This window comes from Onychomys torridus, chromosome 10 (genome assembly GCF_903995425.1).
Source record: "Onychomys torridus chromosome 10, mOncTor1.1, whole genome shotgun sequence".
Lineage (NCBI taxonomy): Eukaryota > Metazoa > Chordata > Mammalia > Rodentia > Cricetidae > Onychomys > Onychomys torridus.
The window spans coordinates 48,861,220-49,149,577 of NC_050452.1; positions in this window are offsets into that span (position 1 = coordinate 48,861,220).

Consider the following 288,358-nt stretch of genomic DNA (forward strand, 5'->3'; position numbering starts at 1 on the left):
TAGGAACATAGAGGATATGCTCTATTAAATTGCATGTTTAAGAATTTAAAAAGGAGACCAGATGGCATGAAAAATATCTATATTATTGCTTAGTTGGCATATAGACTTCATTACTTCTTTTATGTACTTAGACATAAAAAGTGATTTAGAATTCTAAGACATTATTTCTGAGTTTCATATAAATTGTTATGAAAGCATGTTTGTATTTTACCAATTTCAAATTATCCTATTTAAACACAACACAGTAGCACTATACAGTAAATAATGCTATAGTTTTAAAATAATGTTCTAGCAGTTCCCATTAAGAATTACATCTACTCATAAGTAAAATTGAACTTCTTAAAATTATTAGAGGATAAAATTAAAAAGGGAAGGAGTTATTTGACATTTCCACATGTGGAGCAGGCTGGGCAGGGCATTGGATACTTAAGATTGTTTACTAATTGATACTAACAACAGCAACAACAAAAGGATAAGCATTCTGTGTGTTCCTCTAGAGCAACAGATTGCCCACTGAGGTAAGTCTCCCCTTCTTGCACATGGACTGAGATCCCAAGAACACTGTCAGATTGTCAAAAAGTCTCATAGAGATTAGTATTTAAAAGGAGAAAAGATCTCCTCCAGGGCCAAGACTCCCCTGGAGATTCAATTCAACCTGGTGGATTCAGTACAGGCAGGTCTAGTCTCCTCCTTTCAGGCTGAGCAAAGTGTCCCTGTGTAAGGCCAAGGTTCCAAACAGCCAGCTCACACACTAAGGACAGGTCCGGGTCCCACTGCCTGGGTGAATGGAGGGGAGGGACTGAGGGGAAGGTGGAGGTGGGGGCAGGAAGGGGTAGGACAGGGGAACCCATGGCTGATGTGTAAAATTAAAATACAAATATAATAAATTTTTAAAAGAAGGAAAAAATAAAAGGACAAAAGATAGGATTTACAACTCTATGTTCCCTAAAGTAAGTACTAAGGAATGGGAGACTGGAGTAAGTCAGGAGGAAGCAACTGCAAAGTTTATTGAGTCCAACGACAGTGGGAAAGTCTTATCCGTCTATTTTTTTCCACTCTGAAATGCATTATGGCTCAGATGATGGGTATACTACTAGTGAAATCTCAGTAAGCTGAGATCAAAAGGACATTTGTAGTTTTCCATAAACATGACTAGGGTGGCAGAAGGCTCTACAGCTTAGTTCTTGTTTAAAAAAAAAAAATACACCAGGAGATCAGCAAAGACAGCACTCATAGCTTAATGTGGATCGCATGTCTGCTCCAGCACCATGCCTGCCTGATCCCTGCCATGCTCCCTACCATGACAGTGCTGGGCTCACCTTCTGAAACTATAAGCCCTATTAAACACTTTCTTCAATATGGTTCTTTGGTTATGGTGCATTGTTAAGACAACAGAAAAAATAACTACGACAGTGGTTATGGATATTAACCTCTGGAACCATGAACCACCATAAAAAATTTCCTCTTTAAGTTGTCCTGGTCATGGTGTCTCTTTATAGTATTAGGTATGTAACCAAAACAAAGGTCAAACCTTAGAGGCAGTAGTAATATAAGTAGTGAGAAATAAAGTTAGAAGCAAAAGTTCAGGAAATGTTGTGCAGAAGACCTCAATATTTCTGTAGTCACATGTGTGGTTTTCATGATTCGCTTAGCTAGCATAGGGATTCCTGTATATGGGTGGGAACTCTGTGGGGCTCACTCTTACATGTGATATTCTAAGCCTTAAGGTGTCATTGAAATACCAAGAACTCTATTTTCTTGGTCTTTCAAATCCCCCTATGTCCCAACATCCCCCTAGAGTATTTGAAAACTAGAAAAGAAGTCATGCACCACACAATTCCACTTATCAAAAGGATTATTCCCTTGTGATTTTGTTCCCCAAACTAAATGCACATCAGAAGGGAATCTGCAATTTGTAGTGAAACAGAGCATAGGATCTATATTTCATGAAACAGGTCTTGGTATGAGACATGGAAGTTAAGGATGCTATTCCAAATACTCCCAGAATATATATGATATATGACAAGAACTAATATCACTGCTTCTCAGAAAAGAGAATGGCCAAGACTAAGGATGCCTGTTGGAAAGAGATGACACCCATATCTGAGTAGATCACATGAGAACAGGAAGAAGCAAAATGCTAGAGAGGTCCCCAGAAATCCACAATGATACCTCCACTGTAGACTAGTGGCAATGGTCGAGAGAAAGCCTGATCTGACCTAGTCTGGTGATCAGATGGCCAAACACCCTAACTGTTGTGTCTATTATATATAGGAGGGCTGCTGATTTTTTTTTTCCTGCTATGTTGCTGAGGGTGTTTGTAAGCTGTATCAGTTCCTTGGTTGAATTTTTGGAGTCATTCATGTATACTAATGGAAACACATGAACTATGAACCAAAAGCTGTGGAGCCCCCAACTGGATCAGGCCCTCTGGATAAGTGAGACAATTGAATAGCTTGAACTGTTTGGGAGGCACCCCAGGCAGTGGGACCCGGACCTGTCCTTAGTGCATGAGCTGGCTGTTTGGAACCTGGGGCTTATGTGGGGACACTTTGCTCAGCCTGGAAGGAGGGGACTGGACCTGCCTGTACTGAATCCACCAGGTTTAAATGAATACCCAGGGGAGTCTTGGCCCTGGAGGACATGGGGCTGGGAAGGATGGGCTGGGAGGGGAAGGTGGGGGCAGGGGCGGGAGGGGGGAGGACAGGTGAACCCATGGCTGATATGTAAAATTAAAACATAAATAACCGTATAAAAAATAAAATTTGAAATGAAAACAAAACAAAACAAAACAAAAACAAAAAAAGTATGAATAATTCTGCTACACTGAACTAAGCAAGTTCACAGTATGCTCTTAGCACTATTATCTTCTAACAGAGCCGGAGTGATGTGATTCATTAAAGTACCACCAAAGATCCTTTAGATGATACTCAATTCTTTCTAATAACCTATGTTCTACACTTCACCTCAGCTGTCCCCTGATCTTTCACCCTTTGACAGTTTCTTAAACTCTCATGGTCAAAGTCAATTGACCTTTCAATAATTAATTAGACAAACAGAAGTTTAATAAACTGTGATCCATAAGAAGGTTAATCTATAAGTTGCAGTAGAAAAAAATACAGAAGTATCAGTTCTTATTTTTTAAATAGATACACCCACACAAGCAAATTCAACATAGAGAAAATTAGATCATAGAAATTTGAAACCAGTTAGAACAAGGTTTATTTTTTGTTAATATGGAAAATAGTTAATACAATATAAATGCATGGAGAAAAATTCTTGGAAAATATTTAAACTAAAAACTTTTATGTTTTGTTATTAAAGTTATTTTTAATTTAAATAAGCATTATAACTTTGGAAATTTATGTGTTATTTTAATGATGGCAATCACACTATTGCCTGTAAAGCATATATAGTGTATTAGTAGAAACTCAGGGGTTGGGGATTTTGCTCAGTGGTTAGAGTGCTACTTTTGCTCAGTGCTACTGAGCAAGATCCAGGAAAAAAAAAAAAAAAAAAAAAACTCAGTTAGTTGTCTCTAATGTTATAAAAATAAATATAATTGATTTACACAGAATAAAATGAAAAATTGAATAAACACACATAAACATATATACGTTTACATCTATATACTCATTAGTAAAATGGTGTTTATTCCAAATAACAAAAGTAATATGAAATGATAATTTAAAGTTAGGTAACTTAAATTGACTTGTATAACTTAAAAAGGGACCACTTAAAATAGAAAGAAAGAAAAAATATAAAATGTTCTGAAGAAAAATGTGTTAAATAATTGTTTTAAATGTTGTATAACCTCCATGAAAAACAACACAGAAAACAAAACGATAAGCCTTTCTTCCTGCAGTCATCTTTAGAGCCTCTGTGGTTTAAAAGCACACTGTGGTTCTCTAGATGTGGAATAGGTGCTAATCACAGTGCATACCAACATAGATTGCTTTTTTCATGTGCCGTCTCATGATGTCAAGGAACGAAAATTCCACAGAACATAGTAGTTACTTTTCCCACGAATTATAAAAACACAGTGAGCACCACTGCAGTGAGTCCATAAACCAAGAGTAATCATCTTCAAGGTATTTTATTAAGTAAATGCTTTTTTTACTTAAAATCAACCAGGTTATTAGGAAATTAAAAGAACACCTTTGATTAAGTTAATTAAGCAATAAGTTATAAAAGTATCAAGGAGGACAAAATATTGTTTCATTACGTTGTACCTTTGAATTGAGTGAAGTCTGCCTCTGCTGTGATCTTTTCTGAAGCAGTAGATGTAGATGAGGAACAGAAGCAGCAGCGATGATCGCCCCTCCCTGAAGGAAACCCACTTACTGATGCTGAGCATCTCAGGTTTCACTTTGAATGAATTTTATATGAAAAATATTTGAAGATGTAATTTCTTTTTGTTTTCTAACTTTGAAATACCCTCGATGACAAACTACATGCATTTTCTCAGGAAATGACTAGAAAAAAATGGCTTCTATATATTTCACACATTTAATAGGATGTGTACAAGATAATGCATTACATACTGAAGGCTGAGCCACGTCAAGGAGCATAGGAGCCATTTCTCATCTCAGAGGAACCCTCTGAGCACAGTTTGTTTTTTGTTTGTTTTTCACTCACCTGCTGGCTAAGTCTCAGTGAAGAAAAATGCTCTGTATTTTTTATCCCCTGGCCCCATTCTTTAGATAATTTCCTGTGAGTTGTACCACATTTACAGTCTTTGTTTTCTCTGAATTCTACAGTGAAGTTCCAAGGACTGTATGGCATATAAAGTCTAAAAAATGGCCGGGCGGTGGTGGCACACGCCTGTAATCCCAGCACTCGGGAGGCAGAGGCAGGTGGATCTCTGTGAGTTTGAGGCCATCCTGGGCTATCAAGTGAGTTCCAGGAAAGGCACAAAGCTACACAGAGAAACACTGTCTCAAAAACAACAACAACAACAACAAAAAACAAAACAAAACAAAAAAACAACCATCAAAAAATAAAAAAATATAAAACCCAAAAAATAAAAAAATAAAAAAATAAATCTAAAGAATGTATTCAAGGGATATCAGAATGTGAGAAGCCAGATATGAGGGTCATGTTCAAGTTCTGAATGTAGGTGGTTTTGTTTTTGGACCATCACCTCCTGTGCAACCACTTGTGATGGTAATAGGTAAGCAAATCTTCTGTGACCTTTGTTATGTGGGCTTTCATCTCACTAATGGTAATAAATCCATAACTTCATATGTAAGTACAATGAAATTGGGGGATATGACTTCAACTTTGGGATAACATTAGTTCCTATTACTTATTAAATATTAAATATCTAAATAGCACCCAACAAACAACATATTTATTTCAAACATATGTGCATAATATAATCATGGGCCTCTAAAATGGTGGGCAACAAAACTTAATCATGAAATTTGACATTCTTAATAAGGAGTGAAAAAACCATACGTAAAAATGATGCCCTTCCAGTCAGCATACATGTAAAATGAATGTTATCAATGAATCTAACATTAGCCTAGGCAAGTCCATGGAATATACCACATAAGAGATGTTTCTTGGAGTAAGAATTTTTAGTGAACTTGAAATATGAATATAACTGAATAAGTACTTTAAGTAAGCAGAAAATATATTCAAGAATAAAGAAGAGCAGTATATTGGGGTACATAACAGAAGGCTGAAATGTATCAAAACACAAGTGGTAAGAGTAGAAAAATAGAAAAGCATCCTTGTATCAAAAGAAAATCTTTGAAAGATAAAACCTAATAATTGTCTGTCATTATATTAAGCAACACTGATATCATTTCCATTGCCCTTATTTAAAGCAATGTATTTAAAAAACCCTTACTTAAAACAATTCTTGAGTGAAGCTCATTGCCCTATTCTTCACTGAGCAGTACTAAGCAGAATCCCAAGTAACTCAGATACTTACTGAGAAATGAAATAGGTATCGTGGAAGGTGTGTGAATCTGCTTTCTGATACTGGATAGAAACAAAGATAAATTTAAATAGGAGAAAGGTTTGTTTTGTCTCTGAATTTCAGGTATTTAGTTTAAGTGTCTCATAGGCTTTGCTACTTTAGAACCTCTCAGAAGGTAATCTACCATCATAGTAAGAAACGGTGAGGACCTTCTCACTTCATGACAAGTTAGAAGCCAAGAGAGAAGGTAGAATGGGTATCCAAGTACCCCTTTAAAGGCGTATCTATGGTGCATGCCTGTAATCCCAGCATTCGGGAGGCAGAGGCAGGTAGATTTCTGTGAGTTCGAGGCCAGCCTGGTCTACAGAGCTAGTCCAGGACAGGCTCCAAAGCTACAGAGAAACCAAAAAAAAAAAAAAAAAAAAAAAAAAAAAAAAAAAAAAAAAAAAAAAAAGCATATATAACCTACTATAATCCCCTTCCATGCACAGCATTCTAATTTGTCTTCTACCTACTGATTATGCTCTTGTTTGGAGCCTGAGACTTTCGCACACAGGTCATTGGAGTTTGTTTATCCAAATCACAGAAACAGCTTCTACTCTGTATAGCTTATTACAAGATATTGTGATCCAAACCAAATTGTCACCTTTCCAATCATTTATCACGCACTTCCAAATTTACCCAAGTCAGGCTATCACGCCATTAACAGTGTCATGCTCCAGTTTCTGATTACAAACAACAGTAAACCCTTTTTCCGGTTGCTCTTTAGCTATACTAAGAATAATGAACTATTCTATATTTCAAAATATTTTTTCTAGTGATCTCTTTTGGGAGAAAGCAAGTGACTTCTGATGAATTAGTCAAAAATGTAAAAGCATGAATTGACTAATTTAATGAGTAGTTACAGAGGATCTACCAGATGCTTATGTGGATAGACTGGAGAACTCAAACTAATAACATTTTAAATATGCAGGTAAGCAAAATAATCAGCCAATTTGTAGAGAAGATAAAATATTGGTACTGAAAATAAATGAGTAGTCAGACTGATTTAGGTAAATAATATACGAAAGTTTCTGGGGGATGGTGCCTAGAGGGTAAGACCAAAGGAAAAGAGATTTGATCAGTAAAAGATGCTGCCTGCAATGAAGATTCTTAGTTACGTCACAGAAGCAATTGAAACCAAGGCAGAAGAAGAGAAATAAATTTTATCCCACAAAAAACGGAAGTTGATCGAATTTAGTAATTAGCAAAGATATATAATTATTAGGTGGTAGAACTCAGACATTACTTAGAATCATTAAATTGTTTTTAAAAGATTTTTTTTTTTTTTTACAGGGTTTCTCTGTGTAGCTTTACATCTTTCCTGGAACTCACTTGGTAGCCCAGGCTGGCCTCGAACTCACAGAGATCCGCCTGCCTCTGCCTCCCGAGTGCTGGGATTAAAGGCGTGTGCCACCACCACCACCACCACCACCCAGCAGTTTTTTTTTTTAATTAACTACTATAGCTGTTATGCCCAGATCATGACCCCAAACAGACCACCAAAGACCGTGGATGTCCAGAATGCAACAGCAAGGTTTATTGTTTAAGTTTACAAGTCAAGACAGGGAACTCATTCCTATGCCCAATACAGTGAGGCAGGGTGGAGTTGCTCTTTCTTTCTGTGACTAGGTATTTAAAGGCTAAAACTGCAAACCCTTCAGGGCAGATGGGGGGGGGGGAGTTTGGCTTGGGTGCTCCTGGGATTGGTTTATTTTTATCTGTTCTCTTTTAATTGGGTGAGGATATGTAACCTTTGAATTTATTGGTTGGGGGTCACAATTATCATTTTGGGGGCTGTCCGGGACAAGTCCCAGGCTTTGTCCTTGAGCTGCCATGGGGGCTGGCTGGCCTTGCACATTCACAGTGACCCATGCACAAAGCTCTAAGTTGGTGAGGGGTCCCAGACAGTAAACACCTGGCTGAACTTTGAGTATGTGCGCGCGGGGAGGGGAGTACTGCAAGGACTATGTCTCTTGTTCACGGCCCTCCCAGAAACTGCTTGCTCAAGTCTCAGGAAACTGAAATTGAGGCCTGATCTCTGAGAGAAGACTGAGCAGCCTGTTATAGGCATCTGCTTGGTCCTTTCAATAGCCACAATACCTAACTGACACAGAGAATGACTTTCCGCTCTTTATTTATTATTATTATTATTATTATTATTATTATTATTATTATTATTATTGAGACAGGGTTTCTCTGTGTAACTTTGCGCCTTTCCTAGAACTCACTTTGTAGACCAGGCTGGCCTAGAACTCAGAGATCCACCAGCCTCTGCCTCCCGTGTGCTGGGATTAAAGACGTGTGCCACCACCGCCAGGTGACTTTCTGCTCTTTAAATGTTTCTCCTACACTAAAGCTTTCTTTAGCTTTCTTTGATTTTGGCAAGTTAAAAGAGAGGATTTGTGCACTGGCTTGCTTTAAAATAGAAATCTGAACATGGACCAAGTACAAAGAGATTGAAATAATTTCAAAGGCTTTTCTTTTTATTAGTTTTGTTATCCAGTTTCCCTTGTTTAAAAATGTTTCAATTATCTACTTTTTAGAATTGTCACAAAGTGTAATTATCAGGAATGAGGAGAGCATCCATTTGGCGGCAGAGACACACTTGCCATTCACAGTGTGTGGTGGCTGTAGGGTGATTGAAAACTTCTGTCAGAGAAACATGACAACGTATTCTGGAGGGCTCTTGCAGTTGCCTCTATTTCTTATGCTGAAAACCAACTGTTTATGGCAACAACTGCCTGAGGGGCTACGTGGAGCAGTTGTGTTCATTGATTAAGGAAACTAAAGACATATCAAGACAGAGTGAAACACAAATAAGACCTTTCAAAGGCATCTACTGATGAGATTTCTTCAGGGCACACACAGTGCCTTAAACTTCTAGGCTTCCCATAAAATCTCTTTAAATAAATAATCTCTACTTCACTTTAAGTTCCAGAAAACAAAATCACTTTCTGCAAGTTGCAATAACAGATGGAAGCCTTTCAACCCATACTGAATAGAAACTACTCCAGGAAGCAAAGGGAAAAATGGGACCTAGTTTAAAGCAATGCCTATACTCCATGTCAGTAAATTTGCTTAGTATTTTAAAATATGAGATAAAAATTTGCCTCATTCACTGGGTGGTGGTGGCATATACCTGTAATCCCAGCACTCAGGAGGCAGAGGCAGGTGGATCTCTGTGAGTTCGAGGACAGCCAGGTCAACAAAGTGAGTTCCAGGATAGCCTCCAAAGCTAAAAAGAAACCCTGTCTTGAAAAAAAAAAAATGCCTCATTCAAAAGCTTTCTGAAACACCTAACCCACCTTAATGACTTACAAATCATAGACTTAAAATAAACCATCGTCAGCAATTTCATATATCTCCTATTCACTTATTGCAGAAATAATACTGTGATGGTTTGGGTCAAATAAATTACCTGGACTTAATCTTATTTTTTTTTAATTATTGGTGTATATATGTTGTGAGTGTCATATCCATACAATGATATTGATAACCATTGGAATATTTCTGTCCATCATCCCATTTGACCAAGTAAAAACACATTCACATTGTGTCCATCTGAAAATAATTTAAGAAAGCTGGCATACCTTTCCTACCATGGGGTTGCTCCTTTTTAGACATTTAAAGAGGGATTGTGCCATGTAGTTGATTATGTCTTCTCAGTAGTTTATAGTATTACACACTTGCAGATCGTTTTTGTCTTTTTGCTGGTAGATGGGATGTGAGATACCAGAAGTAGTTAGCTGCTTGGGAATGAAAGTCCAGAAGATTAGCCCTATGCCTAACTGTTACTCATTCATATGCCCACCAGACAGGAAGTGCTGTGGCTGCAGTGATCAGTCTTAGTCATTGTATCATAGTTGTTTAAGGGATCTATTACAAATCCATGTATGTTGGTTCATTTCATTGTCACATTTCTTTAAACAAAAAGTAGATAATCAGAAATTTTAACCCTAACCTTTCGCCTTTTGAGAAATACTACTTAGGCAATGGTTTTCAAATATATGGCTAAAAATATAATGTGGGAGCCTATATTTTAAGTTTTCCTAAACACACAAAGATAGCTTATGTGTAATTCATACTTGGGTTTTTTTCTCCACTGTTAGCTGAAGTTGGGTTTTTCTGCAGAGCCATAACTTTGGTGTGACACAAAGCTGAGGCAACACAGTCTATGTTGACTAGGGCCAGGCTAGCTTGAGAAGCAGATTGATAGGGCCCTCTGGTTTTGTCTGTAGCATATGATCTGTGCTGATAGTATTGTATAATGTTCTATCATTTGTATTTCTCACTGTTAAGGACTGATGAATAGAAAGATTTTAGATAATATTTCAAAATCACTAATTCATGGTCCCTTGACATTTATGTTCTTTGTCAATCTTAACAACTGGAACGTAACAGGAGTGTTTGTTTATTTGTTTGTAAAGCAACATTACCTTTCTCTAGAATCTAAGAGTCTTAGTCTGATACAAGAGCTTTCTTCAACTCTACACCTTTGGTTCACCAATAATAAATTCCCACAGAATTTACCACCATACAAGCCCAAGAGCTTTAAAAAAATTTTTACACTGTGCTTTAAATCTTCTCAGAATACAAACATGCAGCTTTCCTTGTCATTTAAGCATGAGATCATACAATGCTCTTAGGTGTGGCATTCATGGCCATTGCAAAGGAAAAATGATTTTAAAGCATTATATTCTCTATAGTAATAAGCAAAAATACATTTCTCATGTATATTAAATATCATGTTCCAGGATGGCTATAACCACAGGGTTTTTAAAAACTATGTGTCATATGAAAATGTATTTAGTGTTTTTCATGGTTTGCATCCCTTACCCAATAAACTAAAGGCATAAATGAAGACCTCCAACCCAATGCGCAGTATGTTTCCTTTTGTACCTTTTCTTTTTTTCAAAATGTTATTGATATAATGGACCATTATACTAACACATAGACATCCGTATTAAGGACATAACTAAGAAAATAATATAGTCTTAGAGCCAAGATATAAATGTTGGTTATCATCTGTTCCATTTAAATGTGAAGTCTGTGTTATTATTTTGTCAAAGAAGAATGGAGGAGACTGCATCCACAAAGAAGATTCTACAGTGTCTTAGTGATCATTTAATCTGGCTGATAAAGACGTAACACTTGACATGATGGCTGAATTTGGCAGTACTAACAAGTTTCTGAAAGTCTATTGTCATTCAGATTCATAGTTTCACAGAAGAAACTAGTTTAGTAAATTAAATACAGATGTCTATTTTCTCAACTACCTATAAGGTCCTTGTGTACTTAATCCTGACATTGTTTGAATAATTCCATAGTGACATTTTTATTATCTTTTTTGCCTTCATAGTTGCTGAAGAGATTGTTTCAGAAGCTATCACTTGCCTTTCACTATTACAGGAGCCTAAAACCACAAGGCAATCATGAAATTGTGGTGTGATGTATTGGGCCAAATCACAAGGTAAAGCTGAATAAATTACAGAGCAGTATGATTTTTATAGATCTATAAGAAGTACCACACAGTGACTTAAAAGAAAATACAATTACTATCTTGCAATACTCATATAATTCAAATCAATATCATTTATTTTTTAAAATGTCATCTTTATGATGACTGTAACTAGAGAACACAGTAAACCCAAACATCTACTAAGGGTTTCATATATTATAGTCAGTATGACTACCATTGTAGGTTTTCATCTAGAGCTTAGACTGGAGAATATCAAACATGTTTTTCCATAAATTTTCATGTAATTATACCTGGGAAAAAATAAGTTCCATACTGTGTTCAAACATGTGGCAAGTGAGCATCCAGTGTTCTGGAGTGGCATAAATCCATCACAGGATGATGATTAATTGCCATATTTTAATCTCTTTACCCATTCTTCAGTTATCCATACCCTATCATGAATTGTGGCAATATTTTTTCAGTATTTTAGTTTCTATTTGTCTTGTTCCAATAAATTCCAAAAATGTTTATCTTCTATCTGATCAAAGATACAAAAACAAAACCATTGATGCTGACATGAGTTCCCAATACTTGTGAGGTTGAAGAAAGCTGAAGAGCTTGAGGTCAGCCCAGGCTATGATAGTTAGACTCTGTCTCAAAATAATAAAGGAAATAGCATTTCAATTACAAATGGAGCAGCATATGTAAGTTATCAATTACAAAGCCTTTATTAAATAGTGAGAACACAGTTCACAGTATTCCTTTCATTCAGTTACACATATTATATATTCCTCTACTAACAATGAAGAAATTGTTATGAAGTTACCTGATCATTAAGATGTTTACAAATACAAAAGATGAAAAATAAAAGTAGAAGAAATATAAATATTGATTTCTATGCCAACTTAAATAAGTTGTTCTTTTTATGTTCTTCAAATTGATTTTCTATACTAGTCAGAGAAATTGATGCTTATTACTTGAGGATTTATATAGCTCTTTTGTATGTAATGTACCTAAATTTTTCAGCATCATGATGAATTAATATAATGTATTAAGATTATTGAATAAAATATGTTTTAGAAGGACAAATGGTTTCAATACGTCAGGTGTAGTCCATGGATCAATATGAATGCAAAGAATGAAATCATCCATAATATATTTCAGCTTCCTTTTTAGGAATCTCAGGTGATGATTTGTGGGAGGTAGCATCATCAGAAATTTAATAGTAGTAATTTATGTTAAAATAAAGGATTTATGATAGGTATATTTTTATTCATGAAATAAGATAGATTGGAATTATCCATCATTGCTGCCTAAAAGAGTTTGGATTATTATAATTTATTTTACAGAGTATTCTGTAGGAAATAGAGTTGGCTAGCCAACATTTTATTATTAGAGTCACGGCATTTTTTCAATAAGGATAAGCTGCCAAAAATGTAATCCTATGGGAAAAGTATCAGACTCTATTAAGAAAAACAAAGTTTTAATATTTGTTGCTATTTTGTGGTTAAAGAAAAATTAAAATATTCATCCAAAACATAAGTGTGAATTATTTCTTTATTATTATGTGTAACTTCATGCCTCAAATTGTCAATGTCATGTTCTGCTTTGTACTCATTTAAGAAATAATTTTGAGCCGGGCAGTAGTGGTGCACGCCTGTAATCCCAGTACTTGGGAGGCAGAGGTAAGTGGATCTCTGAGTTCGAGGCCAGTCTGGCCTACAGAGCTAGTCCAGGACAGGCTCCAAAGCTACAGAGAAACCCAGTCTCGAAAAAAACAAACAAATAAAGAAATCATTTTGAATATCAGTAATGATTGTGAAACTGCAATAGGCGCTGTCAACTATATCAGGAACAACAAAAATTAACAAAGCTTAATTCTCCCTCTTTACTCAAGAAGACTCTATTCTAATGATGTGAAAAATTATTAGACTTCACACACACACACACACACACACACACACACACACGTACATACATACACAACACACACATGCACACATGCAAAAACAAATTCACACATATTTACACATGTGCACAAGCACAAATATACACATGGTGTCAATAGTGTAATAAATATAAATGCAATACTGGAAGCACTTTTCTAGCTCTTCTGACTCCTTCTACTGCAGACAAAAATTTCAAAGACTGAAAATGGAGATAGCCATTCAAGCAAAAGCGATTTCATGATCAAATATCATGTGCAAGACCAGGAGGGGATCTAAAAAAAGAAAGACATTTCATGTGATTGAAACTGGTTTACCTTCAGAGGACAGAAAAGGAAGGACACCTATATCCTTTGGATTCATACTTGAATCAGAAATGGAATGAGGGATAACTTGTGACCAAGGTATTACTTGCATATTAAGCAGTACCATTTGAACTGGAAAAAAATGAATTTTTTAGTTTATTCTGGGAGTAAAATGGAAATGGTGTCTTCAATTTAAACTGGAATGTTGGTTATCTGTTTACTAGGATTCTGTAAATGGTGGTTCAGTCTGCACAGAACTTAAACTAACAATGGCATCTGGACTGTTGTCACACCATCATTACGTTCAGGAAGTGCATGGCAGATATCTCTCTATGGAACATGGAAGAGAGGAGGCTCAAAAAGAAAACTGTAGAAATAATTTATAATCTTCTGTTGAATAATATAAGATAAAATTACTACTGCCACAGTCTAGATAACAATGTGTTTATTTACAACTTATGCAAGAAGGGTTAATACAAAACAGAACAAAGCATTGCATTTAGGGAGAATCAGAGACAATTCCCTTAAGATAATTTATTTTTATGTAAGTAGCTTTAGTATTGCTTTATTGATAACTTGAATGTTTATACTTATGTATTTTTATGTTAAAAACAATATTTCATTGATAATAAGTTACTTAACTCTTGCCTGTTAAAGTGGTTCTACACTCCACAGTAAGTGTTAAAAAATAATGTAGTTATTTCAAATCTAAATTTTTCTGAAAATTTGAACCAAAAATTTGAAATCCTATAATGCTGCCTCTGTGTATATTAATATCCTAAAGTTTTTAAAATTCAAAGGTTAAACAATACACATTTTTGAATGCCTCTGTTTATTTTTCTATCCAACCATGTTCAGCTGGATCCCACTATATTTTAAAAGGAATAAATGTTTGCTCAAGAATCCTGGGAATTTTTTCTTGCCTTTTGGTGTAGATGTTTATAATGCCCTTTCTTGAGGTTTATTTTAATATGGATATTTTAAAACCTTGTTTATATTCCTACTTTCAGACTGCTATTCTTTTTTAATCAGAGAATGTTCAAGACATCGTCATTCTTTACTAGGTGACCTTTCCTCTGGTGAGCATTGCCCTGAAACTTCCTGGCATCCCCTGACAGGTTGGGTGACATGACACTTTAGAAGCAGTTATGTGGCATGCCAGTCATGACTCATTTGGCTGGGAATTCTGGTGTCAGATGTGATTAAGTTTAAGAGGATAAGAAATTCTTTGCCTCTGTAGTTTGAGTTTTGGTGCATTAAGTAAAAGACATAACTGTTGATAAATTATCAAATGCATCAAATTTTATACCTTTTTTGCAAATTAGAAAATAATAAACTATACACACATACACTTTGTGATATTTTACCTTTAGATTTTCTTGAGTTTATCTTGTTCTCTATGCAAAATACCTGCTTTTCTTTACAGAGATATAGCCATATTCTTATCATCCATTGATTTCAGTAGATGAGTGTCTTGTAAGCAAATACTGCAAATGTAATAAGCAGACAAAATAGGATGGGTATCTGAAGATAACATCAGCCATTTGGGGGAAGCTGCATAACTATATGTATGACTAGACTGACATGGATATGTTTTTCTGGTTCTTTTCAACAGAAGACACATATACTCTTCTCAGTCTTAAAGTCTGGATTGTGTACTACATCCACCATCCATCTTCCTGTATATGAATCATCCTCCCCAACCCTTTAGAGTATCAAGATATACATCTCAAATGGGGTTTCAAAATATTTCCAGCAGAGAACATGGAAAGGTTCATATCAAAATCATGAGCAGAATTGTGATGACTGACTTACAATCTTATCTCTGATGCTATTTCTGAGCATATCCTTTAGATTCTGTCCTCCATAGCCTCTCCTTTCTTGAAGGTATCTAGAAGCAATGTGTACAGGCTATCAGTGAACATCACCTAAAAGCCAGATGAGAATCTTCCCCTTAGATACCACGGAAATTGTAACTAGGCAAAAAAATGATGATAGAAAGGCAACATTTCAAATGTAAGAGACAGCAGTTCTCCAGGAGTGGATGAGAGGCCTTTAACAGAATGTCTCAACAGAGCTCCTTGGTTTGGGCACTAGAATGTGCAGGGATATGAATGTTAACATGTTTATTACTGTTAGTGAGAGCAAAATCAACGCTCTTTTACCTCTCCCCATCTTCCTTCTTCTTCTCTCTTTTCATCTTTTTAGAATTTTCACAATCTATTTTTTTTCCTGAGGAGAGGAAATTCAAAATCGTTGTTGATAATCTGGAACTTTTGAACAAAACAACATGCATTTACAAATAATACAGTATTTGTTACTACTTCTTAGCAATTAATTTTAACATAGTGCCTTGAATTGCCTCTGTATTTTCAACTGACAAAAACTGAATTTGTCATATTTCATTAATTGAGTTGTTGCTGAGATTAAATGAATTGATATAAGTAAAATATTTATGATAATGTCTGGCATTAGCAAGCAACCTGGTTTACCCAAGTTATGATCTTATGTCCCTCTTCATATTTATGGTTTCTAACAATTCATAAGGAAATTCTTCAAATCTCCTTGCAGAATAGACACATTAGGCAGAAATCTATCATAAGTCTGATAATGTCAAAGTCATCTGACTTGGAGAATGTTGATATACAAATTATGGGGCATTGAATAAGTCTTGAGTAATGCACCCTTCCTGTTATGATTTTGAAGGTTCTGGAAGGTTTTGTCATACAACAACCTTCACTTGTTACAAATTTTCCCACTGGTACTATTTTTTTTAACACTAGGGATGATCATCTAGGTTTTTCTCCAGTTTAGCCCATTGGAAAGTAAAGGAGCACAGTGTTATAGAGTATGTAGTCTCAACTTGGACTATTACTTGTCCTGCTTTTGGAATTCAAATCCATCCTGGGATTATCCCTCTTTCTGAACATATCAGTTAAACACACATAGGACAGCATGGCCTATTTATTCCACTTGTTCATCCTGACTTGTCAGATTAATTTATGGGCCTTGAGGGAGAAGAACCTGGGAGAAAGAATACAGGGAAGATTATCATTAATTTGCTGAGTATAAGAACATGGTCAACTCCATTAGGATACTTAGGTGCAAGAACCTAAAATAAAGGCTACAGTTGGTGATTATGCGATGGAGCAAAAGTTTAGGAAATTTCTTGAAATTTAAAGTCTTGAAATCATTCCTGAAGACTCCACAGTGTAGCCTGAAGTATTTCTTGCCCTGGCTGGGTAACTCTAACTACGATTTATTTCTCATATTGCTCCTCTCTTCCAGCACACGTTCAGTGTTTGAAGGAGCTCTTCTCTAAGTGGGTTAAGTATTTTATATTTTTATACTACATCTTCTAGGTCAGCTTTGAGGAACTCAAATTGCTTTCCTCATTTAAACTGCCTTCAGGCATATACTAATATTCATTTGCTGATAAACTTACATTTCCCATATCCTTATGTAAAGACTAAAAAAAATTTAAGAGTTTAGCTTAAAATAATGAGACATAGGGAGAAAGGGAGATTCCTATATTTTACTGGAACTGAAATTAGACAATCTGATTACTAATCATTCCAAATTAGGAAAATGTAAAGTAAGCTGAAATAAGTGAGTTAAAGAGGAAAGGTGGTGACAGAATTTTATGTTTCCTAAAATTATTATTCTAATGTTTTATAAGAATTCATATATATGTATATATATACTACACCAGTTAAAGATGCAAGACAGATGATATTTGTAGCTACTTTCATGAGCAATGGGGATAGACACTGAATTAATATGAACTTAAATAAACAAAGGTGCTGCAGATATCACTCTATATAAATAAAATGCTGATTGGCCATTAGCCAGGCAGGAAGTATAGGTGGGACAAGGAGAAAAGAGAATTCTGGGAACAGGAAGGCTGAGTCAGGAGACACTGCCAGCTGCCAAGTACCAACATGTAAGATACTTGTAAGCCAGGAGCCATGTGGGAAGCCATAGATTTATAGAAATGGGTTAATTTAAGATGTAAGAACTAGATAGCTAGAAGCCTGAGCCATTAGGCCAAACAGTTTAGATAATATAAGAGTCTCTGTGTTTATTTTATAAGTAGGTTTTGGGACTGCTGGGGCTTGGCGGGAGCTCTCCAACTACACAAAGGTAAAAAGAAAAAGACAAAATTTTATTTTTTTAGAGCTGTGTGTGCTTCTGGAGAAGTACTGGAGTATAGTAGGGGATGGCTAGCTATGTGCTAAACCCATGTATGACCTAATCCTAACTTGAAATTTTTAGTTGTATAATTCAGTAGGATCTGTTCAATATTTAGTCTAGCTGAGGTTCATGTTGAATCCTTCTTTGTGTTTGCTAGATGTTGTAGCATTTGAACAATGTCTGGTATCTAACTTGAAATACAATTAAAAACTTAAGCAATGTGAAAATTCTCTCACATTTTAATGTTTATCGGGCTTAGGCATGTTATTTATGCAAAGAACTCACTTCCTATAGTCTATTACAATTTATTACCAAATTATGTTGAATTTTTTGTTTTCAGATTCAAGGATTCTTATAGGCTAGCATCTTATTTATATGTCTATATTATTTTTTCCAGAACAAACTTCATCTGTTACGGATGTGAAATTCAGAGAGAAGATAGAGGATTACATTCTAAAGATTCTCCAGTCATATGCTCTAGTATATAGCTATCTGCAACTCTACACCTTAAAGTAATTTTTCCAAATGTTCAGATCAGTATTTTCCCACCCTATTTACATTCTGAGAGTCTACCATATCTTTCATACTTTGCTAAGAAAATAGCTTTATTTGTTGATGGTTAGGCAAATAGAGATTCACCACAGCAAGCTCCCACCATAAGGCAATTTGCTTATCTGAAAATCATAGGAAATGAATATTTACAACTAAGTACAGGAAATGGTTGCATGTTAGGAAACATTTAACATAGAACATATCACAAAAGGGACATCAAGTGTAAATTGTTGTATTTTCTGTTTTTAGATTAATTTTAGACAAAACTAAAGCAGGGTTTTATTTAATGTTTGTAATTTCCCAAAAAATATTAGATGAAAATTATGTATTGTTAAGTTGGAAAACATAGACACGCTGAACTCTTATTCTGTTTTAAATGAATCAAATAATGGCCTAGTTCTGCTTACATTTTAGTAGCATATGACCATATAGATAATGACATTTAAATATCTTGAATTATATAGAGCATCAGAAGTAGTCATCTCTATAAGTTAGGTTATGAAGTTGATTCTAAAGAAGTCAGTTAAAGAGAGTTATACTCTGTGTTGTTCTATAAAGCATGATGAACCATAGTTTCCACAGATAATACAATAACTCATGACTGAATCAACTATTTTATTTCTAGCACTAATCAGTCTTTGTTCTGGAAAAAATAATATAGACATGTAAATAAGATGCTAGCCTATAAGAATCCTTGAATCTGAAAACAAAAAATTCAGCATAATTCGGTAATAAATTGTAATAGACTATAGGAAGTGAGTTCTTTGAATAAATAACATGCCTAAGCCAGAATAACATTAAAATGTGAGAGAATTTTCACATTGCTTAAGTTTTTAATTGTATTTCAAGTTAATTTTCCCTCTAGGTAAAAGTAATAACAATAATTTAAAGATGTTGTTATTTTAAAGGTCATAATTGAAGAATGACATCAGTGCTGGGCCTGAATCTCCCTAATTGTTCACAAAATAGACTTCACTATTTACAGTTAACTCTATGTGAGTGAGTCTAAATTTATTCTAATGAATCAGGAAAGTATGGAAAAAATGATAGCATCTTCAGGAAGCACATTGTTATATGTTATGGTAAGGTGTAGTTTATGAGAAAGATTTGGCCAAAATGGGAATGAAGAGAGAAAAACAAAAACAAAAAACATTGTCACTATCATTATGCATCAGACTAAGGAGAAAACAGAGACAAGAGATAGTGGGAGATGTCCATAACATAGAAGAAGAGGAATGACTTAATCCATTCATTCTTTTTTTTTTTGAAATTTTTTAATTATATTTGTGTTTTAATTTTACACATCAGTAATGGGTTCCCCTGTTCTCCCCCCTCCCGCCCCTGACACCACCTTCCCCCCCACCACTCCCTTCCATTCCCATCTCCTCCAGGGCTAAGACTCTCCTGGGGATTCATTTAAACCTGATGGATTCAGTACAGGCAGGTCCTGTCCACTCCTTCCAGGCTGAGCAAGTGTCCCTGTGTAAGCCCAAGGTTTCAAACAGCCAGCTCATGCACTAAGGACAGATCCTGGTACCACAGACTGGGTGCCTCCCAAACAGCTCAAGCTATTCAATGGTCTCACTTATCCAGAGGGCCTGATTCAGCAGGGGGCTCCACAGTCTTTGTTTCATAATTCATGTGCTTCCATTCATTTGGCTATTTGTCCCTGTGCCTCTCCAATTTTGGTCTCAACAATTCAAGCACTTACAGTCCCTCCGCTTTCTCAACAACTGGACTCCTGGAGCTCCATCTGGGGCATGGCTGAGGATCCCTGCATCCACTTCTGTCTGCTATTGGATGAGAGTGCCAGCACGAACATCAGGGTGTTTGGCCATCTGATCACCAGACTAGGTCACAAAAGGCTTTCTCTCAACCATTGCCAGCAGTCTACAGAGGATGTATCATTGTGGATTTTTGGGGACCTCTCGATCATTCTGCCTATTCCTGTTCTCATGTGGTCTTCATTTATCATGGTCTGTTATTACTTGTTCTCCCTTTCTGTTCTTGATCCAGGTGGGATCTCCTGTTCCCCTAAGCTTTCTTTCCCTCAAACCATGCCCTTCATTACTCCCACTGTCGTCCAGGTTGTTCATGTAGATCTCATCTGTTGCATTGTCATTGGGCGATCCCTGCATCTTTCCTAGGGTCCAATTTTCTAGGTAGACTCCCTGGAGTTTTGTAGCACTCTAGTCATCTTTGTTTTACAACTAGTATCCTATTATGAGTGAATACATACCATGTTTATCCTCTGAGTCTGGGTTACCTCACTCAGGATCCATTTGCATGCAAACCTCATGATGTCATTGTTTTTCTCTGCTGAGTAGTACTCCATTGTGTATATGTACCATATTTTCCTTATCCATTCTTCAGTTGAAGGGCTTCTAGGTTGTTTCCAGTTACTGGCTATTACAAACAAAGCTGATATGAACATAGGTGAGCAAATGCCCTTGTGGTATGATTGAGCATTCCTTGGGTATATGCCCAAGAGTGCTACAGCTGGGTCTTGGGGGAGATGGATTCCCAATTTTCTAAGGAAGCACCACATTGATTTCCAAAGTGGTTGTACAAGCTTGCATTCCCACCAACAGTGGAGGAGAGTTCCCTTTGCTCCACATCCTCTCCAGCATAAGCTGTCTTCTGTGTTTTTGATCTCAGCCATTATGACAGGTGTAAGGTGGTATCTCAGAGTCGTTTTGATTTGCATTTCCCAGATAATTAGGGATGTTGAGCAATTCCTTAAATGTCTTTCAGCCATTTGAACTTCCTCTGTTGAGAATTCTCTGTTTAGTTCTAAGCCCATTTCTTAAATGGACTGTTGGGCATTTTGAGTTCTTTATATATTCTGAATATCAGCCCTCTGTCAGATGTGGGGTTGGTGAAGACCTTTTCCCTTTCTGTAGGCTGTTGCTTTGTCTTGTTGACCGTGTCCTTTGCTCTACAAAAGCTTCTCAGTTTCAGCAGGTCCCATTGATTGATTGTTTCTCTCAGTGTCTGTGCTACTGGTGTTATATTTAGACAGTGATCTCCGGTGCCAATGCATTCAAGAGTACTTCCTACATTCTCTACTATCAGGTTCAGAGTAATTGATTTAGGTTGAGGTCTTTGATCCACTTGGATTTAAGTTTTATGCATGGTGACAGATATGGATCTATTTGCAGCCTTCTACACATTGACATCCAGCTAAGCCAGCACCATTTGTGAAGATGCTTTCTTTTTTCCATTGTACATTTTTGGCTTCTTTGTCAAAAATTATATGTTCATTGGTGTGCGGGTTAATGTCAGTGTCTTAAATTCGATTCCATTGGTCCACATGTCGGTTTTTATGCCAGTACCAAGCTGTTTTTATTATGGTAGCTCTATAGTAGAGCTTGAGGAAGTGACCCATTTTTATTCAGACCCAGAAGCTAGGAAAGGCTTCATGGGGGCAATAGAGATTGTTTTATAATATCAAAGAGTTTCCACCCCAAATAGAGAAAATGAATAAGCATGAAAAATCTGTGGGTACTCAACTGGGGGATGAATAAACCAGCAGTTAAGAATATAAGTCACATATGGAATAGTAAGAGACAGAGGAAGGAGCATGGTACCTACCTACCTCTCCTTAGAAGTCATGGAAGTTCCAAGCCCAAGGGTAGATCAGGTATTATTATTTGTTCAGTTTTATGCATGAGGAACATTGGTACAGACAGAATGACCAGTTTTGCAGGTGTCTGTGTGTTTGTTTGTGTGTGTGTGTGTGTGTTTGTGTTTACTCTAGATGTTATTTTAAAGCAAGGATACTGTAGGTTTTCTTGATCCTCCTTCCTCTATGTAAAAGACACCTCCAGTTCACATTCCATTTCACTTCATCATGAAAACTTCACACCTTTCAAAACTCTTCTCCTATGCCCTTGTATCAACAATAAGATATATACAACAAATTATGTTTGCCCATACATTAATGCAATTCCAGGTTAAAATAAGCATAGTAATATTATAAACAATTTGGAAATTTTACTTCTAAAGGAGTATTGCAAAACATCACTATCTTCACTAGAAGAAATTCTCTAGTGCAATATCTTGTGCTTCAGATGTTTGCCTCCTCTGTCACAGATAGCAGTTGCTTGGGGTGATGTCAGTGTTGTTATTACCAGCATTGCTGAAATACCTGTAAGCATAAACTGCACCTTGCTTTGCAATACATTTTCTACACTCCAGGAAGAAATCGACAGTATAGTTGGACTCAAACTGACAGGTAAAAAACTGGCTTTGTCACCTGTGACCATGACTGGCAGTAAAACCAGAGCAAAGCTGCAGCTCATGGCACATGACATCTTTAAAACAAAGAAAAACAGAGAAATGATAGAGTATTCACAGACAGCACTGAAAACGGCATCTGGCATGCTCGACAACTCTGGAGACTCTCAGTATCCCCTTACTTCCTGCTCTCATCTCTTATCTGTCTATTTTAATTCCTCATCTTAACGTGGAACTTGAATCACAAGCTCACGTGTAGAATGTCATGGAACAAAAAGTAGATATTTTTAAATACATAAAATATTTATTCTAAAGAACTCAGTATTTATTGTGTACTTCAGTTTGCTTAAAACTATAGTGTAGTAGGTTGGATTTCCTGTTTTCTTTATTGTTTACTAAAAATGTTAATTTTAAATTGGAAAATGTTTTGTATTTGACATCATTAACCATTTTAGTAACAAGGAAGTAATTACAAGAAAAAAAGTAACCACTGAATTTTTAGAAGAAGTAATCTCAATTATCTTATTTGAAATTATTTGTTAACTTTATCAAGGGCAGTAAATATAGTGTATTATTTAAACTTCCATGTGTACAAAGAAAAATAATTCCAACAGGGACGCAAAGTTCTTACTCTTACTCCTTGGGAAACATAGCAACATGTAAGGATATCACTGTATAATTACATTGTTCAATTTGAAGGGATTAGAGATTAGATTGTATATATATATATATATATATATATATATATATATATATATATATATATATATTATGGCTAAATTTTGCAGTTAAGTCATTTATATGATATTTAATGCCACTTAATAGTAAGACACACCCCTTTGTATTCTGGGTCCTAGATATATGACATTTTCTCACATTCTGGAAGTATATGTGACCATATGATCACCACCAGGAAATGAAGACTGCATGTCTGTTTCTGTCTTCCTTTCTCTTCCTCTGCACTGTAGCATAATACAATGTGCAGTCATTACAGATTAAAGTGGTTGGGATTCTACACCACAAAAGGAAGTCAACTTCTCTTTGCCCACTTGACTTTCCCTTGCTGTACTTTGCTTATTGCCAAAATGTGTCATGCCTAACCTGAGGAAAATAAATATACAAACTAAATGAGATTCTGCACAAAATTCTCAAGTATACAACTGTTGATCTTTATAATGGCCCAATATCCTAGTCAGTTGTATATCACTGATAAGAAATAAGTTAATTAAAATGATATAGTCATGCATAATTGAAAATCATTTCATGTCAAAATCAATAATTAACATCAGATGGTTATATTTGTGTTTGAGAAAGATGAATAAAAGTACAAAAGCACATTGTTCTTGCTTTAAATCACCTTATCTAAAACATGCTCCTGTATACTGACTGAATCAAACACACACACACACACACACACACACACACACACACACACACACAGAGAGAGAGAGAGAGAGAGAGAGAGAGAGAGAGAGAGAGAGAGAGAAACACATTAACTACTCAAGAACAGTTACTAAGAAGAAGGGAGACAATAAATAAATAAATTTTATTAGCAATAGATGAGAGACATATAGGGAGACAAAATGAAATGGGATACATATTCACATTGTGAAAGTTTATTAAACATATACACAGAGGACACAATGATTTTAGAGTACAAGAAGCTATTTTCATAAATATCTTTTAATCTTTATACAAGCCATTGTCACAGACATTGTAATAACTTCCTTGTTATAACTAAGCAATAGAAGAAACAACTATTTGGAAAACCATGTATAAAGGAAAGAACAAGTCATTACTTTTTAATTTAAAATTTGAGTTTTGAGAATTTCATATTTGAGTACTGTATTTATTCCATTTCCATCATTGCATGAAACCCCTAACTACTCCTCAATATCATGACTACTTTTATATCTAGGTAGTGTTTTCCATTTAGACTGCCAATCAGCTCTGTCATGCCAGCCACTCCCTAAATAAACACATAGACACTTACTATTAATTACAGATGTTCAGCTGATAGCTTAGGCTTGTCTCCAGCCAGCTCTTAGATGTTAAATAACTAATTGCTATTCCTCTATGTGCTACCCTGAGGCTCATTTATCTCCTTCTTTCCAGTATTCTGTCTGCCTTGAAAATCCTGCCTAGCTATTGACCAATCAGCTTTACATTAACAATGAGAGCAACTTATCTTCACAGTGTACAGCAAGATTATTCCACAGCATGGAATAGGGGTAAGATTTGTGTATCTGTGGGTATAATGATATATGTTTAGAATAACCCATACACCAAACATAGCTCAAAATGGAACATATATTTGAGTGTGTGGGCTTATGTGAAACTTTTTGCAGAAGACATTAGTTTATCCTGCTGTTTTTGCATTAGATGACAGTTACTCAAATAAGGCATCAAGGAGTTAAAAAATAAAATATGCAGCTTGAATTTGAAACAAATTAAAAACTCAAAGTGAATGTACAAAATCCACTGTGAATCTCCACAGCTTTAGAATGGACATTGTAACTGTGTGTAAGTTCACTGAGATATATAGCCTTTAGAACTCTTTAATTTTGTTGATACTTTTTTATTCTTTTGAGATATTATATTAAAATTTAATTTAAAATCCAAAAAATGTTAGTTGAAAAATAACCAAAAATATCTAAACAAAGTAACAAAAATGAAATTCTTGTATTCATGAAAAAATTAAAAGTAGAAAAGACAAGGAGAAAACAGTCCATAATGTGACACTGCATATTGGAAAATTATAAAATGAAAAATTGAAATTCATTTAAAAAGAGCTCTGAAAGTTCCTCAAAGATGAATAAATTTTTAAAAAATATGAAAAAACTTATGTTAAATTTTCCACAACAGGAACTCTGAATATATTAATGTACAGTAAGCACTGATGTTAGCATGGTTAGTTGCTAAGTACAAGAAATCAACATCAGGACATATCACTTTGCAAGTATAGCTATAATTCAACTACAGAAGCAAAAAAGGAATGGGAGCCTCAAGAACTGTTGAGTAAATTTAAAATCATGTATTCACCTTGAAAAATGTTTAATAAATTTCCAGTTCTTAAAAATGGAATTAGCTAATGCTTAACCAAGTATTTAAGTTGCTAGTTATATATCTAATAGAAATGAAAAGAAATACTGACGCAAAACCTGTATCAGGACACTTATTAATGATAAAAATAAAAAGGGAGAAATCACATAAATATCTATGAGTATTATTCATAAAATCCCAAAGTCAGACAGAAGATATATATATAATATAACATGACTATGTACTAATTGGTGTAAGAGTGTTATTACACAGCAGAATAGACGAATACTGTTGTCTTTTCTCACCAAGACAGCCATTCTTCTATTTGTGTGAAGTTCTCAAACAGGCAAATATGTAGACAGAATATTATATGAAGATTTGCTTAGGGATGTAGACTAATAAGTTTTGAGTTGGGAATTGGAATAAGAACATCAAATGATTGCACAGAATTAGTTTTAGAATATTCTGATACTGCAAAATGTTGGGGGAATGATTGCCCATTATGAACACTTGAAACTTTCTGACAGATTTCTAAACTGTCAGTGGAAAATTGTACATGTATAATCATAGAAATATTCTAGTATTAATTTTTATAAACATTGACAAGACACTTTAATCTTAGATGAACCAATTTATTATGATTATTCATTTATCTATGTACTTTTTTTTCATTTGGTGGGATTCATATGTAGAAACTGGAGGACGAAAATGTAAAATCAGCACCATCATCCACAAGTTTTTATAACTTTCCTGAAATTCTGTTTATCTCCTCAGACTTCATATTCTAGAAGTTCAGGAGGTCCTCCACAGACAATTTCAGACATATAAAGAACTCTCAGATTCATCTTGAGAATGTGATGAATCCCAAGCAAGTTATCACTAAAAAGATTTTGACAGATTTTTATTTAAAATTCCATATATAACATTATGTACTTGATTGTAAGAGAAAAACACATATATGCAAGTTGCAAGTTCTTTTTAACAAAGGACTCACTGTGAAGAGATTATAATTGCTTTTAAAATTCCATATTGAAATTAAAAGATTTCGGGGATGAGCACTAATAAAACACATTCATACTCCTGTCTATGTAAGCAAATATTTCTAAAACCAATTTAGTCAAAACTGTGTCACTTTTATATTTAATAATTTTATAAACACAGGTCCCACACAATTGGTCAAAAATCGAAGATCTAGAGAAGTTATTTCAGCTCCATTTCTTTCCTGACTATTTTCTTTTTTCAATTTCCCTCCTTTTCCCTGTTATTCTTTTCTGTTCCTTTTTACTCAGTCTGAGTGGTCTAGCATTTAAAGCTTAGACATAATTTATAACCTTTCCAAAGTACCCATCTTACAATCATGGGGTAGCAATTAATCAGCAGATTATTAATGACCCTGGATGCATATAACCTTAATTAAAATTGCTCTGTGGCATAGAGAAATGAGAGTAATAAGAAACAGTAGAATTTCAATGAAGTTATAAAAGTAAGTATTTTGGCCTGTTTGCCATGGTTTCTTCATTAAAAGAGTGAATCCAGAAGCAAACTGAAGAATAAGAATGGAATTTACATTTTAATTTTGAATCTTTTCACTGCTGTTGCATAAACATATATGTGTTCATATAAATTTAATGTTGTACTGCACTCACTTAATTAGTAAAAGTAAAGGGAAATATACCTGGAAAGATCTGGGCTTTGTTCTCTTTAGCTAGAAAGTGCTGAGTTTAGAAGCTATAAGACTTTTGAAAAGATATTATAAAAAAAATTAGTGTCATTATTTACATATATAGATTTTGCTAGTTATCTAGGCAGACATACTACATTGTATTTAGTAAAATGCTCAAGACAGTAAGATTGCAACAGCTACTTATTCTTATCTGCCTTAACTTCCCTCCAACTGACCATCATTAATTAATTAAAAACCATCATTCACTCTCTCAAAGAAAGGTTAATCCTAACAGCTCATATTCAAATGAACCTGTAATTTTCTTTAAATCCTGTTTACAGCAGCTCTTTGAATACTTATAATTTCAGGAATTTTTGAGAAGTCATATGAAGTCAAATTTGCAAATCTATATTGTGGAATACTAAGATCTTTGCTAAGTCAAGGAGCAAACACAGGTGAACGTATTCCTTGAATACAGCTTAAGCCTGATGGAAAAATACATAAGGCATGCCTGCACTAATTAACCATGAATGCATGATTGTAAACCTTGTTCTTACAAGAATTCACCTTTAGGCCGGGTGCTGGGGACATTCCCAGGAATCAACAAGGACGATCCCAGTTTAGACTACTAGCAATAGTGGAGAGGGTGCCTGAACTGGTTTATCCCAGTAAGCAGATCAGTGAATACCTTAAGCCTTCATCCAGTAACTGATGGAAGCAGATGCAGAGATCCACGGCCAAGCACTAGGCCATGTTCTAAGTTTCCAGTTAAATAGAGAGAAGGATTCTATGAAAAAGGGGCATTAGGATCATGATGGGGAAACCGTACAGAGACAACCAAACCAAACTAGTGGGAACTCATGAAGTTCAGATCAACAGCTTTGGAGCCTCTATGGGAATGGACAGTTCCCTCTGCATAAACATGACAGTTGTATACCTTGATCTGCTTAAGCGGCCCCCTGGCAGTAGGATAATGATCCATCCCTGGTGCATGAGCTGGCTTTTTAGAGCCCACTACCTATGGGGGGACACCTTGCACAGCCTTGATGCAGGGAGAGTGGCTTGGACCTGTGTCTACTGAATGTCCCAGGCTCTGCTGAATCCCCACTGGAGACCTTACCTTGTTGGAGGAAGGAATGGGAGATAGGTTGAGGGAGAAAGACAGGAGGGACAGGAGAAGGGAGGAGAGGGGAATCTGTGACTGGTATGTATAAAAAAATTTTTAATATAAGAATTTATCTTTATCCATAATGTATTTTTTTCATTAGTTATAATTGTTTAAAATAATTAACCTTTTAAAAAACAACACAAGTGTTGCCTTTTTGCAGTTTGGCATTTTCCATGGAAAATAGATTAAAACATATAAAAGCTAGTAGAAGATAACAAAAGTGATATTCAAATATTTTAAGCAGAGTAATATTAAATATTTGGTATGATTGCCTAGTCACAACTACAACTTCTTAAACTTAATTTATAAAAACATAAATTAAGATATTAAAATATTCCTGTGTCAATTAATTAATATACAGGTGAGTAACAATATTTTGATGTTTTATGTCTTTCAACAAGTATCTATGTTGTCAGCCAAGACTATAAATACTATTTAACTATTATTCTACTTATGTATATTCATTGTGATAATCACAAATGAAAGTTTAATACTGCACACTGCAACATTTTAGATCTTATTTAAGACCAGCATGTTGGCAGAATCCTCTAACCTACATTTAGACAATGGGATTCAGAAAGCAACTGGAATGAATAACAAAATGTAACAATTTCCAGGACTCTTAATTGTACAAACATGTTTATAGCATAAGTACTATATCCCCAAGAGAAATAAAAACCAGTATATTTTTAAATTTTAATGTGTTTTGAGTTTCATCAGCTTCATTAGCAGAAATTCTAAGACAAATACTTCATTTTGTGTGTTTGTTCTATTTAATTTTCATAGCAAGAAATAAGAACATGCCCCCAAAAATAACCAATATTGTTTAATGAGTTTAAAAAGTTAGTTTTTGGGGCTGGGGATTTAGCTCAGTGGTAGAGCGCTTGTCTAGCAAGCACAAGGCCCAAGCTCCAACAACAAAAAAGAAAGTTAGTTTTGATTAAAGGACCCAATAAAAGTAATATTTCCCTATGTAGGTAATTAATTGGCACTGACAATACATTAATCCTGCCATCTATTGGGATAATATTCTTCTGAAGAAAGGCCCTTTACATGTTTCTTAATTTATTTTTAAAATGCATGTCTAAATGAAATGCTTTAACTTGGTATGTCAGGTGCAGTTGAATAACAAAATGATATGAACTGTGGCTTTTCTTCTTTTTTTTTTTTTTTCTTTCTAAAAGACGTAAGGTAATAACATCTTACAAGTTTCTTATGAAATTTAACTCATTGGTTCCCAGGTTTCACAGTACCATACATATCAACAACAGGTACAATATTATGGATGAATGAGGGAAAACACAGATGAGGGAGGAAACTCAGCTTCACATACTGGTCAGTCTTCCTATTGAGGGTAATTACTTTATAATCTATGTGACAAGAAAACTGAATTCCTGAGTTTCTAGACTTGTGATTTCTGGCACAGTTTCTTTGGAAGATGTGACAAGTCTTAGACATAGGCCTGAATTTTCCATGATATTAGAAAAGTAGAGGTTCAATCTGCCTCTACCCACTTTGTCAATGAAATGGTCCACAGTTGCTTCCATTATTGGAGCAGTACCCTACTGATGGAATGGTTTTCATCCTTGACCCCCTTAGTAAAAGTCTACAAAAAATGTTACTTTTCTAATGATCTTCTTCAGAAGATCTAAGAATTGAATAGCAATTAAGTTAAGTGGCTTAGATGTAAAAGTTATAAGTATGACTAAAAATCAGGTCACATAATGACCTGAATTTTGAAATTATGAATGATCATCTTATATTATAGACATATAACATATGCTAATAGGAAAAATAAGAGCTGTGCTTTATGATGTAGAACTGCTGGGCAAATGTATAAGCGCACATAATGTGAAGCTACATAATCATGTTGGAATTTAGAGTAAAGTCATGGAGCTGGATCAGACCAGCTGGCTTTGCAGATATTAATTTTAAGATCTATTTTAATTTAATAATACTTTATTAATTCATAAAATTAGCAAATAGATTAATTAACGTTCATAAATCTATTTTGGTCAACCTTCTCACCCCAGTCCTTCCAAATCACCCCCATTTCCCTATCCACCCAACTTTCTGGGGGTTTTTTGTTTGTTTGTTTGTTTTTTCATCCACATATTACAATTTTTGTTATGCAAAGACTCGTGGGTGAGGAGCCTGCCCTGGAAAACTGGTAAATTTACCAGCAATCACACCCTTAAAAGAAACTGGATCTCCCTGCAGCTACCAAAAGTCATTATCTTCTTACTTAGGGATATGACTTTGTATTCACCTCCCTATGACATGCTATGATTTTTTCTGGCTTGAGCAAATGAAGGTTTTGTGAGTATTGTCACAACTACTTTACATTCAAATGTAGCTGCCATGTTCTGTCTGGAAAACACTGTCTCACTGTAATGATATTTTAAAGCTGTATGTGTGTGTGTGTGTGTGTGTGTGTGTGTGTGAATATATGATATGTGTTGATGCCTGTGGAGGCAAAAGAAGGTGTCAGATCCATGGAACTGTACTCATAGGCAGTTTGAAGCACATGAATTGGGTGCTGAAAACTAAATTTGTATGCTTTGCAAGTGTGATTGGTGTTTCAGCCCTGTGTACCAGAATCAGAGTTGACATGTTTCTTTTTTTTTTTTTTCCAAGACAGGTTTTCTCTGTGTAATTTTGATGCCTGTCCTGGATCTCACTCTGTAGACCAGGCTGACATGGAACACACAGAGATCCTCCTGCTTCTGCCTCCTGAGTGCTGGGGTTTAAGGCATGCGCCTTCACCACCATCTGACTTTGAAATGTTTATTTTATTTTATTTATTTTTTTAAATTTAATTTAATTTTATGTATCAGCCATGAGTCCCACTGTCTTCCCCCTCCCAACCCCAATCCTGCCTTCCCCTCAGCCCTCCCCCCTTCCCATCTCCTCCAGGGAACAGAAATATTTCTTACATATAGAAACATTTAATGTCCATCACCTAAGAGTTCTTTGTCTTTTCTGTATTTTTCTTTGATTAGATATATAGATCTGGATATGTCCATCAGTATTTCACCTCTAGTTTATAGTATCAGAAACTGATTAACTACATCAATGGTCTTCAACTGTTTCCACATATGATCAAGAACTAACCCAGTGCACTAGGATACACTTGCCAATGTAGCAGGAATCTTAAAAGTTCTTATTAATAAAATCAAACCTGAGGCCAGTTATGGGGTAAATGCTGGAAGGTCAGAGATACAGAACAAGCCACAGCTACCTCACCTCACCAGTTCCTCAGCTGGTCTTGTTTCCTCAGACTGCAAGCTTCTGTGTCCTCATCCCAATGGCTCTCAGCTGAACTGTGCTGCTTGAAAGCCTAAATGCTTAAACAGCCAAATGCTTAACCAGCCAAAGGCTACTTTTTTTCTGGTCTTCACGCCTTATATATCTTTCTACTTTTTGCCATCACTCCCTGGGATTAAAGGTGTGTGTCTCCATGCTGGCCGTATCCTTGAACACACAGAGATCCACCTAACTCTGCCTCCCAAGTGCTGGGATTAAAGGCGTGCACCACTACCACCCGGCTTCTGCTATGGCTTGCTCTGACCCATTTTCTAGCCACCATTTCTGGCTTTGTATCTAGTGGGTATCTGTTCTCTGACCCCAGATAAATTTATTAGGGTGCACAATATTGTGGGGAACACAATACCACCACATTGCTATGTGTCTGGTTTTATATGAATTTTATAAATTTGAACTCAGATCCTCATGACTGACAGGCAAGTGGTTTTACTCCATATGTTATAAATGTGTATTTTTACTTTACTTCTGAAGGAATACCACAATTGGTTATCATATATCTATAGTTGACTTTTTAAAATAAAAACATTATTGACCATTGTTAATGATTCATTAATCAATAATCTTGACTATTACATGAAATAAATATTGTCAGACTTTGGTATTTATAAAAATATTTCCTATATGTACTCTTCAGAAGAGTTACATATTGGTGCCATTAAACAAGACAAGTGTTAACTAAATAGATGGAACATATTACAGTGAAACAAACTTAAACAGGTGGCCCAGTTTAATCAGCGTTTCATCTGAAATCTTTGCTTACATTGTCATTATATTAGCTTTGTAATATTCATTATTTTGATGCTGTAATAACATTGGCCTCATGGGAAGTTAAATTCATTAAAGTTTTAGAAGTTTTTATTTGGGAATTTAAAGTTAATTTTTAGCATTGGATCCCCATTAATTATTAAAGGAAAGACACATAATTACCATACCATTTTAATAGGAAAACAGTAGTTTAATAAAAAGAAGGAAGTTTTCTCATTAATCAAAAGGGAAGATGGAGAATTTGAAAGATGTAAATATGAAATGAAAATAAATTAGTGTGAACTAACTGCATAAAATGTTGTTTGTATCTATGAAGCAATGTGAAAGTCAGTGATAAGCTACAAATGAACACAATGCTTCTCTTTCTATGTCTGTGAATCCTAGGACTGAATCATTTGCTGCTTTCAAAGCTCCACTGAGAACCTAAGCCAATGCAATTAACCTGAGCAGTGGCACCTAGATGACATCAGTCAACTGGGGTTACAGGGCCCATCTCCACACAACTGTACTGCTCTGGCACAATGAAATCTGTGTTAGATTAAGGAAACTCCAAGCATGGGTGGACAGATTTCTCTACAATCTTTGTTTCTTCTCTCGGTTAACAGAAAACTTTAGTTCCTAGTCAATGTGGGGCATTGTGCATTTTTTTCAATCATTTGTAATTTAAGCAGCTATTCATGAGCAAATGCAGTTAATTAAGTTTTGTCCTAGGTGATGAAAAGGGATAAAGAAAGACTAAGACATTGGCTGGGAATAGAAGAGGGCTAAGACAGAAGCAATATGGGAAAGTATGTCTTACTATGTTGGGAGAGTAAGTGAGAGTTCTTTTGCTTTGTTTAAAGTTTTGGTTTCACAATGGGGAACATCTAATCTAACCATGGGCAAAAGGTAACTATTACAGAGTTAAAGAAATTTAAAACATTTTCAAATTGAAACTTGCAGTAGGATGTTCTTGCCTGTGTAAGAATTAAGAAAGAATAAAAGATGGAATAAAGAGAAGAAAGAAAAGGAGATAGGAGAAAGAGCAAGAGGTGGAAGGTGAGGAGATGAATACATTTCATATAGATCAAAGATGTGCAGTGGCTGAGAATTGGTGGGAAGACTTTTAGTCTTTCCTTGCTGTACATTTATGATGGCTATTGCATCAGCTTTCTATTACTGTGAGAAAAAGGGGGTGATACACATTCAAAGGAGAGGTTATTTAAGCTCACAGTTCCTGACATTTCCATTCATGGTCACTTGAAGTATTCACTATGGGTTTGTCACATCAAAGCATACCACCTAATAGTGCCTGACATGGGAAGCATTTTACATGTCATCCAGGAGGTAAAGCAGAAGGGATCAAGATGTAGGCATCCTATTTAAAAATAATTTCATTTATGTTTTTGGATGTTTTGAGAGAGGGTATCCACATATATGCCCGACTGGCTTGGAACTCACTGTATAGACCAGGCTAGCCTTGAACCCAGAGATCAGCCTGTTTCTGACTTCAGAGTGCTAGGATTAAAGGTGTACACCATTATGTTTTGCCTTTAATTTTATTTGTAATTAAAACATATTTATATAATGTTACTTCTTTTCTCCCTGTCCTTTTTTAGGGTACATCACTACCAACCTAGTTTGGATGATCTTAAAGGTTTTGTCCCATTTTCTTTATTCACTTTACTCAAAAATCTTGATATGTTTGACTTAATGGAAAACTATCTACTATTCAATCATTTGATTCTTAAGAGTGATTTGCTTGAACTTAAAGACAGACTACCCTAAATATAACACTTACATGTAAAAATTTTATACATATAAATAATGAATTGTCTGAGGTTTTACAATAATAAATAAAAAAACATTAATATTCTTTAATCAGAAGAAGTGCTCAAAAATTATACATATATGAAGGAAACTTGAGGCAGACAGAGATCACTAGGACTGTCAAATTAAAAAAAAAAATAGTCTGGAAGGAGGTGACAGGACCTGCCTGTACTTAATCCACCAGGTTAAAATGAATCCTCAGGGGTGCCTTGATCCTGGAGGACATGAGAATGGAGGGGAGGGGCTGGGGGAAGGTGGGGGTAGGGGCGGGAGCGGGGAGGACAGGGGAACCCATGGCTGTTGTGTAAAATTTAAAACACATAATAATAAAGAAAAAATTATTTATTAAAAAAAAGAATAAAAAAAATTAAAAAAAGATATAGATAATGTTAAACTACAGTGTTCTGTAGGGGAAAATAAACAGCACAGATAGCCAAAACTTTGAAGGAAAATTGAACAAGTAAGGAGAGCTACAGCCAATGTGGTTAGAGTGGTTCTTCAGAAAATATGACCCTCTGTGGTCAGTCCTTGGAATGACCTGTTAATGAGGCATGTTCACCTGATTGTGTGTGGTAGACTATGGTCCATCAAATTACAGAAAGAACATAACAATGGAAATCTTTGTAACATTAGGTGAAGCCATGCAGTATGTATGCATTGAACCTGTGATCTCGGACAAGACTTCAGCATCTCTGTGTTAAACATTTGTCAGGTAGTGCTCCTGGGGAACGGGGTCCAGTTTGCCTGCTCTGTAATCAAGAGCCACTCACATTTGAGTGTCCTAAATCCTCAAGTCCTCAATGTTGCCACACACAAATCCTCGACTGCTTGACGCTGCCCAGCTCTATCATATTGCTTTGAAAAGTTTCCATGTTCCCATTATGAATCAGATGAAAATTATACTCATGACAGATTTCCTACAGTCCACCGTCTCCTTTGTCATCATCTGCTTTAGTGCTGAGCCAGTCTTCGCTGTTGAACTGAGAAGCCTTCACTGCCTGACCTGAGTAATTCTCAAGATGGGTTTCTCTATAAGCCTCTATTGTCCTATCAATACACACTAAGTAGGTTTGGGCATTGGTACGGTGAGATTATTAAAGAATTGGAAATTACAATGGCAGAAACATATTGTGTGTACTAAAATGTGATTTCATATTTTATGCATAGTGTTTGCCTATTGGTAGTTATTACAGCCAGGAAAAAAAAAGAGAGAGAGATTAAGGAAAAAAATGAGAGTTCACAGTTAAATTTGTTTATGTTATCTACTATGGTAAAAGTATATTAAATTCTTAATTATCTAGTTCAAGCATGTGCTTGAAAATCATATTTTGTCTAACCACTGGCAATATCCAGGTAAATATATTCAAATTTTGGTCAAGTACACAATAAAACATAGAATTTGCAATTTTCTTTTGAATTAGGTTTAAAAGAATTGCCTTAAAAAGAAACAGTACCTTGTTAAAACTAAAGCAATTTTTAAAGTCTAATTTATTTTTTATAATTCTCGCAAAGCTCATTGTAAGCCAAAAAATAATGATAGAATAATGGGCCATATTTTTTTAAATCACTTTTATTACTTCATGCTATGACTAAACTAGGTTAGCTAAATAATGCCTAGCAGAGTAAAACTGTTTTAATGATCAAGAAAGAAAGTATTGTAATTAGCTCTGAAAAACCTTTACATTATTAATTTTCTTAGAAAACCATTATCTGCCTAGGAGAAAAAGAATGCCATCTTAGGCTTTCGCATTTCTTATCCTTTAAATTAGAAATTCCAGATATTCTACCAGTTCAATTAAGCCCGTTGAAATTATAGATTAGATAAAGAAACCTCTGTAAACTAAATATCAATTAGTTGCATCTAAGATTAAGTGGCTAATATTTTTCTTGTATCTAGATTTGGGTCTGGCTTGAAGTAAAGTACTGTACCAATTTTAAAACATTTATTTGCGGGTGGATGATAATAGCTGCTGAAGCACATGAGGAACCAAAAATCATCCTGGGGACACAAGCCAATACAGAGCCGTCACTTCTGAGGGCAGAAACAGAGGTGAGAACAGCTCTCCAGGGAGAGGGAAGAACAGAAAATGATCATACATCAGAAGGCAAGGATGGCAGAGTGGAGGATCACAGGGCTATGTGGAGACATGATGGGAGATTTCTAGTATAAAACTGAATGAATTTGTTCCTGGTAGCATCCTTGTACAGCCACAGCTACAAGGTTTTATTCATACAGGAAAATAAATACAGCTGTATTGTAACAGGGAATAATGAGGTCTTAAATATTTGAAATATACCAATACCTCCTTTTACCATAAATGAACAAACAGAGGATAACTGTGTATGGTAGCATATTTTTTTTTTATTGCTTTGATTTTGCTATATGTGTATGTTTGTCGAAATACTATTTGTAGGCTGGTGAGATAAATAAAGTAGGTTCCACAAAGCCTAAAGATCTTTATTCACTATCTGAGACTCACATGGTAGAGGAGAGAACTCACTCATCCAGACTGTCCTCTGACCTCCAAATCTGTACCATGACACTATGGACCCCCATTGATATACATAAATAAATTGATAAATGTAATAGATACTTTAAAAATATTAAGTATCTTATGCACACATAATTTTTGTTTCTCATTTACATCTCAGTTAAAATGAATAAACTCAAAAGAAAAATTCAATGTAAGCCATATGTATATATATATATATATATATATATATATATATATATATATATACATATATATATACTTTTTATTATTTTTATGTAGTGTTTGAGAATTTGCTGCATGGTTGTAAATTTTTTATTATATTCCTCCCAGTTTCTATCTTCCATATCTTTCCATAATTTGCCACATCCATTTTTCCTCTCAGCTTCATGTATTCTGTTTTTAACTATGGATTCCTATCAGTTCTGACATTGGATAAATAGATAAAGATTCATCCACTGAAACTTAACCTGAAGGAAAATGACTGTCAATGGATTTCAGCAGTTGCTAACAGTTCCTCAGCCAAGGATGTGATTTTGTGAGTCCCTCACCTATTAATGCTAGTATTTCAACTGGCTTGATGCTGTGTATATCTTGTGTTTGTACATGCAGTCTCAGCTACTATGAGTTCAAGTGTGCAATATCCCTGTCACACATGACTTCTGGCTCTTACATTATTTCTACCACCTCTTCCCTCATAATCTTCAGGGAGAGATGCAATACAGATGATCAATTTAGGGTTGAACACACTATAGTCTCCTTTTCTCTGCACTTTGAGCAATTGCAAGTCTCTATCTTTCACCATCCACTGTAAAAGAAGCTTCTAAGATGAGAGCTAGCACTGTACTCAACTATGAATATAGTTATAAGCATTTAGGATGTGATTTAATTAAACATGGTAGCCATCTAGCAGAATAATAGTAATATGCTCTCCAGTCATGTCTAGTGCAAACTCAGCTACACATTCTTGGTCAAGTTAAGAGAACCAAGAATGAGTTCAGTCTTGTGGAACAGGCTTAAGTCCATACAGAAAGTGGGTGGTTATTCTGAGAAAATAAGTGGCAATATTACTCAAGTGGAAATATCTTGGCAGGCTTTATATTATGGCTCTCAGCTTTACAGCTGCGTAATATTGAGGATTATTTTCCTCCCCCAGAACAGTGCATTGCATCATTTAGCACCATGAATTCTAGGCAGGAGTAGTTTCAAGTCTCTACCTCGTTTCAGGGCCCAGCAACATCAAACACACACTCACACTCACACACAAACACAGAGATAAACACATAAATATGCACACACAAGTATTCATATGTCCATCAAATGACCACAATTTTGAAAACAGGAAATTATTTATTGCTTTATTTAGCACTATGTGTGGAAGACAGAGCCCTGTGGAGAGTAGAAAGAAGCTCCACAATTGATTGGTATCATCAATACTCATTTCATATTTTATGTTGAGGGAAGAACCCACTAACTTTCTCAGACTTGTCAGAATCTTGACTTTCTGCTCCCTCAGTCTTTAGGATAGCTGGCATCACTTATGTTTGTCACAGTACTTGGGTTTAACAATATTTTTTTCTAGTAGCTATATTAATATGTGAAAATAAATGGGGAAGGTTAATGTCAATAATATGTTTTATTTAACCTCATGCATTATATAATATTTTAAACTCACCATGAACAAAATTATTAAGAATCTAGCTGGGTGATCATCAAAAAAGAATTACAGAACAGTTTCCAGGCACCTATGTATTGCTTTGTTGGTAGTTCTATTAGGAAATTACTATTTAAACATAAAAACAAAAAAAGAACAGTGGGATTGATATTTCCTGCTGAAATGTTACTAATTAGCACCTTAATTAGCTGATAAAATTATCTGAAATACACTATATTTGTTAGTACTGGTATTAATTACTCAAAGCATTTCTTTATTTTGCAATTTATTGTGCTTTACAATTTTAATTAAAGAAAAGGTCTCATTCTATGTTAAAATAAACACCTCCATTTTTGTTCTATATAAATTCATTTTCCTTACATCGTTTTAAATTTTTCTCAAGTTTAATTTTTGAATAAAAGTTTCTCAAAAGAATATAGTGTAGGTCTGGAGAGATGGCTCAGCAGTTAAGCATACTGGCTGCTCTTCCTAGGGTTCTGAGTTCAAATCCTCCAAAAACATGATGGCTCATAACCATATATAATGTGATTTGATGCCCACTTCTGGAATGCAGGTATGTATGCAGCTAGAGCATACATATGCATAAAATTAATAAACACACAAATCTAAAAAAGGCGATAAACACAACCGCGAGCGCGCGCACGTGTGTGTGTGTGTGTGTGTGTGTGTGTGTATGTGTGTGTGTGTGTGTGTGTGTGTGTGTGTGTGTGTGTGTGTGTGTGTGTGTATTTTAGTTTTCTGAAACAGGGATTCTCTGTGTAGCTTTGGTGCCTGTCCTGAATCTCATTCTGCAGATCAGGCTAGCCTTGAACTCACAGAGATCTGCCTGGCTCTGCTTTCCTAGTGATGAGATTAAGATGTCAATGTCTTCAAGTGATGAATATAACATGCTAACATTGTTTTTTTAAGGTAATGAGATTATTGAAATTATTCAAAGTATATTGATAAAGAGGCAAATTAACATTATGGCCATTGCAGGACAAGAGTTGGTCACATAAACTGTAGCTGCTAAGGTGAGTATTTACATCTGGCAGACATCTACATTCCTTATAAATTTCTTTTCTTTTTCTTTATACTCAAACTATTGTTTTCAATTCATGTGAGAAGAGAGGTAGAGAAAGAGAGAGGGAGGGGAGAGAAAGGATGATTGATTTCTTAGTATCAGCTGCATTACTGAATTCGTGAATCAGAATCTCAGGAGACTAGAGTTTGCAATTTGCAATTTGCATTTTAAATAAGATTCACAATTGATTCTTATGTGCCTTAATGTTTGAGAGCCTCTAGTTAAAGAGAATATACAGGGGCATCATTCCACTATATTTTTTCTGCAGGTCCAGAGAGAGGGTTTAACTTAAGTAGGCAGCTATAATTTTTAGAACACATTTGAATTAACAGAGACTGATAATTGATTCTTTACTTACAGTTCTTTGAGCACTTGCATAATCAAAGACTAACAACTTGAATGATATCACCATGTGGGGTCTCCCCAGGAGAATCTTGAAAGCCTTAATGTAAGAGGATAGCTTAGAATAAAGTATTTTTCATTTTATTTTTGCTTCTCTCACGCTTCGTCTCATAAAATAGCCAGCACCCTGAATGGAGATCTTAATAAAGAATCGGGCAGTTATGCTTCCTCAATACATAGTTCTCAGCATGTCTTCCTCAGGTGGAGTACAGTATGGAGACCAGGGAATTAAAACGTGTTGCTTACAAACTCATCCCCAATGTCTATTGAACCTATATTTTATAAACAAACTCATGTAACATTGACACATTATATCGCACAATGAGGGCCTGAACTGTCTGTCTTTTTGCTGTGTGTATGTGTGTGTGTTTGTGTGGTGTGTGTGTGTGTGTGTGTGTGTGTGTGTGTGTGTGTGTGTAGTTTTTGTTTTTCTGGTTTTTATTTCCTCTTTGGTTTTTGGTTTTTGTACATAGTGAGTACTCTCCTACCATGTTTCAACTACTACTACAAAGTGTTTTGGAGTCTTATTTCCTTTACTTAAAATTTCCTATGTTTCAGTTTTTGGAAAAATAATAACAGTACATAGAGGCACAATATAAATTGATGAATAAAGTTTAATTAATAATAAAAATAAATCTGACAAGATACTTCTCCAATACTTGTTCATAGTAGCAACAACTTTGAACAATTTCGAATTTTATTTTCTTTTTGTTATGTATCCATTTTAATAGTATGTTTTTTCCCTATTTTATACATGGAAAAACAATGATTTAGTATTCTTTCACAGCATTTAATCTGCTGCCATTTCCACTCCGCACACACTTTGGTTCTTCCACTTCCCTATACATCCTTGTGCTATAATTTATTATTTTATTCTTCTTCTCTGTATTAAGTCAAAGTTCTCAAGCATATGACCACTCTTGAATAAATAAAATATTTAGCTGTGATCAATGTTCATGAAAATGAAAGACTAGTACCTGGGATTCATTCCAGCAATCAATATTTACAAGACTGGGCATCATTAGAAATCTTTGAAAGAACAGCTAAGACCTTCTGTTATAAAGTTGAAGATGGTAATAAAGTCCTCAAAATAAAGGTTTTATTATAAAGTTAAGGACTGTAACCTATTTTTTTTAAATAAGAAGAACAGTATAAGATGCAATCAGGAAAGCTTTAGGGTAAGATATCAGTCCATAAGGAAACATTACAGCTTCTGAGTTCCTTGGAGCCCAGATTGTGAAGGTTGGATGAAAACTGAACACCAAAGCTAGTAGGGCTGAGCTGTGCTGGTCAGAGTTTCAACAAGGATATTTTTTATTCTCTAGGTTTTCTTTAGAACTTGAATGATTTCTTCCCTCAATCCCTACCATTGCTAATATATATATATATATATATATATATATATATATATATATATATATCACTTTTAAATTTCCCTATGTACATCATATCAACATTACAGTTCACTTAATGGAGATGTCTTTCACTGGAACATTTACTTTCTCACACAGGTGATACAGCTACACCTTAGGAACTGACCAATTAATTATACATATACTAATTATATATAAAGTATGTTCAAAACTAGCAACTTACAGTCATGGAGATAAAAACAGATTCTTCCCATTTGCTTCACAAATATGAGATTTCTGCTCTTTGCATTTTCTCATTGTATGGTTTCTTTTGATATTGTCATTTGTCAAATATATTTCCTCTTTCCTTACTGAAAATGGAATATTTTTGACATTTTATGTGTTAAATGTTTTCATTTGACTCCATTTACACAGTGTATATTATTATCAATCATTTTGCCTTTTAAATACTAAGCCATTGTTCTGTTTTCTCTCAATTCTTATTAATAAGATGAATTATCCAATATTTGGATTTTCTTTCCTTCCATACAAAATAACTCAGACTTAATATTTCTAGAAAATGTGTTTTGAGTCATCTTCAGATTAGAGAAAGTCAGTTGCCAGCCACACTTAGAACAAAATAATAGGAAAATTATCACTTATTTCTACAATTCATCAGTTAGACAAAAGTTCACCTGTTGATTCAAAGGATACAGGTACTCTATTTAACTGTTTTATTGGTTTTTTTTAATGTCTTTCTACACAAACTATAGCCTTTCCAGATAATCTAACATTATTTGTTGATTGTAGAAACTGAACTAAGTAATGCATATTAAAAATCTAATAGCATGAAGACATGCACTTTAGGAGGAAGAACAGTAACTTTAAATGTAATAAAGAATATAGTAAAGGAGAAAGAAAACTGAACACACATTTGTAAAGAAGTATCAGAATACAAACAAAGATTAATGGACACCAGTAGTGTCTGTGTTATAATATGCCCTGGGAACCAGTAAATATTCTTTATGGACCAAGCCTCACACAATTCACAATGAATAAAAGGGCTTAATATTAACATTTTAGCTATATATCTACCAAATACTAAGACATTTCTCCAAGAGCAAACTGAAGATATGAATGTAGAGCCATGATCACCACTAAAATATTAAAATAATTTGCATGTCATATTTTACATTAAAATAATTTGCTTCTACCCTTCTAGAACCTGTTGTTTCTGAGATACCCCCCCTTATATGCTCCAATATACATACATTTCACATGGGTGTTTGTATATCAGAAAGTGATAACTCAGTTTTCTACTGGTGTGACTTGTGAAAAAAAATCTCTGCCAGCTTGGAGTGTATTTCCCAAATCCATGTTGGAAATTATCCTTATGAGAGGAGACTTGTTCAAGAGAGCTTTATTCTTGTGTATGAATGGACATGCTTATCTATGCTGGGCTAGCAATCATTATAGTGTTAATAAAATTCTGCCTACCTCTAATTCGTTCTCTTTCACTAGCTCTCACTTGCCTCTGAACTTTCCACACATAAAGACTGTTTTCCTATAATCAACGAGGAAAACAGATGATAGCATCATATTATGTTCTAGAAATTTAATAATTATTCAAATTGAATATGCCTAAGATTGCTACATCAAGGTAGACATCTATTTTATTAATTTCATTGCTATTAATATAGTCCCTATTTGTTTATGAAAATGTTGCTATATGTTGTTTAATGATTTTGGTAATTATATTCTTTATTGATTTATCATATGCACATATTTCATTCTGATTAGGATCACTTACCACCTTCAGTGAACCCATCCCAACCCCTTTCCCTCACCATATATTTTAAAAGCCTGTCAATTACAGTAGCAGTATTACACTAGGCAGGAGTTTTATGATTCGGGGCAAATTGCTTAGCATTCTGTTCTTCACATTCTGCACCTTAAAATGGAAATGTAACAGTCAGCTAAGATTGTTGTAAATATTAATGTAAACTACTGAAGTGATAGAAAGATAGAAAACTCAAAGTTATTGAACAGTTTTTGCTGTAACACAAACATGTGTGTCATTTGTGGGAAGTGACACAAGTTTATCAATACAATGTTATCAGCAACTAATATAGACAGTGTTATAATGTATAAGCTAAATCAGGCACAGTAATCTCTTGCCAGTTTAATACTTAAGTTCAATGTGTTTACTTTTATAAAGTAGCTTTCAATTACACATAATGGGATGCATCGCATCAGTCATTTAGGGAGCTTTGGGAAATTATCTGCAATGGAAGTAAATAAATTCAAAGAAAGACAAGAATAAAAATGTTTGATGAATTTGGATGACCATGGAAGAATCAGGTGTTGGGGAAAAGGATGGAAGGAGAGAGTGTGAAGAGAGACAGTTGGAATTAGAGGGCATTTGGGGTGTTTTGTGGAAACCTAGTGCAGTAGAAACTTCCTGGACCATATGAGGGTGACCCTAGTGAGGACTCCTAGTAATGAGGGATATGGAGTATGAACTGGCAATGTCTTATAGCCAGGCAAAGCTAGGAGTGGTGGGACTGGTTTGTATTTAGTTGAATTTTGGACAAGGGTATCCCATGAAGATCTCTAAACAAGCCAAGCTGATGCTAGGACAGAAGGTTACTCTCTGAAAACTGACATCAGGGGCTCCATTGCCAATAACAACATCCACCCAGCACACTGATTGCAGAGCGGTCAAACTGGTACTTGCGTGGAGCCTTTACCCCTATGTTCTAGTGTCTTTGTCACAGGACAGTATGCTACATTCAAGGGAAGAGAAACCTAGACATCAACCCATCCAGACAACCCTCCATCTACAATATGTCCTACTTTTAAGATGTACTGGAGCAATGGTAGCACAGAACTTGTGGGATTGGCCAGCCAATGCCTGGTTTAATTTGAGACACATAATAGAAGAGGGGGCTTATACTCTACATTTCCTTGAACAACAGACTGGCTAGCCAGAGCCCTAGAGTATAACTAAACATAACTGGTAAAAAGCAAAACAAAACAAAACAAAACAAAGCAAAACAAAAAACAGCGAAATCATTCCTATACACATTGATCAATGTTTGTTCATTGTCATCAAAGATGTGACAGTATGTGGAAAATCATTTAAATTGGAGCTCTCTAATTGGTCTCTCTGATTGGAGCTCAGAGAAGTCTGTGGAATATGTGGAGGAAAGTCTTAGGAGTCAGAAAGGATAGAGGACACCAGGAGAACATGCCCACTGAACAAAGTAAGCAGGACTCATGTGATCTCATAGAGACTCAAGAGGCAAGCAGGGGTCCTACATGGATCTATATCAGGTCCTCTGTGAATATGTTATTGCTGTTAGCTTGGTGTTTTTGTGGGATTGCTAACAGTTGGAGGACACTTCTAACAGTGTCTCTGACTCCTTAGCCTGATCTTTGAACTCTTTTGCTATTGGGTTGTCTTGTCCAGCTTCAATACAAGGGCTTTTACCTTTCTTATTATATCTTTCTTTGTCTTGTTTTGCTATTGTCTTTTGGAGAACTGCTAATTTCTGAAGTGAAAGGGAGGATAGTCAATCAGGGGGTGAGGGGAGATGGGGAAAAGGCTAAGTGGAGTGAACGGAAGTGAGGGAAACTTTGGCTAAGATGTATTGTATGAGAAAAATTTAGTTTTAATAAAATAAAACTAAAAAATCTAAAAAATTTGAATGACCATAATGTATATTCAATTTACATCTTCAATGTAACTGAAAATGTGATAAATGAAAAATATAATGAATACAAATCAAGGCTTTGTTCCTTATATAAATATATTCTATATAATTATGTATACATTTTTGGCCCAATCTTTTTAATTGTAACTACTAACATTGCATGAAAAAAATCACTTGCTTGATGTTAAACACATTCTTTGTGTTTTAGTTATCACTACAGCTTATATAACCTTAAACTACAATTTCTACTTTTTAGCAAAGTTTAGTGAGAAAGAACATTCATGCAAGAAGTTTCATGAAGTAAGCAAATTATTTTACAGAGAATCAGCAATAATCAAATAGAAGAATTACTAAATGGTCTTATTAAATAAAAAAACAAAGAGCCAGATATAGGGGTGAAAACCTGAGAGATCAGAGGAATAGGAAAAGCCACAAACCAACCTCACCTCATTGATAGATATCTCAGCTTCCAAAGAGAGACTACTTCCTGTATACCCAAGCCATATACCTTTCTGTTCTGCCATCTCATTTGCTTTGTTTGTTCAGCTATATCACTTCCTCTTCCTGCTACTACCTGTCTGTCTGTATACCTCTAGACCTCCATGGTTAACTAGTATTGGAATTTAAGGCATGTGCTACCATGCCTGGCTCTGTTCCTGTGTGGCCTTGAACTCACAGAGATCCAGACAGATCCCTGCCTCCCAAATGATAAGATTAAAGACATGTGCTACTATTGTCTGACTTCTACATTTCCTATAGTTGCTGGCTTTTTCCTGTGATCCTCAGATAAATCTTATTTGTGGACACAGTATGTTGGGGAACACAATAAATCACCACAATCAAGAGTAACTTAGAGTTTTTGGCTTCTTGGAGTTCAGGAAAGTTCATAGACAAGCGTCAGAAGAATGAAAAAAATAGATCACATTGGGATATGTAGTCCATGATAAAACTGGTTTCAATGGACAAAAGTGGGAACAGATATCCTGATAGTTCTAACAAGTACATTCTCTTTCTTAATTGATCAGTTATTGCTGAAAAGTACCAATGAGAGAATGGTAAGAACTGAATTAGTGTATGAAGTAAGATGTATATACAACACATAGAGAGAATCATTTAAAAATCTAATTTTAAAAGTTTTAAGTCTTCATAGTATGCCTGTTGCTCTCATCAAATTCATGCTCTAACACTTGAAGAAAATGTGTTTAGAGACAACAAATGGAATAACAAATTTCATCTTTTTTACTGATTTAGCCAGCTATATCATGAATGTAAGGAAATTCCTTAAATGAACAATTATTAAGTTAGAGATAATTTGATGCTCTAGAATTCTAATGATATTAGACTGTTTTCTGAAATTTGCTTGCAGTATTCAGGCTGTGAATATATTTTACTCATTAATTTATTAATTTCTATTAAAATGTAATTTCTTCATTTCCTCCCTTCCCTTTCCTTCCTCCAACCACTTCCAAGTATTATATAATCACTCTAACCTTTCCCATGTTCTTCCCTTCACTGCTTCTGAAATCAATGTTCTTGCTCTCTCTCTCAATTATTGCTATATATATATATACACATATATAAAATCACAAATATATAAGTAGAATCTTCTGAATCCATTTGGTGCTGCTTATAAGTACATAAGTTCAAGACTAACCATTTGGTATTGGGCAACCAAATATGGAGCTCATACCTAGGGAAGACTAATTTTCCCTCTCTAAGTAGTCGTTAGTTGCCTATAGTTATTTTTCTAGATATGGGTCCAATGGGATTCTTCCCTTCCACCTTCACATGTCTGTTGTTGTAGTCATTTTTGTGTTATTATTTGGGTAAATATATTATTGTATTATAGGCATAGCTTCTCTACCATTTCTATGAGACACAATGTAAAAGCAAGCTTCTACTACTAAGATATTCATTAAGTTCTGCTTACAGTATTTAACCATATTTCTAGTTCAACATTTCAAAGTCTTCCATATTCCTAAAAACAATAACCTAGTCTGGTCAGTCTGTCATAGCAACAGCCAACTCCCTTTGCCAATTTTTGTATTATTTACTCTTCTATTAATGTTAAAAGATATCATGACTGAGGAAACAGAAGGGACAGTATATTTGGGTTGACAATTCATCGCCATCATGGTAGGGAATCATGGCATCAGATAATCATGACACTCTGAGCAGCTGGATGAGGGATGCATCATAAATCATAAGTCAGTAGCAGAGAGCACAAACTTAAATGCCCAAAAAGTAATCAATGGAGGGCCTAGTATTCAATGCTTGACACTATGGGGGACATATCATTCAAGCCACTGTACTCAGCTAGCCTATCTTTATAATATTTTGTTAGCAAAGTAGTCCCAGACTTTTTGCATGTTTCTGAAAAAGATAGATAGTAATTGAAAGGAAAACAATCCACTAATACTTACTTTATTTTTATTAAGTAGAGGACAATTCAAGTATGAATATTCCTCATTAAATGTTGTTTTGAGATGGTGGACAGTGGGGTCCCATGGATCTCCAAGCACTTCAGGGCACATTATTGGTTATCCTCCACAACATGACTGTAAGTCCCTAGGGCTTATGACACCATATACTTTTATCAAAGCATGTGGAGAAATCTAGCTGGCTTTCATCTAGAATTCATAAGGCTGTTATACATGCTATCAGACGAGAAACGCAATCATCAATCTCATCCAGCTGTTGAATCCTGGGAGCTGAAATAATGACCTGTTTAGCAGATAAAATACTTACATGAATGTTATGGAAGTAACCAAACACTTTTTTATTTGATTTAAGACTTACTCCACAAGATGGAAACTATATATACCTGACACTCAAAGTAAGGCTAATAACTTAAGGTAAGATAGGTTTGGGGTCATAAGAGGAATCCTACTATTACTAATCTAATGAAGGAACATGACAATAAAATACTCATAATGACATGTTATTATACTCGTAGATCAGAGGATTTTTCAACTTTCAACAGAGAATCTTCTCTTTGAAAATGATGGTAATTAACCAAGAACCTCATATTGCTTCAGAAGGTGAGAGACAAAATTCTCAGACCTAAATTGAGTGCCTATATCACATCCATCTCTCAAAAGGATTAGGGAATATAAGCAGAAAGGGAAGTGGAAAAATTTGCTAGCCAGAGATGGTGAATGACGTCAAACAAACATTTTTCAGGGATAACAGAAGAGATGCCCCTATGAACTCACAGAAACTGTATAGTGTGCACAAGTAGTTACATGCTCCAGCCAGACAAAGTTACACCAGGGAAGAGTAAAAGAAGGTACAAAGTCCTGTCCCTAGCTGAGGAACTCTTGGGGTTGTGTTACTGCCGGTAAAGGGAAAATTATTTTCTTTAATAATATGATATCCTATCCATCACTCACAAGGGTAGGGCCCACACCCAGGACTATTTTCCTAACACAAACTGGACCCAATGGACTAAATAGAGGGAAGGAGGGATGGATGGAAGGAGCTAGAGAAAGGGTAGGGGAACTTGAAGTTGGGTGTGTAGAGAGGTGGAGGAGGATCTCATAAGAGTTGGAGAGAGATAATATGTTGAAAATATATTGAATGAAGTTCTCAGATATTTAAAAGCATTATTGAAGAGCACTAGGCTCAGCACCATTATAATAAAGAGAGAATGAAGAATGTAACTGACAGGAAGTAAATTGACACTAAGTATATATAGTGATGTCATTGACTATCCAGAACCCTGCTGAATACAATGGACTTCAGCTCTGATTGGGAAAAGACATGCTCTCCCAGGGAATTATTTCAAATACACATCTCCTTTAAGTCATTAACTTCAAAAAGACACCAAGGAAACCTATGTATACTTAGTAATTCTTATTTCATATGTAAATACATCACATTCACATCCATCCAACTCTCCAAATTTAGATTTGAGAAATTTTATTTTTACCAATCCCATGGTAGCAAAACAGTAAAAGAAGTAATGATCTGAAATTATTAATTGTGATAACAAAGTCTTGGAAAAATCACATAATGTTCTCTAACATATGAATGTGAGCTTTGAATTTATATGTGTATATACATATATGTGTATGTATGAGTGTGGGTATAATAGGAAGTGAAACTGGAAAAATGACCATACAAGAGGAAAAATGAGATTTTAAAGGTGGTATAGAAAAGGGGGATAGATATAGGAGGCATGAAAGCAGAAAAATGATACCAGGGTGTATATGGTTTAATAAGGTGAGAGAAAAATAGTTGAGAAAGTCCAAGGAAAAGAAAGAATGTATGGAACTGTCATCATTATACTGATTACTTCATGTGATTTCTTTAAAAGTTCTATTTAAAAGATGTCTTTTACTTTTCTCTCAATAAGTTATTGTTCCTTCACAGAGTGTATTTAGTTGGTTCCTATCTTTTCTTGTATGCTTCTGGGAAAATTACACATCTCATCACAAAGTATAGTAAAAATATTGGAGATTTACAAAATGATAACAGGAGTTTAGGGATATCATCAAGAGATCTAAATGAACTCTGAGAAAGGACAGTTTTAAGTATAAAATTCTAGTTGTCACATTCAAATAGATAAATGCCAGGTGTCTTCATTTAAATAATAGTTGGATTTTTAGTAATAAGAATATTTTTTTCATTACACACATAAACAATGGTTATTATAGAAAATTAGTGTCAATGATGTGGCACAGGAAACTTGGCTTCTCAATGTCTCTGCTCTCCATTACACAGAGTGCCTCAGTGCTTCAGTGCAATAAAGTTCTTGTCATGAGAACATGTCATCCAGAGTTTAGGTTCCCAGAACCTTGTGAAAAATTGCCCATGCTCTGTGGCTTCCTGTAATCTTAGTACCCAGGAGGAAGAGAAGGATATCTTCTGGACAAGCCTCCTAGCTAGACTAATCTTACCTATAAGCACCTGATTCTTTGAGAGACCTGGTCTACTAAATAAAGGGAAAATCAATCCAATTATCACATACACTAATTTGGGACAACTACACAGACATAAATACATATGCAAACACATGTCCATATACAAGTATGCATGACCACACACAGATGAACATGCACCCATACAACATACACAAGTATTTCACTAACGTACTCACAAAACAACCCCATAAAACCAAGAGTGCTCAACTTTACTTGTGAGATATCTGCATATTTTGGGTGAATGAAAGCAAGTTAAAATGTGAAAATATCATTGTTATTTTAAAGGTGATAAAATGCATTAAACCTTGACTTTCAACAAATGAAGAGGTAGGTAAAGATATAGCGATTTCTTAAAACTATTTCCAAATATTGACATTGGTTTTGTAGTCTCCTTATTGAAAAAAATACTAAATATATGAAATATTTAAAGATGTATTTTCCCATTGATTGAACTACTTTGTTCCAGCAGTGGATGACAAGAACAATAACTGGTCCAAGGTCTTTAACACTATTGGGTAGAAAAGGAAACTACTGCCATCCATGACAATACAGTCCAGGATAGTGGAAATAATCTACTTTTGTCTATCAGTTTTTATTTTTGTGGATCAAAATTTTTATTATAATAACTGGAAAGGAGTCTATGCTTAGCACTTGTATAATTGATAAACTGTCTAATTGCAAATGCCTGATTTAGTCATTGCTGATTCTGGTTTTTCTACTTCCTGAATATAAAATATTGTTTTCCAACAGCCTGAATACTTTAAAGTGGGATTCCAAAGGCCAATATTGGGACTTTAGGGAATCAATTAAAAGCATCCTCTATCTTCATGCATTTGGAAACACTTTAAAAATGTGAATTTCCTACCAACATTGGAATACATATAAGTTGGGAGATGGTTTGGGAATCTGAATGAGAGAACTGAGAAATGGGGAACTGAGTACGCTTAGCTTAATCTTCCAATGTCCTCAGGGGAGATGGCTCCCTTTTTCTTTTTTGAAGGAATGATTAGTCCATAAGGTATTTTGTCCAAAAACATGAATTATCTTCCTTCAATAAAAATATAATCAATCAATGAATATTATTCACAACTGTTGCTTACCATTTAATAGGTTAAATTACTTCCAAATGGGGACATTACTTCAGTGATGGGTCAAGCTAGATCCTAGGGACCCAAATGGTGGAAAGATAAATAACTGATTCCCTCCAGCAAACTGACATGTGAGTATACATACATATTAAATAAATAAATGTTTTTAAAATAGGACAATAATGTACATATTCGAAGAACTTCTATGAGAGTCCCTTTGAAGTTAGGGGATATTTATTATACACTGATTCTGGCTTTCATTTCTGCTTCATCATTATAAAAGATTATTTCTCTAAGCTTGAGTAAGTTAAGGAAGAATTTAAGTTTTTATTAAATACATCTAATCAGTGATATTAACATAATCATTAAAGCTGAGAGACAAAATAAGGTTGTTAGATTATCTACCCATAGCATCAGCATTTATTGCAAATCAAGTATTAGCTTCAGCAGAAGAGTAAAAAAAATATTTCCAGCAGGATAATCCAAATATACAGGCATTGCAAAGAGATGATTCATTCTTATCTTGCTGTGAATCTAGATAAAGCTACAACTTACTTTATATCATGTGATACTGTGGATAGACAAGGATCAGTTTTAAGAATATAGAGGTAGTTCAGGTTTTCAGAAATATATTTGATCATCTGAGAAAGAATCAATCATGATAGAAAATAAGCCAAATTATTATGGTTCTACATAGAAAAATATGTTTTCCAAATTTTTGTCTTCATATAAGTCATACTGGGAATATTAATTAATGTGCTATTCAATTTCATGTGGTTTAGAATAGGAATTATTTTAGTTCCTACCTTATAGGTTTGTCTGAGAAATAAATGCATTATGACATTTGAAGTATAAGCATGGTCTGCACTTAATTGTGTGTGTTAAAGAGTTAGAGCAATGTTGACTGAAGAAAGCAAATACACAGTACAGTTCATCTGTATTTCCTATGAAAAACTAGGATTATAGGAATCAGACATTCCAAAACTGTTAAGAACAGTCTGCTTGTAAAATAGTTCAACATTTTGGAATGCTCCTTCAGAATGGGTCATGATGGAAAGTCTCTATCCCCTACTGAGAAGCAGAAGACAAGGAAAGCAGATCGAGATTCTAGAATTGTCTTTTAAGGAAGGCCCAGAAAATGATAGAGAAGACATATATACTCAAATATCCTAATGGACCAGCTTAATTACAGGGACTATTAACTGCATGACAGATGCAGAACACAATTATATCTGCTTGACTATATGTCAGTTAAAAGTCAAGGGCAGAAAATAATATGTCCTCAGAGGGAAAGAGACATTTAAAGAGATGTAATCTGTGTCATGTGATGGTTCCCACCACATCAGATTCCCTGGACAAAAGCTCCTAACACATATAAATTATCACCTGATGACTTCCTGAAATAGTAGATATTGATTTCAAATACTTGAATTAATAATTCACTTGTATTAAAAGAGAGAGTTATCTTCTACTTTTGGCAATAAGCTATTTCTTTATTAAATGCAAGATATTTTGAGAATCGTCTATTAAAAGAATAAATGGATAGTCATTTGCTGGAACTCCATTGCTTTCCAGAAGGGAGACTCTGTAATGGAAACTTTTTTAGGCAGATGAAGTTAAGTATACTAAATCTGATGCTTCAAGGATACCATCATGAACAGAACTGTATCTTAGAATAAGGATCCAGATAGTCATTATTGCAGAAAATTGAGTTTAGAAGAATAATCCATTAAAGTAGAGAGTGATTTCCCCAGGTGTATGCACCATTACGTCTCTTTTGTCAGTGACAGTGTCTCTATCCTAAAATAATATAATATACTTCTATCTCAGTGCTATTCTTTTCACAAGAACTTGATAATCACATTTTATTACCCAGAATGCTTTGGCCTTTATATTTCACAATGTGGATTCAAATGACTGCCCCTAACTTGATGATTCTTTATTATCCTCACCCACTGCAGAGGAGGACAGGAAGGGTGTGTGTGTGTGTGATTAATGTTCTAGTCAATGAGCTGCCTCAGAGCAGAGGAGAGGCAAGGTGATTGTAAAGGAAACTGTTATGCTTGTCTCAGGCCTCCAATTCGTTATTAATATAAATTGTAATTATTCAGTTGTGTTATTATTCTTTATAATACTAAATATTGTGAAGAGTGATATAAAATGAAGTCAAGCTGTGATGTAGTCATGCATGTTACTTAAAGTATGAGTGTCTTCTATGCATACCATGAAACAGGAACAAAACAAATTGTACTGGAATTTGAAAAGACTTCATAACTGTGATTAATTTTCCAAAATTCATATTTGAAAGTCAAGTACATTTTATTAGAAACAATAAACCGAAAGTCATCTGCTGCTAGAAAATTGGAGAATGGGAACATCTCAAAAAAATGATCTCACAAAAATGAGAGGCTATTTGCACAAAACAAAAAGAAATGACAGATTTCTGTATCTCAACATAGTATCACTTAAACTTTCAAGAAGACTTTTTTTGAGGGAAAAGCTGTTTCCTTAATTAAGGACAGAAAGAACGTGAGAATAAATGCAAACACTTTCAAACCATAGACAGAGTTAGCCAGCTGTGTTTAACCTAGTCTTAAAAGGACAAAGAAGAGCACCTGCAAGGGCGTCAGCTGAAGTCTCATATGATAAAAAGTGGACTAGACAGGCAGAATGTGAGACTACTAATGCCAAACAATATTCAAAATGAAGATGCCCGTGTGAGCTCTAAAGTAATCCAAAGTACTGCGCATACTTTTTTCTGAAACCAAATGTATTCCCAAAGAAAAAAAAAAGGAGAAGAGAATGTACATTCACTTCTCAGATTCTTCCCAAAAGAAAATGTTTCAGCACAATCAAGACCTTCATTACTATTTAAATACAAAGATTCTTATTCTTAAATGATTTTTGAAATTTTGATTTATGGTGTTCATTTGTTTACCCAACAAATTGTATTTGAATCATTGCAAATAATATGTTTTTAAAATATGAGCTGGGAAGAGGGGGGCCCTCTGGATAAAGCTCTTGTAGGGCAAGAGTTAAGAACTGAAGCAGGCCGGACAGGCGGCGTACACCTTAAATCCCAGCACTCGGATCAAAGCTACACAGAAGAAAAAACTGAAGCAGATACCCAGAATTCAAGCAAAGCAATGCATATGTAAAGGACTGCTGTGGATATCACTCTGTGTAAATAAAATGCTGATTGGCCAGTAGCTAGGCAGGAAGTATAGGCGGGAGAAGCAGAGAAGAGAATTCTGGGAGGTGGAGGGCTGGGTGGGAAAAGACACCACCAGCTGCCTCCATGACAAGATGTAAGGTACTGGTAAGCCACGAGCCATGTGGCAAAGTATAGATTAATAGAAATGGCTTAATTTAAGATAGAAAAAGTAGATAACAAGAAGCCTGCCACGGCCATACAGTTTCTAAACAATGTAAGTCTCTGTGTGCTTACTTGGTTGGGTCTGAGCGACTGTGGAACTGGTGGGTGAGAGAGATTTGTCTTGACTGTGGGCCGGGCAGGAAAACTCTATCTACAGAGGACACATATAAAACTAATCCTGAGGATTGGGGATTTAGCTCAGTGGTAGAGCGCTTGCCTAGCAAGCACAAGGCCCTGGGTTCGATCCTCAGTTCTGGCCAAAAAAAAAAAAAAAAAAAAAACCAAACCCAAAAAACAAAAACAAAAACAAACTAAGCCTGAGAAAGCAAAAGCAAGGAATCCTGGAAATAGCTGACTGGCTAGATTAGATTAGTGAGTTATGGGTTCAGGTGGTAGACCTTGCTAATAACAAGGAAAATAACCAGATGAAAGATAAGATTTTAGAAATAGGCATGAATAAAGGCTCTAAATAGTAATTTAAGATATCCCCACACAACGAAATATAATTATTATTTGTCTTATTAGGACTTGCCTAAATACCATTTCTGATTTTATTGTCCAAACTCAGGCATTCAGTAACTAAACATGATTTGGTGATTAAAGAAATTATATACAGTATTTTAAGAAAATTAAAACAAAGAAACACACATTAAATGTTCCATCAACAATAAGACAGAAGTAGCACTTATTTAAAGCTTGTGGTCATTCAGATTTAATACATTTTGGTAGTGCTCATAAAACTTTCTATGAATACACATGAAAAAAATTAATTTATTAATTCATCTAATACCACATGTATATCCCATGATAGGCTTTGTTTGTAGCCATAGAAACATCATACAAATTGTAATCTTCATAAAGATTATATTGATGGCCAGTGAAATGGAGCAGCCTGTAAAGGAATTTGCTGAGAAGCCAGTCAACCTGATTTTCACAATTCAATCATTGAGACCCATAAAGTGGAGAGAACTGACCCTTGAAAGTTGTTCTCTGACATTCACAGATACCTCATGGCAAGTGTATTCCTCCCTATACACACAAAATTAATTAATACTAAAGAAATTGTATATTTCATGGGAAAAATACATTAAACACTAAGTTTATCATAATTGTAATCTTCATATATTTCACTAAAATGAAAAAGAGGGCAGTACTGTATGATAAGGTGGTGGGTTAACATGAGCTGAGATCTGGGAAGAGTGTGTGTAGATGAACACAGAGGAGACAGAAAGGAGAAAAGATGACATCATGAAAAGAGAAAAACAAAGTTGGAGGCAATGGAATTGCCCATGATCATCTTATCGACTAATGTATCAAACTATCCTTTCTACATGCACAGACACATCTAAAACATATTGAAAATGACTGTGATTACATATAGAATCAATTAACAAATATGGCTTTTGATTTTCCTTAGACAAATGACATGTAGATTTCAAGATATTTTTTATGTAAAACATTAAATTTATGTGAATGATTGTCTGTGTGTATCCATGTACTCTCTCTCTCTGCATTGATTGTTTTAACACAAGACCTTATGGACTGAACTATATATACCCTCAGCTTAAACTTATTTTAATCTTGCTACTTTCCTCATGTAGAGATCAGATCAGTTTGAACATTTTATACACAATGTTTATACACAACACTCACAATGAGATTTTGTTTTGTAAGGCAAAATTTGAAATATTAAAACTAATTTCCTTTATTTTATTTCTGCATAGGTGGCATCACAGATAACTAAAAGTTCTGCCATTTGTCCCACCTAAAAATGACTTGATATGATGGTTTGTGCCAAGTTTTATTGTAATTTGTTGTGCAGTATTTGGTTGATATTTCTAGGAAGCCTGGAAGCTTTTTTTTTTTTTTTAAGGAAACAGGAGGTGTGGACCTGGAGGAGAGGGGAGGTTAGAGAGAGGACTGGGAAGAGTGGAGGGGGAGAAACTGCAGCCAGGATGTAATGTATGAGAGAAGAATAAAAGAAAAAGAAATTCCAAGTCCTACTAAATATTAACTGCTTAATATGGAAAATATATTTAGTTATTATACCATTTTAAATTTTTCTGAGTAATATAAATCATGACAATGTCATCTACACTGTTACATTTAATGAAAAATTTAAAAAATGTTGTTGAATAGGGACATATTACATGTGAACTTGGCTATTTGTGAACATTAATTGATACTGGTTCATACTTACACTGTAATTCTTAATGGTAATAAGATACTAATCAGAATTATGAGTTTACTTTTCTGTATATTGACTTTATAATTATTCCAAATAATATTTTGTATTTAGTTTCCATTAAAAAACTGATACTTATCAAACCAGTTTTAAAAGATCAATGTATTTTCCATTTTATAATAATTGCAGCGTTCACATTAAAAATTTGTAATGGAGTAGTTTTCAAATCAGTAAGCTTACATTTTCTGACTTCCCATATTTTCATTTGCATTTTTCACATTTATTTTTTTAACTAGTGAGTGCAATGATACTAGTAAGTAAAATTATATTTTAAACAATTTTACTTTATAATTTACATGTATTTTGGTTACAATATTATATGTTAATTAATACTACATTAATCTGCTTTTGAATGAAACATTTAGTTGTGTTTTTAATTAATTTAGTTCTTTGGTAGTGATACCTTTTAAACAGGTACTCCAAAAAGTCAACCCAATCATGACTTCTTAACATAATGTGTTGAGCAATAAATTAGTAGTTTAATCAAAAATTACCCAGTAAAATTAACTCATTACCCTTATTTTGAGCTTAATATAGGGCCCAAACACATTATTAGTATTTTAATTAATAGATATATTAACCACTTATGCAAATATTATTCTGTAATTCCTACTTTTTGACATTTTAGCAGTGGTTTTCCTCCTCTTCTCCTACTCTGCACTTTCTTAGAGGCACTGCGGAATCTTTACAGTAAATAAATGTGGTAATGTCTATTTTGGACTTTGGGGATGTAATCAGCACAGCTGTGTTTTATTTCTGGGAGGCCTTCATTTCTCAGCTTATGAAATTGTAGGGAAGATGATGAGATAAGTAGGAAGTAAGTAAAAGCGAAGAACCAAGGATGGGAAACATTGGCCTCATTCTCTCCAACGATGATGGTAAGGAAAATTTGTTTTACCGGCAAGGGAATGCAGTCTTAAGATGGAAAAAACAAGAAGGTATCCAATCATACCCTTTTTTCCTGGAGATCACAGACTTGGAAAATTTAAAATTATTCATAATTTTAAGGATATTCAAATAACCATTTCTGAACCAACATATTTGTGATATGTGGCTCCCTACAGAGGTAAATGTTTGTTTGTTTGTTTTTTATTTTAGCAATTTATTAGCTTTGTGCAAGTATGTCATGGAATACATGCAACTCTAAAATAATAAGTACCACTGGTAGGGAATATATCAATTGGATAAATTAATATAAATAATTTATAGTTAATATTTTATAAAGACAAAATAAAACATGTTAAAATACTTAAATACTTAAAATACTTGAAGAAATGTCCTTATATCACTGAGATTTTTAAAGTTAGTTTGTTTTTATTGTCATAGTGAAATTACTTAATAATACTTTAGCCTCTCAAATCTGTCAACAAAATAGTTACAATTATATCACTGAGTGTTGTTATTTTGAACATAGTTATCCCAATACCAAGAAGTGGTTCCTATGCATTATGCCTCTTGATACTAAGCTCATTTTCAGAGAGGGTAAAGTTATATAATTCTCAATGCTGTGCTGGATTATTAAAGAATAAAAAATAGTCTCACATAGCTCACTCTCCCTTGGGGTTATGGCTCTGAGAACACAGCTACAATACTCAAAGTTTAATTGAATGAGATGTCTAGCTATGCTGAACAGAAACAAGGCCCCATATTTTCAGCCTCATTTGAAATTACACCTCATGATTAGAACTCTTCTATCCCCCTCATGGGGAGGTTTGTGGACATAATGGTAACCAGTTGTGTCATCTCAGCAGTCTGTAGATTAGACAACTTTTTCTCATGATGCCCACGTTGTATATTTAGGGATAAACAAAAACAAAACAGTTGTTCTTTTGAGTCACGTGGTATTGAAACTATTTTTGCATTTACTAAAATCAACACCAGAGTATAACTGAGGATTCCGTGAAACCTTCTGTAAGATATGCAAATAAAGCCATAGAAATAAACTCAAAAGATATTTAGAAAACACCATCTCCCTAAGTATGTTTACATTCAATAATTTACTAATCTCTCAACTTTTTTCTAAACAGTTCACCTCCTACTGGGTAGGTATGTAAATTATGCGGTGTCTGAGGCATTTTGTATCAACTTGAATAATCAAGCTGTTTTACAAATGTGGAGCTGATTCTGTTTTCCAGATTCCTGCATTCTAGAAAGCAACTATGACAACAGCATCAATTGCTGTCGCCTCCACCATAGTAAATATTAAGGTTGGCCATTATTGCTTCCAATATTATTGATATAGTTAACAAATATAAAAGTTTATAAATTAAAGCTATACAACCTGATTTTTGCTAATTCATATGATACTGAAAAGATGATCACAATCGAGCAAAGAAACGCAATTTTTCATGAATCCCTGGTCTTTACTATGTTCAGAGTGTCTCTATGAGCAAACGTTATGTCTCTAACTCAATATTATTCAATTACAAGGACAGTACTGTACATTACAACTCCAGAATCTATGTTACTAGACATCGTTACTTGTAATCAACATTTTCTCCTTTCCTCACTCTCCAGCCCCTGGCAATGAGCATTCTCTTCTGTACTTCTGTGAGCTTGGCTTTATTAGTTTGCATATGTCAGATGGAACATCAGTTTGCAGTCTGTTTATGAAGAATAGGATGTATGGCTGCTTTGGAGGTGTGGTGCTGGGGGTGGTTCTTAAGTTGTTAAAAAGCCCTTACTAAGTCCCAGTATCCTTCTTTCTCTATTCGCCTGCTTCCTCTGAATCAGGATATAATGCTCTAAGGTACTTCACCAGCCACATGTTTGCAAACATGCCAACCACACTCACTGCCATAGTGATAATGGGCTAAGCCTCTGAAACTTTAAGCAAGCCTACATTAAATGTTTTCTTTATAAGAATATCTTGGCCATGGTGTCTCTTTACAGCAATAGAATGCTAACTAAGAAAAGAAGTCTTTAGCAGGCATAAGGTGTCATGTCCAACAATAAAATATAATACCAGGCAGATCTCTGTGAGTTCGAGGCCAGCCTGGGCTACCAAGTTGAGTTCTAGGAAAGGCACAAAGCTACACAGAGGAACCCTGTCTCGAAAAACCAAAATATATATATGATTGATTTTAAGTGAGGCTACAAAATGTATTATATTTGAATTTTATTTAAAAATGATACTATTGCAGAAATTCTGAGAAGAAACATAGAGAATGATGACAAAATATTATACTCACAATGAAAAAGATCAAACACATTATTCTACTCTTGACTAATAATTTCACAAAAGAATTTTTTCTTTATCTCAGCGTACCTTTAACATATGAAGCAGCAACCACTTGCTTAAAGCCTAAATAAGATAATACAGAATAGATTACTTATATAACAGATTAACCTGGAAGGTAATAAGATTAAGGGGTCACAGTTAATAACTGTAGATTACTTTCAGGAAAGGCAGAGAAAACATCCCTTCACAAGATTCCTTTGCCCATATACCTTAGATGAATGAAATTAACATCTTATGATATAATCTGCAGTGCCTAAAGTTTAATTTTGCTTTTATTATGTGTAGTCTTAGTAAATTAAGTAGGACCTTCTGCCTGTGTGCTAACAAAAGGAAAAAAAATAAAAGAAAAATTTTTAAAAAGGAAAAAAATGTCTAATATCTCCTTAGTCTGATTTTCTATGTTGTTTTAAAATTTCTCCTGCCCCAGGTAAGAGCATATCAATTGCTTTTGCAAGAAAAGATGATCAGCCCTGAAAACATACATACATGTGACACTGTTCAGACTAAGCAGATTATATTTAGAAATATATATGCATATACATATACATATACATATACATATATATATATATATATATATATATATATGTGTGTGTGTGTGTGTGTGTGTGTGTGTGTGTGTGTGTGTGTGTAACAACATCTAGTGAAAAAAAGAGGTAGTGAATTTGAAAGGGAAGAAAAAAGAGCATGGACAAGCGTTTATAGGAATGATATAATTGTATGATAACCTCAAAAAAATAAAAGCAATAATTTTTAAATTGCTTCTTTTCTCACTCGAGAACATTTTAAGTCCTGAAAAATCATCTTGGCGTATTAGGACTCTCCAGTCATTAGAAAGTTTACTTTATGTCCAAGTCTAGTCTGCCACCTTCTAAACCCCAGGTAGTTGATACTTTTCCTTTCTCGTTTGCATCAGAAATTTAGAGTTCTGAGCTTGTCTGGAAGTGGGGCCTTGGACATGTTAAAGTCACACAGACCATTTAACATTGTTACCTCCTTGGAATTCTCTTATTCAGTCTTTTCTTTCTATTTTTTTTCTACTTGGTATTTGTTCATAGAGAAGTTCATACAACAAGCTTTTATCATATTCAGCTCCTTCCCATAATTCCTCTTAGGTCACCCTTCACTACCCTCTACCCAGTAACTTTTTGTCCGCTTCCAGTTTTATAAAGTTTGAATCCAGCTATGCTGCCCATATTTGTGACCTTCCATTAGACTGTGGTGTGCCTAGCAGGGGTCACAATCTTACAGAGGATTTATCTAACTTTATTGGCATGAAATTTAGGAAGTTTTCATTACAACAAAGGCTTCCAGCAATTTTCTGGGTGTTGCTGTTAGAAAACCATTAGCCTTGAGAGAAATTGAAGTTACCTGTCCTGTGCTCATTACACATTTATGAAACACCTCATTTACATTCTTCTCAGTTTTAATCATATGAAAATCATTTAATTAATAAAATGTGTAGCAGAAGTGGAAAGCTGTATTGCCACCCTGTTTTAAATGGAATGCAATTCATACTTAAACATCTTTTCTTTGGAATGCCTAATGAAAATGAGTCACCCTGCTAGAATTTGGCAATAGAAAAATAAGAGAAAAAAAATCATGTTTAAAAAAATCTACAATTTTATTTAATTCAAGTATTAATTGGCTGTTTAAGGCTGAGAAATTCTCTTAAATTTTATCTTGTTTAAAATGAGTGTTGATTATGTGAATTATACATGTTATTCTGAAAAAAAGGAAAGTTCACATATCATAGAAAGCTTAACATTGCTCTGACAACCACCTTCATTTGAAGTTCTACCTGAGAATTACCTTAAATCATTTATTTAGTTTATATAAATTACAGAAAGAAAGTGCTATAGAAATGGTTCAGAGCTTAAAAGAAAAAGCATTGCTGCTTTTGCAGAGGACCTGTATTTGAATCCTAGCACTGACATGGTGGCTCAAAACTGTCTGCAATTTCACTTCAAAGCCATCTGCTAACCTCTTCTGGCTTACATTGGTACCAGGCATGCCTGTAGTATATGTATATGTATGCAGACAAACCACTCATAAACATAAAATAAACCTAGAAAACTGTACATAATATAAATACTAATAAACACACATAGAAATATAATAGCATTGCCTGTGAATATGTAAATGTTTAGCTTCATTAACTTTAAAGAAAACACATGCAGGGCCCTGGTGGTGCTTGGCTTTAATCACAGCATTTGGGAGGCAGAGCCAGGAGGATCTCTGTGAGTCTGAGGGCAGCCTGGTCTATAGAGTGAGATGCAGGACAGGTACCAAAGCTACACAGAGAAGCCCTATCCTGAAAAACCCAAAACGAACAAACAAACAAACAAACAAATAAATAATAAAATAAAGAAGAAACATCACATTTTTGTAAATTGAATATTTTATTTGATAATATAACTTTTAAATTTTCCTTTATCAGTCCATTGAAAGTGCACTAACTTCTCTTATCTGCTTTATTAGCCACTGTTGTATAGACAATATGGAAGTTTTATCCATATTTTTACTGGCGGCAGTTAAGGGGTCTCTTTATGGTTTTCTTTGTAGTAATTTTTCAGTTTACAATTATTTTATAGAGTATTCATGTATAAGGAAATTTGTCAATATCTGAAAGTGTTCCTTTGAATTGTATACCACATCTTATAATCATACTATTAAATCTTTCTAGTTTCGAGGTACTGAGTAAATGATACACAATAACAAAGCCACATAAAATGGCACAGTAGACAGAATGGTGAATGGTTATAGTCTCTTTTCCACTTTTTTTTATGTCTTGGCCATGTTACATAGTTTAGTCTGAGTATGAGAAAAACCCTCTTCTCACCATTACTCAAAATGTTGACTGTAGAAGAATGACTTAATCTTATAATTGTTGATTTAATAAAGGGGGATTATTTACAGGTTGCAAGCTAAATGAGGTCAGGCTAAACAGATTGTTTTTATGGAGATTAAATAAATCACAATATTTCCTCTACAGTTAAGCCACACTCAGATTTCAGAATCCTTTAAAATACATTTTGTTGTTGTTGACTTTGAGTCATGTAATTAACTATCCATAGAATTAACTGAGGAAAAGTCTGTTCTGTTTTAAACATGAATGAAGATATGCATCTGTATTCACTGATAATTCTAAAGAACTATAACTTGATAGTGAAAGAATGTTTAAAAGCCTGTAGCCATGAAGTAAAAATAACAAATATCAATACCACTTTTTTGAGAAAATTATTTTTCTTAAATATGTATGAAGTATTAGTTTTATGGATATCTATATAAGATATTATCCATGCCATATTAGCTAAGGAATTGATTTTGAAGACAAACAGATGAACAGATGAGGAATGAACAGTTAAATTTTATTCTTTAATCTTTGAGAAAAAATTAATGGGACTCTGTAATGTAAAGAATGAAAAAAAAATGTTTCTAATGGATCATTTTGTAACAAATCCTGGCATTTCAGCTACCATATATTTAACTTCTCCTAATGTGAAAGTAGCAATCATAAGCTGTCTCCTTGGAGGTTTAAATGGTAAAATTAATTTACTCTAAGGCCATCAGAAATGATTGTCCATTAAAATATTATTTATTTTCTTCTGTTACATGTTAACTCTTGTGGAATATAAAAGGTTTCTTTCTTTTGTTTTTAATGTATTATATTCCTTCATCCATTTTGCAATTTTTGACAAGACAAATTGTGTCTTTTTTTTTTTTTTTTTTTTTTTTTTTTTGAGCTGAGGATCTAACCCAGGGCAAGCACTCTACCACTGTGCTAAATCTCCAACCTTTTTTATTTTTTATTTTTAAAAGAAAGATTTATTTATGATGTATACAGAAGAGAGCACCAGATCTCATTACAGATGGTTGTGAGCCACCATGTGGTTGCTGGGAATTGAACTCAGGACCTCTGGAAGAGCATTCGGTGCTCTTAACCTCTGAGCCATCTCTTCAGCCCTCAAATTGTGTCTTTTTAAAATTATTTTTCTGTTCTTTCTCTTACTTTCAAACATTTGAAACAATTTCGCTAGCATGTATTTTAAAATTTAAAACAGTAAGTTATAACTGCTGTACTTCCCTAATACTCTGCCAAGCGATTTTTACTCAAACCTCTGATTTCAAGAGTTTTAGAATTTAGCTATTTTATTTTAAATAATACTTGTATTTGTATTTGTGTGCACAAGTGCATGTGCGTGTGTGTGTGTCTGTCTGTGTGTGTGTGTGTGTGTGTGTGTGTGTGTGTGTGTGTCTGTGTGTGTGTGTGTGTGTGTGTGTGTGTGTGTGTGTGTGTGTGTCTGTGTGTGTCTGTGTGTCTGTGTGTCTGTGTGCATGTATGGCACAACATTGTTAGGGTGGTCAGAGAACAGCTTTGGGGAGTAGTTCTTCTCTTCCACCATGTATTCTTATATCAAAATTAGATCATCTGACCTTCCACCAAAAACTTTTGCCACTGAATCCATTTCCAACAGGGTTTCTCTGTGTAGCCCCGGCTGCCCTGGAACTCACTCTGTAGACCTGGCTGGCCTAGAACTCACAGAGTTCAGCCTGTGTCTGCCTCCCAACTGCTGGGATTAAAGCCATGCACCTCCGTCCCTGACCAGTTTTACTTTTCTAGACATTATTTTAGAAATTTCTCACATCTGCCTCCACATCTTCACAAGGGAATTTCACCCAGCACTTTGGTTCTGTTTAGGTACTTTGTTTTTCCTTCTGAATTCTGTTTCATCCATCACTGCAATATCCTCATCTGAATACCAAATTTTAGTATTTCTTATATGTGTTTCAAAAATCTTCTTCTAAACCTTTCGTTCAGAATTTCAGTAATTGCAAAAAAATTCCCATTTTCCATATCTTGTCATTAGGCCAGGGTCCTTCCTGAAGAACCAGTTATAGATTTGCAGATATGACAAGCATCAAGCAGGTAAGAGTGCTGACAAGTGACCATAAGTACTCCCTTTCCTGTCGAAATGACACAGTCAACAGAAGCTACAAACCAAGAAATTTAGGATGACTCCTTCTACAGACACATTGAGTGAAAGATTGACTAAAGTGAAGTGGGGGATTAGAAACTCCTATTTTCCAATCTTCAATTGACTTATTTATTTTGGTTTGGTAAAGTGATATTTTTTCAATAATGCCAAAATCTGAAAATTAAATGTGTTCCCTATTAACAGTTTATTGATAGAGAGACTGAAATTGACTTTAAAGAAATCTTTTATTAATCTCTCTATTGACTGTGTGTCTAAAAGTCTATCCATATACCTATACATATATTAATAAATATATCTATTGATTATTTTATTTTATATTTTAATTTATAATATAATTTGATTATAGTTTTCCTTCCCTCTACTAGTCCCATTTCCTCCCCACCTCTCTTCTCTAGAACTACTCCCTTTCTATCTCTCATTAAAATAAGAATAGTCTTCTAAGAGACAAAAACCAAACATGACATGATAAAAATATAGTAAGATGAAGCAAAAAATATCATGTTGATGTTGGACACAACAACCCAACAGGATGAAAATAGACTAAGGAGCAGGCATAGGAATCAAAGAACAACTAATTCTCATACTCAGGAGTCTCATAAAAATACTAAGATAAAAGCTATATTATATATACAGAGGATATGGTCTAGACTGGTGTGGGTTCTTTGCTTGCTGCTTCATTTTTGCTGAGTTCCTATATGTCTTGCTTAGTTAATTTAGAAAGCTTTGTTTTTCTGGTATCTGGTATCTTCCATCCCCTGCCCTAGGTATTATACTCTTTTTTCCTCCTTTTCCCTGAGCTCTGAGGGGACAGATTTGATGGAGATATCCATTTTAAACTATGTCCACATAATGCCTGGCTGTGGGTCTATTTCAATGTTCTTCTCTGATGCTGGGGGAACCTCTATGATGATGACTACTGGATAAGGCACTAATCAATGAGTATAGCTGAATATCATTAGGAGTCATTTTTTTTAAACTAATTTTTCTTAAGACCAATAATGTGAGGTTTTACCTTAAGTCTTTGAGCTAGCTAGTCTTTGGGTCCTGCTTACCCAATCAGTGTTGGGTGAGAGTTGCATCTCACAAAGTGGATCTTAAGTCTAATCAGACATTGCTTGGCTATTTCCAAAAGTTCTGTGGCACCATTTCCCGGGCATATCTTGCAAGCAGGACAGATTGTAGATCAATTGTTTTGTGGCTGGGTTGGTGGGTATGTTCTGTGTTTGGTAGCCTGCAGAGTACCTGCTGTCATCAAATACACAAGAGTGTAGGGGTGAAAGCTTCATGTAGGCACCAGCTTGACTTCTTCATGTTCAATTAGTTGTTAGGGTGTTGTCTTGGCAGTGGGACCCTGCTTTCACCTCATAGAAAGCAATCCATTATCTTAACAACAGCCTGCATTGCCTGGTGATTTCCATGGGACCCTCTTGGCCACCTCTTAATTGAAGGCAACCTAATCTGTACTTTCCTTCTCTTGTAATTTTTTTTTCTAGAAATCTTATGAAAAAATGGTTCTCAGTAAGTCATTTATTTCAAGAACTCTTAAATTCTGACACTAATCTGGAAATCATTCTCCCTATTAGATAGAGAAGTCCAGTTCTTAGAGAGGTATATCAAGTTGACTTACTAAGTTTGTAGCCATGCTAAAAAGAAGTAGAGCCAGGCAGCAGTGGCACGTGCCATTAACCCAGCACTTGAGAAGCAGAGCTAGGTGGATCTCTATGAGTTCAAGGCCAGCCTGGCGTATAGAGCAAGCTCCAGGACAGGCACCAAAACTACACAGAGAAAACCTGTCTCAAAAAAAAATGCTAAAGAATAAAATAAATTTATCACATCCGTGTTTTGAAAGTTAACACATATTCTGGTGGATGAGGAAACAATGAATTGATTGGTTGTTCCTTGTGATAACATCTCAGTAAACATCAATAATTTAATGACTCACAATTACATAGGAATAACAACAACCATGTCTGTGAATATCTTAATGGGATAATATATGCAGTGTTCAGAAAAGCATTGGTCATGAAACCAGAGTAATGATTTTCAAGGAATTCTCTGAAAGTATTCATGCAAAAGAAGATAAAACTATTTAATCATGTACTTGAGATAATTAAGAAAAAATGAGGCTTTGGATTTCCTTTAAAATATAATTAGATGCATCATTAAAACATCCTCACTACAAAACTACTACATATTACAGTGTAATGCTTTTATTCATGACTTGAGTTAAGGATCTTTGATGATACAGTACGTGTGTTATTTGTCTTGCAAATATTTATGATCTTTGAATCTTCTCTTTATTCTATAATTTTCTAGCTTGGAACCATTTTAAAAGTTATTATAATTTGCAGTATGAATAAAGTACATAAGAAAGTTTCAGAGTTAAAAGTCTGAAACTGGGACTTGTATTTGTGCCTTTTTTTCTTCTCAATTAAGAGTTTCCTAAAACACTAAATTATATTAATTATGATAAGAAAAATCTCACCAGAAAAATTAAAGTTTAAACATGTTAGAGATATCAGTGATATTATTTAAATTCTATTTACAAAGTATAAGGTAATGTTTTCTAAACTTGTACAGGACAATTTATTATTAAAGCTGAGTACTACGTATTGTATCTCTGATATTTATTTCCAGAAATACCATTCATAATGTGCATTTAAACTATAGAGTATCACTAATCATATATGAAATGGACAGTAAACACATACAAATTTACAGTGTATCAGTATTTTCCCAAATACTCATTTGTCTCTAAAAACAGAAAATAAGACATGATACTTTAAATATCTTTTTATTGATAATATTTACTTCCAAATAATAATGCATTCAACTAGACAGGAAAAAATATCTTACATACAAAAATCATTTAAAATGGAATGCAATAGACATCATTGAAATAAGATGCAAAGTGTAAATATAAATTATATTTCAGTAGTTTTGGAGAAGCTTTACTCTTCAAAGAAATGTGATATTAGTAATTCTAAAATTGATTTGTTCTGTGGTGTGGTATTAATTCCTAAATTGCTTCCATATTATTCATCTGTCCTTGTTATAATAGCTGACCACAGGAGCTAGAGAGATAAATTCAGTAGTTTAGAATACATATGCATACTGTTCTTTCAGAGGACCAAAGTTTAGTTACCAGCACCCATGTTAAATAGTTCAGGATATAATATAACTCCAGTTTTGCAGGATCCTTTGTCCTCTTCTGGCCACCTTAGAGCATTACACTTGCAAAACCATGCCCCTTGTAACATGTATGTATAAATAATTAAACTTGAAAATAAATAATAAAAAAATTACTCTTTAGAAATGAAACTATGCTATTAACTTTTAAAATAAAATTTAAAATACTTATAATACTTATGGTTGTATTACTTTGGAGCATCTTTGAAAGAGTAATTAGAATAAATTTTGTATGTATGCTGGTAGAGACAAGAGCAGGAGGGAAAAGGTAGGGTTGGGGAGGGATGGAGAGTATGGTGAGAGACAGCTGTAATTGGGGTTCATTTGAGTGGTGGTTATGGATACCTAGTGTAGTGGAAACTTTCTGGAATCTATGAGTGTGTCCCTAGTGAGGACTCCTATTAATGGAGGATATGGATTCTGAACATGGACATATTTTGTAAGGCTTCCAGTGGTAGGATTGATTGTATTCAGTTGTGGTTTGGGCCTAAGGGTTCCCATGGAGATTCCTAAACAACCAGGCTGATTGTGGAACAGAAGATGGCTCTCACACAACTGGCAATTGGGGCCCCACTGCTAAGGACAATATCCACACAACTTAATGTAGAATTGATCTGGCGCCTACACAAAGCCTTCACTCCTATGTTCTAATTCACTCCTATATTCTAGTTTTTTTGTTTTTGTTTTTTGTTTTTTTGTTTTTGTTTTTTCTCTAGAAGGTACTGTGAAGGCGGTGGAAAGAGAAACCTGGACACAACCCAAAGCACAAAACCCATGATCTACAGTATGTCCCTCTTGCAGAATGTGTGGAAGCAATGGCAGCACAGAACTTGTGGGAGTGGCCAACCAACGTTTAGTTTAACTTAAGGTCTGGGCCACCAGAGAGAACCAAACCCATGTACTGCCTGGTTTCCAGGAAGGGAAGGCTGGATAACTCAAAAACCTAGGGTAGAAACAAACACAACTGACCAAAAAAAAAAGATTGCTTTGGGAAGAGGAAGGCTGAGTCAAGGCAGACACCAGCCCACCATCCAGGGAGCAGCATGTAATGGCATAAAGGTAAAGCCAAGAAAAACATGGTGGCATATAGATGAACAGAAATGGCTTGAGTTTAAGTGTAGGAGCTCGTCAGTGGTAAGCTTGAGCTAATGGCTGGGCAGTTTTAATTAATATTTAATTAAATTAATATTAATATCTGTGTGTTTACTTGGGTCTGAGTGACTGTGGACTGCATGGGACACATGAAAAGTTTCAGCTACATATTTCTAATGTTATTCTGCTATACTCATAGATCAGTGCTTTTTCCTATCACCAGAGAGGATTATCAGGCAGCAGATAGGAACAAATGACAAATTTAGAGACTCACAGCCAGACATTATGCAGAGAGAGAGAGATTCTAAATTGGAGTTCTCCAGCAGACTCCTCCCCTAGGAGATTTGGAAATCCCATGGAAAAGGTGGAGAAGATTGTAGGCATCAAAGAAGGTGGAGGATACCAGGAGATCATGGCCAACTGAACCAAGTAAGCAGGGCTCACAGAGAATGAGGAGGCAAGCATGGGGCCTGCAAGGGTCTATACCAGGTCTTCTGCATATATGTTATGGCTTTTAGCTTGGTGTTTTTGTGGGGCTCCTAATAGCATGAGTGGACTGTTGTCTGACTCTTAGACCTGTTCTTGGGATATTTATCCTCATATTATGCTGCTTTACCCAGCCTTGATATGAAGGCTTTTGTCTTGTCTAATGTATCTTGTTTGGTCCTACTTGGCTGTCTTCTCTTGAAAGTCTGCTCTTTTCTGAAGAGGACATAGAGGGGTAGTATATCTGTGGAAGAGGAAATGTGCAGGGTTTTGCTGATATTTAATTTGTGCTGAAATATGGTGATATTTTATTTGTATGTTAATAAATAAAGTTTGCCTGGAGATCAGAGGAAAGAGCAAGCCATTAAAACAAAAGTCAGGCACGCCCTTAACTTGATCACTTGGCAGGCAGGGTCTCTGTGTGTTCAAGGTCACACTAGGGAACAGAGCCAAACATCATGATACACACCTTTAATCCCAGTACCAACAATAGAGACCCGGAGGTCTATACAGACAGGCAGTAACAAGGAAGTGAGAACAGCAAGGCAATAAAATCCTGAGTAGACAGAAAGTCGTGGCATTTTGAAAGTTACAGAGCTGGTGAGACAAGGTGGTGGGTGGCTCTCACTATTTCCCTGATCTCTAAGGCTTTCACCCATATATTTGGCTTCATGTTCTTTATTTAATAAGCCTGCTTAGAAATTTATCAACCAACATGAGGCTGGAACCCATGACCCTGATATTAAGAGTCTTATGCTCTACCAACTGAGCTAGCTGGGCAACTGGCTCAGATAATGCAGCCTCACAGACTATTCCAGTCAGGACTTAACTATATAATTCTTAATTTTCTCAGGATCCCCATAACAGTACAGTGCCCTCTATTAGCAGGAGATAGCCTAGAAAACTATACCCGAATTCCACAAAAAAATGGATTACGGATGTTTGTCTTTGTTTAGGTTATTGGTTACAGACTGTTATTCGTTATAGTCACTATGACCACAGTCTTCTAAAAGAAGAAAGGGGGATATGATATGGAAATACAGGATATAGATATTATAGGATAAAAGGATGGACTGTTGAACCTACTTTTCAAGAGCAACTTGTTTAAAATGTTTTACATTGGTATTGATTTTAGTTTATTGATACAAATTTAAAGTTAATTTTGTTATACTGTATGTATATTTTTACTCTTGTTTAAGACATTATGTTTATGTTACTCATTTAAATTCTAATGGATATTGAAGAAATACAGATTAATAATTATTTTTCTATGATAGCCAAACTTCTAGTCATTTTAAGTTTTCTGGGTATATGTAAATATAATTCAATTAGGTAGGTAATCCTCAGATACTTCAAAGACCTAAAGAATAGAGCATTTAAAATGTTTTAAAAATTTAGACTTTTCTGGATCTTGAGATATGTCTGCTCCTGGCAGCACCAATTTACTTCAAAGAGAAAGATGGGCATCAAAGACAATCTATATGGAGTATATCTTCATCTTGGCAAAAATAGCCTTTGGGCAAGAAACTGTTCTTGCCTGGACTGTTGGACAAAATGTTGTATTGAATGGAAATGCAGGACCCATAGGAAGGTGACCACTGAATTTTGCAAGAAGAGATAGTCCTTCAGGCTGGTTCCTGCTTCACAGAGGATACTGGCAGGTATTCTAAAGGCCACATGGAGAAGTGATTAAAATCTCAAGACCTATAGGCTGAAGATGGATGCCCTAATGTTGCAAAGGAACTTTGGATGACTTTCCAGGCAGGCAGCTGTCTCTGTCATTTCCAGAATTTTAGAAGTTGCTTACAATTCATTTCCTGTTTACTTAGGTCTTTGATGTAGTTAAAGACTAGATAGTTATAATTTTCCTTAGTTATTTTAAGGACTCTCAAATTCTGACACTAATCAGGAAGTCATTCTCCCTATTAGAGAAGTCAAATTCTAGAAGTCAAGTTGACTTAGTTATGATAAAAGATAATCTAGATGTAAAACTTTAGACTCAAAATATAGGATAAATACAATATTTTCTTTGAATTTGCCAAATATAAATAGACTAGATATTGTAACAGGAATTCTTTCTTTTTTATTTTTTCTTTTTTTTAATTTATTATATTTGTGTTTTAGTTTTCCACATCAGCCATGGGTTCCCCTGTCCTACCCCCTACCACCCCCACCTCTCCCTTCCCCACAGCCCCTCCCCTCCATTCCCATCTCCTCCAGGGCCAAGACTCCCCTGGGGATTCAACTCAACCTTGTGGATTCAGTACAGGCAGGTCAAACATGGTATGTACTCACTCATAGGAAGATAGTAGATGTAAAACAAAGATGACTAGACTGCTACACAACTCCAGGGAGGCTACCTAGAAAACAGGACCCTAGGAAAGACACAGGGATCACCCAATGACAGAGAAATGGATGAGATTACATGAATAACCTGGATGACAGTGGGAGTAATGAAGGGCAAGGTTAGAGGGAAATAGAGCTTAGGGGAGCAGGAGATCCCAGCTGGATCAAGAACAGAAAGAGAGAACAAGGAATAACAGATCATGATAAATGAAGACCACATGAAAACAGGAAGAAGCAAAGTGCTAGAGAGGTCCCCAGAAATACACAAAGATATCTCCACTGTAGAGTACTGGCAATGGTCAAGAGAAAGCCTTATCTGACCTAGTCTGGTGATTAGATGGCCAAACACCCTAGCTGTCGTGCTGGAACTATCATCCAATAACTGATGGAAGTAGATGCAGAGATCCTCGGCAAGGCCCCAAGTGGAGCTCCTGGAGTCCAATTGTGGAATTCCTTCTTGATAACTGTTTTGTTATACATATTTTTACTATGTTAAAGTTAAAACTTTCCTTTTAAATTAAACAGAAAAGGGGAAAAGCTGTGGGATAATGCTTTTCTACACTGGTTTAATAAAATGTTAATTGGCCAGTAGCTGGGCAGGAAGTATAGGTGGAATAAACAGACAACGATAATTCTGGGAAGAGAAAGATTGAATAAGGAGACATCAGCCGCTGTCCAGGGAGCAGCATGTAATTATGTACAGGTAAAGCCTTGGAACACTCATAGATTAAAAGAAATAGGCTGAGTTTAAGTGTAAGAGCTAATCAGTTGTATGACTGAGCTAGTGGATTAGCAGTTTTAATTAATATAAGCTTCTGTGTGTTTAATTGGGCCTGAAAAGCTGTGGACTGGGTGGGACACTGCCATCTACAGAGGGTAGCTGAGAAGAGTGAAGGGAAGGGAAACTGTTGTTGGGATGTACTGTATAATAGAAGAATTGATTTTAAAGAAAAAAATCTAAATTTTGTTTCTTTTTTAAAAAGCTTTCTTTTAAATCTTTCAAATTTTTGAACAGAATCTCTCTGCAACTCCTACCATTACGCTCACCTTCACATTCTCATCAATTCTCATCCAACTTTGGGGTTTTATTCATTTTTTCTTAATCAAGTTTGTAGTTCCTAGCTATTCTTGAGAGTCAGTATGGGGTTAACTTAATAGGTTCACATCATTAGGAAAAACTGTGTCTTCCTCTCCTGGCAGCTACCAAATGCCAACAGCTTGGCAGTTAGTGGACAGAATCTCTGGGTCAGAATTTTGTCTGGTTAGAGTTTGCATAGGTTCTTGTCCGTGCTTTTCAAAAGGTGGGCTTCTATGTGCAACTGCCCTTCTTGTGTTTGGAAAGCACTATTTCTTTGATGTTATTAACTACTTTGGGCTCTTAAAATCTTTCTGCCACCTCTTTAGAGAACATATTTAGTCAATGTGTAAACTGAAGACTGAAAATTTAATTAATTTCATATGTAGTAATCAAGTTTATTCTATAGTTTTAGATTTATTTAATGCTAATAGCTAATCATTTATTCTACAGTTAGCAGAAGTCTTTGTTTCTGAATATTTGCCAGCAATAAACATGCTAGAAATTAGTTTTAATGAAATGTTCAAGAGCTGGGAGTTCATCATGGCAGGGAGGCATGGGAGCATTGAACAAGCATGGAATGTCAACCAGAATCTGAAAGTTCATATCCTCAAACACAGACTTGAAGCAGAAGGGAAAACTGAAAGAAAGGTCAGGTTTGAAGTTCTCCTCATCTTTCTCTAGGGATGTACTTCCTCAAGCAAAGCTACACCTCCAAAAGCTCCCTTAACAGTTTTATCAGCTAGGATAGGGGCCAAGTACTCAAATATATGAGCATATGAGGACACTCTCAGTGAAACCATTACTTTCCTACATATTGTTCATATTGATAGCCATTATCCAAACTAAACAAAAGGCAAAGAGAGAACAGCCAAGTTAACAAAATCAGAAATGAAAAGGGAGGCATAACAACAGACAACAAGGAAATCCAGAGAATAATCCGATCATTCATCAAAAACCTATACTCTACAAATTGGAAAATCTAAAAGAAACAGACAATTTTCTGGACAGGTATCACATTCAAAATTAAATCAAAACCAAAAAAAAAAACCAATTTAAATAGACCTATAACCCCTAAGGAAATAGAAATAGTCATTAAAAGTCTCCCAACAAAAGAAGCCCAGGACCAGACTGTTTCAATGCAGAATTCTACCAGAATTTCAAGGAAGAGCTAATTCTAATACTCTTCAAATTGTTCCACACAATAGAAACAGGAAAAAAAAAAACTTTACCTAACTCTTTTTATGAGGCTACATTTACCTTGATACCCAAACCACATAAAGATGCAACAAACAAAGAGAATTACAGACCAATCTCCCTCATGAACATTGATGCTAAAACACACAATAAAATACTGGAAAATCAAATCCAAGAATACATGAAAGAAATTATCCTGCATGCCAAATTAGGCTTCATCCCACAGATGCAAGCATGGTTCAACATATGAAAATCTGTCTATGTAATACACTGTGTAAACAAACTGGAAGAAAAAAAAGCACATGATCATCTCATTAGAAGCTGAAAAAGCCTTTGACAAAATAAAACACCCTTTCATGATAAATGTCTTGGAGAAATGAGGACTACAAGGAACATACCTGACATAATAAAGGCAATTTACTGCAAGCTAATAGCAAACATCAAACTAAATGGAGAGAAACTCAAAGCAATTCCACTAAATTCAGGAATAAGACAAGGCTGTCTGCATTTCCCATATGTATTCAATATAGTTAGCAAAGTCCTAGCTAGAGCAACAAGACAACAATAGGAGATGAATGGGATAGAAACTGGAAAAGAAGAATAAAATTTTCACTATTTGCAGACAATATGATAGTATACATAAGTGACCCCAAAAACTCAACTAGCAAACTCCTACAGCTGATCAACACCTTCGGTAATGTGACAGGATATAAGATTAACTAAAAATCAGTAGCTCTCCTATATGCAAATGATAAAGAGGCAGAGAAAGAAATTTGAGAAACACCATCCTTTACATTAGCCACAAATAATATAAAATACCTTGGGTAACTCTAAATGAACAAGTGGGAGTCCTGTATGACAAGAACTTTAAGTGTCTGAAGAAAGAAACTGAAGAGGATATAAGAAAACGGGAAGCTCTCCCATGCTCATGGAGAGGTAGGATTAACATAGTAAAAATATGTCAACCTATAGATTCAATGCAATTCCCATCAAAATCCCAACACAATTCTTCACAGAACTGGAAAGAACAATAATCAACTTCATATAGAAAGACAGAAAACTGCAGATAGTGAAGACAACTTTATAACAAAGCAACTTCTGGAAGCATCAACATCCCTGACTTGAAGCTCTACTATAGAGCTATAATAATAAACATAGCTTGATATTGGAATAAAAACAGACATGTGGACCAATAGAATCAAATTGAAGACCCTGACATCAATCCAGACACCTATGAACAACTCATTTTTGATAAAGAAGCCAAAACTGTACAATGGAAAAAAAGAAAGTATCTTCAACAAATGGTGCTGGCATAACTGGATGCCAACATGTAGAAGATACAAATAGATCCAGGCACAAAACTCAAGTTCAAGTAGATCAAACACCTCAACATAAATCCAGTTACTCTGAACTTGATAAAGAGAAAGTAGTAAGTAGTGTTGAATGCATTGGCACAGGAGAGCACTTCTTAAATACAACACTGGTTGCATAGACACTGAGAGCAACAATTGTTAAACGGGACCTCCTGAAACTGAGAAGCTTCTGTAATGCAAAAGAAAAGAGTAATAAATAATCAGTAAATAAAACAAATGACAGCCTAAATAATGGGAAAAGATCTTCACCAACCCTACATCTGACAGAGAGTTGATATTCAAAATATATAAAGAATTCAAGAAAATAGACATTAAAACGCCAAACAATCCAATTAAAAATCTAAACAGAAAATTCTCAACAGAAGAATCCCAAATGGCTGAAAGACATTTAAGGAATTGCTCAACATCCTTAATCATCAGAGGCATGCAAATGAAAATGACTCTGAGATACCTGTCAGAATGACTAAGCTCTGAAGATAGCTTATGTTGTAGAGGATGCAGAGCAAGGGTAACACTCCTACACTGTTGATGGGAGTGCAAACTTGTACAGCCACTTTGAAAATTAGTATGGTGGTTTCTCAAAAAATTGGGAATCAATCTACCTCAAGACTCATCTATACCACTCTTGGGCATATACCTAAGGAATGCTCAATCATACCACAAGGCCAAATGATCAACTATGCTCATAGCAGCATCATTTATAATAGCCAGAACCCAGAAACAATCTACATGCCCCTCAGTAGAAGAATGAATAAAGAAAATATGGTACATATATACACAATGACATTACTCAACAATAATAAACAATGACATCATGAAATTTGCAGGCAAATTGACATAACTAGAAAAACATCATCCTGAGTGAGGTAAACGAGACTCAAAAGGACAAACATGGTATGTACTCACTCATAAGAGGATACTAGATGTAAAGCAATGATAACCAGACTACAACATACAGATCCAGAGAAGCTAGATAAAAAGGAGGACCCTAAGAGTGATGCATGGATGGACCTAGGAAGGGGAAATAGATGAACTATCCATGAGTAAACTGTGGATAAGGGCATGCAATGAAGAGTAGGTGATGAGAATATAAAGGAATGGGATGGTTGAGCTGGAGTAGGGACAGAGTGGGAGAGCAAAGAAAGAGATACCATGATAGAGGGAGACATCATAGACATAGGGAGAAACCAGGTCCTAGGGATGTTTCCAGGAATTGACAAGGATGACCCAGCTTAGACTACTTAGTGGAGAGGGTACCTGAACTGGCATATTCCAGTAATCAAATCAATGAATACCCTGTCATCATAGAGCCTTCATCCAGTAACTGATGGAAGCAGATGCAGAGATTCACAGCCAAGCACCAGGCTGAGCTCCAGGAGTCCAGTCGAAGAGACATCAGGGATTCTATGAGGGTCATTAAGTTCATAATGGGAAAACCTACAGAGACAACTGAACCAAACTAGTGTGTGGTATTTTATTTGTTCTCTAATAAATAAAGCTTGCCTAGAGATCAAAGGAAAAACCAGTCACTATATTAAATATAGAGGCCAGGTAGTGGTAGCATATGCCTTTAATCGAAGTATTCAGGAGGCAGAGGTCCATCAGGAACTCTGTGAGTTCAAGGTCACACTGGGAACAGAGCCATGCATGGTGGCATACACCTTTAATCCTGTCACTAATTAACCATTGAGGTCTGGTTGTCTACACAAATAGACAGGATATGATACAGCTGGGTGGAGAGAGAAAGTTAGATGGCAGATCAGAAAAAGGTATAGAGGAATGAGTACATAGGAAGTAGCTCTCTCTCTGGAAGCTGAGGAGTTGCTAAGGTGAGGTTGGCTGTGGCTTGTTCTATTTCTCTGACCTCTCAGTTTCACCCCAGTATCTGGATCTGGGTTTTTTATTAATAAGATCATTTAGCAATTCGTGTTACACTAGTGGGAACTCATGAACTTCAGACCAATAGCTATGGAGCCTCCATGGGACTGGACTAGGTCCTCTGTATAAGTGAGACAGTTCTGTAGCTTGATCTGCTTATGGGGCCCACTAGAAGTAAGGTCATCATCCATCTCTGGTGCATGAGCTGGCTTCTTAGAGCCCAACACCTGTGGTGGGACTCCTTGCACAGCTTTGATGCAGGGGGAGGGACTTAGCCCTGCCTCAACTGAATGTACCAGGCTCTGCTGACTCTCCATGCGAGACCTTACCTTGTTGGAGGAGGGAATAAGGGGTATGTTGAGGGAGAAGGCTAGAGGGGCAGGAGGAGGGAAGAAAGGGGATCTGAGTTTGGTATGTAAAATTACTTGACAAAATAAATAAAAAATAAAGAACAAACATACCTATAATTATGACTTTGTTCAACGTTTTTATTTGCTTCAAAGATTTAGAAACCTTTAGCAAACCTGTCTCATTTTCTCTCCTCTATTAATTTAGAATCTAGTTTCTACTACCTCAATGAATTCTTTGTTTCCTCAGTACTATTCTGTATATATTCAGTTTCTGATTACCCCTCTATATGTTCATATACTCACCCTCCTTCTTATTCACATCTCTGGATTGAACCCATTTGCTGAATCCCAGTCTGGTCCATGTGTGTACCCAGACATAGAACAAACTTTCTTTACAGAAAGTTAATTGATCACATCCAACCTATGAGTCTGGATTTTAGCTATTGCTTGTAGCATATGGTGCTTAATATCCAAGCTTCTAGGTTAGATACTATTATATTATTTCCAGCAATTAAGATGACTTTGTCGTTTTGTCTTCAAAGAAGAAAGTTCAAACACATTAGAACTCCCTGCCACTTTTAAAAGAGTACTATTTCAAACTCAGTTAAATTATATCTGATATTTATAAGCTTTTTGCATATTGAATTTGGTGATACGCTTTCACTAAATTTGCAATGACAAGATTGAAATTTTCCTTTTTTTAAACACACAAAGAAATTATCATTAAACAAAAGAGTTCTTGGATTTCAAATTGAAAATTGGAAGAATAATTGTGCTAGGCAACCACCGGTGCCAGGAATCTTTTTTTTCTTTTATTTTGCACAGGAAATACAGAAACTAATCTCAAAAGATTTATTCCCCCCAGCCACTTATACAGCAAGGAAGTGAGCACACACAGGATCCCACAGGTCATTAACTGAGTCATCGTTTGGCATCTTAGCAACTTCAGGGCATATTTCTTAGAACCTGAGCCTCCTCTCTTCCATTTTCCAGGATTAATAGACAGTACTCTTCTTGATAATACTCAAAGGGATATAGAATATAGAAAAGTTCAAAAAGACAAACGAAAAAGGAAGCAAATAGGGAGTTAGATAAATGGGAGACACAGGAAGAATAAAATCACACAAAGAAAGCAAAGTCAAAAAGAATAAGGGTTCCACAACTCCCTAGGGGAAAATACATATATTTCTTTTTTGCACTGAAGTTGAATCCAGTGATTCTTCTTTCAAACCATGTGTTGTCTTTCCTTCACAATTCTCACATAAAAATATTTCAAGGTGACAAAGTGTTCCTTAGGGTAACATTTTATACAGGTGAATGACTTACTTTAATATGTAGGCAAGGTTTATCCTTAAAAACTTAAGAAGTTGAGAGAAATGTATTGAGAACCAGATATCTTCTTCCTGCCTTTCCTACCTGCATGTTTTCATTGCCTCTTGACCCATAGCCTCACAATCATTATTATTCTATCTTGGTCTCAAACCAAAATTCATTCAGCTGGTATGTATTGGGAGTCCTGGGAATTAAACAAAAAATGTGAAAACACATATCATACATGTGGCAATGTGTTTCTTGCAGCTGTTATGTATGCATTTTACTAATGCTACAGGCATCTCACAACTACATTCTCATTCAGATGATGACTTCCTCAGCTTTCATTATATCAATGACTGAGCAAAACATAGATATTTAAGCACACTCACTACAGTAAGACATAAACATTCATAAACATTATACTGTGGATCATGGTGATATAAGCTTGTAATTGCAATATTGGTAACTTGGAGATAGGTTGATCTCTAGAGCTTGCCAGCCAACCTGTAAAGATGAGATCCAGGCCAGTGAGAGGCTTTATCTCAAAGGAAAAAGTGGATGGTGTTCTACTTAGGATTCTAAGTAGCTGTAATAAAGATTATAACCAAGACTTTAGGTCCTAGATCATTTGGTAAAGAAAATATATATTTCATCTCATAACTTACTGTTCCCCATAAAAGGGAGTCAAGGTAGGAAATCCACAAAGGTTTCTGGTGACAGAAACTGTAGCAAATGCCATGGAGATATGCAGTTTATGGCCTTGTTCCTCATAGTTGCCTACTCTCTTTTACAACTCAGGATCTATCACTCCAGGGCCTTCCCACATCAGTGATTAATCAATAAAATGCCCAGCAGTAAATCCTATGGAGCATTTTCCTGATTGTGATTCCTCTTCTCAAAAATCTGTATCTTGGTTCAAGGTGACAAAAAAAAAAACCCAAAACACAAAACAACAAGAAAAACAACAACAATAACAAAATAAAACATGAAAGATAGTTCCTGAGCAATGCAACTCAAAACTGTCTTCTTGTAGTAGTCATCAACTGCAACTGTTCTGTTGTGTCTGGGAAACACTGTTTTCTTGTAATACTCATTCACTGCCTCTGCCTCTTTCAGTTTATCTGTCACCTGTTCAAAATGGATCACAGAGCCTTAGAGGAAGAAGGTATGATGGAGATGGCCCATTTAGCACTGAGCACTCCCCTTTTCCTTATTATCTACACCTTGATCAGTTGTAACCCTCTGTTAATAACCATATGCTGCAAAAATAAGCTTCTCAAATGAAGGTTGAGACATCCAATAATCTATGGGAATAGTGACAAGTTATTAAGGGTTTACGTCCAGTAAGAAGAGCAAAACATTAGGTTTTCCACTAGGTCTCATGTCCTGTATAGCCATGGATTCCCAGTCCTAATCATGGTGTCAGGTATGTGTTCTCTATTATGGAACGAACGGGGCCTTAATTCAAACATAAAGTGTTCCTGTTTCTCCTATGACATTTGTGTCACAACTGCGCCAATGTGAATGTCCAATCAGGACAGTCATTACAACCTGCAGGTTTCCCTCCTAATAAGGATGCTATTTTGTCTATTTGTTTGTTTGTTTTCTCCTTCAGTTGTATGTATAATAACTTTCAAGACAATACGGATACAGTATCTTGGTGATTATCAGATTGATTTATCTGTGTTCTGTATCTCACATATGTGATATATGTGATGTTTTGAGCAATATATTCTTTTTTTTCTGTTTCAAGACCAAAACTACACAGATAAACCCTCTCAAAATACCAAAAAAAGACATTAACTTCATAAAACAAATTGTTATACAATGTAAATTGAGTTGTAATTATGTCAGAATATATATTTTTCAATTAGTGCATTACAATTTTTGGGAAAATTGAAGGCTGAATTTAGAATGCTTAATATTTTCATATTAATAATTTCATGGTACACACCTTTGTTTATTTAGTGGTTTATTAAGTTTTATAAATGTTAAATTTTAATTTTTTAATTAAATTTTAATATAAATGTTAAAATTTTCTACACTAGTAAGAATAATATCTATTGTAAAGATAAAAATCTTACATCAGCATTTGAGGAATACTATGTTAAGAAATTTTCAATTAAAGATATTTTTTGTAATAGTCTAGGAACTAACACATAGTCTGGCTTTCGATTATTAAAATAAAATTAATCATTACTTCATTTCATACTTTTCTCAACTTTCTTCTTAATTGGATTGTGACAAATTTCCTGACTTTCTCAAACACGCTATCACTTTCCTGTGCCAGTGACTGTTTGTGTAGGCCATGATGCTGTTAATTCAGCATAAGTGCAAGCTCTTCAGATATATATCTGCCATGATCAAGAAATTGACACTGATGTTGTCACTGAGATTTTCCAAGATTGATGATCCTTCATAAGCAGGGCACAGCATTATCAGTTCAGGGTCACCCAAAAGGAATTCACCAAGCTGTCAAAAATATCACAGAGAAAAAAAATCACATGTTTTTGCCTCTCTAAAATATATATATACTTTAGTCTCTTCTTGTATGTAAAATATATGAATACTTTATAATATGAAAATTTTAACCTGTAAAACTCACTTCAGCTCTTAAAAGACACACAGCGTTTTTACTCATATATTTAAATTTGCATGCATCTGTCAAAGTTAATGCACTGTATAAAATTCATATTATGAAATGTAAAAAATTAAAATTTAGATGTTAGTTTTACAAATTATATTAATAGAAATATATGATGTACTGCATGGTATATAAATTAAACATGTATATTAATATGGGGACAAATGCACTCTATTTGTAAAATAAAATTCAGAGATACTTTATACATACTATTGTTATTTTCATGTTAAAAGTGGTCATTTGAGTGGGATACTGATAATCTTTAAGAATGACTATGAACAGCATGTAAGCCACCATATTATTCTCTTCATAGTGCCAAACACTCAGAAACCTTAAAAAGAGAGGTTTTATTTAGTGGTTTCTCTAATCATTGACATCAGTAGCTTGTTTTGCTCCATGTAGATTCCCATAGGAAGGAAAGCTACCTTCTTCCTCCACAGGGAATAGCCTCCCTTATAAACAACACTTCATCTTGTTCACAATGCCCTTCAGAGAATCCTTACCTTTCCTACTCCACTTTAAACTGCTCAGTCTGCTTGAGTAGAATCAAAGAAAGGAAAATGAGTATTTCAGGTCATAGCCTCTTGTTCTTAAGGACTATGTATTCTTTTTATGGAGAAAGATTTCAGTGGTATGTGAAACCGATGCTAAATTGTATCTGGCTTTATTTTAATACATCTGATAGTAATGTGTGTGTGTGTGTGTGTGTGTGTGTGTGTGTGTGTGTGTGTGTGTGTGATGTTGTGTATGTGTGTGTGTGGTTCAGTGAAATTATCAAAAATAAAGTGGTTAAGGTCATTCCAGGGAGGAAGATAAAGATTGCCCTGAATATTATTGTTTCATAACATAGCTTTAAATCCTTAATTCAATGAATGTTTTCTATTTGTTTGTATTTAAATAATTGAAAACTTAAAGAATAAAAATAAAAAAAAAATGATAGCCCCCAGTTCTAGTTATTTGCAAAGGATTCCTTAAGATTTCTGTGAAATTATATCAAATGTTTCATATTGAGGCTGAGAATTACTTGATAATCAATATGTACTCTGATAAATGAAGCCATGTGGAAATTCTGTGACTCTGAATGCTGTTTTAATTATTAGTTACATTTATCTTTCATGAGCAGAAAGTTTATAAAAATACACCCTTTATGATTAATTCTGCCTTTCATAACTGTTAAATGGAATCTTCCTTTGAGAATGGCTTAGTGATGAATAGGCATTTGGTGCTACTGGATAGCCTAAACAATGTGTGGCCGCACTATATTATTTTAAAAATGAGATCTCCAGGAATATGCTGAGGAGTTAATCTAAGCAGGATTCCTCACTTATTAAATCTGAGAAAATATGGGTAATAAAAGAACAAATTCAATTTTATTTGTTTCACTCATACCCTGTATTATTATAAAGTAAATTCCAAATTTTCATTGAATAACAAAGCATTGAACATGTACATGAAATTCAATCTTCCACTGAATTTCTATTAAATGAAATTTACTTGTCAAAATATAAACACAAAATTCTAAGGAAACTAATGAGTTGCTACTTATATTTGTTAACTGCAATCACAATTCCAAAGTTTCAACACTCTTCAGATAGAAATCAACATGATTCAGCCCCACCTTGGGAACATATGTACACTAATTATATAATAAAAACCTGATGATAAACATAAACTTATATAACCACATGCAGCTTGTATTTGTATCAGAATTTACATTTCACTAAGGCTTAGTTTCTTCTTTACTTAAATTCTCAGTAGATTCTCAACATCTGAGTGAAAAAAATCAGTACCACATATTTCATGAAAAGAATACAATGCCATTAACTGTAGAGTTATCTCCATAGATGTCAGAAATGTCAAATACATGTCCAAAATATGACAAATATCACTAACCGTATTTTTACAGCACAAAGGGACATTATAACAGCTATATAATGAAATTCATTCTTTATGAACCATGTAATGCTTAATTTTCATACTGTAGATTTTTAAAAATTATCAGTTTTTCAGCACATAAAATTATGCTCAAATTATATTAATCTTCCTCTCCAAATTCTTTCCAGATCCATCCCCCATACCATACTGACTCAACTTTGGGTCGTTTGATTTTCTAATTCTTCAAAACCAATTTCTGTTGCTCAAATATTTTTGATGTATGGTATTCCACTGGAGAAACATCTTCTTACCAAGGGCTATACTCTTAGAGAAAACTGTCTCTCCTTCTACCAGGTAGCAATTCTCAATAGCTTCATCACTTGTGATGGGACTGTGTATCTAAATTCGCTTTGCATAATGGGATATTTTTGGGATTCTGCTTGCATAGGCTTGGTGCATGCAGTCCTGTAGTAGGAATCTTAAAAGTCGTATTAATAAAATCAAACCCGAGGCCAGTTATTGGGGCGAATTCTGGAAGATCAAAGAAGCAGAACCAGCTACAGTTTCCTCACCTCACCAGTTCCTCTGTTGGTCTTGTTTCCTTACACTGCAAGCTTCTGAGTCCTCATCCAAATGAATCTCAGCTGAACTGTGCTGCTCAAAGCCTAAATGCTTAACCAGACAAATGCTTCTAGTCTCTGGTCTTCACACTTTATATATCTTTCTCTTTCTGCCATTACTCCCTGGGATTAAAGGTGTGTGTCTCCATTCTGGCTGTATCCTTGAACACAGAGATCAGCCTAGCACTGCCACCCAAGTGCTGGGATTAAAGGTGTCCACCACCACCACCCAGCTTCTGCTATGGCTTGCTCTGACCCATTTTCTAGCCACCATTTCTGGCTTTGTATCTAGTGGGTGTCTGTTCTCTGACCCCAGATAAATTTATTAGGGTGCACAATATTTTGGGGAACACAATACCACCATACAGTCCCAAATGATGTAAGTTTATCTGTGTAAGTCCACCCCCTTTTTTCTGGACTTATCATTGAGCATTGGTAGAGCATGTACAATACTATATGTTTGCTTTAAGGATAAACATTCCTTGGTCTCTTATTCTCTGCACCTTCTCTTGTTGTGGGTCGCTATATTGTTCAGTGATAATCACCACCCATTGTAAAATAAGCTTCTAAGATGAGGTTTGATAGTCCCATTAGTCCATGGGTATAATAATTAGTTAGGAATAGGTGCAATACTGCATCTATTTAAAAATGAAGTAACAGTATTTTTCCTCCAGAGTCTATGAACTGTTTAATCATAGGTTCTTACCCCAAATATAGTGTCAGGTTTAAGTCATATCTTGTGGAATGGAACTAAAGTTGATTACTTCAAGGATGCACATGTCACTATTACATCAATGACATGTCTTCTTAGGTCAGTCATTTTTGTACCTTCATGGGTTCATAGCTTAGTATTATAGGTGATTACTTTCTCATTTGATACTTTGCATAACATCTTCCATGATATGAAAGCTAGCCTGTAAGAATGATGTTTCTAGGTTAATACCAGCTTGATATCTGCACATCTATGATTCGGAATTGTTGTGTCTTAGGCCATATTTCTTACTATTAATTTTGAAAGAAAAACTATGAGCAATGGCAATATTCTGCCATGTTCCAGGTATACAATGGAGTCTCCCTGTATAAAAATTCTAAACTATGGAACTCATTCCTGACACAAGGATTTTTATTTGGTAACTTCTGGGGTCTAGTGTGAACAATATTATCCTGTTATAGGGTACCTCAACTTTAACTCTTTTTTTCTCTTTTTTTTATTTATTATATCTGTGTTTTAATTTTATACATCAGTCATGGGTTCCCCTGTCTTCCCCCATCCCGTCCCTGCCTCCTCCTTCCCCCAAGTCCCTCCCCTCCATTCCCATCTCCTCCAGGGCCAAGACTCCCCTGGGGATTCATTTAAACCTGGTGGATTCAGTACAGGCAGGTCCAGTACCCTCATTCCAGGCTGAGCAAAGTGTCCCTGTGTAAGCCCAAGGTTCCAAACAGCCAGCTCATGCACTAAGGACAGGTCCAGGTCACACTGCCTGGATGCCTCCCAAACAGTTCCAGCTATTCAATTGTCTCACTTATCCAGAGGGCCTGATCCAGCTGGGGGCTCCACAGCCTTTGGTTCCTAATTCATGCGTTTCCATTAGTTTGGCTATTTGTCCCTGTGCTTTTCCAATCTTGGTCTCAACAATTCACACTCTTATGGTCCCTCCTCTTTCTCAACTATTGGACTCCTGGAGCTCCACCTGGGGCCTGGCTGAGGATCTCTGCATCCACTTCCATCAGTTATTGGATGAGAGTTCTAGCACGACAGTTAGGGTGTTTGGCCATCTGATCACCAGACTAGGTCAGATCAGGCTTTCTCTTGACCTTTGCCAGTAGTCTACAGTGGAGGTATAATTGTGTATTTCTGGGGACCTCTCTAGCACTTTGCTTCTTCCTGTTCTCGTGTGGTCTTCATTTATCATGGTCTCTTTCCCTCGAACCTTGCCCTTCATTACTCCCACTGTTGTCCAGGTTGTCCATGTAGATCTCATCCATTTTTCGTCATTGGGCGATCCCTGTGTCTTTCCTAGGGTCCCGTTTTCTAGGTAGCCACCTTGAAGTTGTGTAGCAGTCTAGTCATCTTTGTTTTACATTTGGTATACCTCTTTTTAAATATGTGTATAAACTGTAATGCCACTAATTTCATGTTTAGAATTAGTGGACTTATGGAATTAAACAAATAATCATATATATGATAAATACTGTTAGATCTCTAATGATGGCCACCTGCAAAACAGTCTATATCTCTCAAATATCTATATCTGTTATGGATCACTGATTTCCTGGCAATAGATTTATTTAGCATTGGTAAAAATATATACTCAGTGTATTTACGTTTTTAATATTGTTGCTATTATTTTTTGTTGTATTCTTCCTCTTTTTCCTCTGAGCGCAATGACAAGAGCATGTATTGTCCAGGGGTATAATGACACAATGTAGCATCATAATTCCATTATGTACAAAACAATAAAGTTACATATGGGCATTAAAACTAAGTCACTTTTGGTAAAATGTAGTTTTTGTGAAATTCAAAGCACAAATCTAATTTTTTAAAGATCTTTTTAAAAATTATTCTAATTCATGGACTGAGAACATGTTGATGAAAAAATTTATTCATTGATGGAAGAGATTTTTAAAAAAATTAAAACATGTAGAATTGTCATTTAAATAGTTACAAATATATTCTTCCTGTATCTACCATTGTCAGCTACTAATAATGAAAATGATTTCATCAGTATCTAAATTACATTGTGATGAACATATGATATTTATGACATGGCTTTTCTGCAACATGTCTAATGATGTTTACTTCTTTTGAGAACCAAGTCATACATGACAACTGCTTTTCATTTTTAAGACCTATTTTTTTCACTATTAAGAATTTTTTTATTTATTTTACATACCAACCACTGACCCCCCCCCTTTCTCCCCTCCTCCAGGTCAGCTCCCATTTATATGTATGAATGTGTTGCCTACACATGTGTCTGTGAACCGTATGCATACAGTGCTTGCAGAAATGAGAAGAGTAGACTGGGAATTCCTGCAAGTGGAGTTTCAGACCATATTGAGCTTCCACGTGGGTACTGGGATCCAAATCTGTGTTGTCTTTAAAAGTATACAGTACCTTTAACCACTGAGACATCCTCACAGCTCATTGTTATTTGTTTCTGCATATCTTGAATGTATAAAGGAAACATTAAGGTTGCAGAACTAGGACACAAGTCTCATAAGAGAGTATTATGTTAAAGCAACTAAAAATAAATAAGAAATTGGGTTAATGACACTGGCACACTAACAGTTCTTAATACATGTTTGACATTGTTTTTCTGGCCTTAGAGCAGTTTATTCTGGTCCTTTTATATAACGGAAAGTGAACTCTAACTGGGTTACAGCAGGTGACCATGCTGCTGATTTCATTCATCTGCTTTTCAGAGTATTACCATATAGGTAGAAGTGCATTGTGGTCTTTGAAAGGACATCTTCCAGTATCCTTTCTGTGGTGGATTCAAGAGAGTTCTGCAGTCTGAGTAGGACTAAGCCACATACTGTCTCTGTTTCTTATGCCCTCAGCACAGCACATTTGCAATGCAAGAAAAATCACTGTGAATCAAGAAAACTGGCTGCCTTCCAAGTCTTCAGATTTATTCTTCTGGCTGTATCATTTATGGAAACTGATTCTCTGATTCTTGTCAGGGAGGGACTGGGAATGCTCTGTGGAATGTATCCTTGGGAATAGCACGGGAGAACTAAGAAAGAGGCAGAACAGTTGCAAATACGTGGAAAAGTGCAAGGCATGCAACATTTTTCTATCCAAATGTCAACTGATTCATTAATTCTATTCAATAATTCACATACTGTCAGTATCAGACCATTGTTTGTTGAACATGAATACAGTTCTTTCCCAACATATCACAATACTGTTACATAAAAGTGTTTTTTTTTTCACCATATCTGTTTCTATTGTTTGAGACTGATCCTTGTTGAGTTTGAGTCGCTGTCTCTCTCTTCTGCTTTATGATACATACATAGTCTTATTCTGTAGTCCATCTGCAGAAAACTAAAGGTTCATGCTGATCACACATCCACTGTTAACTGGGCTCACCCAAGATTGGCAGTTTACAAATCACTGCAATTCTTTCCCTCGTACATCTCCTATTTCCCTTTCTGCACCCCTGCTGGTGAGGCCAGAGTAGTGGGATCTGCTCACCTGCCTGTAGTTCATACCCTATGTTGCCATATGTGCTCCCTAGCTAGGGAAATAATGGGATGTGTGGCCCATTCTGGCAGTTGAAATTAGAGCTCTCAAAATATCTAAACCCAATGCACATCCACAATATCTTGTAACCCTGGCTTTTGAGATGATTGGACTCCCAATATCATTGTCTCTACAACAGAGCTAAAATCAGCTTCACCAACTCATCCGGGCTTCAACACTGAGTTGTTCTACAACTGAACATTAGTTAACATTGACTTAATCAAGGGAGATAACAAAGCAAAGAAAGCGCCAGGGAAAACAATTGCTTATCCAACATATTTACATCAGAACATTCTATGCAAAACCAAACTTTAGATAAATAAATCCAAATATGAAGATACTATTAACATAAAAAGCCAATAAAATAACTTACCTAAAAAATTACCAATCCTATGGTAGTGACTACCAGTGAGGTAGTCCAAGTTCTAGAAAAATATCAAGATATGAAAATTCTAATTTAACTAAAATTAGAAATTCTGAGGAAAAGCCATGTTGATACCAAATGGTATCAGAAATTAAAAATTTAATGGAAAACTTTAAATGGAAAGCAATACCAAGATAACTTATAAAACGGAAGGTGGAACATTAGAGTCTAACAGAAAAATAGAAGAATTGTATCACTAGGTTAAGCTCATGTATATTTATTTATATGTAGATATGTAATATATATATGAGAACTGGATTTATTAAATACATGAGACACCAGGAAAAGTAGAATTTATGCATTTTGGGCATAGAAGAATGACAATAAGTACATGCCTAATGCATAGAAAATGTATTTAATAAGACCATAGAAGAAAAATTTCCAAATCTACAGACAGATATCCAACCAAGCATAAGAGTCAAACAGAACTTTTAGAAAAAAAAAAAAAAAGACCATTAAAAGGAAAAAGGGAAAGTAAAGCCACAAAATATAAAGAAAAAAGAAACTGTATTAAAAGTGTCCAAAGAGGACAGAGTCACATATAATGTCAGACATTTCAGAATAACAGGCTTTCAATGGAAAATCTAAAAACCAGAAGGTCACAAAAGAATGCATTTCAAGTTCTGAAAGATCAGAACTGACAGCCAAGGCTAGAGTACTCAGAAAAACTATCTGTCAATAGAGAAAATAAAACTTTTAATGGCAAAAGAAAGCCAAAGCAATCTGTATTCACTAAGCTAGATCTTCAGAGGATCCTGAAGGAAATCTTTTGAACTGAAGAGAATACTAAATACATCCAAAAAGCAGTATGGGGTTGGAATGGGGGAGTATGGTAAATATCTAAGTACAAACTCCTCAGCCTGTATAATGTTATGTGTATGTATATTTTAGGGCTGACTACTTGTTATTGGCATGTTACTTCCTGGCAAAGACTACTTCTCCCATGTGCAGCATTCCTAGTTGCTTATAGTTTTTTAGTAGGTTTAAAGCCTCCAGGGCTTTCCATCATCCAAGTTAGCATGTCTATAAATGTGGTCTCTGTTCATCTGCTTTAGGGTCAGTCACGTGTGTGAAACCTTATTGATGTAGCTTCTGAAAATCCATATATATAAATATATAACAACAATTAATAAAAAAGAGATCGTGAATTTGCAAAACAAGCAAGGAAGTATATACAAGAGGGTTTGGAAGAAAGACTGGAAAGAATTATATCTTTTTTATTATAATTTCATAGAATAAGGTAAATGATTACAAGACAAAGGTATTTTTAAAACAGATGAAGACTGAGAAATCACAAAGCACTATAAAATCAACCCAGTGTTAGGAACTAATGCATACCTTTTACTAAAAACTTTAATTATCAGTGGACCCAATTCCCTAATCAAAAACAAACAAACAAACAAAAAAACAAAAAAAACAGACAGGTAGATTATATCAGAAAAGAGGAACCCTCTTATGGGTACCTCTGAGAAACACACCAACTACCAAAAATAGACACATTCAGGGTATAGAAAATGTAGAAACTTGTGGAGAATAAATAATAAACATGTAATAATTAATAATGATTAGATTAATAGGGAAATTAAAAAAATAGTGTTTACACTCAAATATACCCAAATATGTTTCACAATCTATGGAATAAAATGAAGATAATCATAAGAAGAAAAATTATAAATATATAATATAATATAAATAAAATATATAAATATAAATATATACATATATATATACATATAATTTACATTGTAAAACAAATAACTTAATGATCCATCCAAAATATTGGATAAACAATAACACAACAAATTAATGATGCAAAAATAAGTTGTTTTCTATATAACAGTGATAAAGATAATGAGAAATTATTGAAGTACTTCTACTAATCATGCCTCAAAATAATAAAATTTCTCATAATAAACCAAGTCCAATAAATGGAAAATATGTAGAGTGAAAACTAAACCATTCAAGAAAAACATAACATCATTAATAGATGGAAGGCTATAGATGTTCATGTACTGAAAAATTAACTTAGTAAGAATACTCATCCTACCAAGAGCAAACTACAGGTTCAATGCAATCTCATCCAAAACTGTAACTCCATTTTTCACAGAAGAAAAAAATAAAACAACAAAACAAAACAAAAACACCTGTGTTTATTCAAAATACCATATATCGTCAAAATAATCCCAAATAACAAGCATACTGGTATAGCTTGACCAAACCTGGTTTGAAGTTGTATTACAGAACTGTAGTAATAAAAATATAGTGCTGCCCACCTTGAGGGGTGGGAGGGGTTTCTCCTGCCTCTATGAAATGGACCAGGCTCTGCTGACTCCCCATGGGAGGCCTTACCTTCTTGTAGGAGAAAATGGGGGTGGGTGGGGGGGGAAGGCTGGAGGGGTAGGAAGAGGTAAAAGGGGGATCTGTGATTGGTATATAAAATGAATAAATTTTTTTAAATAAAAATATAATGCTGCTGGTACAAAATTAAACAAATGAATCAACGGAAAAGAGTAGAGGACACAGTTATAAACTCATGAAACTACACATCTGACTCTCTGGGGTTCAAAACTCACTAAAAAAATCTGTTCACAATTGGTGTTAGTAAAACTAGGTATCTATAGGTAGGAGAATGAAACTATCCCAATCTATCTCACCTTGCACAACAAGCCACTTGAAAGTGGTCAAGGACCTCAATATGAAACCTCAAATTTTGAAACTGGCAGAGGAAAACATAAGGATTTTACTACAAGATACAGATATGGTTCAGTTCTTTATAATTTATAATTTCTTCTTCAAGAAATAAGAATAACAACTGATAAATAGACTTCATGAGTTTCTGTATAGCAAAACAAGTTCTCAATTGAAAGATGAAGCAGCCTACAGAATAGGAGAACCATATTGAAAACTATACTTCTGAAGAAAAATCATATTTAAAATATATAAAAAAGTTAAGAAATAAGTCTGAATATCAAGAAGCCAAACAAACCATTAAAAATGGGCTTTGGTGATGAGCAGTTGTCAAAACAAATATTAATGCCTCATAAAGATTTTAAAATGTGTTGCATTTCATCAGACATTAGCTCATTGCCAATAAGACTACTTTGACATGTGGTTCTATGTCATATTATATATATATACGTACCTGCATACCCATGTTCATTCTAGCTTCTTTTAACAACAGCTAAAAAATTGAAATCAGTTTAGATATTTGCAACCAAATGAATGGACAATGAAATGTAGAATATGTTCAATGGAATTTATTCAGCTATGAAGATACATTAAAATTGTAAATAAATAGATGTATATAGAACGCTATACTGAGTGAGGTAATCAAAAGCCAAATACTGTGTTTGTTTGAAATGCCTAAATTTGTTGTTAAAATTAGGAGTTTCTGTAGGTGTCAGGAAAATAGATGGGGCATGGAAAAATGGATTGAAGAAAGTTGGGTATAAGAAGATAATTGATGTGAAAGTAAGAATTGAAAATTGAAAAATGTCTAAGCTAGGATAGAGGAGAAGAGACTGAAGAGATAAAGGTGTAGGAATGAATACTTAAAAATGAAGCGTGTTTAAAAAACTTATATGGAAACATACTACTTTGTAAATCAGTTTCACTATAAGTTTAAAAATGTAGAAATTGAATGAAGATATTCTGTACAGCTGGTTAAAGTTTCTTCAAGAAACTATTCTAATTCTAAACAAATATTTCAGTTCCACTGTAGAAAATCTCATGAGTGTTGGGGTCTTGGTTCATGGAGGCACTAGAGAATTCCAAATCACTGTAGGCTCTTTCTAATGCTTATGCATGCCCTAAAAATTATATAGTATGACCCCAAAGGCATCCATACTGTAGATGCAAGATGCAAAGAAAAGAAGGTGGAATTAAGCAGGACAATTCTTCCGTGTTGACTAGATTTCATACTGCTAAAAGATACTATTCAGACTTCTGGGATAGAAAAGATATAAATGGTCTTAATTATCTTTGAAATCTTTGAACAACTAAACCAAACTGTCAGGTATGTTATACCCACTGATGAAAAAGTGTCACAAATATCATAGAAGCAACCAGCTACTCTTGGATTAGATTCAACCCCATTTCCATAGGAAGGCAAACATACCTATACCTAATATTGTAACTTTTCAAAATTTCAAGGAATGAGAGGTCATAGATCCCACCTATAAGTGGAAAGCTATTATTGCTGTTTATCTAAATACACATCATACTAAACTGCATTCCAAATATTTATTTTATATTTATAGATAAATCTTTTTCTCAGGCAGGCTTAATCAGAAAAGATACTCTATGTAGTAAATAATGATTACAAAGAAACATGGTTTTTCTGAGTGTTAAGAATAAGTGGCCGTTGTGTAAGGAGTCCTATAAAAGCTTATTTTCACACCCCACCCATATTTCAGAAAACATCACAGATGTTTATTTCCAGATGTATATTTTACTTCTTGAAAAATATTTCTGCTGCACACTGAATCATGGCATTAAACACAGTATGTTCATGCTATCCTAACTTATTATATATATTATTTACACACACACACACACACACACACACACACACACACACACACACACACTTATTTATTTATTTATAAACTTCCAGGTAGGAGTTTATAGTAAACATTCTACAGGAAATAACATGTAATTTACTCTCTCTTATCTCCACTATTGAGTGAATTATGAGATGCTATTTAAACTCTTTTCAGCTCCTCTATTTCCATCCTTCTCACAGCATCTTAGTTCAACTCATCATAATTTACACCTGAATTAGGTAGCAGACTCCTTACTTACTCTGCCCACATTAGCTATTCCATAGCCACAGTTCATCCATTCTCTAAGCAACCTCCAAAATTATGTTTTAAACATTTATATGTGATTATAGCACCTATTTGCTTTGAAAATATGGAAATATTTTCCATAAGCTTAAAGAACAGCTTTGTCAAAATCAACAAGCTCTTGCATAATTCTGTTCAACATCATGATAGTATTCAACTATATTTCTTTCCTACTACTTTGGATTCCTATTTCTCTACCAGTAAGTTTTCTATTCTATCTTTTTTTAATTATTAATTTATTCTTCTATTTTATATCCCAACCACAACCTCCCTTCCCTCTTTCCCTCCCATTCCCTCACCTCTCCTATCTCCTTTCTCAATCCACCCCACACCCCTATTGGCTCAGAAAGAGGACTGCCTCTCAAGGGTATCAGCAAAGCATGGCATATCAAGCTGCCTTAACAACAAGCACATCTCCCTGTATTCAAACTGGACAAAGCAATCCAGTATGAGGAATATGTTCCAGAGCCAGCCACAGCACCAGGGACAGCCTTGCTCCCACTTCCAAGAGTCCCACAAATAAAACTAGCTATACAACTTTCACATATATGCAGAGGACCTAGGTGGGTCCCAGGCAGGCTCTCTGGTTGTTGGTTCAGGGTCTTTAAATTCTCATGACCCAGGTCAGCAGTTTCTGAGGATTTTCCTCTGATGTCTCTCCCTCCTCCCCCAATACATGCCACCCTCTATCCCCATACTCCTACAATTCTTCCTCCCTCTCCTCAGCAGAATTCCTCTAGCTTGGCCTAATGTTTTGCTGTGGGTCTCTAAATCAGCCTCCATCAGTCACTGGATGAAGTTCTGGCAAGTCACTATTCAGTCTGTGCAGTGATAAATGTTATCACTAGTTATGGTTTGATTTTGCTGCTCAGTCACCATCAAGTCTCAACGTTTATTTTCAGATAAAGTTTTACTTTTTGAAAATGTTTGAAATCATGGGATTACACACACAGTCCATGCTATGCTAAGCTATACTCCAACCACTGTGATGGCCGTTTTATATTTCTAAAAATGGCCACGGCATTTCTCTATGCACTATAACCTACCTCCACTAAAGTAATGTCTGATATATTTACACATTTATTTTGTAATTATTGGGCATCACCTGAAAATCATGAACCTGAGGCTGTCTCTGTACCTATATATAGATTATAAATATAGATTAATAAATCTTTAATTATTCTATTATCAATATCTAATATGATGTTTTACATACTTAATAAAAAGTAATTTTTAAAAAGAAAGTAATTTGTATATTACAAAATTGTGAAAAGAAAAGAAGAACAAATGAGATGTCATGAAGAATAAAATCTGGACATATATGAGTGTACAATCAGGTCAAATATGTCCATACTGGTATGGATACTAATATTTGACTATAAAATGGGCCTTTGATACTCTGACAAAGATTTTGGATTTTATTCTAAACTCATTTATACCTAAGTAAGTTGTCTGTTTCAGATACAAAAAACTTCTAGTATATTATGAATTAGTAAGATTTGAGCCTTCCTCTTAAGAATAGATAAGAAAACCAATGACTAAGTAGGAACTATAATATTATACATAATTTTTTATTTAGAACTTTGGTCTATTTTCTTTCATAAGTATTTACATATGATACATTGATCTCAAATGTAACACAATAAGCAGAAAATTGGAGTAAATACATAAGTAAAAATTATAAAAACAAAAAAAGTATGACCCTAAATACATAACTATATTTCTATTATCTCTCTTCCAATCAAAACTCACTTCATCAGGACATATTTATCTGTCCTTACCAGGCTTTCATACCACAGTTGATTGATGATTTTCTAAGTACAACCAATATAAATATATCTGTCAAATATGTTAGCATCACACTTATAACACAAGTTATTAACATTTTCTTCCCTTTAAAAATGTATAATTTTGTATCTATGTCTGTGTGTTCATTCTTGAACACAGTGTGTTAGTGTACGTGCATGTGCACACACACATGTTCATATGCGTGTGTCTATGTCTGTGTCTGCATATGTATAGGTACATATCTATATCTACTGCACATAGAAGCTCATCAGATAATCATAGTGAGATACGCTGATTTATGTCTATAATGATAAGTCATCTAGGAGTCATTTGCTAATTTAAGAGGTTTTCTGTCTATAGTCTTTACATTTTTCTACCTATGTAATCATATAATCAAGCAGAAGCAATTTCACTTATTTTGATTCATTTCCTTCCCTTATCTGTTGAATACAAGTGGTGAACCCTGTTCTCTGTCCTCTTCTTTTGTCCCCTACTACAAAGCTGAATCTTACACTGATGTTACTGCTAATCTCAACATAAACCTTCATTTATTGTGTCATGAAAAAAACCCTCCTGTACCTAACTAAATTGTTGAGAGTTGAAAATTATTACTTTTGTTTGCTTTTTCTTGCTTATTTCCAAGCTTTTATTCAAAATTAAAATTTAGGAGATGCCATCCTGCTGTTCAGGGAGCAGATTGTAATGGCACATAGGTAAAGCTGCAGACCACATGGCAACATATAGATTAATAGAAATGGGCTGAGTTTAAGTGTAAGAGCTAGTCAGTAATTAGCCTAAGCTAATGGCTGAGCAGTTTTAATTAATATAAGCCTCTGTGTGTTCACTTGGGTCTGAGTGGCTGCAGGACTTGTGGGTGAGAGAGATTTGTTCTGCTGGCAGGCCAGGTGGGACACAGGAAATCTTCCAGCTACAGTATAATTCAAGCACATTTTACTAAATGTGGCTCAGTGTTCTTTTTAGAATTTAAATGAAAACTGAATGAGTAGAACACATTTTACATTAAAAACAGATTGTTTTTTATTAAAGTTCACAGTGTTCTTTTTTAATGTTTTAATTAAAGGAATATGTCTCAGGATTCCATTAGAGTATACAAAAATGGGGTTGCATTTTGTGTTATGCCTATTTTCATATAGTATTATTTTTAATACAAAGCTGTGTGAAATACTATCACCATAGAATTTTAATTATAAAAGCACTCACTTTTTAAGAAGAAATTAATTATCAGCCATTCACAATACCTTTCTCAAAATACCAAGTTTTCCTTTTTATAGTTACCATCATAGGATGCTTTTCCAGAGTTTATTTATTATTTTTTGCCTAAAATTAATGAAATTATGTTAATCTGTTGATTATGTTCAATATTATATCTTGAACAGTTAAGTATACCACCTCTAATAACTTTTACAAACTGAATGTAATAGTAATGTGTATTTTAATTGAATTCAGATTTGATCAAGACACAAACAGACAATATAAAATATAACAGCCAGAGAATACACTAAAATACAACAACTTCAGTTATCCCTTTGCTATGATTAAAAGACAATACAAGTGTCAAGTCTTCCTTTCAATAGAATTCCAAGTTGATGGCTGTCACCCAGCATTTAACTAATACATTTTTTCTGTATGCTAATACCACACTCTCACAGCTGGGTATGAACTCACACAGTGTTTCCCAACCAGCCTGCCATTTAAAATTGATATTCAAAAGATATAAACAAAACAAAAAACAAAAAACATTAGTGTCAAGTAGTAGCATGGCTGAAAAATAGCAAGATTTTCAGGATTTTACATAGCTTTTCAATATACTTTATATTTACACTAAAAAGTTATCAACTTAAATATAGGAGTTCTAGTATCTATTAATATAAATGCCACAAGCCTCACTCTAAAATTTTAATACCTTATAGCCAAACTTTCATGGTTTTTTGTTGGTTTGCCTGTTAGTTTTCTTTTGTTTTTTTAAATTTATTTTATTAAGAGATTTTCTATTTACATACAAAGCACAGATTCCCAACTCCTCCTGCCACACAGCCTCCCTACCAAACCACCCTCCCATTCCCACCTCCTCCAAGGCAAGGTCTCCCCTGGGGAGTCAATAGAGCCTGGTACTTTCAGTTGAGGCAGGTCCAGGCTCCTCCTACCTTCACCAAGGCTGTGCAAAGTGTCCCATCATAGGCACTAGGCTCCAAAAAAGCTAGCTCATGTACCAGGGACAGGTCCTGATCCAACTGCCTGGGGTCCCCCTAAACAGTTCAAGCTAAACAACTGTCTCACCTATCCAGAGGGCCTAGTCTAGTACCATGGGGGCTCCTCATCTATTGGTTCACAGTCCATGTATTTCCACTACTTTGGCTGGTCGTCTCTGTACATTTTCCTGTCATGATCTTGAGGTCCCTTGCTCATAGAATCCCCTCTCTCTCTCATCCATTGTACTCCTGGAGCTCAGCCTGGCACCCGGCCAAGGATCTCTGCATGTGCTTCCATCAGTCACTGGATGAAGGGTCTATGATGACAATTAGGGTATTCAGCCATCCAATCACCAGAGCAGGCAAGTTCAGGCACCCTCTCAACTATTGCCAGGAGTCTAAGATGGGGTCATCTTTGTTGATTTCTGGGAACTTCCCTAGCACTCTGTTTCTTCCTGTTCCCACAATGTCTTCATTTATGATGGTATCTCTTTCCTAGCTCTCCCACTCTGTACCTGTTCTGGCTCAAACCTCCCATTCCCTATGTTCTCCACCCCCATCCCATGCCCTCCATTACACCCTCACCCTCAATTTGCTCATGTAGATCTCATCTATTTTTCTTTTGCTGGGCTATCCATGTGTCTTTCCTAGGGTCCTCCCTGCTAACTAGCCTCCCTGTAGCTGTGGGTTGCACAAAACTCAAGTACAAGTGGATCAAAGACCTCAACATAAATCTAATTATGCTGAACCCGATAGAAGAGAAAATAGGAAGTAATCTCGAACACATTGGCACTGGAGATCAATTCCTAAATATAACAACAGTAGCACAGACACTGAGAGAAACTGTTAATAAATGGGACCTCTTGAAACTGAGAAGCTTTTGTAGAGCAAAGGACATGGTCAACAAGGCAAAGAGACAGCCTACAGAATGGGAAAAGATCTTCACCAACCACCACACATCTGACAAGGGATGATTTCCAAAATATATAAAGAACTCAAGAAAATAGACATCAAAATACCCAACAATCCAATTAAAATATGGACTACAGAGCTAAACAGAGAATTCTCAAATGCCTGAAAGTCATTTAAGGAATTGCTCAACATCCTTAGTCATCAGGGAAATGCAAATCAAAACAACTCTGAGATACCATATTATACCTTTCAGAATGGCTAAGATCAAAACCATTGAAGACAGCTTATGTTGAAGAGGATGTGGAGCAAGGGTACACTCTTGCACTGGTGGTGGGCATGCAAACTTGTACAGCCACTTTGGAAATCAGTATGGTGGTTTCTCAGAAAATTGGGAATCAATCTTCCTCAAGACCCAGCTTGGACATATACCCAAGAAATGTTCAATCATACCACAAGGACACATGCTCAACTAGGTTCATAGCAGTATTTTTCATAACAGCCAGAACCTGGAAATGACCTAGATACCCCTCAACTGAAAAATGGATTAAGAAATGTGGTACATATGCACAATGGAATACTACTCAAAAGAAAAACAATAACATCATGAGGTTTGCAGGCAAATGGATGGAACTAGAAAATATAATCCTGAGTGAGGTAATCCAGACTCAGAAAGACAAACATGGTATGTATTCACTCATAAGTAGATACTAGATGTAAAGCAAAGGATAACCAGACTGCAACCCAAACCTTCACTTTTTATGTAAACTAATTTTTCTTCCATATAACTTCTTACCATATGGCGAGGGGATTTCTACCTGCCAGACTGTGTTGACAATAAATACTATAAAATATTGTAACATAGACTTACATATACATATATATTTTAAAATTTGAACAAAATTATAATGCATCATCATAAAATATGAATTATTAAAGATTTGGTTTTATTTTAAATTATATGTTTGATTGTATATACTGGTGTGAGCATGGCAGGTAAGACAAGAAAAGGGAATTAAATTTAGAGCTGAAATAACAGGTAAGTGAAGTCTACAGATATGGTTTCTGGAACTTGTAGTTCGAGAGCTTCTCTTCAGGTGCCACCAAGCCCTGGCAGTCCCACAACCCATGTATAAAATAATCACTCAGATGCTTATATTACTTATAAACTGTTTGGCCATGGCAGGCTTCCTGTTATCTACTTCTTCTGTCTTAAATTAACACATTTTTATTAATCTATACTTTGCCACTTGGCTTGTAGCTTACCAGTACCTTACATTTTTCTTGTCATGGCTGTTGCTGGCAGTGTATCTCTACCCAGCCTTCCACTTCCCACAATTCTCCTCCTCCTTGTCCCGCCTACCCTATCCTTCCTGCCTGGCTACTGGCCAATTAGCACTTTATTTTAACCAATTGGAGCAACGCATTTGACATACAGAACATCCCACAGCAGGAACTGAAAACTGGATTGTCTTAAAGAGCAGCTGGTTGTTTTAATGCTAATCCATCCTTTCGACCATAAAGCAGCTATCTTGAAATTTTACAATCAAATTAGCTAACAAGCAAAGAACATACCAATAGAAATTCTTAACTTTTGTCTCTGAAAGAGTTATATTTCCTCAAATCTGTGCTCTGATATTGTTACTTAATATAGACATCTCATACCTCTTATTCCCAGGATATAACTGTTATATCTAAGAAAAAGTCTCTGTTCATGTAATTTGGTTTGTATTCTCTATCTCTCTCTGAAGTCCTCCTAAACTACATCTTGAAATCTAGCAAAAATGATTTAATTTATTAAACTCTCAAGGTTTTGTAGCATGACTATTTTCCCTCTTAGGTTTTTATTTCATGGCTATGGACTCTCATGTTTTATGAATTTTTAGGACAATAAATTTTGTGTTTGTTTAGTTGGTTTTGAAACACAGTCTCTCATTGTGTAATCTCTGCCAATCTGGAACTTCCTATGTAGAACAGGCTGTCACTGAAATCATAGAGATCCATTTACCTTTGGCTTTAGAGTTCTAGGATTAAAGTCATATGTCCCAACATTTGGATCTACTTTCAATGTTAAAATATGGTGTTGAAACTTGTGTCATATTTTCTTTTGCTATTATACTTTTTATACTCTACAACTAAAACCATACTTAATATTCTCACAGTTCCTGTTCTGTGAAATTATTCTGGGACAGGCCAGCTCTGGTTCCTCTTATTGTCTCAATAGCTATGTTTTAAGTTGACTTTTAGTAGAGTTTATGTTTTAAGTTTTGTACTATACAAAGTTACAGTGATATCTAGGCAGTGATGTATATATTGCAAATTAGAGATTAGAATTTTAAGTCATACTGAACATAGTGACACATGCCTTTAATACTAGCACTTGGGAGGCAGGTGCAAGTTGATCTCTGAAGTTCAAGGCCACCCTGATCTTTAAAGTGATTTCCAGGCCAACCAGAGCTACAAAGTAAGAACCTAAAAAGATAAGAAAAAGAAATGGAAGTCATGTCAAACATACATTGCTAATTTGTTGGCAACCACTAATTAGCAAATACAAGTACATTAGACAGAAACAAAAATATTCAACTAAGGAGTCTGTAACTTGCTGTGGAATGTTCTGTATGTTACATGTGATGCTCTGATTGGGTAATAAATAAAACACTGATTGGCCAGTAGCCAGGTAGGAAGTATAGGCGGGACAAAGAGAAGAGAATTGGGGGAAGTATAAGGCTGAGGCAGAGAGACCTGCCAGCTGCCACCATAACAAGGGAGATGTAAGGTACTGGTAAGTCACAACCCACGTGGCAAAGTATAGATTAATAGAAATGGGTTAATTTAAGAAAGAAGTAGATAGCCGGGCGATGATGGCACATGCCTTTAATCCCAACACTTGGGAGGCAGAGCCAGATGGATCTCTGTGAGTTTGAGGCCAGCCTGGGCTACCAAGTGAGTTCCAGGAAAAGGCACAAAGCTACACAGAGAAACCCTGTCTCAAAAATAAAAAAAAAAAAAAAAAAGATAGAAGTAGATAACAAGAAGCCTACCTTGGCCATATAGTTTATAAGTAATATAAACGTCTGAGTGATTATTTTATAAGTGGGTTGTGGGACTGCAGGGGCTTGGTGGGTCCTAGAGAGAAACTCTCCAGCTACAGTAACTAGTAAACTATTGTTCAGAACATAAAATCTAAAGCTCAAGAGTAATCACCTCTTCCCATTTTACAGTGCAGTACCAGATTTAGGTCAATATCATAAATATATGTGTAAGATCATTTACTACAAGTATTTGAATTATAAACCATTTTTAAGGAAGTGCTTCAAATTGAAAGAGAAATTTAAACTAACTTCAAGGCCAAAGGAAGAAATAAAACCATATATATATATATATATATATATATATATATATATATATATATGTATGTATGTGTGTGTTTGTGTATAATAATAATTATATATAAATAATGACTATGATTTCTCTTAATAGTTTAATTATGATTACCAGGTTATTGTTATATAAGTGGATTATTTTATACACAGTTATACCACAAATTAAAATAAAACAAGATGGGAGAGATAAATTATTTCAGTGTAAGAATTTATGACCAAAAACTTACCCTAGGAATTTATTATTGATGTGTAAGTTGAATTATGTTTGTTCAAGAAAGACACTAGTGATCATGGCTGCATGAGCAAAATTAGGAAAAATCTAAAGTATAAATATGTAAATTCATTGCACTGCAATGGATTAATGAGCAAGGACTAATGGATAGTTAATAATCAAAGCATCATATTCAAGGAAAAGTAATTCCCCTTAAAAGCAAAAAAAATGTTATTTGATTATTGTAAATATGTCAAAACCTATTCCTTATATTTTATGTATGCAGATGTTAATCATTTATAAATTCCCAACTTTGTAAAAGGAATATTGAAGTGTTTACACTTATTTTGAGGTTATGAATGAAGAAGTGAGGATGTTAAGGGTCTGGCGCTGTTCAAAGATTCAGCAACTTGATAATGAATACGATTTTAGTAAGGAAAGATTTCCATTCAGATACTGTCTCCAGGATTGATTGGTACCAGGACTGCACCTGAGAATCATCTCAACATGCAGCCCCTGCCCATAACAGGTAGGTTTTATATAGGCAAAACCCACAGATTGCATACATATACCCTGCTTATGCAGGTAGGGACAGGATGCCTTAACATCCATCTTGCAGTTGTCCTACTCATTTCTGTGAGCAGAGTAAACAAGCTTCATTACAAAAGAAAGAGCGGGTCTTAGCCTTGTGAGCCAATGTCTTGCAAGAACCCCAAACTTTACAAGATCAATCAATTTTACAGTCTTCAAATGTCTAAGAGAAAAGGCAGCTGGGCTGACAGGATACAGATTCTACAAACTAGGGTCTTAAATATTAGAGGCATTTTTGCTTTTTGATTTCCCAAGTAAGTTTAAACTTTAAACACAATGTTAACTATCACAAGAGTAATAATCTATGGAAATTTCAGAATTATATCATTTCTACAGTTTTAAAAAATCTATGAAACTAATATGTCAAATTGTGAGTACTTTCCAAAGATGAGCAGTTAGAATAGTAATTATGTTTAGATTACTTTTATATTTTATACATTTTAAAACATTTCGCTAGTAATATAGCCAAAACTTTATTATCAACATTAGTATGGATTTAAAAACAAATTAGGGGAGGGCTGTTTTCCCATGGATCTTGCTATATAGTCCAAGGTAGTTTATGCAGAAGCAAGTTTTTAAAGATTCATTGAAGCACAAATTCAAATGACGCAGCACAACTGTGTGTTTCAGCAGTGGGGCCAGACCTCCTGGCAGTTACGTAAGGCTTCTGTCAAATAGGGCTAACAGACAAACATGATTTGTTGAAGCTCAGTGATGGTGTCAGAAAGAATGCAGAGGTGACTATGTGAGCTAACAAGACTATAGGCCTAGTTCATTCCCAGACAAAGCCCACTCTTCCTCTCTCCACTAGTCTCTTTTCTTCTCCTTTTAAGTATTTGACCCTTGTCAGACACCTTATCTATTAGTATTTGTTTCTTGGGGAAAAAAAAAGGTTTTTTTTTATCATTAGTCAACCCAAATCACTGCAGAATTTAACCCTCTGAGCATTCTCTATGAAATACCCTGTCTATTCTTTGATTTCTCCTGTGGTATCATTAGTCAAGATTTCACTTCTCAAAGCATGTACATGCGTGTGTGTGTGTGTGTTGAAGTATTCTAAAGCATCTATAATTGAATTGATAATACATGTGAACACATAGGCTATACTCTATACATTCTCTGTATATCTATTTAACTGAAGTGAAGTAAGGTAGCCTATCTTATAGATTTATCTCACATAGGCTGCTGCTTTTTCCAGGAGGGGTACTTAGAGATAGTGTAACAGAAGTTTTCCTGGTCCTGCCTGGCTCCTGCAGCCTACAGCCACTTGGACCCAAGTAAACACATGGAGATTTATATTATTTAAAAATGTTTGGCCAGTAGTTTAGACTAACTATTGACTAACTTTTTCATTTAAATTAACCAATAATTCTTACTTATGTTTAGCTCTGTGGGTTGGTACCTTTTCTCAGTTCTGCCTTCACATCTTGCTTCCTCTGTGTCTGGCTGGTGATTCCTGACTCAGCCTTCCTGTTCCCAGAATTCTCCTCTCTGCTTATCCTTCCTGTACTATACTCTCTGATTGGCTACTGGCCAATCAGCATTTTATTTATTAACCATATCAGAGCAACACACATTGACAACATACAGAAAGACATCCCCAGCATGATACCTAAACTTTCTTTATGGCAGCATTTACCTTCAAAAAGATCCTTATTAGTTCTCAACAAAGGAGTCAGTAGTTGTAGTGATAGTCTCAAACTTTCAACTAGAAGTTATTATTTCTACTCAGAATACAGCAAATACATTTCATTTCCTTTCTACAACTTGACATGGACTTTTAACTACTAATTCTCTGAAGTCGATTCTCAATTACTCTTTCCCTCCCCAAACGAACACTAATCTACATGGTGCTCCTGTAACATGCCAGTCAAAATACTGCCCTGAGAAATTTTAATTCTTAGTATTGTATTTGGTATGTCTTCCCAGCAGATACTTCCCTGAGTTGCTTCCTCCACATATCTCAGAGAACACTTGCAAAATTTTCTTTTCCTATATCGTGTTACTTAAACTTAATTAGCATCATGTCCATCTCTGATGTCTCTATTCCTTATCTTTCTTACATTGACTATGACAACTTCAAGCAGATGAAGTAATAACATGCTCATAGTAAGACAATATGCTATTCAATGTATTTCAAGAGCAACAAACAATTAAAAATGAATTTTTGTCGTGCTACATAGAAGTCACTATTGACTTTGTATATTTACATAACAAAGCCAGACATCATTATATGATTAGAAAGAATTTTATTATTTTGAATTATGGAGTTTTTTAAAAAGAACAACAGATTGCATCTCTGCATACACCACCCAAAGACTGAAACTTCTATTTTTGAATGTTCTTTTATGACATCTGATACAACTGAGATTGGGGATTTGGAAGAACAAAGGACCAGTCACATATTAATACATTAGATCATTTCAAAACTTGGGAATGTTGCCACCAGTTTTGAACCTTTAAGTGTAGATAAGATCTTGGTCCTAGTGAAAGCACATCAGATGTCAACCAGATTTTCATCATTAATATAATTGTAGTAGAATGAGGTACATAGTACACACACACACACACACACACACACACACACACACACACAGAGTTTTAACTTTTATTTGTTAAATAACTGGGTGATGTTAAAGATTATTGTACAAGTTTGTAGTTAAGAGTATAATAGAAGTTAATTTAAGTAAGTGGTTTTGGAACTAAATAATGAAAAGAAATCATTAAATATTTGCTACTTCTACTCTACATAAAGGCATTAGCTTCTTTGAGCTAAGTGAATGTGGGTAAAAACAGCATATTCTGTCTTGACAATATGTGTTTTATAAATAAAAATTCATGGGACCTTTTTTTTAATACATGGCATAATATACCTCAGATATGTTTAAAAAAACATCAAATGCATTTATTAGTATTAGAAAGTATAAATTTCCTTCCAAAAATTACCTTAGTTTTGTCTTGTTTTGTTTAATTTTACCTTAAGGTTAGTACCTCTAAGCAATGTTATCATGAAAGCCAAGACTTTAGTTAAAATAAAAATAACAGCAGTATAAGTAATAACTAAGTAGCCAAAGACAATAATGGTAACCAATTTTATCTTTATAAATATGAATAATAAAGATTTCAATATCACATGTTTATTCAAGAACAATAACCTATATTACCTTCTGTTATTTGACCAATCATTCCAAATTAAATTGATTTTACTAAAGAATGTTATTTAAAAATGTAATCAGACTTGGGGCATCTTATTAATTCTTTTTTAATGTATAAATTTAGTGATTTACTATGTGATTTAGAAATGAAATTTTAATAATGCTCTGACTGTGAGAGGACACTTTGAGAGTACTTCAGAAGTCAGAGTTCACCTTGCTACTTATTTAATTAAGATGATCATCCATAACTGAACTTTGACTAAATATATATTATGTATTACTAAACACACATTTCCCCACAAACTCCTAGCCTAGTGTTGCTGTACCTTTGTCAGAGGTGCAAATCATTGCTGCGATCATATATCTATTCAAAGGATCTTAAAAGGTAACCCTCTTTGGCATTAACTCTTTTAATTATCTATGACCCATGCCTGTGTTGCACAAGGTTGCAAGTGTAAGAACAGAGACTCCTGTCATAGTTGTCAGCAAACTAACACTTTGATCATAACATGTGGTTTAATAAATCAATGCCTTCAAGCCTAAACCTATGCTGTCAGCACGAAGCACACATATGGAGTTTCAATTGCTCAAACTATTGCCTTATTGAGCCTAACTAGTTGTTGAATATAAGAAGGAAATGTCTTGAATCAACAGCAGGCAAAGTTCTGGGATGAAAAGCTTAGTGTAAAGCCTCCAAAATAGACTAAAGATTTTCTATTAGAAATAGTTGAAGCACAACTGAAATACTTTCTGTTATATACAGTATTTCAAATAATAGACATTTCAGTTCTTTCAATAGTCAAGAGGATTTAATGATACATAAAAACCTAGATTGCAGAGTAACTGACTCTTGCTATTTATACAATATTTCTTAAATATCTAACAAAAATCACTCTTCTCATCTCCAGGGCATACAGATTTATTATATGGTGTGCTCAATATAAACAACTACGTATCTTAAGCTATGAAATATATGTATAGTTATGTACATATATTAAATATATAACACTGTACAATTTATAATTCTGTCAGTGACAAATAACTCCTTCCTTTAATACTGCTCATGGTTTATTTCATATTATGGTTTGTGTTAAAAATTGGAGCAAATATTCATAAAATTAGATTAAAAAGGCAGAGCTATAATTATTCTATAAAATAGACATAGAGATATCTGCCATTCCCTGTAACATAACTACTTTCATCTATAAATTATGTGTGCAGAAAGAAATGTGGAACAGGGAAAATGACTAGGAATCAACGAAGCATGTGATCAATTTTGAATCTTTGTGATGTTAGGTAGTTGTCTTATCCTGACTGCAGGAATCAACAGCAACTAATGGACTCTGGAATACAACATACTAAGTAGAATAACTTGAACAGGAAGCTTCCTTAACAAAGAGACCCTCCCCAAAGAAACCATAGCTTCATAACTAACAATCATTAAAGTTTTTAATACTTCATATTAAAGAGTTCAGCCTTACATAATGAAACCCTCCTCTCTAGATCCTAAAGGTTTTCCGGGATAGAGAAACAGATCAATCAACAAAGTGCTTATTTAGAAAACACAAGGACTGAAATTTCATCCCCAAATCTGCATAGAAAAACTGGACACAGTGACATCTTTTTCAGATCCCAGGGTTTGTGAGGCATAACAGGCTGACCTTAGTGAAAGGCCTTGCTCAACAGACAATCTAACATATTTCATGAGTTCCAGGGTCATGAGAGACTTTTTCTGACTAAATCTTGATAGCATGCGTGGACTGATGTCCAAGGTTATCCTTTGGTCTCCATATGCACATGTATGTTTGTATACACATGAACACACATACACACACACATACACACACACACACATACACTACCTGCTTCTTCCTGAATATTCTCAAGTATTATTCCTACCATTGAATTCTGGCATATGTAATAGAATTAACTTAAAACAGAATAGTTTAATAGTTCAGAACTTGGAATTTGGAATTTAAATGTGATGTTTCATTACCTAAATCTAAAAGTTATTAATTTGTTCTCTAGAAGAATTGTACTTATGGTCTAGAAAAATGCTGTTAATATTAACAGTTACTTCATTAGAGTTGGATATTAGATTAGTTTAGGGAAGAAAACTATCATCCACTGTTTAAACAGTTATAGAAAACAGCAACTATGTAAGTATTGTCTTGTACTACTATCCTGTGTTTCACAACATTCTTCAGCATAATTTAGTATGCAATGCTGTACTTAGTTTGATTTGGTAACACAAGAAGTGTAATTCACAATACATCAACACTATTGAAGTTATGTAATCTTTAAAAATAAATTTCCCATCTAGTATTTTATTAAAGGACACTGAGTAAAAACTGATGCAGCATTATCTGCCTTCTGAGTTTATTTAGAAAACCACATGAATTGATATCTGAAAAATTATTGTACCTTTCAGTCCAATGTATTAACCTTAAATGTTCAACATGTGCCATGCATTTTCCTGTTGTAGACTTTTTCCCACACATGCCCTTTTGTTTGGAGTTCTTACCTGTCATTTAAAAATATTTTGATTTGTGAGAGTAATAAAATTATACAATTGTTCTCTTCCTTTTTCTCTCCCCAAATACTCCCTCTAATACATAAACACAGCCTATTTTCTCTGTGTAATGTACTTTAACGTATACAGGTTCTTCAGACACGGCAATTTGATATTGGATAAAAATTGGTTATGTTAGAATGTCAGAAGTTAACAAAGTTTCAACAACATGACTGCTTAAACACGAGCTGAATAAGGATGGTACCAATAGACATGCTAACGTAGACTGCAGAATGGTCAAGGGGCCTAAGCCCACACAAAGAACTTAGGCAACTAAGGAATGCTGAGAGCAGAGTCTTCCCTAGGAACAGCATTCAGAGGGACTGCCATTCTAATACCTTTTGACGTTTATTTTAACATCAGACTTCAGGTCTATCTTTCCATTTCAGCTTCGTGCCCACCTTAGCTCTGCTGCAAATTCACCCTCATACTCTCATAACCACAGGCAGCTGAAGTCATATTCACTTATTTCCTACCACCTTGTAATTAAACACCACTGTTCTTCATTTTGTATTTTAATTAGTTCATTTTTTTCCTCACGTGATTCTAGAAGATTGTTCTTCTCAGAAAGGCCTCTTCCACTGCTCTAAGACACCAAACTTGTACCTGCTCAACACAATAATTTGGATAGGTTGGGATGAAGCAGAAGTGTTTTAGGAAGAGACTTAATTTAACTAGCTAATAACCATGTCTACTTTATAAATGCAATCATTGTTTCTGCCAAATGTAATAAAACATGATTTTTTCAAAGAAAATTTCTCAAAAGTTCCATTTACATTAGCTGCTTTGCTGAAGAACTTAGCAGTCTGGCCTAGCAAAATTCACCTCTGTGACTCAAATGTCCTTTTATCTGATCTGAGTATGCTTATATTCCAGGTACCTTTGACACTTCATTAAAAGTGGCATAAAAATACTTAAGTGTGGGGTTAAGAGCACTCAAGCATCTTTAGAACAGCAGAATCTGCTGCACTAGAGCTGGAGGCACCACACACATCTCAAAACCACAAGTGAGACATTGATATTAATATTGATATCCCACTATCTACGAGGGCAGTTGGGTATTTCTAGTACAAAAGGTATCTTTTCATTGAAACTATAGTCTCATTTTATTGAAGACTCTGGCAGATTGAAATAAAACACAGAAACATCATAGGTTTAAAGGCTCTTGGATAATGCACTCATAATCATACTTAAGTTGGCAACCTGATGAAACTGTAGTAGTGAAAATGTGTTCTCAAGCAATAGGCATCGACATTGAGAAACTCTGTCTCCTGTGACCAATTTTACTAGGTTTATGGTAGTCCTTTTGAAAGCTCTGTGATATCCACAATTATGCTGACCTTGAATGTACTACAGCAAGAAAGTTGGTATAGGAAAGCAAAAATACAAAAAGAAAAATCTTCAAATGGTGATTTACAATGCATTCCTTGTCACTCTCTTAATTTTTGCTGACTTTGTAGAATTAATATCAATGAGCATGGGTCCAATGAAGTTTTACATACAAGGGCTTGATAAACGTCAGTTTCTTTCAGTCCTTCATTAAATCCCCACATTTAAATAAGCTCTTCTAGAGACCAGTGACCTATGCTTTAATAAAAATAGCAGCACCAAACACTGACACATGTATTTCACTTTTTTTTTTCAGGAATACAGGGATAATGATCTCCTCTCCTTCTCTAACAGTGTTAGGGATTTTACTTTCAATTACCTGGGAATGATGGTCTTTCTCATTATTGGTAACCTTCACTTCATCCTTTGCTAACAGCCTAAAATTTTAGACTTTGTATTATATGCATAAAAACGGAACGGGAAAATGGTGAAAAACAGTGTCTACAAATAAGTATATTGTTATCATGACTGTATTCTAAAATGAAACTATATTACAATAATTGCAATAAATTTTCATCATTAGTTGTGACCTTGTAGATTATTTTTTGCATTGCTGCATAAGTTGACAAGTTTTATAACTTTACACCACACCTATTGTAGAGGAGATACTTAAGTATCTTGTAAAGAGAAATTCAAAATAATTTGATTATGTTATTTATATGAAGTAATTTTTATTTTAATTATTTTAATCACCTAATTAGAAATAATAACTAAAATCATATCCTGGAGAGTTTCAGTCTTCTGTTATATTAAGTTCCTATGTAGGGTTAAAATGATAAAGTGTATGAAAGTGAGTTTCTGTAGTTTTTCCATCTTGTGATTGTTTATTTATATTCACCACCAGTGAGTGGTTTGTAGTTTATTTTTCATTCTTTAGTTTTCCAATACACTTTATGTATCACTGATGGCTCAGTGACACTCTTTATTGGGTATAGTTCAAACAATCCTCCATAACACAATATCTTGATTGCTCAACTTGTTGAAAAATTTCCCTTCAGGAGTCATCCATTTCTCTGTCACTGATCACCGTGATTTGATCACAATCTGTTTGTGGAAATTAGGATTTTCATTGTTCCTTGCTTTTTTTTTAACTCTAACTGGACTTCCCAAAATTCTCATAATCATATTAAAATGTATAATTTGATAATCATTTTCAGTGCTATGTTTGCTTCCATTGTGTAGTGTGTTTAAAAAAATACAGGAAACAACACACACACATATTAATTATATTATAACTCTTAAAAAACTTCACTAATCTCTCAGATACAAATCCCATGTAAGTGTTTACTGTGTTTTTTCCTTTCTATATTTTAATAGTTTTTGATTGAATGTGACTTCCAGTTTATTTGTTTGCCTTGTAACAACTAATGAAGATGGATATAAAATTGATTTTCATTCAAATCAAGAGTAATGTAACTATTTATTTTACCTAGTGTGTTTAATTTAATGATGAAAGAAATGTAATCTCTTAGACTTCAATTTTAATGTTTCTTGTTGAGTCTTGTTGACCTTATTGATTTCGACTAACATAGCAACTGGACAATTCTAATATTACATTTTTAAGCTTCAATGTGGAAGAAGAAAAATGCACATAAAGCAATAAGGTAATGGATACTAAATATTTATACTTGATTAAAAAATTTGTCTTATAATATAAAAGAGAATTTTCAGATTCTTACAAATATGTGTATGTCCTCTTTATTATCAAATGTGTCTCTACACGGTATTTCTCAATAATATTCACTTAGGATTTATTAAATGTCCAATTAATTTCTAAAACATGGTCCTATACATGAAATTTCAAAATTACATAAAATATACATATAGGTTATCCATATGTCAAATATAGTGAAACATTAAAAATGGCAAAATTGGACTTAGGAGAAGTATTCACATGCCTATACTTTATTATAATCTGAGTGAACTATGTTTCTTCTTGCCTGAGGCTTGAGCATTCAAAAAAAATGAAATGTGAAGATTACTGTCCTTGAGCCATTTACCCAACTAAAAATCTCACAAATGGAATGTGATCAATGATTATGGAATATAGATCTGGATACCTGAGCAGATTTGACATATACCTGGAATGGTCAAGTTTTGTCTTTCTCTCTAGATCTCTGGATGTTCTTAGGTTTTCTACTCTTGTCCAAGATAGAGACAATAACATTCATGAAGTACTATTGAACCTCAGAAATTTTGTTAATGACACTGCCACATCACATCTTTCACTATAGGTAATCAAGTGGCTCAAACAGTGTGACAAACCTGTATTAGAGATTTAAGAAACTTCTTATAGTTTCCCAGTCACCCTCTGCTTGTATGATTGCTCATGTAGAATGACAATTCACCTAGAGACTCAGTCTAATTCATGTGCATTGAGATTACTTTTATATGGAATATTCACAGAAACATGTTATGGAGAGTTCTACATATATCAAATATTCAAATGAGAAAACAACCCAAAGCTTTTTAACTACACAAGAACAATTTGGAACTTTATTTCAGGAAGTATCTAATGCAAAGTGTGGGAATCTTTTTTAGGGAACACTGTGGTGGTTAAAAGATAATACTGGTTGATGAGTAAATGAATAAAAATTCATCAAAGTTAAAAGTTATATAAAAAAGACTTCCCAAAGTTCTCATACTTGTTCAGGTCTATCAGAGCTATTATCTAATGAGATCTTCACCCTGCATTCTAATCAGGAATGGTAATGTCGGAATCAATCTGATCCCAATGGGGCATGTTTATGTCAGTATTGGTCCTGTGCAATGGAACCATACCTTATGCCAGTGCTTTCTCTGTTGGTTGTTTTCATTAATTTCCATGTTGATGCTCTTGTAAAAGAATTAACCCAGACATCCAGTCACCACTTTGCTTATATTTAACTACGTTTTTAACCATTTTGTATTCTTTTAACTTTTAAATAATGTTTAGAGGGGAGAAAAGATAATTTTGATGCATAATAACCAAATAACAAAATGCAATGATACACTTTAGACAAGAGGCTAGCAGCTGCTGAGAGAGGGAGAATTAGTCTGTCCCCAGAATGAGCTCCATAATAATTTATCCAGTATAAGAAGGTCTACCATATTTAGCCTTTTAATCTAACATACTTCACATATGATTCTTCAATTAAATAAAAACATATTATTTACTGTTGTGGGATGTTCTGTATGTTAAATGTATTGCTCTGATTGGTTAATAAGTAAAACACTAATTGGCCAGTAGCCAGGCAGGAAGTATAGGCAGGACAAGCAGAGAAGAGAATTCTGGGAAGTGGAAGGCTGAGGCAGAGAGACACTGCCAGCTACCACCATGAGTACCAATGTGTAAAGTTACCAGTAAGCCACAAGCCATGTGGCGACTTACAGATTAATAGAAATAGGTTAATTTAAGATAGAAGATCTAGATAGCTAGAAGCCTGCCACAGTCATACAGTTTATGAGCAATATAACTCTCTATGTGTTTACTTGGTTGTGTCTGAGCCGCTGCAGGACTAGTGGGTGAGAGAGATTTGTCCTGACTGAGGGCAGGGAAGACCACGAAAACTCTAGCTACTATTTACTATAATGAGTAGATGTGGTAAGAGTCACTTCTGCATCTATTCAGTTTTAAATATCTTAATAATTTTATTGTTTATTTTTCATATTTAGTGGCAAAATGCCTAATGAAAGAAACTAAAGGGAAGAATGATTTATTTTGACTAACTGTAGAGTTGATGTGGCAGGCAAGCCATGGCACAGGGACTTAAAGAAGCTGGTCATGTTGCATTAGTAGTCAGAAAGATGGGAACAATGACTTATCAATTTGTTTTCTTCTTTGTCTTTAGTTTAGGGTCCACAGACCATAGAAAAGCACCTCCCACCTTAGACAGATCTCCCAATCTCAGCTAAAGTAAGCAAGAACATCCCACACAGACATACCTAGAGATTTGTCTGGATTGTAATTCTAGACCCAGTCAAGATAGTGATCAGTCCAGTCTCATGCAGTCCACGGTTGTTGGTCTAATGTTTGTGAGTTCCTATGAGCTTGGTTCAGTTGTCTCCATAGATTTCTCCATCATGATCTTGACGACACCCACCTTATTTATACAATTCCTCTTCCTTCTCTTTGACTGGACTTCCAGAGCTCAGCATGGTGCTTCGTTGTGGATCTCTACATCTGCTTCCATCAGGTACTGGATTAAGGCTGTATGATAAGAGTCAGGCTTTCTGGATCTCATTACCTATAGTTGTACACTTTGAGCACCCTTGATGCAGAGGGTAGGGGCTTGGCTCTGCCTAAACTGAATGTACCATGTTTAACTGTCCCTCCATGGGAGAACTTACCCTTTTGGAGGAGGGAGTGACGAGTGGTCCAGTGGGCAAGGTGAGTGGAGAGTGGGATGAAAGATGAGAGTAGGATCTGTGATTGGTATATAAAATGAAAAAAGAAAATTTAAAAAGATGGTAATCAGTAAAATCTTTCACAATAGCCTTCTAGTTTACTTCTCTTATAAACTTTTTCAAAAATTTTATGAAGCTTGCATGAAACATGTTTCCATTTGGAAACTGAAGAATTCTAATGGTAATGGAGTTATTTCTCTTAGGCAGGCATTTTAAGAAAGATTTAAAAATATCTTTAATATCACATAGTTTGGACTGCTGGGGAAAGAAATAAATATAAAGTTATCTTGTCAATTAATACCAAATACTAAAGTTTGAAATCAGAATATTTACTGCAAATTTCCTCTTGTAATTATAAATTAGACATTGATACTACAGATACTCAAGTGACAGAATTCATTAATTATCAATTTCTTAGCAGATGGAGAAATGGGCAAGCACAGTGAAATATTTCAAATTCATTTATCTATTAATGCTTTGTAAATACTTGTCTGAAAAGAGGACATTTCACATGACTATTATCCTCAGGGCCATTTTTCAGTTCTTAAAAAGAAGTGAATTTTATGAGAACAAGAAATGGAGATCATCCGGATTTGAGGTCATTTCATTAATAACTCAGGTGATTTAATAAGATAACCTACCTGCTGAAATCTCAAGTTCAGCTTCATAAGAATTATATTTTAATTTAAATTTAGATATATTAGATATTTTAAATTTAGATATTTGTGATATGAGTTTCTTTTGAAGGAATTAAGAAATACCCTTCTTTGCTTCTTTTAATTAAATGTCGTCAAAGTTGCCAGTACCTTCCATTGCTTTTTAGATAGCTTATGTCATTATAATTATAATAAACTTCACATTTCTAAGTAAATATTTGAATTTATACATGAGATATGAAATTTAATAAGAATCTAGCTATCATGAATATGTTTTATAGATTTTCTCTGGATTGAAAGAATTCAATTAACATCTTGCACTGTTAGTGTGATAAAATTTTAAGAAATGACAAGATGACTGAACATTATTGTTGTGCTTCACTTACTGTGCTATGTAAGTCACATGAAATTCCTCTGGCTGAGGGTGGGCTGGCATATGACGATTGAGAACAGAATGCCACTCTTACAGCAATGTTGCCTTACATTGTAAGCGAATGCTGTGTATATAGCTAGTTGTGTCCATGATCAATTTTTTTTAGATTCAACTGGAAGGGACATTATTCCAGGTTGATTGACTAATAGGCAAATCTTTAATAGATATAAGAAATAGGAGCATGTGTCTTCTTCTTACTGTATAGATCACCTGCCCTGCTGTGAAACAGCACATAGCAATGACCCAGGAGTAGCTCAGAGGATCTGAAAGCATTCTCTGACAATACATTGGAGACCTCAACTGTAGCTAGGAAAAAAATTTAACCACCAACATGAGCAATCCTTTATACCATAACTTGCTAAGCAAAACTTAAAAATAGCCAGGAGCCACCTTGATTTTTAATACTTTTAAAGTCTCAAATACAAAACAAATCTTTCTCTTATTTTTTCTTAATGAATAAAATCCATATATTTAGATGAATCATTAATCTAATTAATATTTATCAATAAAAAATTCATGAGTCAGATATCAGGGTAACAACCTGAAAAATCATAGAATCAGGGAACAGCCACCAGTTGCCTCCTTTCTTCCATTCCTCTATCCAAAATGCTGAGATCCTTTGTCAGCCTCACCTTACTATTTCCTGTCTCCTCTCTGTCTACAGTCCTCCAAACCTCTATGGTTAATTTTGGTCAGCTAGTGTCCAGCTCTGCCCTCTGACTCCAAGCAAACTTTATTTGTCAAGACATAGTAAAAATATCACACAACATTTTTCCCTTTTTCTTTAAAGAAAATGTGGAGGGTTTTTTGTTTGTTTGTTTGTTTTTTGTTTGCTTGGCTTTTTCATTTATTTATTTATTTTGAGACAGGGTTTCTCTGTGTAGCTTTGCACCTTTCCTGGAACTTGCTTTGTAGACCAGGCTGGCCTCTAACTTACAGGAATCTGCCTGCTTCTGCCTCCCGAGTGCTGGGATTAAAGGCATGCGACACCACCACCTGGCAAAAAAGTGGAGATTTTAACTAACATAGTAAAACTATATACAATAAGTATAATAACTATATATATGTATATATAATATACATCATGTATACAAGTATATACAGACAAGAATTACAATAATAGTTTCCAGTCTATTTGCACTTGACAAATTTAGAGAAAATACTATATTATCTACCCTATCTTGGCTTAGTCCAAAGTGTTGTTCCTAATTCACTTTTAATCCTAACTTATATTACCAACTCAAAACTATCTTTTTATGTCTCTCAACCTTATATACTTTACACCTCTTCTCTGAGTTTCTTTTCCAAATCTGGTAATAAGAAAAATTATAACTATAGCTATCTAGTCTTCAACTCCATTGGAGACGTGAGAAGGATATAATATTACCTGAGTAAATAGGAAGTTCAGAGCAAAAAACTTCTAAAACTAAGAAATGACAGAAACAGCTAGCTGCCTGGACAGTAACACAAGGTTCCTCTGTAATGTTGGAGCATCTATCCTTGGTCTACAGGCCTAGAATATATGACAGATTTTGTTGTAAAGGATGATTTTTTGAAGGACTAGCCTGCCTTGTCTTAGCAAAATTTGGCAGTCACTTTCTTTGTGTGTTCTGTTTGTCCAATTTGGACAACATACTGTCAGCAAATGAAGAAAGGACAGTTTCTTGTCCAGTGACTGATTTTTTTTTCCCCACAAAGTAAACTCTATATAGAATTCATTAAATTCTCATCATCTTTTCTGAAGTACATTGGCACTGCCAGGAGAAGACATGTTTCATTGTCATTAAAAAAACAAAAAAATAAAATAAAAAAAAAAAAAAAAACCAACACTTTATATCATTAAACATTTTAAATGCCATATTCAATACTCTCTGTCTATCTAAAATATATCTCTGTTTGATTTTGAAAACATACCTAATTTGACAACCAGTTTGATTGTAATAGATGACTATTAACTTTCATCTTTTATTAGGATAAATAGTTTGTAAAAACATGTAAGGACTAGAAATTTACATTACATTGTTAAATAAGCTGTATAGGTACAATACCTTGAACAAGAGTAGAAATATATGTATAGTAAGTTCTAGCAAAATAACCTAAATTTGTATAAATTTACATTAATATCTTAAACAAGAGTAGAAACATGTATACAGCATAACAAAAATAATGTCAGATTTATAGCAGTATACAAAAATCCATACCAATGTAAAATATTTAAGACTAGTAGTTAAGTTTTTAGTTTAAAAGAAGATTCAATAATCAATCCTTTTATCTTATCATTTCTTTTTTTATCACTTGGAAAATGTTAGCATTTAATTAACCTCCCTGGGGGGCTTCAAGCAACCAGGACACAGGCACCTTCAACACCCTTTATCTTCTCTTTACATCCCCCCTATTTTCAGAACAAATCCCTGAATCTAATCTCTTTCATTCAGCTTTCTTCTTGATTATTACCAACAGCAAATTGTAACCAACCCTCATAACAGATGACAAATATCCACAACCCACTGAATGACCCAAAACTATCTACCACCTCTTGAGCATGTGGGTGTTATGTTCTTAAGATTACTTTCTGTTATCTGGGGGTGATAGCATCCTTAGGGGACCCTGAAAAAATGGGGTCATTGTCAAGACCTAGATTGGCTAGTTGTATTATTTGTTGTCCAGTCTCTGTGTAATGAGAAAATGCAGTGTTGTTGGTAATATTTTACTCTTTTTTTGGGGGGGATCACCCAGCTCCTAAATAAATCTTGCACAGAGGTTTATTCTCAATTATGAATGTCCGGGTTTAGCTTGGCATAGTTTCTTGCCAGCTTTCCTTAAATTATCCCATCTTCCTTTTGCCTCTGGGCTTTTCCTGTTCTCATACTTCCATAAATCTTACTCTTAACTCTGTGGCTTGCTGGTTGTGTAGCTAAGTGGTTGGCCCCTTATGTCCTCCCTTCTCTGGCTCCTTCTGGATGTCTTCCTATCAGATTTCTCTGTCTATATTTTCTCTTTACCTTTCAGTTCTGCCTATCCTTTCACCTGCCTCACTAATGGCCAGTTCTTTATTAGACCATCAGATGTTTTACACAGGCAAAGTAACACAGCTTCAAAGACTTAAACAAATGCAACATAAGCAAAAGTAACACACCTTAACATAATATTCTACTACAGTTCAGTGCTTATCTTAAGTCTTGGGTAGAGTAGTCTGATAGGCTGGACCATCTCAGGTAGGCACCTTAAAATTTTACTGAGAAGTTTGTAGTCCAAAGTTGATCTTTTGGGTTGTGTTTGTCAGCTTAGTGGCATTACCATAATCCAGTTGGAGTCATTGTTGTGGGGCCCCATCATCCTTTTGGAGACTTCAAAGGTTACTGTTTGGAATGGTCATGGTTCACTGTTGAAAACTTACTCATATTAAAGGTCATATGCAGCACATCTCAAAGAGATGCAAGGAATATAATTATATATAATTATGTCTCCAAAGTACAAAAATTTAATTCCTTGTTACCTATAGAGGTTCAAACCTGAAATTATGTACATGAAGCTAGATTAAACATTTTTTATATTTTTTATCTCACTCATGATTTTTACCTAGTTCCATCCATTTGCTGCTGTGGGATGTTCAAGTATGTCAAATGTGTTTCTCTGATTGGTTAAAATAAATAAAGTGCTGATTGGCCAGTAGCCAGGCAGGAAGGATAGGGTAGGCGGGACAAGGAGGAGGAGGAGGAGAATTGTGGGAAGTGGAAGCCTGGGTGAGAGAGACCTGCCAGCTGACGCCATGACAAACGAGATGTAAGGCACTGATAAGCCATGAGCTTCTCGGCAACTTATAGACTAACAGAAATGGATTAATTTAAGATATAAGAACTAGATAGCAAGAAGCCTGCCACAGCCATACATTTTATAAGTAATATAAGTGTCTGAGTAATTATTTTATAAGTGGGTTGTGGAACTGAGGGGTCTTGGTGGCAACTGTAGAAAAGCTCTCCAGCTACAATTTGCCTTCAAATTTCCTGACATCATTGTTTTTGACAGCTTAGTAATACTCCGTGATGTAAATGTACCACATTTTCTTTACCCACTCTTGGTTGAGGGCCTCCAGGTTGTTTCCAGGTTCTTTTTTTTTATTATTAATAACACTGCTATGAACATAGTTGAGCAAGTGTCCTTGTGGAACTATTTAGCATCCTTTGGTTAGATGCCCAATAATTGTGTACCTGGGTCTTGAGGTAGATTGATTCCCAATTTTCTGAGAAACCTCCATATTGGTTTCCAAAGTGGCTGTACGAGTTTGTACTCCCACCAGCACTGGAGGAGTGTTCCCCCTACTCCACATCCTCTACAGCATAAGCTGTCTTTAGTGTGTTTGACCTTAACCATTCTGATTTATTGTAAGTAAAGGATAACCACGGTACAATCCACTGTCCCAGAAAGGTTAGGTATCAAGGAGGGCCCAAAAGGGCATAGAGATACCTGAATTTCCTCAGGAAAGTGAAATAGAAGAGATCTCTTGGATATACTGGGGGCTTGCCGGGATCAGAACATGAGGGATTGGGTTGGGGGCCATGAACAGAGTGGGAGAATAATGAAAGCTATATCTTGATGGGGGGTGAAGTTGGGGATCAGGTAGAAACATGGTACAAGGGAATCTCCCACAAATCTACAAGGATGACCCCAGTTAAGACTCCTAGCAACAGTGGATATGTAGACTGAACTGGCCATCTCCTGTAATCAAATTGGTAACTACCCTAATTGTCATTAGAGACTAATGGAAACAGTTACAGAGATCCACAGTCAAGCACTGGGCCATGCTCAAGGAATCTTGCTGAACAGAGGGAGGAAGGATTGTACAAGCCAGGAAGGTCAAGGTCATTACAGGAGAACCCACAGAACCAACTAACTGGGGATCACAAAGGAGCTCACAGACAATGTGCTGATGCTAGGAAGCCTGCATGGGACCCACCTAGGCCCTCTACATATATGTGGTAGTTGTGTAGCTTAATTAACTTTTAGGAATCCCAGTGGTGAAACAAGACCTGTTCCTAACACTTTGGCTGGCTTCCAGCAACCTATTCCTCATACTAGGTTGCCTTGTCCAGCCTTAATATAAGGGAAGGAGCTTAGTCCTACCTTAGCTTGATAAGCCATGCGTTGTTAACACTTGTGGGAGCTCTGCCCCTTTCTGAACTGATATAGAGGTGAGTGGATAGGGAGAGGTTTGGAGTGAAGCATGGGAGATGGAATGTGAGGAGAAGAGAGAGGGTAAACTGTGGTAGTGATGTAAAATAAATGAATAAATTTAATTAATACTACTAATAAAGATTTATATGGAAATCATTTAATTTCTTTTGCTGTCTTACAAGTTTTCAGAGAGAGAAATTTAAGAATAATTCAAGGAACAGAAGCTTATGGATAGCAAGGTCCTATAAAAAGGGATAAATAAGTGACATAATATTGATAGTAAATTATAAGTAATATATTTATATGTTCATAATATATTGATATTAAAACATCCAGATGTATTTAAAATATTTTCATTAGAAATTATTAAACCATAAGTGGTTCAATTGACTTTTACTCACTTACCACCCAATTCATTTAATAAGATGTCATCCAGCTGGTTTTGGTTTGGTAATTGTCTACTGCTATTTCCTGAGCTGGAAAGCAGTAATTATACTAATGCCTCACAATCAACTCATTCTCATTCAGCATCAGTTATTAAGTAGCTACTAAGTGAAGAATGAAATTATGATGATTAAAGGATGTTCTCCATCCAAACACAGTCATGGGAAATGATGAGTATAATACATTATTGTAGACGATACTAAGAATGAAAGGACTCCTACTCTGGTTATCAAGGTCAAGTTAGTATCCTGGAGGAACACATGCTTAATAATTGGTGAGGTAGAAAAGAATTAGGAAGGAAGACATGTACTAAGAAGAGCAAACTACATCAGCAAATAAAAAAAAGTGACTGGATTGTGGAAATGCATACTTGTGTGTATTAATCCCACTGAACCATAATACAAAACAAAGGGTCACATCAAAGAAAGAAGGAAAGTAGAATTTGGGTAACGTACAGTCTTATACATCATATGAATTAGGTAGGATTTTTTTGTGATGTAAAGGGATCTTATGGGAAGTATGTACATTGGAAATGGATAAAAATGTAGAAATTATTCTTATTATCTGGTTTGCATTTTTATTGGCAAGTTTAATAAGCGTGTATATCTTCAAAATGATTTTAAAGTAGTATTGGCAATCCAGAGGTATTGTGATATGGATGGTATTTAAAAGGCATGCAAAACTGAAATTGCAGAAATAATTTCTACATGACTAAAAAGTATACTCATCTTGACAAAAATGAAGATAGTGATATCAGACATAAAACACCTATAATTGCAAATTATGTACTAACTACTCCCTTTAAATACCCAGTGATATTTATGCCATGTGGAAAATAATAGTGTAAATATAAGAAACATATTTAAGTGGGGAAGGAACAAAATCTATCCAAGTTAGTCCAACATAAACTACAAATTTGTTGAGGTGTCTGTATAATGGCCTCCTGCATGATTGTGTTTCATTTCAATTTTTCTTCTTAAAATTTGCTAGGATAAGAACTCTATAAGGTATGTACAAAATTCTAGTTTGTCATTTGTTTTCAAAGATGAACAGGAACATATTGTCATCTCTTATTTAATCTGTTAACTCCTTTTATGGTAAATTAATAGCAACCAATGAAACTATGCTTCCCTCTACTGAAATTTTGCTTAAGAACTTATGTATATATTACATAAATGCATTATATATAAAGAACTTTGATAGCTTTAATAAGAAATGAATGTAACGTGAACCTTTAAATGGTCTTTAAGAAAAGTAAAATAAAAATAAAAAAAAAAAACAAAAAAAACGGGGCCAGATTTTGGGATAAATGCTGAAATTTCATAGAGACTAAGGAACAAGCCACAGCCACCACCTCTTACCTTACCAACTCCTAAGCCTGAAAAAGCCTCAGTTTATAGGCCTTTAGCCAAATTAACCTCCTCTGGTGAAAAGGCTTCTAGTTTTGGTCTCCTCACATATTATATATTGATGAAATTATTAAGGCCACTCCATGTAGTTAAAAAGGAGGTTTATTCTGTGGGGTAACTTACAAGTGAATGAATAGTTTACAGTCTTGGAAAGGCATGGCACAGTCCAGCGGTGTTCTCTGGAGAACTCTGCTGGGTCTACCTAGAACGTCCAGGGTCCAGGAACTAAGAGAGCCTGCACATCTGGAGCCCAGGTTTTCAGCGTCCTCTCTCAGCCCCGCCTTGTAGGCGTGACCATTACCGAAGCCTCAGTGGGGGTTGGACCTTCCAGGTCAAAGCTGGAATGGCTACCCACTACAGTTATATACCTTTCTCCACCCAGCCATTTAAGGTGTGTGTGCCTCCCAAGTACTGGGATTGAAGGTGGATATCAACAGTGTCTAGCTCTGTTTCTCTCCTAGACTGAGTCAATCTCATGTTGTCTAGGGTGGCTTTGAACTCACAGAGATCCAGGCGGATCTCTAATTGTACAGTGCTGGGCTCTATGTTTAATCTAGTGGCTTGTTCTTTTCTCTGATCTTCAGGATAATTTTACGAGGGTACACAATATGTCACCACAGTGGTCTCACCTCTTGCTGTTTAGTTTAGCTCATCAAAACTAGGCTAAAGTGACAATTAACTTCCTGCATAGGCATTCATTATGTCCTCTGCCTATATGTTACACTTGTGTGGCTTGGTATTCTTTTTGGACTCCTAACTGTGGAAGTGGAGTGTCTCTGACTATTTTACCTGCTCTTGGGACCCTTGTCTTCCTACTAGATTGCCTTTTCCAGCCTTGACATGTGTTTTTGTTCCTAGTCTTATTACAACTTGTGATGCTGTGTTTGGGTGATATCCCTGGGTGTCCTGCTTTTTTCTGAAGGGAAACAGAGGAGGAGAAGATCTTGAGTAGGGAAGCAACTTGGAAGATTGGAGGGAGGAGAAACTAGTTTGGATGTAATGTATAAGAGAAGAATAAATTTAAAAATGAAGAATGTCTCTCTCACACACACAATAGGCTAAATATTAGCAGATGAGGAAGGACTAAAGATAGATACATGTTAAGAATGAATCTATAGGGTTAAATGTGTTTTTTTTTCTAGTTCTAATTTTGTCATGTATTTCTTCAGTTTTGTGATGGATAAGAACAAATAATATATTCACCACTGCAAGTAAAATCCAATTGGAAGCTACAAAGGTACAGAACTGCTACTAGAACTAGATGGGAGTACTTTAACATATGTAGTTTTGGGGTTTGGTTAATTTTGATGTGTGAGGTTTTTGGTGAGCAGCTTTAAAAATAAAGTTTATGAAGTTAAAAATGAGACTGGAAACGATAAGTAACTTGCACAAGAAGTACTGCTTTCATGCTAAGCATGAATGTTGGCATTTATTTTAAAGTGTTCGTGTCGTGTGTGTAACTTGCAGAAAAGCAGCTGCTTTCTGCAGCTGTGAATGTTGAAGCAGGCACGCCTTGTGATCTGACCTGGATCACACAAATAGCAAGAACGGCAAATCCAGGATGAAGGCCAGAGCAGCTTTGTCCTTAATCCACTACTCTGTATAGAGAAATATGCAGCTTCTGAAAGACAGACTAATTCTATGGGAGCTTAGGTTATTCTGGCTTATGTAACTGAGCCTGCATAAAAGACAAAATTCTGATGGCTCAGCATTCCACAGATCCATGGGCATTGTATCCTCTTTGATAATTGAATGACAGAAATAGTAAAGACATGCTTCCTCCTTGTTCTCTCTGTTCATTCTCTTAGGCATAAAATAAAGAGTAAAATAATATCAGATGTAAAAAGGAAGAGTAAACCTACTGTTAAAGATGATTTTTTCCAGTTTACTTTCATATATGAGCTTATAATTTTAAGGAAATAGATTGCTGATAATGACATTTTTATCACAAAATGCATGAATTAAGTATATTTACCTGCTAGAAAAAGCATCTGATATGCATGTGTGTAATGTACATGCACACTTTTTGCAAGTAAATGTATTTCTTCTCTATTCTTTGCAGTTAATTACAAATGACATTTGACAAATATATAAATATTTCTAAGTCATAATAAGGTCAAATTCTTTAGAAATAACATTGGAGAAAGAGCATTTACATATTCATTATTAAATATGCATTATTTAAAAGTATTATCATAATTAGATAGGGATAAAGACTCCCAAACATTTAGTGTATTTGTAATACTTTAGGTTAACCTACAGACAGTGGACTCTATTGATGTAGACACAATGTACATGAGAAGCAGATCATGGATATATTAAGCTAAGTTGGTATTCACCTGAAAACTTCATCCCCACTGGCTTGCTTTAATAATTCTACAAGATGCTATGTATGCTAGAGGAGAAATGCAATCATCAGTCTTATGCCACTTGCTGTGGTGTAGAACATAAGAGACTGTAGAAAGCTCAGTGGTAAATGGAACAGTTATACTGTGCTCCCTCATTCCAAGGCTAAAGGACCACTGTAAATAATGGGAAGAAACCTGGAAGAACCAGAGGTGGTGAATGAATGCAAGGAAATAGTGTCCTCTTGTAGTTGGAGAGCTTCTCTCCAGGTTCCACCAAGCTCCTGCAGTCCCACAACCCATGTATAAAGTAATCATACAAACACTTATATTATTTAAACTGCTTGGCCATTAGCTCAGGCCTACCATTGTCTAGCTCTTACTCTTAAATTAACCCATTTCTGTTAGTCTATACTTTGCCATGTGGCTTGTGGCTTACCGTTGTCTTTACATGTTGTTTCTCCTGGCAGCGGCTGGCAGTGTCTCCTCCCAGACTTCCTGTTCCCAGCCTTCTCCTTTTCCTTGTCCCACCTACCCTATCCTTCCTGTCTGGCTACTGGCCAATTAGCACTTTATTTATACAGGGTGATATCCACAACATCCTCCATACAGGATAAGGAAACTGCAAACATGAACTCATAGAGGTTGTGACATTTATAATACTTGTGCCAGCTCAAGCAAGACCATCCCCAGAATGGGAATGGGTGAGAGGTAAACTCCCACCACTGGTCTCAGCTATTGGAGGCTGAGAGCTGCTAGAAGAAGTAGAGTTAGCTCTCTTTAAGTGTTGACCCTGGTAAATTAATCATGCTCCAATGAAAGTCCATACACTCATATGTGTATGTGTGTGTGTGTGTGTGTTAATGGGTGAAAACAAAGAAAGGAAGGTACAAAGTTGGGTGAATAATCAAAGGAAAGTCTTGGAGGAGGTAGAAGAGGGGTGAATGTTTTTCAAATTTATTACCAAATTCGTAAAAGACTTATAGAACAAAAAATTAAATAAATAAATGATATTCAGTTAAAAGTTGAAATACAGAAAATGCAAAGATGTTCAGAAGTCTAGATTTTGGTATTTAAATTGGTACTGCGTTTACTAGAATTAAGTCTGTCAAAGGAATCATATATATATATATATATATATATATATATATATATATATATATACTAAGTAAAAAAAGAATCTGAGTCAACATAATTTTTAAAAGCATATGCTAAACTTACTTTTCAAAAACATGTAGTAGTCATAATTAATAATGGTGACCACACTGTAAAGCATAAGCCTTACAAGTTTGAGTATTTGAGTATTACTGACTGATTTTAAACACAGCATCAGAGTTCATCAGCGATATGTTCTAGGACCACAAGTTAATGCCTGAAATCACATCCCTGAACCTGGCCTATACTTTTTCTTTCATGTGATTTTCATAATATTTTAATAATTTGTTTGTAGTACAGATATAGTAAATAATTGACAGATAATAATGAAGGGTAATAGTTATAATAATTATTTTAAATATAAGTTATTATGTTGTAAGAGTGTTTTATATTTAACTTATATGTTATCTGTAAATGTCTTAACCCTATTTCTTTATAAACTGAGGGTTTCATATTTTCACTTAGTAAAGTTCAACACAGTTATTATTTATTGTACATTAATTTAGAGATATACTATTCTTGGACCTAGTGTTTTTTTTGGGGGGGGGTGTTTCGAGACAGGGTTTCTCTGTGTTGCTTTGTGCCTTTCCTGGATCTTGCTTGGTAGCCCAGGCTGGCCTCGAACTCTGTTCCGCCTGGCTCTGCCTCCCAAGTGCTGGGATTAATGGCGTGTGCCACCACCGCCCACCCAGCCCTAATGTTATTAATAACTGAAATGTCTACAAAAGAAGCACTGTGAAATGTTAGGAGTTGCTTTTATAACCAAGACAGTTATGCATAACGCAGAAAATGTGCAGATTACTAATAAAAGCATTATTTATTAAAGGATTACATTGGGAGTAACAACTCACAAGTACAGGATAAGGCAAATTCTGTCGCAGAGTCCTGGAAGCCTGAGAACCAGTGTCATGCTGCTTTATGCCACCTGCCTGATTATCTCCAGCATTCAGAAGCGCTAGAGAGAAAGGCCCACCTATATGCTCCCCAGATCTTAAGCTAGACAAGAAGCCACGCCCTTGGAGCTGGTACTCCAAAGCCATAGGTGGAACAAATACCCACTACATATGCAGTTACCAGTGATGGTAAGAAAGCACAGAATGGCAAAGCTGGACAAGAGGATCATTCATATTCAAAACAGGAGAGAATACAAAGGTGAAAGATTTCAACATGCTACTCGGAACAGTATACAATCTGAAACGAATCAGTCACTTGTTTCTAAAATTTTTCATGCAATTCTTTTGGAGCACAGTTGATTTAAAAGATTTTTGTAAATGAGGAGGAAGTCAAGGCTGGCATAGTGATTGTTACCCAGACACTGTTTCCTTTAACCTAAGCTGAAAGATACAGTATTAGGAATAGAAACATGAACCATCATTCAATTAGCATTAGTTTGGTTTATTTGCAGAAGGTTTTGACTGTTTTGTAGGGGCAGTTTGCAATATAGCTCATGTAACTGCAAATATGTACATATAGTTCAAAGGGAGTGGAAGGCAAAAGAAGATAAAGGAGAAACAGAAAAAGGAGAGGGCTAGTTGGGGAGAGGGGAGGTAGTTAGGTATATAGGGAGGTAGAGAGAGAGACAGGAGTGCAGGATAAGGGAAAGGAACTGAGGGGAGGAGGGGCAGCTCCCTCTTAAGAACTATGTGTCACATCCACCACCAGCTGTACATCATTTTCCTGTTGTGGAAGCCGCTTTTCCAACAGCTGCATGAAGAGAAACAGCAGCATGGTTGATGGTGCACAGTGAAGCCTCTGTGAACCTGGATGGCTGGTTTTCAAAATAACAGAACGTAATTCTAGACCACCAAAACTGCATGAAACAGGAAACATTCATGAGACTGGAACTTTCTGTGATTTGTCACTTGAACTTAAATAATAAAATACCAAAAAACTCATATTTTTTTAATGAAAAAGAAAAGTTTAGCAATGGATCAAAAAATGTTACTGAACAGGTATCTTTTGTAAATATTGAAATGACAGAAAGGAGCAAATTAATAAACTGAAATCAGTGAGCATAAAGGTTTAATAAAACTCTAGTTTGATTTGGCATGACATAAATGTCAAAAGGGGCACCAGCCAAAGGCATTTTATTACCAAGGCCATACAGCACCAATAAATCCACTGACAATTGGCCTTTAAAAAAGAATAAAACAGGAAAAAATAATAATAAATAAATCCCAGCTACATAGTGGTCATAGATTATAGCAAAGTGGCACTGAAGGTTCCTTTATCTATTGTTTATGACTGGGGATGTTTCCTTGTCTGTTAGACAAGAGAAAGCTCTAGAAATATTCTGCACAACATTTGACTAAGAGTTAACACTTGTGTTAACTTGTTGTGATTTGTCATCAGATGCTTTTGTCCTGCTTGTTTTTACATGAAAAGAAAGTAGTTTTCACACAGTGAATGTAGGTAGCAATCAATATTCAGAGTAACCCATTGCCCCTCTCCCTGTTTCTCCTCTTCCTTCTTAGAGAATTGTTTTCAAAATGTGTATGTTTGCTTTTCTTTTTTTTTTTGGCTTTTTCATTTTTGTCTCTTGATCTCATGATTTTGTTTATCTTCTACTTTTATTTATATGTTTGAAATGTTCCATTCATATAAACCAATTGTGATGAATTTAATTTTTCAAGGAAGGGTTTCTTTTCTGTATGGGCAGGAAATTGTTGGGGGAACAGTTGAATAGTCTTTGTAATATTGTAGAGTCTAGGGATTTTAGCTTTGATATTTCTGGAGTTCTTGTGAAAGCAACACAACAAAATAACCACAGTAACTGATAATGTGACTTAAAAGAATGTGAAGAAAATGGTATTGCAGACATCATGAATTGCTATCTAGGACATGGTTCTAGTGTGATGCTTAGCACAGAGAAAGCCATTGTGCATCACCAGCCCCAGTTACTATAGCCCCTTGACTGCCGTGACTTGTCCCTTGCTGCTGAATTTCAGGAGACACAGGAGAGCCAAACTGAACTGTGCTGTGCAGTGAAGCTCAGCAAAAATCTGCCATATACAAAACTTTCTAGGTCAAATTAACTAGTAAATGACCAATTTTGTGAAAATTCAAAAGATAGAGAGATTATGTAGATAGTGTAGTTAGACTTTATCTTCTTCTTGGAAGATCTAGCCATTTGGGCAAGACACTGCTCTTGCTTGGACTTCTTGACAGGATGTTATGTAAACTAGACATGCAGGACCCATATAAAGGTGACCACTGAACTTTTCAAGATGAGATGATCTTTCAGGTTCCTGCTTCACAGAGGAGACTGCAAGATATTCTACAGGACATAGAGAAAAGCAACTGAAAATATCCAGATCTATAGGCTGAAGATGGATGCCCCAATGTTACAGAGGAATCATGGATGATTGTCCAAGCAGCCAGCTGTCTCTGTCATTCAAGATTTTTGGAAGTGGCTTAAAATGTACTTCCTGTTTACTAGGTAATATTATATTCATCTGGGGTCTTTGATATAATTGAAGACTAGATAGTTATAACTATAATTTTCCTTGGTAATGATAAAAGATAAATTAGATATGAAAATTTAGACTCATAGAAATAAGATTGATGATAGAGTATTTTTTAATTTGCAAAATACAGATAGACTAGATATCACAACAGTAATTTTCACTTGATAACTGTTTTGCTATATATAATTTTACTATATTAAAGTTAAAACCTTCTATTTTGATTAGACAGCAAAGGGGAAGTGCTGTAGGATGTCCTTCTGTATTCTATGGATATGGATTGCTCTGATTGGTTGTTAAATATGTTAAATAAAATACTGATTGGCCAGTAGCTAGGCAGGAAGTATATGAGGGACAAGCAGATGAGGAGAATGTTGGGAAGATGAAGAGCAGAGTCAGGAGTTGCCAAACAGACACCAAGGAAGCAAGATGACAAAGGAGAACTGAGAAAAGTTACCAAGCCATGTAACTAAACATAAATAAAAAGTATGGGTCAATTTAAGTATAAGAGTTAGTCAGTAATAAGCCTGAGCTAATGGCCAAGCAGTTATAATTAATATAAGCTTCTGTGTATTTACTTGGGAGACACAAGTGGGAGAGTTTTGTCCCATCCACTGGCTGGCTGGCCAAAACACAGGAAAACTTTCAACTACAAAATAGATATGTCTTCCTCTTTTTAATGTGAAAGGCAAAGTTGACTTCTCTATAATATGACATTAAAAATAACACATTTATTATTTTATAAACAAAAGTAGTTTTATAATTTTATCCTGTGATCACTTATAAGCAAACTGAACTTATTAAGTGGTTACCAGTATTGTTCTACATATTTCTTAATGGTGAATACAGAAGTTATATTTTTATTAAATGCCTGTATCTCTGTTTATGTCATCAAATGTTCCAGTCTTGGTTATTTGGAAAGTCACAATGTGACTGTGGAAGTCACAATTTCCTAGGCAATCAGAATACCAAACTCTAAAGAGAAAAGTGCAAACAGAAATTGGAACTGCATGCACTTTCAGTTATATAGAACAATTGTATCACGTTTTGTTCATAAGGGGAAGTAAATAAATTGATTGTGAAAGGAGATAAATATGAATTACTCTAAATGCATGCTTCAATTTTTTTTGCATGTTTCAAATTTAGGAAACAGAAACTTATGAGATATATTGGGGATAGGAATGAGATTGTTGAGCAGAAGAACACTCTTGCTAGCAAGCCTGAAGACCCAAGTTCAATAGCTAGAATAGAACATGCATGATGGAAAGAGGAAAGGGACTTTTATGAGTTATTCTCCTTTCTTATTTCCACAGGTCTATGCTGTCATCAGCACAAGCCTGCACATTTGTACACACACACACACACACACACACACACACACACACACAAACACACATGTTTAAAAACAACTACAAAAGTTACATATAAATGTTTTGGGGTGCAGTTTTGACACTGGTCATGGAGAGACATGAGCAAACATTTACTTACCTTAGATAGGGAAACAATATCAGATCAAAGTAAAGGTACCGCCAAAGCCCAAGTTATTGAGCCAATGTGTTTTATTGAGTTATTTATATGAATGTGGTTGAGTGGTTTCTTACAGAAGCAAAAATAAGTCAAAGACAACTGTGTCTCCAAAGCCCACTTTCGCATGATGGCTCAAGAAATCTGGAAACAGGTTGGCACTGCACAGCTTGCTAGAAGCTTGAGACCACCTCTTTTGGTAACTCAGGAGGGTTGATCCTTTTCTATGGCTGGTCTCTGTTCCTTCTGGTTGGTTCATCAAGTTTGCTTCTTTCGGGTGACTTGGGTGCCCTGAGACTCTTCTATGAAGATCAGCATGTCTCAGAGTATCTTTGATTTGTCTTTATTTCTTCTTGATGATTGGAGAGGGAGTGGCCTAGGGAATCTCTTCAGTTCCTCCAACTTCCTGAAGCCTTTCTGTTCTTTTTTCTTTTTTCTTTCTTTTTTTTTTTTTAAGACAGGGTTTCTCTGTGTAGCTTTGCACCTTTCCTGGAACTCGCTGGCCTCGAACTTACAGAGATCCACCTGCCTCTGCCTCCTAAGTGCTGAGATTAAAGGCATGCACCACCACTGCCCTACTACCTTTGTGTTCTTTACTTACTGTATTTAATAATCTTTTCTGCAGCATGGAATGTTTACCGCCCTCTAGAATATCCCATGTACTAAAGATGTTCCCTCCAAGATGGAGGGTTTAATAAGGTTTTTTTTTTTTTTTTTTAAATGAAGTCTACAAAACAGTGCACACAAAACCTCAACTCAATTTAAATCCACAGGTGTGAAGGGTCATATTTCCTCATATGACAACTGTTTTGCACTCCAGCTCTCAAACTGTGGAACTGTGGTCTGAGGAAAAGTCTATGCCTTTCTGAATGTATGCATATGCAAGGATGTATTTGCATGTATGCATATATGTGTTTGTGTGCAACATGTGTGTTCATGTACAAGTATGTATATAGAGGCCAGAGGGCAACTTTGAGTAGCATTCCTTATATGGTGCCCACATAAAGTTTATAAATATGTTTGTTAATTCTCTGAGAATTTGAAACATTTTATTTTGATCATATTGACCATAAATCCTCTCCTTTACTCCTTCTGGAATCGTGCTCATCTCCTTACCACATCTCAACTTTCTTGAACCTATTTTCTGTTTTGTATATTTAATAAGTCATCTCATCCAATTTGAGCTGTCCATAGAGAGGGTTATCAATGTACCAGGACTATCTCTTTGAAGAAAACTGACTCCCCCTACTCTAGAACTCATCAACTGTTGATAGCTCCTCAGTTATGAGTAGGAAATAATGAACTACTTACTACATATAATATAGTGTTGAATGGCTTACACACCTTGTTCGGTGTGTAGTCTCATCCAAGCAACCACAGCTGCTCTGAATCCATGAGTACAGTAATACTGTCATATCCAGAAGATGTATTTATTCCAGCTATCCATGAATTCTATCTCTTTAATCTTTCTGCCGCATCTACCCAAATTGTCCTACAACACACTGGGGAGGAGATGTGGAACAGAGGTGTCATTTGTAGCTTAGCATCCCATAGCCACTTATTCTCTGAACTTTAACCAAATGTGAATTTCTACATCAAACACTATCCAGGGCACCAAGAAATGTCTTTGCTGAGGACATTGGTCATAGAATATGCATTAATCTAGTCAGTCCTGAACAATTTCTTTTCAGTTGGTTAGTTCTCATAGACCTGAAAGGGGTCATGAAGGCTACTGAGGGGGGAAATGTCATCAGCAGTTTTACTCAACTTGCCTTTGTGATGGCTACAATAGTAAAATGAATGTTATGGAGGTACTAATCACTTTGTGGTAGGATTTTAAAGCTCACTTGAGAAAAGAAAAAGACATACCTAGTACTGAAAATATGGCCCCAAATCTGTGATTAGTATTCTGACATGTCCCAAAGGTAGACATACCAAAATTATTTTGCTAAATAGGAATAGCATTAAGCTTTAGAGAGAATGTTAGATATCATCAGTTTCTTTGTTGTAATTTATTATTATTATTTTTATTTTTATTATTTAATACAAGTTTTTAACCTTACCAGGAAGTCATGAAGTATACTCTGCTATAGGAATTTTAAGTCTTCTTTGTTTACTCTCTGTTGTTGCTGTGACTTTTTTGTTAGTTTATTTTTTGTTTTGTTTTGAGCTAAATTTAGATCCTTATTTTTGAAAGGCAAGCACTTTACCAATTGAACCTGTATGTTACTTTCAAACTATTCTTATAATCTACAAAATATTTCTTTAAACATAAAACTATTGTAAAAGCAAAATCTATCTATATAGGTTAAGAACAACTAATAAATCTAAGTGTAACAATTAAACTTATGTTAGAAGTACCTAAGTAAACTAAGTTAGTAGAGCTAAAGAAAAAGCCCCACTCAGAAAAAATAAATAAAATAAATTCAGTTTGAATTTTAAGATATAAGTCAAGTCTTTTGTCAACTAATTTAAATTGAAGCAGTGATAAGTGTTTGTAAAAGCATTTTGGACAAGCCTCATATGGAAATACACTTTTAATCTTTTCTTCCTCTTTGAACTCATTATTTCCAAATTCTATTCTTATACTTAATATGCTGTAGGAAACTTTGAGGTCTCAAAACAGAATAATGGCACAAAATGTATATTTTCTTCCTCAATTTATCTATATTTTAAAATAAGTTCATAGCAAAGATGCTTTTAGAAATTGGCACTAAATTGTTCATGTTTCAATGAATTTTACACATTGATACTATTTAATTGACTAGCTTTCCCATAACTTCACTAATAAAAGCATTCTGCTAAAATGTTAGCCTGTAATGTTTATGAAATTTTTTTCTAGAGAACACTTTTGAGGTGTATCTCTGTATTCTTTGACTACATAAACTTTGGTACTTTTTTTAAATCTCAATTTATATATCAGGAAGTTTAGAATAAAGCTTTAAACTCAATATGCTGTTTTACCTTTCATACTTCTTATTTGATCAAGATGACATTTTAAAGTTTAGCATTGCCTCAAATCATTATTAGAAGTTAATGAAAATACATTTAAATATATAAACAAAGTAAACAAATGAAATAACAAAGTTAAAGGAAAGGCAGGTTAGTACATTCACTTCTTGTAATGCTATAACCAATTAGTTCTGACAGACCTGGCTATGAATAAGAAAGACTCTAAGCACTTCAGAATTTTTTTTTTGTGAGTGTGTATGTGTGTGTGTGTGAAAGAGAGCTATATTTTTGTTTGTTTGCTTTAAAATTGTCTATTTCCATTCCTAAGCAAACAGAAAAACTATTTTAAAGGACCAGCAACATGATGTAATAATCTCAGAAAAAAGTCATCCATGCAAAGCCTGTGCTACCTTTCTCTGCTGTTTGACATGCTCCCTTATTAGAATAAAAACTTGTAAAGAACCATTTGGTTTTGTGAGCATGACTCCTGTCTTAGAGAAAACCTAGACATTCTTAGCTTATAAAAACAAATACAATTGATTATTCTTTCTCAGCTGTTTCCTATTTACATAATATAATTGACTTTTTCATTAGTCTGGTTGACCTTAAAGTTCTTCAGTGTCACAATGCATTAGAATTTCTAGGAACTAAGAGTGTGCTTGCAAGGAAGTCTATCCTTTCCAGCTTAATCTCTTCAGACTTTTACAAGAGTGTAAATGGCTTTGGCTGACCTTAGCTACTGATATTGAAGTTGTTTTTTTTTCTTATTTTTGTAATATATAATCTCAAAGTAAACCATGGCTGAAAATTGTTTTATATAAAATCAATGTGAAAGAGCATTATCTCAAAAAGTCTGCTCTCAGAAGAATGAACTGAAGAATATACACCATAAAAAATTACATGGTGAATTTACAAGATTATTTTTCTTTTTGAGGGCTGATATGTAGAACATATAAAGAACTCAAGAAATTAGACATCAAAATACCCAACTGTCGAATTAAAAATGGGCTATAGAGCTAAACAGAGAATTTTCAACAGAAGAAGCTCAAATGGCAGAAAGACATTTAAGAAATTGCTCAACATCCTTAATCATCAGGGAATAGAAAATCAAAACAACTCTGAGATACCATCTTACACCATCAGAATAGCTAAGATCAAAAGCACTGAAGACAGCTTATGTTAGAAAGGATGTAGAGCAAGAGGAACTCTCCTCCACTGCTAGTGGGAATGCAAACTTTTACAGCCACTTTGGAAATCAATATTGCGCTTTCTTAGAAAATTGGGAATCAACCTCCCTCAAGACATAGCTATACCACTCTTGAGCATATAGCCAAGGAATACTCAATCACACCACAATGCCACATGTTCAGCTATGTTCACAGCAGCATTATTTTTAATAGCCAGAACCTGAAATCAACCTAGATGCCCTTCAACTAAAGAATGGATGAATAAAATGTGGTACATATACACAGTGGAGTACTACTTAGTAGAGAAAAACAATGACGTCATGAGGTTTGCAGACAAATGGATGGAACTAGAAAATATCATCCTGAGTGATGTAACCCAGGCTCAGAAAGACAAATATGGTATGTACTCACTCATAAGGGATACTAGATATAAAGCAAAGGATAATCAGACTGCAACTCACAACTCCAGGGAGGCTACCTAAAAGAGGACCCTAAAAAAGACTCAGAGTTCAGCTCAGTTCACAATTGTTGTGGTCAAAAGGAATAGAATGTATTAAATGGGCTTTTTTAGGTGTTGTGTCTTCCCTGGAAATGGGTTGATGATGTCTGATCTACAAAGACTGAAAATAGAAAGGGGGTGATTTTTCCAAAGTTGAATTAGGATTTAGAAGGAGTAGAAGGGCATGCTGTGTTCTCAGAAGTAAAACACATGTACTGTACATTTGTGTACTCACATGCCAGTCCCTGTGGTGTGTGCACTCATACATACACCAGTCCCTGTAGTCTTTTAAGTGTTAAGGGATTCTCAGCAGAACTCAAGAACCAATATGTCCAAGCCAATTACTTCCTACTCCTGATGGCCTTTTATAGGATGTTGTCTCATCTTACTTGGTGCAACTATTGCTCTAGGGCATATCAATCTATGTGCATCTGTGCCCTTACTAGCACGTGCAAAGACATTGGAGGACACTCAGGGCCAATATTCTGTTACAAATGTGGAAAAATGAAGAAATGCTCACTTTCCTTTTTATCAGATTTTGTCAGAAGGGTCACAAAATAGTTTGACTTCATAGTTTTAATAGGTTTTGTTTTTAATGAACCTATTCCCTTTTATATTTTAATAGCTAAATTTAAATTTAACTAAGCTAATTAAAAAAAAATTACTCAACTCTTGATTGGACTCTAACATGAGATCAAGAGGCAAATAAGGACAAGAAACACTTGTACATTCATTCACATGTCTGATCATTGTGTCAATTGGGGCTTCATTGCCCTGAGAGTCAATCAGGATTTCTCTCTCCAGCATTGGACTTTCCCAAGAAGCACTCAGTGTTCTCTTGCAGTGTCCAACAGGCTGACTGCCACAGCAGTTGACTAAACATACCCAGACATGTCCACATGCTCAGCCTGGGAGCCCAGCTTCCAGCAATGAAGTAAGTCATCAAGAGTCACAAAAAAAGGCAGCTTCTAGAGTCAGGTCTCTCAACTGGCAGGTGGAGCCATTAAGCTTGGTAGAGGAATGGATGAGATCTACATGAGCAAACTGGTGGTGGGGGGAAGTCATGGAGGGCAAGGGTCAGGGGAAATAGAGCTTAGGGGAGCGGGAGGTCCCAGTTGGATCAGGAACAGAGTGGGAGAACAAGGAAAGAGATACCATGATAAATGAAGACCCCATGGAAATAGGAAGAAGCAGAAGGCTGGAGACGTCCCCAGAAATCCACAATGATACTTCCACTATAGACTACTGGTAATTGTCCAGACAGTGCCTGAGCTGACCTACTCTGGTGATAGGATGCCTGAACACCCTGTCATGATAGAACTCTCATCCAATGACTGATGGAAGGGAAGCAAATGCAGAGATCCATGGCCAGGCCCCAGGTGGAGCTCTGGGAGTCCAATCTGAGAGAAAGTGGAGGGATTCTATGAGCAAGAGTTGTTCAGACCTTGACAGGAAAAAGCATAGGGACAAATAGCCAAATTAGTGGAAACACATGAAGTATGAACCAATAGTCCCCAACTGGTTCAGGCCCTCTGGATAAGTGAGACACTCGATTAGCTTGAACTGTTTAGGGGGCCCCCAGGCAGTGGGACCCGGACCTGTCCTTAGTCCTTAGTGCATGAGCTGGCTATTTGGAGCCTGGGGCCTGTGCTGGGGCAGTTTGCTCAGCCTGGGTGAAGGGAGGAGGGGACTGGACCTGCCTTGACTGAATCTATCAAACAGAGCTGAATCCCCGGGGAAGTCCTTGCCCTGGAGGAGATGGGAATGGGTAATGGGTTAGGGGGAGGGCTTAGGGGGGGCATGAGACGGGAGGACAGGGAAATCTGTAGCTGATATATAAAATTAAATTCATTATAAAATAAAATATTTAATTTTTTTTCTTTTTTGCTAATAAGCCCAAATATACATATTCATTATGACATATTTAGCCAAATGAGTTCTACAAAATCAATATGTCAGTGGTAATCCCCAAGTTTCCAAAGATTTCACAGAACATCTGTGAAAGTGGAAAGCTTGTATATGGCAAATTCAATTTATGCTCATCCTGGATTAATATCTAAGTCTGGAAATTGGTGAAAGTTTAATCCTCACATTAATTGTGTAAACCTTTAATGATTAGTTTTTGTCACAACAATTAACAGCAGTTACCCAGAAAATATAGAGAAGATATAAGATATAAATTCTAATATTAACAACTCTTAATTTTGGAGTTGGATTCTTCAAACTATAGGATAGATTCACACATAGATAGATTACATTGCCTTCTATCTAGAGATATGTAAAAAGATTTCTTATTCACGAGACTTTTTATGGAAATTTAATTTTGACTCACCAGAGGTGTTTGAATATTTGTAAACCCAACTTATTTCATGATTAAAGAATTAAGGCAAATTGCCTTATTCTAAAAAAGTGATAATCTCATACCTTTACTTATTAAGAAAACAGGAAAATGTAGCAAGTGATAAATCCAGTGTCCTGAGTTTGCAGATGAGCCAGATCTAGTTGTATTCTTCATATCGGGACTTTCTTTTGTACTCTAATTCTCTGGAAAGATGTTGCATTTTTATGTGTATGGCCTCAAACCCGACAAAAACTGAGAGATTCTACTTAACTTCATCTATACGTCGTTTATCTGTAGCTATCATCAACTAGTCAACACGTGGGTAAAAGAATAATGGACAAAGCTACTCAATATTTTTGCTCTTGTAGAATAAAATGAGAGATGTAATTATAAGAATGCAGTTCCATGCATTTTGTAGATTTGCAACTCAAAACTGTGATAATTACTGCAGAAAGGAATCAGAGAATGAGTCTATTAATGGGCATGAGTTAGACCAGATGGCAGAGAAGGGAGCTCTACCAAAAGCAATGGAAATTTGAGTAGATAGATGTTGCATGCAGAATGTTGGCTACTAAATGTCAGAGATTTCAGATAGAGGGAAATATATTAAAATCAATGAAAACAGTCACAAAAGGGTAGATGAAGGAAGTTTTGTTCTGCTGCACAGCAGGGTGATTATTGGTAACAATGTGCTGCTCATTTTGAAAGCTGGCGTAGAGCCTGCAAGTTGGTTGAGTGAGAAATGTCACTTGCTACCCAGTCTGAAGATATTAGTTCCATTCCCAAGATTGCACATAGAAGACAGATCCTGCAAGTTGTCCTCTGACATCCACATGTATGCTATGGTGCATGTATGTACACACACACACACACATACACACACTCACACACCATGTGCACACACACACATACCACGTGCACATAAGCACAAACATGTGAATGTACATAAACACACAAATAAAGTAAATGTAACTTAACTGTTTCTTCACAAGCTAGAATGGAAAGATTTTGATTGCCATTACCATAAATATATGATAGAGATTTGAAGGATTGAGTCTTTTTTGTCTGCCTTGAAAGCTGTGCAATATGTGCATGTACCAAAAGCATAAATAGTTCCCCATCCATAAATTATCAAAGAGTTTTGTTTGTTTGTTTGTTTGTTTAGCTTCCTTTCTTATGGTTCTGGCATAACTTTAAAAGATCCTCATTTTATTTAAGGGTATTTAAATATTTTCTTCCTTGGTAGCTATGTACATGTGTATAATGTCTTCTCACTACTCTCCTTCTTTTGTCCTTCACATCCTTGCTATAGCCTCATCCACATGCATCCCAGTTATACCAGTTGCTGTTGATGATTCATGACTTGTGGTTTGGCTTTGGCTTGTTTAGTTTCCCAGATCTGTGGCACCACTGGTCTTGACCTACCTACAGAAGTCAAAGGAGTCCCGAGTAAGTTCTCACCTGAAAGCAGTTATAACTCATCTCTCCCTTCCTCCTTCCTTTTCTGACTTTTGGCAGAGAATTCTTGTGCAGACTCATTATATGCATCTACAGCTGCTTTGGCTGTGTGATTGCAATAGATGTGTCTTTAATTCAAAGATAGCATTTAGCAGCCCTTCTCCCTCTCCTCCCTCTCATCTACTCTTTCCAATTCATCCTATATAATGTTCTCAGATCTTTACAGTGCATGGTATAAATGTTTTGTTTAATACTTGACATCACCAGTTACTTATTCTCAGCATGTGTATGGTCATGAGTCTAAATTCTCTGCCATTCATTGTAAACAGAACCTTCTCTGAAACTCAAATGGTTATTCATTGATATATAAACTTTTAGATTCCCTTTAAATAAAATCCAAAAATATGTATACTTTAAAAATATTTCTGTATCATTAAAATTATTCAATATATTAGGCTTACATTTAAATAATTTTAAAATGAAATAAGTAATGTTGGTATGAGCTGAACATGCAGATATTTAATGACATTTTCTTTTCAGAAGTTGTATAGATTTAGGTATATTTATACCATTCAGTTATAGTACAATTCTCATATTAATGCCCTACAAGCACATACTTAAATTCTTAGAGCTCCCCAAGTCTTTGAAGGGCATACACCTATTGTTTTGTTTCTCAGTCTCCTCTAGTTTTCTGACTTGATCTTACAGCCTAATTTTTTAGACATTGACCTAAAAGCATAGCATAGACCATTATCCCTACATCCTCACATCTATCCCTTTTCCTTTCTTTCTTTTTTTTAAAGATTCATTTACTTATTACATATACAGTGTTCTGCTTGCATGTGTCCTTGCAAGCTAGAAGAGGGCACCAGATCTCATGACAAACGGTTGTGAGGCACCATATGGTTGCTGGGAATTGAACTCAGGACCTCTGGAAGAGTAGTCAGTGTTCTTAACCTCTGAGCCATCTCTCCAGCCCCCTATCCCTTTTCTTCAAAACATTTTCCATGATTTTAACCTTAAATCTACAAGTCTTGGTGGATACATTCACTTTAATATCAAAAGTTCCTCAAACATGCTATGTCTATAATGATAAAATCTTTCCCCTCCATTTCTACTGCCGATATCTCACAGGCTTGGGGATGGACAGTTAAATATGAATTGATCCTTCTGATTTTCAGTGATACTACTCTGTCTCTCCCCACTCCCATCGTTTCTCTCTCCCCCTTCTCTCTCTTTTTCCTTCATTACTCCCTCCATTCCTATGGCTTTTCGTCCCTTCCTCTCCCTTTTGCACCACGTTTTTTTCTCTCTTGCCTCCTCTGTGTATATGAATATCTAAATATACTATTTCCATCAAATTCTGTATGAGATCCTACCCATGTGTGGAAATGCCATTACTAAAACAATTTCTTTTATTTGTTTGACCTTTACATAAATGGAATCCTAATGAGTATGTCAATCCAATACTTATCCATTGTTTCACATATTCCTAGTTTGCGTGAATTTATTAAAATTATGCTATTTATTGTGAGTGACTGAATCTTTGACTAGTCTGTAATTTATGTCTATCACAAACAATATAGCAAAAGTTTGATCTTATAATTGGAACTTGGTTTAGATGATAAAAATGTTTCTGAATATACAGTCCAAAATGTAGCTACAACTAAGTAGTTATAAAACACTGAATGTGGCTTGTATAGTTTCTTTACATAATGGAACATTTAACCCTCTTTTTGTAAATTTGAATTTAAATTACTGCATGCTGCCAATGGCTACTCCACTAGGTAGCACAGTTCTATAATCTATATATAAGAAACACTAGATCAAGTGCTATTTTCAATTTTAAGTTTTGTAGATAAATTCACAATATTTTTTGATATTTATAAAAAAAATTTTAGCATGTAGAAATTCCTGTTTATCATGCTTGTGAATGGTCATTGCCGATATTTACTCTTTTCCCATCTTATCATAGAAGGTGACATACCATTAGGCTTGACATATCTTGATTATTAATGGAATATATTTTCATAATAATAAAGACTTTCTTAAACGTGCATATCTGTTACAAATGTACATTATTTGCCTGTTTGAATATTTTGCTTCATTTGTTCCTTCTGCTTGTCTCCTCTTCTCTATGTAAACACAAATAGTAACTATAATTATAGGTTTGAAAATCTTTCCATTTTATGTCTGTATTTTGAAAACTATGTATATGACATATTCTCTATTTTTCTGGATTTTTAGCTCTATAATGTATGTGCATTGAATGACAAAAATTATTGTAAATAAAATATATTTACCTTAAGTTGGCTTCCCTTTTTAAAGCAAAATCTAAAAATATAAGTACCTTGAATTTTAATTATAATTCACTTCATGGTTGCTATTGAAATAATTTTAAATATTGTTGAGCAAATATCCAGTTTTGTGTTTACCCCAAGAGTAGACTATAAATCACTTCCCAATTAATATTGCACTTTGAGTTTTGGTTCAGGAAATACTAACATATGCTACAAAGTCAGAATTTTGAGCTAGGCCTATGCTTTTTTATGTATCGTTAGAAGAATGTGTCAAATTTAGCCACAATACACTGGAGGAAGTCAGAGAAGGAACTCAAGGCAGGAACCTGAATGCAGAAGCCATGGATAAATGCTGCTTACTAGCTTACTCTCCTGGCTTTTTCTGCTTGTTTATGTCTACAAGGCAGGACAACATTCCCAAGAGTGGGGGCATCCCCAGTGAGTTAGATTCCCAAATAATCATTAATCAAATATTAATCAATATCATTCAGACTTTTCTGATGGCCAATCTTGTGGATGAATTTTCTCCATGGTTTCCTCTTTTCTATCTATGTTTGTGTCAAGTTTACAAACAACAACAACAAAAAAAAAAACAGCACAAATGACTACTTATCAGTTTAACACACAAACACATCACTGATTATACCATGAGCTTTCCTTTCTTGGTAATCCGAAAGAACTCATATTAATATAGTATAACAGTAACAGTCCCACACCACAAGCTTTACAATTTACAAATACTTTAAAAGTTGTCTCCTAAAAACAAAGATTTCAACATTCAGATAATCTCTAAAATTTCTAAAATCTTTCTAAAGTATACAAATTATCTCAACTGCAGCTCCTGTAAAAGTTTAAGAAAAAAGTTGCATACTTTCTACTCCAACAAGGAAACATCAGACACTAATTACATTAAAATAAAAGCAAGACTAGAGTCCAGCAGTATAAATTTCAGTGTCAGATGTCTGGTATGACAGGCCTCAGCAGCTCAAATTCTTCAAGTCTGCCATCCACATCTCAAGTGGTTTGTCTCATTGGCTCAAGCAACCTCCTCTCTATACCTAGTGACCCCCTTGGTGGTTATCTCATAGGATGGATAACCCAACGTTCCAGGGTCTTCACTATAATTGGATTGTACCTTCACCATAGTCTCTCTTTGGATCCCTTCAGGGACTTTGACCCTACTACATCATGCCAATACTAAATTTATCTCATGAGTCCTTCAATCTTGAGGCTTCTACTAAAATGGAGGTTGTATCTTTAGCAATAATTTCTCCTGGGAAATCATGATATCAAGCCTCAGCTACTCTTCATAACCCATTCAGAACATCAAACAAAGACCAAATAAGAGATGTTTACCTACTACTAAGTTCAGCTACATGTACAAAGTACATCCTCAGCCACCTCTGGAACATGTTTCAATTTGATGCCTCAAAGATGCTAGTTGTTTCTTCTTCTTCTTCTTCTTCTTCTTCTTCTTCTTCTTCTTCTTCTTCTTCTTCTTCTTCTTCTTCTTTAGCTGAGGACTGAACCCAGGGCTTTGTGCTTCCTAGGCAAGCACTGTACCACTGAGCTAAATCCCCAACTGACCTGGTTTCTTCTTAATTGTGAATGATTCTCCAGTCCTAGCTGATGAATATCAATTGTCTCAGAGAAGCAAAAATTTCACTTAGTGTTTCTGGTCACTTGTTAATCATAGCAGATTCGTTAATCACAGCTAACCAGATCCACAGATGGTTGATTCAAAATATTGAATTTCCCATGTAGAATATCTTCCCTCTGTAACTTCAGAAGCCAGGCTCCATTATCTCTGCTGCTCGCATACAATATCCTAAGTTTCCTCAGAAGCTCATCTAGCTCTGAACATTAAATGGTTTTTCTAACATGAAGTTCCAAGCCCTTTCATTATCCTCTGGAAAATATTGTGGAGTCTGGCACATGCAGATCAATGCTTTCAGGAAAATTTCAAGAAATGAAATGAACATGAAAAACCAAGAGCCTCCTGGTGAACTATGAGCCTTGTATTAAGAAAAAAAAAAAAAAAAAGCATGGGGATGATTTGATTCACAGTAGCCTCCAAAACAAGTAAAATACTTTGGAATAAAGTTAACTAAGACAATGATCTCTCTGTACTAAAAGCTTTAAAACATTGAGAAAAGAAATTGGCGAAGATACTAGAACACAGACTCAACTATTTCTCATTGACAAAAAAATCAATACTGTGGAAACAAGCATCCTACACAAATCAAGGTGCCAACTCAATGCCATTTCATCCAAAGATCCCAGCATAGTTAGTTTTTTTGTAGTTGTTGTTGATATTTTGTTTTAGTTGTTATTTTTATGCTGTTGTTTTGTTTTTGTTTGTTTGTTTTTGTTTTATTTTTTCAAGACAGGGTTTCTTTGTGTAGTGCTGGCTATCATGAAATTCCTCATACTATAGACTGTGTTGGCCTTGAACTAGATCCAGCTGCCCAAGTGCTACGATTAAAAGAATGCGCCATGGGGCAGGGCTGTGGAGCCTGCATGGGACTTGGCTAGGCCCCTTGCAGTTGTGTAGTGTGATCTGCTTGGGGTGCCCTCTGGTGGTAGAATCAAAATACATTCCTGGCACATGAGGGGGCTTTTTGGAGCCCATTACTAATGATGGGACACCTCAAGCAGCCTAGAGGCAGAGGGAGGGGCTTGGACTTGCCTCTACTCTATGTGCCTTGCCTTCTTGTGGGTTGGGAGTCGAAGACTGGGGGCGGGAGTGGGAGGAGGGAAGAGGGGGATCTTTGATTTGTATGTAAAATGAATGGAAAATTTTTCTTAATGAAAAAAGAAAATAAAAAAGAATGCACCAACAGATTCCAGCACTGTTTTTTTTTAAGCAGAAATAATGAATAACAATCTTAAATTCATATGTAAACATAAATATTTATGTATACATAAAGCTTTATCATTAAAAAGAATTATGCTGGAGGTAGTACCTTGCCTGATTTCAAAGTATGTGACAAAGACATAGTGGTAAAAACAGCATGTTGTTATCACAAAAATGAAAAAAGCAAAAGCAAAAGCAAAACCAAAGATAAATGAATTGGAATACAGACTTTTTAAAGTTTATTCCTCTCTTATATATTGCATAGTTTCATCTCCCTCCACTCCTCTTAATCCCTCTCTCCTGACTCCCCTCTCCCACAGACCCAGTTCAGAAAAGGACAGGTTTCCCAGGGATATTAACCAAGCATGCCATGTTGAGTTCTAATAAAATTAGGCACATTCCTTCATGGACTTCAAGACTGGACAAGGCAAATCAATAGGAGAAAAAGGGTCGCAAAAGCAGGCAAAAAAGTCAGAGATAGCCCCTGCTCCCATTTATTAGGAGTCCCTCAGGAACACCAAGCTATACAATCATAGCATATATGTATAGGACATAAATCAGACCTATAAAAGGCTCCTTGATTGTCAGTTAAGTCTTTGTGAGCCCCTGTGAGGCCCAGCTATTTAATTCTGTGAACCATTTTGTTTGGTTGGCTTGACCCTTCTGGCTCCTGCAATCTTGGCTCTCCCTCTTCTGCGCAATTCCCTAGCTCTGCCTATTATTTGGCTGTGTGTCTTTGCATTTGCCCATCAGTTGTTGGATGAAGCCTCTCTGCTGATGATTATACTAAGCTCTGGTACACTAGTACAAGAGTTTCATTAAGAATAATTTCACTGACTACTTTTTCTATCTTTGGTCTCTGGGCTGTCCAGACACTGGTTTCTGGCCTTCCAGGTAGTGCATTGCAAGTACTCTCTCTTGTGGTGTGGGTCTCAATTATTTAGACCAGTAATTGGTTGGCCACTGCCCCAAGTCCTGCATCACTTTTACCCCAGCACATCTTGCAGGCAGGACTAACTAAAGTTGGAGGCTGTCCCAGTTCCTTCACTGGAAGTCTTGCCTCACTACAGAAGATGACCTGTTCAGGTTCCATATCTCACATTTACTGGAAGTAATCCCTAGGATTACTCTCATTAATTTCCAGGAATTTCTGTTGCTATAGCTTTCTACCGTACTTCCAAAATGCTCCCTAATTCCAGTCATCTCTCCTAGTACACTTTCCCTTCAGTCCTATCCCTGAACTAATCCATCTTGTTCCCATGCCTACCGGCCCCCCAATCTACCCATAGAATCTATATCTTCACAGGGAGATCCATGCATCCCTCCTTGAGCCCCTGTTTCTTAGTCTCTATGAGTCTAAGGGTTATAACATAGTTTTCCTTTACAGTTAATAGCCACTTATACATACAATATTTGTCTTTTTAGGTGTTGGTTACCTCACTCAGAAGGATTTTTTTCTAGTTCTAGTCATTTGTCTTCAAATTTTAATGTGTTATTTTGTTTGGAAAACAGCTGAATAATAAGCCATTGTATCACATTGTACTACATTTTCTTTATCCATTCTTTGGTTGAGGGACATCTAGGTTGCCAGATTCTGGCTATTATAAATAAAACTGTTATGAACATATCTGAGCAAGTGTCCTTTAGCTCAGGAGTATTACAGCTAGGTCTTAAGGTAGAATCACTCCCAGTTTTCTGAGAAATCACCATATTGATTTCCAAAGGGAATGTACATGTTTGTACTCCCACCATTCTGACAGATGTAAGTCAGAATCTCAGAGTGGTTTCAATTTGCATTTCCCTAAAGGCTAAGGATGTTGAAGTTTTTTTAAGAGTTTCTCAGACATTTGAGATTCCCCTGTTGAGAATTTTCTATTTCTATCTATAACCCATTTTAAAATTTAGATTATTTGGTTTCTTGATATCTAGTTTCTTGAATTCTTTATATATTTTACGTATTAGCTCTCTGTCTAATGTGGGGTTGATGAAAAATTTTGCCCATTCTGTAGGCTGCTGTTTTGTCCTCTTGATGATGTCCTTTGCCTTACAGATTTTTCAGTTTCATCAGGTCCTATTCATTAAGTATTGATCTTCGTGACTGTGCTATTGGTATTCTGTTCAGAAGTCTTCTGTGTCAATGCATTCAAGACTATTACACACTTCCTCTTCAAAAAGTTTGGTATACCTGGTTTTATTTTTAGATCTTCAATATAGTTGGGCTTGAATTTTGTGCAAGGTGGTAGATATGGATCTATTTGCGTTCTTCTACCTGCTGATATCCAGTTACTAACACCATTTGTTGAAGATGCTCTATTTTGTCTATTGTATACTTCTATCTTCTTAGTCAAAAATTAGGTGTTCATAGATGTAAGGATTTATGTCTGGTTTGTTAATTTGATTTCATTGATCAGCATGTCGATTTTTATGCCAATAACTTGGTTTTCATTACAAAAAACTCCATAGTACAGTTTGAAATTAGGGATGGTGATGCACCTGGAAATTCATTTATTGTACAGGATTGTTTTAGCTTTCCTGAGCTTTTTGTTTTCATATGAAGTTAAATATTGTTTGTTCAAGAGCAGTAAAGAAGGGTGTTGGAATTTTTATGAGGATTGTGTTGAATCTGTATATTGCTATTGATAAAATGGCCTTTAATCATACTTGTAGAAAACTGAAAAGAGACTCGAACACAAAGACATGTATAGGCAGCTAATTGAAGCCTTTTCTCTAGAATTAATTAGTACTCTATATGGCCATTATTATATTAACAAAGTTTAAATATCTGGTAAATTTTGATTTAAAATTCATACTTTAAGAAAACTTTAAAGAATCAGAATAGAATCAAAGAATTGAAATTAGTAATAGAATAGTCCCTTAATTAATTTGGTTTTTCTCCTGTCCCTTGTCAGAAGATGGCTCTTTCTTCTGGTATGATACAGGTAGTTTTCATTTTCCTTTTAACAACATGCTTGAGTTTAAAAGAGGAGAGAGCCATTCTCCAACTCCAAAGTCAGCTTTAAACTTTAATTGAACTGGGACTACAAGAAGACCAATAGTATTAATTTTTTAAAGAAGAGCAGAAACAAACATTTAGGAAGATTTGTGAAATTTTGTAGATGATATACCAATAGGCCATTTTACTCTTTTTCCCAGGACAGATGATTTGTCCTTTTTCTTCAGTTGTCTCATTTGTCCAGTGTTCTTCAGATTCCTTAGCCTTCATTCTCCTAAAAGACAAAAACAAAAACCCTTCCCCAAGACTAATTTGGGGAGGTTCCCTTTTGGCAAGTACATCTGATTAAATGAAAAGGCATGTATTAATGGTATAAGTGAGTTTAAACTGGATGGTCATGTTGGCTGATGAACTATCACCTACTCTAATTAAGAGGTCTCTCTTGTTCAAATCAAACCTTTATCGATTTTGATGGTACCCACAGCTTATCTTCTCCTACAAAAACAAAAGCAAAACCTCGTCCCCAATGTAACACATACCCTGGTTTCCATTCTGAGGTCAGCACATCCTTGAAGTATATAGGCTGATTTAATTCTGTAGTTTTTTCTATTAACCAATGTCTCTCTGCAGCTATTGTTCCTTTCTCATTAGCATTGAGAAAATTCAAAGTTAACAGAGCACTGTGCAGTTTATTTCTGGGGGTTTTTGTTACCCCTTTCTGTTTATTTATCATGTCCTTTAGAATTCTGTTGGATTTTTCCATAACTGCTTGGCCTGTAGAATTATGTCGTATACCTGTAATATGCTTTATATCATAATAAGCAAAAAAACCCTGTTTTATTTTACTAGAGACATATGCTGGAGCATTGTCAGTTTTAATTTGTGCAGGTATACCCATGATGGCCATAACTTCTAGCAATTGAGTGATTACAGAATCAGCTTTTTCAGAACTCAAAGCAGTTGCCCATTGAAATCCTGAATAAGAATTGATGGTATGGTGAACATATTTCAATTTTCCAAATTCCACAAAGTGAAACACATCCATCTGCCAGATTTCATTCCTCTGAGTACCCTTTGGGTTACATCCTGCTGGTAATGGTGTCTGACTGTAGAAGGAACAAGTAGGACATTTCTTTACAATATCCTTGGCTTGTTGCCAGGTTATGGAAAAATCCTTTTTTAAACCTTTACTATTGACATGATGTTTCTTATGAAATTCTGAGGCCTCCAGCATATTTCCTATCAATAATTTATCAATCTCATCATTACATTATGCTAGAGGGCCTGGTAGACCAGTATGGGATCGGATGCGAGTTATATATAAAGGATGACTCCTTTCCCTGACTGAATCTTGTAATTGAATATAGTGAAGTTAATTCTGAAGCATCAGGCATAAAGTCGGCAATCTCAATATGCAATACTAGTCTTTCAGCATACTGAGAGTCAGTAACTATGTTGAGAGGTTCTGAAGAATCCAATAATACCAACAGAATAGCATATAATTCCGATTTTTAAACTGAATTATAAGGACTTTGAACCACTTTGCTTAAATTTTCTGATTTGTATCCTGCCTTTCCTTGTTTGTTGGCATCTATATAAAATGTCAGAACTCCAGATATGGGTTTTTCATGTACAATTCAAGGCAAGATCCAATCAGCTCTCTTTATAAGATCAATTCTATTGCTTTTAGGATATTTGCTGTTAATTTTTCCCAAAAAAATTGCTGCAAGTTCTTTGTCAAGGTTCACTTTCTTTCCATAATTCTTCAATGTCCTCTTTACTTAAAGTTACAACAATTTCTATTGAGTCTATTCCTGCTAATTGATGAAGTCTCAATTTTCCTTTCAAAATTAAGTCATAGATTTTTTCCACATAAGTTTTTAATTTTTTATTTGGTTTATTTGGTAAAAATATCCATTCCAATATAATATCTTCTCTCTGCATTAATATTCCTGTAGGAGAATGCCTAGAAGGTAAAATAACCAAAATGCAATCAAGCTTTGGATCAATATGATCCACATGTCTTTCATGTACTTTTTTTTCTACCAAGGCCAATTCTTTCTCACCTTCAGGTGATAATTCTCTTGGACTATTTAAGGCCTTGTCACCTTCTAAGGTTTTGAACAAATAATTCAGTTCATCATTTTTTACCCCAACAATAGTTCATAGATGAGAAATGTCCCCAAATAATCTTTGAATGTCATTAAGAGTCTGTAGGCGATCTCTCCTAATTTGCACCTTTTGAGGTCTAATTATTTATAGCTCTATTTTATATCCTAAATGATTAATAGATTCTCCTCTTTGTATCTTTTCAGGAGCAATTTGTAATCCCCATCAAGGCAATATTTTCTTTACTTCTTCAAACATTCTTTTTAAAGTATCTGCATTAGAGTCAGCTAGTAAAATATCATCCATATAATGATAAATTATAGATTTAGGAAATTTTTTATGTATCACTTCCATGGGCTGTTGTACAAAATATTGGCACAGGGTTGGACTATTCAACATTCCCTGTGGAAGGACTCTCCATTGAAACTTCTAACTGGTTGGGAGTTATTGTAAGTAGGCACCGTGAAAGCAAATCTTTCTCTGATTTTTCTTGTAAGGGTATTGAAAAGAAACAGTCTTTTAAATTGATAACTATGAGAGGCCATCCTTTAGGTAACAGAGTAGGCAAAGGAATTCCAGATTGTAGAGAGCCCATTGGCTGAATTACTTTGTTAATTGCTCTAAGGTCTGTTACCATTCTCCATTTACCAGATTTCTTTTTAATAACAAATACAGGAGAATTCCATGGGCTAGTAGATTCTTTAATATGCTGAGCATTTAAGTGTTCTTCTACCAGCTCTTCTAAAGCCTGGAGTTTCTCTGTTGTTAAAGGCCATTGATGAACCCATAAAGGCTTGTCTGCTAATCATTTTAAAGGTAGAGGTGTTGGTGTCTTTGGAAGATCATCAGTTTTTGTGCCCTGTTCTTGTATAATATGGATGGCTGGTGACCACTCATTAGAATAATACCTTCTAATATTTCTCTCAGAAACATGTGCTAGTTTATGATTTATTTCTGAGGTTGGAGGGATGTTAATCTGAGTATTCCATTGTTGTAACAGGTTCATAGCTATGTTAGCCTCATATGGTTTTAATCTGCTACTCTGTCCTTATGGGCCTATAAATTCGAGCCATCTTGCACTCTGTTTCACTTGAGATAATGTTCCAATTCCTAAGTGTGGAACATTTACCTCCTGAAGAGGCCAAGATGGATGCCAAAATTCTGGTGCAATTATGGTAACATCAGCACCTGTGTCTACCAGACCAGACAAGAAAACAGCATTTATTTTTATTGTTAATTTTGGTCTTTGTTCATTTATAGAAGTTTGCGAAAAAAATTTCTTTATGGTTTCTCCTGAATTTTCTGTTCTCTCTGTCTCAGTTGTTCTATTACTCTGAGTAGCCTGGCTTATTCCAATAGGCATTTGGTATTTATGTGCTCTGAGTAGGGGTCTCCTCTACGACTGCAGGAAAGGTCTGAACTGGATTTACTGTAGGGGCCTGCCTGAGGCCCCTCTGGGAGTTTCCCAAAGACTGAGGCAAAGTATTACCTTCTCTGTCCCTTGCTGATCTACATTCATTGGTCCAGTGTCTTCTCTTACCACACCTTCTACATACTCCAGAAGGAAGTACCCTTGCCACATAATAATTAAAAAAAAAACTAAACATACAGAATAAAGAAAGAATATTAAGGGCAGCAATGGAAAAAGGCCAAGTGACTTATAAAGGCAAACCCATCAGAATAACACCCCATTTCTCAATGGAGACATTGAAAGCCAGAAGGACCTGGACAGATATAATGCAGACACTAAGAGACCATCGATGCCAGCCTAGACTAATATACCCAGCAAAACGTTCAATCATCATAGATGGAGTGAACAAGACCTTCCATAAAAAAAAAAAAAAAAAAAAAAAAAAAAAAAAAAAAAAAAAAAAACAGATTTAAACACTACTTGTCCACAAACCAAGCCCTACAGAAAGCACTAGAAGGAAAATTCCAACCTAAGGAAGGCAGATACACCCATGAAAACACAGGCAATAGACAACACCACAGCAGTAAACCCCAAAGAAGAGAAGGTACACACACACTATCACCAAAAATTAAAAATAATAATAGGAATGAACAATCACTGGTCATTAATATCCCATAATATCAATGGACTTAATTCAACTATAAAAAGACACATACTAACAGAATGGATACGAAAGGAGGACCCATCTTTCTGCTGCATACGAGAAACACACCTCAAATTCAAAGAGAGAAACCTCCTAAGTATAAAAGGCTGGGAAAATATTTTCCAATTAAATGGTCTTAAGAAGCAAGCTGGTGTAGCCATTCTAATATCCAGCAAAATAGACTTCAAACTAAAATCAATCAAAAGAAATGATGAAGGACATTACATACTCATCGCAGGAAAGATCCACCAAGAAGAAGTCTCAATTCTGAACATTTATGCCCCAAACACAAGGGCACACACATATGTAAAAGGAACATTACTAAAGCTTAAATCACGTTTAAAACCCCACACATTAATAGTGGGAGACTTCAACACCCCACTTTCACCTCTGGACAGATTGGCCAAATTGAAACTTAACAGAGATATAATGGTCTTAACTGATGTTATGGCTCAATTGGACTTAATCGATATCTACAGAACATTCCACCCGAACAAAAAAGAATATACCTTCTTCTCAGTACCCCGTGGAACCTTCTCTAAAATCGATCACATACTTGGCCAAAAAGCAAATCTCAACAGAAACAAAACAATTGGAATAACCTCGTGTGTTCTCTCAGACCACCATCGTTTAAAGTTAGATTTCAACAACAGAAAAAACTACAGAAATCCTACAATCTCATGGAAACTGAATAATGCTCAACTGAATCACCAATGGGTTAAGGAAGAAATAAAGAAAGAAATTAAAGACTTCCTAGAGATCAATGAAAATGAATACACCACATACCCAAGCTTATGGGACACTATGAAAGCAGTGCTAAGAGGGAAATTCATAGCACTAAATGCCCACATAAAGAAGCTGGAGAAATCTCATGCTAGTGACTTGACAGCACACCTGAAAGCCCTTGAACAGGCAGAGGCAAAGTCTCCCGGCAGGAACAGATGCCAGGAAATTATCAAATTGAGAGCTGAAATCAATAAAATAGAAATAAGAGAACAATACAAAGAATTAATGAAACAAAGAGTTGTTTCTTTGAGAAGATCACCAAGATAGACCAGCTCTTATCCAAACTAACCAAAAGACAGAGAGAGAGCATCCAAATTAACAAAATCAGAATTGAAAAGGGGGACATAACAACAGACAATGAAGAAATCCAGAGAATCATCAGGTCATACTTCAAAAACCTCTACTCCTCAAAACTGGAAAATCTAAAAGAAATGGATAATTTTCTGGATAGGTACCACATACCTAAGTTACATCAAGACCAGATAAACCATTTAAATAGTCCAATATCCCCTAAGGAAATAGTATCAGTCATTAAAAGTCTCCCAACCAAAAAAGCCCAGGACCTGATGGTTTCACTGCAGAATTCTACCAGATCTTCAAAGAAGACTTAACAGCAATACTCTTTAAATCATTCCACATAATAGGAACAGAAGGAACATTACCAACTCCTTCTATGAGGCTACAATTACCCTGATTCCTAAACCAAACAAAGATGCAACAAAGAACAAGAACTACAGACCGATCTCCCTCATGAACATTGATGCAAAAATATTCAATAAAATACTGGCAAACAGACTCCAAGAGCACATCAAAACAATTATACACCATGATCAAGTAGGCTTTATCCCAGGGATGCAAGTGTGGTTCAACATATGAAAGTCTGTCTATGTAATACACCATATAAACAAACTCAAAAAAAATCACATGATCATCCCACTAGATGCAGAAAAGGCATTTGACAAAATCCAACACCCTTCATGATAAAGGTCTTGGAGCAATCAGGAATACAGGGAAAATACCTAAACATAATAAAGGCAATCTACAGCAAGCCAACAGCCAACATCAAATTAAATGGAGAGAATCTCAAAGCAAAACCACTGAAATCGGGAACAAGGCAAGGCTGTCCCCTCTCCCCATACTTATTCAATGTAGTACTTGGGGTTCTAGCCAGAGATATAAGACAACATAAGGAGATTAAGGGGATACAAATTGGAAAGGAAGAAGTCAAACTTTCCCTATTTGAAGATGACATGATAGTATACATGAGTGACCTCAAAAATTCAACCAAGGAACTGATACAGCTAATAAAAACCTTCAGCAACATAGCAGGATACAAGATCAACTCAAAACAATCAGTAGCCCTCCTATATACAATAGACAAACAGGCTGAGAAGGAAATCAGAGATACATCACCCTTTACTATAGACACAAATGATATAAAATACCTTGGGGTTACTCTAACTAAGCATGTGAAGGACCTATATGACAAGAACTTTAAGTCCCTGAAAAAAGAAATTGAAGAAGGTGTCAGAAAATGGAAAGATCTCCCATGCTCATGTATAGGAAGGATTAACATAGTAAAAATGGCAATCTTACCAAAAGCAATCTACAGATTCAATGCAATCCCCATCAAATTACCAATACAATTCTTCACAGATCTGGAAAGAATAATACTCAACTTCATATGGAAAAACAAAATACCCAGAATAGCCAAAAGAATCCTGTACAATAAAACAACCTCTTGAGGCATCACGATCCCAGACCTCAAGCTCTACTATATAGCTACAGTAATAAAAACAGCTTGGTACAGGTATAAAAACCTACATGTGGACCAACGGAATTGAATTGAAGACCCTGACATTTACCCACACACCTATGAACATACAATTTTTGACAAAGATGCCAAAAATGTACAATGGAAAAAAGAAAGCATCTTCAACAAATGGTGCTGGCATACCTGGATGTCAATATGTAGAAGGCTGCAAACAGATCCATATCTGTCAACACCATGCACTAAACTTAAATCTAAGTGGATCAAAGACCTCAACATAAATCCAGTTCCCCTGAACCTGAAAGAAGAGAAAATAGGAAGTACTCTTGAACGCATTGGCACTGGAGAGCACTTTCTAAATATAACACCAGTAGCCCAGACACTGAGATAAACAATCAATCAATGGGACCTGCTGAAACTGAGAAGCTTTTGTAGAGCAAAGGACACAGTCAACAAGACAAAGCAACAGCCTAGAGAATGGGAAAAGGTCTTCACCAACCCCACATCTGACAGAGGGCTGATATCCAGAATATATAAAGAACTCAAGAAATTAGACATAAAAATGCCCAATAGTCCAATTAAGAAATGGGCTATAGAACTAAACAGAGAATTCTCCACAGACGAAGTTCTAATGGCTGAAAGACATTTAAGGAATTGCTCAACATCCCTAATTATCCAGGAAATGCAAATCAAAGTGACTCTGAGATACCACCTTATACCTGTCAGAATGGCTAAGATCAAAAACACAGAAGACAGCTTATGCTGGAGAGGATGTGGAGCAAGGGGAACTCTCCTCCACTGCTGGTGGGAATGCAAGCTTGTACAGCCACTTTGGAATCAATATGGTGCTTCCTTAGAAAACTGGGTATCAATCTCCCCCAAAACCCATCTGTAGCACTCTTGGACAAATACCCAAGGAATGTTCAATCATACCACAAGGGCATTTGCTCACTATGTTCATATCAGCATTGTTTGTAATAGCCAGAACCTAGAAACATCCTAAATGCCCTTCAACTGAAGAATGGATAAAAAAAATATAGTACATATACACTATGGAGTACTACTCAGCAGAGAAAAACAATGACATCATGAGTTTTGCAGGCTATTGGATGGATCTAGAAAAAAATCATCCTGAATGTGGTAACACAGACTCTGAAGGACAAACATGGTATGTACTCACTCATGGTAGGATAGTAGATGTAATACAAAGATGACTAGACTGCTGCACAGCTCCAGGGAGGCTCCCTAGAAAACAGGACCCTAGGAAAGACACAGGGATCACCCAATGACAGAGAAATGTATGAGATCTACATGAATGGGACGGCAATGGGAGTAATGAAGGGCAAGATTTGAGGGAAAGAAAGCTTAGGGGAGCAGGGGATCCCAGCTGGATAAAGAACAGAAAGGGAGAACAAGGAATAACAGACCATGATAAATGTAGACCACATGAGAACAGGAAGAGGCAGAGTGCTGGAGAGGTCCCCTTAAATCCACAATGATACATCCTCTGTAGACTGCAGGCAATGGTTGAGAGAAAGCCTGATCTGACCTAGTCTGGTGACAGATGGCCAAACACCCTGTCATGCTGGAACTCTCATCCAATAACTGATGGAAGTGGATGCAGAGATCCTCAGCCAGGCCCCAGGTGGAGCTCCATGTGCCCAATTGTCGAGAAAGAGGAGGGACTGTAAGAGCATGAATTGTTTTGCCCAAGATTGCAAAAAGCACAGGGATAAATAGCTAAACGAATGGAAGCACATGAATTATGAACCAAAGGCTGTGGAGCTCCCAACTGCATCAGGCCCTCTAGATAAGTGAGACAACTGAATACCTTGAACTGTTTGGGAGGCATCCAGGCTAGGGGACCGGACCTGTCCTTAGTGCGTGAACTGACTGTTTGGAACCTTGGGCTTACACAGGGACACTTTGCTCAGCCTAGAAGGAGGGGATTGGATCTGCCTTTACTGAACCCACCAGGTTTAAATTAATCCCCCAGGGAGTCTTGGGCCTGGAGGAGGTGGGACTGGAGGGGAGGGGATGGGGGAATGTGGGGGTAAGTGGGGGAGGGGAGAGGACAGGAGAACCCATGGCTGATGTGTAAAATTAAAACACAAATATAATAATAATAGTAATAATAGTAATAATAATAATAATAATAATAATAATAATAATAAATTAAAAAACAAAAACAAAACAAAAAACCTGTATTCACTCCTCATACTTGTAAAAAATAATGTACTCTCAGTATATCAGGAATATTTTAGCTCATTTAACAAACACTTGATTTTTTATTTGTATTGAAATTTACATCTCTGATTAAGACTTGATTTCACATAGCATCATAGCTTATTCTAGTTCAGATATTTAGTGACATGAAAATTAACAAAAAAGTTACTTTACTCCCATGCATTTAGGCAAAATATAATTTAAAAGGGAAACATGAAATATAAATAAATCATATGTTACCTTGAAATTAGAAAATTACACTTCTAACTGTAACCAGTGAAAATTGTTACATTGTCAGATGTGAAACTAAAATTTCACAACTTAACTTTTAAATCATGACTTCATCTCAAAAGAAGAAAATGTAAACTAGCATACACACAGTTATTAATTTGTACAAAATGACCCCATAGTGTTCCAAATCTGTGAATTGGAGTATATGATAATTTGAGTGGTAGTGTGCTCCACAAGCTCATATGTTTGACTATTTGGTGTCCAGTTAAGGGATATTCATGGAGGATTAGGGGGTGTGGAGTAAGCATGCCACTGGGGCAGATTTTAACTTCCAAAACACTAGCACCATTTTAAGTTTGCTCTCTGCCTTGTGTTGGTGAAACAGAATGTGAGCTCTCAGCGTCCTGAAACCTGATAGACTCTAATCCTCTGAAAGCAAAAGTCTGATTAGACTCTGTCTTTTCTTATTAGCTGCTTTGGTATTTTATAACAGAGATTTTTTTCCCTCTAGTGTCAATTGGCATAAAGTGATTCACATTATCAGTTTTGTAGCATTATCTATGATCCAATTTAAACATTTAATATAAAGATATGTCTCTGTTTGCCAGCATGATACATGTGGACAAAATAAATGTAAATTATACAGATATCACACATGCAGATTTTGATACCAGCCTCGACTGAATCAACCAGGCTGAGCTGAATCCCAAGAGCAGTCCTTGCCTTAGAGGAGATGGGAATGGGTGGTGGGTTGGGAGGGGGGGAGGAGGGAGGACAGGGGAATCTGTGGCTGATATGTAAAATTAAATTATAAAATAAAAAAGGTACAAACTTGATATACTCAATATTAGTCTGACTTGGCACTTTCAAAATATTTTTAGGGGGCCAGTGATATAATTCAGTAAGAGAAAGAAACTTGTACTTGATGTACAAATTTGATTATTTAAGGAAACCTTAGTAGAAAGAGACTAACAACTTCTTATAATTACTTTTTGACATCTGCATTGTATCATGGTGTGCACACAATGTGACATGAACATACTCATACTCAAATACATATACACACATACATTAAAATACTAGTAACTAAATTTTAGACATCCTCTGAGAAAGCTTAACTGGAGCATTAGTCAGACAGCTCAGTGGTCAAAGTAGTTCCTGAGCAAATATGAAGGCCTAAAATCTGATCCACAGAACCAAGGTGAAAGGTAGGCATGGTGGTGCATATTGGTAACTCAGTGCTTAGAAGGGCAAGACAAATGGATCCTGGGGGACTGCTGACTAGTTAGTCTAGTTGAAATAGTGATGCTCTCTCTAAAGAAAAAGCTATCAAGGAATAAAAGCAAGCACCAAAGTTTACACCTGTACAGGTGTATACACACACACACACACACACACACACACACACACACACACACACACCACATGCACACACACACACACACACACACACATTCCCAACTCAAAAAGTCACCAATGGAATGAATTTATAGCCACTCAACATTAAGGAGACTGAAATTAAGTAATATTGTTAATCTTAGAAGTAATTGTTCCTTGGTAATTGCCACTAGAAATCTACAAATAAAGAAAACATGCTTTTCTGCACCTCTGTTTTAATGAGGTAAAAGCACTTCATGAATCAAGTCATCTGGCTCAGAATGAGGTATATACAAACATATCATTCTGTCCTTCATTTGTGACAGATAAGAAATGATTTGTCATTAGATCTTAGTCAATACATTATTAACTCTCCTCTCATAAAGGAGGCCTTTTTTTAGTAAGAAATTTTCTATTCATTTTACATACCAACCACAGAGTGCCCCCTCCTCCCTCTTCTTGCCCCCCAGTTTCCCTCTCCCCAACCCCACCTCCTATTTCTACCTCCTCCAAACCAAGGTCTCACATTGGGAGCCAGCAGAGCTTGGCACATTCACTTGAGGCAGGTCCAAACCACTCTCCCACATAGCAAGCCTGCTCAAGATGTCACAGCTTAGGCACTGGGTTCCCAAAAGCCCACCCATGCACCAAGAGTGGATCCCCATCCCACTGCCTGGGGAGGCCCCGAAACTCTTCCAGTTAAACAACTGTCTCACATCTCTAGAAGTACTAGTCTAGTCCCATGGGGGCTCCATAGCTATTGGTCCATAGTTCATGGGTTTCCACTAGTGTGGCTGGTCATCTCTGTATGTTTTCATATCATGATCTCAATGAGAGCATACAGTAATGGGAGGTTCAAGCTGGAACAGAGACAGACTGGGAGAGCAAGGAAAGAGGTACCATGATAAATGAAGAATAGGAAGAAACAGGGTGCTAGGGAAGTTCCCAGGAATCCACAAGGATGACCCGGTAGACAAATTTCTAAACAGTCTTATTAAATAAGAAACACAGAGCCAAATACAGGGGTCCAAGCCATGGAGATCAGAGCAATAGCCACAAACAAACCTTAGCTCATCATGTCGCCTAACTTCCAAAGAGAGCCTCTTACTGTCTAACCTGCACCTTTATTGCCTTGCTGTTCTGCCTTCTCATTAGATTTTAACCCAGCTACCTCACTTACTCATCATTGGCTGTCTATACAGACCTCCAGGTCTCTATGGTTGGTACTGGGATTAAAGGTGTGTGCTACCACCGCCTGACTTCTGTTTATGGCTAAATATGATCTCTGATCTCCAGGCAAACTTTACTTATTAACATATAAATAAAATATCACATTTCAGCACAAATAAAATATCACCACATTATCCCACTTTAGACTACTAACAATAGTCAAGAGGGTGCCTGAACTGGTTTACTCAGGTAATCAGATTAGTGAATACCCTAACTCTCATCATAGGGCCTTCAACCAGTTACTGATGGAAAGCAGTTGTAGAGAACCATGGCTGGGTGCCAGGCCGAGCTTCAGGAATCCAACTGATGAGAGATAGAAGAGATTCTATAAGTAAGGGACATTGAGATCATGATGAGCCTTTTAAAGCAAGAATCTTACATATCTGCTATCTTGTTTTGAAAGAAATTGGCCTGCATAGTGGTACTATTAGGAGGTGTGGTTTTGTTGGAGTATGTGTGGCATTATTGGAGGAAGTGTGTCACTGTGGCAGCTTTGAGTTCTTCCATGCTCAGTCTACAGAGTGAGGCACAGTTGCTTCTTGTTGCCTGAGGATTACGTTGTAATACTGTCAGCTCCTTCTCCAGCACCATGTCTACCTGCACACTGCAAAGTCCTATCATGACGATAATATATTAATCTCTAAAATTATAGGCCAGCCCCAATTAAATGTTTTCTTCTATAAGAGTTGCCATGGTCATGGTGTCTCTTCACAGCAATAGGAACCCTAACTAAGGCAGTTGCCTAGAGACCGAAATAAAACACTTTCCCAGTGGTGTGGAAAACGTATAAAATTGAATGTGCTCATATATATCAAACACATTGTTCTCACTTGCTGATAAATGTGGCAGAATATCATCTCAAACTAGAAGTTAGACCATAACATGCCCCATGAAATATGGTTTCAGAAGAGAAGACTTGCAACTATAATTCTTAAAAGTTAGTAACACATTTAGTTAAAATATCATAAATCAATCAGATTTCTTTAGGTAGAGTTCTTTAAATAACTCAGAAATTAACATAGTGTGTTAATATCATCTTACTGAATTGTTAGTTTCTCCTATAATTAGTGTTGTTCTCTCTCCTATAAAACACAGATCTGCAGAAATCTCAGATGTGTGTGTTGTCTTCTGGCAAGAAAGATTGTAAGGGGTGTTCAAGCAAAGTTAAGCTTCTTTCAAAACTGGTCAGTCAGAAATCAGTGAAATGATTGCTTAAGTGCTCATGAAATAACAGGAAATGTGCTCATGGTCTGATTAGAAACACTCATGGAAGAGTAAATACCCAAATGCTAATGAAATCTATAATACAGTTATAGGATTAAAGCTGATTTTGTTATTTATCTTCATGATATTTACTTATAGATTTTCCTAGTTTAGCAAATAGTTCAATTCTGCTATTGAATTATAATATCCTTGTGGTTCTTTCCGTCTTCATGTCAGGTTGTCGAACTGCTCGCCGAATCAAACTAAGGCTCCTAAGCTTTACAAGCACTTTAGGCAATTTTCTAGTAGTTCAAAAGAGTCTACAACTGAACCAATCATCTCATGTTCCCTGTGTCCTCACTTCTCTGACTCTAAAATTCTTGACAATTTACCATAGTCTCTCATTGTTCAAATAGTTTCTGACACTACACATGTGAATATTTGAGGTGATTTTCATACTATTTGCCTCTTTTTTCTTCCCTGATACTATTATTTCTAGAAAAGAAAATTGTAAACTTACCATATCCTTCATGTAACTGGAAATGATGGTACTATTTAAAACTACACATAATCACTTAAAATAAAAAAGAAGAAAAGAGTTATTGGATGAGAGTTCCAGCACGATAGGGTGTTTGGACATCCGATCACCAGACTAGGTCAGTTCGGGCTTTCTCTCCACCATTGACAGTAGTCTACAGTGGAGGTATCCTTGTGGATTTCTGGGGACCTCTCTAGCACTTTGCTTCTTCCTGTTCTCATGTGGTCTTCATTTATCATGGTCTGTTATTCCTTGTTCTCCCTTTCTGTTCTTGATCCAGCTGGGATCTCCTGCTCCCCTAAGCTCTCTCTCCCTCAAATCATGCCCTTCATTACCCCTACTCAAATCCAGGTTGTTCATGTAGCAGAGATCCTCGGCCAGGCTCCAGGTGGAGCTCCAGGAGTCCAGTTGGTGAGAAAGAGGAGGGATTGTAAGAGCATAAATTGTTGAGACCAAGATTGAAAAAAGTACAGGGACAAACAGCCAAACTAATGGAAACACATGAATTATGAACCAAAGGCTGTGGAGCCCCCAACTGGATCAGGCCCTCCAGATAAGTGAAACAATTGGATAGCCTGAACTGTTTGGGAGGCACCCAGGCAGTATGACCCAGACCTGTCCTTAGTGCATGAGCTGGCTGTTTAGATCCTTGGGCTTACACAGGGACACTTTGCTCAGCCTGGAAGGAGGGGACTGGACCTGCCTGTACTGAATCCACCAGGTTGAGCAGAATCTCCAGGGGAGTCTTTGCCCTGGAGGAGATGGGAATGCGGGGTTGAGGCTGGGGGGAAGGCGGGGTCTGGGGTGGGAGGTGGAGGACAGGGGAACCCATGACTGATATGTAAAATTAAATTAAATTAAAAAAAATAATAATATAAAATAATTAATTAATTTTAAAAAAAGAAGAAAACATTGTTCACCTACATGCAACCAACATGTTTTTTTTTTTTTTGTTTTTAGACAGTGTCACATTCTGTAGCGGAAGCCAGCTTTGAACTTCCAACTATCTGCTTGCCACAACCTCCTTAGCACTTGGATTTCATAAATGAACTACCATGCCAACTTCAGATTTACTTTTTGAAAAAAGTTACTAGCACCCTTCTAGTAACAATTTTCTTTGGTATGAAATGGCCTATTATTATGGAATAATCTTTTGTACACTGTGAAGATATATCTTTGCCATGGTGACTTCTGATTAGTTTAATAAAGAGCTGAATGGTCCATACTAGGCAGGAGAAGGTTAGGCAGGACTTCTGGGTATAGAGAGAAAGGAAGAGAAGTTGAATGTAGGTTGTGGAGGGATGCCAGAGGACATGGAGAAGGAACAGGAGGTGCAAGATGGAAGAGAGATAAAAAGCCACATGTCAAAAAGTAGATTAATATTAATGGTTTAAATTAAATTGTAAGAGCTAGTGGGATAAGCTATAGGCCAAACTTTCATAATTAATGAAAAGTCTCCATGTTGTTTTTTATGAGCTGACTGCCCAGAGAAAAATTTGTTTACGGACGAGATATTTCATGATGTTAGAGTTAGAGACTAGTTGGTTACAATTATAAAACTGATTTGGGGTGGAACTTTAAAGCAAACGCTATTCAGAATAATATCAACTTTTTAGCCTTTCTAATAATGTTTGGGCTATAATACTAATTTAAACTATCAGAAATCATGCAATTTCTTTTGTTCTTATAGATGTTTTCTAATAAACAATAAAGTAAATTTTATTACTGATTGTATAAAACATGGATAAATGCATGAAGAGATGTTCCCAAATATGTATAACAGATCCATATATATTTAGAATTGAGACTGTTCAAGCACATAGTAGTTAGTGTCTTTAATTATGTGTCTACTCAAATGTTCTTTGTTAATGGCTTCAAAAGTTAAAATGTATTTCCAACCAACAATGTGTTTGTTACATTTCAACCATCTGATTTTGGCCTGAATTAATTAATTAAAGTCACACTAGTCATATTTTTATTACCCTTATATGAATTACCTCAAAATTATATACCTCACATTAAAATATACCTGAAAGGAAATTCCAGAAAGCAGGTTAGCACTGAAATAAGAAAATATAACTAAAATATACTTTTAATATAGGATAAAATAAAAATAATCAACAGTTAAAATTGTATGTGCAGTGCATTCAGAGTTGTCTTCACTCCTTTACTTTGAAGACCACTTTTTTATTGTTTTGTTTGAGGAAATTCAGCTTATAAGCAACTGATGTAAACTGACAGCTATGCACAAAGGCATTAACTGAGCAATGCTTTAATGCTAAATCAATTAGAATATTAACATTCTTTTGAACTCAGAAAAGCTTACACATAAGTTTTAGATAAAAAAATCCCAAAGTGAAAAGAACATTCTGAACAAATGCTTCAATCAGAGTCTTGTAGAGAACAACTCTCACACATTTAAAATGTTTCTTTTAAATTTTAATATATCCAATAATGATAGAGCTTCTATTTCTGAACACCAGGGTTTTGTTTGTACATCAAAGCAAGGTTGAAATGCTTTAGGATGCTACTCAGAAATGTATTAATGATGCACAGTAAACTAATCTCCTTACTAAATGGCCTATATCTTATTAATTACTTGTAGTTACAATAGTAATACTTTTATTACAGTTGCATGAATCACTTCAAAATTACATGTCATAAATGAAAAAGCTAGTAAACCCAGCAATTTTAGCTGTTATGTTATCAGCGTATCCCTAATGTTTTTATATGTGTGTTATTAATTTCAAAATGCAACATTTAGGATGTAAAATATAAGACAGTTGTTTAAATGATCCTTCTAAAATAATAGTTACATTTATTTGTAATTTCCTATTCTTATTTTCTTAACTGTTTCTAATATTTTTGGAGAATATAAAAGAGTTACATAATTTTTCACCACCTTTTCCTCGCTGTAAATCCCAACATACTCCTCCTTGTTCTTTTTCTCAAAATTCATAACTACCATTTTTATTGTTGTTATATATATATATATATATATATATATATATATATATATATATATATATATATAAACAATCTGCTCAGTCTCTGTATTTTTACTTGTATATATGTTTTCAAAGCAGACAATTGGTATTTAATAACCAGTTGGTAAACTCATTGCTGGGGAAGTCTATTTCTCCTGCTCTAAGCAATTCTTAGTTGCCTTTAGTTCTTTGTGCAGTGTTGAGACCTCCTGAGCTCCCCTTTCCTACCCCTGTCCACATTAGAATGATTATTGTTGTCCTTGTTCGTCTCACATTTAGGCACTTATCCTGGTGAGAGTGTAGCTCATTTTCAAAAACTAATATTTCTTGTGTAATTTTTGTTATTACTTTTATTTATTTATTTACACATTATTTGTGCACACACACTGAGACACAGATATACACTCATTTGTATATGCATATAATTTTGTGAATGTTGGGGTTAGAGAGCAATTTCAAACACTGGCTCTACTTTCCATCATGTGAATCATGGTTGAACTCAGGTCATCTGAAATGATAGCAAACATATTTTCACGGTGATACATGCCATAGTCTTATCCTCATACTTTGGAACCTTAATAACTATGCATACAGTGGAATATGCTGTAGATTCAAATTGTTGACATTTTTAATTGTTAAAAGATGTTCTTGTTATTTATCAATAAGATCATGCCTGGTTTTTAGATCACATGAAAAATCAGGCTTTATAATGTGTGAATTTTTATTCTAAGGGAAGTTTATCACCTTCTTATAGATCTAAAGAATATTAATGTCTCAAATAATCTACATATAGACTAATATAATTTGTATAATGAAGGTCATAAAGAATTCATTGAGTGAATGATTAAATACAATTCCATATAATGCTTTGCTTATTTCCCACTGATTGTTTCACTTGAAATATATATATGTATATATGATTGTGTATGTGTGTGTGTGTGTTTACAGTATTTGAGAACTTTTGCTGTTTGCAGAGGATACAATAGTATACACAAGTGACCTCAAAAATTCTACCAGGGAACTCCTACAGCTGATAAACACGTTCAGTATTATGGCAGGATACAAGATTAAATTAAAAAAAAAAAAAACTCAGTAGCTCTCCTATATGTAAATGATAAACAGGCAGAGAAAGAAATCAAAGAAACATCATCATTTACAAAGGCCACAAATAATATAAAATACCTTGGGGTAACTCTAACTAAGCAAGTGAAAGACCTGTATGACAAGAACTTTAAGTCTCTGAAGAAAGAAATTGAAGAGGATATCAGAAAATGGAAAGATCTCCCATGTTCATGTATAGATATCATTAACACAGTAAAAATGGTAATCTACAGATTCAATGCAATCCCTATCAAAATTCCAACACAATTCTCCACAGACTTGTAAAAAAATAATAATCAGCTTCCGATGGAAAAACAGAAAAACAAGGATACCCCAAACAATCCTGTATAATAAAGCAGTCTGTGGAGGCATCAACATCCCTGAGGTCAAGCTCTACTGTAGTTCTATAGTAATAAAAATAACTTAGTTTTGCCCTAAAAACAGACATGCGGACCAATAGAATTGAATTGATAACACTGATCTCAATCCAAATACATATGAACACTTCATTTTTGACAAAGAATACAAAACTGTGTTGAAAAAGGAAGTATCTTCAACAAATGGTGCTGGCATAACTGGATGCAAACATGTAGAAGATTGCAAATAGATCCATGCACAAAACTCAAGTTCAAGTGCATCAAAGACCTCAACATAAACCCAGCTACACTGCACTTGATAGAAGAAAACGTCAGAAATAGTCTTGAATGCATTTCACAGGAGACCACTTCTTAAATATAGCACTAGTAGCACAGACACTGAGAGCAACAACAATTAATAAATGGGACCTCCTGAAATCGAGAAGCTTTTGTAAGGACATGGTCAATAAGACAAAAATGACAGCCTACAGAATTGGAAAAGATCTTCACCAAGCTCACATCTGACAGAGGGCTGATCACCAAAATATATAAAGGACTAAAAAAAACACCTAAATATCAAAATACTGAACAATCTAATTTTAAAAAATGGGCTATAGAGCTAAACAGAAAATTCTCAACAGAAAAATCTCAAATGGCCAAAATATATTAAAGTAATTGCTCTACATCCTCAGTCATCAGGGAAATGCAAATCAAAATGACACTGAGATATCATCTTACACTTGTCAGAGTCTCTATGATCATAAACACTGATAGCGGCTTTTTGTGGGAGAGGATGTGGAGCAATGGGAACACTCTTCCACTGTTGGTAGGAGTGAAAACTTGTATAGCCACTGGGGAAATCAGTATGGTGCTTTCTCAGAAAATTCAGAGTCAATCTACCTCAGGACCCAGCAATTCCACTCTTAGGCATATACGCAAGGAACGCTCAATCATACCACAGGTACAATGCTCAACTATGTTCATGGAAGCAATATTTGTAATAGCCAGAACCTGGAAACAACCTAGATGCCCTTCAATGGAAGAATGGATAATAAAAATGTGGTACATATACACAACGAAATGCTACTCAGCAGTAAAAACAATGACATCATGGAATTTGCAGGAAAATGGATGGAACTAGATAATATCATCCTGACTGAGATAACCCAGAAGGACAAACATGGTGTACTCGCTCATAAGTAGATATTAGATGAAAGGCAAAGGATAATCAGACTACAACCCACAGATCCAGAGAAGCTAGCTAACAAGGATAACGTCAAGAGCCCTGCATGGATCACCCTGGAAAGGGGAAATAGATGAGATCTCCATGAGTAAAGTGGGCATGAGGGGTGGGCAATGGAGGGTAGGGGATGGGGGAATAAGAACATAAGGAAACAGGATTGTTGAGCTGGAACAGGGATGGAATGGAAGAGCAATGAAAGAGATACCCGTAATTGAGGGAGACACCATAGGGATAGGGAGAAACAAGGTGCTATGGAAGATCCCAGAAATCCACAAACATGACCCCACCTTAGAGTACTAGCTATATTAGAGAGGGTGCCTGAACTAGCCTACCCCAGTAACCAGATTAATGTATACCCTAACTGTCATCATAGAGCCTTCACCCAGTAACTGATGGAAGCAGATGCAGAGATCCACAGCCAAGTTCCAGGCCAAGCTCCAAGAGTCCAGACACAGAGAAAGAAGAGGGATTCTATGAGCAAGGGGTATCAAGATCATGATGGGGAAATATACAGAGACAACCAAACTGAACCAATAAGAACTCATGAACTGTGAGCCAATAGCTCTGCCGCCTCCATGGGACTAGACTAGATCCTATGCATAGGTGAGACAGTTCTGTAGCTTGTTCTGCTTAAGGAGACACCTGGCAGTGGGATCACAATCTATCCCTTGGGCATGGGTGGGCTGTTTGGAGCCCAATGCCTATGGTGGGACACTTTACAAAGCCTTGGTCCAGGGAGAGCAACTTGGACCTGCCTCAACAGAGTGTATTAGGCTCTGCTGAATCTCCATGGGAGGCCTTGCCTTAGAAGAGGTGAGAATGGGGGTTGGGATTTGGGGAAAAGCGGGGGTGTAGGAGGAGGTAAGGGAAGAGATCTGTGGTTGGTATGTAAAATGAATAGAAAATTTCTTAATAAAAAGAAATTCTTTGCTAATTTTCCACTTATTGTTTATATATATATATATATATATATATATATATATATATATATATGTGTGTGTGTGTGTGTGTGTGTGTGTGTGTGTGTGTGTGTGTGTATGTGTTTATGTGTATGTGTGTGTTTAAAATGTATACATACTTACAGTATTTGGGAAGTATTTTTGAAAATTGTAAAAATAAAATTTTCCTATTTTTCAAAAGATGTAGTTTTAATTATGTTTTTGTGTGGGTTACTTCTTTCATTGTTTAGGAAGATTTGGGCATGGATATCAGGATCTTATTTCTTCTGTAGCATGTTATGTGAATTTATATTATTAACTCTGTTATTCCTTGGAAGATATATTATTAAATACCTATAAAAAGATAATTCTTCCATTACTATTAAAATACAAGAAGTTCCAAGACAAAGGCATGGCACCACTTCCAAGTGGTAAGAATGAGAAGTTCTGCAGAGACAGATAGTCTGTCATTCAAACTTTCCCTTCATTTAACAATTGTTAAAAGGCAAGGTAAACTAAGAATAACTACTCATGTTCATTGTACTATCAAGTCAACATTTACAGTTTTATGAAGTGAAATTGGATTGTGTGTAATAATTTAGAGCAGGCAATAACGAAAACTAAACATAAATAACTCTACGAAATTGAATTTCTAGGTCTCAACATTTACCTGGATACAATTTAATACTAAAAGTAATTTATTAATAATAGTATTTGCCACCCAGGGGCTTTTGTTTACATTTTTATCTCTACATAATTTCTTAAAGTTATAACATATTGTTATAACATATAGTCTTAGCACTTTAATTACTGTGAAAAGACATCATGACTGCTGCAATTATTATAAGGAAAACATTTAATTGGGGTGGCTTGTTTACAGTTTCAAAGGTTCAGTCCATTATCATAATGGCAGGGAGCATGGTGGCATGCAGTCAGACACAGTACTGGCTACATCTTGATCTGAAGATAGCAGGAAATGGACTGTCACACAGAGAGAAGCTTCAGCTAAAGACAACTGCAAGCATGCCTCAATAGTGACACACTTTCTTCAACAAGACCACACCTCCTTCAACAATGTCACACCTAATAGTGCCACTCTTTATGTCTTATGGGGGCCAATTACTTTCAAACTACCACACATATTCTTGTTTTTAGTGGGGGTTTGAGACAGAGTTTCTCCATGTAGGTTTGAAGTCTGTCCTGGAACTTGCTCTGTAGACCAGGCTGGCCTCGAACTCAAAGAAATCCACCTGGATCTGCCTCCCTAATACTGGGATTAAAGGTGTGCACCACCACCACCCGCTCCACATATATTCTTATTATATAGAATCTTATTCATTAAGCAAAAGCTTTAAACTTGTACAGTAGTAAGTCTCCCAGGCAAATGTAAATGAAGCACAAATGTAAACTTTGTTGAAGATTTTGTCTTCAAACCCGAAGGATTAAATGTACTTGATGGCAGAGAATGTCATTGAATAGAAATAAAAGTTGGAATGAGAATGAACAATCATGTTGTTATCATGAGCCTAATTCTAACTTTTTTATTTCAAGTCCATTACTTAAGCTTTGGGACCTAGGTGTTCTAAGAAAAAAAAAATTAAAAGATTGGCTTACATGGATTTCAAGGTTATAGCACTTAGCAAATGGTAGATTTATAAACACAATTCTTTGACTATTTCCTCATTTAGTACTTAATGTAGTACAGTGTGCTGAGCTCCTAAGTCTGCATATTGTGGACAAACCCATTTATTTTTTTCCTAAGTAACTACACTGGCAATATTCCAGGCTCTCATATGATTAATTTCACATATTTTGTGTGTGTTTATTCATAATGACAAGGTTGGTTCTCCTTTTGGCTGTCATCTGGCTTTGAGTTATTCTTCCTTTCTGGCATGAGGACTATATAGAACACAGAAGGAAAATAGTAGAACTGTTCAAACAAGAATTTCAGATCTTGAATGTGTATAGAAAATGACAGTGATAAAGTTGAACATTTTTTAAGTTAGGATAACCACATAGTAATGAGAAAATGATAGCCAGAAAGTCTAATATTTTTATAAAGTTGAAGCTTAATTTTCTAAAGGATATAAAGCTCTTTTCAAAAGCACAATAAAATATAATGAATACAAGGTCAAGATTCTGAGTCAGCTATAGTGGTTCATGCTTTTAATCTCAAGACATGCAACAGTAGTAGTAGTAAGAAAAGAACAAGTTCAAGGACAGCATGCATTACTTACTGAATTATAGGACAGTCCTGGGTACTGAGACACTGTCTATATACCAAGTAGAACACAGTTAGATATATGCTATACAGTATTCTTGTTTGTTAACTTCTTTATGATATTATGTATGTACACAATATTTATTTTAAGTATCTACTTTCGTGTTGTATCATGCAGACATTGAGCACATGGAATGTGTTAGGTTAACTTTACTTTTGTGATTTTTAACATTTATTCAGATAAAAGTATAATGAATTAATTCATCAAAATAATATCAAGGAGATATGAGTTGTCAATTATAATTCTTTATTAATGCTATACTTGCAAAAAAAAAAAAAAAACACAACTGAATGTAGTGGGACTGAGGTTTGGGAAGTAGCTACTGAATCACCTTTCCCATTATCCTCCTTTCTCTACTCAACCTTGCCATTCTCCTTTCCCAGCTTACTGTTGTTCCTACCACAAAATGGTATATAATGAATGATCATATGTCTCTGTTGTCTATCTTCTGGTTTGCTTCCCGGACTAACTTCCTCCAAGAGCTAGCAGATTAGGTATGTTCTTGAATTTTATCTGGGGCTCATCAAGCCATCAGCTTCTCTTACGTTTACTGTAACACTGACAGTCATCTATGGAACTGACTGATCATCAGACTTTAAGGCATGCCACCTTATAAGTTTTGCTGGATCTGAGAAAGTCGTTCACAGCATATCCATCATAAAAAATATAATTTTATCTTAATTGATATTGTTTTAAAACTCATAGTTTTGTTTTATGATACACATGCACATATGTTTTAAGAATGGGTGTGTAAAATCCTATGAACATTTACTTTTATATTTGATTTAGGCACAATTGTTATTTTCCTATGGATTTTCATTGGATAGCTGTCTGAGTTACATTTCCACTGCTGTGATAAGACAGTGGAATGAATTCAACTTGTAGAATAAAGTAGTCATTTGGGGCTTAGAATTTCATATAGCAGGGAGAAAACATGATTCTGGAGCAGTGACTGAGAACTTACATCTTGATCCATAGGCACAAATTAGAGAATGGTATAACTGGGAAATTCAAGGGTTTTTGAAACCTCAGAGACAGCTTCCAGTAGCACACTTGCTCCTAAGAAACCCCACACCTCCTAATGCTACTCAAAAAATTCTACCAACTGGGAACCACACAATCAAATATGTAAGTCTATGATGTCATTCTCATTCAAAACACTACCTTAGCTCCATGTATTTTAAATAGACATAAAAATGTACACGTTCACAAAAAGAATCAAGATATAAGATAAAAAAACAATGTATAAGTTTGAAAAAGTAAAACAAAGCTAGATTTTAAAAAGTTATACCTCGTTTTACCCAATCATACTCCATAGAAAATGTAAAATGCTATGCCGGGCACTGGTGGTGCACACCTTTAATCCCAGCACTCAGCAGGCAGAGGCAGGTGGATCTTTGTGAGTTCGAGACCAGCCTGGTCTACAAAGCAAGTTCCAGGAAAGGCACAAAGCTACACAGTGAAACGCTGTCTCAAACAACAACAACAACAACAAAAAGTAAAATGCTGATCATTTTTAAGGTGTGATTTTAATTTATTTGTTTCTTTTTTACAAAAGTTATCACCATAGTGATCAGCCACTGTGATAGAATCATGTTAATGTGTTCTGTGCTTTCATGTAATATATTGTATTTGACATTAAAATGTCTATTTGCATGAGTAACTGAAAATGTGCCCACTCATTCACTGTCAAGGGTAAAATGCATTCTTAACAATTTTTTGTTAGACGAATATCGTTTTTCTTATTCATCTTCATATGATATAATATTACCTTACAAAAGGCCCTTGAAGAGGTTTTGAAACAAGATTAATCAACACAATTTGAAAATTGATAAGAATCAGCATTGATCTTGATCTATCTCTTCAAGAACATTGCCTAAATTAGAAAATAAACCAGAATTAATGACACAAGGTTATAGCATCTCAAAATATTCTTTCACAAATGGCTTGAAAGCTGGAACATTGGTTTCCTTCTTTATTTCCTAAAGAACACATGTAGGCATGGTAATCATTTCTGACATGAATATTTTGTTTTCTCATAATATTTTAACTGCTAAATTTAAATTATATACATTAAAAATAAATATAATTTAAATATAAGGAATATAACCATATTTTTTAATTTAAAATACTTGGTTTCACTTTTGTTTGGAGATTGGGTATCAAGTAGTCAGGACCTGAGGATAACCTTGACCTCCTGACCTTCATGTCTACCTCCAATGTGCTACCACCCCAGCCACAGAAGTGAGACTAAATATGTGTAGCACAGGCTGGCCTCGAACTCGTGATCCTCCTGTTTCTGCCTCTTTCAGCAATTCCTACCCGTGTGTGCCACCACATTGCCAGGAATCCCCAAGGATGAACCCAGCCTGGACTACCAGCAATAGTGGAAAAGGTGCCTGAACTGAACTGGCTTGCCCTAGTGATAAGTCAAGTGAATACCCTAACTGTGATCACAGAACTTTTCTCCAATGCCTGATGGAAACAGATGCAGAGGTCCACAGCCAATCACTAGACAGAGCTGAAGAGTCCAGTCAAAGAGAGAAGAGGGATTCTATGAGCAAGTGCATCATAATCATGATGGAAAAACATGCAAGGGCAACTAGGCCCTTTGCATGGAGAGACAATTGTGCAGTTTAACCTGTTTGGGAGAACCCCTGGTGGTAGGATCAGAATTAAACCCTGGTGCGTGAGTAGTCTCTATTGAGCCCCACTACCTGTGATGGGACACCTAGTGCAGCCTTGAGGCAAGGATAAGGGCTTAGACTTGCCTTTACTGAATGTGCCTCCGCATGGGAGGCCTTGCCCTCTTGTGGGAGGGAATGGGGGATGGATTGCGAGGAGAGGCTAGGGGGTGGGAGAAGGGAAGAGGGGGATCTTTGATTGGTGTGTAAATGACCACCTCCCTCTGCCTCCCAGGTACTGGAATTGAAGGTGTATATCACTATCCCTGTCTAATTCTTTTTAAGGCACCGGTTATATACATGATTTTATTGAATATCTCATTACTGAATACAGTATGAATGTTATTTATGCCACACATATTTAATGTGTGTATGTGTGTGTGTGTGTGTGTGTGTGTGTGTGTGTGTGTGTGTGTGTGTGTTCTCTCACTAAGGCTTTTATTTGTGATATATTTAAATAAGGTAACTAATACTGAGAAGTTAACTTACTCTTTTTTATTAACTATATTTTATTAATTCTGGTCTTTTTCACACATGAAACCCTCTCCCCTACATACATCTCCCTATAACCTCCTTCTTTTCCCACCAATCCTTTCCAAAACAATTTGTGGGTGTGTGTGTGTGTGTGTGTGTGTGTGTGTGTGTGTGTGTGTGTGTGTGATTCTCATGAAGTCTAGTTTTTGTCTGGTGCTGGTTATGGGAGAGGGATCCTCCCTGGCATGGCATGTGGTTAACTTGCCAGGTGTCCCTTCATTAGAAGTCTTCTCCCTTTATCAAATGAGAAGAGCTCTTCAGCTAATTAGTTGTTAAATTTTGTTTTTACTTCTTCTTTGCATGGATATTACTTGGGTGGAGTTTAGTGAATGTTATGTATACTACTTCAATGTGTGCAACTAGAGTGTAGTGCCTCAACAGCAGAGTTTTAATGATGTTATTGACCGTATCTGAGCTTCCACTCTTCTTGCACATCTGATATTCCATTCTTCTTCCATCTTCACATTCTTCTATGAACATACCTGATGTTTGTTGCCAGAGATTGATATATATATGTCTCATATATGCCTAATAACCCATGGTCTCATATTCTGTAAACATTGGCCAGTTATGGAGTCTCTGTGATAGTTTTCCCCTTCTGTAGAGATAATGCTCTCTGATGAGGATTTGGAGATGTGCTGATCTATGGGTATAACAATAAGTCATTAGAAGGCATTTTAATTGCATATCCTTTCAGCAGAATAATAGTATTGGGTTTCACCTAGGACTTAATTTTCTCGTTCTGTTTACACTAATCACATATTCTAGGGAATTTGTCTAATATATTTCAGTGTATTAATTTCTATATAAGCAAATAAAAATGCTAGTCATCTTGACTGATATGGAGTGGGTGATATAGCCTATGCTGTGAGTGATAGTTACTTAGTTTCTTTGTCTTAGTTTCTTTTCCTGTTGCTGTGATTGATTAAATACCTTGATGAAAGCAATTTAAGTTAGGAATAGTTTAATTTGAATCACAGTTCAAGAGAACCATTCAACCTGGTGAGAAAGTAACAGAAGCAGTATCTGGAATGTACTGGTCATATCATATTGGTATTCAGAAAACCATAAGGAACTAGGTAAGAGAATGTCAACAGACAATTAGAAAATTAGACAAAAGAAAATTAGACCTAATTTAGACCTAGGATTTGCTTAAAGTACTATAAAAAATGCCAAATTTATTCCAGTTCTCAATTTTGAAAATCTGTTAGGCTCTATGAGATGTCTTATAAGGAGAAAAGGAGTTTTATGGATTATAACAATGTTTTTAAGACTATTAAACTGAAAAATCATAGATCCATCAATTCCTTTTCAGTTCTCCAAACTTTCAAGTAACCAACACTTCCATGTTGATGGCTAAGTTCCCCTAACTTAAGACTATACAAATATCTATTTTAATAAATAAATATAAAAAAATACTACCACATTTTCACATGCACACACTGGCTTCTAGTATGATTGAAATTGTGGCACAAAGGACTCCAGGTATATAATTCCTCACATTGCAAAAAATAAAAATAAAAAGAGAGCTTCCCAAATGTCCTAGGCAGCTGGTAATTGTATACAGTTTTCCCTTGGGCAGACTAGGAAGCAATATGTGGGATAAGTACTTCTCTATGGTTGTGTTGTGTCAGAACATATAATTTAGTGTTCTAGCAAAGAAAGATGAACTAACACTAAATCATCAATAAAAGACTTAAAGGGCTCAGAGAAGTCAAAACCTTAGATTCAAGGTACTAATTGTGTTAATTTGCAAGACAAAACCTTTGTGGTAGGATATACAATGGAAAGTCTCAAACTCCATGAAAACCAGTAGAAAGAGACTGAGTATGAAAATACATAGAGAAAATACATCAAACTCATGCCTCCAGTTATCCATTTCCTATGACTCTGAATCCTCTAGCATTCTTCTTGTCCATGAGTTTATCAGTGGATTAATCCATTAAAGGAATCAGTGGCTTCATAATTCAGCTTCCACAAAAAGCACCACCCTCTTATGTCTATGACTTCAGTGTAACAGTTTTTAGAGACATTTCATATATAAACCACAATAACTAATATAATATATGTGCAATATTTGCACATAACCCAAAATAAAAGAGTAAATATAATAAAACATTCAAATAAATTGATATTTTATTTACAAAGGAAAGGATTATAAGATATTATAGTCAGTAAATTATTGTGTATGATCTATTGAAGAATTATTATATTTTATATATCTGTTAAAAATCTTTTAATTCAGAGGTTCTCCCTTTCTCTCTCTCTCTCTCTCTCTCTCTCTCTCTCTCTCTCTCTCTCTGTATATTTTAGTTTGAAATCTCAACCTCATTGCTTAAATAACCTTTCTATTTATGTCTATATTCTGTTTTACCTATTTGATTCACTAACACTTTGATAGTAGTAACCTCAATATCTTTATCTGATAATACCAGAAGCTGTTGTCTCACTACAGGGTAAAAAATTATACCAATTTTTTATCATTTTAGTTTTTACCTCCCTTTTAGTGTTTCTTACAGTGTTTAGTGAGAGTAAGTTATAATGCAACTTCCTAGGCGATATGGAGAAGGAAACACGTATACATTGTGGGGTGTCCTGTTTCAACCAACAGGAGTTACATTATGTATATCTTTGCTGTCGATATAAGGTGCCTCTTTCAATTATCAATAGTGTTGCCTTGAAGGTAAGAGATAGTTTCTTTTGAATGGCAACATAAAATTTGACATAGATAGATATCAATACTTGAAAATGTTTGTGTTTTCTTATGAAAATATTATATATTCACTAGTTTTTTTTTTACATTTACATTCCCAAAATAGAAATAATGAAAGTAAAGTATTCAGAATTAGTATTTATTTACTACTTTACAAAGTACTGTAATCTAAAGGAAACTAATTTACAACTTGGGTTATTCATTACACCGTCTGTCTCTAATGAGGATTTTAATACCAGAAATAAGTATTATACTGTCAGTTATTAACATGCACTACTAAAATATTCACTGACAGAATAGCTCTTCCAGTGAAATATGAATTTCTAAAATAGAGTAAGCTGATAGTCAAGTTAAACCCATTTTCTCAGATTCATTTCATATACATATAGACAAAAAATTTGACTTTTCTATCTACACAGTATCAATAAATTTTCTAATTGATAGACTTTTAGAACATGGATTTTCAAGCAATAGTAAGTAATGGGATTAAGGACGACAAAAACATTTTTAATAAGACAACTTACAGCTGCTGTCTGTCATGTCTCACATTATTTTGGAAGTCACTTGCCTCCACTTCCTGCTTACTGAGGTCATATTATTTCCTTCTCAGGTCTTTGAAGAAGTTGAAGACTAGTAGCCATATTTATAATTTTTCTTATTTATGATAAAAGGTAAATTAGATATGAAGCTTTAAACTCACCAAGATAGATAATTAGAAGTTTCCTCTGATTTTGGCAAATACAAATAGACTACATATTATAACTATAATAATTACTTGGTAACTATTTTGTTGTATGTAATTTTACTGTGTTAAAGTTAAAACCTTCATGTTTGAATACACAGAAAGAGGGAAATTCTATGGGATGGTCCGTCTATATGCTATAAATATCTATTTCTCTCATTGGTTGATAATAAAGTCGTTTTGTTCTATAACAAGACAGGATAAGGTTAGATGCAAGAATCAAACTAAGACTAAGAGGAAGAAGGGCAGGGTTGAGACATTCTGCCACAAGAAGCAGGATGCTGGAGGACCTGTAAGCCATGGACCAGTTGGCAATAAATAGATTAATAGGACAGGGTTAATTTAAATGTGTGAGCTAATTAATAATAAGCCTGAAGGGCCAGGCAGCGATGGTGTATGGTTTCAATCCCAGCCCTCAGGAGGCAGAGCCAGATCTCTGTGAGTTCCAGGCTAGCCTTGTCTAGAGTGAGATCCAGGACACACAGAGAAAAGCCTCCATTCACAGGCTGTTGGAGAATTTTTATAATTTTTTTGTTTGTTTCCTTTGGGTCAAGAAACAAAAATCTAAAAAAAAATTGAACTAATTCCTATACTTAGAATTCATTGTTTTTGTTTGTTTGTTTGTTTCTCTTTGTGCATTTACATTATTTTCAAGTTTAGAGTGAGTCATTGACACCTCATATTTGTTCAAATAGTTAGAAAAAAAAACCTCTTTGAGCGATCTTACATATTTTTTTGTTTCTACTTGGGATCTTTCATGTAGTTTGTCTTTCTTGCCCTCTTAACTTCACACCTTCCCTTGACACTGTTTTCACCTGTGTGTTTTTGCATCAGTGCTTTATAAAAGTAGTAAGAGATCCTTTCAGGTAAGAACTGACAATTACATTTCTCCAGTGAGTGTCCATTAAAACATAAAGGGACTTGAACGTGGCGCAGCAATAGTAGTTAGATTCCTAGAGGAAGCAAAGCAAAATATGACGTGGGTGTCGCTTTTCTTCTTTGTAGGGTATCACCACTGCTCTCTTATTCTTCAAGGAATGACACATTGTTTCCTGTAAGTGCCAGATTTTCTTTGAACCCTCCAAATGTAAATACATCCATTTCAATTCTGCCAACACTCAGGCTTTATTTGAAAACAATTGTTCGGAGAAACAAACAGCTGTAAACTTTCCTCAAAGCAAGGACTTTGTAGAACTTTGAAAATACAATCCCTTATTGACCTGATTGTTTAAAACCCAGCAGATTCCTTTTTCTAGGACTTAGCTCTCCCATTATCCTTTGATGTTCCTGCAGCAGAGGTGAGGTCTTACTGCACCAGTGGTCTAATTAGGCTCAATGCTGTCACTGGGGATCTCTCCAGTTATCTTGATGCTCCATCATCATGTCCTGAAACTTACAGGGTGGGGTAATGAATCTTATAAATGCCAATTTATTTAAGTTCTAATCACAGATACTTCATCAGCCCACAAAAGAAAAACCTCCGTAGGTACACCACTTGAAAATCTGGGACAACTTACATGTAATTTCAGGAATCAGCAGGGACACACAGCTGGAGAAAAATAAAAAAGCTTGCTGTAATTGAAAATTGCCTTGCAGCTTGTTTGTGATTAAAATGAAGTTCAGTTCCTTGAAATCTTGTTTAGCAATTGAATCTGTTTTACTTAAGTATTGAAATATTGTCTATTGTCTGGGAATGGTCAAACTGGTACAGGCATGTCTTTGCATTGGATGCCACATGGAAATGTGAATTTGAAAGACACGTATTCATATTGATCACCAGATGTGGAAGGGAAATTCATCCTTTGGAGTAATAAGAGGAAAAACCAGCTTAGGCAAATTATTCATCTAACTTGAATATTCAGAATTAAATAGAATCCTTCTGTTAGAAATGTGTTAGTAATGATGGAGCAGAGTGTCACGCATATAGTTGAGCATCTTTGGGACTGTCTAGTCTATACACATAGTTCTTTTATTAAATCTTTTTCTAGTTCACCAATTTCCCTTGTGTGTCTTCTCTTTCTGGTCTATGCAAATAATTTTTTGGTCAATAAAAATCTGTTATCTTCAACTCAGCACCAAATTTGATTGTTTCCCAGCAGCTGCTTGAAATAAATAAAATGAAGGTAGCATTTACAAATGCAAAGACAATTTCCTGCTCTTCTAGGGAGACTCTGTGCACAGCAACTAAATAACAAAATAAAATTTATTTGGTTCACTTGGCAGTGCTGGGAACTTGTAATCACCTTCCACCTTCTTTGGGAATATGGTTTTTGACAGCTTTGTTTTTCAGTTTAATATTTCACTGTTGAAAAGTTTATACATGTTGTCCCCTACTTTAACTTGTCATTCCATAGAGAATATCATAAATTCCCATGCAAATATTTACCTGTCTCTTTCTCAGTTGGTAAAATGTTTACATTGACTCTGTTGAGTATGTTAGATGAGATCACCTTATTATTAGCACAGCCTATTCCTCATTGTTCAAACCCTTGGCATTAATTCTATATAATCATTGTTTCTGTAAGCCTTCATTGCTGAATGAACATTGCCAAGGTACTTCAGAAATTAATAAAAGGGCTCACATAGCATGGCTGTCTTAATAGTTACACTGATTTCGTCTTCTTTCACAGAAACTTTTTTAATCATTCACTTTTCCCCACAGGAAGGATTTTGTCTGATGCTTGATTATTCTCCTTGATATGCTTGATTATAATTCACAAGTGGCTAATCCTCCCTCTGAGCCAGACTTGCTCTGCCTCTGTCCTCTAAATGCTCACCCTGAAACCCTGTCTTAATCTTTCAATAAAGAAAAAAATGATAAAGAAAAATATAGACCATAAGTATTTAAATTCAAATATTCCCAGAAGATTGGCATTCAATGTTGCTCCTAAAGTTGAGGAGGTTTCTCATACAGAGAGAAACTATGAAGCAATATCTTAGTAAATTCTTATCTTCTGTTTTCAGAATAACAAAATGGCAGGCTGATTTTATCTAACCCTTCTCTGCTTAATAAAATAATATATTAACATTAAAAGACAATAGAGACTTTGGGTTTTGAATGTTTTGTTTTTTATAAGCCTTAAAATACTTATTTGGGAAACATATTATAACTATTGCATATTTTAAATGAAAAATAAACATTTTTTTCCATAAGGTAAAATATTTTGCAGAAATCCAGTGTATGTTTTAAATGCTTCAAATGTAATTTTGCTAAAGATGTGAATCACTATAGCCATTTAAAAAACCTGATTTCTAACATCTAATAGAGAAAAATTCATTTTATTTTGTATTTGAAAAATACCCAACTTCATTTTTCACACCCAAAGAACATGTTATCGTATGCTACCCTTATGATAACTTCAGTATTACATGGTTTTCTATAATCAATACTGCATAGGTAATTCCTGGAATTTACTGGTTGTCTATTTGTACTGAAAAATGACACATATCCTATAATACAGATCCACTGGCTTTCATGGGCTAACCATTGTATTATCTACCCATAGGTACATTTCAGGACAAGTTACAGTCATCAGAGATTGAAACAGTTATTATCATTTATGTCAGCTTTCCATGTCATTCTGTTGTAATTATGAATGCCTATAATTCTGATTTTTGTCTTGATTCACATATTAATTAGATCTTTTCCAAACTAATACATCTGAGGCCTCAGCCACTCAGGTTTGGTTCAATTCTAAAAGCTTAATTTTCTTTTATTTTCTACCTTTTGTTACTTTTATTTTTATTTTATACACATACATTCATATTGTAATTAAAACAAATCATTGATGTTGCATTGTATCCCTTCAGGAAAATATCCTTAAATCCTAACTCCAAGCAAGGGAGAATGTGATCTGATTTGAAAACATAATTATTATAGAGCTAGTGAAGCTAAAACATAGACTATACTGTAGTGTTACAGAGAGACAAAGGTATAATTGTAACAGGACTAATGGGGATGGGTGCTAGAAAGGCAGGTTAGAGAAAGGACTATGGGGCTAGATAACTAATGCCAACAACCTTTTGAAGTGCTGTAGTAAAACCTGATACTATAGCCATTTTTAAAGAATATACACACATAAAGGGAATTTAAGTGGGGTTACCAGATAATGATGGAGACAAACCTCATTAAGATACAATATGCTACCAAAGAAATGTACCAATATCAGAAGTAGGTTGCATCTTTTTTAAATGTTGGCCAGCGGGGACCTTTGAAACATCTGATTGTGGCAGGATATTGCCAATGATAATGGCTACTCTCCACAACTAGAGAGTAAGGCCCTATACTTTTGTCTCAACAATTGGACACTTGGAGCTCCACCTGGGGCCTGGCTGAGGATCTCTACATCCACTTCCATCAGTTATTGGATGAGAGTTCCAGCTCGACTGGTAGGGTGTTTGGCCATCTGAACACCAGACTAGGGCAGATCAGGCTTTCTCTCGACCATTGCCAGCAGTCTACAGAGGATGTATCTTGTGGATTTCAAGGAACCTCTCCAGCACTCTGCCTATTCCTGTGCTCATGTGGTCTTCATTTATCATGGTCTGTTATTCCTTGTTCTCCCTTTCTGTTCTTGAATCCACCAGGTTTAAATGAATCCCCAGGGGAGTCTTGGCCCTGGAGGAGATGGGAATAGAGGGGAGGGGATGGGGGGAAGATGGAGGTGGGGGCGGGAGTGGAGAGGACAGGAGAACCAATGGCTGATGTGTAAAATTAAAACACAAATATAATAATAAAAAATGCCAAAAAAACCTTAACTCTTAATGGCTAGCACTCATAGATATAGAAGGTGCTATATACACTATAGGAGAAGAATCACTAATCTTATACATCTACAAATCCTGTGAGCTATAATAATGACCTGCCTACAAGAAATGTCTACTCATACAATTATGGCAAGGATGTTATAGGAGTAACTAACTACTTTTTGATTGGATTTAAGTTCTGTTCTATGAGTTAAAATCCATGATTTATATTATTTATTAGGCCATGAACTTGAAAGAGGTATGCCATGGTATCTGGGGAATACTATTACTAACATTCTACTAAATGAGAATGATAATAGAATAATTCCTAAGAACATTTTGCTGTACCCATAGATCAGAGACATAGCCAACCTTCAGCAGAGAAACTTTCTCTTGTAGTAGATAGTAATTAACACTGAGGCCCCAAATGAACAATATACAGAGAATGAAACTTGAGATAACTAATCAATGAATGAGATATGTATTTATCATACCCTTTTTCTCAAAGCTTGGGTATCTGTGCAGATGTGTGGGATGAAAGATCATAACAGCCAGAAGTGATGGGCAATTATAAGGAAATAGCATTTTCTAATCACAGCAGTGAAGACTCAATAAGAACTCACGTCTGTTTAAGTATGCACAAGACCTGTATAAGCTAAAAGCAGACAAACATCTGAGCATTTTGAATGAGAAATAGGCAGAAAGTTCTACTCCTAGTCAGGAAGCTATTTCTAAATGATAGGTTCTGGGAAAAGAATAATTAGCTTTATAAACCACACTCTAGGGAAATCCCCAGTCCCAGGAGTAAATGGCCTGCAGAAATCAGACTCTGTATTCTTTGGTAACCATTTTTTTTTGCTTTCTTTTAAAAGAACATGAATTTGGCCTGGTAAGAAATTGGGGAGGACCTTGAAGGAGTTCAGGGATAATAAGGAATATTCTAACATAAAGACTGTATGAACTTCTCAAAGAATGAATAATAATGGAGAAAATAGATTATAGAGTTATTATCTAATGCAATAATATATCTGTTTTCTTTATTTTGAAAAAGGTGAGGGAAATTTGTATGTGGCAATATATGTATGAAATGATGCCAAGAAAAAGAAGGAATATATGGCCCTCTATAAGCCCAAAATGCCTGAGGCTACCAGAATCAAATTTTCTTCTAGTTCTTCTAATACCTTATGAAGGACCATTGTGCGATCTACTTAATTTTAGCCTTTCAGCTCAGAATTATGAACCATAATGAACTACCTTTCTAAATCACTCAATTTACAGTATTTTACATTAAAGCCACAAAAAACAAATGTAAGTTTAGTCTGTGGTGGTGTTGTGTTCCTCAAAATATTGTGCACCATAATAATTTTATCTCTGTATCCATTAGATACAGAGGCTAGAAAATGGTGGCACTCACGCCTTGAATCCTAGCATTCCAGAGACAGAAATCCCTCTGGATCTCTGGGAGTTCAAGGCCACATTGGAAACAACCAGGCGTGGTGACACATGCCTTTAATCCCAAGAAGTAAGCCTTTAATTGCAGGGAGTGATGACAAAAACAGAATGATATATAAGGCATGAAGACCAGAAACTAGAAGCATTTGGCTAGTTAAGCTTTTAGGCTTTGAGCAGCACAGTTCAGCTGAGATTCATTCTGGATCAGGACTGTGAAGCTTCCAGTCTGAGGAAACAGGATCAGCTGAGGAACTGGCAAGGTGAGGAAGCTGTGGCTTGTTCTGCTTCTCTGATCTTCCATCATTCACCCCAATACCTGGCTCAGGTTTCATTTTATTAATAAGACCTCTTAAGATTCCTGCTACATTGGTCAGTAAAGACACCTCATGAAAAGGTATAACCTTGAGCTTCAGTCTCTAAAAGATGATCTCAAAACTCCTAACATATCTGGCTTTGCAAAAGTAACTGTCTTTATGGGGGCTATATGGTTTGAGTATGGTTCCTTCTCTCTGAAAACATTTTTTTCCAAGAACCTATCATTTAGAAATAGCTTCCTGACTAGGAGTAGAACTTTCTGCCTATTTCTCACTCAAAATGCTCAGGTGTTTGCTTTCTGTTTATACAGATATTGTGCATGCTTAAGCAGCCAATGAGAGGTTATAAAACCTGGAAATTTAATCTAATAATGGCATTTTAAAATGGAATATTTAGGGTATTTCTAGGATTAAAGTGATCAGGTAGGATATCAAAACTGGAACAACAAGATAAATCTGCAAAACAAACTCAAGGTGACATTATGGGAAAGAAGTGGAGGAGCATGCAGTGTGAACATGTCCTTTCTACATGCTGATTCAGGAATTTGACCACAAAAAGATATAGGGCCTTGACTGTGGATCAGAACTATGAGCCAAAGTAAAACTTACAATTTACAAATCTGTTGTAGTAATAATAACAAAAAATTATTAGTACAGGGACCTTGCCATATAATAAGTGATTTTGGGATCCTTAAATGCACAACAATGTTAAAAGTATTCACTACAGACATAGTTTTTTAAGGCTGGTATTTCTATTCTTATAGATCATGCAATCTTCCAGAATATTTTTTGTTCTATTTTATGGATAACCCATGATAGTTTATAGACCAATTATGACAGTTTATAATAACTGACTTGGAAGTAAAGTGTATTTATTTATTATAACATTAACTCTTTCTCAGTTTTCAGGGCAATGGCAAAAGTCTGCAACAGAGCTGTGGCCCAAAAATTCTAAAAGATGCTCTGCCAGATCCCTTGCAGATTAAAAACAACAACAACAACAACGACAACATTGCTCTGTAAGTACATCCTGTGCTGTACTGTGGCAATGGGCAGTTCTCTAAGGGAGAAGACTAGCACTAGGACAAAGCTGTAAGAACATATTCTTCAGTTTCACATAAATTCTATGATGTCATTAATACCTATGGTTGCATGTGCCCTCACAATTATTTTCCACTGGTTTCGTAGTTATTCTGCACAGAGAACAACAAATATTGTCTTTATTGCAACAAGATACTTTTCACAAGATACTTTTCATTATATTCAAAATTAAGGATAAAATAATATCACTCGCATATCATGACAAGCAACCATAATTTGTATGACCACCTCCTTTCTAATATCAAGTGTCACTGTCCAGGGATTTTCCGAGTACATATCACCAAGCATAAGATGCATCTTAAGAAATTGGGTCTGCCTTCATTTTCTCTAGTTCCTAGATTTTAATTACTTTTCCACTTACATTTCATTCCTAGGCTGAACTAAAATCCTCCCTTCCTGAAATTTTTTTATTGCATCCAGAATGAGAATTCATTATTTTCTTCAGTCTTTTACAACATTAACATATCACAAAATTCAAGCCACCATTTTAGGCAAATATATTTATGTAAAATAGATGGTGGGAGTAGAAGATAGCATTTTATGTTTATAAATTGCAAGATGATTCAAGTATCTCAATGAACAATTTTGAAAAGATGGGTAATGACCTATTCTTCTATGGTTCTTATTCTGTGTCCTAAAAGTTTGACAAAACACAAAAATTACTTACTTTCAAGCTGAAACTCAATCAAAAGTATTATCTACCTTGTAATGGAAGCAATTCATGATTACTATTATTATGCCTCAGTTTTTATATCACAAATTGTGTAAAAGTATTTAGTAATTGTAGTGGACTACAAATCATAATGAACAAATGTGTGATCACCATAATCAAAACGCCCAGTTGTATTTTCTGTTTTGATGACCTCCTTTATCTACTATTATGATCATTGACACTTATTCCAATAAATCATCTGTCTCTGCCAGGAATCAATTTAACTACTGACTCTCAAATATTATTTCTTATATAATTATCTTGTAGGATGTAAACCCAGAAAAAGAATTCACTTGTGTGGTCTTCTTTAACAATATAGTGGTAAAGTTAGATTCAGTGAAAAAAATCACAAGGGCTAAGACTAGTGGATGGATTTTTAAGAGTTTGGAGATGTCAGATTCTGTGATTAATTCTAAATCTCAATTCCAACGTAACTAAGACACAGTCTTATTCGGTCTAATAAAGCACACATTTTCTTCCTTCCTCAGCCATATGTATGTGCATCTTTACAGAATTGGTTCAAATATTTGTCAAAGATATTTTGGGAAAATCAATTTTTCTTTTCATCTGATGCTGTACCTGCTAGTCTTTATGACTTAGAAATACATATTAAATTAATATGATTAATTTTCTACATTAGAAAATTGAAATTTAACTATATAAATGGAAATGAAGGAAACTTGTATGGGTATGATATGGTTTCTGTATATTTAATAGACCTTTCCTGGATAGATGATATTCATTAAAATTGTACTTATATATCCATAATATATACATATATACATTATATACTATACTATATCAATTTACAAATACAGGTAGCTTTAATCAATATTTAAAATATTATATTAAAATTATATATAATGTAATACTATAGTGATAGGTAATAGAAAACATACACTTGATTATATTTTGAAAGTTATGTTAGTCATTGTCACAAAACAAATGACATTGCCTGGAGGTGGTGTCTCATGCCTTTAATACTAGCACTAATGAGGCAGAGACAGGTAGATTGCTGTGAGTTCCAGGCAAGCCTTGTGTACTACATAGTGAGCTCCATGAGAACCTACTTTTATACAGAGAAACCATGTCTTGAAAAACAAAAACAAAAAAAAAAAACAAAAACAAAAACAACAACAACAAAACATGACTTAACTTTAATTGGAAAAGTAATTTATAAGATTTATATAAATGTGAAAATCTTCTTTGTTAAATGATAAAGTAGGAACTGATTGAAGAAATGGATAAATACAAGAATTGAATGCAACCAAGTAGCTTTAATTAAGGCTTGTATTTTGTAAACATACAATAAGCTGTGGCTATTACAAATCAATCTAAGACAACAAGGATGCTCTACTGTACAGGAACCCTTGGCTAATATAGTTCAAAGACACAAATCCTTATGTAAAATTTATTTTAAATCCATATATTACTCTAGATCTTTTACTTACTTAAAATACAGGAAATAAGCTGTGACATTTATGCACACTGATAATCAAATACAAACATTTTATATTGAGTCAGTTGGTGTTCATTTTCAGAAGATGAACAGCATTTGCATGTCAAGTGCACTAAGTAATTCCTTTTAAAAATAAAAGTTTATTTCTTGAATATGAACGATAGTGAGCAAACAGAATGAAACAAATAGCATTCATACTTAAAAATCACAAAGTATAAATTTATCATTGTCTTAGAACAGAGAACAATTCTATCTATGCTGATTCTTGACTTAATCCATAAAATATTAACAAGTGTGCCTAGTAAAAGTAGAAACTATTTCTTTTCTTGAAATTTGAAAATGACAAACATCTGCAAATATATTATAATAGGACATTTACAAGTTAGTAAGAATGTCAGTAAAATCTCATATTTGCTTAGTAAGTAGTTAGGGACTTTGAGCAGGTCATTTAACTCCTATTTCTCAGCTTTAATTTGAATTCTAATACATTCCCATTTCCCTCCTCATGCCCTCCTCCAGCAGGGTAAGTTCTTCCATGGGGTGATTGCTAAGCCTGGTACATTCAGTTGAGGCAGGTATGTCTTGTTTTTCAACACAAGAATCTGAGATGTTTGAACACCGCCTTCCACATTCTTCCAATTTTCTCCTCTCAACCTCTCACTAGTCCTCTATCACATTATGGTATACTAAGAAAGAGCCAAGAAAAATTGTACTCTCTTCTGGAAAGTTCACTCAACCTACAATTAGTTATCTTTCAAAATATTGTCAAGGTATTTCCTTCTGTTTTCCAAATTTTTTTATCCTCTTTTTGTCCCATTCCCAGAGTGTGCCAAACACTCTTCACACTTTTATGTGAATTTATTGTGTCATATAAGCTTTCATTTTATGTTTTATTTCCTGTCGACAATGTCCTAAACTATTGTGCTCAGCCAAGTCCAAGTAAGGTTTGATGTGTAATAAATACTTATCCATAAAATCTGTCACTACCATAAAGACTAGCAGAGAATAGTTTCACAGTGTGTTTTTCCTTAGGTAAAATATATTAGCTATGACAATACTTTAAGTATAGGTAATAGATACTGTTAAAACTAGTGCACATATCATAAAGCTATAAAATATTTCTATGGATATCTCAAAGATAGGAGTGATTTAATTTAGACATCCAATGCAATAGAGTTAAAGTGAACTTCGACTCAACAAAAAATTCAAAGCCCAATATGTGTAACAGACAACTAAAGCACAACCATGACTTCCCCAAATACTGTAATGAGTCTCAAAAGTGAAGAGCTTACATCACATTCCCATGAAAGCTAATAACTTCCTAATTTATCCAAGGGAAGGGGCTAAAATCCTCCAGAAGAATCTAGAACACTTGACAATATCCTCTGTCAGAAAATAGCTTACATGCAAGAGGAGGAATATAACACTATTCAGTTCAACTTTAACAAACCCATAATTTAAGCACCCAAAATTCATAAGGATCTATATGGCACACATTTAGTGGGGAATATCCTTATAAACTAGTATATTTTAGGTGCTGGTTTGTAAAGGTCTTGTGAAACAGAGAAAATTTTACAAATGGAAAAATAGATTACAATATTATTACCTCCTCACAATGTTAGTAATGTATATTGATTGACTTATTATTGACTAATTCATATTAGGATTCTAATGCATTTGTTTTGGGATGAAATTGTTGATAACATGTTATAAAATTTTGTGTATATGCATGTTCATATGACATAGGTAAATGTATGTGCATGTCATATGGTTGCAAAAGGACAACTCTAGACTCACTCCTCAGGTGCTGGCATCCCTCAATTTATTTCAAGATAGCTTCTTTCACTCACCTAGTTCACATTGGAACATGTTAAGTTATCAGCTGACAGAGGAGCTTCAGCAACCAGCCTATATCTACTTTATTATAATTTTGACTACAAATTCTACCCACCATGCTGGCTTTTTTTATATGAGTTATTGTGATCAAAGCCAGTTTTTTTGTACTTTTAGATGTAAGCACTTTGTGGATGGAGCCTTCTCTCCATCCATGTTTAAAAGTTTTAAAATCATGAAAATTCCTGTAGATGAATCTTAACAGGTCTTATTAATAAAAACAAACCAAGAGCCAGGTATTAGGGTGAATGCTGAAAGTTCAGAGAAGCAGAACAAGCCACAGATAACCTCACTTCACTAATTCCTTAGCTGATCATGTTTCCTCAAATTAGAAGCCTCTGTGTCCTCATCCAAATGGATCTCAGCTGAACTGCTGCTAAAAGCCTAAAAGCTTAACAGCTTCTACTTCCTGGTCCTCATGTCTTATATACCTTTCTGCTTCCTGCCATGACTTCCTGGGATTAAAGGCATGTGTGACCATGCCTGGATGTTTCCAGTGTGGCTTTGAACTCACAGAGACTCAGATGGATCTCTGTCTTTGGAATGCTAAGCTTAAAGACATGCATGTCACCAATTTCTGGCCTCTGTGTCTATCTAGTCGCTGTTCTGTTCTTTGACCACAGAGAAGTTTTTAGGGTGCACAATATATTGGGGAACACAATATCACTACTAAGGCCAACATCCATCCAGGAGCCTTCCTCATGTTCTTTTTTGGTTCATCTGCCTGAGCACCTTACCCCCATCACTCTTTCAAGTACAGTTCTCCATTAGAAACCACATTCTTGTACATTAATGATGCAATCAATGGTTTCAAAACAAATAAACAATCAAACTATCCTCCAAACCAATGGGAGGAAAGATAAAGAAATAATAATAATAAAAATACAGGGCTGCAATTGATGGAATAGAAACAAACAATGAAGAAAATTAATGGACTCCAGAGTGATTTCTGTTTATTTAACTGAAGAATCCTTAGTTGAATTAGCCAAAAGAAAGAGGAGACCAAACTTAACAAAATTAGAAATAATCAGGGAAACATGACAGTGGACAACAAAGGAAACCAGAACAGTGTAAGAGAACACTTTATAAAACTAAATGACATTAAGCTGGAAAACAAAACAGAACAAGAGAAGTTTTCAGACACGTCTGAACTGCCAGAAATACATAAGGATAGTATGAATATAATAAACCCATAACAAATAATTATACTGAAACAGGAAAAAAGTTGGAGGACATCTATAATATAACAAACTTCCTAAAATATATGAAATAGAGATCATCCCAGAAGGTGGAGTAGAAAAAGCATGAGAGCCAAAGGACCAGGCCAACTGATGAGATAATTTATTCTGGACAAGATAGGTATGCTGTACCCATAATTTCTCAACAATGTGCAGGTTTAAAGAAGAAGTTTACAAGATCATGACAGTTAGTATGCCAGCACAGAAGGGGAAAAGTTCACTTGGTCCTACCCATAGACAAAGAGTTAAGATAATCAAAGGTTGCTAAAGGGAAAAAAAAATCATTTTTCCTCAATGACAAATTCCATGATACTTGTCAAAGTGTAAATGTTCATCAGTAACCCTTCATACACAGACAACACAAAATGTACTAGGTACATTGTAGTATTGTGTGTGTGTGTGTGTGTGTGTGTGTGTGTGTGTGTGTGTATGTGTATGTATCAGAACAATAATTATAGAAGTCATAAATTTGATAAAGAAGTCTAAAGAAGGGAGGAGGAGGAGGAAGTGATAGAAATTGTATATATATAGTGCTGTATGTATACAATGTAGTCATATGAAATTCTCTAAAATAAAATTTAAATTAAAAATTAAGTACATTTTTAGAAAAAATATGAAATATTTTAATTAAAGCTGAAAAGAAAAACAGCATTTTTTTAAAAAAAATATTATTACATATAAAACTTGAACACAATAAAAAACTAGTACAACCTCAATATAAGATACAATTCTTTCCATAAAATTAACTTTAGAAGAAAATTCCACCCGGGCAGTGCCATGATCACTAGTAGAGTCCTGGAAATGACATGGGCAATGTGAGTATCAGTGTGGCTGTTAATCAGAACACAGGCCAGCCTATCCACAGAAGGACACACAACATTTAACTGAAAAGACAAAAGACGATGTGTCAGAGATTTTCAGTTTTATGTACTAATACATAGTTAATATGATCCAGAAAAATGTATTTCATAATTATTTATAGATTTATTTGAATACCCAGTCTAAATACACACACACACACAGCCACACAGACACAGACACACACACACACACAGAGAGATATGTTTTACTACTTAGTAGTTGCAAAACAGTAAACTCCCCAGGCACCATGACTGAGTCTCCTCTTGAATACTGTACCTTAATAATATCTAACTTTTTAGTACAATGTTTTCTGAAAATCCTGGCTTTTTTGCCCACAGTAAACAAAAATGTGAAAGATCATGGAGTGTTCACTTAAAATTTACCATGGAAAGTTTAAGTAACTGTCATTAAGCTATGGCCAATAATGATGATCATTAAGAAATGTAAAATAAATTTTGCTGAAAAGTGTAAAAAAATTAATACCATTTTTCTGTAAGAACAAGTTACTCATGTTCAAAATGCAAAGGAACTATCAGGCTGTCCAGATTTCTGAACTGGCAGAACTATCAGCTCTAATTTAATATTCCATTGATTTGTGACACACAGCAATTTTAATAAATTATGATTTTTATTTTGTATGTGGAGCTGAGGATCAAACCCAGGGCCTTGCGCTTGCTAGGCAAGTGCTCTACCACTGAGCTAAATCCCTAACCCCAAATTAGGATTTTTTTAAAGCTAGAATAGTTTTAAACTCACATTTTGAAAAGGACAAGATGTGAAACACATTTGGAATTCTAACTTGTCTGAGCCTACACCATTCTTGTTTCTCAGGTAGAGCATCCTTTGTAAGAAGAGAGAACTTGTTCCTAGTACAAGAAACCCAATGACTCACACTTTGTATTTTATCTTATTTCATCTTATTTGAAAGGAATATTATTGAATACCTCATTGAATGTTGTCTCTTAGACACTGCCCTAACCCTTAGTAGGAAATAAAGATACATTAATACAATGTGATTTTGGTCTCTCAAGGAATGCCCTATCAGTTCAAGGAAAAGCCACATAGATACATGCATTATTCTATGCAAAATGCTAATATAATAATAATAAAAAAATAGGACAAAGTTCACTTAGTGAGATCCATTCTCTTCTCAAAGGGTTTATATAATGCTATTAATTATAATTGCAATCATTTACATAAAGTCAAGCTTCTAAAGATATATCATCTAGTATTGATCTTTAAGCACATAATTAAACTTTTCATTCTTTATATTCCAAGAGCTATATTAATTAAAGTGCATGTTACAAAAAGATCTTCAAAAGAAATAGCTTTGAGAGTTCCTGTATATCTGTGTAAAAGTGAAGATGTTTTCTCAATTGAATTCTGAATTTGAATACTGTGACATTACATAAATTAACTCCTCAAATAATTTTAATGCCTCATATAACTATTCAGGATAATGATAAAGATATCAAAAATAACTTCAGCTATTCACGCTTACTAACTAGCAATAATAATTTATTTTACTGATTTCAAAATATCATGATCTAAATATGAAGACCACATGCTGCTAATCATATAATGTGTTTACTTATGGCAATTTATGGTAGGCAACATTGCTCTTTCCTAAAATTCTAGATTCATAAAAATCCTGAAGTGCAAAATAATACACCTCACATGCAAAGAGAAAAGGATGTTTGAAAATCTTCTGTAAGTAGAATAAACCACGTGGGAATATGAAACAATAGTTAGAACTGTAATATTAAATTAATCTCATACTATGAAAATACCATTTTATCCATTAAAATTCAGTGTTGTTATTAATATGAGTACTGCTGAAATAGATGTGTTTGTAGAAAAGTGTGAATATAAGTGTGATTCCCAAACATGTATAGGTTTAAACTCAAAGACTTCAAACAAGTGTGTTTAAAAAAAATAAAATCCAAATGATGAAGTATTACGAAAAGCTGGCACATTTGCTCTGCTGCAGTAGTATCCACTAGATGCTAATGACTAGAATGGACATTTGGAATCTGCGGAAGTCCTGCAGATTATCATCCAACTGTCTGTAATAATAAATTGCTGATAATTCAACAGTTAGGACTTAACTACCAATTAACAAATAATAATTAACAATAGAAATTGTGTAAGTTCGGCTCAGTTTAAGCCAGCTCCCCTCCCTATGGAACAACTTTCATAGTGGTATTTTTCCAAAAGCTCTTTTATGAATGTCCAACCCTGTTCAGCATTTATTATTGCTTATTACAGATTTGTTAATTTAATTTTTCCCTAAAAAAGCAAATGAACAGCACTGAAATTTGAATGTGATATGTGTTAAAATTGTTTGCCATATTTTCAAAGACATAGAGTTGATAAAACCCCCAGCTTTAAAATGATAAATACACCAGATCTTTAAAACATTCTAAAACTAATAGGCATAGAGCCCCTCAGTATGAAAAAAATAAAATTTAAATTAAAAATATCACACCCATGGGCATGCACACATACACATATTTTCAGATATGGGCTTCAAATGGTTCTTCCAAAAGGAAATGTAATTGTTCATGTATTGAATTTTCATTTGCAGAAAGCATAAATAAATGGATGGAGCAACTCTTAATACAATAACAGTAATTAAGAAGCTACCTTGATCTGAATTAAACAGATCATGATCATCCTGTCTCATAATCTAATGATAAACACTATTGAACAGCTGAGGGAACACTCTCAGGAGGGAAACCATTGGGTCCAATAATGCAGAGGTTTCCATTCATCAGGGTAAGAAGGATTAGGCAGATCATATCCACTTGACTCATTGGAATCCAGAAGCACAAGAGCCGAGAAACAATAGCAAAGGGCCAGGCTCAGAGTGTACAAACATATTCTGGTTTTCTTCACTCCCAATAGAACTATCTATTAAACTCTAGATATTACAGAACCTCTGTCATCCATCATTCCTAACATTTGCAAATTCCATTCAACAATCAGTTGAAAAGCCTTAATAGAGGGTCAATATATGCTATTCCTAGCAATAGCACCAGCTCACTGTTACCAAACTTCTAAGTTATTTTTCATAAATGTGACCAAAACACCCATGAAAACAGCCTAAAAGACAATGTAATAATTCTAGCTCAATATTTCTGACATTTCTGTTCATGTTCACATGTCTTATTATTTCTGGTCCCATAGAAAGGCTTTACATCATAATGATGCATGTATGTACTAGAGGATGTTAAACTCATGTTTACCAGGACACAAATAAAGACACACAAAAAAGTGTTACCTAGGGAAAATAGACCCTCTAAATTCATAATTACATGAGGCTCTATCTTACAGTTTTGCGACCTTCCATTACCCTGGTTCTGGAAGTTTCATGCTCTCTGGAAACAACCATATTCACACACATTTCCAAAAGTTGTGCTTTGTTTATGCTTAAGGGGTATTTTAGGTCAATGAAGTTGGTAATTATGAAGAACTCTCACAGCACTAGAGAACATAAGTAAAATTTTGCTGTTCTGTTATTTTTATCTTACTTTAATCTCAGTTGGAAATAATGCCACTTGGATGCGTGCTTAAAATACAGGAAGGCAAATACTTTCAAGGTTAGTGTTCTGGTACTTGTTTGCAGCTCTGGAGATATATCTGGAGTTTTGTGCTCCTGTAGCAAGTGTGCTGTCACTGATTTAATATCCTTAATTCTTACTAAGAGGTTTGAAGTCAACAGACAAACAGATTCTGGAAATTTAATTTTGTCTTCTTTTTAAACCCTTTAAACAACATTGAGTCTTAATTAAAGCTTCCCCCGTGATTTTTTTTAAGCACAGTTTCAATCGATTCTTTTAGCTTTTAGTATAACCATTTTCATTTTCACAAAAATGTCTTGTACTCTAGTGTGTGATTAGTTGGGTGAAATATACTTTCAAGTCTAACAAAAAAGTTTTGAATTATTCTATAGGAAAATTTAGGTTAAAGATAGGAAAATTGAAAGGTAACCATCTAAGCATAAATAATGAAATCAGACAGGTACCAAGGTTTAGAAAATTTATTCTTCTGTGTACAAATTTGGAAATTTATTGATTATAAATATATTTATACACATTGTCTAGGTTCAAATGGTGTGATTTTACTGGGTAGCAGCATGCAAGCATTGTGTCGCTGAAGAAAATGAGACACATACTGATGTACTAGTGGCAGCATGCAAGAATTTTGTAGGTAAAGGCAATCAGCCATATACTGAAGTGCTAGTGATTATCTCCCATTAAAACTTTGGCAAAATTCACTGAACTGCATTTGCAAAGCTAATACTATTACATACAGATTTTCTGTAGAATTAATTAAACTTAATTAAATGGAAGGGTACAAGTTTAAAAGGATAGAAACTGGGTTTTGGAAGTCTGTTTCCTGTATTTTTTTTGTTTGTTTGTTTGTTTTTATGTAAACATAGTATACAAAGTTGCAGATTCATTGTAGCCCTTTAACACATCTTTTGTACCTCTCTTGGGCTACTACTTCTCCTGTCTCCATCCTCTGTTGTCAGCTGCCTCATCTTCCTCAATAGCCTGAGTTCTGGTTTTCTGTCACATGTTTACATCCTGTTCCCATCTTGTGCTACACCTCAACTTTATGATCTCTTCTTCTTCTCTCACAGACCCCTTTATGGTTGCACACACACACACACACATACACACACACACACACACACACAGAGAGAGAGAGAGAGAGAGAGAGAGAGAGACAGAGACAGAGACAGAGAGACAGAGACAGAGAGAGAGAGACAGACAGACAGACAGAGAAAGAGAGAGTAGTGAGAGGGGGAGGGGGAGGGAGAGAGATACACACAGGAGTGCACATATCAAAAAAGTAAACACTTATTTTTTATTTATGTGTATGTGTCCATCTATGTAAATGTATGTCACATGCACTGCTACCCTTGAAGGCCAAAAGTCATCAGGTCTTCTAGAACTAGAGTTGCAGTTCAGCACAAACTGCCCAACATGGAGTTTTATGCCTGGATACTTAGATTTACAATGATTCCTATATTTTTTTCCTTTTATCATTAACTTTTATATTTTTAAACCACTAATGAGAATCTACATTGTGAATCTTTATAAGCATTTTATTTTTTCTACTTTTTCCAAGATTTATCTTTATTTGTATGTATGTGTATGAGCCATATGTGTGTTGTTGCCAGCAGAGGCCCAAAGAAGATACCAGATAACTTGAGGCTTGGGTTCTAGAACATGGGTATGGGAACTGGATTCTGTGAAAGAGGAAACTACTATAGTCACTGAGCCTCCAACCTATTTTTTAATGTTTACATATGTGTGTATGTGTGTGTGTGTATTTAGAACTTATTATGATTATATTAGTTTTGATTGTTGCTTATTTGTTTCTGTATTAGAGTATTGTATTGTTACTCTAAAGCTAGGACTCAAAACATTAAGAGTACTTTTCCTATTGTCTAATTTTTTTATTCTCCTCATATTTTCAGAACTCCATACAGCAGATATCTATCTATCAAGTCTCAAAGCAATCACAAAAACTAACACCCCTAGAGTAGATGTTTTTTCCACTTGTAAGAAACAAGGAAACTATATTTAGGTGTAAGAACATGATGTTATTTAGGATGACCTCTGCTGTGTGCAATATCAATGTAACATCAGAACAACACAGCTGTGAGGGTCAGGGCAAAGGGCAGCTGCATGATCATTCAATTATAGTCCTCAGTAGAATTTGATCAGTGTTAAAGTTTTCTTTTTAGCACTGATATTGAGTTTGAAAATGAAGGAGCCTAATTTTAGCTAAGGAAGAGCAAATGTGAGAACCATTATCAGTATTGAAAATCCAATTGCAAAAAAGGCATTTGTGAACCTGGCCTCATTGGCCAATATAAACATCTTCTTCAAGACAGTCAATGTTATCTCTAGTTCAGATCTCTTCCCATCTCTGAGCAGCTCCTCTCTCATTTCAGCACTTTTCATGGCACACAGATAGATGGGACCTTTTTCTTCCCATAATTTCCATCAGAAATAATCATTTTATACCTTCTAACTCCTCTGAAAAATCTGAAGTGCACTTTGATTGATTATTCTCAGATCATATTTATATTATTTGGTTCAAAATCTGCTGTATAAGGAACCAGATACTATAATCTTCTTTGTCATTAAACTATCAAGGTTGTGTGGAGGAAGAGCATTCTTCTAGTGAGATGTTCTAGATAAGATTTTCAATGGCATACTTTTGTAAGCAAGGTAAGCCCCCAGATTTTTTGCTTGAAATAAACAAACTAACAAACAAACTCATACCTACACCAACAAATCATACAGTGATCTGTGTATGGCTTTCCAGTGAAATTAATCAGAATCTTATTTAAGGAAATAGATACTCCTATTTTATATAAGGTCTCTTAGCTTGAACGATCTCTACCATAAATGAGAAGTAGATCCAAAACCACTGCTCAGAATAAACTCATGTCCAAAACAAGCAAAGGGGTTAAAAAATCCTAATTACTTAATAATTTTTTCTTGTTTATAATAATATAAAAATATAACATAAAATTATATAATTCCTCACATACATGTAGCTCCAGTAAAATGCCAAGGTTTGGTAATAAGAGCTTGTGAAAAAAAATGTTATAAATGAAAAGAATTGCTGTCATATGCAAATGTTCTGTAACCAAGGCCATCTAAAGCACTTTGTCAGGTGTACACAAATAGCCTTTGACATATTCTATGAACTGTTCTAACGCTGCGGTTTCTGGAGGGAGACAAAGAAGCTAGGACTCCAATAAATATATATTCATTTCCTAATGTTAACTTGAATACCGACTGCAGTTTCAATATTATCAGGGCCATACAGAAACTGGAGCTTACAGAAGAGATGAAGTTTTATAGCAATCTGTTAAACTGTATCCCAGGATAACGACACAAATGTTCACTCTAATAATTCCCACACTGAGTGATGATACTGTGAGTACAAAGGAACATTGCATATCTAAAATAAAATGTGTTCACATTGTGTGAGACCAATTTGATGAGAAGAACACAATCTGTGGGTGACAATTTATTATTTTTTCAAAATGCTTATTTTGTGAATAGTGATAGAAAAATTCATCAGAGAATAAAGTAAGAGAATTGGGTACTTTTAAAACAATATTTCATGTTTCTAATTAAATAAGAATTTTGAATGAGTTTGTAGATTGAGGAGGATCTTGGATGAGTGAGGTATGTTTTGCAAAGCAGGAGTTCTATGGCTATAAAGATGGCTTAGTCAGTAAAGTGATTTGATCTGAAGCACCAACCTAATAATATGGTGTGGTGGCATACACTTATGGTGTCAGTGCTGTAGAGAAGACAGAGTAATTCTAAGGTCAGTTAAAGATCTTGTAACAAAAGATAAATGGTGCCTAAAGAGGTTATCTTTTGGCCTCAATGAAGAAGCATGCATCCATTCATACCATCACACAAATACTCACCTACACACACACACACACACACACACACACACACACACACACACACACACAAATGTGTACATAACACATAGAAAAAATAAATGAAGAAAATCAAGTAAAAATCCTGAACGTATACTACAGGCATAAGAACGTCTCTCTTTAGTCTCCTGAAATTCAAGAGACCTTGAGTTATTATCACATAATATTCCATGATCATAAGTTCAGTTCTTACTATGAAAAATTAACATCAGTTAGTGAAATTAATGTTTAAACCATATCTTAGTTAGGGTTACTGTTACAACAATGGAACACCATGATCAAAAACATTTCAGGTAAGAAAGGGATTATTTGGTTTGTGTTTCTGCATCCCTGTTCATCTTTGAAGGAATGCACTACAAGAACTCAAACATGGTAGGAACCTGGAGGCAGGAACTGATCCAGAGACCACAGAAGAGTGTTACTTACTGGCTTCTTCCTTATGGCTTGCTCACACTGCTTTCTTATGAATCCTATGACCACCAGACCAGGATTTGCACCACCCACAATGGGCTGCACCTTACTCATCAATCACTAATTCAAAAACTGTCCTTCAGACATTCCTACAGCTAGATCTTGTAGAGAGAGGCATTTTCTCAGTTGAGAATCTGTACCATGAATCGTAAGGGAACTTATTAATAAAATCAAACCTGGAACCACGTATTGGGGTGATTGCTGGAAGATCAGAGAAGCAGAACAAGCCACAGCTACTTCACTTCACCAATTTCTCAGCTGGTCCTGTTTTCTCAGACTGGAAGCCTCTGAGTCCTCATCCAGAATGAATCTCAGCTGAACTGCTGCTAGAAGCCTAAAAGCTTAACCAGCCAAATGTTTGTAGTTTCTGGTCTTCATGCCTTATATATCTTTCTGCTTTCTGCCATCACTCCCTGGGATTAAAGGCTCACTTCTTGGGATTAAAGGCCTGTGTCACCATGCTTGGCCATTTCCAATTTGGCCTTGAAGAGATCCATAGGGATTTCTGCCTCTGGAATGCTAGGATTAAAGGCGAGAGTGCCATCATTTTATAGCCTCTGTATCTAATGGCTGTTCTGTTCTTTGACTCCAGATAAATTTATTAGGGTGCACAATATTTTGGGGAACACAATACCACCACAAGGATCCACCCTCTCTGATGATGCTAGGTTGTGTCAAATAACCTCTGTCCTGGAATAACTGCTGTGGTGACTGAAGTGTAAACTGTCATACATGGAAATTAAAACTCAAGTTCTTCCCCCCAAAAAATTAGATAGCTCTCATTCACATTTCCTTCACAGGGTCATCCATGTGTCCCTCCTAGGAGATCATGATGGGAGGACATGCAGAGATGACTAGCCACACTAGTGGAAGCCCATGAACTGTGGACTGATGGCTGTGGAGCCCCCATGGGACTGGACGAGGCCCTCTGGATATGGAAGATGCTTGTTTGGCTCTTACTGTTTCTGGGGCACCCAGGCAGGGGGATAGGGATCTGTCCTGGTCTGTGGGCAGGCTTCTGGAATCTGGTACCTGTGGTGTGACACCTTGCACACCCTTGGTGCAGTGGGAAGGGGCTTGTACCTGTTTAGCCTCAGTGTGCTGGGCTCTGCTGACTGCCTATGGGAGATGTTGATTTGGGGGATGTGGGGATGCAGGGTAGCATGGTAAAGAGGGCTGGGGGTGGGAAAAGGGAGGAGGGGGAATATGTCGATAGTATGTGGAGTGAGTAGAAAATTTATTAATAAATAATTTTAAAAATTAGATATCTAGAAGTCAACAAGATGGCTCACAGTTGAAGCACACTGGTTGCACACAGCCATCTATACCTCCAGATTCAGCGAATCCAGAGCCTTTTTCCATCCATGAGTGCCAGGCACTCACATAATACTCAGACCAGTATTCTAGCAAAATGTCCAAACACATGAAATAAAAAAAAATGAATAAATCTTTAAGGAACAGATTTTAATACTTTCAGGCTCCATCCCTGGTGCGTGAGCAGGCTTTTGGAGCCCAGTGCCTATGGTCAGACATCTTGTAGAGCCTTTGTCCAGGGGAAGGGCTTGGACCATTCTCAAGTGAATGTACCAGGTTCTGCTGACTCCTCATGGGAGGCCTTGCCTTAGAGGATGTGGGAATGGGGGATGGGTTGCGCAGGAAGGCTAGCAGAGCAGGAGGAGAGAGGAGAGGGAGAGATCTGTGGTTGGTATATAAAATGAATAGAAAATTTCTTAATACTAAAAGAAGACTTTATAGATATGAAAATTAAATTGCAATGTTTTCTCTTCTATTGGAACCACTTCAAAAATATGCCATGAACATTTTGTCTATTATAACCCTGCATAAAATAACATTATATAAGAGAATGTATTTCATTAGCTTTCATAAATATGTAGCAATTATATCAAGTTGCTATCTTTATCCCAACTCTTGCATTTCCTACAACTTGTTCCTTTGGATTGATGATATAATTTAATTTTTCTTCCATGGAAATATATTTTATAAATGAAAGACTTTACATATTTTTCTATTTGATCTAAAGGCAATGCTTGCTCTATTTGTCCCTTTGTCTTCTAGGTAACCAAATAGATGGCCTAAACAATTTAGTTAAAGAAAGATATATTTTGGCTCATGGTATGGAGATACAGTATCCATCAAGGTATTCAATCAATGCATAATTGGCTTGTTTTTGATTATATCATATCTACAATCAAGAAGCAGAGAAATTGAACTAGAAGCAGAGTATGGTTATTATCCTCAGTGTCCTACATTTTGTTATTTTCTTCCTACAATTAAATTCCAACTTGTAAAGAATTCAAAAACTCTGCAATTAATACCTAGAGCAAAGGAGGTAGTATTTAAATGTGGGAACCTGAGAGGGCATTTTATATTCAAGCAATAACAGAAGCTATTCATTATTTCTCTGTTTCCAAGATCGTACTTCTAAGATGGTGATATGAATTACTATATTAACACACCAGATGTTTTGTGAAACATAGAAATAAGTAGTGCCAATCTAGAATAGCATATTACTTAATTAGTAAAAATTACTGCTCAGAGTGATCCATTCTCAGTTAATGTTGTGATATGGTTTCTTCTATATTGTTTCATATATGTACTTAAAGTTAAGTATGTGATATTCTGATCAATTATTAATGTGAAATCTACCACCTTTTTGCAGCCATTTCAGATTTTCTGCCTGCCTTAATAATGTGTCTAGTCTACAGTCACTCTAAACTTCTTTAAGGTACTTTGTGTTGCAATACACCAGCAGATGTGTTTGACTAATTATTTCTATGTTTTTTCCTGCCTCGTAATTTGTTCACATTTGCTGTGGAGATTTTAGAAATCATCTTGATTGTTTGGCACAGGAAGGAAATCAACCCTGGACTGTCTAATTATGTGCAGTCTTCCTGTTTTTCCTTGTATACGTTTTCATCTTTACATACATTAGCAGTTTTTGTTAACTCTTACTGGTGTAGTTCAACTAGATAACATGCTGTATATTCTCAGCTACATCTGCATTGAAACTGTGTGAAGCAAGCCATGCTATTCCAGAAGCAATAATTAATACATATAAAAATGCCTCCAGCTTGCATGCAGGCTTAACAGAATCATCAATCAGGAGAAAGGGTGGAGATTTACATGAATAATATGTATAAATTTGTATTTATCTCAAAAATCAGTAAGACTCTGAATCAAGTAGATGTCTGTGAGCTCAAGGCCAGCCTGGCCTACAGAGCAAATTCCAGGACAGCCAGGGCTACATAGAGAAACCCTGTTTCAGAAAAACAAAAGAAACAAATAAAAAATAATTAGTAGACATCATTTTATTTGCCTTTAATATTGTTTTGGCCTGAATTTTATACATTTCTGTCTAAAATTTTTACCAAATTAAGGAAGAATTTGGAGGCAATAAAATAAGACTTGAATTTATGGAAAGCAAGTCTGCAAATATAGAGAAATAAAATGTGATAAGTAACTGGAAATTGAGATATCATATTTCAACAGAACCAGACACTTGCTAAGTTATATTAAATCCTAATTTGATTTTAACTGTCTTTTTATTTTTTTCAGTACTCAGTTCAGGAAGTTAGGGTACAACAGTGTAAGAAACGATGAGATCAGAAACTGAGATTTGAACTGGATATTTTGTATAGAGAACCACATTTACATGTGTTGGGAACAGAAAGGCAGCAAACCCTTAGACCAGAAACTGAAAGTATGCACATATCATTTTTTTTCTCTTCAAATTTCTTCTGGTTTTGAGTTAAAAGCTATGAGAAGAACATTTAATGTAAACAATAAATAGGTTTTATATATATATATATATATATATATATATATATATATATATATATATATATATATAACCAAATAAACAGAGTAAAGTATTAAAAACTTACATGGAAAAGATCTCTGACTTGATTTTAAAAGGGAAATTGAGACTTCATCATTAATAGGAATAGACCCAGCAGAAATTGTCATACCTTTAATTAAGGAAGATATTGAAAAATTATGGGCAGAAAGTGAACCTTGGCAAAGAGCTTGCGGTAATTTTTTTGGTAGAGATTAACAGCAAATATCCCCAAAGTGATAGAATTGAACTTATGAAGAGTGCTGATCGGAAATTTGCTTCGCATTGTATGGGAAACACCCATATCTGGAGCTCATACATTTTATATAATTGCAAACAAACAAGGAAAGGCATGTTACAAATCAGAAACTTTAAGTAAAGTGGTTCAAAGCCCTAATAATTTGGTTCAAAATTCAGAATTGTATGCTATTCTGTTGGTATTAATGGATTTTTAAGAACCTCTCAACATAGTTATTGACTCTCAGTATGCTGAAAGAGTGGTGTTACATATTGAGACTGCAGACTTTATCCCTGATGAGTCAGAATTAACTTCATTATTTATTCAGTTACAAGATATAATCAGGAATACAAAAAAGCGTCCCTTACACTCAGGCCCAAAATGCCTCAAGCCAGAGCACATGACTAGACTTTAGCTTTTATCCAGAACACCAGAACATATGGCTGGACTTTAACTTTTAGCTTTTTTTTTTTTTTTTTTTTTTTTAATCTTCTCCTGGTAGGTAGTAGGTGCTTTCTTTCTTCCTTCTTCTTCTTCTTCTTCTTCTTCTTCTTCTTCTTCTTCTTCTTCTTCTTCTTCTTCTCTCTCTCTCTCTCTCTCTCTCTCTCTCTCTCTCTTTCTCTCTCTCTCTCTCCCCTCTCTTTTTGGATTTCAGACTGCAACAATGCTAGGTAGCCATGTTGAAATTCTCTTAGACTTCTACTGTCTATGCAGACTTGGTAAGTCAATTAAGAAATCAGATATCCTAAAGGGAGAAACTACTTAAAAGCAAAAAAATTTTCCCACATTAAAAAATGGGAAATACCTTTACAATGGATGAAAACTGGTTACTTTGACAACATGTTAAGCTGTCTGAAAATGAAACAATTACATGAGAGGATTAATGTTGCTGGAATTTATGTAACATGAATTACACATATTTGTTTACTTATCCTTATTTTAGTATTAAAAATGTTGATCAATTTATGTGCCAAGATACAAGCTTTAGAAAAGCCTGTTAAAATGAATTATAGAGAAATTCAGACTCAGACAGAAGAATTTAAGGGTTATATTATTTCAGGATTGGATTATAAGGTTACAGAGAGACAGCCAGTTTTCAAACAATCAAACTTAACTTATCTGCTAACCATGCAGCAACTCCCTGATCAAGGGCATATTCAAACTAATTGGACTCCAGTTTCAATGTTTGATTTGAGGATGTTTAAGGAAGCTATATTATCCTATGGCATACATCCTCCATTTTTAAAGCAAATGTTAAACTCCTGGTCAACTTTTCATAGGATTATTTTTAAAGGCTGGAAAGAATTAGTAACCACTGTCCTGGAACCCAGAGTAAAATTGCAGTGGTGCATGTGATACAGAGATGAAGCCACCCACAAGCCAAGAAGAATGGAATGCAGAGAAGAATGGGATGTCAAGATGAAGCCACTCACTAACCAAGAAGAATGGACAGCTGAAATCTAAAAACAACAATTTCCAGAATTTAAAATCCTGAGTCATGACAGGATACTGGCAGAGTTCAGGTTTATCTGGTGCATGTACTACTCTCACCAAATGTGAGGTCAAACAGCAGGGCTTATTTACATCCTACTTCACAAATGATTCTGCCAGATATGCTGAGCTGATAGACTGAAGATGATGCCCCAACATTGTGGAGAAACCTCAGATGACTGTCCTGGCATCTGGCTGTTTCTGTCAACTCACATTTTTTTGGAAGCCGCTTGCTTACACTTCCTGTTTTACTAGGTAATATTATTTCCTTCTTGGGTCTCTGAGGCAGTTGAAGATTAGATAGTTATGGTTACAGTTAGTTGAAGATTAGATAGTTATAGTTTTCCTTGTTAAGAATTTCCAAGGACAAACACAGTATGTACTCACTCATAGGAGGATACTAGATATAAAACAAAGATGACTAGACTGCTACACAACTCCAGGGAGGCTACCTAGAAAACGGGACCCTAGGAAACACCCAAGGATCACCCAATGACAGAGAAATGGATGAGATCTACATGAACAACCTGGATGACAGTGGGAGTAATGAAGGGCAATATTTGAGGGAAAGAAAGCTTAGGGGAGCAGGAGATCCCAGCTGGATCAAGAACAGAAAGGGAGAATGAGGAATAATGGACCATGATAAATGAAAACCACATGAGAACAGGAATAGGCAGAGTGCTCAAGAGGTCCCCAAAAATCCACAATGATACATCCTCTGTAGACTGCGGGCAATGGTTGAGAGAAAGCCTGATCTGACCTAGTCTGGTGATCAGATGGCCAAACACCCTAACAATCATCTTGGAACTCTCATCCAATAACTGATGGAAGTGGATGCAGAGATCCTCAGCTAGGCCCCAGGTGGAGCTCCTGGTGTCCAAGTGTCAAGAAAGAGGAGGGTCTGCAAGATCTTGCGTGAATTGTTGAATCCAAGATTGCAAAAAGCACAGGGACAAATAGCCAAATGAATGGAAGAACATGAATTATGAACCAAAGACTGTGGAGCCCCCAGCTGGATCAGGCCCTCTGGATAAGTGAGACCATTGAATAGCTTGATCTGTTTGGGAAGTACCCAATCTGTGGGACCCAGACCTGTCCTTAGTGCGTGAGCTGGCTGTTTGAAACCTTGGGCTTACACAGGGACACTTTGCTCAGTCTGGAAGGAGGTGACAGGACCTGCCTGTACTGAATCCACCAGGTTTAAATGAATCCCCAGTGGTGCCTTGATCCTGGAGGACATGGGAATGGAGGGGAGGGGCTAGGGCTAGATGGGGTTGGGGGCAGGAGGGGGGAGGACAGGGGAACCCATGGCTGATGTATAAAATTTAAAACACATAATAATAAAGAAAAAAATTTAAAAAAAGAATTTCAGAAAACAAACTCAGTGAAGAGGTATAAATTTGAAAGATATTATAAGATAATTTTCTGTTGGTAAGAAAAGTTAGGCAAAAAAGTGCATCAGGAAAATTTTGGACTTACAAAAATAGGATAGATAATGGAATATTTTCTCTGAGTTTGTAAAATGCAAATGGACTAGACATTGTTGAGGTATTTATTGCTTGTATATATTATATATAGTGATTGTATAGTTTTTCCTATATTAGTTATAACATTTTTCTTTTTATTAGAAGAAAAAGGGGAAATGTGATGATATTTTATTTGTGCTGAAATGTGGTATTTTATTTGTATGTTAATAAATAAAGTTTGCCTGGAGATCAGTGGTCAGAGTAAGCCAGGAACAGAAGTCAGACAGTGGTAGCACATGCCCTTAATCTAATCACATGGCAGGCAGAGTCTCTGTGTGGTCAAGGACACAGCCACGTGGGGTGACATTTGTCTTCAAACCCAATACCAACTACAGAGACCTGGAGGTCTGTATAGACAGGCAGTGATGAGGAAGTCATGTGGCTGGGCTTAAAGCCAATTAGAAGGCAGAAGAGGAAAGCAATAAAAGCATAGGTCAGGCAGGAAGATGCTCTCTGCATAAGCTACTGTGTGGTGGAAAGCTGAGGCTAGTGATGGCTTTGCTATTTTTCTGATCTCTTTGGCTATCACCCCTGTATTTGGCTCTGTGTTTATTATTTAATAAGACTGTTTAGAAATTTGTCTACAAATATTTAATGTGTATATTTGGAGAGTTTGTGAAGAACTTGTTTTTCTGACTATTAAGCATACTCTAGCACTCACAATTCTAAATATTGAAAAAAAGCCCTTAACTTTCAATCAAAACCTGTGTACATTTATTAGGGTCTTTATCAGAAAATATTAAATAATGACCAAAATATTTAGATGCCTTTCTTTTTCTCAAAAGCCTAAAAATTGCATAAACAGGTAAAGGAAAAATGAAGAGTTAAACCGTTATTTTGTATACCAATGACTGTCTGAATTGGTCACTTTTAACTTTGGTTTATCTAGCCTACCTCCCCAATTTTAATTCAATTGTTATTGAAATAGTAATTTATTAACTATTCATATATACGCATTGATTGTATTATATTTGCTGATATTGATGCAACATCAAATAGTTCTTGCGGTCAATTATAATTAAATAGTCATGCATATATTGTTAAATGGCTACGGTAAATGCCACTACTAAATATTAACTAGTGCAAATAGGACTTGGGAACTAATTTGAGGCAGAATGTGAAGGAATTCTAAGATGTGAAAACATTGGGTACAATAGGGTTAACAGTCACAGACAGAGAATAAAGCAAATCTCATCACAGGAAGCAAGATCATAAATTTGAAAACTGCTTAAAATGGATAGAAGTAGCCAAGTCTACAGTCAGATAAGTCAGGCCAGTGTCAGGTTTATGATCAGCTACAGAGGCTTTACATCATTTCTTAAAGAAAGTGAGAATCATTTTATAGAAGATCAAATATGTTAATAAATCAGTATCTTGTGCTTGCATGTAGCTTAGTGTATTTCCCTAGTAGACACTGAATCCTTATCACTAAAGAGCAAATATAAGTGCTTTAGCAAATTTTACTAGTAAACAATAACAATGATTGAGTTTTGTTTAGATTTAAGTTGAGGCAGACAGAAACAAGACCATTCAGCTGTGTAGTTATGGTAGAATAAGATCTGACCTAACTGAAGAATTATGCAAGAAAAGAAAATAAATTAATACAGAAAATGATAATCATAACATGCTGTGGAATAATTGTTCAGTACACTGTGAGTATGTATTACTCTCCTTGGTTAATAAAGAAGCTGACTGGCCTATAGCAAGGCGGGATAAAATTAGGTAGCACATTCAGACTAAGGACTTTGGGATGGGTAGAGTTAGAGGAGTCACCAGGAGACACAGAAAAAGTAAGACATGCTGAAGGATAGGTAAAGCCATAAGGCACATGGCAACACATACATTAAGAGAAATGGGTTGGTTTGAGTTGAGGGAGCTAGTTGGTGATAGGCTTGAACTGTCAATCATGAATTTAAAATTGCTGTGTAGTCTCCATGTTGATTATTTCATAACTGACAGTCAGGAAGGAGAGGTCTGCCTATAATAAGGGATTATAAAGCTACAGTCAATAGACAGTGAGAGAGTGGAAAGAGGTTCAGATGATTCAGTTTTGACACAAACAATTTCCATGAAAGGAATATTAGCATTTGAGCATCATTTCCATAAGGATGCTGAGTATTCACTTGAGCTCACTACTCCACAAAAAACTCTAGACTGCTTCTATAGAGATAACAATTTTGAGAAAACAAGAAGCATTATAAATGATTGTGAGTTAAGCAACAGAGCACAGATTCTATAATAAAATTAGAATTAGGGTAATAATTTCAGAAAGTAAACATCCAAAGTAACTAATAATAAATTTCACAAAAGTAACTATTTTATAATTAGTAGAAATTATGTTTTAGAGAGACTAAATTTTTAATGAAAGTTACATTTAACTAAGGAAACCTGAATGACAAACTAAAAAAAAAAAAAAAAATACACTGATTTGCTGAAATTTTCTTTCTGTCACAAAGATTTTTGAGATAGTGATTATATTGATTATGTTGCCATGTAGTCACTGATCAATATTAGGCTATGAGCAACATTTATGAAAATAATACTCTTTTTCTTTATAATATATAGATGTGTATATTATATATTTGAGGTATATTGTATATTTATGGTACTAAAGTTTTACAGAAAACAATGTTTTGAGATAAAATATGTTTAAGAATGCTTCTTGGAGCCAGAAAGACTGCTTATCAAATAAAAGTGCTTTCTACTGAGACAGAAGACATGTTTGGTCTCAGGGACTCAAATGATGGAAGGAAAGAATTTATTCTCGAAAGTTGTCCTCTGACTTCCACATGAACGCCATGGCCCACACATATCCCTCCAGTCTATCTCCGCGTAAATAATAGAATTAACAAAAATAAATGACTAGGGCAAAAGATCTGGCTTAGCAGTTAAGAAAACTTGCTGTATCTGGGTTTGGTTCCCAACGTCATACAGTTGTTCTCAGCCACACATAACTACAATTCCAGGACATTCAACATCACTTTCTAGGCTCTTGTGCATCAAGCATAAATTCAGGTCATATACATACAAGCAAGTAAAATACTAACACACATTAAATAAAATAAATATATCAGTGACACAGAGATGGAGAGACTGAGAGAGAATGAGAGATGGAGGAAGTCAGAGACAATCAGACAGAGAGAGAGAGAGAGAGAGAGAGAGAGAGAGAGAGAGAGAGAGATGGAGGGAGGGAGAGAGGGGGAGAGCGAGAGGGAGAGGGAAGAGAGAGAGTCCTAGAAGAGAAGAAATTAAAAACAAAAACAAAGTGGGAAAACGTTATGAAATACTTATCTGATTTTTTGTTATATAAAACTATTATAGAAGACATCTGCATGTCAGATGTAATTTATGAAATCCTGAATGTCAACTCTCATTCTAAATGTCATTTAATGGCCAGGAAATCACAGGGACTGAGCATCTCCCTCTGTTAACATTCTTTATCCATTTCCGAGTTTGACACATTGACACAGACTGCCGTCTCAGCGACTGGAGAGTTGAACTCCACTCTGTTGAGTTCATGTCCCTAAGGGAAACTGAGAATTTATTTTTGAGCAGTCTAGGAGCTTAGTGCCAAAATAATTAATGTCACATATTAAATGATTGCTAATGGCACCATCATCATAAAAAGTTACTTCAATTGTAGGATTTCTTTTAGGATTTTTTATTTCATATCTTAGTATTCCCACTTAGTAGGACTAGCTTAAAGGACATATAATTATTTAAATAATTTTCACAAAGGATATTTTTTATAATTTATTCACATTTGACCTAACTATAGAGCTTACAAAGATTATTTTAATTATGTTAATTTTTATCACAGTATATTATCTATGAGGAGCACAAGAACAAGCAAGGTAACATAGAGGTTCTTTTTGTCTGGTACCATCTCATAAATAAGGGGCTGTAGATATGCTTCAAGAAGGGTTCTTAGTGACATTGTATATAGCAAGCTGGGGGTCCTATTTTTAATGTTTGCATGTCAGAAGACAGGCTGATTAAACAAAGAGCAACCTAAATTGCACATTTAATGCTTATTTTCTGATAAACAAGTAATTTAAATTTTCATTGTGATTTAAATTGTGATTTTGTTGAGTTATTTCATAAACAAATGTAGGATTTTATCAAATCATTTGTGTTCTGAAATAGAACAAAAATACAATACCAACTCACTGTGCTACAATAAAATAATTTACAGTTCAGTCATTTGTTAGCCTTCCTGAATATCAAGGGTAGAAATATAAGGTCTCTTAGTCTAACATTTTGTTTTTTTATAGGAGGAAAATGTTAGCTTGAAAGTAAAAATATAGGCTGGATGGTGGTGGCACACTCCTTTAATCCCAGCACTCAGGAGGCAGAGGCAGGCAGATCTCTGTGAGTTTGAGGCCAGCCTGGTCTCCAAAGCGAGTTCCAGGAAAGGCACAAAGCTACACAGAGAAACCCTGTCTTGCAACACCAAAAAATAAAAAAAAATTATTACTACCAAGAGAAATCTGTGAAGTTATACAGAGCAGAAAGTTATAACCATCACCACCATCCTCATCCTCATCTACACTACCATTGAGCTATATTTCAGCTTTAAAAAAATTAAATTGGTGTATTTTTTTCTAATCTTTAATTATTCATTTCCCAAGATGGAAGAGATTGTTCTTAAAGACCCTTTTACCAATAAACACAACATAGCAGCTAGTGTTTTTTTGTTTGTTTGTTTGTTTTGTTTTTTTGTATGTTTGTAGGAAAGTCATACTTGGCAAAAGTAAGAATAAAGTGAATTCTATCACATATTTCCATGATCTTTTCACCAAGCTTGTGCTCAGCATTTTGATTGCCAGTGTTACCTGTTCAACACAGGAAGAACCATGTAGTCTTTCTTGTCTGAGCACACACTCTTCCAATATTCACCAACAGTTTATCCTGCCTGAACAAGAAAATTCCATCTCCCAATTATCTAAGGAGTCCACAAGTTTCCACAGAATTTAGTGAGTCACTGACCATATGAAATGAGCTCTACACTAATAATACTATACATAGCTTTGATTTGATGCGTTTCACAATATTGAGTTTTACATTTTTCAAATATTTCTACCCTACTTTTTTTTTATTTTCAAGGAAAAATTATTAAGGTCTTGTGTTGTCATTAGAAGTTTTAGAGAAAATGAAAACTCGAAACAAAGCTTGATGTAAAAACTTTGTTTCTGAATATTTCAACAAAGATCTAGTGTACTGCTTTTAAATAAAAGCAAAGCTAAAGGAATAAACATAAAATGTTGACTTCAATCTTTGAGGAAAAAGAAAGCATGTATTTGCCATAGGAGATAATAAATTTACATTACAATAGCACAGTATCTGTGTATTTTATAACCTAGAGAATTTGAACACTGCCTGATGTTGCTTTTTAATAATGAGTAAATATTCTGCATGCAGGGAGTTCACCTTGAGAGTGAATAGTAGCAGAGCCAACTAAATTAACTGAAGGAAATGACAAAAGTATATGAATAGACAACAGCATGTTTTCCCTTGAGGAGAGATACAACAGAACATTCACTGAAAAGCAATTACTAAGAAATGTGTTGATGTATGCAGAGAAAAAGAAAGTTAATGATTTAAACAGAAAATGGGGAAGAAACCATAAGACAAATAAGTCACTGAAACATTATACTTATAAACAAATACATTCTCATAAATGATGTTTGTAGATAATCTAAGACTTTTTAAGATTTCTGTTTTTATGGTGTTTTGTTGTTGTTGCTTTTGTTTTAATTTTGCTTGTTTTATATCAGATTCTCAAGTGCTCCAACCTTGTCTCTAACTCAATGACCTTGAACCTAGTATCTCATGCTTCTACCAGCCAAGTACTCAGGTAGAGACCCATAGTCCCAAACCTGTTTCATCTGCATGTTGACTGTGTTTTTTATGCCTAATAGATTGTGAGATACACAAAAGGATAATCTGGAATGTTCCTTGTAAAATTACTACTACCTCCTACTAGAATATTGGAGATAGAATGCCAGAAGAATATTTGTTGGACAGAAGAACAGCACTGATAAAGTGGTCTGTCTGTATCTTTGTCAAGAACAAGAAGGATGGGAAATTCCCCTGAATCAAGCCTTAGTTCTTATGCAGGTGTTCTCTGCAGTTATGAATTCTGCTAAGGAAATGTTTGTATTTCCATTTAAGAAAGTCAGTCAGTACATCTGCTTTTTCTATGGCAACTCACCCCTTTGGAAGCCTAAACAATGTCAGTTTGGCTTCATTTCTTAAAGCATAATTGTGCCACAAGAAACATTTAATCCCCTGAAAAGTACTTGAGCCAAAGGAAATGTGGTGGTGGAAATGAGAGATGCATTGTATAGACATATATTTGAACACCTGGTTCTAGAGGTGGCACTGTTAATAGTTCCTTTAAAGTTAGTAACCTTTAAGAAATTTAGCCTCCACAACCAGCAAGAATAATCATTTTGTTAACTAGATGCTCATCAACAGATGAGCCAGTGTTTCTTTCCTCATTTAATTTTACACAATACTCACATGTTTCTATGAGTGACAGAAATTAATGGAATCAAAAGTTATCCCTTACACATGCAGGTCCAAGCCAGATTTCAAATCAGGCATCATATGCTTTGCTCTTAGGGAAATGGTTTCTGTAGTAATAAGGCTTTGCTCTGAATTTTCTGTTGTGATTTTCTGAATGAAAAATTTTCATAGATCCTTGAGTTGTTAAACATTGTATTACCTTATTTTTCACATGTATGTGTAAAGTCATTAATTGAATTCATTAAACACATATAAATTTTGATTTTTAAAGCTATCATTTCCATTACAAGATCTATTGGGAATCATTAAATGTGTCAAAAGAATTACTTATCTATCAAATTAATGTATCAAAGGAGTGTAGTTAAGAGAAGTAATACTCACCTCACATCGTCTAGATAGGAGAACAAACTTAAGCTTCAAACTAAATTCTTGAAATATTTGATGACAGCTAAGTTTAAAACACCAGAATTTGCATTTTAATGAAATACCTAAAAGCAAATCTTTCTTAGTATAACCTATAAAACAGGAAAGTAGGACCTATAAGAAGGCTCAGCAAAAAACTGCACTTCATATTCAGACTTGTACAGATTTGACAACCTTAGGTGAACTACTGGGACCCAAAGAGAAGATATGTAACTCCCCAATTTTGTCCTTTAACTCTACATGTTTGTTTTGACATGTGTTTGCACATAAACACAAACACACAGACCTACACAGTTAATAAAATTTAATCAACACCAAGCTGTCAACCCTGAAATCATACACAAATACATGAAAGAAGTAAATGATTTCAAAGGATTGTATATGTGTGAATATATTGTGTATATTACAAGTATGTATTTTGTATGTATGTGTGTTGCATGTATATATAATTGTTATTGTCACATATATGAATATATATTTATGTGTGTATGTATAAGAGAAAAAGAGAATAGCAAAGAAGAGACCATCAATTTGACAAGAAAAAACGGGTGATGGAAGCAGGTGGAGGGAGGAATTGAATTTTAATAAAAAGAAATAAGTCTTGAAAAGAGCAAAAGAGAACTAACTTGTCACAAGAATGTTTTGTATGTTAGTATGGTGATGTGGAAAGCAGGCTTCATAATCTTTCCAAAAACAGCAGTTCATTTCCTGCAAATGTTTCTCTGATTCTGAGTGATTGTTGCATCCTGAATTGCTCCTTCTCATCTCAAAGATTTCTAAGTTCTTCATAGTTGACTCCCAAGTGTGTGTCAGACATGAGTGTGCTCACACTTCAATTCTTATAATTACAAGTGCCCCCTCTTCAGACTATTCTGTTTTCCATGGATCACAACAGAAAGCATTAAATTAGGAGAAAAGAGTGGCTTGGGCTGCCCCGGGCAATTAAGTGTATTAACAGAAATTGCTAGTGAATGCTTTATATGCAGCAGGGGCTCTGTGGATGAAGAAACATGACTGCTAGTCACACCTGTGCTGATTCGCACCATGGAATTGAAATTATCATGAATAAATATAATTACTTGGCAAATTTAATAAATGTTGTTTGGGGCTCTGAAAATGGCACTTAGATCTACAAATCACAGAGTGATAAATGTGGAAGCGGATAGTCAGTGATGCTGTAAAACACCAAAGTGTGTAGAGTGCCCTGGACTATGGCAGAAGAGCTTATGGTAAAGATGATGAATTGCTGACAAGTGTAAAATGGGAAATAGTCCACACGTACTTACTCATGCACTCAAATGTTTCAACTGTACAGTTTTATAAAAAATTAGCTTTGAAATAAACTGTATATCCAATGATTGTCCTAACTTACAAATTTGTTTGTTTTATTTTCCGTAAAACATTAATATTTATAGCTTGAGACGGTTCAGCAGGTCCTGGTGCTCTTCCAGAGGACCTGAACTCTGTCCCCAACTCTCAGGCCTAGTGACTTTTAAAAAATGTGACTCAAGCTCTAAAGGAATCCAATGCCATTTTCGCATCTCTCTGAGCACCTGAACACATGTACTGCACACACACACACACACACACACACACACACACACATACACACAAACACACACACTTACACATACATACACACACAAATAAAACTTTAAAAACTTGTGTGTGTGTCAAACGTTTTTTATTATATCTGTGTTTTAATTTTACATATCAGCCATGGGTTCTCCTCTCCTTCCCCTCCTGGCGCTGCCCCTACCTTACCCCCAGACCCTCCGCTCCATTCCCATCTCCTCCAGGGCAAAGACTCCTCTGGGGATTCAGCTCAACCAGGTAGATTCAGTACAGGCAGGTCCAGTCCCCTCCTTCCAGGCTGAGCAAAGTGTCCCTGTGTAAGCCCAAGGTTCCAAACAGCCAGCTCATGCACTAAGGACAGGTCCGGGTCCCACTGCCTGGATCCCTCCAAACAGTTCAAGCTATTCAATTGTCTCACTTATCCGGAAGGCCTGATCCAGTTGGGGGCTCCACAGCTTTATATAATAAAATACTAGATGTAAAACAAAGATGACTGGAATTCTGAGAATTTTTATTGATAAAAGCATTGTACTCCTCTCATAGATATCTATTGAAATGCACTATTCAGTTTCTTTACTATAGTAGCAGTGTTTTGCTATGGATTGTGAGAATTTATTTCTCAAATCTAACTGTGGCTTTGTGCCTGTTAATCAAGCTTCCTTTTAGACCATCATAATTTTTCTTACCAGCACTCTATTAGTGACAGACAATAGGGGTCAATATTATCTGTCCTAAATCAACATTTTGTCTTCCATTTGATAACATATAGTGAATTAAAATCTCTGTCCATTCTCATGTTTTTTTTTTAAACTTTCAAAGTAAAACAATTAGTTAGAAAACCCTTCTGACTAACAGATCCAGTAGAGAAAAATATAACTTCTTTAAAAATGGGGATACTCTAAGGATTATGGAGAAAAAGACAGGGAGCATGCCAGTAGATACATGATTCCAACTGACCCCAAAACCTTTCATAACTTGGGAGCCTTTCAGTCCACCTCTTGAGGCATCAAGGATTTTCTGGAAAGTGAAAGATCACAGTTTCATCAATCACTTTAAGCAAATCTTTACAATGCTGCCGAGTTCAAGACAAAGGGCATTTTATCTTGCATACAAAGAAAATTGCCTTGGCAGAAATGGAGCTTACAAAGTGTTTTCCCAAAATACCAATATTGGCATTTTTAAATTAGCAGATGGTCACTTTATACACTTTTATTATTATCTAGGGTTCAAGTATCTTATAATAGAGAGGATAGGTAAGAATTCTCTTTCAACATTGGGCTGTTTTTCCCAGATGAAAAAGAAAGCATTTATTTATGTTGGATTTGTCCTGAATTTAATACTATTTAAATATTTTTACTCTATGGGTATGCTAAAACTATTAAATCATTTATCTAACAAAATAAATATTTGATTCATAAAATGAAATAAACCATCTATTTGGTGTAGTTTTATTTGTATAATTAGAAGGCCCTGGGTCACCTATTTCACTGCTCACTGAGAAAAGAAGTCTTTATTTCTCATTCACATGATCACATTTTTAATCTTGAGAAGATGTCTTATAAATAAATCAATTCATATGAAAACAATATGAAATGATTTTGGATCATATATTATTCCAAGCATTCATGTATTTCTATTATATATACTTTTTCAAGGTCTAATGATTATAAGGTGTCAAACTAGTCTATGTGTTTACAGCATAAAAAAATTAAGAATTAGGTTTGGAGCTTGTAATATAGGTGAATAGAAATAAATCAGTGAGCAAATTATACAGCTAATTATTTTATTCTAATACACCAATAAATGCTATTGAGGACACACACACACACACACACACACACATATATATATATATATATATATAGAGAGAGAGAGAGAGAAACTAATTCATAAAACATTTTTAGGTCCACAGATATAGAGAAAAAACCTTCTGTGTTAGATAATAAATGTATTAAGTGATGAAGGATTTGCTGCACTTGTCAAGTAGATGAAGAAAATAGAAAAATATATTTTAGAAAGGCAATAAAGGGCAGCAGGTTATTTTCACAATTTCACAAAGGTAGGAATTATTAGAGTAGAAGTGGAGAGTGTCAGGAAGATACACTTAGTATCCACAAAGATGGAGACAATCTTACAGTTTCAAGTTATTTTATAGCTGACATAAATGTAACTTGAAAAGAGACAGAATATAATTCATGTGTTTCCATTAGTTTGGCTATTTGTCCCTGTGCTTTTCCAATCTTGGTCTCAACAATTCACACTCTTACAGTCCCCCCTCTTTCTTGACAATTGGACTCCTGGAGCTCCACCTGGGGCCTGGCTGAGGATCTCTGCATCCACTTCCATCAGTTATTGGATGAGAGTTCCAGCTCGACTGGTAGGGTGTTTGGCCATCTGATCACCAGACTAGGTCAGATCAGGCTTTCTCTCCACCATTGCCAGCAGTCTACAGTAGAGGTCTCATTGTGGATTTCTGGGGACCTCTCTAGCACTTTGCTTCTTCCTGTTCTCATGTGGTCTTCATTTATCATGGTCTGTTATTCCTTGTTCTCCCTTTCTGTTCTTGATCCAGTTGGGAAAGCTCTCTTTCCCTCAAACCTTGACCTTCATTACTCCCACTGTTGTCCAGGTTGTTCAAAAGCTTTGGAGCCCCCAACTGGATCAGGCCTTCTGGATAAGTGAGACAATTGAATAACTGAACTGTTTGGGAGGCACCCAGGCAGTGGGACATAGTCCTGTCCTTAGTGCATGAGCTAGCTGTTTGGAACCTTGGGCTTACACAGGGACACTCTGCTCAGCCTGGAAGGAGGGGACTGGACCTGCCTGTACTGAATCTACCAGGTTGAGCTGAATCTCCAGAGGAGTCTTTGCCCTGGAGGAGATGGGAATGGAGGGGAGGGGCTGGGGGGAAGGTGGGGGTAGGGCCTGGAGGGGGAGGACAGGGAAACCCATGGCTAATATGTAAAACTAAAACACAAATATAATAAAAAAAAAAAAGGTTAAAAAAAAGAGACAGAATATAGGCTCTAATGAAAAATGGACTATTAAGTCAAATTGCTAAAGGTCACAGGTCTCTGAAATAAGCATTTATTGAGTCACAGCAAATGTAAGTCATAAACTGACCCAAGTGTTAACAGAACCAGGATTCCTACTTTTGAACTAAAGTTCTCAAGAGAAGCAATATCTCATGCTCCCATCAACATAAACAGTAAATGCATGTATGTATTTTCTTCCATATAATTTTTTGCAATCTCTTACATAGTGAGCCATGTTATTTAATATAACCTGAATCTATATTCTCTTTCATGGATATGCATATTTAATTCAGACTAAAACTACACTTTGGAGTAAAATGTGTGGAAGTTGGCTGATTGATGTCTACTGAAAAACCAGAAAGAAGATACAAGTTATTGAAAGGAAACAGATTTATTGAGGCCAACTCTGAGGAGAACAGAAAGAATTTCTGCCTAAAGTCTCAGTCTCAGGGGACTTTAGGGTACAAGGGACTTTAGAGAAGTAATGAGACACACTGAAAACATAGCAGATGAGTCCAAGTGTTAGGAGGGATGGCCCATTTTATGTGTGTTTTAGGGTTTTTATTGCTGTTATGATTACTACTATTCTATTTATTGATTTTGTTATTACTGCATATATATGCATGGTATGGTGTGTGTGTGTGTGTGTGTGTGTGTGTGTGTGTGTGTGTGGTGATATTTTATTCATGCTTTAATAAATTTTGCCTGGAGATCAGAGGAAATAGCAAGCCATGTTAAGTACACAAAGAAGTCATGCAATGGTGGCACACACCTTTAATCCCAGAACTTGAGATCTCATGTCTTTGCTTGGAAAAGACACACACCTTTAATCCCAGGAAATGAGAGCAGGAAGCAGAAAGGTATATAAGGTGTGAGGACCAGGAAATAGAGGCTCTTCAGACTTTTTAAAGCTTTTAGGCTTTTAGCAACAGTTCAGCTGAGATCCATTTGAGTGAGGACTCAGAGGTTTTTAGTCTGAGGATTCCTGGGATCAGAATTTGATGAAGAGTTGTCCATGTGAGGTTGGCTGTAGCTTGTTCTGTTTCTCTGATCTTTCAGAATTTACCCCAATACCTGGCTCCATGTATTTCATTTATAAGACCATTTCAATTCATCTACATCTGGCGACCAATTTGAGGGGTACAAATTTTCCCAAAAAGCTGCTTGCCTGTGGCCTTGTACTCCCCAGTTTAGGCCACTTGTGGTGGCGCTCACTGGTAGGATTTGCTGAAGAAGGCCTGTAGTGGGTAGCCATTCCAGCTTTGATCTGGAAGTTCCAACCCCCATTGAGGCTTAGGTAATGGTCACAACTACAAAAGACCCAAGATCTGGTTGTGTCGGCTCTCTTGGTTCCTGTACCCTGGACACTGGAAGTAGACTGAGCAGAGTTCTCCAGAGAACACCTCTGGACTGGCTACACCTTTCCCAGATCCTTCAAAATAAATCTCCCTTTTAACTATGTGGAGTGGCCATAATAATTTCACCAATAGAGGTCTAAGCAGGAGGATCCTGAGCTTGAGGCCAGCCTAGGAGACTTGCTAAGGAGAAGCTGCTGAGGGGCCAGGCCAGGCTACAAATGGCAGGACCATAAAGGTGGTGGCTACTGCTCCGCATTGCCAGCTGCTTCTCATTGTGTTGATGGGAGCAGTGACACTGTTACCAGGGATAAAGGGTTTGTCACTGCCTGTTCAGAGAACAATTGCCAGGACCATCATGTTACAAGAAAGCATCCATCTGCAAAGATCAGTTTGGAAAAGTTTGGTGAGGTAAATGGTGGGGAGAAGAAGTTACTATGAAGACATTCTCTTCTAGGGAAGAACATTTGTGGTTCCCAGAGTCAGAGTTTTATCAGACTATGATGTTATGCCATGAAAAAATCCTAGGATTTATAGCAGCAGACCACAAAGACAATGGAGCATGGACTCAGCTGTGGCTGGTGTCAGATTACCATGAGCATGGATCCCTTTGTGATTACATGAATAGATACACTGTTAAAGAGGAAGGAATGTTCACACTTGCTCAGTCCCTGGCAAACAGTCTTGCCCATTTTCACATGGAGATTGTTGTTACCCAAGGAAAGCCAGCTATTGCTCACAGAGATTTGAGAATAGTGAAATTTAGGATTGGCTGTGAGATACTGTTCTGCCACAAATACAAAAAGATTGCTCCAAACCACAGAGGAGGCACACACACACACACACACACACACACACACACACACACACACACGGACATGATAAGATAAAAGGTATATTATGAATCTACTTTTAAAAAGGAACTACTTGTTTTAAATAGGATAAGCAATGAAATTTTTTGTCTGAATTTGTCAAATATTAACAGACTGGACATTGTTAATGTATATAATGGAGTTTTGTGTCTGAATCTCTCAAATGTTAGTGGGCTAGGCATTGTTAATGTAATTCTTGATTGTGTATATTGTATATAGTTATTGGATAGTTTTTCTTGTATTAATTATAAGCTTTTCATTTTAGACAAAAAGGGGGAAATGTGATATTTTATTTGTGCTGAAATGTGGTGGTATTTTATTTGTGCTTTAATAAAGTGTGCCTGGAGATCAGAGGAAATGGCAAGCCATTTTAAGTAAACAAAGAAGTCAGGCAGTGGCACTCACCCATAATCCTATCACTTAGCAGGCAGGATCTCTGTGTGTGCAAGGCCACACTAGGGAACAGAGCGAAGCATGGTGACACACACTTTTAATCCCAGTACAAAACATAGAGGTCTGGTGGTCTGTACAGACAGACAGAAAATGACAGAACTATGTAGGAAGAGGAAGTGATGTGGCTGGGTTAAGAGAATCAATGAGAGAACAGAACAGAAAAGGCATATAAACATTAGTTGACAGGAAGTAACTTGCTCTTGGAAGCTGTAGAGTTGGTGAGACCATTTAGAAATTTGTCTACTTGTGTGTGTGTGTGTGTGTGTGTGTGTGTGTGTGTGTGTGTCCATCTGTCTGTGCACATGCATGCCATGGCACATGTATAAGTGTTTGAGAATATGATCATTGTGGTGTCTCCTCTTTCCTTCCTCATTTCTTTTGTTCCAGGTATTGAAATCAAGTCCTACTTTCATAGCAAGTGCTTTTTAGTAGCTTGATTGAGCTAATGGTTCCTGGGTGGGGTCTTCCTAGTTTTAAGCATGTGTCCTCTCGATCTGCTCTAGAACCTTCTAGGCATTGATTCCAATCTTCTGCAACCAGTTAACTGATATATAAAGAATGGCTTTTATTCAGGGGGAAAAAGTATTTAGGAGTGGTAGAAAACAACAAACAAAAATAAGCAAGAGGTAGGAACAGAATCCCTTCTGTATACCAGCAATATTCCCTAAGGCTCCAGTAACATCACTGAGTCACAGCTGGAAAAATACCTATCATCAAGAAAAGGCCACACTATTTAGAAAATGAAAAGAAAAAGAGAAGACAGTATAGATTGTTGACATTACTATCAATGGTTAGTTTGGAGGGATGGGTGATTCAACAAAATGGACTGAATTTGAGAATAAAAATATGTAGCAATCATGAGATATGCACATCAATTTTTGATTCATAAGGAATGTGTAAAGACAATATTCTCACACATGATGAATTAAGAATCGAGGGTAGGGGCTTGGGGGAAGGTGGGGCAGGAGGGAGGAGGACAGGGGAACCCATGGCTGATGTGTAAAATTAAAACACAAATATAATAAATAAAAAAAGAAATATTTTCAGAACAAAACAAAAGAATTGGAACACAGAACTATCATGAAGATTTTGGCTTGTCTTTTCATTGTGTTATCCCCGAAGTGTTTCCTGAATTGTTTCTTCTCTATCCTCTTCTCTGTATTTAAAGAAATGTCCCTACAGGGTTTTACTTCCTCATCAGTAAAAATGATGACTCCATGTTTCCAGGGTTTGAAGCATCATTCCAAAACAACAGGGATGAATTTGTTATAGGTGTTTTTTGGTTTGAGATAGCAATTAAACTCATATTTGGAGATGTGGAGCTATAAAGAACAAGGTTCCAGTTTCATATTCATTTAAATTAATATATTAATAAACAATTATGGAAGAAAAAAATTTAACTTGACACCATGAGAATCAGACATAGTAGACAAATGTGGAGAATGCATAGAAAATAATGTTACCTGCCCAAAGTCATTGTAAACATTAAGGAAAATGTGGAAATAAATTGGAAGTCCAAACTTATAATAAAATATGAGGATACCAGCAGCTATCTATTTTTTTTTTAATTGGACCACTTTTCTGTGTACTTAAAATGTATTGAAATCCAATTGGAAATAATATTCATACACATATATAAATTGAATACATTATTAACCAAGTATTTTTCAGCACATATATTCCTTAGAAGATTCCATGAAAATACATAAGTTAGATGGTATTTATATGGGAGGAAGTAGTTGTGTTTTCACTAAACCATTTTGAATAAATGAATAAAAATTGAAATCTAAAACATATCATATGTTTAACTTCTATGCTATATGTAAAATGTAGAGATAGTAGATTATGTACAGATTAGAGTATTTCCTAAAAGTAAGCACTTGTTAACCATATAATCCATTAATTGATATTGTTTTTGCTTAATTTGCCTTACTTTCTTTATTTTCCTTCTACTTGTTTTCTATGAGAAATTAGTTTGGTTATAATATTTTTAATAATAGACATATTATACTGCTTTACATATATACACATGCACATAGATCACCAATCCAAATTAGTATATTCCAAACTTATAAATAATTTTATCCCTCCTTCATTTAATTTCCTGGAAAGTACACACTATTAAAGCATAACAGTGATTTACAATTTTTTTAATAGAGAACAATTACATATTGACTTTAAATACTATTTTTAAGTTAAATACATCTTATATATCTTAAGTTATGTATCCTGTCTTATATTTTTGGACTTGTAACTTTCCTTGAGTGCAGTAGGAATAGAAAATCGAAATCCCCAATACTGATGTCATGAACATCAAAATAGATACTGTTGATCACCTTAGATAAATTTGGTTTGTGTGAATATAATTTAAAAAAATCTGTTTGGACCCTTGGGCTTACACAGGGACACTTTGCTCAGCCTAGAAGGAGGGGACTGGACCTGACTGTACTGAATCCACCAGGTTTAAATGAATCCCCAGTGGTGCCTTGATCCTTGAGGAGATGGGAATGGAGGTGAGGGGCTGGGGGTAAGGTGAGGGTAGGGGTGGGAGGGGGGAGGACAGGGGAACCCATGGCTGATGTGTAAAATTAAAACACAAATATAATAATAATAAAAAAATCTCCTTCTAAACATAAAAATTTCTGTGGAAAGGCAGGAGAGAAAGGTAAGTACCTGATTTACAAAGAAGCATCAGCTCATGCAGTGAGGTTCATCATAAGCAAGCCATTAAAAACACAGATTATATGTGAAAAATTCAGTTTTGATACATTAAGAAAATACAACCCATCATATGTAGCTATATTTTTCTTGACTGTGAAATTTATATCTGTAATTCAGCCCATATAATCAGTACCCTCATGGACTGAATGGTTGGTTAATTCCCTAAACTGTATAATATAACAATTTATGTAGCAATTACATTGTGTTGCAATTTATAAGTATCTACAAATTGTGGCAGGGTTTGTTTGATTATTTTTTTAGAGTAAAGTCCATCATGGTGAGCCTATTTGGCAGCTGGGTCTTGATACAGCTTGATTACATTGTATCTATAATCTCCATATAAAGAAATGTGAGTTAATCAGAGATTCACTGGTGTACTTTTTTTCTTAGGCCTTTTTATTCAGATCAAGTCTCTAACCCATGGGAAACTTCTATCCACCATCCTGGTAATCTTCCCTCCTAAGTTAAAATTCTCTGGAACTTCAATCACAGATACACATAAAGATGTGCTTCCATGGCAAGTATAAACCCAGTTAAATTTACAATGAAGATTGAACAAAACAAACAGAAAAAAATACAAATAGAAACAAAATAAATTTCAAGTCTTCATGGATATTAAGGCATAAACCTAAATTAAGATAGGCAGTTGTCCCATAATGGCTTTAATCCTAGCATGTTGGAGGCAGAGGCAGTTTGAGCTCTGTGAGTTTGAAAGGAGCGTGATCTACAGAGTGAGTTTGGAAAGAGCAGGGACTGCATAGTAAAAACCCTGTCTTGAGAAAAAGCAAACAAATAAACAGACAAACAAACAAACAAAAACCCTACTTTTCTTAACAAATTAATCTGCAACTCACTTGGTAATTGCAATAATCATCTATATTAGTCATGTGATGCATAGGATAATAAACATATCATACAGTTAAGACTTGGTATCTCAACTCAGAATGCCATTAATCAAGTTCCACTGCAATGTTTCTAAAGACACTGGAAGATTAGACAGCTTTGTATTGTACAAGGAATGTAAGACTTCCTGCACAGCAGGAAATCATCTAATACCAAGTAAAACCTCAGCCTCAGAATGCTCCTTTCTACATGACTATGGTTTGAAGAGATACTTTGGCATGACTAAGCTATAATGACAAATAATGAGACTATACATCTTCAAAGTGATTTTTACACATTTCAAAAGTATTTGTAATTACAATTTTTTGTGTAGATGATATTAGAAACCAACAGTAATACTTCCTGGGGCATTTTATCATATTTTTTAATGGAGAGAATTGAGCCATATATTTAAATATTAAAATTCATAGTTACATTCTGAATATGAAGCAAATGTTTTCCTCTGTATTGTATTACCTTACTGTGTACTGGTGTAGCAATCTAAATATGTAACAAATTCAATATAAGATGCACAAAAATGTATTATTAATATTATGAAGTAATAACATACAGATCTCATTGTCTTGTAGGAAAAAACTGATTATATCATGACAATGATGGATGCTGAAACTTGGTGTGGACACAGTGTGGTCTTATATTAATCCTCCAAATAATATTAATACTTCAAAATTAATATATTTGTGTGTGAAGTGTGAGTACTTGTTTGTGGTGTGTGTGTGTGTGTGTGTGTGTGTGAGAGAGAGAGAGAGAGAGAGAGAGAGAGAGAGAGAGAGAGAGAGAGAGAGAAAGAGAGAGAGAATATCCCCTGTAAGTGCAGGTGCCTGTGGAGGCCATATAAGGGTATAGAATCTCATGGCACTGGAGTTACAGATGTTTATGAGATACCTAATGTGAGTTATTGGAACCAGTGTCAGGTCCCCTCGAGGAGCAGCTAGTGGACTTAACTAGTGAGCCATTTCTCCTGCCTAACTCATACACCTTTAAACTTTTCCTTTTAAATTGATAAACTAGCCAAATATTTAGTGGTGGTTAATAATCTTTCCTCATCCAAACCTAAGTAACTTAACTCTAATCTTCTGAAAATCTAACCTTGTATTTAATACATTTTAAGGTGTAATAATGTGATGTGGGTGTTCAAGGATGAGTAGAAATACAGCCTAGCATGCCAGAGGCCATTTATTTAATTTCCAGTGTCACTAACAATCAGAGGTTGGAGTAGTTATAGCCAATACAGAATAGGAAGCTGTATGTATGATCAGGTCATTCAAACTTATCTGTGGCTTCCACCAGCTGGAAGCCCATACATACTGCAGTACCTCTCATCTCAAAATACTCAAGAAAAGAAAGGTTCTAACGGGGATCAATAAATTTCTCTTGATTCTTAATATTTGAATATTATGGCATTAAGGAATAATGAATCACTTGGTGAACATTCAATTTCCTAATTATTGTTCTCCAGCTAGGAATTCAATAATGCTAAAGACCATCATCTAATACAAAGTCTTATTTTGGGGGCACATAAAGAGACTCACATTGAATTCACAGTACCTAAATTGTATGATATTAGTAATTTTCAGTTTGGAAGACAGTTCTGCTCTACAATGTTTTTTTTTTTTTTTTTTCCTTCCAGGTATTACAACTTAATAGTTATAATATTGTGTTTTCAAGAACAATTGATCTTGATTTGTCATATAAATGTAAAGAGGATCTCTAGAGGACATATTGAATTTTCCTTAGATAAGGTTGCTCTTAGACTTATAAAAGCAGAGGTGGATTGTTTCAAATGTCATCTGGGAGATAAAATTTAAATCTCACTTACTACATTACTTTTGATTTGTATAGTTCTAATAATTACTTCAATACACATTTTTATTATCCTTAGATAAATGTGCAATGGTCTTCAATTATAAAAGAAGGATTATATTTACTAGTAATTTTGATAATATCAAAGTAGAAGTCATTTGTAATCAGATACTTGACTCTCACCTAGGAAATGAATATTATAATTGGAATTAGACAAAAATAATTATAGAAGACTATGAATATGTTACAACATATAAACTGGAAAAGATAAACTGTAAAAGATAAACTCATAGCTAAGAGATTAGATTATTTGGGGGGGCTCTCTTTTTGTCTTTTTTTTTTTTTTTTTTTTTTTTTTGAGACAAGGTTTCTCTATGTAGCTTTGTGCCTTTCCTGGAATTCACTGTGTAGCCCAGACTGGCCTCGAACTCACAGAGATCCAACTGCCTCTGCCTCCCGAGTGCTGGGATTAAAGGCATGTACCACCACTGCCTGGCGAGATTAGTTTAGTCACTAGTGTGGACTTAGTGCATTCAGTGATGACTTTAGTCAATTCAATTTGCTACTGAGCTTCTATATTCTCTTTCATAAAACAAGAATAATTATGATGAGAAAACTATTAGTTTAAATGAATGTCAAGACTGACAAATATAAACTAAAAAATTTCATTCTTCATTCAACATTTTCCAATAGTATAACTAGTTAGAAGAAAAATTTTGCAAATCAAAGTTTCATTATAGGAAACAATATAGCATAGAAGAAAATGAAATATATATGCACACAAAATATAAATTTCCAATTACCGGTTCTGGAAAATAAAATTATTAAACTGCTGTTTTGTTCAGATTGTTGTCTCTTGTTAGTGAGAATATGAACAATTTTATTTTTTGAGTTTTAAATAATGTAAATTAACATTGCCAAACCTTTTGAAATAACAGAACATCAGATAACAACCTTTTATCATTAAAAGGCACTAAAACAGCAAATATTTCTTTTTATAATCATTTATAGTTTATACTTTTGTAAAATATACTTATTGTTGATTTTTATGCACATTCTCAAAACAATATATTAGGTCATAATTTTCTTTTAAATATAGATTAATAATACTTGATATTATTTATTTAAAATTGTAATAAAGAACAGGCAAATATACACCAAGATTTTGAAAGAGACTTATGATTTTTGTGAAGAGTATTCACTCTGCCTACTATTTTAGCATTCCAATCACGCTAATTCCCCATAAAGTAATATAGAGAAAGCTTAGCTGTCTTCTTTCAGTCTATGATAGAGAAAAGACTGGTAGCTAAGGGAAGCTAACCCTTTACCCAATGGCAGAACTACTGCATTCACTTCTAGCTAACTCAAACAAAAGAGTCAACTCTGGTAAAACACCAGGACAAATAAAATAGCTTCAAAGAAAGGTATAACATTTTCTCAATCAATGTTAACTTTTTATTTTTGTTTTGTTTGGGGAAAAAGTGTCTTCTACATCTCAGTATAGCCTTGATTTCAACATGTAGCAGAGGATAAAATGTTTACCTTTATAAAATAAAAATATGGGCAGGATAGAAAGTTCAGTGATAAAATGTGCTTAGTGCTCTATTGAAGGAAAGGAAGGAGTTTGGATCCTAGAACCCACATGGGATAAGAGCACACAACTGCCTGTAACTGCAATTCAGAGGATTGAAAACCTTCTGACCTCTGCAGGCTACTGGAATCATGTATGTATGTCAATGAACACATGTCAGCGCGCGCGCACACACACACACACACACACACACACACACACACACACACACATAAAAAACTAATAATAATAGCCGGGCAGTGGTGGCACACGCCTTTAATGCCAGCACTTGGGAGGCAGAGGCAGGCATATCTTTGTGAGTTCGAGGCCAGCCTGGTCTACCTAGTGAGATCCAGGAAAGGCGCAAAGCTACACAGGGAAACCCTGTATCGAAAAAGAAAAAAAAAAAAAAAGTAAAATAAGAAAAAGAAAAAAATAGATGAAAATACACAGGTTCTAGGAATGAAGAAAATTATACTTAGAAGAGAGGGATTTCCCTAAACTTTTGGTTGATGTACAAGACTCTTGCTTTCACTCAATTATTGTAATCCTAAAGCTCTTTAGAGTCTTCCTTGAATTCTAAACATGCTGAAAACAAATTTCTAAGCACCTGAAGCATGGCCGATTCTGATTTTTTTCATTAGCACCAATATGAAATGCTTCCCATTAGAGCCTGTGAGACTTTATCAGTGTTAATCTCCTATTTCTTCCCTGATGCTTCCAGACGCCTGCAAGCTCTTAATTTGCAATAATTAACCCCCTGAGAATAACATCTCTAATTTAACCCACGGAGCAGCCACATTTCTCCATGTTCAGCATTGTAACCTTCTAGACAGGTTTTCTTTGGTTTGCAATTTAGGGAACAGGTAAATTATGCATTAATAAACACTGAGCCTTTTGTAACAAAGCCCAAAGTATCTAGAGAGCTTGTGTCTGGTGGACAGCAGTTTACTATGGAGGTTAAAAACAGACTGTCTAGTTTTGAACTTGGTACTATGTATTGGATCCTATCATGAGATAGTTGTATAGTCTATTTTGCCTCAGATTCTCTAATTGCAACTATTTTGCAGTGTGGAGTAGTTATCATCTAGGTGGAACTGTGGCCTTGAGTCACAGGCAAGTGATCACCGGACAAGTGCTAACAATATGACAACACACTTTCATTGTACATACAGCCATGGAAGAAAATGATCTACAAAGAGAATAAAATTAGATTTTAAACAATAATTATATTTTCTGAGAAGAAGAAAATCAAAAGAGGGCTTAGTTCATATGAAATCATGAGAAAAAATATAGGTTTCAGATTCATAAAACTAAAGTGTATCATATGTGATTTGATTTAATAAGAAGAGTAATTTGATATAGGTCATCACTAATGTCTCTTCAGTTTGAAAATTTTAGAATATGCATAATTGGAATATTAATACTAAGTAGCACCATATGTATAACATGCATCATATATCTATGTTATAGTTAATATGTATTACGCTTATTATAACGGTGACCTTTAGATATCATAAACTTTAAAAACAGCACATGCCAACTAGTATGCTCAAGTTGACAAATTTTGTGTTAATATGAATATTTCCATTCAGAATTCTTATACATTCATATAAGAAATGTAATTTTTTAGCTGGGCGGTGGTGGCACAGGCCTTTAATCCCTGCACTTGGGAGGCAGAGCCAGGCAGATCTCTGTGAGTTCGAGGCCAGCCTAAACTACCAAGGGAGTTCCAGGAAAGGTGCAAAGCTACACAGAGAAACCTTGTTTCAAAAAAACAAAAAAACAAACAAACAAACAAAAAAAAAAAACTAAACTAAAATAAACAAAAAAGAAATGTAATTCTTTATACAACTTGGGATATTTTTATAATAGAGGATAATTTTAAAGAGATTCTAAAGTAAATTACTACAAAATTGAAAATAATGAAAGGTTTTGGGTGTATACCAAGGGTAAGGAAAAGTCTAAACTCTAGAATGAAATGATGAAATCACTACTACTAAGAGAACACTCACAGCATAAAAAATGGCATTTGAGTGAATGAATATAAAGTGTAGAATATGAATAGATATTTGTTGCGAGAAGAATCTTCAGAGAGGGAAATAGTGACCGTTCTATGTCATTCTTTTTCCTATAGACTCTGCGCCTGTGGATGTAACATTTAATGTGCAAGATTCAAAGGCAAACAAGTATGTGCTTCTGTCCTTTGTGTGAATTTTAATTAATAGATACACTCATCTAATTTTCACTGAGCTTTTTTTTCTAGAATTGCTGTTCTAGAAACAGGATATTCTAGCCATAAGTAATTTTCTTACTGGAATATGTATTACATGAACAATATGAACTATTGAATAATTAAACACGTGTGTATGGTTTGATGGTTTCAAAGGTCCTTACAACAATCTGGGTTGAAATTAAAGGTAAGAAAACTCAAAGCAGTACAATTTGTATGTTGGGAAATTATAGAATTCCTTTCTAAAATGCTAATAAAAAGGCAGAACTCAGAATTCAATGGCCGGTAGAGTAGAGTATTTCTATGAAAAGGCAACTATGTAAAAGATCTAAACAGAAGTGTGCTCCAATTTTTAAATACATCTGGGCGACTAAAGTATAATGCATGAAGGAAGGACATATAGAAATGAAATCACAAAAATCAGAGAAGTTAGAGAAGGACTGGATTATAATATAATAATATGTTAATATTATTATATTAATATAATAATACTATTGATGTCCTTCATATGCTAGTAAATTATGTAGCTATGATCTGTCATTCATTGGGAAAGTGGACACCAGGATAATAGCATAGGAAGGAAGTACATTCTTTAAGTGGTGTATCCTAATGGTAGATTAAATAGGATGTACCTTCAGGAAAGAATATTTGGCCCATCCTTTACCTGGCTTCCTGTTTAAAGATGTGATTTCTTCCTCTCACACATGTTCTTGCTATTGAGATATACCAGCCATGAGGCCCACAACGTAACAAGCTTACTCTGATTCTATGCCTTTGAAACTCCCAAAGTACTTTTCCTTTTATAATTTTTTAATTAATTTCTTCCCTACCCTTTATAATTTTTTTCTGGAAACAATGGCTCATTATGGAACCTGGAGTGGCTTCAGATTTACTCTGTAGGTATAGTTTACATCAAACTGGCAAACCTTCTACCTCATCTTCCAAAGTGCTGGGACCAAAGGTGTATACCATTGTCCTTAGCTAATTTCCACTTTTTTTTCTTTTTGATGTTATTTTCTCTCTGTTTTTGAGGTCCTGGAGGTTGAGTTCCTGTTTAGTATATACTATATAATTATATTGGTATGTGTGCAATGAGAGTGCATACTTTGAAAATATATATTTCTAAGGATACAATGTGTTTGCTCAGTACTTTTATGGTTAACTATTACCTAGTAAAAATAATAACCAAATGTCTATGAGGTCACAATTTTAAGCTACACTGAATGAAACAAGCTTTTCACTACATATCATCAAATCATAGTCCACACTACTCAGAAAAACAACTTCATTGTTACCTTTCCTCTGTGTGTGTAAATTTGTTCTAGTTTTCTCAGTTCTCTTTCTTTCACACTCAAATTATATCTATAGGAAGCCTTCTATATAAAATAAAAAAAAACAATACTGAAAAAATCCCTTAGGCATTATTAATTCATATTAAATAATACAAATATACAATGGGATACTATACAAATTATATAACAATCTTTTATTTATCTTTATATATATAATAGACAGTGACAGTTAATTTTTTGTCTCAACATAAATGAGAAAAAGAGACCCAGATAGTTATTATATATTTTATCTTGAAGTATCAATGATTGTGTTCACATAAGTGATTAGAATTTAAAATAATAATTTAAATAAGATGTCATCATTATTATCATCACCATGAGGCATAATTTCTTATTTTGAGTGTATGCAGGGAAAAATATTTTGCTTTTAAAAAGCAGATGGAGAAGATTGCAATATATTCTACATGGTTCGGCTGGGAAATCAATCTTCTCCTGTCTTCAACTTGATGGATTTTGAAACCTTGAGAATCATACAGGAATCTGCCACATTGGTTCCATATCTCTCAGGTCAATGAACTTCACAGCTCTGGCTTTTCTCAGTTGGTAGAGTGTAGACAGGACAACAACAAAATTTTCAGCTTCTAGATACACATGCACAAACATCTTTTACCCTCTTAAATTTAAAAAATATTTTTCCCTAGGAATCTCATCTCAGGTCTATGAAACTGAATACATAAGTGTGTATATATGAATGTTATAACATATGCTGTAAAGTGTGCACCTATACTTTACATTAATACTCATCCTTGGCATTGTATACTCATGGATTGGACAAATGTACAATGATTATTTTCAACACTATAATATCATATAGATTACATGATTATTTTACTTTCAAAAATTTCTCTGTATTGTATTCATTTGACATCTAACACTTCTTTGCACATAGCACACAATATTTCACTCCCTCTGTAGCTTGATTGAGATTGTATGTAGGACTTTCTAATTACCTTCTTTCATTCGGTAATAGGCATTTAAATTACTCCATGTCCCATCATGGCTTGATATATTGTTTCATTTTAATGCTGAATAATACTCGTTATTTAGATATAGATCAGTCATTTTTTAAGTACCCTCTAGTGAACAAAAACTTGTTTATTTTAAGATGTACCTATAGTGAATGAGATTCCTGTATATGCTCTCTGGGATATTTGTGTGTGTGTGTGTGTGTGTGTGTGTGTGTGTGTGTGTGTGTGTGTGTGTGTGTAAATAATTTTTCAGTTCATTATACTATAAATCTAGAAGAACTATTGCTGGATCATATGATAAATGTATTAGTTTGTTACGAAACATGAAAGATTTCCAAAGTGGCTGTACAAGTTTGCATTCCCACCAACAGTGGAGGCATGTTCCACACACCTCTCCAACATAAGCTGTCTTCAGTGTTTTTGATCTTAGCCATTCTGACAAGTGTAATATGGTATCTCATGGTCGTTTTGATTTGCATTTCCCTGATGACTAAGGATGTTGAGCAACACCTTAAATATCTTTCAGCCATTTGATATTCTTCTGTTGAGAATACTCTTTTTGGCTCTGTAGCCCATTTTTTAATTGGACTCTTAGCTATTTTGATGTCTAGTTTCTTGAGTTCTTTATATATTCTGGAAATCAGCCCTTGTCAGATGTTGGGTTGGTGAAGATGTTTTCCCATTCTGTAGGATGTCATATTGTCTTATTGACTGTGTCCTTTACTCTACAAAAGCTTCTCAGTTTCAAGAGGTCTCATTGTTTAACTGTTTCTCTCAGTGTCCGTGCTACTGGTATTATATTTAGGAAGTGATCTCTGGTGCCAATGCATTCAAGACTACTTCCTACTTTCTCATCTATCAAGTTCAGAGGTCTTTGATCTAATTGGACTTGAGTTTTGTGCATAGTGACATATATGGATCTATTTATAATCTTCTACATGCTGAACATCCAGGTTTGCCAGCACCATTTGTTGAATATGCTTTCTTTTTTCCCATTGTACAGTTTTGGCTTCTTTGTCAAAAATTAGGTGTTAGTATGTGTGTAGATTACTGTCATGGTCTTCAATTCAATTCCATTGATCCACAGGTCAATTTTTATGCCAATACCAAGCTGTTTTCATTACTGTAGCTTTATAGTAGAGCTTGAAGTCAGGCATCATGATGGCTCTAGAGGTTGCTTTACTGCAGAAGATTCCTTTAGCTACACTGGGTTTTTTGTTTTTCCATATGAAAATTACATATTATTCTTTCAAGGTCTGTGAAGAATTGTGTTGGGATTTTGATGGGGATTGCATTCAATCTGTAGTTTACTTTTGGTAAGATTGCAATTTTTACTATGTTAAACCTACCTATCCATGAGTATGGGAGATCTTTCCATTTTATGACATCTTCTTCAATTTCTTCCTTCAGGGACTTAAAGTTCTTGTCATACAGGTCTTTTGCTTGCTTAGTTAGAGTTATTTGTGGCTATTGTAAAGGGTGATGTTTCTCTGATTTCTCTCTCACCCCTTTAATCATTAGTATATAGAAGGGCCAATGATTTATTTATTTATTTTTTTGAGTTAATCTTGTATCCTGCCATATTACTGAAGAAGTTTATCAGGTGTAGTAGTTCCATCGTAGAATTTTGAACACTCTTCCACTCTTTGGTGTAATGCAAACTTGTACAACCACTTTGGAAATCAATATGACGCTTTCTTATAAAACTGGGAATCAGTCTCCCCCAAGACCCAGCTGTAGCACTCTTGGGCATATACCCAAAGAATGCTCAATCATACCACAAGGGCATTTTCTCAGCTATGTTCATATCAGTATTGTTTGTAATAGCCAGAACCTGGAAACAACCTAGATGCCCTTCAACTGAAGAATGGATAAAGAAAATATGGGACATATACACAATGGAGTACTACTCAGCAGAGAAAAACAGTGACATCATGAGGTTTGCAGTCAAATGGATGGAGATATAAAATGCCATCCTGAGTGAGTTAACCCAGACTCACAAAGACAAACATGGTATGTACTTACTCCTAAGTGGATAGTAAATATAAAGCAAAGGATAATGAGACTGAAACCCACAGCTCTAGGGAGGCTAGATAGTAAGGAGGACACAAGGAGGGATGCATGGATCATCTGGTGATGAAGAAATCGGTGAGATCTACATGAGAAAACTGGGAGGAAGGGGATAATGGAGGGCAAGGGATAGGGAGTGAGAACATAGCAGAATGGAAGGTTCAAGCTGGAACAGGGACAGAGTGGGAGAGCAAGGGAAAGAGATACTGTGATAAATGAAGACATCATGGGAATAGGGAGAAGCAGAGTGCTAGGGAGGTTCCCAAAAATCCTCAAGGATGACTCCACCATAGACTACTGGCAACAGCCAAGCGGGTGCCTGAGCTGGCCTACTCTGGTGATCAGATGGCTGAATACACTAACTGTCATCATAGAACCTTCATCCAGTGATTGATTGAAGCAGATGCAGAGATCCATGGCCAGGTCCCAGGTGGAGCTACAGAAATTCAATCGATGAGAGAGAGGAGGGATTCTATGATCAAGGAATATTGAGACCATGATTGGAATGAGTACAGAGACAACTAGCCGAACCAGTGGAAACACATGAACCATGGACCAATAGCTGAGGAGCCCCTTGGACTAGGCCTTTTGGATATGCGAGACAATTGTTTAGCTTGAACTTTATAGGGGGCCCCGAAGTAGTGGGATCAGGGTCTCTCCCTGGTGCTTGAACTGGCTTTTTGGAGCATAGTTCTTATGGTGAGACACTTTTCGCAGCCTTGGTACAGGGAAGAGGGGTTTGGACCTGCCTCAACTGAATGTACCAGATGCTGCTGACTTCCAATGGGAGACCTTGCCTTGGAGGAGTTGGGAATGGGGGGTGGGTTAGGGGATAAGGCTGGCAGACAGGAGAAGGAAGGACAGGAGAATCTGTGGTTGGTATGTAAAATGAATAGACAATCTCTCAGTTAAAAAAAAAAAAAAGCTCAATTTAAAAAAAAAAAGAAACACTGAAGAGTATTTATAGTGGCTACATTACTTTTTGTTTCCTTACCTTAGATAGTAAGTGTTTCAATCATTTAAAACCTTCTTCAGTATTGGGCATTGCTGGATGAAATTTGACTATTCCAATAAGCTTATTATAATATCTTAGTGTATGTTTTTTTTTTTTCCCCTAAGGCAAATGATTGAAATTCCTCTTGAAGGCTGACTTTCCCTTTGCATAACTTGTTTAGCATGGTGGTTAGTTGTGTCCTTTTACCATTTTTAATTATCTTGTTTTTATAACATTGACTTTTTAAAGTTCTTTGTGTACTTCTGGAATAGACTTTCTCGGGTACTTTTTTTTTGTTCAAATGTATTTCAAGTGATAATTTTCTTCATATTTTCTTGAAATCTGTATTATTTTAGTTAAAACGCTAAATGTTTTATACTTAGTATTCTATTTCCAGCAGATTCTCAGTGCACCGTCTTACATTATTTACTTGTATCAATGATTTAAAATCCCCAAAACAAAGCACATCAATTACAAGTTGTGTAACTATAACTCTGAATGGTATTAATGATGATTTCAGTCTTTCTTTTGAACTACATATTTCCCACATGTGGTCATGTATATGGACATTGTTTATGGACAAAAACATCTACACTTTTGTTCTACCCATTATTTTTCTAACTATTATGCTCTAACTTTATGGCTACTTGAGTGGATCAAAGTAGGCTCATACCAAGCTTAAGAAAAATTGTCCCCTCGTCAGTATGTGTCCTAATTATTTTTGATTTTCAACATGATGTTACCTGAGAAAAGGAAAACTCTTCTGAGGAACTGAGCAGATTTGATCGGATGGCTGGCATGTCTGTCAATTGTTTTGAATATTAATTTATGTATAAGTGTCTTGACCATTGTTGATGGCACTATTCTAACTCAGGTGGTTTTAAAGTAAATAAGAAAGCTAGCTGAGTGTGGTGAGCCAGCAAGCAATGTTTCTCCATGGTTTCTGTTTGAGTTCCTGTTATGATTCTCAATATGGACTAGGAGCTGTGATATTAAAAAAAAATTTCCTCCCCTAAAATAAATATACTTTTAAATTGGAAAATAGAATGCAAGTACTTAATCTTCTGCAATATAGTGCAAGAGAAGTACAAAAGGAAGAAAATAACAGAATCAAAACTAAAAAATTAGTCAACAAAACTTCTGTGGTTAACTGAACACAATTTTCAATCAGGATCTGATCTTAGAGCTTCATAAACATTCTAAATTAGGAATGAGATGAATGTATATCTGAAAACAAAATAATGCATCATTTGCTGGAAGAGTTTGCACAGCTTCTAAGAGCAGATGTTTTGGTTCTTTCAAAGTGTAGTTGACAAATTTGCTACCAGTGCGAGTGGAAAATTAGTTTTCATTTTTAGAAATTATTTGATACCATTTGCAGACCTTTGCTATTTATCATGCTGATTAAAAGCTGTCATTTGAAGCACTTATAGTCTTCAAGTATATGTCAAAAATGTTTCTCTCCAATTCAAATGTTTTCTGAAAAGGCATTCCACATCAAACCGAGGTATATATCTTTTCTTTCAGGGGCCATACATCAAAAACTTGCAGTGAGGTACTTTCTAATATTGTACTGAGAACTTCACTGATTAAATTTGAGACATCCTTACCCATTACTTATAAACCTGGAATGAATTTAGAGCCAAAAATAAACATGAATAGGTAACAAATTTTACCTTGGAGATCTATAGTATAATGCCTTCAATTTTCATAAAGTCAACAGTATCTCAAATATATATGTTCAATGAGAAAAAAAATCCCCATGTCAAGAAAAAACAAACCAAACTCGATCAGTTACTGATTCTTGTGAATTGGTACATGAGTTTTTACAAGGATTCATCATCATCACTCAGAGATATCATAATACATAAACAAAGAAAAGTGAAACAATCCAATGAAAGGATCTACTCTCCCAGAGTCTTTAATCTCACAGGATTCTCAGTTAGCTGGGCACAGGAATACATACATAATTTGGTAACAATTTTTAAATATACTATGTACTTTTAAAGTGTGCTATTTCTAAATTAACAAATAAAATGTTACTTTGAAGAAAAGTTACAGGCATGCCTTCTTAATTCTTAAAATTTAGTAATGCCTCATTAATTTATAAAAATTTCAACTTGATATAAACAGTTTATATTTGACTATTAACATTTTGACAGATTGTCTTATTGTGTGAATTTTCACATGAATCTTTCCATCTGAAATACATTTAATGTATCTTAAAAAAGAGAAATTCCAAAATTTGCTTCCTGACAAATGTAGGTATTTGATAAATGTGTGTTAAGGGAGTTGACTAGAGATGAGTGTGCTGAATGATTCTATGTGGATGTGTTCATTATTTACATTTATACCATTGTATCACTTCCTTTTCCATCCCCTCCCTTGAAATCCCTAAGGGATTAAGAAAAACATCAACAGGGCAATTAATCAAAAGAGATCTGAAAAAAGGTAAAAAATTTACAAAATGACAGAAATACATTAAAAATTATAACTGAGTATTAATTGTCTCAATATGAAGGAGAATAATGAAACAGGAAAGGTCAAATAGAGTGAGATATGATGGGATGAAGCTTAGTGAAGGAGGAAATACTAGAATGGATAAATAATATTAAAGATATTGTAGTATTGGCATTTTAAAACCTCCTGTTGTATGTTTCTTAAAATATATTAATCCACATCTATGAAAAGAATTCATAAGGTATTACCTAGTTACAGGAGAGTAACTCCACTTTTAGTTACCACAGGCTGACAAATAAGAATCGTAGTTCAGGCATGGGTTACCTCCTTTGGGGTTATTAGCCAGGGTCTCCTAGATATCTCCAAACATTAGAAGTTATTATCACTGAAGTTGGCCCCTATTCTTATCAACTATCAATGCCACTTCATGGGTCTTTAACTGGTTCAGAGCTGTAAAGTTGCATGATTGGAAGGGACCTTATACTTATATGTGGCCTTTATGGAAAATTACTTGCAGACTGTTTGGAAAATACTAACATACTTTTTTCCATGCCAGAGGCATCATACTTTCTCTACTTCTTCTGCCTAGAAGGTATTTTTTTCCCAAGCATTAATGAAGGTTAAGTCTGCTTACTTCTACTGCCCACCACCTCCACTTTTCATCTCCCCTGAAAACTTGTAAAAATCACTCTGGATTTCAGCATCATCTATATCATTACCAAGATTTTATGTGGATATACTTCTCAAAAATGAATATAAATATGGCATATCGATGGAAGGATGTGTAAATTTTTGTGTGTCTGATAGATTAATAAAACAGAGAAGCACGAATCCACAGCATAATTCAATTATTCTACCAATTTAATTGCTCTGGTATTTTGGCTCACCTTCCTTCCTCATATTACTCTATTTGAAGTGTAACTTTCTAATTCCAGATAGGACATTCTTCTTTGTGTCCTGATTCAGTTTTTAATTTGTGACTTTAAGGATAAAAGGATGTTAAACACGTAAGTAGAAAAGAAACAGAAAATAAAGCACTTTGCTTATTTATGCTTATATTCTTAATTCCCAGACTTTTCCAAGTCAACATACTACTTTGGAGTAATTCATTTACATACAAGACTTGAAGTAGAGCTGGACCATTTTTGTTACTTTGACTGAGACCAATGTATAATGGCTAGTTCATTGCTGATTTCTAATACATAAGTGACACCCACCAAGGCATAAAAGCTAAATGAATCCATACACTGATTACAGATTCATGATCTCATTATGCTTTTATTTTTCTTTTGGGCTTCCTGAGGTTTAATGGTTGTTTACAGCATCATTTTTGCAACAGATAACTGTCAGAATAGTCATGCTTAGCATGCTTATCTCAACACTTTTGTAGTTTCATTGGAAAAGTAATTTATTTCTCTTGTCACAAGTGAAATAATTTAAAGAGCAGACAAATTGGCCCACTGAAACCTCCTTGCTTCTCTTAATTGGAGAAATCTGATGTTAAAAGTTTTATGTATGTACCATCTCAACGATTTTCCAATGGTGATAGTATTTTTTTTAAATACTGCAAAGACATGCTTAGCATATGCACACTCAGGATCTACTGAAAATAAATAATGAACAAATGGTTTCTTCAACAAATCGACAATTATACAATTTCAAGGTCCTATAAGGAAATAGTACACAAGAACTGACTCTAGTAGGCTAAGAATATTAGTGAGTGGTGAAATTATGCTGAGAATACTAGAAGTCGCAAAGGTAGAAAATTTGTAAAACTAGAAGTCTTTGTTTCAGGAATTCAATGTGAGTTGGTAATATGTAGGATGGTGAGAAAGTTTTTTTTGTTTGTTTGTTTGCCATAAAAACTTTATAGCAATGATAAGTAATGAACAAGCATTATTTTATTATATTTGTAGAAATATAATCATCATATAATCTTCCTTTGTATCTTCTTCTCCTTTGATGATTCTTTATGAACCAAAGTGTGTAAACAATCAAATAGGTCTATAAAAAGAAACTCAGAAATATGATGCAGTTGTATTAGAATGGTTTGAATTTTTCAGAAATGTGCATTTTTACTTTATATATGAAATTTTCTTTTATGATCAATACAAAGACAAAAGAGGTTCATAAGTGTTGGATAAACTCAAACCAAAATATTCCAGTTCATGTCATCAGACATGTAGTGATTTAGCCATTCTCTATTGAAAACATTCTACTATTCTTGGTATTAGGCATGGTTGCTGCAGAAGTCAGTCTATCCTCTTCCCTCATGTGTCTCTGTATCTACTAAAAGGTAAATAGCAGCTAATATTAACATAAGAGCAGAAAACATAGGAACCTAGGAAGTCATGTACAATAATGTACTTTGATCTTCACACAGGAGAGTAATTGTTCAAATTTGAAATTAAAATAGATACTATTGTAGTTGCTGTGAAACCTAACTCAAAGTTTTACATTTCTAATAAATTTCCAGTTGTTCCCAGCACTATATAGTTAGGTAGCATACAATGATTAAAAGGAAAACCAGTGTCAAGGATTTTACACAGAAGAAACAATTGCAATATAGAAACTGTGATCAGGGAATCTTTCTCCTGTTTGGAAGAATAGTCTAAATGGAAGCAAGGCTATGAAAGACTATGAAAACACATTCAGCATCTTTAGTGCTACAGAAAGTAAAAATGAAGAAAGATGGGGTTGGATGTTCTTAAGTGGTTTTTCTGTCCATATTTAGACCTTTTGTATTTGGCTTTGAAAAATTAAAATCCATTAAAATCATAACCACAGGAGTGACATCATTATATTCTTTTCATGTTGGTAAGCTATGGCCTTTCTATAAGCAATGTAAGTATTACCCAAGAGATTGTGCAAATGCAGCAAATCAGGTCCATGAAATTGGAAGGGGAAAAATAAAAATAAATCAAAGAAAACCACTAGTTTCCACACTCACATAAATGAGTGAAATGAGCTCAGATCTTACCATAGGAACAACAGCAAAATAAAAATATCATGTTGATTAAGAAAGCAAACTTTTCCCAAACACACATCCTTTATCACTGAAAAAGTAACAAAAGACACAAGTGACCCCAAGGTCTCCTCCCCTCAAGAGAACAAACTCAAATGTACTTTCTGTGGGGTAGTCAAGGGTATTATAATTTTCCTACATAGAATATTAATATGCAGAATAATCTTCTTTGAGATCTTTTATATGAGTGCCACAGATCACCACCATCTTCTACCTTGTGAAAGTAGTTAATAAAGTGATACTATTTTGCCATCAGGATAAAGCCTGACTCAGCAACTGAGCTGTTTCTCTCTGACTAGCCAATCAGGAAATATTCTAATTCCATGGAACATGGTTAGTTTAATGAGCTTCTACCTATACACCTCCTGAAGGAAGAGAGAAAATAATTAAGTTAGGATGAGTTAGGACTAGTAATCACCTTACTGCATTCCTAGGCTCTATGTCTATGAGGCCCTATGATGATACAAATAATGTCAGAATGGTAGATATGAGACTAGATGAAGTTCAAATAAAACACTGTCCCTCAATAGAGGCACAGTGAAGATTATAGCCCTGGCTAACTGTAACAGGACAATATTAGCCAATGGTTTGCTTTCATTGAATATGTGAGAAAAGCCTGTAGCCTGTAGGGAGCTGTACCTTCCTTATCTCCATTTAAAAGGAGTGGCATGAGGACTTGCACTTTCCAAGATGCTATAGATATACTCCAGTGAAAACCTGAAGATGATCAGGCTCTCAACCCTCATAACACAACTCAATATGGAATCACTTACTAAAAATGTAGCATGACCCAGAGGATTATAATACAGTGTTTAAAATGTCCACTGTGTCATTTATCATGCAATATTCAGAACCATTACATGAGTGGAAGAAAACTCTTCACTGCTGAGATAAATAAGAGATTGGAATAATCTTACCAGTATTTCAAAGCAATCATCACAAAAATGATTTCAACAATCAGCTAGAAATTCTCTTTAAGAACAACAATTTTTAAGAAATCATAGCAAAGAGAATACTTTAAAACAATCAAATGGTAGTTTATGAACAAAACCAAAGACTTTTTTTTCTAATAAAAAAATTATAAGGGAAAAACTAAAAAGTAACACTCATATCACCTGTAGATTCCTTAAGAACAAACAAAATTTTAGTAGGAAAAACTGGGATTCATCAAAATAAAGTTTCCAAAAATGTTTTTGAACAATATAAATATATAAAAGAAATACACACTTAGAAAATTTACAATTGAATTTTTGATACCCAAAGACAGAGAAAAATGAGAAAGCATGCAGACATAAATCATATATTATTACTTAATAGAACATTTACTTGAATCACTGAGGATCTCTCATTTGAAATCATAGAGATTAAAAGGAATAAGCCTTAGGAATTTTCTAGTACTGGAAGAAAAGATTTATTGACCACTGTAATGGTCAGTTTTAATTGCCAAACTGGCCCAATCTAATCACTAGGAAACAGTCTCAATGAGATACTGTCAAGATAATGCATGTCTGTCTTCATGATTGTGGGAAATTTTCATGATTGTATTAATGAAAGCAGATAGGCCTTCCTATTGTTTTGGTACCCTTACTTAGCAATGGGTCCTGGATTTTATATGAGAAGAAAGAGCAAGCTGAACAGAAGCATGAATGCCTTCATTCACTGCTCTTTGCTGTTGACTGCAGATTTAATGCCTTGCTCTTTGCTTTTGAATATGGATTTAATGTGACTGTCTGCTTCAAGTACTTGCCACTTTGTTTCATCGTAATAATAGAATGTAATCTAGAATTATAAGCTAAATATAGTCTTTCCATTTTAAGCTTGTTTTATGAGGGTATTTTATTCTACAAATAGGAAAGAAAATTGAGGCCACTCAAGATGTTATATCCAGGGAAAATATTCTTCCAATAATAGGAATAGATGAAGTAAAACTAAGAGAACTTATGAAGGCTTAACCACAGCCATAATGATGAATAAAATTATTTTCTATATGGAAAAAGATAATAATCTTGAGAGAATGCATGTATTGTAGTAAGTTTCCCATTTCATAAAAAACATCTGACTGAATTTACTTTAAAGATGACAGGTTTGTTTCTTATTTCTGTCCATTTGTTCATATTTCTTTGTTAAATATTTCTGTCCATTATGGTTGGTCTATTGCTCCTGGATTTGTGAGGAGCCAGTGAATCATAATGGGAGTACTACACAGAGGCTGTTGTGCACCTCATGAAAAACAGATAGGGAATGAATGGGGTTCTGATGTCCTCCTCAAGGGTGTAGAAAGCCTTTCTATGTAGTGCCTGCCCTCCTGTAACAGCCTCCTACATATTTCACCATCTTCCCATAGCATTAGCCTTTCTCAGACAATTAAATGCCATCACAAATTTAGATTTCTTATAAAGAAAAAGGACATCATTTTTCCAATGTAAGAGTCATCATGTTATTTTAAAATTTTATACTTCAGTCCAAGTTCACCAAGCACTATGAGAACAGGAGCTTTGTTGCAAACAGATTCCAGAAAGCCCCATATGAAGTATGTGTAAGGCAAAATGACTCTGTCAAGGACTGGGACCGTAGGGAAAAATTTAGAATTCTCACATCATTATCATCTATCTACTCCAGATTCAATTAAATTAACCTAAGTAAAAATATTACACATGGTATTGAAATTGAGCTTTTGGAGAATTCCCTCTCGCAGCAAAGTACTAGCCTCCTAGCTCTCTACCCATAAAAATATACACCAAAACCAAGAAATCTGTCAGCAAGAACTTCTCTCTTCTGTTTACCAGAATGCGCTCTTCAGAATGTGTTTGTCTTACTATGAGGTCATTTTTAAAACTTATAATTTATAGTATATGACACTTAAAGCCAAAATGTTAATCATGTTATTACATGGTTAAAATATAAAGATTCCAGCTTACATTGATTACTTTTGTTTCTCCTTCTTAATTTATTTATGAAGATTTGATTTTTTTCCCTTTGAATTGATGAAATAAATTTTACTTATTTATCTGAATACCCTCTTTATTTTCACATAAGTTATTTGAGGAAGTTTGCAAAGATAGTTTGAAGAAGTGGCAAAGTCCAAGAAAACACATATTATTTATATTCGAAATAATAACTATTAATCATTTGGGTGAGTCTTCTTAAGGAATTAGAAATCTTTTGATATGTGACATTGAATTTTGTTTAACATGTATGTGTAGTGGCTACCTTTTTATTTAGACAAAAGGGGGAGAAGTAGTGGGTAGCCATCCCAGCATTGGCCTGGAAGTTCCAACCCCCATTGAGGCTTCGGTAATGGTCACGCCCACAAGGCGGGGCTGAGGGAGGAAGCTGAAGACCCAATATTGAGAGGAGAGGTCTCTCTTGGTTCTGGGACCCTGGACGCTGGAGGTAGACCAAGCAGAGTTCTCCAGAGAACACTGCTGGACAGTGCCATACCTTTGCCAGACCCTGCAACCTACCTATCCCTTCATTTGTAAGTTACCCCACAAAATAAACCTCCCTTTTAACTACATGGAATGGCCTTAATTATGTCACCAATATGTATGCCCTAGTTTATTGTCCTTTTTTATTTTCAAAATATTTTTTCTTTGAAAAAATTTATAATATCCATTTTTAGTTTTATTTTTTTGCTATAAAATCGCATGTTTTGCTGTTGTTGTCTATGGATATGTGACTTGAAATTGAACTAGATTTTTTTTCACTGTTACTGACTTTCATGATTCACTATACACTTATTTCATCACAAAATTTCAGGTTTAAAATTCCTGTACTTGTTAATCATGAATACTTTCCAGTTCCTCAAATATCTTCATTATTATTTGAATATTAATTAATAATTTGATATTAAATTTTCTTGAGCTTGCTTCACAACTTATTTTCTACTATTTATTTTATACATTTCAAAGCTTAATGAGTCCAATGAAATTTACTTTTTGTGTTATTAGAAATGATGCTATGGGGCAAAATTAATTCAGGAATTGATAAAGAAAATTTGAAATTTATTTGTCCTAGAGAAAGGTCAAATTGTATTATTGGAGGAAATTGGACATAACTGAATATTATATTCATATCAATCCTGTCAGTCTCATATAACTATATAGACACATAAAAAAGTGTGTACAGTTAAGACCAGAACAAAAGTGAAAATTTCTGAGAAAACAAAGGGGAGTATTAGGAGTGGGGGAACAAAGGGAGAGGACAGAGTTAGTGTGGGAATATATGTTTAAATTATACTGTAAGCTTGTTAAAAATGCTTATAAAACCCAATACAACCTACAAAGAATGTACGCCAATTAAACAGAAGGACAAAGAGAACAGTAAAACAAAATTCTTAAAATAATTTTGCACAATCGAAATAGGTAAAAGTACAATTAGTAAATGTCACTTAACTGGTCTGTTGAATCTATAGGTTGCCAGAGGTGGTGCATAGTTGTCAAAATAGCACCTATCATTTTAAATATATAGCCTCTATGATCTTTTTACAGCTCCGATTAGAGAAAATGCTTTTATGTATGATGAAACAAAATGTTCTGTCCAAAATGTACATTATTTCTCTTCTATCCTTTGGTGTACTTTTCAAAGTTCAACCAAACGTCTTTGAATTTAACTGTTGTCTAGTTCCTCAGATTTTTAAATAACTACATTCCTTACCTGCATCTCCCCTTTCTCTAAAACATCCGCTCATAGATGTCTTCACTGATTATCACACTATTGCTTACGTGAGGAAACATTTGGTGTCTCTCAGTCCACTTGATTTCTTTGACATATGTATCTACATCATCACAGTGATTACACTGCTGTCATGTTTTGCACCAGAAACAGACAAACTCTATATAATAGAGATTATCAGCTTCATGTGCCAAGGCAAAGAAACAGTGTCCAACAGAAGTTTGGTTAATAAATTATTCTGAATGCACTGTGTCTTGGACTTGCATGAATGAGAATAATTTTCAAGACTTTCTGTTTGTTGTTTTTCTGTTCATGTGACTAGGCTAAGGTATATGATCCCAAAGGCATAACTATTTTGACTTTCAAATTTTATTTTACTATTTTGTCTGCCACTTTCTGCTCTTTATAGGCTGTGAAATATTTTCTACTTATAAATTTTCCTATGGGTAGATAATCTAATAACAGCAGTTTCTGGATATACCTGCTCTATCTGAACAACTGTACCTATTTATATATTTATTGACTGACTTACACAGGCAATTGGCAACTGTATACTTATTATATATACTGTGTGATGATACTTACACATGTCATTCTTAATTTTATGTTTTTCTTTCTGTTTTGTTGTGCTTTGAACATTTAAAGCATTTGTTCTTGTAACTCTTACAAGGTCATTATTACATCTTTCTTGGCTTTACAATTCTTGGTTCCAGGGGATATTTTCCATTATCCTATTATGTGTATAAACATATACAATGGCAATCTTGAGGATATTTACTTGATGACTACATTTTAATTTTGTGCACTATTTTTTGTAATTCATCACGTCTTTCCTTTTTCCATTAGCATAAAACTGACCTCATGTAGAATATAGAATCCATGTGTTACTTTATATAATTTTAGCAGTTTATAAATATTATTGTGGCATCAGATTCATCATATAGATTTTCTCTAGTCTGAATATACATAATATGAATATTGCATGTGAATAATCAAACATATTTCAGTCAAGATAATATTGAGTTAAACTTCTTTTAAAAATGTAAATACATTTTCCTAGAAAGAGTATATTATTTTAATGTGCCCTATACTTATGTGGAATGTAAACATAGGCATTTCTCAAAACTCTGAATATGTTTTATTCTAAAGTTTGCCAGGTCTCATTTCAACCAAAATTTATGTTATATGTAATCATTTTAAATTAGGTAATGAAGGTCAAGGCTTGTGACAGGACTCATGGCAAAATAAGCATGGAGATAGTAGGGCTTGCTGTCTTGACCATGTGATGTAACACCAAGAAATCACTGATCTGTAAGCCAGGAATAGACATTCCTCAAAATCTGACCTTGATGGTACTCTAATACCAAATTTTCTCACTCTAGATCTTTGAAAAGTAAATGTTTGCTGATTCAGACACCCATTTTAGAGCATGTGGTTAGAGTAGCCAGAACTAACAAGTATCAACTGGAGTGGAGTCTCATGTTTGCCCTTCCATTGCAGATGTACTCCAAAGAAATAGCATTTTCCTAGTAGTCATAGGCCAGTCTAATTATTACAAAATAAATAAAAATGGTATGTGTAGCTTCTAGGCCAGGGTACTTTTGAAAATTGTTTCTCTATAATGTGGTTGTCAACAGAATATGTCTGCATGTAATATTGTTTATTCAAAGAAAGAAGGCTTACAGGCATGTCAAAAAATCAAGAACAGAGAGGAAGAAAGAATTCATTCTGGATTAAAAATGTATAATGGAGAGAATATTGAATCTATAATGAGTCTTTAAGTATCACACAGCTAGTTCATTGGCTGGAATAGCATTCCATAGCAGGGATTGCTGAGAAAATAGAATGGGCCTTTGAAACACCTTTGACTACACCTACAGAGTAGAGATTATAAAGAGCCTCTTTTGAGGGAAATGTCTTTCAGTCATACAGTTCTTTCTCAGCCTTAAGCTGTCCCTGGAAGGCACTGAGCATTTGGATCTTTAAAGAACAGATGTTCTTGTGCTGAAAGGGAACACACCACACCATTAAGAATGCCCCCCTAACAAAAGCTGCACACATTCAGACTCAACTGAAGAGTGGAATCACAAAACAGATGTTGGTGCCTGATCACATGTTGCAGAAATCTACCCACAGGCAGTCTTAACTCTGGTGTTAACTCTGGTAGTTTTACCTAATGAAACTCTGATATACAAGTTTCAAATAAAGTTTGCCAGTGTTGTTCACAGTAACCTTATTCTTAAAAAAAAAAATCAAGCTGAAGGAATGCAAACTACATAGAGCAATTATACAGATGGCATTGTATTTACCAGTGTTGCAGGGAAACTCCTGTGAGAGGCTATAATTCAGAATCATAATATTCATTGTCATTGTTTTAAAATTATTCACCCCGAGGGGTCCTAAACTACACAACAGTCCCTGCCACAAGTCTTTTCATGTGAGGCATCAAAATCCGGTAATTTCACATACGGATTCATTATTTGAGCAACTTATACACTTGCAGGAATAGATATTTACTTTAAAGTTATGATGTAGTCAAAAATCACAAAATATCTCAAAAAATGTATATAACTCTTTTTTGAAGCACAATTTTTTTACAGTTAGAAGTATAGAATAAAAAATATCTGCCTAAAGAAATAATATGTTTTTTTTCTATGTCAATGTTTACTGTTCTAACAAAATTCTATGATCCGAGGTAAACATCTTGCTCATGCATCAAGATTTAATTTTGAATTCTGAATGTTTGCACATTGTACATCAAGTGAATTCAGCCACTCAGAGATGAGTCTTGTCTTATACACTAAATTGGGTAAGATGTGCCAGGATTGTGCATGAGTCTTTGCCACAGATGACTTGATGTAAATTATGTGGTTTAGATGCCTACAATAGGCATCTAAATACATTAGGAAAGTTTAAAAAATAGGCATATTTAACACAATCATCAAAACTCAGATGTTCTCTACAACATAGCTATAGGAAACCTGAAATAATTATGAAAAATAATAGCCAGGTGATGGTGGTATACAACTTTAATCCCAATACTTGGGAGGCAGAGCCAGGCAGATCTCTGGGTTTGAGGTTATCCTGGCCTACAAGTGAATTACAGGACACCCAGGGCTATGCACAAAATTCCTGTCTTAGAAAAAAAAAAGGAAGAGAGGGAGGGAGGGAGAAAGAGAGAGAGAGAGAGAGAGAGAGAGAGAGAGAGAGAGAGAGAGAGAGAGAACTATTCAAATGAAAAGTACATTTGTGTTGAACACAGGCAGATGTGTTTTCATTGGTGATCCCTAAAGATACAGAACAAATAATTACCTAGAATTAATTCACTTCAAACTTTAAACTGGATATAATAAGTCAGGAAATAATTATTGAAGATATAAATATTTGGAACAGACTTTTTTTTTATCTAATGTATTTGTGCACCTACGAGGTACCTTTTGGGTGCTGAGAGATAACTTCATAGGTTACAGTTGGTTATAGACACATAGGTTTTGAAATAAGAGTGAACCAGTACTGCCATGAACATTTCTACAATCCTTATAAATTGTATATGACTTTGACTTGGTCAGTGCACCTTAATTTTGTTACTAATAAAGCAAGTTAAGTGATGCTAAACAACTGGGAGATTTATTATCAAATGACATGCAAGCAATACTTTTAATATAGTGGACCACCCTGGGCAAGTATCTACAAGGTAATTAGTACTACTATAATTATTGTTTAAGCACATATCAAACATGGCTTCATTTTTGTTAGCTGGTACAGAATATCCTGCATTTCTTTGACTTCACTATGTTTGATGTCCCATTATAATTTAGATCTTGGCCCCTAAAATGAAGTAAGGCTCGTGAACAGGGAACTTAACAAATGCTGACATTGAAAATTAGATAAGCAATTCATTTGCATAAACTTGAAGAGCATAAATCAGCAATTCATTTTTTAATATTATCAAAGCCAAGTGATAGTCACAAAACTCAGAATAAGTCTTGACCTCCTCAGACATTTACATCAGCATAAAAATATTTTTGTATATTAAATGAATATACAAATATAATAGATTTGATTTTTATTATCAAAGGAAAACATTTATCATTGAAAGAAAAATATTTTATTGAATTTCTAATTCACTTCTATGATATATAATACTAATTTTCTTAAAATTCGTATGTTGACCATGCATCCATTACGATGATGGCTGTCAAAGGAAGGACCTTGAATCAAGTTCCAATGAGCTGTGATCATCACCATCGGAATCAATATTCTTATTTAAAAGAGTTAATGGAAGTTTAATATGAAAAGCAATCTTCTACAATAACATGATATGAGCAGCATATGAACAGTCACTGTTTATTAATTGACTATCTGACTCTCATATAAGGAAAACTGCTGTCTCAATCACAGGATCCACAATGTCTACTGCTGTGAAAACTAAATGTCTGTTGTTTATAAGCCATCTTTTTTATAGTATAAGTTATAAGTCCAAAGGGATGAAAACATTCATCTTCTAATTAGAATTCTTTCTATTCTTTGAAAGCTAAAATGTATTTTTTGTTGTTGTTGGTTGGTTTCTCGAGTCAGGATTTCTCGTGTAGCTTTGCGCCTTTCCTGTATCTCACTCTGTAGACCAGGCTGGCCTCGAACTCACAAAGATCTGCTTGCCTCTGCCTCCCGGGTGCTGAGATTAAATCATGTGCCACCACCGGCTGGCTTCATTTATTTATTTTTTAAATATATGTTCCTCTGTGTTAAAAGGTTTCTTAGTCCTTGTGCCTAGTTAACTCCTACACATTGAAAGGTTTCAGGTTTGTAACTCAAGGGGATACTGAAGAAGATGCTGTCTTTCAGGTAACGGCTTTATTAGAAGAAATATTAAGATAATGGAGGGGCAACATAATGAGGGCTCTGAAGAGAGATAAGGCCTGTTAGTCTATGGAGGGTTACAGAAGAAGGAGGGAGGCCAGAAGGATGTGAGTGATGAATATCCTATTCTTAAAATTCAGTCACATGGTCTCTGATTCCCGGGCTAAAAGGATGTTTCCATTTCACTGAAGGGATGTGTACAATCAATGAGGAGGGCAAAGTCAGGAGAGACATTGAGTAATGCATTTTTATCATAAGAACTATATCATAAGCAGTCCAAGGTATTTTGGAGTCTGTTAGTTTGGAACCTGTATGAAGAAGGAGCTTTGAGTTTGGGGAAGGCCATGGTTGAAGATGACTATGACTTGAAATGCACTAGCTTATTAGTAATTTTCCTGGACATGTCTTGTTTTCACTCCTCTTTTAAATTAGAATGCATCTCTTAGACCTATAAGACCCTAATCATATAACATGATTTCTTATCTTTTATATCTTTAAGCATTCATGATTTCTTGGACATTTTAGTGAATATAAGATTACTGCATATTTTTCCTATTGAAAACTTACAAAAATAACACTATATTTTCACAAACATTTCTAACTAGTGTCCCTCCTAGCATGAATTGATGATGGGAAAAGGTTTATTGTAACTTTATATGAATGGATAAATGCTTTCGATTTATACAAATTACAATAGTACAGCAACAAATATTAGATAATGTGGGTAGCACCAGGAAAAATATTTTAAAGGTACACATTTAGTGAATGAATGAAGAGGGTGGCATTATGGAAATATTCAACAGAGCTCTAAATAATAAGGCTGCTATTTGTATAGCAAAAGATGAGCTAAAATTTAAATAAAAACTCCTAAAGGAATATTTGCTGCAACTACTATAAATTAATATTTTGCATAGTTCTATATGTTTAGGCTACTATAAAAATTGCCATAAACAAGGTGGCACAAAAAATATGAATTTATTTCTCGCTGTCACAAATTCTTTAAAGTCACCTATGCAGGTGCCTAAAGTTCAGCATGAGGTGAACCTCCATTCTCTCATTGAGAGGTGGCATCTTCTTTCTCTGCCCTCAGCCTTATCTTAAGGGCACTGATGTCAACATGAAACTAGATCTAAACTTTTTCTACAAGTCAGGACATTGTGATGGCTAGTGTTAATAGTCAACTTGTTGGTATCTAGAAGATCCTAGGTGATGGTCCTCTGTGGTGCATGCATATCAGTTACTTTTCTGAAGTGATAAAATACCATGACTAAAAGCCACTTAAGAAAGAGCTTATTTTGACTTAGAGTAAAGAAGACTAGATGTCTGTATTGGCAATGAAAGATTGGCAACAAGAGCAGGAAACCGAGCAATCTCTTCTCAACAGCATGTGGGAAATACACAAAGAGAAAACAGGAAGTGAAACAAAGCTATAAAATTGCAACTCCCAGTTTCAGTAATGTACTTTCCCCAGCAAGGTTTTATGTCTGAAAGGTTCCATAACCTCCCAAATAGTGTCCAAAAGCTGACCACATATTCACATACATGAGCCTTTGGGTACATATCTCATTAAACACCTTGCTGACAGGAAATTATCTTGTTTATAGTAATTGATGTGGGATGATTCATCTTGATTGTATACTAGAACATTATCTGCAATTCCACAAATAAGAGATTCTATATTTGAACTATAAATACCTTGATTACATTATGAAAAATGCAAAAGAAAACTTGATAAGTGGATTTTTCTCAGAAAGTATTTGAATATTACTAAAACTGAATAATGTTCAGTTTCTCTCTCCCATTTTCTCATTCAGCTAGACCTGTGATTCACATTTACAAAAAAACTATACCATTAAGTCAGATTAACTTATCTTTGAATTTCATCACAGAACATGTCATTTGTGACTTTTGTGGCAACTTTGTTACCTGACTAATGCTTCCTACATCTACCCTTAAGTCATCCTTATTAATTGTGTAAGCAAGTGAGGTGTTTCTTTTATATCCTAGCAGTAATATTTTGCTCCTTTCTCTGCTTTCATTCCCACTTAGACTGTGATCTCCCACAATCCATTGATATTGCACTTATCTACCTAAGACCTTATTGGCAATGTTTGACTTGTGTAACTATGTTCTACATATATGTTCTCAATAATGTTGTTTATCACTCCATGTCAGGTCATTTGTTTGGGATGTTATAGCATTGGACAAAAGTAACTCCAATTTTAGATGCATTTCTCTCTCTCTCTCTCTCTCTCTCTCTCTCTCTCTGTCTTTCACATGTTTATGTGTGTATGATGTGTGTGCATGTATGTGGAGAGGCTAGAAGTTGATTTTGCATGGTTTACTTGAGCATTTTATACTTTATAGATTGAGATAGAGAGTCATTTGAACTCATGGATTATCAATTTGGCTAGTCTAGAAAGTTTGAGTTTGATACTGAACTCTTATTTCTCTGCCTTCACCCTCATAAACATGTAATTGCAGGAAGGCACCCACACCCTATCAACATTTATGTGAGTACTTGGGATCCATACTAAGGTCCTTAAACAGAAAGCAGTTTACCCACTGAGCTATCTCTCCAATGTCATTTACAATTCCTCACATATGTTGCTTTCACAAGTATTCCTTCCCTACACTTCTTAAAGTAACCTTTCATAGATGTTTAACAGTTTTTATGTGAAGGAAAGTTAATATCTATACTATATCAAGAAACAAGGAAAGAGGTCACCAAGCAGAAAATAACCCCATTATAAGTAGAGTACAGAACTAAACAGTAAATACTCAATGTTAATATACAATTATACACAAATTCCAGGTAAACACTTAAAAGAACGATCAATATCTTCAGTCATCAAGAAAATACAAGTCAAAACTACTTTGAGATTTCATCTTACACCAATAATAATGGACAAAATCAATAAAACAAATGACATCTTATGTTGGTAAGCAGAAACTGCTTTGTTAGTATGAGTGAAACCTTTCATGGGTACTATGGAAGTCAGTGAGGCAATTCCTCATAAATATGGAATTATCTAACCCAAAATCCAGCTACACACTATTAGGCATACACTCCCCAAAATGCTTTAGCCTGTCACAGAGATACTTGCTCATCCACCTTCATCATTGCTCAATTTACAATAACCTGAAATTGGGAAAATCTAGATGCCTACCAACACATTAATGGATAATGAAAATGTGATACAATTATATAATTGGAACTACACACTTGTTAAAACAAATGAAATTTCCAATTTAATGTATGGAGCTTGAAATAAAAAAAATCATTCTGGCAAGGTAATCCAGACAACAAAAAACAAATACAGTATGTATTCTCTTTTATGTAGATGTTAGCTTTAAGCTTTGATAAGCATACTTTAATTCATATGACTACAAAGATTAAGTATACAGTAAGGGAATGGGGATAGGTAATCATCTTCTAAGTAAGGAAAAATAGAAAATATAGATATGGAGAGATAGGGTAGATGGCAAAGTGAGGATTAAATGGAACTAAGGAGGACAGAGAGGGATAAGGTAGACAATATGTGAAGGAAATTAGAACTAAGGATCATTTGAGAGTTCATATGGAAATCTTGTATAGTATAAGCTGTTTAAAATATATGCATATATAAAATAAAGATAAATGGATCCACATAGTAATAGGAGAGAAAAAATACACAAATAAACATTTTTTGCTACCCCAAGTAAAACTTTAGTGTCAAGAATGGGTTATCTTTAGTTGAGTGGTTAGCTAAGGGGGCCTCATGGAAAGCTCCAAGCAACTCACCTATTGCCAAGGCTATTTGTTGCTCTCTACAAAGTGATGGCATGCCTTGATTGCTGAAGACAATATGTACAAAACTCATTAAACACAGAGAAGATGGGTTGGTACCTACATAGAGTCTTCACCCAAACAGAATAGTACTCATAGTATTGAAAGTTACTCTATATGTTGCCAGAGGAGAAGGAAGGTAAACATCTCCTGCTGTGGAATATTCCTTTTGTATAGTGTGAATATTTGTTACTTTCATTGGTTTAAGAAAGGGGTAAAGCCAATAGCTAAGGAGGTAGAGATTAGACAGGACTTTCAGATAAATGGAGTGTTCAGGGAGGAAAGAGGGCAGAATTGCCAGGAAGTGCTGAGAAAGGAGGAGGTGAACATGCCATGCTGAAAAAAGGTACTAACACATGGTAGAGGGTCGATAACAAATATGGGTTAATTTAAGTTGTAAGAGCTAGTTAATAACAAGCCTAAGCTATCAACTGATCATTTATGATTAATGTCTTTGTGTGATTATTTGGGAGCTGACTGGCAGGACAGCGAAAATCTGCCAAAAAATGGTGACCAACATCTGGGCATGAATTTCAAATAAAACTTTCCAAACACACAAAAATGTTGCCAAACATTCCTTCCTAGTCTTGTGTTTCTCATACTGGACACAGTACAGAGACACATCTCCTAGCTGATGCCTTTGTACTTGAGCTTAGGGCATGAGCCCTATCACTACATAATGAACTAAGCTGCATAATGGATTTAAGAATTTGCTAATACGTACAGAAAATATTACAGTAAAACAGTAAAGACAGATCCAGATGGAAGAGAACTCTAAACAAGTTACAGTGTGTTTAAAATATGCATAGGCTTGGGAATTTAAAGAGAAAAGATGTAGACAGTAATAGAAAATATAGTTTAAAAATAATAAAGTCTTTAAAGAAAGAATAAACTACTATAAATGAAAAAAAACTCATAAAGGTAAAAAAAAATACATGGGGAGTCTGGATACTGTACATTACTGTATTGTCTTTGAATTTTTTGATTGCTCATGTACAAATGACAACTGCTAAGAGAGATTGCATTGTGAAGACTGCTGTATTAACCAAACCTGTATGTTTTAAAAATGTCTTGACTTCAAAATAGAAATCAAAAGGTATATAGCTTTAGGGAAGAGATGCTTTTGTTCCCACAGAAAATGGAAGGCTATGAATTTGTTCAGGGTTAAGAAGATCAAATTTGATCAGAAAAGACCCCCTGAAAATCCTGAGTATAGACATAAAGAAATAAATCTAGAAAAAGTACAAGACATGTAACATATTTTACCTACATAAACATAAAATAAAAATTATTTTTGCTAACTTGCATGCAGCACACAGTCTATACTTACATTAATGCAGATCTATATGTTACTTTTGAAAATTTTTGTATTTTCAGAGCAAGCGGACTAGATATCATTAAAAATGGATGGCTCAGGTGAGCCAAATTCTCAGAATGTTTCTGTCTCAGTTTACTCAGAGTTCAGCATCCAGAAGAGCTTCAAGTCTGCTGGCTCAGATGGTCTAGCCTCACAGACTATCACAGTCAGTAATTGACCATTGTCCTGATTTTCTCAAGTTTTCCCAAGATTTCACTGGCCTGATACAACAGGAAACACTCTAAAGAAAACAGTTCCCATATTACCAAGATATGGCTTATGCATACTTGTCATCATTTAAGGGGGATTGATTACAAGTTGTTTAGTGGCCAAGGTGAGCAAAAAAGCTAAACAAAATAGTTGAATTCCAAGATCTCTTTCTAAAGGAAAAAAGGAGGGCTATAATATAGCAATGAGATAAAAGTGTAGATTATTTCATCGACTTTAATCCAAAAAGCAGCTATTAATTTTAATACATTTTACACTGGTATGGATATAAATTTAAGGTTATCTTTATTATACTGTATGTATGTTTCTATTATTGTTTGGGGTATTATACTCATGCAGCTCATTTTAAAATGTAATGTATAATAAAGAATTGTAGGTTAACAGTCACCCAGAATTATCAAACTTATAGTCATGTTAGGTATATTTTCAAAGTCATACATAGGCCAGGCAGTGGTGGTTCATGCCTTTAATCCCAGCACTGGGGAGGCAGAGCCAGGTGGATCACTGTGAGTTTGAGGCCAGCCTGGTCTACAGAGTGAGATCCAGAACAGGCAACAAAACTACAAAACTGTCTTGAAAAATAAAAACAACAAAAAAGTCATATATATATATATATATATATATATATATATATATATATATATTAGATAGGTGATCTTAAAACACTTCAAAGACCTACAGAATATGATATTTAAAATGTTTTAATGACATAAGGTTTTTCATGGCAGTGAAATACATCTGTTCCCAACAGCACTAACCTACTTCAGAGAAGATGATGGACATTGAAGAACCTGTTGTGGCAAAAGCTAGCCATTCAGGAAAAAAAAAACAAAAAACAAAAAACAAAAAACAAAAAACTTTCCTTACCTCAAATATAGATATTATGTTATACAAATTGAAAGAGCAGACCTCAAAGAAAAATGACTGCTAAACTTTGCAAAGACGGGGTAGGAATTTCAAAATCTGTGCTTCACAAAATGTGTGACAGATATTCTAAGCCTGTAGTCAACAGAAGAATGCTCCAAAGTTACAGAGAAACTTTGTGTAACTGTCAAGGTAGACAGATGTCCCTGTTGTTAGGTTATATTATACACTCTTGGGTCTTTCATGGAGCTAAAGCCTAAAGAATTGAAATTATAATTTTCCTTAGTTATGATAAAAATAGCCATAAAACATTAGACTCACAAAGATAAAACAGATAATTGAATATTTTCTCTAAATTTGTCAAATAAAAATGGACTAGATATTGTAACTATAAATTATTACTTGATAACTATTTTTGTTGTATCTAATTTTATTATGTTAAAGTTAAAACCTTCCATTTTAATTAGACAAAAAGAGGGAAATGCTGTGGAATAATCTTTTTGTACACTATGAATATTTGTTGCTCTCCTTGATTTAATAAATGCAGCTAGCTAGGCAGGTAGTGGTTAGATGGGACTTGTGGACAAAAGCCAAGAGCATGAAGGAAAAAGAGCAGAGTCACCATGAGACACTGAGGAAGCAGGAGATGAACATGCCATGCTGAAAAAAATGTACCACCATGTGGTAGAGCATAGGTAAGAAATAGGGGTTAAGTTGTAGGAACTCATTAGTACTAAGCCTGAGCTATCAACTGAGCATTTACAATTAATAATAAGTTTCCATGTGGTTATTTAGAAGCCTGATGGTGGGACAGAACTTACTGGTGGAACAGAGGAAGTCCACTGACAATCTGCAAGCCTGTGGTATACAATGGTGACTTTCCTGTATAATAATATGCTGGAGCAATAGTGGCAGAAACATTGTGGGAGTAGTCAACCATTGTCTGGTTGACTTTAAGGTCCATTTCATGCAAAGGAACTCATGCCTGACCCTACTCAGGGGAACAAGAACCTGAGACTAGCTAGATTATGGGCCTAGAGGAAACCAAATGCTATTGTTCTGCTAAAGGAACAGAGCAATCAAGTGGCTCCTAACTATAGTGTATTATGCACATGAGATCATCACATAAATTTCTTCCTGCAGTAGTTTGGAGCTATACAAGGATCCATAAGTTGTGTTGATACTTTATTTGTGCTGAAATGTGGTGATATTTTATTTTTATGTCAATAAATAACGTTTAACTGGAGATCAGAGGAAATAGCAAGCCATTAACACAAAAGTCAGGCAGTGGTAGCACATGCCCTTAATCCAATCCCTTGGCAGGCAGGGTCTCTGTGTATTCAAGGTCATACTAGGGAAGAGAGCCAAGTGTGGTGACACACGCTTTAATCCCAGTACCAAACATAAAGACCTGGAGGTCTGTACAGACAGGCAGTGACAAGAAAGTGAGGTAGCTGGGCTAAGAGCCCATGAGAGTGTACAACAGCAAGGCAATAAAGGCACAGGTTAGACAGGAAGTAGCATGCATTTTTGGATGCTATAGAGCTGGTGGTGTAAGGCGGTTAGTGGTTCTCACTATTTCCCTGATCTCGAAGGCTTTTACCCCTCTATTTGTCTCCATGTTCTTTATTTAATAAGACCACTTAGAAACTCGTCTACAACAAGTGGACAATGTAAATAGAGTGAGAGACATTAGAACATTCATTCCTAAATTAGATATCATCACTAAATCCTATCCTCACTGCCAACACCATCCAGCTTAGGATACAGGGAACTTTGTGGAAAAGGAGGTAGAAAGATTGTAGAGTCTGAGGGAATGCACAACACCAAGGAAATCATGTCTGCCATATGAATCTACAGAGATTGTGGTAGCATGCACAGCATGACTTCCCAGTTCCAAGCCAGACTGGACTCCAGCATGAGATAGAGAAAGTGAACATGAACTCTCATCCCCAACTATGAATCTGCTTTCAAAGGAAGAATTTGTATTATTCAAGATTCTCACTGGGTATATAAACTACATTTAGAGGTAGAGACTATGACCATCAGTAGATGGTCAACAGAAAATGAACTCAATGTTATTTTTGTCGCATTTCTCTGTTTTGGTCTTTGTTGTTGTTTGTTTTGTTTTTTTAACATTTGTTTTTAACCTTTCTGATCTTTGACTTGCACATTCTTACATTCTTGTTTCTGATTTTGTGTTTTTATGGGAGGTGTGTTGTAGCTGAAAATTTTCTTGTGTCCTGCCTAGTCCACAACCGCTCAAACCCAAGGAAGCACACAAAAGCTTATATTATTTTTAAAGTATGGCCATGGCAGGCTTTTCTGTGGCTTTACCTGCATTCCATAACATGTTGCTCCCTGTGTGGGTGGCTGGCATCTCTCTCTGCCTTCTTCCTGTCTCTGTAGTTAGAATGTCCTATCTAACTTTATCCTGTCTCACCATTGGCCAAGCAGTTTTATTTATCAACCAATCAGAAAAATACATATTCATAACATATGGAACAACATCCCCATTAGTGTGTATGTGTGTGTGTGTCCATGTATGTTTGTGTGTGTGTGTGTGTGTGTGTGTGTGTGTGTGTGACTGTCTGTGTCTGCGTGTGTATGTGCTTCTTGTACTTTTTCTTTGCTTCCTTTTTAATTCTGCTTGCTGTTTTTTTTTTCTTTTTTATTTCCTATTTGTATTCAGAAAATCTACAGAAAAGAGGACATGGGTTGGATGGGTGGGGAAATGGGTAGGATCTCAGAGAAAATGAAAGAGGGAAAAATGATGATCAGAATATATTGTACAAAAACATTGTTGTTTTTGACACCAGAAATAAAAAATTAAAACAAAGAAATTAATCTAAGAAAAAAATCAATCTAAGGCACTAGCTCATGACCAGCTACACATGTCTTAATTTCTCAGTTTTCTAGACAAAATATTCATGTTATGATTTATTTGTTCTTTTTTTTGTTTTTGTTTTGTTTTTTTTTTTTTTTTTTTCAGAGCCAGTGTCTAAGATGTTTTCAAAATACAGGGCTTGTAGAAGTCAGTGGTTGGGTTGCCAACAGCTTTCTCTGATATCACTTTAGTGAAGTGATAATAGAACAGTACATTCTAGTAGGATCCTTCCCTGATAAAAAGAAAACAAATGAGCTCTTGGGAAGAAAATCTAAAATGCTGATTTCCTTAAAGCAACAGTAAATTAAAAAAAAAATGTCTAAATTAACTAGAATCCTTTGGAAGTTTGACAAATCTAGATTCTCACAAGTAAATACTTGTATCAAAGAGATACTCCATTTTGATAGGTCTTCTATAAGGCTTTAAAATGTGCATGGCCTGGAGGTTAATTTTAACAATGAATATCAAGCAAGCAGAATAAAATGTGAAGTTTTAATGCAAGAACATCAAGACCCTGGTATAAGTGACACACTCTGTCAGATCAAGACAGAGCAAAAATCTCTTTAAAAAATAAAATACAGATATTGTTCTTTTCTCCCAGTGCCAATATTGTGAGTGCTAACAGCCTAAACTGACTTTTGTTTTCTTAAATTACATATTAATAGAATTATTCATTTTGTAAAAAAAAAAAAAAATTAGTAAACTTTCACCTTGCCAATCATTCATCATTTTATTCATAGCATCTAACTCTTCCTAACTTAGGCATTTTCACATTCGTCCTCCACTGTAAGTGCAAATTCTAAATACTAAGAGGTTTTTTTTTTTTTCAATTGTTTTCTAAATCTGAATACAATAGTTCACGGTTAAAAGTAAAAATTTAGTTATTTCCTAAAATAATATAGCAATTTTATGTAAATAATTATTTATATAAAAGAAAAATCACATGAAAAAATTCAATGCAATCTTTCCCCAAAACAAAAAAAGTTTCTTTGAACTAGCTAGTAGGAAAATAAAGCAGAAAGTGAAATATTATTATAATCTTAGAGCACGGTTATCTTCTAGTTATATGGTATTTGGATTTTTATTTTTCAACAAACAACTTTTTCAAGTACTTTAGATTAGTAAATTATTCTCAATATATGTGTTTAAACATTTATATAATCAGAGTGTTGTTGGAACATCAAACAACACAATATTTTCAAATTAAACTGCTAGAAAGATAGAATGTTTGTTTCTTTGTCTTTAAGACAAAATAAAACAAAACACATATTACACTTTTCAAATATTAGTGGGTCTCTGCACCTTTCTTACTTGATATTAGTCATGATCCACTGAGTACACACCCACATATTGCCAAATATCCACACACTTAGGAAGGAGGTCATAGCTAACCCCAGTCTTGAATTACGGATTTAACAAAGAGAAAATGAAGAAAACCCCAATTTTATTACTGGATGACTAAAATAAGTGCTTGCTCATAAATATTTTACAGGTAATTTATAGATATGTAAATTGAGAATCTTAGCAGTGAAGCATATTGTCACCCCTCCGGCACTCAAGTTTTATAATCCATGTGTACATAGCCACTTCCACACCACTTAAAATGGGCTTTGGCTTATGCAGAAGTACATTTTGCTTCTAGTATTGAGTTTTGGTTCAATTTTAAAAGATGTATAAATTTCCTAGTCTCCCATAGAGTAAACGTGTCTCATTAATAGGATAGGAACATTTTATATTCCATTTTCTCAAAACAAAGTGGCTGTAAAATTAAAAATTTAATTACATAGCACACTGCTATTTGAGGAATTTATGATTTTGTTTGTTTGCATGATCCTTCACTTAGCTTCAGGACAGAACGAACTTGAACCTCTGCTTCAGTGTAGAATGGTTTCTAGTTCATCTGAGGAAGGTTTTGTTCCCAACAAAATCAGCACGTTAATTTGTGCATAAAATATTTACACACTATGAGGAGTTTTTTTTTTTTTTAATTTTGCAACTAAGCTGGTAAAAATAGAATATAATTCCTTTTCTTCTTGTGTTCCTGAAGAATTTATGAACATAAAATCAACATATTTAATGTATTTCACTTGCATTCAGGGATCAAGGTTAGTTTGAATTTGATAGAGCCTGTATCTAAAGAATACTTCTACACCAATCCAAAGATTCCTTCTGAGTATGAACTTCTTAGATGCATTCTGAAAAATTTAAAAACTGGAAGAGGAAATGAGGATAGGAAAGTATTGTACAACTTCATTCCCAGGAAAGGGTGCTTATGTCATAGCAAATTCCCTCATGTTCTTCACATATCAACATCAGACACACAGAAATTAAATAACATACTTAATGGTCCATAGAATCAATTAATCAGACAAAAGGAATTTGAAATGTCTTCCCAAAACCATGTCACCACCAATTTCTACTAGTCCTTATGGGAGCTTGTGTAAGATTTATTGCAATATGATTTTAATTGCAATGCTTTGATGCTTAGGCAAATGTTTGATGGAAATTTTCCAGATCACTTTGCCCAACCTTAAGAGATGAAGCTACTTAATAGCCAGTGTACAAATAATAAATTATAGTCATACCTCTAATCTACTCTTATGCAGCATAATGACAGATTTAATATATCAAGGTTAAAGAATATATTGATATGTACACACACACACACACACACACACGCACACACACTCACACGCACACACATGCACGCGTGCGCGCGTGCACACACACACACACACACACACACACACATACACACATATATATATATGCCCCAAATAAATACGCACATGTGCTCTTGATATTATAAGCAAGAATTAGTTCCACTATATTTGAGCCTGCTAAAATGCAAACTAACAAGAGTAGAAAATGTGAAAATACACCTGTATTAATTTTCTCACTACTATGACAAGAAACTGAAAAGTCAACATAGTTTAAATCATTTGGGAATAGAATAGATCATGTGGAAAATGTGTGATGGTAAGAACAACTCCAGGACCTGATAACTTCAATTTCCTATATTAATGCTGAAAGATAAGTAAATAATATGGTCTGCTTAAAAGTGAGAGTGAAATTTGATAATTAGGCAGTATACTTAGAATAATAGTGATTATTATTAGTTTAATTTCTCCTGATGTACTGTATGTAAAATTATCTTAGAAAAAAAGCTTTGAGCTGGACATGATGGTTTGTGACTCTTATCCTAGGACTTGGAAGTCTCAAGCAGAATGTTTGCCTAGCAATCATATCTATCCTTGGTTATAATGTGAGATCCTATCTACAAAATATAATGAGAATAAGGACAAATAAATAGTATTTTGACATAAAGTTTATATTAGTGTATGTTCGGACAACCTTTTACAAGAGCAGCTGCAGTGGGTTTTCTCCGCATTGTTTTTGCTTCGTAGGTGATTCTTTTCAGTTCTTGAAAGTTGCAATTTTATTTCTTTATCAATTTGATTTCTACTGTTGCGATAAAATGCCCTTACACAAATACCTTAAGAGAGAAATGTTTTATTTTGTCTTGGAGTTCTAGAAAGGTAGATTCCACTACAGTTGGGCAGACAAAAGACAGGGAAAGGCTTGATGCACCAACAGAAGGCAGCTCTTGGCACACTGCACAAGAGTTCAACAAATTAGAGAAGAGCTAGAAGTGTGGTCAGGTTATAAACCCCCAAAGTGTTCCAGTGACACTTTCTCCAGCAAAGCTACTGTATCTTAACTTCCCATATTGTCCCCAAACAGGACAACACCATCAACTGGAGTGTATTTAAAATTCAAACCACTTCCCTTTGTCTTTTTTATTATCACAGACTTCTATTTTCCATACAATATGTTAAACTGTTCTAGTTATTGCATGAATGTAATATTACAGGGAATTTACCTTAATCTGCATGTTGCATTATTTCCCTGTTTTGAGGTACAATACTTCAAGCTTTAGAATACCTATATGTTTTGTTTCTTCTTATTCCCCAAAGACATGAAATATTGATACTCTGCCATAAAGCACTGGATGGCAACACAGTTTATATAGAACTAAAACTAAAAACTCAACTAATATCCAGTTACTAACATTACTAATTTGCTGCCCAGTGTATATAACTCAGGATTATTTTCTGTCTCACTCTGGAGTTACATTTGTGATGCAGCAGCTTCTCTGTCTTTATCCTGTGCTGAAACAAGCCCATCCCCACTTCTGATGTGCATTTCCTCTTTTTCTCCTTATCACCTTTCAAGTCTTAATGTAAATGTCACCTACTCAGGGAGCATTTCCTATATCAACATAAAATAATTAGTGAGAAAATGGGGAGTTTATTTTGGTTTGTAAGCTACAAATTTCATGATTACTCCTCAAATGACTTTGTTTCTTGAACTGAATGTCAATGACTTTGATGTTTTTCCTCCAAATAATTCTGAGCAATTTTGTGTAATAAATTATAATGCATGAGGGAATTTGGCATGGCACTGAACATTGAACCAGTTAAAACACTGCATTTGGCTTGAGTAGGAGCTGAAGCTTCTGTAAATCATTATTACACACAGACATTTTGCTTTTAAATAATTCAGATAAAATCATTATTAATTCTTTAACCAAATGTTATTATAGTTAAGTAAAGCAAAAACTATTATTGCAATAAATGCCATGTGAATTTGAAAATTGCTCAAAGTACTTTTTCTTATCCATATTTTAAATTCTGAGCTCCAAATATATTTATCATGCATATGAAATCCTCTATTAGTAGTGACATTTATGTCTCAGTTTACAGTTTAATTTTTTTTCTAGTAATTCACTATGCTTACTTGATTTATTTTAGCTTTCTTTAATTTCTTTGTTTATTGCAATACTAGTGACTGAGTTCAGAACTTCACACATGTTGAGTAGACAACAAGAGAGATACATCCCTATCAACTACTTTTCTTTTCTTTTCTTTTTTTTCTCTTTTTTTAGAAAATTATTTGTTTATTTCCTTGGGCTAAATTCCAAGAAGAGGCTTGGGTGAGTGGCATGCAAGTGAAAAGCAGTTCTGCTTGTGAGTGAGTATTTAGTCTACTGGACCATGTGAACACCTTCTCATTCAGCAATAAAGGTTTATTCTCTCACAGTCCTAGGGCCTAAAAAGTCCAAGATCAACGTTCCAGCCACATTTGGTTTCTACCCAGGCCTCTTGCAGGTTTGCAGACCGTCTTGGTGTCTTCACATGGCCTTCCTGGCTGGGGTGACGAAGATCTCTTCTTAGAAGGACAAAGTCTTATCAGATTAGGACCTCACCCTTGAAACCCCACGTATTCTTAACTACTGGATTAACAGTGCTGTCTCCTAATACCTTATCTCGGCTGTGCCTGGGGCTCCAGCATATGAATGTTGAGAAGGGCATGAGACTTAGTTGACAGTATTGTGTATTCTGAGCCGTCCTTTTCAAAGGCTGAATGGTTTGTGTGCCTCCCATCCATGTAGAGAGAGACCTTTTCCTACACACTCAAAGGCACCAGGGACTAGCATCTAAAATATTTGTTAGTTTTGTACCTTAAAATGGTGTCTAGTGACTCTATAATTTTCCCACACAGATACAGTCTTTTCTTTTGTGGGTTCCCTATTTATTTCCCTTGTCATTATTAAATATGTATCTGTGCATACACACTGTGTCACATGTTACAGATTTTTGTGGGGGTAACTTTTACTTTAAAATTTCTATTATTTTATTTGTGCGATAATATACTTTAGGATAAAGGTTTTATTTTTTTTTTCTTAGCATTCTTTTTTATTCTCTCCTTTTTAAAATTTATTATATTTGTGTACTGGCAATAGTTGAGAGAAAGCCTGATCTGACCTAGTCTGGTGATTAGATGGTCAAACACCCTAACAGTCATGCTGGAACTCTCATCTAATAACTGATGGAAGTGGATGCTGAGATCCTTGGCCAGGCCCCAGGAGGAGCTCCAGATGTCCAATTGTCCAGAAAGAGGAGGGACTGTAAGAGTGTGAATTGTTGAAAGCAAGATTGGAAAAGCACAGGGACAAATAGCCAAACTAATGGAAGCACATGAATTATGAACCAAAGGCTGTGGAGCCCCCAGCTGGATCAGGCCCTCTGGATAAATGAGACAATTGAATAGCTTGTCCAGTGGAACCTGGACCTGTCCTTAGTGCATGTTTGGAACCTTGGGCTTACACAGGGACACTTTGCTCAGCCTGGAAGGAGGAGACTGGGACTGCCTGTACTGAATCCACCAGGTTGAATTGAACCCCCAGGGGAGTCTTGGCCCTGGATGAGATGGGAATGGAAGGGAGGGGGAAGGTGGAGGCCGGGGCAGGAGAGGGGAAGACAGGGTAACCCATGGCTGATATGTAAAATTAAAACACAAATATAATGAAAACTTTTCTTAAAGAAATAATAAGATTAAAAACATTAATGTGGTCATGGTACATTTACTTTTTAAATTATCATAGAAAAAATGATCTAGGCATAGTGGCTTATGTCTGAAAACTAAAATATTTAAAGTAAATTTGTCCTATTTTAATAATTCTAGTATTATATAGCCATATATTCCTTTAATTTATCTATTTATTACTTTAAAATGAAAAAGATCGCAGTAATTTTAATTTTCAAGTTGTGATAGGTATATAATTGATTATAATCATGGTTGCACATTAATTGAGGGTGATAAACTGATTTTTCTTAATATTTTGTCTATTATCCTAGCATGCTATGTTAATGTTTGGTTATTAAAATTTTTGTAAAGATTAAATTATACCATTAATTTATTTTATGTTAAATTCATGTAAGTGATCTCCTCAAAGCCTTTATATTGTGAACTAACATATCTTGAAAACATACTTTCAACCAGATAGTATTTCCAATATTTCAAATAAAGTATTCAATTCATAATGATATATTTAAAACAGCTCAATATGACTTAGTGCCCTTTACCTTATTTAGAGAATGCATGTAATCTTACTGTCTGCGTGTTGGAGAATAAGAAATTAAAAAAAATATTCTAAATATGTGAACTTATAACAACATAGGACAGTGGTTCTCAACCTCTTGGTTGCGGCTCTAAATGACCATGGGAAAACATAGATATTTACATTATGATTCATAACAGTAGTAGAAAAATCACAGTTATGAAATAGCAATGAAAATAATTTATGGTTAGGGAACCACAGCGTGGGGAACTGTGGAAGAGTTGTAGCATTAGTAAGTTTGAGAACCATGGACCTAGGAGAAAGACACAATGACCTATGGTTTGACAGCAACATTTTCGATATAACACTCAAGGTACATGAAGGAAATTTCAAAATAACTTTATTAAAATGTATTTGCTTTTCTTAATAAACAGTTTGTCTTTTGCTTAAAGATAGCATCTTATAAAAATATGTAAATCATATATTGCAATAGATTGCTGTCTAATATATACAAAATCTTTTTTAATTCAATGAAGAAAAAAATAATTAGGATACAAAATAAACAAAAGACCCTAAATTACATATCATGAAAAGACAGATAATAAGCCTAGAATGATGATATAATTCCACAGTCCCAGAAGCCAGGTGACAGATGCAGGAAGATTATAAGTTTGAAGTGTTCCTGAGCTACAGAGCAAGTTCCTGTCTCAAGACTAAAGAGATACATGGAAAGCCCATAACACATGTTCCACATCACTTGTCCTCACAAACACTAAAACTACAGATAAACAAGAAGATAAGACATGTCAGAACAGCTAACCTCACAATCCTGATGAAAACTAGTGTAAAGATGATGAAACGCAAGACTCACGTGCTCTGCTGTGACGACTCAAATAAGATGGAATATTTGGCAGTAGTCCCCCAGCTTAATCCCTCAGCTTCCTACAACAAACAAACACACAAACGCAACAAAAAGTGCATCCTTATTCTAGAATATAGCTACCAGCAATCACACTCCTTGTTATTAAACCTTAGGAATCAAGACCTACCGTCCACAGCCAAAACAGATGTGATGACAATGCAGTTACTATTAAACATTTGCCATTTTTTTTCAAAGCAACCATGTGGTAAGCAAATCCTAAAATTATTGTGTACCTAGGCAATGGAAAAATATTTAATACTGAGCATAATGAAGTACAAATGATGAAACTAATGCGGAGGAAACTTAAATGCAAGACACACAGTTATTTAAATTTCTCAAACTATTACAGTTGAGACAGTAAACATCAATGATTGTGAAGGCTTAGTTGTGACAGAGAATTAATTAGGCAGGGCCTGGTTTTTTTTTTTTTGGCTCATGAAACTATTCATCTGATGATATAATATCAGATACATACTGCTGTAAAATTTGTTCAAGCTTATAGAGTATACAAGACCCTAATACAACCTTTGGTCCCTAGATGATGCTGTGTCGATGTCAACTTATCAGTTATGACAAAGGCATCATACTAAATGTTAGTGACAACAAGGGAGACTATTCATGTGTGGAACATATGTGGAATTGTGTATTCACTCAAGTTTTATTGTGATCTTAAAAACTCTTCTGAATTAGTCTGTTAAAGTTCTCATTAGCAGAGTGACTTTAAGAGTATACCACTGCTAGGAGCCCACAAACAAACCAAAGGACACAACTCTGGCACACATGCAGAGGGCCTAGGTTGGTCCCATGAGGGCTCCCTTGCTGTAGCCCATAGTCCCTGACCTCCCAGGAGTAAAGGTCAGCTGTCTCTGTGGGTTCCTGTGTCATGATTTTGACCCCTCTTGATCATACAATCCCTCCTCCCTAATTCAACAGAACTCCTGGAGGCTGGCCCAGTGCTTGGCTGTGGATCTCTGCATGTGTTTCTATCAGTTACTGGGTAAATGCTCTCTGATGACAACTAGGGTAGTCGCTATCTGACTGATTGCAGGAGAAGGCCAGTTTGGGCACCCTCTCCACTATTACTAGGAGTCTTAGCTGGAGTCATTATTGCGGGTTCCTGGTAGTTTCCTGGCACCAGGTTACTCCCTAACCCCAAAATGCCACCCATCAAGATATATCTTTCATTCCTCTCCCTGTCCATCCTACCCTCAATCAGGCCAGTCCAATCCCTCATGTTCCAGTTCTCCTCCTTCCCCAACCCCAGTTTTCCCAGGAGATAGCTCCTATTTCCCCTTACAAGGGAAAACCATGCATCACTCCTTGGGCCCTCCTTGTTACCTAGCTTCTCTGGAGCTATAGACTGTAGTCTGGTTATCCTTTACAGCTAATATTCACTTATGACTGAGTACAAACCATGTTTGTCTTTTTTGGTCAGGGTTACCTCACTCAGGATCTTTTTTTTTTTTTTTTTTTTCTTATTCTATGCATTTGCCTGCAAATTTTATGATGTCATTGTTTTTTACTGCTGAGTAATACACCATTGTGTAAATGCATTCATAAGTTGAGGGGCTTCAAGATTGTTTCCAGGTTCTGTTTGTGGGACTTTTAACAGTGGCATCAAACCCGTCCCTGGCAACTAAACTGGCTTTTGGGAACATATTCCCCATTCAAGGTTGCCTTGCCCAGCCTTGATGCAGGGGAAGCAGCTTGGTCTTTCTTCAACTTGATGTGCCATGCATTGTTGACTCCCATAGGAGACCTGTCCTTTTCTGAAAGGAGACAGAGGAGGAGTGGATGAGGAGGGTATATGGGAGGTGGGAGTGGAGAGAACAGGAGGAGAAGATGGAGGAGAAACTGTGGCTGGAATGTAAAATAAATGAAAAGACAACTATACAAGATATATATGATACAATTATCTTAACTCGGTTAACTTTAAAAAATATGTTAATTTTAAATTATCACTGTACATAAGAACTTAATTTTTCTTTGTCTTTTCTTTACTGTTATATGAATAATCCATATGAACCAAAGAAACCTTTATACATCTTCTTAATTAAGCATTCAATAGTTGGTTTTTTCCCAGATCATATACCCTTTAGTCACAGCCAGAAAACTGAAGTCAACCCATTTAACTCCATGCTTTTCACCATCTATGTAATTGATTCAGTGACACTATGAACAGCTTTATTAAGCCTGAGTTTTCTGCAAGCAAATTTACAATAACATCATTAAAATGTTTTACAGTCACAACACAAGAAAAAGACTGCAAACCATTTCTAGTAACTGCCTTCCTCTGGACATACTATGCTTTGTCTTAGCTCACTATTACCCTATGTGTTTTGGTGATCAGAATAGACCTAACAAAGATCAAGTAGACAAATGACCCTAGGCTTCTTTAGGTTAAGTTTAAACAATAGTTTCCCAAGAAGCACTGAGTTGAAGTAGGAGAATAAATACCAATGTGGCTATGCTAATAAAATAAAATCAGTGATAAATGTCATGACCGCCTCGACCAGCAAGGAAGATGCAACACTGAGCTCTTCTTTCAGTAGTTTATTCAGGAACCTTGAACAATCTTCTCCCCTGGGGAAACCCGCTCACTCCTTATATAGCCTCTGGGCAGCCAACCCTAGCATGCCAAGTGGGCAACACCTATGGGCCCAGGTACAAGGAAGCAAGCCAGATTCTCAGCCTTAGCCAAATAAGGAGTTGTTTGTCACTGAGAGCACTCACCATCTGGAAGGTGGAGGGCGGAAGCCAGTGCCATCTTTAAGGTGTGGCTGCAGGAAGCTCTCTACAGATAAGAACTAAAGCATTAAGTATTTCAGAATGGGTAAAATGTAGAATCAGGGCCAGATTCCTTGTGGATATCAGGTCACTTAATTTCATTGAGAAAGAAGTGGCTTCCAAGAATCCTTAGACATATCTTAGATTCTCTGAAAGGATATGAGTTTAATATTCTCTCCTTTGTTTCCTGTTGTCTTTTACTATCTCCTTTGTTATCAAAATAAAGAAAAAATAGCTGAACTTTCCCTTCACTCTTGTCTTCACTTTCTGAGAGATCAGATGGCTTTCCTGTGCCTGGTCCAGCTCTTCCTCTAAGGAGTGGGGAGGAGCCTCACATTTCTTTCCTGATACTTCCCTGCTTCAGTGTTCCATTTACAATATAACCTTAAACAAGCTACATGTTGCACACATGCACACTGTCACAAGTGTGTCTGTTTCGCTTGTTCTTAGAATTGAACTGAAAATCTTTAGTTCAGTTTAATATTCCACCTGAAAAATATGCATTTGCAATACCACCATATAAACATTTTTTTCCACATGTGTGAACATCGTCAAAACACATGGTTATAGTCCAATGTCTGAATCTTCACTGTGATTTCTGAGAAATATGAGATAAACAGGGTTTTTTTGTTTTGTTTTGTTTTGTTTTGCTTTGCTTTGTTTTCTTTGGTTGGTTGGTTGTCTTAAGCAATACTGAAAAAAAAAAGGGAAGGCTAAAACACTTTTACAATATTATAATTAATATGTTATCTATAGAAAAATATTATATATGCATTGAGTAAAACAGTATCAGAAGTAAATATCAAATTGACTATATATTCTCCTCTTGTGTAATAATGTTTCTGCATTTTCTGAATATGATTGTCTTCTGATGACTTTTCTATTGAGTCTAGGAACTCATGTCTCTCCAATAATTGGAATTCAGTGTGTGTGCACATGGACGTATATGAACTATGTAGCAGAAGATGACCTTGAATATCATAACCTGTTTTTTCAGATTTCAAGCTTATACCATGAACTTCAGTTAATTTGTACCCAGGGCTTTTGTATGGGAGGCAAACACTCTACCAACCTTGCTACATGCCAATTCTATCTCTTCTTTTTGTCTTTTTGAATACAATTACCTATAATAATACTAATTTTTCATTTTGCTAATTTTCCTTCTTGAACACTCTTTAAAAAAACTCATCTAATCACAACAGATAATAATTTGAATCAAGAACTATAAATAAGATCAAAACAAATTAACAATTAGATAATTGTTTAAGTCCTAATGAATATTTCCTTTAAAGACAGGAAACATGAAGTTAAAAATATGAGATTAACCTTTATATAAAGAATGGTATTCAGAGTGCTATTAAGTAATTAACTCTGGTAAATAGGCATTTAACCTTTGTCAAAATGCAGCAGTGTTTAACCTTTGTGTTTAAAATAGTGTTTCTATTATGTGTGCTGTAATTGCTCCAGATCAAATAGGAAGCAAGCTGCCTCTAGACCTGAAACTCAGACCTTTACTCTGTCTTTGTAAAAAGTTAAACTAAAGTTTATTGAACTTTATTTTTAAATAGCAAGGGCTTTTGTTTCTGTTTGTTGTTGGTTGGCTAGCTGATTGGTTGGTTTGTTGGTTTTGTTTAGTTTTACAGAATTTTGCTTGTCTAACTTCCTGCTGAATGAGTACAAAATTAAAATGCTGCAGTGCACAGCCTTTTATGGTGTGTTTACAGCATCTATAAGAATATTCTCTAGACAATCTAGGTTTTAATCGTACTTCTAGATAAATTTTGCAAACACTGGAGAAGGGAGGTTAACATCTATGCATTTGCTTGAGGAGAAGTACAATTCTAATGTGCTGCCATTGACTCACGGGTAATTTACAATCATGGAAGAGAGAAAGTACAATGTTGCTTACCTATTATGGGCACACCAGTTTTGTAGAGAGCATTTAAATCAGAAAGAGCTATTTTCCTCTAAGTGTTTGCATCAGTCACTCTTGGTGATCCACTGTCCCATTCCCAGTAATTTCCCCCTCTAATTAGAGCATGCATTTTTGTTTTCGATTTGTTCTAAAACAGCTGTGATATTTGCAAGTCTTTCGTGGGTAGAAGTGTTTTTCTCAAAGATGCATACCTGTAAAACCAAAGTGTTTTTGAGAAATTCTGAAAAATCTCAGATGAAAAGAATAAAGCTTCCCAAAGATAAGAATTTCTGGAACGTGATTAACTTGATTTCCAGTCTCCTTAATTGTCTACTTCCTCTATTGAACAGATCTTCAAAGAAACATTAACCACTATAAGTGGAATACAGTGTGAAGATATAAAGTAAATATTACAGGAGACTTTGTTCTCATTTTTAAAGGAAAATGTAGGTCTTGTCAGAATGTGTCTCTGTAATTCAGATTTTGTCATCATAGTGGACTCCATTACTTATTTAATCATTTATGTATTTACTTATTTGTACTTGAGAAACAGGCTCTTAAGAGGTATGAAAGTAGTGCTAAGAGGGAAATTCATAGCACTAAATGCCCACATAAAGAAGCTGGAGAAATCTCACGCTAGTGACTTGACAGCACACCTGAAAGCCCTCGAACAGAAAGAAGCAAAGTCTCCCAGGAGGAACAGATGCCAGGAAATTATCAAATTGAGAGCTGAAATCAATAAAATAGAAATAAAGAGAATAATACAAAGGATTAATGAAACAAAGACCTGGTTCTTTGAGAAGATAGACAAGCCCTTATCCAAACTAACCAAAAGACAGAGAGAGAGCATCCAAATTAACAAAATCAGAAATGAAAAGGGGGACATAACAACAGATAATGAGGAAATCCAGAGAATCATCAGGTCATACTTCAAAAACCTCTACTCCTCAAAACTGGAAAATCTAAAAGAAATGGATAATTTTCTGGATAGGTACCACATACCTAAGTTAAATCAAGACCAGATAAACCATTTAAATAGTCTAATATCCCCTAAGGAAATAGAATCAGTCATTAAAAGTCTCCCAACCAAAAAAAGCCCTGGACCTGATGGTTTCACTGCAGAATTCTACCAGATCTTCAAAGAAGACTCAATAGCAATACTCTTTAAATCATGCCACACAATAGGAACAGAAGGAATATTACCAAACTCCTTCTATGAGGCTACAATTACCCTGATCCCTAAACCAAACAAAGATGCAACAAAGAAAGAGAACTACAGACCAATCTCCCTCATGAACAATGATGCAAAAATACTCAATAAAATACTGGCAAACAGACTACATGAACACATCAAAACAATTATCTACCATGATCAAGTAGGCTTCATCCCAGGGATGCAAGTGTGGTTCAACATACAAAAGGCTGTCAATGTAATACACCATATAAACAAACTCAAAGGAAAAAAAAAAACAAAACAAAAAAAAAAAAAAACATGGTCATCGCACTAGATGCTGTTAAGAGCTACTTTTGCAGCCATCTTGATGCTTTACATGTCCTGCAAGGTAACTTGATACAGAATAAAATACTGATGACTGTTTTGTCACTTTACTTTTGCTGGCCAGTTTGTTACTGTAGGTCACTATATTAATAATCACTTAAGGAATGTCCTCTCACCTCTCATACCTGTCTTCAAGGATGAAGGCACAGAAACCAATCACTAACATTAGCATTTCCTATTGAAACTCCTTGAATTCTAAGGAGAGTTAAGAACCTACAAAGTCATAGCATACCTTCTCTTGATACTGGCAGTGACCGATGGGAACAAGACACACTCTGGAACATGGGTGATCTTTGCTTGAGGACTAAGATGACATTTAAAGCAATAAGGACTCTCCCACTTTTCAAGAACAGAATGGACCAACAAGACTAGTATGTAGACAATTTCTAAATGCTCTTATTAATAAAAAAAATACAGAGTCAGATATAGGGTGAAATCCTGAAAGATCAGGGAATTAGACATAGCCACAGCTAACCTTACATCAACAACTCCACAGCTTTCAAATGTGAGATACTTCCTGTCTATCCATGCCTGTGTGCCTTGCTGTTCTGCCATCTTATTTGCTTTCTCTGTTCAGCTACATCACTTCCTCTTCCTGCCCAGCTCTGTTACTTCCTGTCTGTCTGTACCAACCTTCAGACCTCCATGGTTAACTAGTGTTGGAATTTAAGGCATGTGTCACCAGGACTGACTCTCTTCCCACTGTGGCCTTGAACTCACAAAGATCCAGACAGATTCCCTGCCTGTCAAATGATAGGATTAAAGGTGTGTGCTACCTTTACCTGACTTCTGTGTTTACTTATAATGGCTGGCCTTTTTCCTCTGATCTCCAGGCAAGTTTTATTTATTAATGCACAAATAAAATATCACCACATTTCAGCACAAATAAAATATCACCACACTACTCCTAGACCAGAACTTCTTAGCTTGCTTGTACTTTGTCCAAATTTCTTCTTTTATTTTTACACTTACAATTTGTATCAATACTTTGAAGACAGACTTAGGATCATCCAATCTTTTTACACTTTTTATTTTCCCCCTTTGTCTCCCTTCTCTGCTTTCAATGTTGCTTGTCTTCTTATTTTGAATATTAGATATATAAGCTTACTCTGTTGGGGATGATGGTATTTATATATTTAAAATTATGAGAGGGAAGAGGGATTGGGAGAGACAGAGAGATGTGTGTGTGTCTGTGTGTCTGTGTGTGTGTGTGCATGTGGTGGTGTGTATGTATGTGTGTGTGTATAGGAGAGAGAGAGAGAGAGAGAGAGAGAGAGAGAGAGAGAGAGAGAGAGAGAGTTGATAAATCTGCACAAGACAATAGTTTAGTGTAGGATTATTGAAGTATATAAAAGTGAGCCTAGAATAATTATTATTTAATGGCAGACTATATTTCAAATATATTACCTTTTGTAGATGGTAAAGTCATTTTAACCTCAGACATGGATTTTTATTCAATTTTCATTGAAAAGGGGAACTATGGATCCTAAAATGATTTTCCTGTGAACAGGCCTAGGCTCTGGGCATTTCCTAGAATGGGGTCTGAGAAGGTGGATATCTATATTGGCTTCGTAGTTTTTGATGGAAAAGAGGATGATTTCAAGGCATCAGTGTTCCATCTATTTATTTTCTTTCCTGATTTGGAGGTGGGTAGATCTGCCATGGTATCTGGAGTGTATGGTTTACCATTATAATGAATCCATAGTAAACCTACAGAGCCCTGTTCTGTTTGAAATATGTGATAAGACGATGGGCAGCAAGATGATGCAAGTCATTATCAAGAGATAGGTTTTTGTATTTGCCAGCAAGATCACAGTGAGTCTAAAGTTCAGGTTGGTATACAACCTCCAAAATTTTTAAGAGCTTGACTTTAGTCTTGAATACTCACTGGCATGTAACTTCATCGTACCTACTCTGAAATTTCTCCTTTTGGCAGTGGGGAGTGGTGGTGATAGCTATTATCTACCTATATAAATTTTCAGTGGTTAATAACATAAAAACTATAATTTACTTAGTGGCTAACACACGTTTGCTTGTATTTATAAAGCCTTTGTCTTTAACACTTGGAGTAGCAGTGTTTAGAAGAGCAGCAGAGTAGGTGTTTAGTGACAACTAAAATAAACATACACAACTGGTAATGACCTCTTTCTTCCCTGGTTTCTACTGCACTATCGTAGGTCAATTGATCCCAGAGAAAAAACGTGTGAAGTATTTGTCAAATAAAATTTGTGTTATTCATCAATAGATAATGACTGATTTGGTGCCAAGAATAGATTAAAGCTCAAAGCAAAACATAGCAAGAAGAGACTAATGGCTGGTGTTTCAACAATCTGAATGAAATCTTCATTTACTCTTTATGTCAAAACTATTTTCTAGACACTCATTTCTTCCTAAGTATCAAATAGAGGTTAAGAAAGACAAAAGGCCATTTTAAAGCCATTTTTCTGCATGATCTAATGTTTGTAGTCTCTCAAATATCTGTTCTGCCCAGTGCTTTGTGGAAAGCCAAAATGTCATTGACTAAAATTTCCTGCATTTTGAAATAGCACTATCAAATTTCGTGAAGGATGTTCATATACAGATCTGAGAAAAATTTGTTCAATTATCTATAGATATACCTTAAAGAATGTGTATCTACATATCTACAAATGCACAAATATACCTATGTATATATGTTGTATATACACTTATTTTCTCTATTCAAATTATATATGTATATTTAGTAATAATATAAATGTATTTTTTCTGAATACAAATGTACAAATATATGTGTGTGTGTGTGTGTGTGTGTGTGTGTGTGTGTGTGTGTGTGTTCATTTATCCTTTAGGACTTTTTCCATCTTAATTGCAGTTTCTGAATTCTTGCTAGACATTTACTTTTCTTGACAGGAATATCCTTGTGTATTTTGCCTGTTGGTTTAATCATAATACATATTTCTTGCTGTGCTGGCAGGTAAATATAGAACTGCCATGTTAGTTGAAACCTATAAAGCAGCATTTAGCATCCCTGTCCCACTTCCTGCAAAATTGCTAGAAACCTCAAGCTCTGATGGACTCAGAGTTATACTTTTCCAAACACATGGGGTAATGACAAAAGACTCATTATATCTACACTGTGAAGGTTCTTTACTGATATAGAACCTTACAAAAATTATGTCACTTTTAGTTTATGAAAGTTTTACAAAGGGGCTCGAGAAATGGTTCAGCAGGAAGTTCGTGAGTGCTCTTGCAGAAAAACAAAAAAATGTTTTTCACCACTCACTTAATGCAGCCCATAGCAGAGCTTCAGGGGATGTGACACCCTCTTCTGGCCTTCGTGTGTACCTGAAAATAAATGTGTCCATAAATTCTACAGACAAACACAAAATGAAAAATAAATGTTCCAAGGTAAATAATATCTCAGTTTTTAATAAGAAGCCCATTGGCTCCCGTTCAGAAATTTCTAAAACAAAAAGTCTATTGAGGATATCAATATGGACCAGAAAAGAGATCATCATTTTATCTCTTACTGATTTTGCTACAACTGGAGAATTTATGTAACTCATTATTCATCTCCTTTTTTTTTTCTTTTTTCTTTTCTTTTCTTTCTTTTTTTTTCTGGTAGAGGGGCAAGTCTGAGACAGTTGTTATTATATGGGCTAGGTTCAAATATATGGTACCTCTCCTCTATAGATTGTGATTACAGTATGCACACTATACCTGGGTCTGGAAATCATATAATTTACAGGACAAATAAAGTGCTGAAATTTTAGAGTCACAGTGTTGATGCTGTTTTTGCTCTTTTGGAGGGGCGCCATCTAGCTCCCAAATAAATCACACACAGAAGTTTAATCTTTATTATAAATGTGCAGCCTTAGCTTGGCTTGTTTCTTGCCAGTTTTTCTTAACTTTAAATTTCCCTGTCTATCTTTTGCCTCTGGGCTTTTACCTTTCCCTTACTTCTGTAATTTTTACTTTCACTCTTACTCCATGGCTGACTGTGTAGCTGATCAGCATGGATGATAGCTTGGTTTTCTGAGCTGTAGTGAGTTTTATCTTCTAATAAATTCCTTTGCACATTATACAGATTCCATGGATTTCTGGCAATATGTGGCACCCAATGTGCTCCTATGTGGAATGTGGGTGGGTCATCCGCAGCCCCTTACCTATAGATATAGCTTCCAGGGATCCCACCGACAGACACTGTGAGCAGCCTGAGTGATCTGCCAGGAACTAGCAGCAGCTCAGATGCCTGCTTTCAAACTACAGCCTCTGCTAGTCCCATACTGGTCCCTTCCTCCCTCCCTCCTTCTCTCCCGCCCCGCTCTCCCTCCCAAGTCACACATCTGGGTTCTGTGCTGCCATGGCAGACTTGCATTCATTTTCTATTTTGAGCTCTTCCACTAGTACCAAAGCTTACATGCTGCTATGTACCTGGAACATTGCTGAGCATAGCCACCTTAAATTGCTGCATTCTTTGATACTCCTGCTGCTTATGCCTATGGCTGTAGCTGCTCCTGCTGGGGTAGGAGAGTATGAGCGACTGCGAGAGTGAGTGAGCTCATCTCCATGGCAGCCATAACTAGCTCTGGTGGTGCTTCTCCAGGTCCTGCGGCTGCATCCCCCTGGGCTGCTACCTACCTGCTTCCACTGCCATCTCATGAGCACCATATGCATGCAGCTGGCTCCACAGTACCGCCACCAACATGCAGCTCATTCTTTGTTAAACTTGTTCCATGTAGCTGTTTAAGCCCAATACAGGTCAAAGCCTTCAGAACACTCTTCTGGATCTGCTTTAGTGCTCCACCTCTGACACCACCTGCTGTCCAAACTTCGCTACTACACCCCCAAACCATCAAGACAACTGGGACATAGAGAACACTCAGGACAATTAGGACCAGCTCTCAAAGATTTCGTCTAAGGTAAAATTACTAGATAATAATTTCACACCTCACACTGATTAATAAGGAAACAAATTAATAAAAAATTTTTCCTTACAAATTTTAAATATTTCTCAAAAAAATGGCAGACAATCTCACCTCTCAGGAATTTAAAAAATGTTTTGTTTGTACTATGAATGAAATTTTACAGGACATATATGACCCTCCTGGAATGTATACAGTGTTCATTGTAATAGCAATTAGCATAGTGACTCACATCATATCATTGGAAAATTGGTGTAATAACAGCAAAAAAGAGACATTAATGGGAATGATATAGTCTTCACAAAGTAGTAAAGAGGACTTAAGTGGATGGATTCCTTCTATGGAACTGCTAACTTACCATGAGAACTTCAAGGTTTACAAATTGGTGATGAGAACTTAAACAGAAGGATTGTTTCTATGAAATCTGCCAATTTACCACAAAAACTTCAGGCTTTGCAGAGTAGTAATGAGGACTTAAAAGGATAGATTCTTTCTTTGGAATCTGCTAATTTACCACAAGAAATTCAGTCAGTTAATAATAACTGAACAAACAGATTTAATTCTGTTGCTAATAAATATAAATATGTAATGGATAAAACAATAACTCTTCAGAGTAATCTTAATACCATTCAGATAAGTTCTAAGGAGAAAAGATCATCGCTAATAGACAGAATAAAATGTTTGGAATCATGTTTCTGATGAACATTAAAAATTGTATGATTCCATGAAATTTCCAGAATCCTTTACAACAGAGAATGTTGAAACACTGCAACAGGTGGTAGTTAACTAATTTCAAGCTCTGAAAGGGTCTCTCAGTAAAGATAATAAAAAAAACTAATAAGCATAAGGACAAAGCCATACAAATAATAACATCACCAGGTAAATTGGCATATCCAGTCACTATACATGACAAGACAACAGATGATAAACATATTGATGCAAATGAAGAATATGTCTTGTAACCTATTCATATGAGAGATTAAAAAACCATTAAGGTGGTCACCTCTGGTATACAATCAACATATGTAAAACAGATGTTAAATACGCAGTCTTCTACAAATAAAATCATACCAGATGACTGGAATCAGTTAATCTCATCTGTATGAGACTGCAGCCAGAAGTTACAATGGAAAAGCTGGTTGAGAGAAACTAAAGTCCTTGAACATCAAGGTAAGATCAAAGATAATGAGATCTCTCAAGATCAAATTCTTGGTGAGGACCATTTTGCTGATATACATGTATATACTACCTTTGATAAGCATACAGTATCCCTATGCCATGCAGCAGCTTTAAATACTTGGGAAAAAAATTCCAGAACAAGGCAAACCAAGTGAGCAATATATGAAGCTTTTCCAAGGGCCAAAATACTTGTTTATTGATTATTTACAAAGATTGACCTAGGCTATAAGCAATGCAGTATCAGACCAAGGATTAAGACAAGTATGAACTCAGTCTTTGGCTTTTGATAATGCTTACACAGAATGCAAAATAATATTAACACCTATAAAGGACAGGTCATCACCTTTGGAAGAATGGGTTCATGTACCTGTGATGCTGAGCCTGCAGTAACTTTTTGGGAGAAATTAACAGTTGTCATCCCAAAAGTAAGATGATTTATAAAAAAGAACTAAATGTATACTTCCTCACAATGTGTGGCAAAAGCCAATCTCTGAATCTCCACATTCTACACTGATGCAAATAAATTAGAACAGGCAAGATATAAGTAAGGATACTTATGTAAAGTGGTTCAAAGCCCCTACAATTCTATACAAAAGGCATAATTGCATGCCATTCTTATGGTACTGATGCACTTCATGGAACCCCTCAATATAGTCACTGACTCTTAATATGCACAGAGAGCTGTTTCACATATTGAAACTGCTGAATTTATTCCTATTAATAAATAATTAACTCCACTATTTATACAATTATAGGAAACAATCAGATAGATAGATAGATAGATAGATAGATAGATAGATATAGATATATATCACATCAGATCCCATAGGCGTTGGCCAGGTCTTCTAGCACAAGGTAATGATGAGATTGATCAGTTGTTAATTAGTAATATGCTAGAAGCCTCAGAATTTCATGAGAAACATGTAAATAGCAATGGTTTGGAAAAGAACTTTTCCATCACTTGGCAACAAGCCAAGGAAATTGTTAAAAAAAAATGTCCTATTTGTTTTTTTATAAACATACTCCATTACCTGCAGGAAGCAATCCTAAAGGTATACAAAGAAATTAAATTTGGTAGATGGATATGTTTCATTTTCCAGAATTTGGAAGATTAAAATATGTACATCATATGTGAGACACCTATTCAGGATTTCAATGGGCAACTCCTATGAGTTCTGAAAAGGCTGATGCTATGATTTCACACCTATTGGAAGTTAGGACCATCATGGGATATCTGTACAAATGAAGACTGACAATGCTCCAGCATATGTCTCAAATAAAATGAGACAGTTTTTTGCTTATTACAAGATAAAGCATACTAAAGGTATACCACACAATTCCACAGGCCAAGCAGTCATAGAAATAACTAATCTAACATTAAAGGATAGGCTAAATAAACAGAAAAAGGTAACAATGAACCCTACAAATAGATTACATAATGCTTTATTAACCTTGAATTTTCTCAGTGCTGATGAGAAAGGGATAACAGCTGTGGAGAGACACTGGACAACAGAAAAACTCATGAGCTAAACCAACCAGTTTATTTCAAAGATGTGTTAACCTTGGAATGGAAACCAGGATATGTCCTACACTGGGGAAGGGAATTTGCTTTTGTTTCTCCAGTACAAGAAAAACTATGCATACCAACAAAATTAATTTTAAAAAATTGTTCAAACAGGAGAAACCTTGATGAAAAGGAGTAATAGCTCATCCCCTGGTGTGACAACTTTACAAATTGTAAGAAAAACTCAACAAAAAAGGGTCAGAGTAGGGTTCTGTTTTTTTCTCTTTACAAGATAATAGAAATATACATTTTCCAGAAATCATAAGACCTTGGATACCTAGATGTCTACAGCAAAAAGGAAGGACATATTCATACCAATATACACTATAAGGTAATATCTCATTGCCTGACATTAATATCTCTTTAACTCTAGGATAGTTGTGGTCCTGATTCTATTATAAATCAAGCAGGCTTTGGAGTTCAAATGTGGCTCTCTCCTTCTCTAAACCAAAGTGTATTGCTAAAAGAACAATTAGGACATTCTGTCTCATATTGGAAGAGCCAACTGATGTGAGAGAGAAGAAAACTAATAATCTAGGGAGCATCGTTGTCTAGATTCTGTTTCTTTCCATGCTTGTCCTTGCTCTCTGGGGATCCTTTCTTGATCCAGAGTAAATACAAACTTTCCATTTTGATATTAATAATGTTCAAGTTTTCCACAGGAAAAAATAAATCTTTCCAATAGCAATCTCTGAAGTGTCCAGAAGGAAGTTTGGACCCCACAACAACTACTCTACCCAGTCCAGCATGATGCCACTGTACCTAAGAACATTACTCAATGATCAATTTTGGACTGAAAAGTCTCCAAGATAGTTCCAAGATGAGATAGTCCATCATACTATACTTCTAGCCAGAATCTTAGATAATGTTACTCATTACTCTGAGACTGGCTGCAGACTCTACAGCTAGTCCTATTGAAATCTAACTATCTAAGCTTTCTTAAAGGACCCCACAGAGATACCATCACCTCCTACACAGCAAAAAGTAAGTCTAAGAAAATGATACCCCCCTCTCAAATGTTTCATTTTTCTCAGGATCATGGATAAATGGTTATAAGTTCGGGGGTAGAACAATAAAATTAAACTCAGTATTCTCCTTAAGAAAAGAAAAAGGGGAATGGATGTGTATAAGATATTAAGATAGATTATTATATATACTAGTAAACAAATTTAGTAAAACATCAGCCTTAGATAATTTGCACTCTTATGAATTCTTATACATTAATACAAATGTAAACTTTTTATATCCATAGTTAAAATAATTTGTATAATGATACAAATCCAAAACTAGATTTGTTGTATTATACATATATTCCTACTCCTATTAGAAATATTTTATATATTGATACAAATGTAAAATCATATTTGTCATACTATATGTATGTTTTGCCTTTGTTTAGGATATTTTGTATATTGATACACATTAAGAATTGCTGTCATATTGCATATTGCACTATACATTTCTGACTCTGTTTAAAATATTTTGTGTACTGTCACTAATTTTGAGGTCATTATCTTTTTACTGTATATCTGTTTACAGACTATTTAACTTGTTAATGTAAAGCCTTAGTCCTTAAGTTATTTAGGTAGATAAGACTTACAGATGTAGAGTCACTCATGCCCGTCTTTTCTTTAGTTATGTTAGTTATGTCATCCAGATTTATAGATACATAGGCCATGTGGATAGGTAATATTCAAATACTCCATAGACCTTGAGAATATGACATTTAAATGTTTTGATAACTTAGAATTCTGTTTATATGAGACACCATTTCTCCTGGCAGCACCAATCTGATCCCAAGAGAATGCTGGGCTTCTAAGACACTCCATTTGGAAGTCATCTTCTTTTTGGCACAAAATGGCCTTCTGAGCAAAGAACTGCCCTTGCCATAACTGCTGACAGTAGGAATGCTGTCCATTTTGATTGAGCAGAACACAAAGAAAAGCTACTACTGAACCTTCCCAAGACAGGGTAAGATGGTCTTTCAAAATTCCTACTTCTGAAAATTATTGGTCAGATATTCTAGGCCTATAGCCAAACTGGATGCTCCAATGGTGCTTAGAAACTTTAGGTTTCATATATATATAATCTTTTGTATCTGTACAGAAATGAAATGGTAGATGTAGTAGATAGCTGTTCTGATTATGACCCTGAAGCACTGCCCATAGAGAGTTAGAGAGTCAGCAGGTAACTGCTACACCTGCCTATGACCTTGAAGTACATGCCTCTGGTGTGTGGGCTCTTGGGACCCTTAAGAGCTGGGATGCACACACACACTCTCTTTGCTGCCTCATGTTTTAGGTGCTAAGATGGACCAGGCAGATGTTGGACCAGAAAGAAGATCAGCAAAGCTCAGTTTTCATCTGTAGTGAGTTTTTTCTTCTAATAAGTTCCTTTGCCTGTTACACAAACTCTGTGGATTTCTAGCAGTACTTTCTCCTGCCTCCTAGTTGGCCATTCAGCTCTCTATTAGACCACTAGGTGTCTTTGGCACAGTAACAGAGTTAAACAAATGCAACATAAACAAAAGTAACACACCTTAAATAATATTCTACAACATCACAGACAAGTTTTAATACGAGGTTTATATTTAATATAATTTTAAATATTTTTAAAAATGTTTTAATTAATTTTTAAAATATTGATCATTAAGAATAACTAAAAATAGATTGAATATACTGACATTTTTATTTGCCTGGTATTTAACAGACACATGAACAATATTTTTTAGATTAGATGACCAGGCTTTACATTGGTTTCTTCCATCCTCTAAGCCCTGAGTCTCTTTCTAAAAGCATTTAATTCAGTCAACATGTCACTGTAAATTCTCCTTATTGTTTGAGATATATGCTGTATTGTAATCACCTATCTGAGTCCCATCCTTTTGAAATGTGAGTCAATGGAGGTAGAATCCTTCTGTCTCAGTCTTTGTGGGAGAGTTGAAGTGCAGCAGCATCAGTCTCTAATTAGCAAACAAAGATGGCCTACACTCAAACAAAAACAAAAACAAAACAAAACAAAACAGAAACCCAGTATTTCCAAACTCAGATTAACTCAGTATTCACTATATATCATTATTCAAGGTGAGGCCTACTGGTGGGCTTTTGACTAGCTAACTCACAACTTTTAAAAATGAACTAGTAAATAGAATCATCTGCAGTTTGTGTGTACAGTACTGAGCTCAAGCTGGGTTTGGACTTTGCTAACCTTTAGCTCCTTGGTAGTCACACTCTCCCATTCAAGTTTAGTTTAATTAATTAATTTATTTTTTTGGCAGACTATATATGCAATTGTGATGCATAGTTTTCACTGAGAAAACTTTTTGGCTTTAGAGTTAGTTTGAAAGTAATTTAGACAAAATGTTTAAACTAACTTAAATAAACTCAATTGATTTTAATTCCATTGTGGGCCATAGATCCAGACCGGTTTTCCATTTGTTTACAACTCCCCAACAAGAAAACTAGTTTTGCTCCTGGGGCTGGAGAGATAATTCAGAGGTGAAAGACTTCTTTCTTCCCTTTTAATGGGCATGAATTGGGTTCCCAGCACCAACATCAGGTGCTTTACATTGACCTGTAACTCCAGTCCCACAATATCCAGTCTTCCTCTGTTCTCCATAGGGTACCTTCACATAAGCGGCACACACACAAACACACACACACACACACACACACACACACACACACACACACACACCACATCTAAATAAAATGTTTTAAAAATAATTATTTTCTAAAAAATGGAAATTGCTAAGTTCTTTTAAATAATAAAATTTTACATTCGCAAATCAGGTTTGATCTGGGAGTAGAATTAAATAAATAACATCACACCAAGCATGTAAAATCATCCCATAGCTCCAGAGGATCAACATGACCAAACTTCTGTGTGTCATATGGAATCATCTAAAGCCAAGGTTTTAAACAGAAATCTGAGTTTGGGATAATCATTGAAACAACATTGATTGCCGATACAATATTTTCAATAACTTTCAAAAGAGAAAATGTGCTGAGAGAAAGATTCCTGCTGCTGGTTTTTGGACCAAGTCCTGAGTTCTTTTCTACTCTCTCCTCAGGGAGAGAATGCTGACCCCAAATAAACTGCATTTGCCCACGCCTCCTACTGTTAGTTATTGGACCAGGTCTGAAGATCTTTTCTTCTCCCTCCTCAGGCAAAGAAAGCTGTACTCATAAATTAGCATATGTGTGCCAGTTCTCCCACGCAGGTAAGCAGGAAAGAGCTTTTCAGTACGAGTGGTAAACCCAGGTGGAATCAACCTCATCCAAAGATAAATTGGCAAGAAGACTTAAGATTTGAGCTACAGAGAAATTGAATAGAGAAGGAAAAAGAATAAAGCAACTAGTTTGTTTTCAGCGATTTAAATTGCAATATCATTTATATACAATTAGATAGATAGATAGATAGATAGATAGATAGATAGATAGATAGATAGATGATAGATGACAGATAGATAGATAGACTTATATTCTAGTGCACAGTTACACAGATTGTTACATACGTATATCCTTTGAAATCATCACCCAAAAGGAACATGTCTATGACCATATGAAATTTTTATGCTCTTTACTAACAAAACCTCCTTATTCACCCTTTGTTCTTTTTGTCTACATTTTACTGATGATTTCAGATAAAGAACATCACTTACTAGACTTATTCCTGAATGTATACATTTTTGTTAAAATTTTTCTTAAAATTTATTTTATTATTTTCTATTTTGTAGAACTTTATATATTTTATAAAACATCCTGCTATTAGAACTTTCCTTTGTAATGATGTTCTCAAAGTCCATACCTTGTCTTTTTTTTCTCTGGACTTTGTCTTAAGGAGAACAAAAGGTTAGACTGTGTGGCATCCTGCTGGTTGGTGAATTCTTTCTTTGACAGTTTCTTTGGTGCTGTGACTAAAATGCCTCATGTAGAAAGTTATCTTTCTCTGATCTTGTCTCTGGGGAACTCCCTTAGTTATACCTATTATGCTGACATCTCTTAGATATAGTTGGAGCTAATCTTTTTTTAGATGAGATAAAACTATTGCTACACTCATGGTTTGCATATGAATATTCAGTTGTTGCGCATCATTTGTTGACTATAATATCTTTTTTCTTCAGTATTGCATTTGCAGCTTTGTGAAGGTTAATGAATGGTTAATGATTCGTTGAGCAGTTTGGGTTTCTCCTTTCTTTTCCATTGAATTTTTGTCTATTCTTTTGCCAGTAAGACACTATAATCATCAGTGAAGCATTTTAGCAAGCATAAAAACTGGATAGCAACTTATGATGGGTCTTCTTCTGCTTTAATATTTATTAACACTTCAAGATCTTTAGCGTCCTTTGGCTCCTAACACCATCTACACAATTAGGTTTTCAATATACACCAAGTAACTAGATAAGATTTTGCTTGGGATGCTATTGAATGTATTGGTAACAGTGTGAAGAATGGCTACTATGAGAATACTGAAAATATATATCCATTTTATCAAAATACTTTTGCACCACTTTATTTATTTGTTCTTTGATTCATTTCTTAAGTCTTGCAGAGTTTATCTTACATAGTCTATATCAATATTTTGCCAGAGATATGAATAAACATTTACTGGAGAAGAATATTAGATATGACAATGTGTATTTAAATGTAAATTCCACTTTCTCAGTACTGGCATACAGAAAAATGAGTGCCCTTATGTACAGCTATTTTGATTCTTACAGTTTGGCACTGTCACTTTATAGTGATTTATAATTTATGTATAATTTGTATATCTAGGAGGTGTTTGCCAGTCCTTTTCCTATCTATCTCATCAATCACGTCATTTGAAAAAGCACATGATCTAATGATCATTTTATTTTCTACTCTTAAGGTACTGCACTGATCAATGCTTAGACAGGAGAGTGAAAAGAAAACAAAGAGATAAAAATCTTCTCTGTCAAACTGAAAAGCACTACCTGGTGGGACAAGTTCAGTAAGTTTGCTTCAATTCAGTTCAGAAGTGAAATCATATTTGTTAAATATTTAATGCTGCCAGGTGGTGGTGGCTCACATCTTTAATCCCAGCACTCGGGAGGCAGAACCAGGAGGATCTCTGTGAGTTTGAGGCCAGCCTGGGCTACCAAGTGAGTTCCAGGAAAGGCACAAAGCTACACAGAGAAACCCTGTCGCAAAAAAGCAAAAAAGCAAAAAAAAAAAAAGCTTTATTTGAATAAAATATGCTATTAAATTTAATATAATAATTCAACCTAATATAATTATTCAATTTAGTATGTTTACTTTATAGTAAGCATTATAACACTCATGTACTACTTGGAAGGGTATATTGGCTTGCTTTGAATTTTATAGTTATATCACACTTCAGAAGTGAAAATATTTTAGATTAACAATCTTCATATGTAAAGGTTTTTAGAATACTTTCAAAGTGAGCACTTTATCTAGAGCTTATAACTTTTCATAACCTTGTGATTAATTATAGTTTATATTTTTAGCCTACCCTTACAAATTAATGATATAGAAATTAAAATTAAAAGACAGTCAGTAGTTCACATATTTAACTATCATCTATCTATCTATCTATCTATCTATCTATCTATCTATCTATCTAAAACTGTAAATACTATCCCTACTATGTTATAAAAATTCAATGTCCATTTGTCTGAAGTATTACTAATTTTATTTCTCATCAAAACAGTGAATTTTCTAAAGTAAATAACACTGAGAAAGGGGATCTTTTGTATTATCTCTTTGTGTTAGAAGTTATGAAACATCTAAATTTAGCATCTCACTCAAGTTGCAATAGGTAATGATATAATTTTTAAAAGATCCCAAATACTTAACAGATTGTCTGATAGTCTCTGTATATTATATTAATTATAAGGAATGTCAATCTGCTTTATGTTAAAGCTACATTGTTATATAGTTTCAAGTGTTCTATGTCAAAATAATATGAAAACACTTGAGACACTTGGCTTCTGAAGAACTGATTTTTCTAAAATATGAAGACACACAGAGCTACCTACCTCATAAAGTTGCAACAGAAATTAAAGAACTCTATATTTAAAGCCTTAAATTGCAAATATTGATAAAATTATGAGACTTATTTTAAATTTAGAAACGGAAAGGTGACTGCATATACCAAAGTTTGTGGGAGCCCTGTCCAATAACACCCATATAATATTTCATTTCTGTTCTCTGCAATTCAAATGATACACCTATTTTTCAATTGCCACTAGTGGATAAAAATCTATGATGTTATATTTTAATTTATAGTTTTTTTGTGACAATGTGACTTATTTGGCTAGAAAATGGTCATTTCTAGAAGCCATGCTATTGTTACTCTTTTAGACACTAATAGTTTTTCTCTAACGTACCATACCTTTTAAATAGGGCTTGCAAGTATCAGGGTATCATTCTCATTTCTTTCATGTATCTTTTTTTATAAGAGTTGTTCTTCTAATGATTTCCCAATGATAAATTGAATAAATATTTGGTGGATATTCCTGAAATATATTTTTGTCATGTTTTTGGCAAAAAAGTCACATTTGTTAATTATTTTTATTTCATTTTTCTCTGTTTATAGATTTTGCATACTAGAAAATTATGAGATGATTACAAACAATAATTCTGGACTTAGTTTGCATTAGTTAAAAGTATGATTTTCTTCTTCCTGTTTCTTCATTTTCATTATTTGTGACATTAAACTTGAAGGAAATGTCAATAGAGTGAATTTGTTCATTTTAATATTTTTCTAGTTGAAGGAAACCCACATTACTGTTGGTATCATCTCTAAGTTAAAAATACTGAACCTTAACATTGAGCAATCACACAGAACTTCAAAAACAATAGCATAATGA